At 40.1% G+C, this 243793-nt stretch overlaps 6 protein-coding genes across 13 annotated transcripts in view; 2 read left to right on the forward strand and 4 right to left on the reverse strand.

Moving 5' to 3' along the window:
- Positions 1 to 20763, forward strand: part of col4a5 (collagen, type IV, alpha 5 (Alport syndrome)) — a 60127-nt gene extending 39364 nt beyond the window's left edge. Inside the window, exons 28-52 of one of the 4 annotated variants that reach the window (XM_038730838.1) lie at positions 3068 to 3218; positions 3492 to 3605; positions 4591 to 4599; positions 4984 to 5151; positions 6030 to 6119; positions 6520 to 6657; positions 6861 to 6959; positions 7044 to 7133; positions 7241 to 7380; positions 7465 to 7591; positions 8024 to 8203; positions 8402 to 8452; positions 8552 to 8737; positions 11621 to 11629; positions 12992 to 13000; positions 14023 to 14156; positions 14288 to 14360; positions 14484 to 14555; positions 14844 to 14972; positions 16189 to 16287; positions 16600 to 16812; positions 16929 to 17106; positions 17211 to 17325; positions 17875 to 18047; positions 18892 to 20763. In XM_038730838.1, the coding sequence (XP_038586766.1) occupies positions 3068 to 3218; positions 3492 to 3605; positions 4591 to 4599; positions 4984 to 5151; positions 6030 to 6119; positions 6520 to 6657; positions 6861 to 6959; positions 7044 to 7133; positions 7241 to 7380; positions 7465 to 7591; positions 8024 to 8203; positions 8402 to 8452; positions 8552 to 8737; positions 11621 to 11629; positions 12992 to 13000; positions 14023 to 14156; positions 14288 to 14360; positions 14484 to 14555; positions 14844 to 14972; positions 16189 to 16287; positions 16600 to 16812; positions 16929 to 17106; positions 17211 to 17325; positions 17875 to 18047; positions 18892 to 18973 (2829 nt within the window). In that variant the 3' untranslated portion in view covers positions 18974 to 20763. The remainder of the gene's footprint in view (positions 1 to 3067; positions 3219 to 3491; positions 3606 to 4590; positions 4600 to 4983; positions 5152 to 6029; positions 6120 to 6519; positions 6658 to 6860; positions 6960 to 7043; positions 7134 to 7240; positions 7381 to 7464; positions 7592 to 8023; positions 8204 to 8401; positions 8453 to 8551; positions 8738 to 11620; positions 11630 to 12991; positions 13001 to 14022; positions 14157 to 14287; positions 14361 to 14483; positions 14556 to 14843; positions 14973 to 16188; positions 16288 to 16599; positions 16813 to 16928; positions 17107 to 17210; positions 17326 to 17874; positions 18048 to 18891) is intronic. The other 3 variants (XM_038730840.1, XM_038730841.1, XM_038730842.1) reach the window with 3 other exon arrangements.
- Positions 20764 to 49079: 28316 nt separating this feature from the next.
- Positions 49080 to 73938, reverse strand: LOC119911576 (insulin receptor substrate 2-B). Its single transcript, XM_038730479.1, has 2 exons — positions 69368 to 73938; positions 49080 to 54541 (listed from the first exon to the last, which is right to left on the reverse strand). The coding sequence occupies exons 1-2, from the start codon at positions 73569 to 73571 to the stop codon at positions 54537 to 54539; spliced, it is 4209 nt and encodes a 1402-aa protein (XP_038586407.1). The 5' UTR covers positions 73572 to 73938; the 3' UTR covers positions 49080 to 54536.
- A 10472-nt stretch (positions 73939 to 84410) lies between these two features.
- gc2 (guanylyl cyclase 2) lies at positions 84411 to 101624 on the reverse strand. The gene is made up of 24 exons (XM_038730101.1): positions 100123 to 101624; positions 98463 to 98938; positions 97230 to 97358; positions 96966 to 97145; positions 96597 to 96714; positions 96171 to 96472; positions 95947 to 96078; positions 95541 to 95644; positions 95168 to 95286; positions 93487 to 93571; positions 93234 to 93330; positions 92831 to 92953; positions 92379 to 92459; positions 92125 to 92301; positions 91894 to 92050; positions 91633 to 91785; positions 90734 to 90882; positions 89557 to 89720; positions 88971 to 89163; positions 88693 to 88867; positions 88300 to 88398; positions 87679 to 87773; positions 87497 to 87582; positions 84411 to 85140 (listed from the first exon to the last, which is right to left on the reverse strand). The coding sequence occupies exons 2-24, from the start codon at positions 98880 to 98882 to the stop codon at positions 84996 to 84998; spliced, it is 3483 nt and encodes a 1160-aa protein (XP_038586029.1). The 5' UTR covers positions 98883 to 98938; positions 100123 to 101624; the 3' UTR covers positions 84411 to 84995.
- Positions 101625 to 110137: 8513 nt separating this feature from the next.
- rasl11a (RAS-like, family 11, member A) lies at positions 110138 to 122391 on the reverse strand. 2 transcript variants are annotated; one of them, XM_038731312.1, is made up of 8 exons: positions 121765 to 122387; positions 119894 to 119950; positions 119634 to 119716; positions 117262 to 117302; positions 117047 to 117176; positions 116716 to 116791; positions 115519 to 115595; positions 110138 to 113012 (listed from the first exon to the last, which is right to left on the reverse strand). In XM_038731312.1, exons 1-8 carry the CDS (start codon positions 121922 to 121924, stop codon positions 112866 to 112868), a joined length of 771 nt encoding a protein of 256 aa, XP_038587240.1. In that variant the 5' UTR covers positions 121925 to 122387; the 3' UTR covers positions 110138 to 112865. The 2 variants fall into 2 exon arrangements, with proteins under 2 accessions (XP_038587240.1, XP_038587241.1); XM_038731313.1 differs by lacking the exon at positions 115519 to 115595 and having other exon boundaries at positions 121765 to 122391.
- A 2760-nt stretch (positions 122392 to 125151) lies between these two features.
- On the forward strand, positions 125152 to 153763 carry usp12b (ubiquitin specific peptidase 12b). Its single transcript, XM_038730147.1, has 10 exons — positions 125152 to 125308; positions 129565 to 129645; positions 129775 to 129858; positions 133991 to 134120; positions 134781 to 135049; positions 135733 to 135809; positions 136953 to 137036; positions 138147 to 138344; positions 139895 to 139973; positions 146228 to 153763. Exons 1-10 carry the CDS (start codon positions 125261 to 125263, stop codon positions 146327 to 146329), a joined length of 1152 nt encoding a protein of 383 aa, XP_038586075.1. The 5' UTR covers positions 125152 to 125260; the 3' UTR covers positions 146330 to 153763.
- A 1391-nt stretch (positions 153764 to 155154) lies between these two features.
- On the reverse strand, positions 155155 to 239770 carry arhgap36 (Rho GTPase activating protein 36). Of its 4 annotated transcripts, XM_038730144.1 has the most exons (13): positions 239524 to 239770; positions 215397 to 215463; positions 193898 to 194054; positions 184936 to 185004; positions 171821 to 172134; positions 166286 to 166502; positions 166066 to 166121; positions 163185 to 163335; positions 162941 to 163089; positions 162381 to 162554; positions 161464 to 161552; positions 160394 to 160620; positions 155155 to 159085 (listed from the first exon to the last, which is right to left on the reverse strand). In XM_038730144.1, exons 3-13 carry the CDS (start codon positions 194031 to 194033, stop codon positions 158760 to 158762), a joined length of 1908 nt encoding a protein of 635 aa, XP_038586072.1. In that variant the 5' UTR covers positions 194034 to 194054; positions 215397 to 215463; positions 239524 to 239770; the 3' UTR covers positions 155155 to 158759. The 4 variants fall into 4 exon arrangements, with proteins under 4 accessions (XP_038586072.1, XP_038586070.1, XP_038586071.1 ...); XM_038730142.1 differs by lacking the exon at positions 215397 to 215463; XM_038730143.1 differs by lacking the exons at positions 215397 to 215463; positions 239524 to 239770 and adding an exon at positions 208333 to 208589.
- Between the last annotated feature and the right edge of the window lie 4023 nt (positions 239771 to 243793).

The following is a 243793-nucleotide window of genomic DNA, read 5'->3' on the forward strand; positions in this document are numbered from 1 at the left end:
TCTGTATGCAAGCATTAGTGACTTGAATTTGATTCTGGAGGCCACGGAGAGCCAGTGGAGGTCACTGAGTAATGGAGTGACATGAGTCCTTTTGGGCTGATCAAAAACCAGACACGCTGCTGTGTTCTGAACCATTTGTAAGGGTTTCACAGCACAAGCTGGAAGACCTGCTAGGAGGGCATTGCAATAGTCGATGCGAGAGATAACCATGGCCTGTACCAGAAGCTGGGTGGCTTAATGAGTGAGGTAGGGCCTGATTTTCCTTATGTTGTATAGAGCAAAGTGGCATGACTGAGAGACAGCAGCAACATGGCCTGAAAAGGACAGCTGGTCATCAATCATGACACCCAAGTTTCTCACCACCTTGGTTGGAGTGATGGTTGAGGAGTCAATTTGTAGTTTGATGTTATGGTGGATAGATTGTTTGGCTGCAAGAGTTCAGTCTTAGAGAGGTTTAGTTGAAGGTGGAAAGCCTTCATCCATGCAGATATGTCCGAGAGACAGTCCATAATCCGCACCGAGGCGGTGGGATCGCCTGGCGGGAAGGATAGGTAGAGTTGTGTATCGTCTGCGTAGCAGTGGTAAGCGAAGCCGTGCGAGCGAATGATCGTCCCCAGTGAGGTGGTGTAAATTGAGAAGAGAAGGGGCCCTAGCACTGAGCCTTGGGGCACCCCTGTGGAGAGGCAGTGGGAGGAGGATAATTGTCCTTGCCATAAAACATTGTAGGAACGCCCAGAGAGGTAGGATTCGAACCACAGGAGTGCTTTACTCGAGATGCACATTGCTGAGAGAGCGGATAGCAGGATCCTGTGGTTGAGTGTGTCAAAGGCAGCTGATAGGTCAAGCAGGATAAGAATCGAGGATTGGGCTGCAGCTTTAGCTGACCTTAGGGCTTCTGTTACAGACAGAAGAGCAGTTTCAGTAGAGTGGGCACTCTTAAAACCAGACTGATATGGATCTAGGAGGTCATTCCCCTGAGAGGAATTCTGAGACCTGCTTGAATACTGCCCATTCAATAGTTTTGGATAAAAATGGTAGAAGAGACACTGGTCAATAGTTCTCAACTTGAGTTGGGTTGCTTTTTAAGCAAGGGTGTAACCCGAGCCCTTTTGAAAGTGGTCGGGAAGGTTCCTGAAGCCAGAGAAGTATTTATCACATGAGTGATTGTCGGGACCACGGTAGGAGATATGGCTTGGAAGAGATTCGTAGGGATCGGGTCCAGTGGGCATGTAGTTCGACGGCTACGGGTCAAGAGTTCTGATACTTCGCTCTCTGTGACAGGAGTAAATGAGGAGAGTGAAGAACCACTGACCTGGAAGGGCAGAGGAAAAGATGTAGTAGGACTGCTACAATGGTTGAGTTTGAGTGTTTCAGAGAATTGGCTTGTTATAGCCTCCACTTTGCGTGTGAAGAAGGCAGCAAAGGTATCAGCACACAAGTTTGTGGGTGGTAGAGGTGAAGGAGACAGGTTGCGGAGGTTGCGGCGGCGTGAGATCAATGGTGTTGGAACAATGGGCTTTTCCTGTAGGCATACCGTGAACTGAATGAAATAGTGGTCTGACACATGTAGAGGTGCGACTGTTAGGCACTCTGTGGCACAGTTTCGGACAAGAACGAGGTCAAGCACCTTGCCAGCTTTGTGGGTCGTGGGACTGAGAACCTGTGTTAGATCAAAGGACTCAATCAGAGACGGGAAGTCTGCTGAGTTCGAATTGTCTAAGTGAATGCTCATGTCACCGAGGACAAGTAGGGGACAGTCATGCTCTGGTATTAAAGACAGCAGTGTGTCTAGCTCCTCCACAAAGTTACCCATTTGTCCTGGTGGACGGTATATGACAATCACAGAGACCTTTACCGTAGCAGACACAAAGACAGCATGGTATTCGAAGGAGGCATATTGATTTGGGGATAGCAGCTGTGTGAATTTCCATTTGTTGGAAATTAGACGGCCGGGGGGTGTGGGTAATTGGTGGACAGCGCAGGTTTCTGGTTTGATCCAGGTCTCAGTGAGCGCCAGTAGCCAGAGAGATAATGTGTTAGCATAAGCAGTGATAAAGTCAGCTTTGTTGACTGCCGACTGGCAGTTCCATGACCCAACAGACAAGTAAACAGATGTGGGTGGTGCCTGTTTTAAAGGCTTGAGGAGTGCCTGATTTCTGTGCCTGATGGCATGATACCTCTTGCGTGGACCGGAGACAATAGGAATAGTACAGTAGCACATGGCCTGAGTGTAGTTGTAGCTGGCTGCTTTAGGTGAGTAGGTGTGCCTCGGGAAAGGAAAAAGCTACTCTTGTAGGCGGCCTTGCTCAGTGGACTCACACAGGTAGACTCACTGGTCTTTACCCAAGTAGGTCTTCACACAAGGAGCCGACGCTAACGCTGCCACTTCAGTGGTAGGTTTGAAGTACTACTGAAGTAGTGAGTCTAATTGCACACATGTGTTGGGCATTACAACTGATTGCACCCAGCTGAGATCGCCCTCCGGATTAACAAGACAAAAGCTTGGTTTCAGTGGGTGGGTCACACACCCAGTTTTTTTTATTGGACGAGACAGTGGGGCTAAAGGCCGTGTGTGGAGCTAGCTGGCTTGCTTAGCTAGATCATTTTAACAGGGGTGACAATTTTGCCTAGCAAACAACAGTCTTAAAACTAAATGTACTCTCCAGAGAAAGTGAACAGCCAACTCCTAATAAGCTTTTTAAACGGCTCTGGTTAAATTTACTCAGTGCCGTGGGTACGAGTCACTCTAGCCTGATTGACAGATAATCCCGCCCTGAAGCATACTCTGCTTTATCATCTATTTTCCTCTAAATGGGACCATAATTTATTAAAAATAACTCATCAGGAAAGTATTTACTGAGGTAATAAATCAGGTGAGAAGAAGGGTCATTTTAATGCAGGTTTAAGGGAATTCTGCATTGGATTCACATCTCAGACCGGAAGTTTCCCACTTGGTTAATATCTATCCCAAGGAATCTCATATACTGTACTGTACATTGAATGTCTTCCTGCCTCACTTCGTTTTTACCGCCCTCTGTCTGTGTGTGTGTGTGTGTGCGTGTGACAGGGCGAGCCTGGCTTTGGTCTTCCTGGCCCCCCCGGTTTACCAGGAGTACCTGGAGCTAAAGGTTTCCCCGGACCAAAGGGAGATTCTGGTTTCCCTGGCGGCTCCGGTTCACCTGGACGATCTGGATTTGATGGCGCTCCAGGAGCTAAAGGTATTCTGCAGTTCTGTCACTGATTTGATATTTTTTCAAGGGGGTTTGTGTGTGAATGTGATAGAGTGCAAAAGTGAGAGGTTATTTGACGTATGCAAGTGAAAACTACAGGTGAAATTCTGTCACATTCCCAATTAGTGTTTCTCATTTCCTTTGCTCACACACACACACACACACACACACACACACACACACACACACACACATCCACCTAGCCAACCTAGCTAACAGTAGACCAAGCTGAGAGTGAAGTTCTCGTCTGTCTCTGTCCAGGCGAGCCTGGTATACCTGGTAATCCCGGAGCTCGTGGCCCACCTGGACCCACCATCAACGGCCCACTGGGGCAACCCGGACCACCTGGACCGCCTGGACCAATGGGACCACCAGGTGAGATACATGAAGCGGTATTTTCCTATCTGTCCTTTAGTAGAAGCTTGTTTGTGACACTGTTTTTCATTTTGTCCTGTACTTGTGCATGTTTTTACATGTTAACGTGTTAATATTGAAATATTTGTTAGTTTGCTTGGCTTCTGAAAATCACCCAGGACTGTGCATGACCACCAACCTGCTTTTAAAGGTGCTTTTAAAGGTGTCTGGATGTCATTTTCATACAGGGGTTCAAACTATCAATGCACACTTTCCATATGAGCACCTGAGCACAAGACTGTGTTGAGCGTTTGTCGAATTGTTGTTGAACGAGTTTCAATATGTGTGTATCGTGGCCTTCCAATCGTACCTTGGTCTGGGGAAATTTTCCTCACATCTTTCTCTTGCATTCATTTGAATGCCACCTCCTGCCCGTTATTGTTTTTAAGATGCCGCCAAAAAATCCCACCGCTCTCAATTTCTCACAATTTTTTGGTTGCATCACCATCCTCCACGCTTTGATTGTACAGCTTCTATTTCACAGAGCAGCACACGTCGGGGCTCACCATTTTAACATCACTTAAGGCTCTTTCTTCGCAAACACATCAACAGTAAACTAACCTCGTTGAGTTTCACTTAACCAGTATTTGTGTCAATCTCTTCTCTCACCATGGCACCTCACCACTTAAACCTCACATTGCTCTTCCTCAGAATGTGCGCAAGAACCACACACTAACCCATATCCAAATAAATATTTGAATACTCTGAGTATGCATTGGTTGCTGCTAGACACATTCAGTGTTCCTGTGTCGCACAGATGACACAGTTTTTCTGTAAGAGCTTTGTGCATATTCAGAGTGTTCGAAAACCGGCTTCATGTAGACGTTTTAATGCATTTAATGCATTATACTTTGTTCTCCACATCTCATCTTTGGCTTAATCCAACGCTCCGCCCCCTGTGCTTTGAAACATGCCCCTCCCTTACCTGCGATGCTCTGATGCCAAGGCGAGAAAGGTATTGTAACCCAATACTGGTGCTGGTTGATGGCCATTTAACGGTGACACATATCACACATGACAATGTATGATTTTTAAAATACAACAGTAAAGGTGTAATTTGAGACATTAAGACTCCATTTGTTTTGTGTGGATAGATTTAGTATGGTGTTTAATTTGCTGCCTTGTCTAGTACATACACACTATTACCTGCATCTTGACTGTGTTGGGCATGTGTTTTAAGACCTTGTCAGATTTTCATGTAATTTTGTTGTGAACTCTTCATCTGGGGAATAAAGTCCACAGAATTCAGTTAAAAAAAAAATTTGTCTTCAAATAATTCACAAGTTGGATATCTTGAGTTCTATGTCCAGACGATGAAATCTTGATATCATCATTAAAGGATTCCCTGGATCAAACGGAGAGAAGGGAGACCCAGGCCCTCCAGGTCTAGATATCCCAGGTCTGCCGGGAGACAGAGGAAGTCCCGGTTTCCCAGGTTCCCCGGGACCAATCGGAACCCCAGGACCTCCTGGAGGACCTGGACGAGATGGCCTGCCTGGACTGCCAGGTAAAACATAACGCTAACATCATTAACCTATAGTCATGACTTAGTAGCTAACTGTAAATGCCATAGGATAGTTGGTTAGCCCACTAGCCTACTAATAATGTGACTCACTCACTTAGTGATTACTGCCTCCTCCTTTATGAGCCATTTGAAGGCGAAAAATCTCACAAGACATCACATGATCATGGAGAATGAGCCATTTTCATATCCAGGCATTCATACCATAATGTGAGCTGATGAGTTGGACATATTGGAAATGTCTCTGTCATGAAGTGTCAAAAAAATGGTGGCTTTTTTTTTGTTTTGTTTTTAGATATAACTTTTTTTTTTGTTAAATCCTAAATTAATAATATGGACTCATTAAATTCATTATTAGCTGTAAATCATTAGTTTAAATCTGTGGACCTTTGTTAACAAATAGCTTCATGCGTAACACAATAAACCAAAAATCATCAGGCTAGCAACGGGGCCAACTATCTTGGAATAATGCATGAACGCTGCCAAAATTCAAAATAATGCAAGGGGCCTCCCGTTCTGTCCACATTGCATGAATGCAGCATTAGCCACATGTGTGCTGTAAAGAATGAGAAAGTAGATCGACCAATGAAAGCTGCTACAACAGATGCTAGCCAGCCAGAAGTAGGAGTTCAGATCTCTTTTGTGAAGGTGATGATTTGTAAAGCGACTAACAGAGAGCTGTCCTGCGGGCTGGCGAGCTAGCTGGCTACCAAGGCTAGTTAGTCTGGTGGAGTGAAATTATGAAACAACAACTGAGCAAATGGCCGTCTCTAGCTGTGTGAATTATGCATTATGTGGTTGAATATTTAAAGTTAAATATTTTCTGCTCAAACCTCTCTCTGCTTCTCTCTAACTGGCTGCAGGTCAAAAAGGAGACATGGGTCCCATGGGCTCACCAGGACCTTCTGGAGGACCAGGAGCTCCAGGATTACCTGGCGCTGTTGGATTTAAAGGTTTTCACATAAACACGCATACTCTATATGTCACTTGTGTTACCCTAAAGTATATGTATCACACACAGTATGTCCCAAGCTATGTTTGTTAATCCAAGAAAGTTAAAGTTAACATGTGCTGCCACAGGTTTTACTGAATTATTAACACTTATAAACACAGCTATATAAAAACAAATCGTATCCTAAAGGAATATTTCATTTTTTTATGTAAGTAAATGTCTGTTTTGTTACTTGTGCTGTTGATATGACAAAATGGAAACTCAACAGCAGTTCATGAAAACTGACAAATCAAATATATCACAAAAATGAGAGAAGTCAAAATGATGATGGTAATAAAGAAGCTAATGACTTCACTGATGACCTCTCTAAACTTCTCTGATTTTCACATTCTCCTCTCCAGGTGAACCTGGATTCCCAGGCAGAGATGGTGGACCCGGTCGTCCCGGAGCTAAAGGAGACAAAGGCGAAGCCGGTCTCCAGGGACCACCTGGAGAGCAACGGATCGTGGAGGCAATCAAAGGAGATCCTGGACTACCAGGTACAACTGGAAACACTTTCACTGCCTCTCAGCAAGTGATTGTGTCTTTAGTCTTTAGATCTTTTTTTTTTTTCACCGAAAGTTTAAGAAAATATACCAGACAAAATAGAACACATTTGAAAAAAGCAGGTAAACATATTTAATTACTAATCACTGTATTATTAAATACAGATTATATATTTATTTGTGTGTGTGTTCTACAGGTTCACCAGGTCTTCCAGGTCAGAAAGGCATCGCTGGTCTCTCCGGAGACCCCGGGCTGCCAGGATCAGATGGACGCCCTGGACTCCCCGGACCACCAGGCATGGGTTTACCTCCTAACGTACATGCACACCAATATGTACAAAATGCACACTTTCTAACACACCGTTTCAATTGTGCTGCAGGTCCTAAAGGAGATCCTGGTATCCCAGGAAGCCCAGGTGCTCCTGGAAGTCCTGGCCTAAAAGGTTCCATGGGAGAAATGGGATTTCCAGGTGGGTCTGATAGCTCTCTATCAAGTCTTTGTTTTCCCGTTGGTGGCTTACTGAAAGCTTTTCCCAAATGTATTTGTCATAAATCCTGCTCTTTAATGATCTCACAGGACCGTCAGGGCAGAAGGGTCAAATAGGTCAACCAGGTAGGTCTGGAACCCCGGGACAGCCAGGAGGACCTGGTTTCCCTGGAGCCAAAGGCGAACCAGGCTCTGCTGGAGTTGGACCACCTGGACAAACTGGACCCAAGGTACGGTCCGGACGCAACTTCTCAAATGTCCTAGTTCAGAAAGTTCAGATTTAGGTTCACAAATTTACTTTATGTCTCTCACAGGGTGAACCAGGCCAGCCAGGGTTCCCAGGAAGTCCAGGACTGAAAGGAACTCCAGGATCACCAGGTCTCCCAGGTTTACCAGGAGGGCCAGGTACTAAAGGCGACCCCGGCCTCCCTGGATTCCAAGGTAAATCTGATGTTTGACTTCAGCAGGTTTAGGAAACCACCTCAGAAGCCATAAAAGCAATTGTGCAATTGATGTTGATGTTAAAACGTTTATACATATCTATAAAGAGGCTCCACACAACATCCACCGAAATGAAGTTGGTCTTTGTAGTCTTCTTAAAATAGAGTATATTATTGTTTTGTCTTTTGAATTAGCTCTGCTGAGATTGAATCTTTAAAGTGGAGAGTATTTTAGACGACACAAAATTCAAACATTTTGGTCTTTTGTTGGCTTTGTTGTGTTTTTATAGTTAGTTTTCTCAGGAAATGATGCCATGCTGCATTTTTCTGACAGTTCAAAGCTAAGCAGAACCTCAGGGCACCAAACATCAGACACTAGCATTTTTACAGATTATTATGTAGTGCTGAACTTCTCCGTCTGCTCTCCTGTCAGGTTCTCCCGGTATCCCTGGTCCCAAGGGTCTCGACGGTGGGCCCGGTGCCCCAGGTCTCACTGGAGCTCCCGGTAGACCAGGAGAGTCCGGCCGACCAGGAGGACCAGGGTTGCCAGGAGAGAAGGGTCAGGCAGGACGGGACGGGATTCCGGGACCGGCTGGAGTCAAAGGAGAGCCAGGTGAGTCACTGGTCAACATGCTGGGAAGTGTTTGGTTGTTTTGATTTGATTTTTTTGTATTATTCTTTACACTTGTTAAAGCACTTTGTAACTTGTTTTTGAAAAGTGTTTTACAAATAAGGATTATTATTATTATTATTATTATTATTATTATTATTATTATTATTATTATTATTCTAAACTGCATTTCTTATCCAGGGCCTCCTGGTTATGGTGGTCCCGGTCCCGCTGGGCTTCCAGGTTTGCCAGGTGAGTAACCACCCGCTATATGTAACAGTTTTTTTTGATGTAATGATTTTCTCTTCATGGATATAACAATATCTACTTTATCTATCACTATCTGTTAAGGTACAAAGGGAGACCCAGGTCTTCCTGGTCCACCTGGCAGTCCTGGTTTCTCAGGCATTAAAGGAGATGTTGGTTTCCCCGGCCCCCCTGGTCCTGCAGGCAACAGCGGTCCTCCTGGGCCCCCAGGACTGGCTCTGCAGGGCCCCAAAGGACTCCAAGGACCCCCTGGACCCCCTGGAAGAGCAGGTAAAGCACTTGGAGATAGTTTTTGTCAACACATGTACTGCCAAAAGAGTGCTGCTTGGTTTTCTGATAGACTCCATCTGACCTAGATTGACTGATGGTTTGATTTACTCACCTACAGTAACAGATAGGTGGGGTTTATTGTGTAGGAGATTCCTATTAATATTAGGAATCCTATGAATAACAGCAGTCACAGAAGTTTTTCAGTAATTTTAAGTTAACAACATTATCCAAATGGTCCTTCTGCAAAAAACTTGATTCATCTGGATCACCAATTAGGATAAAGAACCACTGGTACTGGTACTTTGTATGTTTTAACTCATTCACCACAAATCATGGATAGATTAGTACAGACAGGTAGTTAATGTACTGTGAAAGTGTGAAAGCCAGAAAGACATAAGACTTGCTTGTAATAAGTAAACATTACTTCATCGTCAGTCACTTTGTAATTACCTGCAGTTTGAAACCAGTAGTTGTTTTGAAGCTTCCTTGTTTGAATCCACCAATGACGTGCTGATTTTTGAGATTCAGCCACCAAATGGCACTAACAGAGGCCTCAGAAAGAGACCAAACACGGGCTAATATGACAGTTTAGCTTTTAGTTCTCGCTAATGTTTCAAAAATCTATGTGAAAAAAGTAGTGAAAATGTTTTAAAAAACTTACATTTGTAGACGATTTTGGCTGTTTGTCTGCCATCTTGTCAACTTCTTGTAAATTACCTCAGGCACACAGATTTATGGGCAGTTTAAAGACATCTTATGAGACAGGAAAAGATCGTTTGATCCGTTTCGAACAGCCCTTGATGCTTGATGATAAGATAAAACCATGGAAAGGATAATTTGGTCTTTTCCATGGATTCATGGAATTAACTTATAGTTGTTGAAGTTTAATACAAAATCATAGATATTTCAGAACAGTCCCTGCTACTAAGTCACGTAAAGGGGAAAAAAAAGTGTTCGCTATGATTGGTTATCTATTGCTGGAAAGTTTCAATTCCAGAACGTATTTTTCATTACGTGCTATGATGAACTAAAACTTGTGGCTGCCTGAAGGGTGGGAAATCAAAAAATGAAATACAATATGCTTTGGAAAGTGCAGCCTGTACTTGTACTGGTCTAAAACATACTAACTTTGGCACAATCCTGCGGGGTGAAGTGCTGAAATGACATTATACATTATAGATGCAAACTAAAGAAAGATAGTACTGGTGAACGATGCATATTTCACCTAATGGGCGAAAACCAGACAGCAAATGGCAGAAACTGCACTTTTAAATGTGAATGCTTTCATCTCCATTTCAATTGATTTGCATGGGATATTGTTTCACTAATCGCCACCACCGGCGTTAGGAGCCATGTCACTGTCAAGAACACTGATGATAAAAGTTTGTGATGCCGTGCACACTCCTCCACCCCCACCCCCTAGTCCCTTTTCAACAGGAAACATTGGGGTGCTCCTCACGTACCAATCAGTGTTTGTCACTGCGGTTTGACCACGCCTCCCAAAAAGAGCATGTGTTTATAGCACTTTCATCCACCAATCCGTTCATCCTCATGTCTCCTCACCCCCTTGCCCTCTTCTCCTGATCTTATAATGGGGGAAGCTGTAATCTATCCATCTCTCCACAGCCTCAAAATACTTTATATGTGTGTGTGTGTGTGCTCGTCTTCTCTTCTGGCCATTGTAACCGGTGTGTGTCAAGTGTTTGTTGTTGTGTTGGATCATTTTGAAGAAATGTTGGTGTATAAAAGCTGAGCCTGAGGCGAACTCATACAACTCTCTACTACATCTTAAAACTGTTTAAGATAGATTCAGTACCTAGTTACAAATTGGTGAGTTACAATTAAAACCTGGTATCAAAACAAAAATTACAGAAATCTCTGATGTGAAATGAGATTTTCGCCAACCCAATTAACATTACACCTAAGAGTCCAGAGAGTGTTGGGGTTTGCATCTGGGTCTGCTGTTCGGAGTGTGTTTTGTCCCACCAGTCAGTCATCTGCATGAACACTGTTTGTCCCAACACAAACACACGTAAATATACACATTGAGAACAAGCCTAACACAATGCTGGAAAGAGTGGACTACCCTGACACAAAGGCATGATATAAGCATCCAGTGCTACAGTTTTGAATGAAAAGAAAATATTTACTGTACATGTCGTTGCTGTCCTGTGAAAACTACCCAAATTTTAACTTATTCCAATTGTTTTTTAAATGTTTTATTAAGTTTAGGGGGTGGGGTCAACTTCTCAACCCCAAATATTAAGACTTTATCCTTCTGAATAATTCAAAATCGCCAAATTTTGTAATACATTCATTCGACAATTAACATACAGTAAATTAGGGTCATGTATCATGTCTAATGTGTCGGTGAATTTATACCACATTCACATCACAATAACTTTGACATGTTAAACTGTAAAAGTATGTTTGAAAATACATCAAAATAAAACAAAATTGTAGTATTTGCATAGCACATTGACATTATTTCCTCGTTATGTTAGAGTTTATTGTATTAGGATGGCTTGAACTATTTGAATTCTAAAATGAGTAGGTTTCTGGTAAAATGGTAAGAAAAAATATTTAGAAAGATTTGAATTCATATTTACAGTAAATCAGCCATTACTTGACCATACTATAAGCCTCACCAGTAAGTGTCCTATTCATGCATAATATTGTGTCCTTTTTAAAAAGTAAATGTCAGCACTGACCACACACCAGCACTGTGTTAGGCTAGTAAAAAATAAACCTCAAGTGTTTTTCTGGGTGTCAAGGTGACAAAATGCTATTACATTTTACCTCTTATTTCCTGTGGCTTGGCCCCACCCACTGTGGTGTGGCCCCGCCTCTTCATGTGATGACACGTGCATCCGGCTGCCACAGGTCCCCCAGGTCAGATCAACGGCGTCCAGACTTCTACTGCACGTTCCTTACAGTACCACTGACTGAGTTTAACCCCACTCTCTGATCTAGCGGGAACAAATTTCACCTGAAAACTGTCGGGAAATCACTGCCTTTTCTCATTTCTGACTCTTTATTTCTTCCTAATGCTGTCTTCTTTCACTTTCTATGCACACTGATGGTAGAACAATGCACTTTTTAACAAGTAAGCACCTTTAATAAAAACGTGTCATAATAAAATAGAATTACACACCTAAGATTTTAAAACTCAGTAGTTTTCTGGCACTATTAGCATGTTATCTCAATCACACGTAGGTACTGTCAAATACAAATCTAACATGCAGAATGTGTTATGCATATAGCATTGTAGTACACAAAAACACACCATAGAACTAACTCGCCTGAAACATTAGAGCATTGATTTTAGTTTGTGGTAAATACCGTTTGTTTGTATGTTAGGATAAAACATTTTGAAGACTTTAATAACTTAAACATAGCTTTATTTAACCTGTTTAAACATAGCTGTAGCTTTAATGTTTTGTTACAGCAACCAGCAGAGTTAATAGTTTCTCCTGAGCCCCCTAGTGGTCACATGGTAGAAAAGCAAGAGTCGACAGCAAAATTTGCTGTGCTTTGAACAAAATGCTGCCATGCTAAATGCTACATGCTAAAAATGACAACGTTAACATGCTGATGTTTGCCATGTTAGTATGCTAACATTTGCTTATGAAACATGGAGGTACAGCTGAGGCTGATGGGAATGTCATTAGTCTAGCAAGTATTTATTCATAAACCATCAAGGGGCTAGACTGGAAAAGTTAAGGGATCACCAAAGTCAGTAGGATGCTTCTTTTGGGAACCATGAATGTGAGTAAAAAATTACGATCACATGATAGACGTTACTACATGGTCAGCATCTTTAATCACTCGTCTACCAGCATGACCCAGTGTGCACAAATTATTCATTCGAGAACACAAATTAGTAATTTGTCAACAGTTTTTCTTCTACCATGTGACCTTAGGTAGTATCCATACAGAATAGCAACAGTGAGTTTGGAGCAAATGTTTGAATTTCAGTATTTATGCCAACATACCAGCTCCTCACCATATTAATCACTGATGAGGTTTGATAACTACAAACAAATGCAGTGTGCAGTGGAGCTTATGAAGTTAACTTATTTGTCCAGTAGCCTTTTTGGTATCTCCTGGCTACATAAAGACTAAACATCTCTGTCGTTGTTTAGTCTGACTGTGTTTCTGTACTGATGCTTGCTTCTGTCTAAACCTCCTCTTCTTTTTTGCCTTATGCCGTCAACCGGGCTCCGGTTTACCTGGGAATTCTGGGAACCCTAGGTCCTCCAGGTTAGACTCCAGTGGTTTGATGTTGTGGTACATGCTCTTAAATGGGATTTGTGGGGGAAATGAAGGGCGATGCTTAACGTGTCCCATGCAAGGTTCAAAGTTTGAATTTGTAAAATTTACATTTACAAAAACTCCTGAAACACTTTTTTTATGGTTAAATAATCTTGATTTAATGATGTAAAAAAAACATAAATTTACTGCTTTGAAGATGCATATATTCCAACCCTTACCTCCGTGCTTAAAATCTAATGTTGGCAGGTGTGTTTGACCCTTTCTTTACCCCACAGGACAGACTGGACAATCAGAACTGGTCATAACCAACCAACACATATATTTAAAAATTTATCTTAATATATACACATTTACTTCACTACTGTTGTACAAGATCATCATTAGATGAAGAGTTTCATTCTGATGTTATCTCACCATTTTGAGGGAACAAAATTGTGTTTTGGTTCTCCTTTTCTTGTTCACAAAGATATTCCTGTGTGTGTTCTGGGGTATAATTATATATAGTGCAGGTGATTTGTACAGGCTGGAGGAAATGTATAATACGCAGATGACCTGCTGCTGTATGTGTTCTCAGTGGCTGCATTGTGAATAAAAAACAAACAAACAAAAAAAAAAAGACAAGGGGTCAGAACAGTTTCCATTTATACAATTTAAAATATGAAGTGAGAATATGATTTACTACATCTTTTTCTTTTTAATTATTAAGATAAATTTGGACAAGCTGAGAATGACAACCACTACGTGGCACTAACATGTCTTAAGCTGATGATACACAGAGCAACTTTTGGAGCAATCGTGCAGTCGAACTTGCCCCTAGCAAGATTGCCCAGCAACATTGCTTAAAAAGTTGCCCCATGTATCATCAGCTTTAGTAGAGTTGATCTTTTTCTTAAAGAAGTAGTTGAATTCATAAATGGAAACCAAACTGATCCCGACTATGGTATAACTTAGTGTGGTATTTCTTTATTATTCTGTACTGGAAGTTTGACTTTTGACATCTGCATATGAAGGTGCACCTGGCCCAGAGGGTCCTCGTGGGCCCGCGGGAAGTGGAGGCGTGAAGGGAGAGAAGGGCATTCCCGGTTCTCCTGGTCAGCCAGGCTTCCCCGGACAGAAGGGAGATGTTGGTGTTCCCGGCTTCCCAGTAAGATAACTTAGTGACAGTTGCTGAATGTTATCTCTTGAACGTTAACTATCAACCTGTTTTGGGATGGTCGTAGAGATTAAATGTGATCGTCGGCTGAGATGTAACTCTCTGGACCTCTTTCTTACCAGGGTCCCTCTGGTCTTCCCGGTGGCACTGGTATGAAGGGAGATATCGGTCTGCCTGGCGTTCCCGGATTCCCTGGTTAGTCCACAGTACTGTAACAGCGTTTTCTGATTCTTCCTGCTATCCAAAAATGTATGTATGAAAAATAAATGTTATTCGCAAGCAAAGCCCAAATATGTTTTTGATTTTGATTTTTGTCAGGACCAAAGGGAGACCCAGGACTCCCCGGTGCCATTGGCCTTCCTGGAGATCCTGGAGATTTCGGAATCCCGGGTGGGTGCACACATTTACCTTTTCAGTTATATTTACCTTTTCAGTTACAGTGACTGAGCCACATAGGATCATGAGACGTAGAACCATGATGTGCTGCAGCATTGTTACTCATTAGTATTTGCTACACCTATCTTTTAAGAAGTGTATTAAAGTCTTAAAAGGTGGTGCTAAACTTCTATTTAATTCAACCCAAAACATTGAGATTTGCCTTTTAAAATCATTTAAATGTTTTGTGGAATGACATTATTTCAAATTGATAATTTTTGTTTTGGAACATTTGACATCTAGGCCCTCCTGGTGACCCTGGTATAGCTCCGCCTCCCCTCGTGGTGAAGGGAGAACGAGGACCCCCTGGTCCTCCGGGCCAGTCTGGTGGTCGTGGACCACCTGGCCTTCCTGGGCGTGAGGGACTTCCAGGTGGGTAAAAGTGCACTCTTTGATGGTGCCTGATGAAGGTCATGGGAAAGTTGAGTTTCAGTTAGGGATTAGAAATTTGAACTCTGTTGTTACTAATTATGTTAATAATAATAATTTTATTACTGTCATCATGCTATATCAGACAACTGACACAAGAGAGAGCCCTTCCTACGATAAGAATAGAAACGTAGAAATAGAAATGTAAAATGTTTTTCTGTCTTTAACGGTTCAGTAGGTAACTTTTATAAAAAGTACAATATAAAAAAACAAAACAAAATAATCAGGTTCCTCTGGCTCCTCCTACTGCTGCCAATGCCATTTACAAGAATCCTCTGCGCCTGAGTCAAAACAACCAGTCAGAGCCAAGAGAAGTCTCTAAAGCAGCGTCAATCACTGCTCGTGCACACGCTGCACAGCACACACTCAGTCAAGCTCAATATCTTCAGCGTGGCTTCAGACGTTTTGCAAGCACAATGTCTGAGAAACAACCCCAGAATGGCCCATCGCTCCTATGCCAACAACAGAGCATAGTATACACCATGGCGCTCGTATCGACGAGTGGCAGAGGCATGAGGACAAACAGCGGGCAAAGATTTTAGTTGGGGGACAGTGGTGTACTAGCCTCTCAACCTGCTGTTAGACGTCACAGCTCTCTCTGCAGCCTGAGGCCCTGAGCCGCAAAGCATAAGGAGGGCCGTCTTTGAGAAGACGAGTTGATGCGAAAGAGAACAGGCTTTTGGTGAGTCTTGTTACGTGGAGAGTGGGCTAAAGTTTCACAGTGCAGCCGACTCCTTCTTGTGAGTTTGGTGGGAGGGGCTTAGCGGAGTGAGTAGCAGAGAGAGATGCAGCAGGTTTTCCACTGTTGTTACTGACTGCAGCTTTAAAGTATGCTTAAATTTTGTTTCATTTTCTGCCTTATTGACATTACACAGTGCAGAATTTCACAATAAAATGCAGTTGTAGTTTATGCTACACACAGAAACTATGAAAATTGTTTTCACAGGTGTGAACCTTGCTGGCTCCTCACCTCTCTTTCTTGATGGATATATCTGTTTCAGATGTATTGTAGTAAATGGAGTTGCTCACGCTTAACTTTTAGTCATAACTTTTGTTCACCATTGATATCCATGTCTACCCTCTTTAAATGTGATGTAATTCTTGCCTCAGATGTGGTTTGCTCATCTAACAAAGAACTGTTCTCTCTCCGTGCTCTCAGGTCAACCTGGTGACCCTGGGGAACCTGGTGCGGAGGGTCCTCCTGGTTTCAGCGGCCCACCTGGCAGGAAGGGAGACAGCGGACCTGCCGGTCAGCCTGGTGAGTGAAACAGGAACCAAACATTCTCATCTGAATCAGCCCAGCATGCCTGGTGGTTTAAGCCAAAAAATAAACAGAAGAAATATTTTTTTGTGGTGAAGAGTGATGATGTAAGGCTGATGTTGCTGCCACCTAATTTTCTTCTTGTTTTATATTGGCCTACTAATTTGTAAAACTAGAAACATAATGTGACTTTGTGATTGAATCAGGTTGTTTTTTCAGCAGTATTGTGCAGATGCAGAACAATCTCTCTGATTCCTAATCGCCTACTGTAGTCCAGCAGCTTAAGATATGCCTTTCCCCTGATCTTAGGTCAACCAGGCTTCACCGGTCCCCCTGGTTCAGACGGTCCACAGGGGCCTCCTGGTCTTCCAGGATCAGTCTCTGCAGCCCATGGCTTCCTCATCACCAGACACAGCCAAGGACAGGATGTGCCTATTTGTCCCCCTGGAACTAACGTGATCTACGATGGCTACTCGTTGCTGTATGTGCAGGGCAACGAGAGGGCACACGGACAGGACCTTGGTATGAAGGACATTTGTTTTACTAAGCCTTTGTTTAACCAGGACGTTGACCTGAAAGGCTTTTGCTATAAGCCCTTAATATATTTGACCTTCTTCTCGCTCTGTTCTCTGTTGCAGGCTCGGCCGGCAGCTGTCTGCGCAGGTTCAGCACCATGCCCTTCATGTTCTGCAACATCAACAACGTCTGCAATTTTGCCTCCCGTAATGACTACTCCTACTGGCTGTCAACACCAGAACCCATGCCCATGTCCATGGCTCCCATCACTGGAGAGAGCATCAAGCCTTACATCAGCAGGTAGGGAAGAATAAGTAAAGAGGTTGGATGTGGGAAAATGCAAGGTGTTCAGTTTTATATATCTGTGTGTGTGTGTGTGTGTGTGTGTGTGTGTGTGTGTCTAGGTGTTCAGTATGTGAAGCGCCAGCCATGGTGATTGCAATCCACAGTCAAACCATCACGATTCCCTCTTGCCCTTCGAATTGGGAAACTCTGTGGATAGGATACTCCTTCATGATGGTAGGACATTACATATATACACACCCACACGTTTGTACTCAGCACCCTTGTTTACAAAATGTAGCGTCTAGCTTTTAAGCCCAACAGTAACCATCACAATTACATGCTTAACCCAGCCTTAACCTAAACCTAATGCTAGCTTAGCCACAACACCAACTCTAAACCCTCCAACAGCCCTTTGAGGAAGCGAAGAATAACCTTAAGGTCTAAAAATGGCACCAAGTTTCACACCAAAGATAATTGTGTTGATTCAAAGCGCATTTTGGGAACCATGAAACAAACTTTGAAGGCCATTTGAGCCCTAATGCTCCCCCTTCATAAAACAAAAAGTGCATTCAGACCCAAATTCACCACCCAACCGCTGACACTCTCCCCTCACACTGTCAGATCATTGCTCCAGCGTCCGTCTATATTTCCCCCTGACTTTCCACACTGATACATTTCAACCGTTTTAATGCCTAGATTTTGCATCACAGAACTGAAGTTACACATTAATGTTTTCTTATCTATGCAGTGCAATACATAACCAGTCTTTCCTCTCCTCCCCAGCACACTAGCGCGGGTGCGGAGGGCTCCGGTCAGGCCCTGGCCTCCCCCGGCTCCTGCCTGGAGGAGTTCCGCAGCGCTCCCTTCATAGAGTGCCACGGCAGAGGGACGTGCAACTACTACGGCAACTCTTACAGCTTCTGGCTGGCCACTGTTGAAAAGAATGAGATGTTCAGGTACGGATACATGTGCCAGCAGGGCGGTTTACCGATAAGAGAAGTTATTGTGCGAGTGACAGTTCAAAGGTCAGGTTCCAGCGTGTTGTTACTGTACTTATAGGCTGATATACATATGCAGTAAGCTAATATCAACCTGGTAAATACGTATTTAAAAGCCTCCTCAATTTAAAGATTCATAAATCAAACAGTGGGTCAATGGGCCTGATGCAAAAACTACTAGCATGAATATATTTGTTCTTACTGTACGTGCACTGCACTGTACACAGAGTTTTATCTTAGGTAGCCATTAAACACACACAAGAGCATCAATTATGCTAATGATCATATCTCACAAACTTAAACCTTCTCATGGGCAGGTGGAATTCATCAAGTTGAAATGACCAATTTACAACCCAGTGTTGAATCCGACTTGGATGATTTAGTGTGCAAATAAGAAAACTGTTGTAGCTTGAGGACCATTGTTTGTTTTATTAATGGTGGCAAGAAACGTTACTTGACCTACGTAAATTAAGTCACGAAAGTAGCCTTGTTATTTTTAGCCAAACTGTGACCGTGTCTAAACTTAACCAAGTAGTTTTGGTGTTGCATACTGTTTGTCGCTAACTTGACCTCTAAGCCCTACATGTCGAAAAACAACGCTAAAGAGGTACCCAGGGCGTTAAGAAGCGAAGCCAAAGGGTCTTGACCAGTAGTCGATAATATGACAAGTTGGAAGTGGTGATGTGTTGTTTTCATGTATTCATATTTTTTATGTATATTTATGCCTCTGTAAAGCACTCTGAATGCTTTGTGTCTGAACGTTGCTATATAAATATATTTCCTTTGCCTTTGGCCCTTTCAGGAAGCCCCAGTCGGAGACTCTGAAGGCGGGTAACCTACGGACACGCGTCAGCCGTTGCGTAGTCTGCATGAAGAGGACGTAACAGCACACGGCAACGAGCGAACCCACCGTTGCCTGGGACAACCGATTGATAAGAGATGATTGGATAACGGGGTCAAGTAGGGGGGTGGTGGCCACAGCGACGGATAGGCCGTCGGCCATGGTGACACGGTGGAATTCCAATGGTGCATTGTCTTCCGGGAAAAAAAAAAAAAACTACAACTAAAACAATGGTGCTACTGTGCAACACAGCTTATAAAGAAAAAAGAAAAAACGGACGTAAATAAATCTTACATTTAGTCTTTGTTTTTCTTAAGAAGTACCTCAAAATGAAAGCAGAAAAAAATCCATGATGGATGTGTGACAAACAAAAGTGCATTTTTCATTTCTTTTCCCTTCTTTCCCAAAAGGATCGTTGTTTCCTTTCTCTTAAAAAAAACAAAAATTCACTTTTGATCTGGGTGCAACAACAATGTGATACTGCGCATCCATTTCTAGACAGAAGTGCTCTTCTTTTTTGTTTTTTGTTTTGTTTTTGGCCTTATTGTTGAGGAGTGGATGGTCTTCACGGTTACCAAATCGGCACTTTGACTTCGGAACATCCAAGATGAGAGATGCACTGACGACGAGCTTTCCTTAGTGAGACTGACTGCCTTTTTGTATTACTAGCTCTTCATTCACACGCTGTGTCTCCCTGTCATTTTTCTGTTGTTTAACTAACCCTGCTGTAGCCCGCCTTCTAACCATCAGCCTACACCTTCTTTCACTTAACCTTTTTTTTGTAAGTAATAAAATGTGTATATTATGTAAAACACCTTTTGTTATAGTGTATTAGGTCCTGAATCTGTACCAGCTTTTTGTTATAAGACAATTTTCCAGGTTCTTAATAGCTCACACACACTCACACGTTCACACACAGACACACACACGCACTCATTCATTCACTTCGTTGCTCACTGACACACATCATTGTACAAAGTAAGGCTTTTATGAATGAAACAGTATTTTATATAATAAATATATATTTGAAAAAAGAGGATAAAAGGTATATAAACTTTATTCGGCTGTGGGGAGATTGTTCACTGTTTTCAAACACAAACGAAGGTCAGGCATTTCACCGAAAAGTAAAGCCAACTACTGAGCACAGACAGAGCCATTTTCCCTAAAACATAACAGACTTGTATGATATTAATGATGCCAATCGCTTAAAATCTTTTGTATTCAATTTGTAGAGTTAATAAATGTTGAACTGAAATAAAGGGGATTTGCTTTTAGGTAGTCTAATGATTGGGGAATGTTACAGATATTTGTGCAAAAAGGATTTGAATTAAATCTTGGCTCCTTGATTAGAAAAAACGTGATATTTGTTTTGTGTTTTTTAACATTTCCAGGTGCTGGGCTTTGCTGTAAAAAGAAGGCCTGAGGTTTTGGGGACCCCACATTTTGCACCCCAAAACCTTCAAATCCACTTTCGCTGGCTTGAATTTGTATCCAAAATTGGTTCAAGTGTTCACACTCGACCCTGTTGAAACACAGGTTGAAGTGTCTGTACATTTAAATCAGGTTTAACGTCCCCTGATGTGGCGCTTCTCTCACATCAGGTGTACAGACTCCTGATACTGTAAGTCTACAAGAGCTGTTTTAGGGGGAAAGAAATGTTTTCCTGTGATTTTATTGTTATTTTTATTTTCTCAAAACTTCTTTTATGAATTCTAATTCTGTCAACCTGGGTGCGATTTAAAAATGTGTTATTTTTTTTTGGTTTTTTTTTTTCATGTTGTTATCCAGAAGTTGTTATAAACTTTTATGACTGAAATAAATATTATGTCCGAAGTGCTGTTTTCTGAAAACTTATGATTGTATAATGGTAGAATCTCCCACTGTGGAAAAGCAGCATCATGAACATTTTTGTTGCAGCATCTGATTATGAAACTTACACTGACAGATTTTACTACAAATGCCAAAATCTCTTACAGCTGAACTTACTTCATTTACAATGTTAATTTGACTATTTTTATAGAATCTAACCATGCAGAAAACCAAACTTGTTTAATAGTATCAAAGGGTTGACACTTTTTGTCACTCTTTTTCTGTATACTGTAAAACTTTAATTAAAAGCCTTGTCTGACCCTGGTACTTGCCTGATGTGGCCACACGTTTTTACAACAAAACGCAGGTTTCAAGTAGATTCCTAGTCTGGTTTTTATAGAAGTTCTTTGGATGTATAAAACCTCTTGTAACCCACAGGGTCGCCTGCTTGAGATAGTTCAAAGCTGCTTAGATCGTGTGTACCAATAAAATATATTGAACTTTTCTCAAAATGGACATGATTAACATCATTATATCGGTTAGATTCACCACAATTCAATCGTTTAGTTTATCTTAAAAAGAAACAATGAGCACCAATGTATTATTCATTCAGATATACCAGCATGGCAAACTAATTAGAGGCCTGTGCCTCGACACCTGTCCCAGATATAGGGAGAGTGAGTTCACTGTTAAGCAAATAAAAGCCCAGGCTATTAATCAATGTTTTACAGTAATCAGATCAAATAAACAAGAGATTAGGGGTCTTAATCCCGATTAGATGTGAAATCAGTCTTTAAATAATCTAGTTAATTACTGGAACATTATTTCAGGAGGCAACTTATTCTGCCAAACTCAGAATTGTGACTGCTGCTGTCAGTTTGCACACATTAGGATTACTTTGCTGGATTTAAAATGGATTTTTTTAAACAAGAAATTTATAGAAAACTTTCTTCTGAGCTACAATTAATGATGATGCAAAACTGCCAGTCTAGGCTGGATGATGGCTGCGTCTACAACTGGATCCTGTAAAAAATATTCCTCTCACCACAGCCCTGTGAGTCCCTCCATCATCTGTTTGTGAGGGTGACCCACTCCTCCTCCTGGCTGGGGTTCTGGAGAGCGTGACACTTGGTCAACACGTGACTTTTACACCTGAATTTTCACAAGCTACTTGATCCAAATACTCAAGCTCAGCTCAAAGATTGCAGTGAGGAGGCGATTTGTGTCTGATGCAACATGGACTTGAAGCTGACCAGGAAAAACACAATGTGTTTCAATCTGTTAAAGAATCCAGTGCAATCTACTGCATGAGCTGTATTAAAAGCCACTGTGATGAAGAGAATCAGAAGGAAACCCACAGCTGTCCTCTGTGCAGACAGGCTGTCCCATGTCAAAAAGCACCATGTTAGCAGATTTTGTGGATAAGCCAAAGAAGACAGCACATCAAGCTGCTTTAGGACCTGCAGAAGAGGCCTGTGATGTGACAGTAACGCTGTCAGATAAGCCACATGAAAGTCTTAAGGATCAGACCAAGATGTTGTCAACAGAGACTGAAGTGGACCCTTTAAAGTCAGAAGACGAGGCCAAGGCCAGAGGTGAACTGAACAATGGATCCAAACATATGTCTGTTATTATCTGAGGGGAACCGAAAAGCAACAAAAATGGGAAAAGATCAGGTATATTCCTGTCACCCAAACAGATTCATGGACAGGCCTCTGCTCCTGACTAAAGAGAGTCTGATCGGACGTCATTACTGGGAGATGGTCTCTGTTGCCGTCATATAAGAAATCAGCAGAACGGGAACTGAAAGTATTTTTTGATTCATTTATGAGTCTTGGGCTTGAGATTGTTTCGACAATTACAGTAGTCAACACCCACCGTGTGAACCTCCAGAGTAGGAGTGTACCTGGATCACTGTCCTGTGCTGTGTTTCTGAAACCATGGCACTCCTCCAGACTCCAGACCACGTTCCCTCTGCCACTTTAGGCTGCACTGTGGTGTGCTATGGAGCCTCAAGTTGACTGTGTGAATTGAACACTACATGGATATAATATTTGCTTCAAGAACTTGAGCTCTTGCCAACTTTAGCATTGTAATAATTGTTTTTACCTATTATAATATTCAGGTCCCGTTAGAATCTTGTGCTGCCCAATTGATTGGATTTATAATTTGCTTTACATATTTGTTAATAGATGCAGATAAAATGCATGCACAGGTATTTTTATTTTGCAAGGTGAGTATGGCTATTTCTACTGGAAAGCCAGTTATGCTGCAGGATTTGTCTATAGATCTTCAAAGTGTTTTAAGTTAAATAAATCTGAATCAACTTGCTGAACGTGAAACAGTAAATAGACATGATCTAACATTTCATTTTAAGGTATGCTAATTTTCCTAACTGGCTTACAAGCTAGGCTGGTTTGAGCTTGCATTATTACTTGGAGCCACATTAGCAGTGTTAGCTAGTAGGGGAGAGCAGGGGCGAAAGTACCATTTTTCAGAAAAACCTGATTTTAAAAGATAATGTTTCAGACAGAGATATATTGTTGCTGTGGTCACTAACTCACAGGTGTGGTCTATCAATATCAGGTGGTATTTTGTACAAATGTAGAACAACTTCCATATAATTTCTCTTTAAACATAAGTGGCACATTGTTATTTTAACCCCTTCAGCTGGGACAAAAGTAACACAACAATACAAGCTAGATTTTTTGTGTTACCATCCTTATTATTAAATAAATAAACATGACTGTGACCTTGTTAATGTGTAACTGCAAACATCTTTTGTCTTTTATCTTTACATTTTTATTTTAAATATTCAGTTTCAAAAGTAACCTGACAGCCCAAACTTGAATTGTTTAGAATATTTCATATTATATTAAGGTTATATTATAAATATCTAATATAAATATGCAAATGTGTGCACCTAAAACAGGGGGGAAATGGTAAGGTGGACATTGTTTATAAATCTGACATGATTAAAATAAAATAAGACTTTACTGATCCTGCACTGGGAATATTTGCATGTTGCAGCAGTTTCAGAAACAGTGAAAAAATGAAACATAATTTAGAAATATAGGACAAAAATGAAAATAAACAATAAAATTAAGATACAAATAAAAAAGCTATTATCAGAATAGGCCTATACAAATTTCACATTTTGAAATGAATTTAAAATTGTTTTAGTAAGAACAGTATGAGTGATCTGCATTTTGAGTGCTTTTTACTGACACCTACTACACTGACCTCCTTAGGAGACAGGCCAAAATAAATATCAGCCGCTCTCTTAATATAAGCATGCAGCTTCCTCTCCTAGTCCAAGGAGAAGACTTAACAATGACAGAATGAATCTGTACCTATCTGCCCTCCTCCTACGTGTTTATCCCTACCTGTTGGCTAGGGTACCATAGCAAAGGTTTGAGTGTCTTCCGCTCCATCGGCACTAGTAACTTGTTTTTGTTTTGTTTGTCATGTTTGCTAACTTCCAAATTAGTTGGCAAAATGATTTCAATAGAGAAGCAACACATTTATTGTTGTAAGAAAGCTATTTTGTAAAACCCATCAGCTAATAAGGCATAATGGCTAATGTTAGCTATCATTAGCATCCTATTTTGTCAAACCTACACTTGTCTGGCTAGCATGGTGTTTACACAGGTTATATATTTGTAATATATTTTATAAGTGTAATGTTGGTTTGCTGTAAGGTTTAGGCAGATACTGTTACTCCTTATTTTTAACTGCAATTGAGTAAGAACACTGAGAGCTACTTTAAACTGAAGTATGTGTACACATACTTGGTAAATAAAGCTGAGTCTGGTTGTTCAGGTTTGATCTCAACTCCCAAATAATTTGAAAGGCCACCAGAGGGCTCCTGATACAGTCAGTAACCAGCAGGTGGCAGCATTACAGCACAGAGTCAGAGGACATAATCCACCAGAAAATATTTTGGAAATGTATGATGGGGAGTCGATGAAAAGATAGAATGTCTGTCACAATACTCTGAATACCCACACATCATGAAAAATTAATTTATAATTAATTCACAATATTCATAATATGATGTATTAAGCATGAGTAGAACATATTAAAAATGCATTAATAGAGATAGATAGATAGATAGATAGATAGATAGATAGATAGATAGATAGATAGATAGATAGATAGATAGATAGATAGATAGATAGATACAGTAATATTTACTGTATATTGGCAGGGCTATTAAATATATTATAATAAAATGGTTAATTGAAATTATTCTACATTAAAAAGCTGCTAGAAATCTTTTATAGTACTGTTTCATTTTTAGGTTGACCCCTGTGTTCACTAGAAAACCACATGGTTAACAGACAAACATGTTTAACTTCACAGTGGTTAATATATCCTTTAGATTGTTATGAATAATATTACAAAACCTATTTCTGATATTGCCAACCTTATCTAAAGGGGCACACACCGTATCCTATATAGGCATTCCTCTTGCATGTCTCAGTATATTGAAGCATGTTCACGTTGGATGACAATGGCTTATGAGTAGTTTTAATCATGACAAGGTGTGCATGAAGCCCTGCTATTGGCTGATTCAGAGCATGAAGAAGGGCATTGTGGGTACATAACATAATTAATACTGACATGAGTCAAAGTTTAGGACCATTCTTAAGATTACATACATGCAGGCCCTTATAAAGACTTGATGTTGAAATGTCGTAGCTATACTCAATACATATGGGAGGGGTATTCATTCAGTGTGTACCTTTTTCTTAATATTTATTTTGGCTTTTTGCATCTCAGGGAATAGTGGTTAATGTAAAAGTACACATCTTTAGTCTAAGGCGACAGATTACCAATTTTTTTAAAAAGGAAGCACAGCTCAGAACATCTGAGCCACCAAACTAGGGAGAAAAACAATGAATACATCTATTAATGAAACAGTTAAAGAACAATTAAGGTTAAGGAAAATTAAGTCAATTGTGTGACGCCCCTCCCACTGTTTGGAGGTTTTCCTACCAACCTCAGCAGGCAATTGCCTTAATTGAGACGGTCGTCAGCTGATTGCACTCACCTTGGCCCATGGGCTATAAAAGCTGGCCCATGATTTCAGTTCAGTCCCTCCTTTCTAGTTACAGCCATGCTGTGGCATCTTCTTTTGTGCTTGTGTTTATTTTAGTTTAATAAGTTATACCCTGTACGCAGGATAAGCAGTTGACGATGGATGGATGGAAGGAAATGATACTTGTTTTAACCAAGTACCTTGCGTGGACTCCCTCTTTGTCACATTCCCTGAGCCAGTTTGTCACAATTGTCTTGTATTACACAAAATATCAATATCAAATGTCAATATTTCAGCTAAATAGCATTATGAGGAACATGCTGTATATGGGCAATCTTTAAATGCAATAATAATAAACAGAAATGTCAAATTAATGAAAACAATTGCTGCAGGAAGTAAATAGCTTAACAAAATAACAAGAGGCTAAGAAATTCTCAAAATGCCAAACAAGATTTTGTTAATTAAAAGATCAAACAAGCAGAAATAGTAAACAAACAAACAAGAGTAGAAATTCAATTAAGAAAAAAAGAATATAGAACCTTGTTAAAAAAGGAGACAACACAACATGTAACAGTTTCTCATTCAGGCCTGACAAAGGTCCATAAGTACTTTAAGTCCATTTAGTACTTTGCGTTTGACATTTGTTTTTGCCATATTCCTTGTACACGTGTACACATGTGAATTTCATATAATCAAAATGTTGTGTCTCTAATAAATTCAGTGCTGATGATGTGCAGGAACCTTTTTCAACATTCTTACATAATTGCATTATCTGATCTTTTTTTCTTAAATGGTCAACAGTTCATATAAAATAATGCACAAACAAATATTATAGAAATTAAATCAAAGGAAATGAAATTCTTTTCTTTTAGCTGCAGCTGTTGTTCTGGTCCTAAGCCGTTTGAGGCTACCGGCTTTCTTCACTAATCTACTTCCTGATTTGTATTGGCTGAGCTGTAAAGACAAGAGATATTGGAGGTGAGGTGGTCTGTGTGTGTGTGTGTGTGTGTGTGTGTGTGTGTGTGTATCCAGGCCTGTTGTCTCAGCTCTCTAAGCTGTTTAGTGGTTCCTGGAAAGACATGCTGATCTTTTGTCTGAGCTTGAGTTTCCCCAGCGTCGGTTCCCTGCGCAAAGGTAAGTGGAGAGACGCACAACAAAACACACAGCACTACATCACACGGCCTTTGGCAGCTGGGAGGTTCCCTGGTGTTAAGAGAGCCCATCCCATTATCAAAAAACGGATTACATGTTCCCTGCGCTAAAAGGCCGAGGTGTCCTGCCAAAGTGTCCTTAAGCAAGATTCAGAATTCCTGCTCAGTCAGAGTAAGTCTCTCAGGATAAAACCATCAGCTAAATGTGTACAGAGTGTAAGATCAATATGCTTACATTTAACATGTTATCTGAATCCACAAATCGCTGTAAAAAGCCTAAAATTGGCCTTTTACCCTACACATACACACATACAAAAGCTACACACATACATGCTACGCCTACACATGTACACCTAGGGTTAGGGTTACAATTTTGGATTTATTTACGCACTTTAAAAACATTTATTGAAAGTTTTATTATTTTTACATGTTTTTTACAACGTTAAACGTTGAAATGTGTATTGTAATAGGCTGTATATTAACCTATTGGGAGAAATATGGTAGTTCTATGTAAAATCAGATGTTGAGCAACAGGGTTCGAGTTAACCGTCTTTTTTAACTTCTTAAAGCAGTGCGGAAAGTCCGTTTTTATCTCTGGTCCCATTCCCACAGTTGGTCGCGGTGCTGGCCGCTTCAGTAGACTCCTTGGCCTCCACGACTGGCTCCAGTCCGCCTGCAGGGCTCACCGTGTGTGTTATGTGGATAATTTTAATATTTTCTGGCAAAGAATGTCTCTTTTTAAGACAGACGGACTTCACCCAAACAAGCTGTTAGCTGCTCACATACAGCATGTGGTGCGGTCCACACATGACTTACGTGAATGACTAATCATTCATGCAGCACACCTGGACACACCACCGCTCACTGAACAGATCTCTGCCTCACTGCCACAAACAACTGTCTCCACCTGCTGGCATGTAAAGCCGTCTGCTCCCAGCGCTGTTCCACAGACTTCTATTCCTGTCATCATCACGCATAGACCAGTAAACCAAAATGTGCACATCCTACACAGAAATAATAGAAATCTCTTAAGGATTAGGACAACTGCACCAATTCCAGCACCCAGAACAAACTCATTTAAAACGGCTCTCTTCAATGTGAGATCACTTTCAAGTAAGACTTTTATCTTAAATGATTTTATCTTGTCTGCAAATCTAGATTTTATGTTTTTAACTGAATCATGGTTGCAAATCAATGACTACAGTCAGCTAGCTGAACTGTGTCCGCCTCAATATGAATGTTTTAGTCAACCGAGGGTCAGTGGTCGTGGTGGTGGGCGTGTATAGGAAAACTTTTAAATGTCATCAAGTACGCTGTGATGAATTTAACTCCTTTGAAGTTCTCACTCTTAAAGTTGGAGGGCTGCAACCTATCATATTTGTTATAATTTATCGCCCCCCAAAACCGCCTGGAGGATTTTTATCAGAACTTCCTGAATTTTTATCTACTCTGGTTTTAAATTATGACAGAATTGTTCTTTGTGGCGATTTTAATATTCATGTTAATGACCCCACCAATGTTAATGCAACTGACTTTTTAAATATGGCCACTTCTTTTAACTTCAAAGAACATGTCAAAGGTCGAACACATAACCGTGGTCATACACTGGACTGGTTTTTACCCTGGGTGTCAGCGTTTCCTCTGTGGAATTAGTGGACATGACCATATCTGACCACAGATGTATTGTTTTTAGCTGCGATTCGCCTGTTACTCACGCCGCCTCACCAAGCTCCGTGTGTTCTCGCTTCTTTAATGAACAAAGTGTTTCAAAGTTTTGCGCTTTCTTTCAGAGCCAAAGCCAACACCTGTCTGATTCCAACACCAACAATCTGGTCGATCACTTCAATCATATCTGCTTGTCGTCACTAAATATTACTGCTCCTCTAAAGGTTAGGCCTACGTCTAAAGCTAGTAAGCAACCCTGGATAAATGACAGCATTCGCAGCCTCAAAAGGGAATGCAGGAAAGAAGAGTGCAGATGGAAAAAATCCAGTCTCCAAGTCCATTACCTCAGTCTGAAGGATTTATTAATTAACTACAATAACATGGATAAGGATGCGAGAACACACTATTTTTCTGAACTACACATAAACACAATCCCAGGTGGATTGTGTTTATGTGTAGTAAGACTGTGGTTCAGCTGGTAAACCCAACCCCCACTTGTGTCTCAGCTGGAAGGAATGATGACTGTAAATAGTTTTTATCTTACTTTACCAATAAGTTGGAGCCTCTATTACTCCCACGGCCTCTTACTCAGAGGTCCCTCACTAGCAACAAGAGAGTTTTAACCAGTTTGATCCCATCGACAAATGAGAGTGTCCTCCAGCCCACTTGATGTAATACCTACAAAGTTTTTACTGAAAGTAATGGATTCTGTTGGGCCCCATTTGAGCTCTGTTTTTAACAGCTCCCTATCTAATGGTTTATTTAACGGCTTGCATGAACCCGCTTTTACAGAAACCTGGTTTAGATCCCTCCCTCCCACAAAATTTTAGACAAATTTCAAAACTGCCTTTTATTGCAAAGATTCTAGAAAGAATTGTGTCCAAACAGCTGCTCACTGTGCTGGAAAATAACAAAATATTTGAAAAGTTTCAATCTGGTTTCAGAAGTACCACAGCACTGAGACTGCCCTGCTTAAAGTCACCAATGACCTTTTAATGTCTGCTGATGAAGGCATGTGCTCTGTCCTAGTACTCCTGTACCTTAGTGCTGCTTTTGACACCATTGATCACAACATCATGTTAGACAGACTGAGGCACTGGGTGGGGATCTCTGGTACTGCCCTAGAATGGTTTTCATCCTACCTGTCAAATAGGAAGTTTTGCGTGTCTGTAAACAACTATGTCTCTTCATTCTGTCCAGTTAAATATGGTGTGCCTCAGGGGTCGGTCTTAGGACCCATTTTGTTTTCCTTGTATCTGCTTCCCCTTGGACATATCCATAAACATGGTATTTCTTTTCATATTTATGCTGATGACACACAAATGTACTTGCCCGTCAGATCCACAGACCCTGAAATGCTGAGTTCACTTAACAACTGCCTTTGTGAAGTAAAAAAATAGATGTCAAATAATTTCCTCCAGCTGAACTCAGACAAAACAGAAATCCTGGTCATCGGGTCCCAGCAGATGGCAAATCAAATACTGTCATCTGCTGGTTCCCTAGTAAATCACATTAAGCCTGTGGCAAAGAACCTTGGTGTCTGGTTTGATAGTAATTTAAATTTCGAGCAGCACACCACAAAGCTTGTTCAATCATGTTTTTATCAACTTAGAAATATAGCAAAAATTCAATCTATGTTAACTTTTAAGGACACCGAGTCCATTTTACACACCTTCATCTCATCATGCCTGGATTATTGCAACAGCCTTTTCACTTGTTTAACCCAAAAATCTACTGATCGACTCCAGACTGTCCAGAACTCAGCTGCCAGGCTTTTAACCAGAACAAAGAAATATGACCACATTACTCCTATTTTAGCTTCATTACACTGGCTCCCAGTATGTTTTAGAATTGACTTTAAAATTTATTGATCACTTTTAAAGCTCTTCATGGCCTCTCGCCTTGTTATATTTCTGACCTTTTAGTCCCATACACACCAGCACGTACCTTGAGGTCCTCGGGCAGAGGTCTGTTGTCTGTTCCAGAGTCTCGACTGAAAACTAAAGGGGACAGAGCGTTTGCTGTCAGGGCCCCGAGGCTCTGGAACAGCCTGCCCGAGTAAATCAGGTCAGCTAAGTCAGTGAACTCTTTTAAGTCCCTTCTTAAAACATACTTTTATAGGAGAGCCTTTCCCGATTTTATCTGACTTTATTGTATCCCTTTTATTTTATTCTATTTTACTTATTTTATATTTATCTTAAACGTGTATTTTGGTCTTTTCAATGTTTTCTTGCTTGTATTGTTGTCTTTGCATATGTTGAAGCACTTTGTAACTTGTTTTTGAAAAGTGCTCTACAAATAAAGATTATTATTATTATTATTATTACGTGGGAGCCAGTGGGAGCTCAGCTCCCATAAGAAGGGTCTGAGCTCCCATGGAAGCAGTAAAATCATGCATCTGTTGGGGTCTCATTTATTTAATTCATTTATTATTTTGAATCACAAATAATGTATTTTTAATTGTAATTAGTACCTACTATTTTTTACATTTACATAAACATGATCTTTTCCTAAACCTAAGCAAGTAATTGTGCGAAAATTGAGAAATTGCAACGTTTCACAATGTTAACCACCAGTTTTATTTTGAATATCTAACCGGATGTTGCATATTTATTGTTGCTAACTTAGCCACAGAGCTCTACACGTCCAAAAACAACGGTAATGGGGTACGCAGGGCGTTAAAAAGCAACGTCCATGACCAAGCATGCATATGTGATGAGTTGGGAGTGAGAATGTGTTAGCAGAAAATGATTTTGCACACAGCCTTTCTAAAATGCAGAAACATGATAGTTGGGTTTTCTGTTCATACTTTAAGTTAATTTGAATTAGCATAAAATTTCAACATGTCATTCTTTAAACATAAAACAATTAGCATTCAACAAAAAGAGCTCTGATGTGGTTTCGATAGCAAACCCTGTGGCTAATATTCGTGCTGAGCTGTTAAATAAGCAAAGTAGAGATGTTTTATTTGGGGGTAAAATGACAAGCTATTCTAATTTTACCAATACAGCAGTAGTAATCCGACAACCTGAAGGACAGGGCTTCACATCTCTACATGGCAAGTGTTAGTTTAATGTCAGCCATTATTTTGCAGGGCCAGGCTTCCAGTACATATCAGATTAAAAGACGTCAATAGCTATCTGCCCTGGAAAATACCTCGAAAGCCCTCTCACTTGATACCTAATTAGGGTACATCCCAAAATGTGAGCAGCAGGCATCACTCCTGACTTTCTAGAAGATGCTGTTGTTGAGCGTCAACGAGGTCAGGCCTCCCACTGGGTGACACGAAAAACGAGATGCGGTCAGGTGAAACTCTTACGCATCCTCTCTCATTAGGGAAACCATCTGAGAGTGTGTCTGTGTTTGTGACGAGGTTAGCGGGGGGATTCCAGGGAAGACTGACGAAGATGCTAATAGCTGCACTAATAGTTGAAAAGCCGTGTACATCAGATCCGCGCGGTGGACTCTGAGCCTTGGCCCACATAATGCACATAAACACACATGCACTTAAAACACACACAACAACACAAACTGGTTGTTGTTTTGAAACTCTAGCACCAGTCTACATCCCCAGTGGGCCCACTGGTTCATCCATCAGTAATGAAACTCTAGCGGGTCACATGCTGTGTGTTGAAATGCCCCCCGCTTGGTCCACTGGCCTGTGCCTCGTCCACACACACTCGCACAAGCACTTGTATACATCATCATATCTCTCCATACCTCCAGGGCCTGACTGTGGGGGTCTGTCAGTCAGCAGGCAAGCGGTAGCCAATCCCCCCCCCCTTCCCCCGGCTGCAGATGGGTTCACTGGGTAAAAACATCCAGGGCTTCATCTGCAGGATTAGAGGTGTCACAATTTCAGTCCGTGGAACAGCCGAATCTGCTCCATCAACTCCTGAACCTTTTCCTGCGCACTCACTGAATGTCATGAATGAGTATATGTCAGCATCATATAATTAGATGATGTAACTCACCCTCTGTTGGCCTTATTGGGGGACCAAAGCTGTGTGTGTAAGCATTGGTGTGGATTCAGTATGTTTTCTAGGAATTGTGGGGGTGGGTGGGGGGGTTGGCTACCTTGGATGCAGGTTACTGTCTGCAAATTAAAGGTTACACAACAGTGGATCTGTTAAGGCCATGTACACCTACACATGTGTTTTTAGTTAATAAGCTGATTAGATCTGTACTTGGGTAGAAGAAGAGCTGAGTTAAGCTGGGACTTATTGTACTCAATGTCTCCAATTAATATAAAAACACACACTGTCTCACTTGCTGCAGGTTTATTCTATACTCAAATGTTTTGGCCAAAAGGACCTTCATCATCAATATGTATCTGTCACAAACTACATATTGTTTTTTAGCATTTGGACAGCAAAGAATATTAGTAAGAATAATAAAGGTGTGAGTTGTATTTCCCTGAGAGGTACAACATGACAGTATTATGGCCCGGTCACAATAGAAAGTTAATGAAATATGTGGTTATAGATTGCAGGGTTAGTTGTTGAACTACTGCAGCTAACTGCTCTCACAACTTACTTTAAAAATGTAATACAATTACAAATTACTTGTTAAAATTTTTTTATCAGTAACGTAATCCAAGTACCATAAAATAAAAGAAATGTAACCTGATTCCTTATAGTTACTTTTGGATTACTTCAGTGACTGGCGACCTGTCCAGGGTGTACCCCGCCTTTCGCCCCATATGTCAGCTGGGATTGGCTCCAGCCCCCCGCGACCCTGTACGCAGGATAAGCGGTTGACGATGGACGGATGGATGGATGTACAAAATCTTCCATTCCCATGTTTAGGGGATAGCTTGGGGTAAGACTCCTCCCCCCCCACCCCCCATCCCCCCATCTAAGCTCAATGTTTATTTGCATTAAGTAATATTTTATAGGTTGTTTTGAATCTTGGAGATGGCCAAGCTTAGGGTGACATAATATAAAGTAAAATAAATACCTACACTTGACAAATTAATTTCAATTTAATGAAATGTAAGTTTTATGAGAAAGCCCCCCCCCCCCTTGGCACAGCGGTCAGTCAGTGCGTGAGTGTGTGTGGCCGAGAACAAGAAAAGGCAGGAGGAAAGTGCCCTTAAATGCTGGAAAAGTACAGAGATCTTCATGATTAAGGGACACGGTGTTACTACTAGCAGGGCTGCCCTTATGTCACATCATATCATTATCTCAATAGTACCTTTCCAGAGTTTCCAGAATTCTATTTTTTAATAAAACTACTCACGCCACGTTGGAAAGCAGGAGATGTGTTTGTATGGGAATAAGATGGAAAATAAAGACCTGCATACTCGTTTCAGGTGGACGTATCTCCAGTTACTCAGAGTTTCATGATGATAAACATAAATCCAGTCAGACCTCTGAGGAAATGTAGATACAAAACAAACAATCCAAAAGTGCACAAAACTGATATAGGCGTACATAAATGTTTAATCCTGTTGCCTTAATTCTGGATTTTTTCTTAGACAAAATAATTTATTCTTTGCTCTTTGTTTCTAATGCAGATATTTTTTCTATTCTGTATTACAGTATTTTAATGCTGTTTAAATAAACAGTGTTTCTGATCTTTTTCAGTTTAGTTTTTATCTTTTCAATTAATCTTTTACACCCATGCAGCATTTTCATTATATACAATAAGAAGCTACTCTTTTCATGTGTTTATCTTAATATGCCGTTTTTCCATTACCAGTACCAGCTCAACTCGCCTTGACTCTACTGGACTCGGTTTGGCCCTGCTCCATTTCCCACTGCAGACAGTACCCAGAGATAGCGCCCCTCAATGTAGCTGGTCGTCATAAAAACGCCACACACAACTGCCGCGACTGTAATGTTCAGTGCGACACACACACCAGCGGTCCACACAGCTGTCTCTTGATTTATGGTTAAAACGTTTCAACATTACTCAGAATGTAAAGACAGATAAGCGGTATGAAAACCTTCCAGCTGTGTTTTCTTCTGCCTTTGTTGCTGCAGCGGTCTGTGTGACGGCGGGAGCAGAGGGCTCTGTGAGCGGGCGGCGGGCCGGACTCACAGAGTTCCCCCGCAGCCACTTGCGGAGCTCCTCAACTCCGAAAATATTCAAGCACATTTTTCGTAAAACTGTCAATATTCGAAATCTACACAGCTGATTTCACCTCAAAAGTGAAAAGTGGATTTAGTGATGAAATAATGTATGAAAATAGTAAAATACAAAACTTTCTGCTGCTGGCCTCTGTCTGGCGCGCGCAATGATGGTGCAGTGAATAGTGACGATTCTCTCTGACCAATCAGTAGTCTGCTGTGTTTTTACGTCACCTTTTAGTATCGCCTCAGCTCGGTTGAAACCTCGACGGAGGTCCATCCATCGTCAGTCCCAGCTGACATCGATCGAAAGGCAGGGTACACACTGGACAGGTCACCAGTCCATTGCAGAAATTAATTTATATTTAATAAATAAATATATTTTAGGGAAAAGGCATTTTCCACTGGGGTAAGATTTCCCCTCTATGGTGTGAAATAACTTTAATAGGTGCAAATTACAGATAAAATAAAGTACAAGTAGCTGGTTAAAAGCAAGGAGAATATAGACATATGTTGTAGAAATAAACTTGTGTTGCTTTATGTTATTAGCTTTCCTATCATTTATTTCTCAGAATTTTAAATAGATATGTTACTAGGAACTTCCTTAACATAAAAACTTATCTTAAGGTTCCCCTTAATGTAAATATACATATAGGCCTACATAAAAATTCCATATTAGCCTAGAATATACAGACTATTGCACCAATGTCGTCTTAACCTAGAAGTGTATCTATAACCACTTTTCAGAGGACTGACTAAGGCTTCAATTATATGATTCTCTGACTTGTCCAGGCGACACATAAAACTAAACATCAGTTGTCTTAAGAGTGCCTCCAAAGTTGGCACTCTAGTAGACACAAACAAATGACTAGCACTATGCCACCTAGGGACACGAAGCAGCAGCCTCATTGCATCATTATATGCAACCTTAAGCCTCTGCATACTCTTTTTCTTATAGTTAGACCACAGCTGAGCAGTATATAGCGGTGTAATGTAGGTTCTAAACAGAGAGCACTTTACATGGTCAGAACACATGGAAAACCTCCTTATAAGCACATTAGCTTGAGAATAAATAAATGTATAATAATATAACTCCCTGAAAGGGACCACTGTGCCCATAAGTACCTTAATACTTTAACAACAATTTGCTGTTATAACTTTTGTACTTTTACTTAAGTGAAATCTTGAATGTAAGACTTTTATACATTATTTGTGTTGTGTGTAACAGAGTGGTATTTCTACTTTTACTTAAGTAAAAGATATAAAATAAAAAATATTTTACCCAGTCTTTTGCTGCTAAGTGCTCAAGCTCCAGCTAGTACCTGGTGTAGGAACCTTGTCTAGCATGCAGTGGGTTTAATATCCCAGACACATGACAAACAGCTACTTTGACATGTTATTTGTCATACGGCAAATATTTTTGGTTCACTGTAACATTTGTTGAATCTCTTCTCTTAGGGCTGTGACTTTGAGGTTTCTGCAGTTGAGTTGCTACAAGTTGTTCTGAAAAGGTGTGTCGCCTTAAATGAAAATGTACATATATGAGAAAGGCTTGATATCTTGAAAACACTCATGCTGACATATTTAGAAGCCCAGATGTCGTCAGTGAAACGTTTTTAAATGGCTATCTCAGTGCAGTCACGAGGGAAAGAGAGTAATCTATTAAGGTTTGGGTCATACTGGTTTTTAAAACAAAGAAATAAATGTTTTACTAAAATGACTGATAATTTGATAATGTCTGCAGAGATCAGATTTAGCAACAACTTTGATTAAGACCCATGAGTTTGACCACCGTTTGACCTTTCAGTCTGCTCAGAAATTTGGCCAAAAAAAAGTTATGTTAATCAGAGACCATTATATTAGATGATCTGATTGCTGATAACTTTTGTGGTCAGTCATGAACCCTGAAGCTGAACGCCGGCCCTTCATTTGTTCACAGAAAGCTAGTTGAAGGGGGAATTCCCCAGCATAATTTCACATTTTAGTTGGAATTTAGCCAAAGTGTAATGCACCCTGCTTTGGCACCATTCTCTTAAATTACAAAAACAGACTCAGGAGTCATCTGAAACTAGCTGAAACCTTTAAGAGGCAAGTGAGCGTGGTTAACAATCTTGAGGCATTGGTCATTCTAATTCGAACACGCTGCATTTCTGCCAATATGCTCTGGGCATGGCATCAATTTCCTAAAATGAAGAGCAACAAAAACATATGCTTATTTATAACCACTGAATATGACCTGCCTCAGGAACTAACACAGACATGACTTCTTATGGCAAAAGTATTGAACTATGGACTTCCTCTCTCTTGTCATCAGTTGATGATCAGTTTGTTGTTGTTCACTCCTAAACTGCTTTGCTGCTCTGGAAGTGTTTTTACCAGCCCATCCTCACCAGAAAAATGGCCATATAGGTTGATTATGCAGCAGCTTATTACAACCCATATTTCTGTTTTTTCTTAGGCCATGACCCCTAAGGGCAGAAGAAGTCATGTGATGTAGTATAAAGAGCAATAAAGTCTATATGAGGATTGTTGTGGGGTGGGTGGATGAGTGAAGTAAACCCCGCAATTGTGTGACTTTCGTCACTTCCGTAATGTACTTATTTTAACACAAACCACAACCTTTTCCTAAACCTAACCAAACCTACACACCTGTCACTGTACTGTGTTACCTGCCAAGATGTCATTTGGGGAACGGTCGTCTATGTTGTACTTTCCAACAGATATATGTCATGTTGGGACACTTGACAATCAACCTATTTTGTCATTTAGATATGAGAACATGTTGGTTTTTATGGTGTGATGTTAGCGTGAATCCTCACGGACCAAATTTCATTTTTGGAACAATGAGCTTCCGTTACTTTTCCTAAGATATTTCTCAGTTGCTGTCTGTCCCTGTCTCTTGACTTCCCAGACCGGCCTTTCCTCAAGCTGTCCACCGGATGCCCTTGGGCCTTCTGTTGTTTTCCTATCACCTGACTGCCACACCCAACTACACACCTGTTCTTACTTCCCTTATCTGCTCAGCAGTTAGCAGTTTACATTTACATTTACTCACTTGGCAGACGTTTTTATTCAACATTTGAGGAACGACATACAAGCATCAATAAAGCATCAATACAGCATGAGATCTACAACTGACAATACATACTATTAACAGCAGCAATAAATACTAGCAACTAATAGCACGTATGGCATCAATTGGGTAAATACCTAGGGAAAGAAGAAAGAGTTAACAAAAGAGTGCAATCAATACAAGATAATTGTAGGGGACAGAAGAAGAAGAGCACAGGAAGTGCTTGTTAGAGGTTAGGAGTTAGAGGTGTTATAAGAGAAAGTGTTCTTGGAGATGAGATGAGTTTTCAAGAGCTTTGCTCTTGGTGATGGCGCAGTAGATAAGACACATGCCTTTAGTGTGAGAGACCTGGGTTCGAATCCACTGTGAGACAAAATGGTGTCACTCTGATGCTCCAGAGGCTGAGTAAGGTAGGTTGTATAGAGCAAAGCAGCACAACCGAGAGACAGCAGCAACATGGTCTGAAAAGGACAGCTGGTCATCAATCATGGCACCCAAGTTTCTCACCACCTTGGTTGGAGTGATGGTTGAGGAGTCAATTTGTAGTTTGATGTTATGGTGGATAGATTACTTGGCTGGAATGACCAGTTCAGTCTTAGAGAGGTTTAGTTGAAGGTGGCAAGCCTTCACCCATGCAGATATGTCCGAGAGACAGTCCGTGATCCGCGCTGAGGCGCTGGGGTTGTTTGACGGATGGATAGGTAGAGTTGTGTATCGTCTGCGTAGCAGTGGTAAGAGAAGCAGTGAGAGCGAATGATCAGCACCAGGGAGGGAGTGTAAATTGAGAAGAGAAGGGGTCCTAGCACTGAGCACCCCTGTGGAGAGGCAGTGGGAGGAAGAAAATTACAATATAAGACTCAGACAGTGGATATTTCACAAACATGGACTAGGTAAAGCAACAGTGAACACTTTGGTGCAGGTGCAACTGGGTACAATGTTGGCTTCGGTTTCGTTTGGCTTCCTCATTAACAATTCTCCTCCTTTTTGAAAGCAAAATTGGTTAAATATGTGAAAATATGAAAAATAGCTTGGAACAAGAATATTATTTGCACAATAAGAAAACCATCCATCCATCCATTCATCGTCAACCGCTTATCCTGCGTACAGGGTCGCGGGGGGCTGGAGCCAATCCCAGCTGACATCGGGCGAAAGGCAGGGTACACCCTGGACAGGTCGCCAGTCACAATAAGAAAAGATGCAATACAATTTAAATATAGAAGAAACAAATGTGCATTGTCCAAGAAGTTACTTAAACTACAATAAAAAAGCTTAAAGTTACTTAAACCACTAAAAAAAGCTACTGATTACTGCATTATATTAAATTTTATTGTTATATTTTGAATTGTCACCTGCTACGTGGATTTTGTGCTGCCATTCACATAAATAATGGCAGGACCCCCAGACCCCCCACTCAGTTATTTAATAAAGGAATATTTATTCAAAATAGTGTTAAAATATCTTCTCGTCCTATTCTCATGACCAGAATCTTTAATCACACCCCTATTCTCAGACCTTATGTCACCATGTCTTTTCAACACAAAGTGACGCCCTTGCTTTTACATACCGTCGGCCTACTGCTTATATTGTTTCACCATCTGTACACAAATGTAGCCTAAGTAGTGAATGTGTGTTCGTGGGTATGTGTGGTAAGGTGGGCTGGCGTGGCTACTGTGCCAGGGCTGAATTTTTGTCCCAGTCCGCCCCTGCTGTTAACCACTCCCTTAAAAAATGTTTCAGGCCCAAACTGGCTCCTTGTCAGGTAAAGAAGAATCAAACATGTCTCCCTTTCCTTGACCTGAAGCCAATTTGGGCTTGAAATACTGTAGTTTTCCTTATGCAATAAAGTATACATGTGTGTGTGTGTGTGTGTGTGTGTGTGTGTACATATAGTTACACACAATCTTCTGGTCTTCAAGTAAACTGATCACTCAGCACTTGAGTGGGGCACTTTGTTGTGTGATCAGTTGGAGTCTCTACCTGTTGTGTGGTCCTACACTAGGTACAGCATATTACTAGCACTGACTAGAACTTTAATATATTGAATTGCACTTAATTGCACTTCACTGCATAAATAGCACTTTAAACTGCATAATTTAATAATTTGCACAATTTACACAGATTTACTTTAGCGACTACCTCATGATCTGTATATCGAAGTAAGATGACTGTCTTGTAAACTCAGTGTTATTGTGGTGTATTGTGTTTTTCTTTTTGTATTTTACCTCTGTAATGACCTGTCAGGGCGAAAATTTGCCTTTTGGCTAAATCTGGCATATCTACATGGATGCAAAAGCCTAAGAGTTCATTAATGTGCTCTGTCCCCTTGTAAATAAAAATAAAATAAAATGTCCTTCGGAGGCAGAAATCACAATCAGTTTTATTTTGCATGATCGCTTACATCTAATTCAGTCACATAAAAATGCAACAAATTCTAATTTCTTTTGTGATTTTGAAAAAAAAACTGTAGGTGTGACTGAGTTCTCATAAAAAAAATAAAAGCAATCCTACTTAGTCATTGTTCTCTTCTCATGCATTGTCGTTTTAAATAATTTGAAAGTTGTTTAAGATGGTAGAAAGCCAATATAACTTGAGAGGAATATGCATGTTCAAAAAACACAAGACAGAAAACCCAAGGGGTGAACTTAGGGAATAGTTGCACAACATACAATGCTTAAGTTTGAAAAATATTAACTATATTAAAATGATCAGGGATATAAAAAAGTTACCTATTTGTTTATTGACTTATACCTAGAAACCAGAAAAACAAAGCTGGACACCAGCCGGCTGCCTGTGGTGGATTGAGACTCTCCTCTCAGCTGACCGCCTCGCATGACCAAAGTGAACTTTGGAATGTTTTGACAGTTGGACTCTGAGATGCTGGGCAGGTCACCTGAGCTGGATAAACACTGTGTGTCACTGGCCGATAACCACTAATCTGCAAAAAGAGCTTCAGGAATGAGGAAATAAGTGCTTGTTTTCTTGTTGACATCCATCTATTTAACGGGTTTCAAAGGCCCAAAGGTCAATGAGACCCAGTAAAACACATAAATGATTATCAAGTCAATCGAGGAAAAACACACCTCTACAGTTAAGTGGTTCTATGACAACACAAGTGTGTGTGTGTGTATGTGTGTGGGTACACTCCATTCATAATGCTATCAGGACTTTATTTGAAGAGTCAATATGACTGGGTTTAATCTGTTATCATAAAAGTGAGAGATCAGAGTTTATAACAGGGCACTAAAACAATAAGTTTACAACAGAATCCTCTCTCATTTGTTTGAGGTACCATCGAGTCACTTCCTGAACATTGAATTAAACAAAGTGCAGGCTGCACACAATATACAGTAGATAATAACAATGATGTCATGCCGCCCCCACTGATAAATTGCTTATTATAACCTGAATATTGACTCTTGGACTCTTTACAACTGTAGCCCAAAATTAAAGTTGGTGAAATACACAGAATGCTAAGAAGGTGTATTTGCTATATCAACTATTAAGCACATGTAATGCAACCACAGAGCACACACAGCTTTTGTTTTTGTTACACAGAGTGAGAGAGGTTTAGTTTAGCTTTTTAAAGGAATAGTTGGGAAATACAGTAATTTGCTCCATCTGATTTTAAAGTTTGATACCTCTCATGGTAAATAAGTATGACGGCCAGGAGGCTATTGGCCTATAGCCTAGTCCTTATGGTAAGATAGGCAGTAACAAGCCTGGCATAGCAATTGGCTTATGCAACAACAAGCTATACAGTTAAACAGTTGTTGATCAAGAAACAGTCACAGCATGTAACTCAAATATGTGTTAATAAGTGAGCTTTAGAGGAGTTGGTAGGTGTATTTTTAACTTTGGAGACAGCTAGGCTAGCTGTTCCCCTGTTTCCACTCTTTGAGCAAAGCTAATCACCCTAGCTAACTTAACGTTACACAGACATAGGATGTTTATCAATCTTTTCATCAAACTCTCACAATGTAAAAGCAAATATGGTATTTCCCCAAACGTGTTACTTTAAAGGTACTAACTGTGAGCATAACATGCTAAATGTTAAATATTAGTTATATTCAGAGCCAGTGTTCTGTCGAATTATGCTACCTATCGAGATGTGCTACTTAGCGGTTCTGCGCATGTGCACGACCCACAAGTGTGGTCTGTTTCCACGCCCATAAATCTGTGCAAGCTTGCTGTGATATACTGGTGCGTGTACTCAAAAATCAGGCCGAGAGGGATGCGTTAACTCACGTTCTTTACTTAGCAACCACAGGAAGTACAACACTCACACAAGTTACAGCGCGGTCAGGAAATACAATCCCGTTATTTGTTGGCCAACGGTAACATCATTGGCATACTTTAACCACAAGGTGGCAAAAGAGACCGCTCTAGTACACTACTCCCCTCTTAGATTTGTAGTCAAAATTCTCAAATTTAAAAATAAATCTACTTCCCAGAGTGAAAATGTCTTTAACAAAATGAAACTTTAACTTCCTAATGAACCATAAATTCTCATAGCAGTCAATCTTCCCATTACATCAACAAAGAACTTATCATACTGCATTTTAGAGATTCAGTCTCTGTGGTGGTACCCAAAATCTTTTTGGGGTACCTGCGTTTCATAGGCGGGCTTTTGTTTGTTGGTGGTACTAGGGGCACCTCCACAAGAACAGTTTGTGGAGGTGCCCCTAGTAGGTTGGTTCAGTGACAGCAATGGGTGATGTTTGGCTCACTGGCATGCTGGGCTTAGCACTTGGAACCACACAATCCATGTTTACTGATGGAACATTTTCTGCCACTGGAGAGAACAACTTGTATTTCCCAACAGTTTCTCGCCATGGCAACATGTGATTGACATGAACTGTACGCTGTCTCTGGCCCTCCTGAATAAGGTAAGGTACATCTCCCAGTCTGAGAATTGTTGCCTGAATCCATTTTCCACTCCTTCCCGGAAATGTCGAATACAGACTCTCTCCTTCCACAAAACTGTGAAGAGGCAAAGCCACATCTTGGTGGCGTTTCTGTGCCGCTTGCTGGTCTTCAACACGTCTGGCAAGTACAGGTTTAAGCAAACTCAAATGAGTTCTGAGCTGGCGTTTCAGAAACAGCTCCGCTGGAGTCCGACCAGTGACAGTGTGGGGTGTACTGCGATACATGAGCAGGAAATTTCCCATTCGGTGACTGAGTGGCAAGGAAGCCCTACCATCCGCATCCAGCACCTCCTTCATCAAAGCTCATTTTAGGATTTGTACTGATCTCTCTGCTGCCCCATTTGATGGAGGGTGGTATCCTGGTACTGCAGTGTGCTTGATACCATTTCTCTCCAGGAACTGAGTAAACTCCTTAGACACCAGTTGCGGCCCATTATCTGATCCAGCTCCTCTGGCAGTCCATATGACGCAAACAGGTCTTGGAGGACTTCAATGGTGTTGTGAGAAGTAGTGGAGGAAAAACTTCTAACCACTTCAAGAGGCTATCTATGACCACTAAAAAGTACTGCTTGTCCTTTTCAGCAAAATCAATGTGAATCCTCTGCCACAGTCTTTCTGGCTATCTCCAAGTGTGTAGCGGTGCTACAGCTTGGCTGACAAAACAACTTTGCACAAGTTCTTGAATGTCTATATCACAGCCTGGCCACCAGAGGTAGCTGCAAGCGAGAGCCTTCATGTGGCAGATGGATGTTCATGATGAAGGTCGTCCAGCAATCTCTGTCGAAAAACTGTGGGTATAATGACTTGTTGGCCCCAAAGAATGCAGCATTGTTCTGCTGACAACTCCTGTCTGCGTATAAAGTAAGGCCTCAGTGCTTCGTCCTGCACAAAACTAGGCCATCCATTCATGGTGTAGTTCCACACCTTGCTGAGTAAAGGATGTTTTAAGGTAGCTCTCTCAATGTCTTTTGCAAACACTGGTAGCTCGTCGACATGTGAGAAGTAGAAAATACTTCCCTCTTCTGCTGTGTTGTCTTTCAAATCTTGTGGTAAACGTGACATCGGCGTTGGCATGATCAGCTGATTTCCTGTATTCATTGTCATAGTTGTATGCCATGAGAATGAGAGCCCAGCATTGCATCCGTAGAGCTGCCAGGGTTGGAACTGCTGATTTTGGCCCAAGAATGGCCAACAGTGACTTATTATCTGTGAGGAGTGTGAATTTCCTTCCGTATAGATATTTGTGGAATTCCTTAACTCCAAAGATGATGGCAAGTGCCTCTTTTTCAATTTGGGCATACTTCCTTTCAGCTTCAGTTAGTGTCCTCGATGCAAAAGCTACAGGCCGTTCCTCACTGTTTTCCATAACATGGGAGATCACAGAACCGACTCCATAAGGAGATGCATCATATGCAATCTTCAGTGGCAGGCGCGTGTTATAATGCACTAACACCTTATTCTGTTGCAGTAATTTCTTAGCATCTTCAAATGCTTTAGCACATTCAGTAATCCAAACCCACTTACAGTCTTTCTTCAGTTCAGCTGCCACTTCTTTAGCCAGTTTCGGCCCATCAGAGCAGGTCTGTTTCCCTTAAAGAGGTGGTATTATGCTCATTTTCAGGTTCAAAATCCTATTTAGGGTTGTACCAGAACAGGTTTACATGGTTTAATTTTCAAAAAACACCATATTTTTTGCCATACCGCACATTGCTGCAGCTCCTCTTTTCACCCTGTGTTAAAGGTTTCGTTTTAGCTATGGAGTGATACATCTTGTCTCTAAATGATCTTTGTTGGGAGTTGCACATGCGCAGTTCCTAGTTAAGGATTTACTAGCCAATCAGAAGCAGAGAAAGGCGGGTCAGCGAAAATACAGTAAACAGCTTCAATTTAGCTGTAGGCTACATGTTGCCGACCAGGTTGGCAACAGACTGGAGCAAGAGTTTCAGAGTGGTGAGTTATTAATCTGTAACAAAAGTATCTTTCATCCATAAAGTTTTAACTGAGCTCTGTCTCTACATCACAGTAACAACTTCATTGTCCATTGACTGCTTGGAGGGTAGCTAGTGTTTGGAAGGGAGAGGAGAGGTGTGCTGCAGCTCAGTGTTTTTCCACTGCTGTTTTTGAGGGAGTGTCTGACTACTCCCTCAGCGAGCATTATGACACGTTTTTTCATTGTGAGGTCACAAGAAAGGGAAGTAAAGGCAGGACTACAAACGAGCTGTTTTTCACTTTGCAAACCTAGTACATGAACAAAAAAGATATATAACTCAATAAATAAGAGGGAAAAAGCCAAAATCCATAATACCACCTCTTTAACAATGACCAGTAGTAGAGTGACTTGCTGTGTCTCATACTGTACTGGTATCATAATGTACCCTCGAATAGCAATTCTTTGACCCGAGTATGATTTCAACTTTAATTTGAAAGCTTGTTTTAAAGAGAAACAGGTGAGGTTTGCCTGGTAAAATGTGTCAGATACCACTGACACCGCTGACCCAGTATCCCGCAGCATAGTTGTGGGCTTTTCATCCAGTGCCAGACTCACTGTGTAACCTTTTTCACAGCCTAGGGTAGAGTATACAGCATACACTCCAAAAAGCTCTGTGAGATCATCTCTTCCACATGCATTCACTTCAGTGTCCACATACTGAGTTTGAGAAGTGAATTTTCCCTTTCTGCAAGCATGGGCGATGTGTCCAGTTTTGGAGCAGGCATGGCACTTTTCAGTTTTAAATCTGCAGTCATGTGCTGAGTGTTTTCCTCCACAACCATAACGTCTTTGCTGCATTCCAGTGTCTTGTTTTGTCCCTTTCTGGCCCTTTGGTCTGTTATTATTTTCTCGCCTGAACTGTCCTTTCTTTCCCTTTTTAGAAAAAGTATGAAAACTTGACAAGGCAATTACGTGACGAGGCTCATGGTGTCGTGAAAGCTCCATTGTATTTTTGGATGCAAGCTCCATGGAGACTGCAATGTCACAGGCCAGCGAAAAAGTCCGATCATTTTCCGCCAGCAACCTGCGCTGTGCAGCATCAGATCGCAGTCTACTGACAAATTGGTCTCTGAGGACGTCGTCCAAATATTGTCAAAAATCGCAGGTGGCTGATAACTGCCTCAAAACCACAACATAATCCTAAACAGTTTCCCCTTCTTTTTGGTTACGTTTCTGAAAACGTTCAGCAATCACCACGAGTGCTGGTTTATAATGCGTGGTCAGCGCTCTGGTAAGTACAGCATATTGCAATGTACTGTCGGGGACACAAGATTCTTCAGCAGCTTGTAAGTGTCCGCTCCAATCACGGAAAGAAACACGCATACCTCATCCTCGACATCATTTGCCAACATCCACTGCTCCAGATATGAATCAAAATCCTCCTTAGACTCGTATTCATCCATGCGACCCGCTTGCAAGGTCATGTTAGCTTGTTCGATGATAACTGGTAATGGCACGTGCCTGTGGTTTCCGTACGACCAGTGGACAGTCCCCGTTTCAATTCTTTAATATCCTTGTCGCCATTGTGATATACTGGTACGTGTACTCAAAAATCAGGCTGAGAGGGATGCGTTAACTCACGTTCTTTACATAGCAACCACAGGAAGTACAACAACACTCACACAGGTTACAGCGCGGTCAGTAAATACAATCCCGTTATTTGTTTGCCAGTCTAGTACACTTACTGTTGGGCATGCCGTCGAGTTCAGAATACGCTATCACTGATATCTTTAATAAATATGGCATAATATAGTATTTCAACACGCTCCTTATGTCCTTACAGCACAGATGGAGTGAGTAGTGGGGCAATATTGGAAAAGGGAACATTTTTTTCATCGTTTTGCGCTATGGTAGCATTTTTCGACAAGGCAGCATATATCGTCAGAACATATTCTGTTCTTTAGATTATATTATAACATAATTTCAGGGGTAGCGTAGTCTGAAAGACTAATACCCACTATCAAATAATGCCACTCCATATTGCACCACTGCTGACTCCATGTGTACTGTAAGGAGATGGTGAACATGTTGAAATACTATATTATACCATCTTTATTTAAGATATCAGGGGTAGGGTATTCTGATTGAATAATAATGATTTATTGTTTTAATATTGCTGATGATCAGCCACTGTCTCGAGGGCATGCCCAACAGCAAGGTTGCACAGATTTATGGGCGTGGAACCGATAAGTAGCACGTCTCGATAAGTAGCATAAATCGACAGAACACCGGCCCAGCCACTAAGCGGCCTTTGCGGTGGCATAGGGCCCCATGGCCAGCAGAGGACCCCTTACAGTCACTGCTTGGTAGTGGTGGGAAAAAATCACTGAAAAAAGAAACGTAAAAAATAATAACATACAATCATATACAGATTGCTTTATTACGCATCATAATACACAGTGGTTATTTAATATAGTTCTTTATTATAATCAGCTGTCCTGATGGGTCAGCTCACTCGGACCTCCCCGTGACTCCCATAGACTGTATATAAAAAGGTGACTCCTCACCCTGTCTGACCCTGTGACGTCACTCGTTAAGCTGGGTCAGTCCGAGGCTCTGATGATGTCTGACAACAGAAGATGACAAAGACAAAGTTATGTAACAAGTTAAGCCCACGGGCTCCATTTTCCAGTGTCTGACGTCTTTCGCATTAACAACTTCAGAATAACTTCACACGTGGTTAGATATTGTTATGAAATGATTTTTTCTAGGCAGACCTTGATGAACCCTGGGGTTATTTTGCAGAGTACATTGACCTGGACTTGAGTGATAAATTTCAAGTCAATCGGACTTATGGTGTAAGGGGCGTGGCCTTTCAAAGTTATCATTTTTAAGCCTTATTTACAGCGCCACCATGTGGCCAATTGGGTTCATATTTCTATGGAAGCACGTGCACACCATTTCCAGTTATTCCCCCAAGTTTCATATTTCTAGCTCATTCCAGCTCACGGGAATTTGAGCCAGCGCTGCAGACAACAAATAAGAATAATAATAACTAAAACAGACAAACATAGAAGGGTTCTACCGCTTTGCGGTTTGAACCCTAATTATTCACCTTTAGGAACATCCAAACTATGAACATGTCAACTGACTTAAATTACTTATTTTCTGATAATCTTCTTCATAGGTCTACGTGTGCCTACTTGGAGACCAGTACCATCGTGCTTACTACCACACCTGTCTCTCCAGTTTCTACTTCTCCTGTGAATCCAGCTAACTGGTCATCAGGCCTTAATGACATGCTGATGTGATGAGCAGGGAACCAACACAGGTTGACAGAGACATTTTGACTTTTCCAAAAAGACACTCAAACAGTAAAAGTCTTTTCTATCATTACATGTTTAGATCACTCATAAAGAAGCTGGTTGACATATTCAAAGACAAATTATGCTATTAACGATTCTGTAGTTTATTTATCTTAAACTCGTCTGTTATTAAAGATTTGAGCTTTGGTCAGTCATAATTACTTTATCAGTCTTTTTATTCAGAACTAAGTTCATCAACATGGCGCTTCATCTGGCACCAATAAGGCAAAACTTTACATTCCTAGACTAGGTGTAAAGATCAAAGAATAGCATCCATAAAACTTATCAGTTTTCGGTGTGTGATGATCCTCTTCCAACCTCATAGAACAATACTGGGTCAAAACATGTAGGCTAAACTTTGTTTTGACGGGTGGCAGTGTCATGAGGAAAGACATCAGGTTTATGTACACATTGCAATTTTCCAATTATATCTATTAACTGTATGTGCGAAATCAACATTTTTGCCTGAAACTGGCACGACAGGAACATGCTTTATCAAATATGTGGAGCCTGAAGTTTGGTGCCATTATGGTGCTGTTGAGGAGAGGTCAGGAGGTTATTAGAGACATTAGGAGTTATCTCTTTTTTTTTTACATAATCAGTGGGTTTTGAAAGGATTTTATGATTAATTTATCAGGGAAATGTTTCAAACTGTAGAAGAACCATGTGGTCCTTCAGTGTGAGTGAACACATTAAAAAACACACATTTTCCAGATGATAGAAGTTATGTTCTTGTTCTTAGCTCCTCCAGGTGCCGAGGTGAAACTGTTTTTGCTTCAATAAAAGCCAGACTTTGTGGAACATTTCAATCAGTCACTGTGTCAAAATATATTCGCCTGAGTGTCGGTCACAGGCAATAGTGTGTAAAGCAAACACCTGCTCACACTCACTCTCAAACACACAAACAAAGATTAACATTTCTGGTACATTCACATCAGATTTTTTTTCTTCAGTGACGTCAAAACTCTCTGGCTTAGTTGATTGGAAGTCTTGTTCATGTTAAAAAATAAATAAAACTAAACAGGTGTGTGTGTGTGTGTCTGTCTGTGTGTGTTCTCTCAGATGACACATCACACACACACACGCACACACAAAAAGACAGCTGAGACCACGGCGGTTACATGAACACATTTTTATTGCAATAGCTCTATCGAAAGCAAAAAAGTTTTGATAAATATAAACACTATGCCGATGCTCAAATCGCCTCTGAGTACCCCTCCTACCCCCCTTTCCCTCTATGAGGAAAAAAGAGAGCGAAAGAAAGAGAAGGAAATAAAACAAAAACAAAATAAGGAGGGGGCACCTGCTGAGGCACCGATCATAACATGAAAAAAGCGACAACTTGAGTTTTCCTTATTTACAGAAGGAGGATTTCCATTTCAACCAGTTTTCTCTTATTTTCTAAACTATTTTTTCTTCTTCTTTTGTATATAGGACGTACATTGCTGAAAAATAATGCACATACGAAGGATACACACCTCCACAGTATTTTTTTAAAACTCTCTTTCCTGTAAAGCTAATCAACAACAGCATTCAACTCGGAAACTAAGAACACAGGTAGCAGGGTAGAGTGGGATTTGCTCCCCCCCCTACCACCGAAATTCTCCGGAAGGTTTAGGGGGAGTAAACAGGCCTGATAGCAGGGCAATGAAAATCATCTTCATCATTATGGTTGCCATCGACAGCATTTCCAACTGTACTACACAGCAGCAAATAAACTGTAATATAGTTACAAAAAATAAACATTAGGCAGAGGTTGTAACCCATTTCTTTATACAAATAACTGCAAAATGCCTATGTACTCTTAAAAAAAATACTACCCTTGTATCACTTTGTCTTCAGAGAAACAAGGTTGCCCCAATGCAACAAAACAACCAAAAATAAGATGATTATTTTCCCTCTGTAAACTAGAATACAAAATAAACCAAAAGATTAGAGTAAAAAGGGAAATAAAAGTTTGCATAATGATGCAGTACCCTAACTCTTCTCTGCAAGGATTATATATTTTACGTAGGTCTCATTTCTTTCTCATTTCTCCCCCCCTAACAATAAAAATTCCTAAGAGCTGATTTTCAACTTCATTATCAGTAACATTGAGGACAGTTTTGAGGTTGAATTGTTGCCGTAATAAACACAGATTCTGTGTAAATGAATTCAGTCATGACAAAGAATTAAACGGGGTAAAATTCAACATGAAGGCAATCAGACATGAAGGACAAATATCCATTTTTGAATAATGCTTTAAATAAATTAAGGGAAATCCCCCCCCCCCCCCCCAAAAAAATATCCAGCTCAACCATTTTTGCCATAGCTTTGAAAACTCAAAAGCAACACGTCACTGTAGCACACAAAAAAACATTTTCCAAACATAACAAACAAAAGATGTTCTTGTTTGTCTCAGGTCACAGCAGCCTAAATATTCTTATATTCAATTCTTTGTTTGTTTAAAGGGCTCAAGGGGAAAAAGGAAAATAACTCAGATTGTTCTTATTGTACATTTAAGACACACAGGCTTAAAATCCTAACAGCATTTTATGGATTTTCACAGGGCCTGCTGCGGGGGAAGTTTAGCTTATTTATCCCAACCCTCCAGAGAGCATTTAGCGGGTAAAAAGGGGGTTTCTCCTGTTTCCTGTTACTGTACCAAACAAAAACTGTATATAAAGATGGACGACGTGTCTCCACTTCCTCCCACAGTACAAAAATGAAGCCATAATCCTGGCTGGTAATTTTTTTAACATACCATATTTATGACAACTCTCATTTGATGGACACGAGCTCTGTGTCGAGTCCTGCTCCATACTCTACTGCCGATTGGCTATCCCTGACTCCACCCTACCCCTAACCAACAGAGGCAACGAGTACGAACCAATCAGAGGCAAAGTTGTCGAAAATCTTTGCAGGGAAAGAAAATACAGCACCTGCGACATTGACTCCTTTTTATAGCATCTAATAACTAATTAAAACCAAACTCGTCAGAAAAATCAACACTCTTTAGGAAAAATTTTATTTGATGTGTACTATTACTTATTAATCTTTTTCGTCCACGCCAATTGAGATGTTTTGTCTACAATTTTGAGGAGCTGTCGAAGTCGTCCATCTTTATATACAGTCAACGGTACAGACAATGTTGGCATTAACCTCCACGCTTTGAGCCACACAGACAGCCTCATCGCTTAAAAGGGAGATGGGATGGAGGGAAGTGGTAACGATATTTGAAATATATTTTAAGTGGAGCGCCTAATGGGTGTGCTTGTGTCTTGGACTAGGATATGAAATGTTTTGGTGATTGCAAGAAAGTGTTATAATGTTGGTTAATGGCATAGTTCAGGATTTCTGAAATGAGCCTGTATGAGGTACGTATGTCAGTGGCGGTCAGCATGTCCCCAGTTTGGAGAAGCAGAGTTAAGAAGAAGCTAAGCAATGTACTGCTGTGGACAGGGTCTGTAGCAAAATGTATTTAACCACCTAAAAGAAGGCACTCCGGAGGGGAAAAAAAACTTATCAGTTCAATTGTACGGTATATTTAGAATATTTTCAGCGCTTACTTTGCCATCAGACAGCTATTTCCTTTGGAACTTCTGTATTCCTACGCATGAGTGCAACAGCAAGGAAACGCTGAAAATATTCTAAATACAGCGTACACTTGGATCCTGTCCACAGCAGTACATTGCTTAGCTTTTTCTCAACTCTGCTTCTGCAGACTGGGGACATGCTGACTGCCATCTACTATAGGTAGCCTACACATCATACAGATTAATTTCAAAAATCCCAAACTACCCCTTTAATGAGTCAGTCTTGACATTGACAAAATACCTGACACACTCTGTGATCAGATAGGTGCATCAACGCGATTCAAACAGTAGATGAAAATGTGTTTCACTGAACATGGAGTACCAGATGTGCAGAGTTCACCGCATCTGTGCAGTTCAGAGAGCATCACGTAAGCCGTCAGTCACCACGAACTGACCTTCACTTTGAGACCAGTCCCTGCAGTCACTGGAAAACACACTACTGCTGCTCTCTAAACCAAATAATTTAAATATACCTCAGCTCAGTCCCTCCCTCCCAGTTTAGCATCCCTGCTGTGCGGGGGCCCTAAATGGACAATAATGATGCGTCCCACACAAAAGCGCGGTGAGAGTGACAAGCCTTCATCCGTCCAAACAAATTAAAAAACAACAAAAAAGAATGGGCTGATAAAAAAAAAAAAGGGAAAAATCAGGAACGGGGCGAAGATAGCATCAGATGAGTGAATACTGAACAAAAAGAATGAAATTCTGTGGGCTGCGTTAGCTGTCCGTCTTTGTGTTTATGCACATTTCTCTATATGAAAACAGTCATGTGGGTAATAGTCATGGGAGACTAGCGCGGGTAGAAATGCTAAATATGGGCATATCAGTCCGTTAAAGTGTGAGAGAGAAGGGGCAGCAAGGCCCGGCTAAGACTGGGGTGGGTGTTCACGGCCTGCCCCAACTTGTGTGCGCATACATGTGGCTGTGTGTAACAGGGCAACTATGACCAGCGCGCTGCACCTGGAGCTGGAGCTCAGGTTACTGGAAACCTCTTTCTGTCACCCAGAGCCAATGAAGAACACCCCGGCATGCCTATGTGTGTGTAAGTGAAATGTCATGGACGTCATCAAGAGCCACTGACAAAGCGCAGAAACGGGGCACGCAGGAGTTAGAGTCGCCGAGGGCTGCATGATTACTCTGTGTGTCAGCATACATGCTACTGCCTACAAAGTACAGTATACGGTTCACTTGCAGAGATTTCATGAGTGTGCATTAGTCTTGTGTTTGCATCCCAGGGTCAACGTCTGTACTTTGTCCTTTTACCTTTCACAGCGTTGTGTGTCTCTATATGGCGTGCGTTTGTGTTGCTGCCACTCAACCTCGCTAACTTGAACTATGCTGCGGACCGTATGAGGTAAAACTGAAAATGTAAAAAATAAAAATGTCCTTCTTCCGTTTACCAAGTTCCTCAAGCTAACGTAACCGAGCAGCAGGGCGGTAAAACAACTTTTTCCATCCAACGGCCATAGCAGCTGAGTTTCCTCTACAAGCTCCTTCATTTATTACTAATGTCTTTTTTTAAAGGAATAGTTCGTTTTCTGTTTTATATGTAGTAGAGAAAGCCGCTGGGTTATCTTAGGTTAGCATAAAGACTTATGCTAAACAAACAGGGGAAACAGCTAGCCTAGCTCTGTCTGAAAGTGACTAAATCCACCTATCAGCAACTCTAAAGCTCACTAATTAAAATGTTATATCTCGTTTGTTTAACTTGTTGCAGAAGCCACATGTAAAAGCGACAATTCTCCATTTTACAGAGGGATGGGTGATGACAAGACTTCAGGAAATAGTCCCGCATATAACTCCTCATATATCACTTATTTCTATGGATTTAACAAACAAGACATGACATGTTAAACAGAGTTTTACAGGTGGGCTTTACAACTTTGGACAGAGCCAGGCTAGCCGTTCCCCCTGCTTCCATTCTTTATGCTAAGCTAAGCTAACCAGCTGCTGGCAGTAGCTTTGTATTTAACAGACTGACATGAGAGGGGTATCAATCTTCTCATGTAACACAAGGGAATAGAATACATTTTTCTTAAAATGTTGAACTATTCCTTTAAACACCTCAGTTTGATTCCCTTATCAGCAAAGAGGCTCTGAGAGGAGTAAGTTTTAAGACGAATAAAACTTTCCAGCATTCGATTGGTGGCCGGTGTTCCCCGCAATGCCGAGTACCGAGTGTCATGAAAGCAAACAAAGAAATGTACTGGAATATTTGTACCTATCGCAACAAATAAATAATATGTGCAACAGAATATGAGGAGAGTAATGCTGCACACTGTGACAAACTCATACTGGCACAGTACATCGTATTAGAAACTGGCCCGCAGACGCAATATTTTGTCTCTGAGATACAAACGCTACGCAAAAATGGTAATCCAAAGGGTGCTGGTACTGTGCCGTACCTCACTCAGAAAAGTATGGAAACAAGCACGGTACTTTCCATCCAGCCACCAGCTTGTACCATGTAATCCATAAAAAAAAAAAATAATACATTATACAATTTTGTCCACAATGTAATAACTGTACGGTACCGTATCCAGGATGGATTATGCATGGGGTAAAAAAGACTAATAAAAGATAAAAAATTAATATTTTAAATTCAATGTAACATATAAGTTTCTGTACCATAATGCCTTTGCTTAGTATTCTAGCCTCCCTTTATTAAAATCGTACGGAGAAGCAGAACCATCTGACAAGACTTTGATGGGGGGGGGGTTTGTGAGAGGGAAAAATCAACAGGACAAGATATGCATATAAAAACACAAAAAAATAAAAGATGACATACACATAAAAACTAAAAAACCGCAAGCGTTTTTGTCATCTGTTGTTATGTTGTTGGTGTTTTTCTGCACCCAGGATGGAGCGGCCTCTCAGGGTAGGTGAAGAGGTCAGAGGTCACCGGCAGGGTTGAGGCCATAGGTCACGAGCAGAGTCAAGTGCCCCGAGCAGATATGATGAGGAGGAAGGTATGGAACCTCTATCGACCCGTCACTCAGTCTGTGAGAAAATAAGAGAGAAAGAGATAATTAAAACAAACAAACAACAAAATACAATGACTGGTATTAAATGTTTTATACAAAATCCAGATCCACTCTCGAATACGGTCAACACTTTATTGCAAGGCTACATTTTATAATAGGGATACACCCAACGTTTGGCCACTGAAATTAATCAGATGAAAATAGCAACAAAAGCACTTTCGGTGTTCGGCCTAATACGTCAAAAGACGAAATAAATTTTAACGAACAATTACGTTGACATGTCGGCAGTGTGGAAGCATTTTAAAGTGTCAGAGAAAGACGCATGAATCACCGTTTGCAGACACTGTTCTGCTGAATTGTCTCCACACCATCTGAGGCTGACTTCTTAGCAAAGGCAACAAAAGGTCTGACCTGAGTGTTTCTGTCACTCGTTTCTGAGAAGGCAATTAAGCTAGCCGCACCTAAATTTGGAGTGCACACGTATGCAAGACTTTATGGTAAATCCACTGAAACGGACCAGTGCGAGCTGACAGGCAGGTGAGCGGCTTTATCCTGTTATTTTCTGTCTTTTCAAAGACAAGTGTTGCTGTATGAGTCTCCTACCTGAAGAGAGGCTATGAAGTCTTCATATTACATGATACGAGGACCACATACAACATTATTTATAGGGGTGGTGATGGCACGTAGATACGATGCTTGTCTATGATGTGGGAGACCAGGGTTCAATTCCCACTGTAAGCCATCCACCAATGTGTCCCTGAGCAAGACCCTTAACCCCTAGTTGCTCCAGAGGCGTGCAACCTCTGACATAAATAGCTTTGGATAAAAGTGTCAGCTAAATGAATAAATGTAATGTAAATGTATTTATCGAACACCTACCATAGTCTCTCCATAACCTGTGGGAAACACAGAGTAAGAAGCTCAATTTGACTATTAAATTTATGTCTCTGTAAAAAAAAACATTGGCAAAATAAATGGGAAAAACCTTGTTCAGTATTCAAGAAAGTTTTTCATTATATTCAGCTTCGGCAAAGAATTTGAATTTCGGTGCATCCCTATTTTATAAGGCACCTCGGTATCAGTAAGTTTTTTTTCCAATAATCTCTCAGATTTGGTTATAAACTTGTTGCGACAATAAAAAACAGCATACCTAACTACAACAACAACAAATAGGAACAATAAAGTTTCCCATCAAAGACCACAGAGATAGTTACAAGTACCAGTAACTATAAGATTACAGTATATGTTGAGTATATTGGCTTCAACAACAATAAAGGCCAAAATGGTAAAAATAAAAATACAAATGCAGAGAGGATCACTCTAGATGTGATCATCTAGTAAATAATGATATTTATCCAGAATATGGATAAGTCGAAGAAGTCAATTTTTCACTCTATGTAAGCTCTGCTCTTTTCTTAAAACAAAGTTCTCTGTATAAAGGCGAGCTCTGATGGAAAACTAATGCGCAAATATTTTGATGGCTGAATTCTTGTTGTAGTAATTTTTCAAGCAAATATGCTAAACATATGTTTAGTAACTGTGGTGATTTGTGGTTTTTCGTTACCTCATGTGATAGTAAAGTAATACATGATGATCTTTGGGTTTGGGACATTTGGGCAGACAAACAAAAGGATCTTAAGACGTCACCATTAGGCAAAAACAAACATTTTAACAGTTTCTGACTGTTTGTAGACAAAACAATTTGTTTAAGGGCAGATTAATCCATAATGAAAATAATCTCAAGTTGCAGCTGTAAAAATAAGAAGTATTCATAAAAGTGACAGCTACTGTGGCCAATGGAGAAAAAAAAAAATGTTGTTTTCTTTTTGCCTGATGTGACCCCCCTACCCCACAGGAATGTGGCTGGTTCACTGACAGTGGTTTTGGACTGGCAATATTAGTTGTTTTCAGACATTTTGAAGCCAAGTGCTGACTAATTTTGACTGGAATCTGTCTGACTTGGGACTCTTGGGTTACGTGGCCTTGCGTGGGCCGAGGGGTTTTATGAAACAAACAAAAAAAAGCTTTCAAAAATTTGTAAATGTTGACATTTTGCAGACCCCGACTCTCCGGGTCAGCTAAAGCCTGGAAATGACTAACAACCACGTTGCCTTTTAGTAGACTAATATACACACACACACACACACACACACTTCAGAGAGGTTATTTAACTGTAATATTGAAGATTATGGGAACAAGCCACAGATTCCTTTGCAGCTTAATCACAGCAAATGTATTTTGGCTTTTGTACAACAGTTACCGAGGTGTCAGAGAGAAGCCGTGCAGATGTGAGACTGAGAGAGCGGCTTGGTACAAACTACTCGCTGAATGAAAAAAAGAAAAACTGTTTGCCTGGTAAATAACTGAGCGTGGCCGGTGAACTTTGGATATAGCTTGCTGCCAAGCAGACGCATACACACACACACACACACACACACATAAAGTTTGTTTCCTGCCCTGCTATCGTGGCCGGGCCCAGGCACGTCAGGTCTGCTGTTTTGGTGCAGCCTAGCGGCCCCGAATGACCCTGTCAATGGCCGCCGTCCAGCTGGGTTATTCCACTGAGAGCGAGGCTTTGTCTGACACAACAATGTGAGCAGCACGCCTCAATACAGATGCTTTGACAGGGGGCACTGCTGGAATGTTGCTTCTCTGTTTATTAGCCAGGGGGATGGAGGAATGGATGAACAGACTGACTGACAGAAAGACAGGAGCATGCGGTTCGCAGAGAAGAGGAGTGACAGTACACAAAAAAAGAATATTTAACAGAAACTGAGAGACATTAACTAGATGGGGGTGGGGAATAATATGCCAAAAACAAGAGGGAGGGGAGGAGCAACACTTCCTGCTACACGGCAGCCTGTATAAAGAAGTTCTAAGCCAAAATAAAACTCAAACACCCTCTCAGACCTACACAATATTTACTTGGGCATGCTTTGCAATGTCCCCTGATTTTTAAATGATTTTGTAATCCCTTTCACAATAGTACATTATGTAGTACAGTCATTTAGTTGTACTTAATGTGTATACAGTTTTTAATAATGTACAGTACATAGAATAGACACAGAATCCTTTCACAAAATTAATCACTTGGAGCCTTTCAGAGCGAATCAACTACAGGAAACGGACTATAACTTCGCATGCTCACCAAAATATGTTGCTTTTCAGCAATTTCTTCAGCAGATCCGTTTTAAATATTGCTGGAAAGATACAAGGAGAGACGGACATGTGATTAAAGGTGCTCCGATTGATCGGCCGCTGATCATTCAATCTAAACAGTCGATCAGATGATGCAACGCCCCTTAGGCATATCAACGGCCGGCGACACACAGAGAGAGGTTTTGATCATTTCGATCGACGACACACCTCGTTCCACACGCAGCTCACCTGCCGCTGTGGAAACTGAATCCCGGGTGGAAAAATCCAAAACTGTTGGCCGACTTAAAACATACTGCTGACAAAGAAAGCAGAAACATATGGGGAGAGAGAAAAAGAAAGGCGGGGCGAGCAGGCCGGTGTGTTTACAATAAGAGACCAGAGGTGTAGGTGTGTGAGACCTGAAGGGAAAAGCAAGGCAGATTAAAGTCGCTTGTGAGTAAACACTAAAATAAGGTGGAAACTTAAATAGAACTAAGTGGTAAAATAAGAAATAACCTATTAGAAAAAGAAATCTGTCATTCTGTTATGCTCCCAATAACCAAGCATAGGCTGCTTTGATTAAGTTGTGTCTAAGAGAGAGAGTGGAACGTGTTGCACTTGTTGCCTGCTAATAAATGTCTTTTCTTCTCACTTAAAGTGAATGCACATTATACAGTGCTGGGCAAGAGCAAGAACAATTAGTAAATAAATAATGCCACACATAGAACAGAAGGCTTCAAATAGACCCCATGATTGGTGAGAGGTATCCGTCAATACTGCTTCCAGAAATCTGTCCCATAAAAACCCTGATCACTGATTAATCCATAAAATACACAGTAAGATGTAATTTTGCCTATATCTCATATGACAAAATCTTATTTCATGACTTCTCCAGGCCTGGAAAATAAAATTCCATGACCGTGGGTAGGGATGAAACGGTATGAAAATTTCATATCACGATTATAGTGACCAAAACTATCACGGTTATCAGTATTATTACGGTATTGATAAACACACTGAAACCATTTCAACAAGTTTTATATTAAAATCTACACATACAAATGCCATTTTGTTTGCATAAAAAATAAAATAACAGCAAATACCTTTTAGCATAAGCATATGAAAATCATTTAAGTGTGCATTATCAAGATTTTATATTTTATAGGTAATACAAACAAGTAAGTCTTTAGAAGACAGTGATAGTAACTGCAATGAGCCCAACAACTGACATAAATACAGAGGAGTCTGTAGCGTTTCTAGATATGCTGGTTGGTTGACTAAACTGCGTAACGTGTCACACGACGCTCACAGCAGCAGAACAACGTGTAGCGTTTTTACAAGAGCAGCAACACTGAGAGCTTCAGTTTACACGCTGTTAGCAAGTCAGAGAGACAAACCAAAGCTAAAAGTTAACTCACCCTGCGTTAACTATAAGGTTATTTACTTCAATCAAGTTTCCCTCAGCGCTCTCATAAAAACTAAAATACGACTGGACTTCAGAGTGACTGAAAAATCTCGGCAGCGTTGTCTTCCACTGTGTCCCAAACAAACCCACGTTGCATTCTGCGCATGCGCACCTGCTTCTGGGAGACGCTGGACAGTGTTTGCCGTGATATTATAACAGCGCGGTTAACCGTACCCGGTTATCATGGTAATTAAAATGTGTACGGTAATGATAACCTTCGGGAATTTTACCATGGTTTACCGTTAAACCGGTAATCGTTTCATCCCTAATGTGCAATAACAGAGTTATTGTACTCAAGATTGTAAACATCAAGCTTGGGCAGCACTGTTCTTAACTGTGGTCATGACAATAAAGAAAACTTGATTTTTAGTGTGTTTGTGTGTGAGATGGAGAGAGCGAGAGCCAGAGCCAGAGAGAGAGCAGTCTGAGGTCTTTGGGTTTCTCTGCAGTCCAGGGCTTTGATCAAAACAACGCTCTGAGGACAGGAGCCTGGCCGACCTGAGCTGACCTCAGTTAAACACACACACACACACACACACACACACACACACACACACACACACACAGACAGACTCGCCACAAAATCGGGTTATAAAAACACCGTTTGGCACAACACCTGCATTAGCTAACAGCTTGTTGCGTCGTTACAACACAGGCAGGTGTTCAGAGCCAGAACCGTCTCTCTCCCTCTCGTCCTCCCTGACCCGATTTGCCACCCATCTCTCTCTCTCATTTTTTTCCAATTCAATATAGCTTTATTGGAATGAACGTTACGACAACATTACTGCCACACACACACACACACACACCAAAGCAGAGTCATAAAGTTGAACAGAACTGAAACAGAATAACACACTAGATGTAATGATTCCGGTTTACGTCTTGTACTGTACTCAGGTAAACAGCTGTTGTATATTCGTGTTTTAGGGCCGAATAGCATTGTAGTTTGTGTTGTGTTTCAGTGGGTTATGTAATTTTCCTTTTCAGTCGCTGTGAATTTTGTTGGGTCTGACGGTTCTGGCTAGTGTGTTGTTGTCCTGAGCTTCTGTGATGTGAGCAGGTCTCTCTCTCTCTCTAAACCCCATTCACCCAGCTGGGACAACAGATGAAAGGCATTAAGGGAGTGAGCAGTGAGCATAACGTGTTGACCTGACACTGGCTGGTGTGACAGCAGATTAGGGGGGGGGGGGGGGGGGGGGCTTTTACGTGCAGATCGAGGAAGGAAAGCTGACGAGAATTTGATCGGGCACTGATTGTTTTTGGCTTTATAATTTCACAGATTCTGGGTTACAGCTGTAGGTGGGCGGTGGCCGTGTTTTGATATTTTTATTTCTCCGCCCTTTTTGAACCCAAGACGAAGAACACACTATTTGTGTGAAAAGCAGAGCCTCGACTATTCCTCCATAGGTTTGGAGATATATGACTCGGAAGCTATTCTGAGATAAATGATCATTTATTTATCATTTACCTCCAAATAATTCAGACCTCTGAATCGCTGAGCACATCTCTTTTGGTGGTGGGGTTAAGAGGGACAAGAAAGGAGTGGATGAGTTACATCAGTCACTCCTGGTTAAATAAAGCAGGCAAAACATGGCTGCAATGACAATTATCATCTTCAAGATGATTTAAAAAATATCTGTAAGAAACTGGTTTCTAATACAAGGTTCTCAGTAATGTCATTTGTGTTCAAATGTATTTCATTTGTTTATGAATAAGTTTTAAGTAACATATTCAACAAAAATCCAAAATGTACTTTTATTTAATGGGATAAAATGGTTAAGTACTGTAGTGAGTCTTCAAATAAAATATATTGTGCACTAAAACAAAAACCACTCGAAACATTTTCACATTTTTGGGCCATTTTATAAATATTATATCACTTTTCTGTTGAAGTCAGACATTTTTCTTGTTTAAGTAATAAGAAAACACATCCAATCTGTGAAATGTTCAACTAAAATGAAAACCACCTGCCAAAAATAATTTTTTTTTTGATGTTCCAACTCCAACCATGTAATGTCTGTGACTTTATCTGATGATCTTAAGCTTGTCAGTGGAGCAGGTGAAAAGGTAAACAAATCTGAGATTTCTGCTCAAACTTCTTGTTTCCTGTAGGGCTGCACGATATGGTAAAAAAAACATAACAGCGATTATGCAAATTTAACATTACCATTTAACTTAATTCATGATTGATAGTTGAGATGAAGGCTAGCAAAGGTAAGGCACAATTCTTAGCTGTAAATGTATAAACGTACGTTTGTTTGTTGTTATTGTTCTCTGACTGGTTATGCCTTGAGAGTTTGTGTGAAGGGACGGGGAGCAAAATCATTCTTATCCGATTACTCGATGAATCAATCTGTAGAATACTCGATTACTAAAATAATTGTTAGCTGCAGCCCTACAATTGTCATTTTCAAGGAAAACTATTAAATTATAATGACGTGACATTTGTTTAAACATGTTTACTTACATCCGGAGAATAAGATTTATAGGCCGGCATCTCCGCAGTCACACAGTTTACCTTCATCCAAAAATTGCAGTTTCTGTGATTTGGATAATGCTTTCAATATATTGCAGTTTTAATAATATTTCGATTAATTGTGCAGCCCTAGTTTTCTGTGCCATGCAAACATTTTAGAGTCATTCTAGTTTGTTCAAAGCGTGCATGTCAAAAGGTCACCAGAAACTGGAAAAGATGAACACAGGTGCGTGCGTTAAAAACACATCTGCACACACATTCAGACTTTATATCTAACATCACATTCCAGTCATTCAAGGGGTACTCTCCTGCTTTATTGTTACCACGTGTCTGAGAAAGGCAGAGACAAAACGCATAAAAAAAAAAGAAAGAAAAAAAAATGAGGTGGGGAAGAACATTTGAGGAGGGGGAGAATATGAAGGAAGTACAGAAGAAATAGGAGCATTCATGTTTGAGAGAAACAGGCACCTCAGTGACAGAATAATGCTCAAGACCACCTATGAGATCTACACTTAAGAGTAACTGAAAACCACAGAGCTGACGGTGTTTAGGTCCATTTGATGAGACACAACACTTCCTTTTGAGTAAGCACTGCTGGGTGTGAGGCACACACCTCAATTGTTGTATAGAGCTCAGTCATTGTTCGAGACTTTATTTAATTTGCATGACTTGGGGAAAAATGCATCACTTTTCTACTGGTCAGAAAAGCTCAATAAGATGAAGCAGGTCTCACACCGCTCTGATGACCTCTGAGTAGAGGAGATAACAGCTCATAACAACAACGGTCTAGATGCATGTGAAATACATCCTGCATGATCTTGATTGATTGTATGATCTAGAAAATACTTAGTGGACACCTTCAGCTTATTTTGTCCGATGTACAGTCTTTAAGCTGAAATTTAGGCCTCTGTGAAACACCTCCCTAAATTCAGTAATACTCCAGGAATTCATTGACTAATGGGAGCCCTGCTGGCGCCAACACGTCCAGGATTAGCGGATCAATTCCCTGTTTAGCTCACTAGACACCAACACTGCCAGCTTTATGGATTCCCATGCTTCCCGGCGCGGGCCACCCATGCTAAAAGCACATATAGCATGTCAGTGCTTTGAATTAAAGCGCTGATCAAACGGCGCACGTTATTTTAAGATTATGTATTTGCTAAACAGGACGCTAAAAAAGAGCGACGCAGGCAGAACTTCAACCTCACTGGGGGCTTTTAAAGAGCCATAAACAGTTTTTCCCTGTGACAGTCAGAATGGCTGCTTAAAATCAAAATTGCTTTGTGTGTACGCATGATGGTTAATAATTCTAGCATCTGTGGACATGTATATCTGGCTATTTAAAAGAGAGAGAGACCTCTGCATGCAACACAAACACACACACACACACACACACTGAGCAAAAAGGGGGGTCCTGTTACGAGCATGCCTCGGGCCGGCCCATAAATTCATGTCAGTCTGGAAATAGAGCTGTAAATATAGAAGCGCCTGGCCGTGGAGGCAGGAATGAGGTAGGAAAGGGCAGCCTCGTACCATCTTCTCTCACATCTTACTTCCTCCTCCCCTCACACTCTGCCTAACCCTTTACCAACTCATATCCACTTGGCTGGGACACGAAGGCGGTGGGGGGAGAAAAGGGCAGGTTCCCACCGCCGTCACTTCTATCAGGGGTAAAACTGATGGAAGACACATTCAGCTTGATATGGAGTTCGCTAAACTGTAAAACAATTATTTTCACTGACTAATCCATTAATCAGATTAATCAGTGATTAATCGTTTGGTCCATAAAATGTCAGAAGACAGTGAGCGCAAAGGGACGTCTTCAAGTTGGTTATTTTGTCAGCCACACTCTTCATTAAATCTATTAAAAAAAACATTTTGCGCTCCATAAATTTGCCTGGTCAAAGCAACAACCACCTTTAGATCGCATTAGGGCTGAAACTAATGATTATTTTCATTATCTCGATCAATCGATTAGTTGTTAGGTCCAGAAAATTGTGAAAGATGTTGATAAGTTTTTCCCAAAGCTGAATGCGTCGTCCTCAAATGTCTAGTTTTGTCTCCAACTAGAGCTGGACAATAAAACAATTATCGTAATATCATTTTCCCCCCCAATAACAATATAACAGATGTTCAATAAATATTCAATAAATGTTTGATTTTATTCACTTGAATCATAAATGAATTAGGACTTAATTTTTTCATTTTGTTGAGGAAAAAAGGACTGAAAAAAGCTTTTACTTAATTTTACTCATGTGTATTTGTTGCAAAAGATTTTATCATAATTGTTTTGAATGTTCTACCTCAGATTTGCAAAGTGATCCACTGTTTGGCCTCAAGTGTTGAGCATAGGGAGGGTTTAAACCTCAATTATCGTCACTTATCATGATAATTATAGATACTGAAAGATGACACTTTTTATCGTGATAACATTTTTGGCCATATCGTCCAGCCCTATCCCATACCCAAACATATTCAGTTTACTGTCATAGAGGAGTAAATGTAGGAAAAGATTAAGGAACAAAAATTATATTTGGGAAGCTATAATCAGCGAATTTGGACATGTGGACTCAAAGCGCTTATTTTTATTATTATTATTATTTTATTATTAATCCATTATCAAAATAGCTGGCAATTTAATAGTTGACAACTAATCGATTAATCAACTAATCGTTTAAGCTCTAGCTCACATAACAGCAACATGTCTTTACTGCAGCAAATCTCTGCTTTAAAAAGGTTTGATTGATTACAGCTGGGCTGCAGCAAATTATTATGTTCATTATTGATCTGTCAATTACTGTTACACATTTATCTGACCAACAGTCCAAAACACAAAGATGATATTGTGCGAGGAAAATCATCTAATCCTGACGCTTTGAGAAGCAGAAAAGGCAGAATTTTCCTTTGTATATACTTTAAATGATGAATTGATTCAGCAGTAAATAAGTTTTTTGGGGGGCGACTGAATGTTTATGTGCATGAAATATTATGACAACGTAGAGTAGACCAAACACAAACAAACTCCATCAGCAGAGGTCACAAGTTGAACCTAACCCAAAGAGAAATGCTGGAAATACACTGCAAACCTTCTAAGCTGAAACTTTAAGTTGATTACTCAGACAGAAAATGTATGTAAGTGATTAACTATTTCCGTTCTTTTTCGAACAAAAATGTAAAACATTCCCTTGTTTCAGCTTCTCAAACTTACAGATTTGCTGCTTTTCTTTCTCATTTATGTAAGTGAACTGAATATCCTTTGGTTTTTTGGACTGTTGAAAAAAATACTAAGAATTTGCAAGATTATAATGGGCATCTTTCTGTATTTTTTGACACTATATTGATAAAACAATTAGTGGATTAATCAAGAAACAATGAAAATAATCGGTATTTGCAGCCCTACACACCTTTATGACAATGTAAATATGGTTAACATAACAAAGAAGGGCAAAACTTAACGTCAGTCTCAATCTAAATGTGATTTTGTTTCTTCGTACATGAAGTTATTGATTAAGGGTTGCAGGTAGTGTTTATTCCTGTAAACACACCTAATTCACGTCTTGTTTAATATTTATGGGAACGTTTCACAGATTCACACAGATTTTCCCTGACAGCTGAACAGAAAGGCGGCCTCCCCCTCCCTCTCTCTCCTCTGGGTCAAGGATCCAGGTGTGCCTGTATCAGCTCAACACCGCAGTTGAGAGGAAGTGCATTCCTGGATGATGATGATGCGCTTCCTCCCGGCCCCGCTGTGTGCCTTGACACGCCGCCGCTGCAATTACAGCGCCACATCAAAGGCTGCCTGCCATGACTCAGCGCGTACAAAGACACACACACCTACCTACATGCAGAGCATAAATTGTAAGACAAACACACGCAGACTAAGACTCAGAGAGACTGTGTGTGTGTTGGCATGGATTAGTATTTCTGAACGCTACCGTGGACTGCATGAACCAAAACACACTTAATGAACCTGCTTGCAGCGGCTGAAAACAAAAGTACACACAGACAGACGGGCAAACACAAACACGCACAATGGGATGTGGCTTGAGCCCTTTGAGTGCCAGCTGATCTCCTGTGCTGGCGGGCACACATTCAGCACAGTAGATTTACCACACACACACACACACACACACACACAAGCTCTTTCATCTCCATTCAGCACCACGATAAACAAATGAGTCAGTCGGCGCTCGCAGAAAATCCTGACTCACGCTCATGCACGCACCCACACACACAAAGCGAGAGAGAAAAACGACTATTCAGGGAGGAAGCGAGGGGAGAACGCGGGGAGGAGAGAATATAGGAGAGGACGAGTGGGTGAAAGAGAAAAGGGGAAGATCAAAGAGGAAGTAAAAGACTGAAAATGGAGTCAAAACATCCTCTTTTGGTCAAACACGCCGTCTGCGACACCAACTGCAGACCTAACCTCAGCACTAACACACACACACACACACACACACCCATGTATGGACTCTACATGAAGTAACCGAGTGCTTTGCTGTGCACGAACATCTCCACGCAGGAACATCAGAACTGCCTTTAAAGCTGTAGCAAACTCACGTCTGCAAGGAAATTAGAGATGACTGTGAATCCAAAGAGCTACAGCCAAAATAGATTGATGCTTAAGTTGTGAATAAAAAGTAACCGAATTGTTAATGAGGTTGTGCACAAGCTTTTAGTCTGATTAACGCTGCACAGTGACACACAGTTATACAAACTGAATGTTATTTTGCTTATTTGATGAGATTTTGCATATTATCATGAATTTTGTGTCGGACAATTATACACTGCACAGATATAACATCCATCTAAAAGACTTATAAATATTCTCTTGAGCACACCAAACCCAGTCAATAATACTTTTAAAACTATAGCTGTTGTGATCTGTAAACTTGCTTTAATATGACAGTATTTGGACATGTATAGTGGTGAAACAATTGGCCAATTAATCAGTAAGACTACAGAAAAACAACTGATGACTAGTACTTTATAATTTAACAATTGTTTAACTCAAAAATGAACATAGCTTTCAATATTTAGATTTACTTGCATCTTTCAGAATCTTATTTCTTACTCTCATAGTTTAGGGTAGGGCTCCGACTAACAATTATTTGTTTTATTGTTGATTAATCTGTCCATTATTGTCTAGCTGTTTGCTCTATAAAATGTCAGGAAATGGTGAAAACTGTCGATCACAGTTTCCCCCAGCTCAAGATGACGACTTGAAATGTCTTGCTTTGTCCTCTGCCCAAATATATTCAGTTTACTGTAGTGGAAGAGTAAATAGAACAGATCATATTCACATTTAAGGAGCTGGTAACAAATAATTTCCTTCTTTTTTTCTTAAAAATGTTACCGATAAATCAATGATCAAAATAGTTGGCAATAAATATAATAGTTGACAACTAATAGATCAGCAGCTCTAGCTCTAGTGAGAAGAGTAGCATAAACACATGCAGCAGCTTTTTGTGAAGGAACAACAGTGTACAAGTACTGCAAACTAAGGCTTCAGGTACCTGCTGCACTGCTGGCTGATGTGGAGATCACACACACACACACACACACACACACACACACACACACACACACACACACACACACACACACACACACACCTCATAATGTTGTTGATTCAACTGCGTGTGAGTTCTTGAGTTCTTGTTTTGCAAAGCAAGTCAGATTTCTGAAACATTAAAATAACTTTGAAGCGCCACAAGTTCAGGCAGCGACTACTGAAAATCACAACTACAAAAGGCAGTTAGAAGAGCGAGTAATTATGTCTGAAGGAGGTCTGACTTAACGTTTTCAACAGTGACTATTCAAAGCAGTACAAGACAACTTGCAAAAGAAGTAATTTACTACATTTCCAGTACATCAGTCACAAAATGTTGTAACGTGACCAAGAAACAGACCAAACAGAGGAACACGACATTAGCACAGACTGACAGTGGCCACATTTAGACCCTAAACAACAATGATTGAAAGACGGTTAACAGGTTAAAAGCTTAACAAAACTACATACAACATATTAGAGCTAAAAGAATTTAGTCGACTCATTGATTAAAGCAACAATTTTGATTATAAATTAACAGTTTCAGTCAATTTTCAAACAAAAATGTCAAACAAGAGCTAGTTACAGCTTCACAAATGTGTAGACTTTGTTTTTCTTTGTTATGACAGTAAATTAAGGCTGCATCCTCACTACTACTACTAGTTTTAAAACTCTAGACTTTAACCGCAAATCTGGAGACGTAAAACGGAGAAGTTTGAAAACGCTGCTGACCCCATTTTGGTTTTAAAACTCCGGGGTAGGGTATAAGTGTTTTGTTATTTTTATCGATATATTTTTTACTGTGTAAATAACACTTGTATGCTGCATGTCGTCCCAGTCTGTTTTCCGGCGCCATAGTTGTTTTGTACAGTTCCTGTGTTACTTTCAGTAACAGTTTCACCTCATTGTCGGCTGTAGTAGTACTTTCTTCTTTAGCCAAATCTTCTGCAACTGAAGGCTAGACAATCAGTTTCCTCTCCACACCGGCATGCGCACGCCCAGCGTATGTGAATGGCGTTTTTAGTCGTTTTAATAAAGACGGATCAATTCTGATGATACGCAGCCAAAATGCTGGTGTGGACAGAGATTTCTTTTGTTTTCAAACAAAAAAGTAGTAGTGTGGATGCAGCCCAAGTCTTTGGGGGTTTTGGACTGTTTGAAAACGTCACCTAGGGTTCTAGGGAAACTATGACAGGCATCGTTTGTTTGCACTATTTGTTTGGTATGTTATAGACTTAAAAATGATTAACAAAATAATCTGCAGATTTGTCGAAAATAACAGTTAGTCGCAGCCCTCAAAATTGATTACTGACTTAAACTGAACATTAAATTACTGCCAGGTTATTGTGCTGTAGGATGCTTTTGCCATTAACTGCTGCTGCTGCTGCTGGCATGGCGCTCATCCATGTGTTGTGTAAATTAAATATATTTTTTCAAAGATGTAGAAAAGTGTCTCAAGTGATAGCCTTGCAGTAGACAAAAGGCTGCGAACATTAGTGCACTCTGCACACATGCTGACACAAAGAAAACAGCGGCACGTGCACAGACAGGCACAGAGAGACAACACCAGCTACAGAGACAGGAAGCCAGGGCCCTTTTTTTGGGTGACTCAGTCCACACTTCACCTCAGATAAACTTCAGTTCATTCAGAAAGCTAATTGTCTACCAGTCTGCTTGCACACAACACACGCAGACCTCAAGATGAACCGTGTGTCGGTGCCACTTCCTGCGCCAACACTGTTAAAGCCTAGACTTCAGTTCCCTGGACAGATGCCTTCAAAGACAAAACGTCTGGCTGCTCAAAGCGCCTGAACGCAGCCTTGTCAAGATCAGACTTAATCCAAAATAGATTCACTAGAGGCGCTGCAAATTGATATAATATGACTAATAATAGCATACAGCACTTAGGAGTTATTTTGGATTTCAGTGAGGGAAAAATATCCCTCTCTTCTCTTTTACTCACACATGAAAGATCATCCTTACACGCACACACAAAGCAAGATGCTATGTTTTTTTTTTCCCGAACCCTGGCTGGCTGCTGAGGCTGTGTAAACTCCAGACAAAGGTTTCCATCCCAAATATGATTATGAAAGTAGAACAGAGCCTTTAAAACAATGGCTGTCAGAGGAGACAAACACATCTGAGCATCGTTTGGCTGTGAGTGACAACTTGACACACACACACACACACACACAGACTTGTATTTACTCACCCTTGGTTGTTGTGGTGACTCCATCAGATTTGATGAAGTCTATACTGGCGTAGGCTCCGTTCTCCGGCAGAGGCACCGTCCCTGCCGCCGCCACCGCCGCCGTTGAGCTACCATTGCTGCTACCAGCTCCCGACGCCAAGGCTGCGGTATTACTCCCGTCATCCCTCAGCTCCAAGGCAATGTAGTTCAGGCCGTTCTGGTAGCCCACAGACATGTTCCTGCACATTCTGGCAGCTCCGGCCCCCGAGGGGGAGGGGGATGCAGAGATCCCGGAGGCCGTGCCCACTTCCACGGCTCTTGATGGAGTGTGGTGAGCCAGCGAGTCCCCTAGACAGTCCATGGACACCCACATACTGTCAAAAGATGCCGAGCTGGCCCATCTGGAAGCTTGACCCTCCAATAGGTAAGATCCATTAGGGGCCGTGGGGTTAACCTGTGCGGTGTGGGTGGCTGAGGATGAAGGCCCAAGTCCTCCTCCAGAGGGAGTTGAATTAGAGGAGGACGTAGAGGAGAATGTCTCAGAGCTGTGTCTCCTCCTGCCTTGGGGGTCGGGCCGAACCACCTTGGGTTCCAGCTGGTGTGTTGGTGCCCTGCTTGGGCTCGACGGAGGGAGAGGAGGAGACATGGATGAGGAGGAGGCGGCGGAGGGGGCGTGGCTGTAACGTCCCTCAATAACACAGAGATGCTGCAGCATGGCTGTGGGGCTTGTTTGCGTCCTCTCACCTCTGAGGTTAAAAGTCATGTCTGTGTAGTCGTCCCCCATCGACCTCCAGTGACCTCCGGCAGGGACTCCAGGGGAGGCCAGAACCCCAGGATTGCTAGCCAGGGGTCGGATATAGCTGGGTGGGTTCCAGGGGGCCACAAGGCTGGGTCTGGGAGACTGGGTTTTACCTACACATGCAGTGCTGTCCTGCTGGTCTACTCCCACCTCAACACTCATATAGTCCTGTTGAGTTTGGGGCTGGGGAGGGGAGCGACGGTGGTTACTGGATCCCAGAGAAGGTGCTTCGTCTTGGGCAGAGAGAGGATAAGCGGGGGGCTGTTGTTGGTGGGGGTAGTGATCCCCAAACTCAATGTTAATATACTCTCCGGGACTGGAGGGCACTTCAGATGAGCCGACAGTCGTGGGGACTGAGGTGGAGGTGCCCGCAGACACTGTGGAGGGCTCACTAACCCGCAGAGGACCATGGAAGCTTCTTCTGCCTAACGGGAGGCGGTTAGGCCTCACAACGCGACGGTCAGCCATCACTGTGGTCGTATGATGAGCTCCATAAGGTGGGGGTGGGTGAGATGGAGTGGAGGTGCTACTACCTCCCCCACCCCTCTTCTCTGGTGTTGACATGGAAGATGTGGCAACTGATGAATAGACTGGCTTGGCAGGAGAACTCATAGGAACATACTCCCCATATTCCTTCTCATCCCTCTCTCTAGTGGGGGCTTTGTAAGAGCGAGGGAGGGAAAAATACGGGCTGTAAGACTTTGGGGTGCCCTCAGGTGTGCCAGGTGTGTAATACCCACTGCTCCCTTCATTTGTGAGCTTGCGCCCCCCACTGCTGCTGTACGACATGTCCATATATTCTCCATTCTCAGGTCTTTCTGCTATGCTGTCACTCCCACTGGCACCTGCCATGCTGGAGCTACTGTGGGGGCTGGGGGAGGCATGTCCTGGAGAAGGGGAGCTGCCGCTGCCCCCTGGGAGCATCATCATGTAGCCTTGGGAGTCTGTGGAGGATTGAAGCTGAGGGTGGGGGTGATGGTGGGTTGAACGGGGACCTAAAGCTGGGCTGTGAAACTGAGGAGAATGGGAGACGGGATGGGAGTAAGAGCCGGGTTGCATAGGCATGTAGTCGGGAGGAGTGTCCCGCGGCGACGCAGCCACGCCACACATCATGGGCATGTAGCCGCTGTCTTCCTTGGCAGAGGAGGAGGAAAGGGGCGGGCGCTCGCCACCGGCCTCCATTTGGGAGAGGGTGGAGGGACGGCTCTGCTGGCTGTGCTCGGAGCAGGAGCTGTAGTCAGAGCGGAGCGAGGAAGAGGAGGAGGATGGCCCACCACGAAGCAGCCCACTGCCGAATGGCAGCACAACATCTGACCCCTCGTCCAATGATAAGTTGGTCTGGGTCATTTTCTGGTAAACTGCCACGCCAGAACCGCCAGCTGCACCACCAGCTTGTCTAGAGAAAGAGTGAGTCCTCCTCCTCAGCGATGATGATGTGGACAAGCGTTCATCCTCTGTTGTTGACGTGCTCTCATCCCGCGGCGTGTCAGCTCCACTGTTGTTTCCAGAGCCCCCGGTGGTGCCGAAGACCTCCCGGTTCCAGCCCATGGCCATGTAATCGTTTAGACAGTTCTCTTCTCTGATTGGTGGGGTGTTGCCCAGGGAGTCTGGTGTGTTACTCCGCACCCGGAAGTACCGGAAGTCACCAGGACTGGAGCCATACTCATCTGAGGAGTTGAAGCCGCCATCAGATGGGGAGCCGCATATCGAGGCACTTGACGGGCGGGTGAGCGTGTCAGAGACGGAGCCGTGGCCACTGCTGGAGGAGACGCTCACTGGACTGGTGGTGGAGGGGAAGTGGGAGACTGGCAGCGATGCGGAGCGGGCGTGGTAGATAGACGACGATGACCCTGGGATGGCTCTGACGTAGCGTGCGCTACCAGTGCTGGTGCCAGCGTTTCCTGTGGCGACACCACTTCCGCCGCTGCTACCCCCTTCCTGACGACCATGATGGGCACGCGCGGAGTTAAGGTGAACCAGGCTTCCTGTGGCGGAGCGGAACGGCCGGTTCATTGTCCCCTCACCCTCACTGGATGTTCGAAAGCGATAACCACTAGCCCCAGAGCTCTTACTTGATGGCGGCGTGCCGACGACGGACTCCGTCCTCGACCGCCGCTGCAGGCCCGTCTGGCTCGGTGGCAGGTTGCCCAGGTGGCGCCGTGTTGTGATAAACGGCATGGGGTTGGAGCCTGATGACTGGCTCTTACTCCTGGGCCGAAACTCTGCATACGCTTTCAGGGCTTTCATTGTCTCCAAGATGGTCTCATGCATGTTTTGGGCCACAACAGAATCATCCACCTGCATCCATATCTCCCCGGGCCCAATAGAGGAGGAGCGACCCACCTCAATGAAAAAGAAGCTTTCTGAATGTCCACAGCGTCTGATGTTCATCAGCTGAAGGTTAACACAGGGGGTTTCTGAGTTCAACTTTACGAGGTGAATGGTTTTAGTTGAGAGGCATAGCCGGTAAACACCTGTGAGGTTTTTAGTTTGACCCAGTCCTTTAGGTTTCACATTCACCTGCCACACCTCTTTAAACACAGTACCAGGCGTGACTGTACCGTATCCATCATCTAGATCGTCAGAATCCAAGTGCCCTTTTTTGCCCTCACTCATTAACTCACTGACAGCTACGTACCAGTCCTCTTGCTCCTGCTCGTTTTCAGCCACAATGGCAAAGTACTCGTCCTTAGTATAAAGGGCAATGAGGTGTTTGTTTTTAGAGTCCGCCCTTTTGTTTACCGTGAAGCACTGGTAGAGGTAAATAACCCTTTTCGGGGGAGACGGGGCGACCGCTCCGCCGCTGGCGGCGGCCGCGGCAGCGGAGCGCAGGCTGTTCCTGAATTTCTTTTCGCTGTCGTAGTACTCCAGGCGGCTCGGCCCGAGGTGGCTGGCAGCCCGGAGCACGAAAAACCTCTTGTGTCCGTGTTTTTGCTTTCTTAAATATCCACATTTTCGAATATCATCCACAACGTCTAAGCTGTTAGCGACGTTCACAGCCGCGTATACATGGCTGCCGCTGCTGCTGCTGCTTGCGGCAGAGGAAGCGGCGGGGTCCTCAGCGGCGTATACCTGGCTGAGAGACGAGGAGGAGGCTTTCCTTACCGGGGACTCCGCGATGTTTTCTCCGGAGAGATGCTGCTGCGGAGCGAGCTGGTAGTGGTGGTGCTGCTGCTGATCCTTTGGCGGCTGATGGTGGCCGAGGTGTTGGTGGTTGGAGGGCGGTAAATGTTGATGGAAACGAGAGCCGCCGCCGCCGCCGCCGCCTCCTCCTCCGCCGATATTAATTAACGGGGAAGGGGGTTCCCCGACCGAGCCGTCTCCGTTTGCGGTGGCGGCAGCAGATTTCGTCCCCGCGTCCCTCTGCTGCGTCTCCACCATCAACATCGCTGCCTTGCCTTCCTGGTAATTCGTGAAATTTGCCATCACAGAATACAATCAAAGGTCACTTTACTAGCAAGCTAATCCGAGTGGACCTAGACCCCATTCTTGTTTTGGGAGACGAGCTCCCGAGTCCGGCTAGGCCAGCTAACGCTGACTCGCAACGGCTCAGATTCGCAATCCTCACGGACCGGCTTTGTTATTCCGTCCAAAACACAAAACAAAACAACAAGTCCCTTTGCCCTTTTAGCAGCGCGGTAATCCAACGCGGGCGTTTTTCATGAGATGAAGCCTACCGTGTGCAACATGACCACGTTCAGCCGTGATCGGGAAGATCCAGCTAGCTCGGTTAGCTACCCGCTCCCTTCTCCTCCTGTACACATCTCTACGGGCCAGAGCACAAACAACACATGACCCTCTGCGTCACAGACCGAACGGGAGGAACAAAGACGCCGAGTGGGGCTCTGATTGGCCCATCACTCTGACTGACATTCTTGGACGGGCGTTCGGACCAATCGCTAAAGGATATTAGTGCGTTGCGTCAATAGCTCTGACCAATCGCGCACGTTTCAATCGAAGTGTAAAAATAGGCGGTGACTTTGTAGGGCTTATCTACAGTCAGTTGTTAGGTTTTCCAACAACTGTTTAGACGTAGTAAACTGATCCCAGACATGCAGACAAGCCGAAAGAGCCGCCCACAGTCTTCCCCCTGTCGCTGTGAGCAGACACTGTCTTGGGTCAAGTTTTACATTTTTATTTTAAACCTTATTCGAACCACCCAAAACAGTTTTATACGAGCCTTTACCCTAACATCAATTCTTATGTAATTTTTTACTCTCAAAATACATTTTTTATTCTAAAATATGTGACTTTTTTGTGTCTTTATCATGGATGGAAAGTAACTAAACATTTATGAAAGTAAGTTACTGTAAAACAATTTTAAAATACTCAAAACTCAAATTCATCTTCAGCAGTGCTCATTTGAACATACTTTATTTCTGCTTACCAATTTATAATTGCTTTTATATGAATATTTTCTGCTATGTTGCAGAAGGGAGTTATAAACTCAATTTCACTTTACAACCTGTTGTATTGTGACAAATAAATCAACCTTGTACTTGAAATTTGTATAAACTTGTCTTCAAAAGGCTACAATTCAGGGAGAAATGTTGTACTTTATATGCCACTGTATTTATTTGACAGCTGTAATTTCCAAGCTACTTGCCACCTGCAACATTTATATCCTGCTTACACATTAATGCAACTGTAATGTAATACTACTACAGTAATAATAGTACTTTTACCTTTTTACTTCATGTACATTTTTCTAATAATTATAGATTATTCCGTACAAATAGAAATACAAATTGTCCCTCACAAAATCCTAAAAATACATCCAAAAAGACAGTTGCCAAAAAACAAATGAAAGAAATATTTAGGAATATATAGGTTCAACAGTAAATAAATTACAAATTTATAGATGAGATAGTTCAAATATAGTAAAAGTTTTATTTTAAAACATATTTCTACAATGTTGTTATTTAGGTAAAAGTATCTAAAAAGTTCTTCCACCACTGCTAAAAGCGTAGAAGAATTAGTAGTAAAGTATGTTAACCTGCAGGAAGTATTTCATGGTAATGTACTCCACATAGGCCACAGTTCCACAGTGGCTTGATTTTTCTCTAACAATGCATCACTTTATTATCTTATCAATGTAGTTATTGTAAAACCATATTCTGCAAGGTATTAAGTAACCACACTTGCCAGATAAATGCAGTTTTCTCTTTGAAATGTAGAGTAGTTACAAAATTAAAATACAAAAAGTACCTCAAAATTGCAGGTCAATATGTTTGTGTTTACCGTGCCCTTTTTCTCTCTTTTTCACCTGTAGATAAAAGCTTACACATATATACTGCGGACACTAACAGCTCCCCAGACGTTGGAACTCCTACCTACAGAGGCTGAGGTTTACTAAAAGACATTGCTGCTCCAGTCATGTGAGAACCCACTGGTGAGTTTGGTCACTGGCCAACCACAGTGTCAGCAAGGTTCAAGCCAGCTGGGGTGACCTGACATGGCATCCTCTGTGCCTAAAGCTAAAAACCAAACACCGCTCTGGCACGGGTGATGAATTCAGATCAAATCCAGGTTTGTTTACAAAATGCCATCTACGGCATGGCAATAAATGGTTATTAAGAGCATGCATGTGCAACTCCAGAGATGCCCAGCTCTGTTTTCCATGGGAAGCTAGTTTAGCTTCAGCCTAATTACTTGTTAAGAGTAATCAAGGAGGACACCCCGCTCTGCCCAGGGGAGGGATCAGTGTTCTTCCATGCCTTGGAGAATGCCACGCTCGGCTTTCTGACCCTCTACTACACTTTGCATTCAACAATTTGCTGGACCCTTTCATCCCAAACACCTTTCAGTATCATGAGTGCGATCATGTGTAGTCCAGCAGGCCCCGGTGGGAGTCACACCCTTCAGCCTACCGTGTTTTCACCAATGGAGCTATGCAGGACCACCTGTCTTTGAATCTGTCACCGTGAAAGGTGAAAAAATTATCTCTGTCCTTCTGTTATACTCTATTTCTCTCCAATCAGTTTTGTAATTTTTGTTCAACATTTAAGGAATACTTAGTTGATCTACAATTAAATCACACAGTACATTTAGTAGCTGTTCTGGAGTTTTCAGTCGTATACAACCTTCTGCAACAGCTCCTCTGGACTTTGTGGTGTGAGTTTTTTGTCAGCTACTTGTTCCACAAAGATCAATGTCAACCTCAATATAAATTCAATCTTTGGCCACAGTCATGTCTTCCAACAACTCAAAAGCTGTCATATTTTGTTGTATCTTATAGGCTATATTTCACTCAGAAAGAAACATAAATCAAACACTGTGGTTTAACCAGCTAGTTTAGCTTTAGCCTAATTACAGACCTCTCTCCAAATCTTCACATCTTCAAATTGGTCGGCTATTCAAATAAGTCTGGTGTTGTGTTCATTGGTGCCTATTTTGCTGAATATACACCATAGACTGTATACGCCCATGAAAAGTAGTGACTAACAGATGGGCAGAAAAATGTCAACAAGTGTGGATGCACTGTAAGTGGACTTACAGATATAACATCTCTTGAATTGGTATTGAACAGAAATATTAAGATAAATGCAATCAACTCTTACTAGTTTGGATAAAACATATACCTCCCTGACCGAAGACTCTCCCAACAAGAATTGAGTAACACAAACACAGTGTCAGGTTGAGTAGATGAAATTAAGCGAAATGAAAATGAAGTCAGGTTATCGGGCCACGTTAGTTAACAAATTTAAGCCATTTACTAAGAAGCAACAGCTAACTGCATGCAGCACATCATATTTACTCATTTAGCTGACACTTTTATCCAAAGCGAATCACAATTGCTATATATTTCATAGGTTGCATGCTGTTGGGATTCATTGGTGGAAATGCAGAGTGGGATTCGAACCTGGGGCTCCAACACAAAAGCATTACAAAGTCCCACGAAGTCCCACCTGAGAAGTTCCATGAAGTTGCTGCATGTTGCTCACTTTAGTACTAAAGAAAAACCCTGGTGACTCTTACAGTTGACTATCTTTCTAGCTTACACTGCTTAGCTTAGCCACATGTAAATAAGACACATTTGGAAAGGTATATTTTCTCTTTTTTGACGGCGCTAGCTGGATTCTGTTGCTAACAAACTTTGTGCTAAGATGGGCTAGGCTATTTGTCTTGTGCAAACACAAAGAGATGAAACTGATACAGATTTTCTCATGTAATACAAAGTTTCCCAATAAGTTGGAGTATAAATCTGCCAAACTTAGCTTGAAAGAACGCTGGCAATTTGGAAGCAATTAATAAATAATGATCCCATAATTTTTCATTGAGAAAAAAAGGTGTTATTAAAGTATTGAAACACTCTTGCATAAGACTGTGTCTCTCTTGCACCTCTTAACCTCTTGTTACGGAAAAACTGGACAGAATTGTGACAGCCGGAATACCAGTCTCCAATCTCTCCCACAATGACGGCTAGCTACCAGTCGAGCCGACAGGCAACCCAACTCTTCCCGGGGGGAAAATATCAGCTGCTTTTCAAAGGAAGTCTGGTTCTGCTAACCGCCGTCTGGCGTGAGACCAGTCAAACCCACGAAAGCCCCTCAACCTTTCATCCTTTCATCTACTCTGCTGCTGTGTGAACAGCTGAACTTATGTAACCCTCAACCTTTTACCCTGTTTCTGTCAGTCACGTTTAATATTAATGGAGGAGCATTTCAAATTCTGCTTGTACCTCTGAAATTCTCCAGAATCCCAAATTCTGGAGAATTTCCACCACCCTCAGAGAAACATAACACTCCCTCGCTTAAGGGTTAAAATATGATTTTACAGTGACATCATCATACATTATTGCTGAGTAATTTTCAAAATAATAGGTGCGGTCAAGTCAAGCTTTAGACATTTGAGTAAAACAAGCTATTTTGTGTTGATTTCATGAGAATTAAGCAGCTATTAAGACACTGTTTGCAGCCATCAGAGAGGTGTTGTTTGAACGTGAGGGCTGGACAAGAGGCAACTAAAGAGACTGTGTGTGTATATATGTTTTCATGCGTTTAAATGTGTGTGTCAGTCAAACTAGTTGCCAGCTTGTAGGCATAATGATGCAAATTTCACTCGTCACATCGGGAATTTATTTGGTTTACGCACTTTGGACAATGATTGACGTAGGTTGTTTGGGCCTGTAGACACACAGCAGGGACTTTAAGCACTGCATTGTGGATTAATTCAACAGCATGTGTATGTAAACTTCAGCTGAATTGTAGTTTAGTAAGATGGGAGGAAAAATGTGTTTTTTATTTGCTAGAAAATTATTTATTTAATCCGAAAACTACTTCTTTTGTGTTGCTTGGTATTCCCAAAATTAAGACAAAGCAATCTTCTCTTTTCTCTAATTTGCAGTTGGTAATATAACTTCTTAGTGTTTAATGGTTTTAAAGCTGCCGCTGTCAACAGGTTTGTGCTAATCCAACTTTCAAGACCTGTTATTTAAGTTCAGTGCTGTAATGCTGAATCTTTGGAAATATATATATATATAACATATAAAACCCATACACATGCCCAGTGTATGGGCTGTTTATAGGGGCCCAGGAGCTATTTTTGTTCCCCAGGGACCCGATATGGCAATGGATCCTCCTCTGTAACATAGTTAACAGTAGTAAAGTTTTCAGAATAACAAATAAGCATTGAAATGTTCATCAATTTACACAAACCTATATTTGTTTAGCTTCTATTTTGCTGCCTATATTGACAGTAATCCTTTTTATTTACAGCCTATGCAGTAATCATGTCACAGCACCCTCTGCTGGCTAGGACTGTTCCCTGCAGTAAGTCCTCTGCTTTTGTACTTGCAACAAAGGAGCAGAGCCAACAAAGCTGAAACACACACACACAGAAAACACAAAGGAAAGCATGCTTCCCTTTGTTACAGACTCAGTCTGTTATTTCAGAACAAGCACGGTTGCGACACTGCTGCTGCTGTTGACAATGCAATTTAAACAGACGATTTATTCAATCAACTGAGAACAAAACTGTTAAAATCTGCACATGTTCAAAAACATTCAGCCCTGCAGTGTTTTTGTCATCAATAACATTCAAACAAGTATATATACCAATCTAACTTCATCCTATATGATGCAGTGAATGCTATATTTTCTTAAAGTATTACAAGTACTTACTAGTGTATATATTTTATGTATTCAGTTAGTACATTAAAATTGTGTATTGTGAAGAAAAATATATACAAACGCACACACACACACACACACACACACACACACACACACACACACACACACACACACACACACACACACACACACAAATATGCATTCAAATCTACATTTCTGTCCCCAGGAGCCTCTCAAGGGTCAAATGGTAGAAAAACAATTGTTGGCTAAAACAGCAGCGAATATTGAACCAAACCACAGCCAGACCATATACAGTCTAGTTTGTCATTTCTGAGACACATAAAATGTTTGCACACATTTGTTGGTGGATCTTCAATGTTGTATTGTTTATGGTTTCGGGAATCTTCTTTATTAGTCATGTTTTGGCTTTTATAGCTTCCTGTGCCAGGGTTTCTTTACAGTTATTTTGGGTTGATTTAGCTTGACACTTCTGAACCCATGTTGGTTTTTCTGACCAGTTGTTGTCTCCATGAAACCACATGTTTGTTCCCTACCAGTTCTTTAATGGGGTTTTTTTGTATTTCTGTTACATTCCCTTTGTCCCACATTACCATATTTTTGTCAGTGTTGTGCAGGATAACTGTTCAAAGCTTTCCAGGAAAACAAGAGCCAGGTTCTCTGTGACACTTTCCTGAATAAGTAAAAGATAAGCCAGATCTGCCTGAAAAATGAAATCTGCAGAACATACAGCCTAATGAATCTGTAGAGAGAAACACTTTACAAAAAGTTCCAGCTGTAAACTATTTTTACTCATGTTTTTAAGTCGCAAAAAAATGACAAAAGAAGCAAACGTAAAAACTGCAGCATGCAGACTTTAATAATGTGACAACGTAGATTACCAATTACAAGCAACAAGTTCCAGCATTTATAGCTCCCCCTAAATCACAATTAGTGTTTTGTCATTTCTGTTTGTGTCAGGTAGGTATTGGAAGGAGTATTTTTTACTTTGGACAGAGCCAGGCTAGTTTTGTTTTTTCCCCCTTGCTTCCAGTCTTTATGCTAAGCTAAGCTAACCACCTACTGGTTGTAGCTTTGTATTTAACAGACAGACATAACAGTGGTATCAATGTTCCCATCCAACTTTCTACAAGAAAGCAAAATTGCTTTCCCCCCCAAAATGTTAAACTATTAAAGTAAAAATTGTGAGAAGACAGACTTAATGCAAATAAAACATTCCAGCTTTCAATTGGTGGCTTCCCCACCCCCATCATCTAATGTCTAACTCTCAGAAAGAAAGCAATTGATTGCATTTCTAAGAATACTATTTCCCTCATATTTAGAGTTCATGCAGAGGAAAAACTACAACAGGTATTTAATTTGAATGTCACAGTATGTTTACATAAGTTTTGTTTATAGGGTTAAAATTTAAAAGGATCTGGCTTGTGGTGTAGTTACGATGATGACACGTTGCTGAGAGTCTGATGGGACGGCAGATTCGTCACATTTACAGGAATAATCCAGGTCTAATCTGACTATCTCCCATTCCTCAGGGTTCCCTAATCTTTCCAATCCATATTCCCCCTTATCCTATATCACTATATCATAATCTACACTGACCCCTTCCTGCCCCCAAACAAACTGCCATTACCGCCTAGGTAACAGTGTAATTCCACTGATAATCTTCAGCTATGTAGCTTTGACACACAACAGCTTGTTGCGTTCTCTTCACTGTCTGTTGGACGAAATATAAACCTCACATCTACAAGAACGACCTTTCTTATTGATTTCTGTGAGTGTCAGTAGACCAAATGTGTTTTTCGTCATATAACCAACCAGTACAACCAGCATTTATCTGGTTAATAAGTTGTTAAAGCTTGTTTCTGATATCACGCATTGATATTATACAGTGATTCAAGCAGGGCTGAAGGGCTCACATTGAGCACACTCACCTCATGTCCTCGGGAGTGTTACTGGAAATTTGGAGGTTAATGTCAGACAGAGGAATTTGCATTTTACAGTCACACACACACCACATCACAGATGTTAGTTTTTAGCTTTAGCTTTGCAGCACTTTGGTTGCACTTTGGTTGCACTGCTCACATCTTATAGACATTAAACCAAAGTCACACGTAGACATCCAGGCTTTTATTAACAAGACAGAAGCCAAAAAGGTTGAGAGCCCCTCCTACAATATACACAAAATGCAGATTTACGTATATTCAGTACAGAGAGCGTGCTACCTGCCACCACACACCCACACACCCCGCGAGGATCAGCAGGGATAATCCTCCAGAGCTTCCTGGATGCCAACTGTACTTTGAACAAACTTTAGTTTATTTTCTGTTGCACCACCGGGGGCGCTGCAGGCTTGTTTAAATAGCCTCTCAATCAAACTGAAAACCTGCAGGGTCAGTGATTAACAGGGCAACATTTTTTTCAGCACCAAAAAAGATTTATTGTAATGTTTGTCAGGCAGGATTGGTTACAAAAATAAAGTAGACTCAATACTGGTGTTGATTGGAAAATCTAAAATACAATTGGATCATTTCTTACCTACATACAACTATAAGCACAACAATAAAAAAATGCAAAGTCTGTGGAGTTGAAATAACCACCTGACTGAAGTGTAATAAACAGCTATAATATTTACATCAACATAGTGCTGGTAAATAAAATAAAACATAAAAACAGAGCTAAAAAATGGAAATTGCAGAAGAAAATTTACGTTGCACATTATGCAGCCTTGTGCTGTATAATGACTAATAAACAACCTTGTACCTTGAGATGATGAACCCTCCTGCAAATCATGCAATAACTAAAGATAATGTAGAAAACACAGAAACAAGGTTTGTGTTTTTTGTCTATATAAAATTATAATGTCAGGTTTGTTCAAATCTGCCCAAGTGACAAATTAAAAACTACAACTAAAGTACAAAAATCTGTCTCCTAAACAGCAGTGAGTCAGTGAGGAGAAAACTGGACTTAACGACATCAGATATCGGTATTCTCTCTCTCTAAACAGAAAGTTATTTGAGGAGTTATTGAAAGGGGCATGTACAAACACAAAAACCTAACATTTCAGACAATTAACCTTTCCCAGACTGACAAGTTATGAACCACAAAGATAATTAGATTTACCCAATAAAACATCAGTGTACATCAAGTGTTTGTAATACAATAAACAGCTGACGGAGGAAAAAGAAAATCCCCAAATCCAGATTTGGATGTAGCTAAGATCTGGTTGTGAGAAAGAAAAAAACAAAAACTCTCTCTCTCACGTGAGCAATGCTGTTCAAATTTCCCTCTATCTGCACTATTTTTAGTCTTTAATTATCCAGGGGAGGTTTGCTGTGGGATTCTTTTGTGTAGTAGCAGTTGCACATTTTCACATCTCAGAATTGTTAGTCTAAACTGTGGAGCTGTGCGTCAGCTGAGGAGAAACTGTGAAACCCTGAGAGCTGCCTTTGGCGAACTGAGATTTTAATTTTGGTGCAGGGAAGTCTTAAAGGTTTGCAAACCAGAGTCACTGAATGGATGCAACGTAGTGGCACCTTATACCTGCCTCCTGGTGCGAAGACACATCCACGTGAGGTCAAAATGTTTAAACCTGAGCTTTGTGCGCGGTCTGGAGCTTTATGAATCTGCCTTATAAAGAGACAAGAGGAAAAATAAGAAAACTGGAGTTTCTGGTGAGTTCAGCTTGAGGCTGGGCTGAACATAAACACACACTCAGTTGGTGCATCCGTGGCTAGCTAGCTTAGAGCTACAGCAAATAAACATAAAAAGTCCAGTGGTCAAATTCTCACAAATTTTGCTTTCTGATTGAACATACCTTTATCATCTCCTCTGTCATCTCTGGTACTGCCCTAGAATGGTTTTCATCCTACCTGTCAAATAGGAAGTTTTGCGTGTCTGTAAACAACTATGTCTCTTCGTTCTGTCCAGTTAAATATGGTGTGCCTCAGGGGTTGGTCTTAGGACCCATTTTGTTTTCCTTGTATCTGCTTCCCCTTGGACACATTATCCATAAACATGGTATTTCTTTTCATATTTATGCTGATGACACACAAATTTACTTGTCCATCAGATCCACAGACCCCAGAGTTCACTTACCAACTGCCTTTGTTAAGTTAAAAAATGGATAAAATAATTTCCTCCAGCTGAACTCAGACAAAACAGAAATCCTGGTCATCGGGTCCCAGCAGATGACAAAACAAATACTACCATCATCGAGCAGCACACCACAAAGCTTGTTCAATCATGTTTTTATCAACTTAGAAATATAGCAAAAAAAATATAGCAAATGTTAACTTTTAGAGACACGGAGACCATTTTACACGCCTTCATCTCATCACGCCTGGATTACTGCAACAGCCTTTTCACTTGTTTAACCCAAAAATCTACTGATCGACTCCAGACTGTCCAGAACTCAGCTGCCAGGCTTTTAACCAGAACTAAGAAATATGACCACATTACTCCTATTTTAGCTTCATTACACTGGCTCCCAGTGTGTTTTAGAATTGACTTTAAAATTTTATTGATCACTTTTAAAGCTCTTCATGGCCTCTCGCCTTGTTATATTTCTGACCTTTTAGTCCCATTCACACCAGCACGTACCTTGAGATCCTCGGGCCGAGGTCTGTTGTCTGTTCCAGAGTCTCGACTGAAAACTAAAGGGGACAGAGCGTTTGCTGTCAGGGCCCCAAGGCTCTGGAACAGCCTGCCGGAGGAAATCAGGTCGGCTGAGTCAGTGAACTCTTTTAAGTCCCTTCTTAAAACATACTTTTATAGGAGAGCCTTTCCCGATCTTATTTGACTTTATTGTATCCCTTTTATTTTATTCTATTTTACTTGTTTTATATTTATCTTAAATGTGTATTTTAGTCTTTTCAATGTTTTCTTGTTTTTATCTTGTATTGTTCTGTATTATTGTTTTTTGGGTATTATTGTCTTTACACTTGTTAAAGCACTTTGTAACTTGTTTTTGAAAAGTGCTCTACAAATAAAGATAATTATTATTATTATTATTATTATTGTTATTTAGTCTTGTAAATGATCATAAATTCAATATCTTTATGTTTTGGTCTCAAAACCAGCATTTGACAATGTCACCTTTGACTACTGAGGGACCTGTTTTGGGCCCTTTTCACTATTTCCTGATATTTTATAGACCAAATGATAAAGAAAACAATGGGCAGATAATTAAAATTATTATTTGCAGCACTAATGTAATCACAATGTCCAAGATCTGAGTCACCTGTCTACTGTTCACCATCCAAATAAAATGTCCAAAAATACTAAGTACCTAAACATTACTAAGTATTTCTGGAGGATATTTGTGTTTCTCTCTCTCTCTCTCTCTCTCTCTCTCTGTTTCCCCTCCTTCCCTTCTCTCCTTTCTTCTCCTCCCTTCAGACAGAGAAACAGGGAAGCAAAGGAGGAGGAAATGAACGAGAGATTAGCTGCATTCCTCTGCTGCTGACAGGCATTGTATGTAGATCCCCGCTTTGCTGAGTCACTACTTCTCTACCCTCTATACATAGTTCAACACAAGACTTCATCTCGTCAACTCAAGCTGTTAATACACACAGACACAGACAGTGATGATCCGATAACGCTGTCACTAGCCCCTTTCTCCTCCTGGAAACTTTTGTCAGTGGATTTTCACAAGAAACTATCAGGATGATGAGTTTAAAGCGCTGACAACCAGGCCTTGCAGTTAAAATCCACCCAGAAGTCTAGTCCTGGCAAAGTTGTACATTACTGTACAGGTCAGTCAGTGGTGCGACATCATGACGTTGTCATCTTCATCGGGCACGATGAGCTGAGTCATGACGCGGACGTGAGAGATCATCTTCACCGCCTTGTGAAACACCTGCTTTACGTCCTTTGATTCCTTCGTTGGGATGATGATCTGGGTGCTGCGAGGAGGAGAGGGGATGGAGGGAAAGAGAGAGTCAAGAGGAAGGAGGGTGGAAGGACAAAGGGAGGGAAATTATGCAAGATGAGAAAGCAAAATTATCACCCTATACATAAAAAGAAATGGATCATTAAAGGAGTAGTTCAACATTTTGGGGAAAAAGCTTAATTACTTTCTTGCCCAGAGTTAGTTGAGGAAATCGATACCACTCTTAGATCTGGGAGTTCAGTATAGAGGTAGAGCCAGGACATGGTTAGCACAGCTTAGCATTAAACCTGGTTGAAACAGCTAGCCTGGCCCTGTCTAAAGCCAGAAAATACGCTTACCAAAACTGACAGATACATTTACAGCAAGTAACTTTCCATAAAATCACAAATTAATTTTTACATTTTTTTTTGGCTAGAGATTAATAGTATGAGATATAACATACATTAATTAGTGAGTAAACTTTGGACAGAGCCAGGCTAGCTGTTTCAAACCTTTGTGCTAAGCAAAGCTAATCACCTATCTGGCTCTAGCTAAGCAACACAAGAAAGAAAGACAGCAAATGAGTGTGTTTCCCAAAATGTTAAACCCCAATTGTATTTTTTCAACTAGAATCAACATGATGTGGACATAAACAGGGGAATACAACATCCTCACTACTGGCTTCTACAGAGACAACATCTGAGACCTCAAAACCAGAAAGACAGCAGCTGTTTTTCTGTGTTGCAGCAGTATATCCACTCCAAATAAAATTATAGTACTATTAAAATCAAAGGGGAAACACTGGAAAAGCAAGTCTGGACACATACTAATAACGAAACATGGATAATAATTATAGCTAGTTACCTGACAGGAAAACAAGTCAGCGTGAAGTCTTGTTCACAACTAAAAGTACACCTGATGACAGATGATCTGTTGCTAACCATCCAAACAGATTTAAAGAAGCACTACGAGATTTAAGATTTCATTTCAGCCCAGGTCAATCAGTGTTGGCACATCGCTGCTCTCGAACAAAAAGTTCATTTTGAAGACGTGTCTGTAGTCAACCCTGACATTTGACTACAACAGAAAACTTTGGGGGTTAAATTAAGGGGTTTTCGTAAAAAAAAAGGAAGTAAAATAGATTTGAGTTTTTTTGTGACAGCAGCGACACAGAGAGGAGTCAACATGGGACTTTTTTTTTTCTTGTAAAGTAGAAGAACTGAGTTTTGTAAGTGACCAACTAATCAAAATTGTAATTCTGTAATTGCCTAAACTGCCTCTGGATGTTGCTGTTTTATTATTTCCATTCAATTGTATCTTTAACATGACCCAATCAAAATGTCATAAGACATCTTAAATTTATAACCTGCAGTAAGAAACTTCTGGTCAGAAACAAGTTCTGGTAAAATAGCAAAAAAATTTTAGATTTTGCTAAAATTCAGAAATTTTCTCAGAGAACTTCTGGGTGTCTATTTCATAATAATAATGCAGATAATGTAAAAAATAAGAACCCTACGTTTGACCAGCTGCTTCTTACTGTGGCCATGATCTTTTCCTAAACTTTTCGCGGGTCATGATCAAGATGCAACTAAATGTAAACAAACTGCAGCAGCACCTCGAGACAGTTCATGCTAGCAAGTCCCCGAACTATGTTTGCCAAAGGACGAGTCACGTCGCCAACTAAGCCAGTAATGTTATACATTTTTTTTTACAATGCATAACATTACCTCAGTTTTTCTTCTTTGCAAGTTGTTCCTGTTGTTGTTTCTCGGCTTTCCGTTTCTTGTACTGGGCTATCTCGGCGATCTGCAGCCCGTGGGCCATTTGCCTGTTGGGACGAAGTGAACAGGGTGAACACAACACACACACACACACACTGGAGTCCTACTTGTTCACTATTTGGGCGGACTTATTGTTGTAACCACTGTAGAGGTCCACAGTTACGCATTAATCCTGAAGGTGACCTTAAGGTTACGCTTCAGCATGTGATCATTGGCCAGATGAAGGACAAGATCAATACCAATCTCATGACTGTGTGTTTAATTCGGAGCTAGAGTCTGGAGGTGATTAGCCTAGCAGAGCAATAAGACTAGAACCAGGTGGAATAAACTTGAATAATACCCCATACAGTTTACTTATCCACTTCTTTTGCTCTAGAAAGGACTTTGGAGTAATGCAGTAAACACTGGGACGTCTACAATGGCTCATGTGAGGACCTGTGGGTGAGTGGCTTAGCTTGTTATCAAAACAAGTCAGGGAATTATTTTTTAGGGGGGGTTGATGGGCAGACATGGGTAGGCAGAATTGGCTGAAAAAAGTTGAGGTATAAAGGGAGCATAGAATTAAAAATGAAAGAAAAACAAAAGAGGAGAAAGGACAGTTAATCCTACCCAGACTTGACTTCTGGAGGAACAGGTAGAGGTTTGGTAAATCCATCCCTCCCTACAAGCCAGAAGGTCTCCTCTACTCCTTTCCCCTGAGAAAGGGACAGAAAGAATGGCAGGAGCACATAGACAGAGGCAGTACTTCATGCACACACAGGAATCTGAATTTGTCTGATAAAGCGTCGCACCTTGATTTCTGTCTTGCCTCTCAACTCGAGCTTGTAGCCGAGATTTAGGTCCCGCAAGATCTTCACTGTACTCTGGTGGACATGGATCCTGTAGGCTGCAACAACCCCCCCCCCCCCCAAAAAAAGACGTCATAGTGCCCCCACATGACATAATTTTAGTAACATTTAAAAGAACATGGCTTTTCTTTGGTTTCAGAGTAGGGTTGTGTGATATGATGGCATAATGTTAATAAATATTAACAATAGGACTTCTGCAAACAATCATTTTCATTGTCGATCAATCTACTGATTTGTTTCTTTATCGTTTTGGCTAAAAAATGTTGGAAGAGAGAAAAATGCAAAGGTGACATTATCAAATGTATTTATTTATCGTAACAGAGAAAAACAAGCTGAATATTCAGTATATTGTCATATATGACAAAGAAATGATCAAAGGTTTGGTATTTTGACTTGAAAATTTACAATTTATCGATCTGTTGAGCTAATAATTTCAGCTGTAGAATTTTTTTATGATTTTTGATTAAATTCTTTGTCATGTATTTAATTCACTGGATCAGCCAAAAACAAACACGGCTGTCTGCTTATTTTTATCTATAAAGAGTTTTTAGGTGTGTAACTTACGCAGCCCACTGGACTCCATACGAGAAGCCGTGTTCACTGTGTCTCCAAACAGACAGTAGCGAGGCATGGTGAGGCCTACCACGCCTGCTACACATGGACCTACAACAGTCACACACATATAGTTTTATTACTTCTTCCGGTGCTGGCACACGGGTTTTATGTTAGTTTTAACACTAAAAGTTAAATTAAAGTGGTTTCATATAGGTTTATTATTTTGTCATGTTGGCTTGGGCATCTTTGCATTTGTATCACTACCAGAGTGCCAGAAACTGGACATTCAAACCACTTTCTATTTGTACGGCAACTCGTTTTCATGCAGTACGCTTCAGGTGTAACATCTGAACAATCTGTAATTCTATTAATGTCTTCTTTTTGCATCCCTTCCTCCCTCACCTGTGTGCAGTCCTATACGTATCCTGACAGGAACATCAGGCATGTGTCTCATTTTGAAGGTTCCCACAGCGCTCAGGATGTCGAGCGCCATGTTAGCTATCTCTGCAGCGTGTCGGTCCTCATTTGGGACAGGAACACCTGACGCCACCATGTAAGCATCACCGATAGTCTCCACCTGGAGTAGATCATAACAGAAGGAGCAACAATGTGATCTAATGAGATTTAACAGCTGATGCCCCAATATTTGTATCAGCGGGAGTGAATAAAAGACACAGCACCTTGTAGACATCGTGGTTTCCTATGATGGCGTCAAAGACTGTGTAGAGGTCGTTCAGCAGGTCGACCACCTCGATGGGTTCACTATGGGCTGAGATGGTGGTGAAGCCGACGATGTCGCTGAAATAAAGCGACACATTGGCAAAATGCTCTGGTTCCACCGTCCCGCCCACCTTCAAAGCCTCGGCCACGGACCTGAGGAAAGAAGAAAACACAAGTTCAATATACGTGAAGTCTGCAGGTGATCGTAGGGACAGATGGAAATTACTCTCAATGTTTCTTTGGTCGAAACAGGTGAAGAAACGTTAGTGTCTATCTCCCATAAAACCTGAGGCGTGCTTCATCTCTCACTTCTTCTAAATCTAGCTTTTTTTAGTTAAAAGTAGACTTTTCTTCTTTGGCACAGATGCATTAACATGCACATTTCCTACAATGTATAAGTGTGTTTACGGTTGAACCTGCAATTCACAGTCAACCAATATCATAATTTGGCACCCATATGTGTCTATATCTGCATGGAGTTAATCTTTGTGCATGTATAACCGTCTCAGCATGTTTTAATCTGCGTGTAGGTGTGCATTAACTAACGGAGGCAGCATCTGTGTGAGCAGTTTTTCCGTCTTCTGTTTCTCAATTTCCAGCTCCTCCGTTCGCTCTCTGATCAGCTCCTCTAGGTTAGACGAGTACTGCTCCAGCATCCTCAGCATGGAGTCTATGATGTTGGTCTTCTTCCCCTTGTTGATGTTCTTAAACTGAGAGGAGAGGAAGGAATAAAGGACAGGACGTACATGAATAAAACACAAGGCAATACTATAAGTTTAAGTGATTAAGAACAGTATAAGCAACAGAACAGTCTTTCATCACCCTAAAACATCAAAATGAATGAATTCCTAAACAATAATAGGTTATATAATGAAAATGAGCTTTGTAACTCCCTTCTGCTACATAGCAGACAATATACATTAATACATAAGCAATTATAAAAATGGTAAACAGAAATAAACAATATTCAATGAAGCAGCGCTGAGGATGAATTAGAGTTTAAGAGTCTGATAGCTTGGGGGAAAAAGTTGCTCTGCAGTCTGGTGAAACTTAAAATAGGCCATTCTCCTTTCTCAGTTTGTACCTCTTCTACTTATCGCGTCTTGAATAACTAATACAACAGGAACAGTCCTGCTTCCGCCATGGGTTGTATAGTCCAGCTGCCTGTCACGCCTCTTTTAAACCTCATGGCTGCTGAAAAGATTTTCGCAAAGAATACACTGGTGTATCCTCGCTAACAGCTCCTCCAGCAAGTCTCCTGGATCCTTGGATCATTTTAGGAATTTAGATGTCCTTCAAGGCGGCGCGCTGAGATTCACAGGCTCATAGGCTCGATGATTGAGGAGGCACAAATTAGGGAAATGAGCCCCTAGTGGACAGATGATGCAGCTGTGCATCTTGTCACAGGTAATTGACATTGCTTTAAAATGACGGCTCTGAGGCAAGTTGAATGTCTGTTTCCTCAACTCCTCTCTCATCACATCTCCTCTTTGACTCCACCGCTCGCATCTCGGTTTGGAAAAACTTAAGACGCGATGCGAGGATTCGAGGAGGTACAAGCTGAGAAATTAGAAAGGCCATTTTATTCCCAAATTGATTTTACCAAAGCAAAATTAACCATTTTCAATTAAATATGCTACAACCATTCAACAAGCATTCAAAGGTAGACATTTTGTTCAAATGATAACAAAATGCAGTTATGACCTAAAACCTTTATAACTACCTGGTCGAAGATCTCCTCAAAGTCAGGCCTCTTGTCTGGCTGTTCATTCCAGCACTGTTTCATCAACTGGATGCACTCTAACGGAGCATAGTCTGCACTGACCACCGGACGACACAGAGGCGGAGGCTTACGGAGCTTCTCTATTATCTCTAAAACACAGACACAACATCGGTGGTTATATGTTTGTGCCCATTGTTTTTTTTTAGCCATGCAAGCAGTTTGGCAAAGGGTTGGCAATGTTGTTCAGTCAGTGAAGCACTATCCAGATCAAAATATCTTGACAGCTGTTAGATACAATGATAGGCCTATTTGATGCAGACATGCACGGTGCCCAGAGGATGAGTCTTAATGACTTTGGCAACCCCCCAAACTTTGATCCACCAACATTTTAGTCCCAGAAGACTCAAGACTCTACTGCCATGCTAGCAGCTCTGTGAGACTTTGAGCCAAAAGCCAACACCAATCATGGTACATCCTGCCTCCCAATGATCCCAATGATACCTAACGTGCTGTATAGCTGCTAATTGTCACCATTTTCAATGTGTGATCATGCTAGCCTTTTCTGAATAGCATTAACACAAATTACACATGAGGCTGATGGGAATGCCATTCATTCTGCAGGTATTTGGTCATAAACCAAAGTTAAAATGTTGACCTCATGGTGGCGGTCAATGTGAAGTCAGGGTGAGCACCAAAGTCATTAGTCATTAATCATCCTGACTCCCTCAGGATGATTGACATGAATGTCTGTACTGAATTTCATGGCAATCCATCCAAGATATTTCACTTTGAGCTATAAATGTGAACTTCATGGTAGACTCCAGCAGCACTAGAGGAAACATCCTATGTTTTCAGGTTTCTGGGAGTTTGATTGTGTGTTTGTGAAGTTGCTGTCTTGCCTGCCGCGGACAGGTCCAGCATGCAGAATGGAGGCCCTCTGATCACCACCTCCTGCATGACGATGGCAAAGCTGTACACGTCACCAGATAGAGTCCCGTGAACCCCCGGCTGCCCAGAGATCCTCAGGATCTCCGGAGCAGTCCACAACAACTCTAGAAACACACAAGATCCACAGTTTGCTACTGTAGCAGCAACTTCTACAAATGGTCTGCACAAGGACAGGCAGAACATGATCTTCGTTATCTGATCATTTCTCTCACCCTCTGCAGGTGGCTCAATATAGGGGAACCTCTGGGCCTCCAGAACCTCGTTGTAGCCGTAGTCTGTGACCTTGAGGACAAAACGCCCATCCACCACACAGTTACGGGACTTCAGACGACTGTGGCACACTTTGCGGTGATGGAGGTACTTCATACCCTGAGAGAGAAAACAAACAAGTTACAGTTTTCACTCTCTTGTCTGTGTCTGTCCTGCCTTCCCTCCATATTGACCTTAATTAAATCCAGTAGCAGAGAAGACTTGAACATCCAGTCCAGTTTGACGTCGTCGTTCAGCACCAGGTCCTCCAAACTTCCTCTGGAGCAGAACTCGGTCACGATAGCGAACACGCCACAGTCATGGAAGAAGCCCAGGAAAGGGTTTATATTCTCATGACGCATGTCCTTCATCTGTAGCCCAAAAATCAACAGCCCCTTTTATAACAGAACTTTATGATGCTTGTTTGTCTCACAACAATGTCACGTACCAGTTCAAACACTTGGCTGGTTTTGGGGTTGATGCTGCTAAACATCCCATCAGGAAGTCTCTTTAGCCACGCCCAGTCACCCTGGAGCAGAGAAACACCAAACAGCCGGCTGTTGAAGTGAGGCTTATAAATGAACCAATTGGTAATTCTCATAGTCAGTCAACATATCAGGTCGTTATAGTCCTTACAGAATCATGCTTCCTATTAAGTTATTACGTGTCCCATTCTAGTTAATGGTGTTAGAGGCTGTAAGGAGTTCACTGAATAGCTGCCTTTATGTTTTATTAGTTACAATGCTTTTGCTAGTAATTCACTTTTAGAGGCTGATCCATGGAAGTAGCAGAACTGAAAGGTTTAAGGGAGCCAGAATGGGAAAAAGACATTTCATTTTGGCTACTGGGACTTTTTTCCAAATTCTTTTCATCATGTACATATTAAACTCACTGTCTCACCTCGTAAATGACAACGTTGGAGTTCTCGTAGGTGGCCGGGGATTGGGATGAGACGGGCGACATGAGGCTGCGGTCTGACACGCTCCTCATGCCGCTGTTCCTGCTGTCACTGTGACTCAGCTTCTACAGGGAGGCAAGATCAGAATATGAGACAAAGGTTTGGTTTGAATTTGTTTTACGGGCGACCTTACTGACAGAAAAACTGGCATTTTGATGTTTATTTTCTGATCCTGGCAGTTGAAGAAATGTTTTAACTCACAAAGAAATTTGGATTTATTAAATTGAAATCAATACATCAACATTTACGACAACTTCGTCTTGCTTGGTTTTACTTCTATACACAATGCAAGTAAAAGTATGACTCTAGCAAAAGATGTCAGAGTCAATTGGGATGGGGGCTGACCTTGTTGCTAAGAGACGGGTTAATGAATGTGACGTCTGCCAGTGTCAGCAAGATCTTGTTTGGACCCCTAATCAGTCGAATCTGAATGATACGTCCCCTATATAGACGGCAGGAGAGAGTGACAGAATACACCAGTCACAAACTGTAGCCTATATCAAGAACGGCTTTATTAGTGACAGTGATTGTACAAAAAACTAAACTACAAACAAATGTTCTGTAAAACCTTTAGAACCAGACCAACAAGACTTTGTACCTGATGCAGTAAATCAGTGCGACTGCAAAAACAGAGGTGGCCATCGCTCCAAGGAACACGCTGATGGTCGAGTATAGATCCACCCCTGCAACAATAAAATAAGAGTTTTAAAAAGAAAAATGATTAAAAGATCATTTTAATGAAAGAAAAAGGATTTAAGGGGTATTATGGAGTTTTCAGCGTCCACTAGCGGTGCGGTTTTAAGATTGCAACCAGGTGTGTGCTCGTACACCTGCTGGCTTGAAGTCATGAGCAAAAATAATCTGAAACACAACCACCCGACTATGGCTTTTCTCCAGACACGTTCAAGCTCTGTTACTTCAACGTTGCCGGCTCTGAGGCAGATCAACACCAGCTTTGTACCTTTCACACAGCGCAGCGAGTCGCACGTTGGCATAATCATCCCGGGAATAAAGGCAGAGTGACAGCGGCTATAGACAGACAGGGAGACAGCTTCACACAACATGCTGGAAGCTCAGGTAAACTCCCACTGCAACGTTACAGTAATATGTTTATCAACTTGAGTTTGAACTAATCCATGCTGGTTACATGATGACGATACATTTACTGCATTTAGCTGACGTGGTACATCGGCGTTAGCTCGTCTGCTGCTTTTCAGGGACCTTGCTATCTGTGTATCTTTCACCGGAGGCTCAGCAATGTGAGCACAGCTAAATGTATTGGATGATAATGAAACGGTTAGTGAGCTGCACTGAATCTTATTGTTAATGAGATTGTTGCTACACTTTATAAAAGTTAGACAATAAGTAAGTAACATTACTGTAACATTAGTGAATGGGTCTTCTTCTGTGTTGTTGTCACCGTTATGTTGCAGTATTGTAAATTATATGGGTCACGTCAGTTACAGCAACTGAGAGGTGGAGAAGCTGTGTACCTGAGTATCAGTAATTCACATTATTTTCTAAATTGAACACTACGAAGTGTTGGATCTGTGCTAACGTTTACTGGCTGTCCTGCCTTGTATCACTATAGGCTAGTAAACAAAAAGCAAACTAGCTAGTAAAGTCTACATTTGCTTTCTTGTGGGCTAAATCACCTATTTGACAAGTCGTGTGAATCGCGTTAGCTGGTGAAGTAATGTGGAAAGACTAATTTACAACTATAGTATATTGCACTGGATAATAGTAGCAACTGCTCGGCATTAGCCGACGAGCTAACGTGACTCTCTCGTGACTCCAGCATTTCCGATGTTCACTGTTTTTACCACCATCATCTAAATCTAATTTGGTCTGATGGGTTTCAGCATATAAAACTTTATTTTTGTTTTTAGCCGTACGTGGAGTTTATGTTGAAGTCTGTTTATGGTGTTAGTGGACTGCATTTCGTTAGCTGTAGTCAGGGAGAGGCTCGGGAGCGTGCACAGGGCTACATCCCGACTCTAACCCTATTTTAGAGTAAAGAATTGCATTCAGTTTGTGGAAGCATTTTGGTATGGAAAGTCTTTTGGACTGCTGTGCACATGCAGTTAGATAACATACTTGGACATAATGCATTAGTTTATAAGCACTGACATAAACAACCCCAGTTAAACTGTTTTTTGGGAGAGCACTTGAGGGAATATGTTTCTTTGAGGTGTCCTTGGTCGCTGTTAAAAGTCTGAACAGTAATCCAAAACAAGCAGCACGCATTGAGGTACAGTATATATATTTGTGTTCCTAACCTCCTGAGCAGAGGACTCCAGGAGTAAACCAGCAGGAGGCATCCTTCCTGGGTCCGTAGCCGCGAGGGAAGTGGATGTCTCGACCCAGGAAACTCACCATACGGGCCTCCATATCGATCCTGTCATTAATCAATTCAGTCGAGTTAATAATGTAACAATAACTCCTGAGATGGTATTCCAGTCTTTGAGTATGGGTTTAGTTGCACTTTAGAATATAACGCAACTCAAACTACAACCCATCAAATGTTGGTATGGTCCTTTAACTCATCAGCTTCGATTGCTAATAGAACTCTTTACATGCTTTTAGAACTCTCTAATTGTTCTAGATGTGTTAAAAGGGATCACTAAACACTTGATCTCAGTCCCCATATACCTGTATGTTGGCTTCAGCTCCCAGGAGAGTCCGTCTGTGTCCAGTATGAGGTAGTCCAGCAGAGCTGCTCCAGAGTCGTTGGTTTTGATGGGATGGCTGAAGCCCTGCAACGTGAATAAGGAATGTAGTTGGAACTGCCTTTTTTAGGGCTTTTGTTATTTTATCATGCCGGGGAGTTTGAAATGTTCGGTATGGATGATACAAATGTGAGTACAGGTACAATATGGTAATGGGTCATTCTTCAACTATATAGTCTATTTTGGTCTAGAAAGTTTTAGGAAATCAAACAAACAATTAAAACAAATATAATGAGTCTACTGTTCCTTATTTACACTTCCCGAAAATGCTTCAGACTCTCCCTGACTGTTTTAAATACTGTGCGCCTCATTCATGATTTTCTTTTTACCTGGAAGGCCAAGTTGCGGGTGTGTCTTGCCAAGTTTCCCCCAGACATCCACTCCCCAGACTCCCGAACGCGATGCACCGCATGAGCCATGAAGAGGACAGAGCTGTAGATGGTGCCAAAGAGAGGAGACACCTGCAGGCCAGACATACAGATTTTGAAACTGCCTTGCTCAAGGGCATCTCAATATTGCCCTCCTCTGCAAACTCTACATGTAAGTGCATCACCTGCTGTGGATTCAGCGTCCTCGCCACCTCTCCCCTCTCCATGGCCTCTCTGTAGGCCTCGTAGAACGACACCTGTGGTGAGTCGATTGTGACTGTCAGCACGGCGTCGTAAGCCCGCAGTAGTTTGCGGTTGCTCTTCAGAGCTGGGTAGGTCACGTTGCGGTAGGGCAGGCTGTAGAGCAGGGTGTCGTAGGGCACAAAGACCAGAGAGCCATCGATCATCTGCATGTCGTAGGCTGTCTCCAAGAGCAGCTTCTGGGCTGCGCCACCAATCAGCGCCGAGTGCATGCAGAGAATAACAACTAGCACGAGACAAGAGTTCATAACATTGAAGAACTGACTTTTTTTTTAAAAAATCATTAAGTCTGCGGTCTGCAGCAATGTCCTGTTTTAGGTTCTGAACACCAAGAATAAATTGGAAGTTACCTCGTAATTCTCCCATCTTGCGGACCTTGGACAGAGTTCGTCTGATGCCGTGAGGTGTGTTCTCCATAAAACTGACCAGTCTGACCGGCAGACCATGGCTCCTCAAGGAATCAGCGACCTGGACGGGACAGTTGCAACACATACACACTGAGCAGATGAAAACCATGAACTCAAACAAGGAAATCAGAGAAATGAGAGCAAATATCAAAAATAGTCACATTTCTTCATAATTAGGTGTTTCAATGTCCCAGCAAAGTGTGGGTTCCTCTGTCATCAAACTGTTTTATTTAATTTATCAGCATCTCGGCAGCAAGTAGAATCCAATTGCTGTTCTTTTGCAGAGAAGTTAGAAATAAAAAATAATCAAACCTTGGTGGCCGTCTCCACCCAGATGTCCTCTGAGGAAGAGATGATGCCAATGTGGGCCCACCTGAAGTAGTTTATGACACTGAGGAGCACCCAGGTGGGCCTTGGCATTGAACGGGCAACGGTTGGGTGGCTCCGAACATTGTCTAGCTCATAGCCAACACAACCCCAAGGAAACAGTGCCTGTGGGAGCAGAGTAGAGGAGAAAATGGACATGTCACAACCCTAAAACCCCTAAAATACAATTGCCTCAGAAACACCACCTACTTTGTTCCAGCCTTTGCTCAGCATTGAAGCAGCATCACAGTAGCCGGGGTTGGCAGGTCCAATGTACCCTGAGGCCCTGGTGTGGAACCCCATGAATGCCTCCAGTGCCCTGGATGTCTCACATGGTTCCTGAAAAGTGACAAATTAATCAATGTACCAACCAGCCAGCCTGTAGCTTTTTGTAGACAAGCTGGTTCATATAATCATCTTGCAGCATTATTATGTTAAGCAATATGACAAGTGTCGAAATTGATTCCCATGCAGGTCTGTAAATATATATGTTACTAAATTTTAAATAAAAACTGCACCCTCCTGAGTAGTTTTGTGCATGTATAGTTTTTTGTGTCTAATAATTTCTGCTTGTTAGCGTCTTGAAAGAACCACCCTAGACTACTGCGGACTAAATGCTCGACAAAAGAGAAGAGTCCGTGAGAAAGTCGAGGTGCCACAGCTAGACCTGTCTGTAACAGCATCAGGGCAGAGAGGACAGCAAAGATTACAGCTAAAAAGTTGGGAAAACAACATTTCAAGAGAGTATTTTGTGAATATTATGGTTGTGGACAAAATCAAGTTGTTATGACGTAAGTACCACCAATGCTATGTCTTTTTCTGTGCCCACAAAGTAAATTTAAATTTTAAAAATGTTTTTCAAATCACAAAGGTTTTAGTTTTTAATAGCAACTTTCTGTATGCCAATTTGTCCCAGGAACACGCTTCAGCATTTTAGCAAGGCAAAATGACAGATTGCACTGAATTACAGAAGGTAGCCCGGACACGACATTGTGACTTTCGGCTCTGTACAGGTGTTGTTGGTTTTCTTTTCACTTTGGAAAGAGCCAGGATAGCTGTTTCCCTGTTACCAGTCTTTACTCCAAGCTAAGATAACCACATTCTGGATTAGACTGAGATTAAACGTACTAAAGCGTACTTCCCAAATGTTGAGCTTATTTTTTAATGTTATGAGCTTTTCATTGCCTATATATATCTTTTATGCACTTGTTCCCGCCCCTCTTACCTGTTTTTCTACAAAGTGGTGCTACCATAGCTAACTCAGCTAACTTCTTGACTAATGTAGCTTACTTAGCTAACTCAGAAAAGGTTTGGTTTTCTGCATACAGATGTTAAACTGTGACAATGAAATAATTTATGTATCTCAGAACAGGTAAGGCTGATACAATTAGTGGTTCAGTTCACATTATTTTCAGGCCGATGAAGCTGAAGTCAGCATTGCACCTGCAGCACAGCATAGTCGAATGTTACAGCGTAGGACAGCGAGGGGTCCTTGTTGATGCGGTTGACGGCGAGCTGTGCCGCCACACTGGGAAGGGCCTTAGCAAAGAGAGGGTCACACCCCCATGGTCCGACCACCCCAACCCGAAACCAGGCTGCCTGTGTGGGGCAGGGCAGTAAACACAGGGAGGACAGGAGAACCAGAAGGAACCTCAGGAGATAATGGGGGGACAGAGGGAACAGAGGAGAGAGAGATATGGGTGAAAGAGAGGGAGGAAGAGAGAGGTGGGATATAGCTGGGGAAGAAGAAGAAGAAGGAAGACAAGAAGGAGGAAGCGATGATGGGTCGATATCAGGAGCTTTGCCTGGTGTCTGCTTCCATGTTTGAGGTAAGGCGATGAAGGCACAGCGCTGTGATTGCATCTCAAGGCTCACCACCTCGAGAGCTCACAGGAAGATGGTCTGAAGGTGCTGCTGCCCTGGAACAACGAAGGATTTGGAGAAAAGTAAAAGTGAATAGATTTTGTAGAGTAACTCTACCACTGTGATAGATAATAATGAAAGAACCCCATAGACACTAAAGAAGACTACATTTTTTGGGGGCATCCCTAGAAGTCAGATTTCTCTCCTTCATGAAACCTTTTCTGCACAAATTCAGGCAATGTGTCTGTCATTCACTCAGGTGAGGTAGAAAAAAAAGAAAAACTGGGAATTAATTGTGGAAAATCTTGAAGAGGAACAGAGACAAAGACAAACAAGTCTTCAAACAAAAACTGGAAAAAATTTGACAGATTTATAATGTTTTGAATTTTAATGGAAACCACAGTCATCCAAGAGCAGTTTTAGTGACTTTGAACTCGGAGATTGCGCCTGGCTCAGGCAGCTACAGCAGGATCAACTGATGTGAACGTCTCAAACCTTTACTGTATCACAATCCTCATGTCAGTGAGAATAGATAAATTCAAGTCAATTTTATATATAAAGCCCAATATCACAAATCACAATTAGCCTCAAGGGGTTTTACAGTGTGTACAGCATGCAACATATTCTGCCCTTATACCCTCGATTGGAATGAGGAAGACCTCCCCCCTAAAAAACCTTTTAACGAGGAAAAAAATGAAAGAAACCTCAGAGGAGCAATCCCCTCTAAAAGGATGGACATACATGCAATATATGTCATGTGTCCGGAATAGATTCACAACAGAAAATCATAGTACATACAATTATGATGACAAAAACATAGATTGTAAAACAAAAGTGAAGAGGATGCATACAGGAGGACAAGTGAGCAGCTTCAGGTGTTGCCCACTAAATATGATCTGAGCAAATCAAAGGGACCAAAAATGTCTGCTTGGTGTTTGGTCATTCTGCCTGTCAAGTATGTGGAAAGCCTTTGATCTGCTTGTGGGGTGATCACATTTTTATGGCCTGAAGGGCCTTGAATGAGGGTGATTTTCTTAGATGTTAAAGTCAGTATCATCTTTTAAATTACTTCTTAAAACCCACTTAAGGAGACCTGCACGCACATATGCCCACTGTGCCTATTCTTAATTTCCGATTTGGTCATATTTAGATTTTCTATTTTCTCTTGCTTATACATGTAAGTTTTATACACATCATGCATCTTGCTATTCTTCTATTCTATTCTAAAAAGGACTCCTACCATGCATTGATGAGATGGACAGGTCTTGCTTTTCTCCCGGGCAGATCTTCTGCACCCAAGCGCCACAGCAATGGATACTCATCAGTTCCTGGCTTTTTTACATCCCCAAAGTTTTCAAAAGAATCCTGTAATTACCTCTCCACCATCAGGAACCAAGGGAGTGTCACTGCATTATGAGGATAGATAATACAAAGAAGGTTTACAGCTTGTACGCGTGTGTGTGTGTGTGTGTGAGAGAGAGACGACCTAGTGTGTGACCTGTCCTGTCAGATTAAATCAAATCCAAATTAGGTCCGATGTAGCTGTAAGCCGTGCTGACTGAGGTGAAGTGAAAATGATGATGATTATTATTATTATTAGGTTGGTGCAACACAACTTTATGAAGTCATTAACAAAGGTTTTACCTTCCAGTTTTGTCCAGTCAGACATGGAAATGTTTGATTTACTTAATGTTTTTACAACTTCATGTGCAGACCAGACGACTGAGAGGAATGCAGCAGCAGCAGTGGTGCATGTGGTCCAAACACAATGGTCTGAATCCACTGTGTTTTATATGCACACATGGTTTTTAATAGCAGTATTACCAGCCCTGGTTTATACTACAGACAACTGATATACAGAATCTCTTTTTCATTAAAAAAAAATATTTTACTATAGCTTCACTTATGATTCAGGATGCTGCAGAGGAATTATCTCATCAGGCTCTTTATATTATTTTCTTATTTTTTAAGTGCTTTCATTAATCTGTAAATAACAAAATGATGGTAATTACTTATTTGCAAGAAGTTTATCGCTAAGTGATGATAAGTTTGCCAGTCCTACAGCAGGGACTGGGTTCTTGTACATTGTATGAAAGTATGGTATTTGTGAATGGCAACGTGTGTTTTTTCGCCCTACGTGGTTCATTAACTAGCTGACCTATTTTTTGTTTGTTTTAGCCAGCATCTGTGTAAAAATATAAGGGACAGCTGAGATGCTTGCTCATGTATCTGAAGTAGGTCATGTAAACTGAAACGTTGTATATAAATATACCAGTTGAAGGTGGGACAGTGAGTGGCACTTTTAGATTTAAATTAACACACAATTTAATTAAATTTAGTATTTAAAGATAGAAAATGCCATTTGGCTAGCTGGCACACTGACATGAATGTTTAATAATTTACCCTGTTCCTGTTACGTAAACCAGTTTGATACATTTATTTATCGTTCTCCTTATTCTTCTTATTTGGACTTTTTAATCTTTATATTAATCCTTTCTGAAAAAGTCGACCTGCATCCTGTGAAAATTAATTAAAAAACACATTTTTTAGCTAATGAAAGTGAAGGTTGACCCCTCTCTGGCCCTCATTACCTTTTCCTCCATGCTCTACATATTTCCTTATAAAACACACAGTACAGTGCTTCTTTGAAAGCTAGAGGGCAGCGCGATACAGAAACACCAACTAGCCTCCAGTCATCCTCCTGTACAGACAACTGTTATGTGTGTGTGTGTGTGTGTGTGTGTGTGTGTGTGTGTGTGTGTGTGACCAGAAGTTTACTTTGCTCCAAAAGGAGTCCCACTCCTTCAGTGTAAGGGTGATAAAAACTTACAAGGCGTTGCACAATGTGGCAGAACAAACTGTTCATGTCTAGAGGGTAAATGTCACCTTTTCATGGGGCTGATTGGTTTAAGTTGATTATCTGATGCAGCATAATTTTGCTCTCTTTTTTTATATCAGGCTCGCCTGCTTCTTTCAAAAGTGAGATAAGTACAACATCAGGAAAAGTAAAGGCACCAAAATATGTATTTTCTCTATGCATCTTCTTGACGATAAACTGCTGCTGTGTGTTGGATGTTACTAGAGGTGAGGTTTGGTTAATAAAGTTGTTACTTGTATCCCATTTTATAGCACTCTTTCATAGTGTCTCTCTCTCTTTCTCTCTCTGAACCTAACTCTACCAACATTATGTCAAAGCCAAGAAAAATCAGTCCAGATGTGGAGTCCTGACCTGCCAGATGAACCCTCTGACTCCATTAATGCTGCAGTACACATGTAGTAAGTGACTGTAATACAATACACTTTTTGTTAAATTCAGTGAATATTTGCTCATGGTTCGCTAGCTCTCCGTTTTGTGTGTGCTCTGAAAAGCAAACACAAAACAAAGACTCAGCACTGGCTCTGTAAATGGAAAACACAGAAAGTGGTAATGGGAATGGGTTAGTTGTCATTATGTGACTTAAGTATGGAATCAATTCATCAAAGGCCACAAGATGTGGCTAAAAGCTCCACAGGAAGTTAGTGAACAAAACTCAACTGTCAATTTTTCCCATCAAAGTCAGTGTAAAAAAAAAAAGACGCCCATTCTCACTGCCAGGGTGTCACATACCTTTGCTTTGTCATGTCCCTTGGCGTCTGGTACCAACTTAGCCTTTATAATAACAGAATAAATAACAGAAAAGTCAGAGTATGGCAACGTGATAATATGGGATGCCATATAAATAAGTTTTCTGTTAAGTCACATAAGTAATGATGTTATTTTAACCCAAACCACGACCTTTGCCTAAACCTAACCAAATAGTTTGTTGCCTAAACTTAACCAAATTGCAACATTTTACAACATAACCAATAGTTTTATTTTGAAAGTCTAACCGGACGTTGCATATTTATTCTTGCTAACTTGACCGCTGAGTCCTACACATGCAAAAACAACACTAAAAGGTCACCCAGAGTGTTAAAAAGCGTCCATATGTGACGCCATGAGATGAGAATGAGTTGCATAAAGTCTTTCGTGACTCCAGAGGGAGCTGTGTAAAGTCTGATAAATTGCCTCAAGTGATGTCACTTAAGGCAAACAGGCTTATCTTTGTTGGTGAATTTGACATCAACGTTGTAGAAGCCAAAATATTTCCACACACAGCTTCTCAGATGCTTTGGTGTCGTGAACAGGTCAAGCTGTAGACCAATAGACTGTATATAAGAAGTGGTCGTAGTCATCGTGACGTCCCCGGCTGGTTTGTGGACTGCCGTTTTGAAGCCTCAAGTTTGGCTGATATGCCGCAGCCATTTTGATTTTTTGCAACCAGCGGCACCAGACATGACCATATTTGGGCAAGACGGTGGAGCTAACGGCCTTGTGTGGAGCTAGCTAGCTTGCTTAGCTAGGTGCATCTGTCATTCATGTTAACTGTCATTTTAGCAGGGCTGATAATTTTGTCTAGTGAACAACAGTCTTAAAACTTAATGTACTCACCAGAGAAAGTGAACAGCCAACTCCTAATAAGCTGAGAAGTTGGGTCATTTTACCATTATTTTGAGTAGTATGTAGCTGCAGTACCGGAGGCTGCAGTTTCAGAACCGCAGTCCTAGGAGCGGAACTGCAGTTCTAGGACCCTTGTTTACTTTGATACTGCCAGCTACCTGGCTGGCTAGCTATGTTACTCTTAACAGCCCGCCGAATCCAATTACCGTACACAACGGAGGTGAACAGTATCTGCTAACACATTGGCCAGTAAGTAACCAAAGTCAGTGCCTTTGTACTCTGGCTCAGTCGGGACCCCTCACGGAGTCACAAGATAAATTCAATTTTATCTATTTATTTCACAAAATCTTATCCAAAATTTTAACCAGTTAAGCCTCACTGAGCTTTAACATATCTTTTTTTATTAGATTGGTATAGAGACAATACTGCGTTACTGACAAACAAGACAAGACAGGGAAGCCATAATAAGCATTAAACTTATAAAATTATGAATGACATTACTAACACAATCATGTAAAATATATTTTCCTAATAATAACAAATATAGGGGCCACCAGACAATTAAGACAATGGGAAGCCATAAAAGGTCTTTATTGCCCTGGACCATCAACATTATTGGGGCATTAAATGACTATTACATGAACACCTATAAAATCTTTGCATCACCTAACTAGGAGCAACATTAACATTAAAATATGTAGAATAAAATTGCCATCTCAAAGTACATACAAGGTTTTCCAACTATTTCATGTTGACTTTGCAACATCAAGGAGGTTTTTCTGTCTATCACCGAGTTCATTTTGACTCTACAGCAGAGTTCAACCACAGGTTACTGTACACATTCAAACAGTCTCCTTATAGCCAGGCGTTGACAGTCTCTGCCATAAGGAACGCTTTGAATCGATCACGAGCTCTTTCTTTTCTGAATGGCACTTACCTTTATGAAACGGCCACTTAGCGGTCACTGACCAAGGGTCCCTCATTCTCAAGACTCACTGGCACCGCTGTGAGCAGAGGTGGTGGGGCCAGAGCGGGGCACGAAGAGGCCTCAAACAGGACAATACAGGGTTTTCACATACCATCAGTGGCGAGCCCAGGTGAATACAAGGCTCTGAGGTGACGTAACGCTCCCTCTGGCGCCCTTATTTGAAATCCACAGCTCTAAGGGGAATAATGACTGTGAATTATGTAGTTTCTTACCCATAATAGTGTTTTCTCATCTAACACCTTTATTGTTAGGAACATTGGCTTTCAAAATCATTACAAACCCATCTATCGGTGTTCTTCTGCTTCTCTGTGAAGGCAGAAATGCTTTCCAGCTCCTCCTGGGTGGATCCTGAAACCAGATGAGAGAAAAAGTAAATATCAACTTTGTATGTTGATAATATGTCAATGTTGCGCTTCTCCCGAGTGACCAAAAATCAGCTAATGCAGGTTCAAACAACATGTCGGTACATGATTGGTCAAATGTCATTCATATCCCACTCTTGTTCTTTTCACTCTAAACAGTTCATAGGCCTATATTAGCAAGCTATTTTTGCAAGTTGGTTCAGTCATAACCTGGCAGTTAGGTATAAATATTTACTAACAGGTCATCTACGCAATAAGTAGTTTGTGTGAGGCAATACATTTTAATTTTGTGAATAAACTTGTAGTCATACAAACATCTGGTACAACAATTCACAATTCATTACTTTGTTTCGTTACTTCTTTTACAGTACATGCTGTGTAGTTAACAGCAGTCAATTCCACATTGACTTGTGTTGAAATATTCATTCGCTGCCTTTCTTCCCTTTTGCTGGCCCCACCTCAGTCAGTCTACAAATGTTCCTTATCTGATGTAGTCTGTAATTTGACCACACATCAAAAGAGGAACGATGAAAAGTCAGAAATGCAGAAAAGCAGAGTGACATGAATGAAAACAAGATTTAAAAAGGAAAGGATAATGAATGACCCTGCCACCCAGAAACAGCCACACACACACATTTCTATGCAGGTTTAATAAGAACACCTCAAATTGTCAGAAGTCACAACATGAGGACACAATCAAATGTTTTGTGTCAGTTTTGTGAACTTTAGATTCAACCTCTGTCAAAGAATTTCCTCTTTCTCGCAGGATGTGTTTGTAAGGAGCATGACTCATCTCTGCCCACACAGAAAGAAAATAGGTGTGTTGATGTTGTTTCTAATTAATGATCTCTCTGGAAAAGGCAAGTTTGTTAGCGGTAAACTCCCATACTCGCCGAAAAACTCTTTCTCCAACACACAGACACATGGTTTGAGTTTATTATTTTTGTATTTACAATTTCGTGATGGTTGCCTTTCTTTGGCTTACGAAGCTGTACCACACCATCTGATAGTGTCCAGGAGGCAGCGGAGCAGTTGGTGAGAACACACACAGTAACGTGCACACAGAGTTGCTGTGGTTGCTGTTTATTTGTTATGGCAACTAGAGGATCTCTATAACTTTTCTCTAATCTCACATCCTCGCTTTGAGCTCTGTTTAAACATATTCTGCATTTTCGCTTATGGAGAACACAGAGGCAAAGTACTGACACATAACATAGACTAAACTGTTGTTAGAAAGATCTTTTTGATCTGACTGTGTTGAAGAGAAACAACACCTCCTGCTTTGGGAATCATATTATCTGTAGGTGTTTTTTTAACCCAAGAATTTTAAGCATTGCTTTCAGTGTTTTAAAAAAAAAAAAAGAAATCCATTGAGAAAAAAGTTTGCAAGAAGAGTGAAACTCAAGGATACAGATATTTTTGTGATCTAAACATGAAACAGGCATGTTAATTCAGAAGGCACCACTGAACAACAGAGTAATCTTTATACAGGGTTTGTGCTAAGCTAGCTAACGTTTACTGGCTCTAGCATATTTAATGTACAGATATGAGAGTGGTGTCAGTTTTCTCATCTAAAATACCCTTACTCGCTTAGATGACAGCTAAGCAGGTAAGGGTATTTCAGAAAATGTCCGACCACTATACTGTATATACTACTGAATATTTTATGCAGAATGGTAATTTAGTTTGAAACCTTGCATTCAAGAAAGAAAATCTGAGTTCCTTATCTTGAAAGCATTCCAGTAGTAGCAGAAGTTGTGGTGATAAATAATTTTCTTAAAAATCATTAGCTTATCTCAAAAACATGATGCAAGCCAAGATGAAGGAGGAGGAGGAAGCGGAGGGGGAGTGGAGCGAGCGAAGGCAGAGACATGGTTGAAAAGAAACTGTTGTTAAAGTTATGAAGACAGATAGAAAAGGGCTGGGTTGTGAGAATTGTCACGTCAAAACCTGTTTGAAAATCTGTGTGGAGAAGTCGAGCAAGCAATGCTATCCCCCAAACTATTGTAGGAAGTGTCCATGGGCAAGGCACTGCTGGTCTGGTAAATCTTTGGTTTGAATGTCCAGATTAGTCTCAAGAAACGTTACATGAAGAGTGAGAAACGGGGGAGACAGGGAGAGAGGGGAAATGGGAGGCTAAATGGGTTGCCCACTGGGAGCTTTGGAGCCAAAAACAGAGACAGTAGACCTTAGATATTGTTTTTGCATTAACTCTATACTTACAGCCATTTAGCCAGAAAGTAAAGTAAACACAAGTACAAGACAGGAAGCGGCTAAAAGATATCATAGAATAGATCAGTTTCACCTAATTGCTTCAATTAATATTGAAACTAAGTGGAAACAAGTTTCCCTGCTGCCCAAGGGGATGTTTTTCAAGTATACAGTCCAATAATATCAGTCATTTTTTTTAAATGTCATAAAAGTGACTAGAAAGAACCTTTTGTGGTAAAGTAGCATGATGTTATTATAGCTCAAACCCTAAATGGAGAAGGTGACAGCACTTGGTTGTGGTCGCACAAAGACGCAAACTGATCTTTTTCTAATCTTAACCAAGTAAACTCCATCTGCTGATAAGGATTACATGACTGATGACTAAACTGACCTTAAAGGGGGATTGTTTTGAAGGTCAAGAAAGAACTTCAGTTTTTACTTCTACATGGATGAAAAGTAACTCATAGTGCCTTAAACCCGTTTTAAACTCTAAAGCAAATCTGCTGTTATAGAACATGTGATATAATCAAAACACTTTCAGGTGAGATTGTTTTGACAACAGTTAGTTACTGTGCCTAAAACTAACCAAACCTTAACCGTAGAGACAGCCCATCAGAAAGCAGTCACATTCATTATTTTTGTGTAGTTTTGGAAGTTATGGACAACAACACACTATCCAAAGAAGGAATAGCTCCTCCCAGAAAGTGTTAGATTGAAGTCTGACTTGACTTCAGCTACCAGGTCTCAGGTCTTTAGCTCTGAGGCTAATTTGTAATTTGTTCAATCCACTTCCTATAAAATAATGTTATTATAAAAAAATGCGTTTCTTTGCAGATTAGCATCATCAAGTATTAATGTTCCTGATTTTTATCATCAAAAAGCGGCGTTGGCCTTTCACAGCGACATTTCGCTGTCACTCATAACTAATAAGTATTATTGCGTCGGGGAGACAAATATTTAGTATCTTGTCATGCTGAAGCTGACATGTTCATTTATTTCATGTCTGGACAAACAGAGCTGATAATCTTCCTGTTTCATGGTTTTTCAGTCTCATTTTTCTGTCTGGCTTTGTCTGCCTTGAACGCCCTCTGTCTTCTCTCTTTCCTCTCCCTTTCCTCCCTCAACTGTCTGCCTCCCTTTTAATATGGAGACAGATGACATTATGATTCATTCTCTCTTCTTCTTTGTCCTAATTTCTGTTTATTTCATATTTAGTTTTACTTCCTAAAGTCTCAGATCCTCTTACAGCCTTTCTTGTCTCTCTTCCTCTTTCTGGGTTTGGTGTCTTGACTTCATCCCAAACGGGACTTTAACTTCCTGTTGCCTCCTACAGATAACAGAACGAGCCATTAACACACACACACACACACACACACACACACACACACACACACAGCTGGTTTATGTCCCCCACACTGCTGTTGTTCATCAAGTGCCTTCCCATACTGGTCACCAGAACATGAACCCACGTTTGTGTTGTGCTGCTGATAAGCTGACCGTGTGATTTCATCCGTCCTAGTCTGCAACATATTTAGCAGTGTTAGTGACATGTTTTTAATTGTCTACTTGTACACATGCCGGTCCCTCTGGGATTTTGCAGGTCTTTTTTCAATTGTTGCAGCCTAAAATGCCTGGTTTTGCAGCAGCTTTTCTAAAACAATTGCGATTAAAGTTGTGGGATTAAGTAAAAACTGCAAAGGTAGATGTGAGTTTTTAGAATTATAGTAGAATTATAGTATACAGTCCTTCCAGGATTTCGCGGGCCTAAAACTAACTCTACCCCTGCACGGCTTAATTGTTTCTGCGCTTGCAACTGACCGGGATGCAACAGCCTGTGTCACAGTGATTTGTCTTGTCTGACGTCCATTCCCTGTGTTTTGCGGTGGCGTTTGTCAATAGTCAGTTTTCTTTTATGCTCGACCACAATACTGCAAGTTTTGCAAAACAGTTTACCCCCACTTTGAAAAAAGATCTGGATCCTGTTTTTTACCGTACTTTTCTTTTTTTATCGACAAATGTGAGACGTTGGAATCGCGTCTGCTGCGTCTTGTAAACAAGGAAGTGAGTTTGCAGGTCTTGTGGGAAACGGCGATGATAGGTCAATTTTTCCGGAAAAGCTGCAGTGATTGGCAAGTTGTACTGCATTCACTGGGATTTCTTGAATTTGTGTTAATAGTTGCAATCGTGATATCATGAAATCCTGGAGTCTGACTAAGCACACGGTTTAGATCACCATTAGGCCTATTGACAGGGCCCATCAAACTGCAAGTATGGCCAATTATTAGGCTACTCTTTGCATTATTTTTTTATTATTATTTTAGTTTTTAAACTGGTTTTAAAAAGGTTTGATATCTCTACGAAAGCCTAAAAAGCTACTTTTATGCATGTGACCATCCCAAGCATTTAGAAAAAATGCTGCAAAGTGAGAAAACACAACCAAATAGGCTACAGGAACAATGCAAGTAGCACAGAAGACAACAGAAACAGTTTCCAGGGACATTAAAAAGAGATGAACACAACTGGGACATGCTTGTTGTTCCACCAAAGAAACTTAGAAACTTCCAGCAGTTTGGCCGACTTCACTGACTTCATGAGTCACGAACAACAAGTGTGTTATGTAATGGTGTTCGAATTACAGCCATGATGCCAGTTCATCCAGAGTTCTGATGTGACATTTGTCTTTGTTGTTGTATATGTACACAGCAATCTAGCTGAAAATATCATGAAAACTAATGTCTTTGTTATTTTGATATTTGCTAAAGTGATTATTTGGGATGACAGAATTTAAACTAAGTAAGTTTATAGTACTTTAACTTCACATGCAAATGTGATCAGATTGACAGTTTTGCACTGGGATCAGAAATTATCACACTAGCTTGATTTGGTGATTTTTTAAACTTCCTTAAAAAAGGAAATGTAGTACAGTTGAATAGTTGTAAAGAGAGCAGCAGTGCTGACACCACTTCAGGTTTGTTTGTTTTTTTACTGCCTTCAGTAACTCTGATACAAGACAAGAGTCTGATCCTTCACACCTTTTAAGATTATTTTCTGGTGTGCATGAACAGAACCCAGGAGTTCACTTTGACTCTCTTTCTGCTTGCCGAAAAAGGGAACACTTAGTGGATTATCCATTTTCTAAATCTGGCCCAATAAATGTCACATTAACTCTTCATCTATCAAATAAACTCACATTTAAGAGCCATGTTAGAACAGATTGCTGGTTTCAAGGGATTTATTCACTGGAGAATGCAGGAACACTCGTTCCAGTGGTGCACAGGAAGTCTTTAAGAGCGACATGGTGTGTGTCTGTATGTGTGGGAAATGAAGTTGGGTCTCACAAGAAAACACAAGAGGAAATTGGACTTAAAATAGCTGGAAATTATGGGGAAAATCTCTCTCTTTCTCTCGCTTGCTCTCTCTCTGACACACACACATTTATTTTTGTCTTTTGGCATTTATCAAATGGCATCTCAGGATTTTTGTCAAGATACACAGCGAGCGAGATGACTGGCTTCATCTCAGTCTTTTCCAGACTCTGATGGAGCCATGCTGCTTTAAAAGGTCAAAGGGCAAAAGGTCATGATTTGGGTTCATCAGACAATTTTTTAAGGATGTGTGTGTGTGTGTGTGTGTGTGTGTGTGTGTGTGTGTGTGTGTGTGTGTGTGTGTGTGTGTGTGTATGTAAAAGGGTTAGTGTGGCAGTTCACTGACCAAGAAATTCCAGATGCTGAGGAATTTGTCTTTACTGGGAATTTTGTGTGTGTGTCAGTGAGAGGAGAGGTCATGAGAACAGCAAAGGACACATGCACCAAAAACTTCCCAACTTCCATTTGGACATTTAAACAAATTCCCATTGTTTTACAGATAGTTTCATCAACAGTTTTGGATTTTGACTCATGAACACAATCAGTGGCATTGGTGCAACATTAAGTACACAGAGCACTAAACCTTCCTTAAAAAACAATAGAAATGAAATATTCTTCAGACTGAGAGTCATTTACACCTAGAGTTTGGATTCTTTGAGCTATAGTGGAAAAGTTTATACAGGCAATCACTGGTTTGTAAATGAGAGTCACATGGATTCAAAAGTATGTCGTGTAACTCTCGTGCAACTTAAGCAAAGCCCTAATGGACTCAGATGTTCGTACCAGTTAAAACATGTGAATAAACAACGTTTATTTTTTGTGTGCGCATGTTGTGTGACAAAATTTAAACAAAAACATTTTCTGTTTCATGTTTGAAAATTAATTTCAGGTCAAAATAAAAATGTCTTGATTTATGCAATTGTTGATTATAAATTAAATGTAAACGGTTAGTCCCCAGACAAAATTTGACAACTGGATTTTTTTTGCCTATATTTGTTCAGATTTTGTAAACATTAAAATTTTGCCGAATTAGCTGTTAGAAGCTTCTGTTTACAGTGTGCCCATGGATGTACAAACAACGATGACTGGATAATTTTGATACTGAAGAAAACGTTAAAATGCTTGATTCTCAGGCAAGTTCGGGAGGTAAATGGAAGATCTTTCTTGGGACATTTATTCGTAGTGTTAATCCACTAAATGTGGATCTGTCAGACATTATGCCAGACTTGACTGGAGAAGGAGTATGAATTTTGATGCACCTGTCCATTTCACCTCACCCTGTATATTTGCCTCTCCTCTCGCCCTCTGTGCCTCCCTTCAGTCCTCCCTGGGAAGGCGCATTAGAGTTTGAAAACGACTGGTTTACCTTAACAGATAACAGATCACAAAAAATAGGCCTGGGTGAATTCTGATATTACAACAACTTTGACTTTCATTAGAAATAACGAATATCTTCAAGTTTAGGCTGCATATTATCTGCCAGTTTGAAAGTAAAAGTAAATTTTACGTTCAATTTTATAATCATTATGGCAAGGTTTTGCTCTGGACTACACTGAAAATTACTTCTTTTGTCAGTAATTATGGATTTTAAATTCTAAACTTTAATTTTGTCATCCATTCTGCACAAATAGAAAATTAAATTTAAATTTGATTGCATTTTATTATTGGCAGTCATTGTCTTCCTTAAATAACAGGAGGTTGTCCTTGCTTTGTTTTGCTATGTGGGGCTTCCCTTACGGCTGTCAAATGTCAGCATTTGTCTCGGTCTAAAGCCTTGAACCCTTGCGTTTTGGGGTCATTTCCTGTTTTGGTTCAGACCACTTTCTTAAGAGACTCTGCAACAGAGAGGATGGAGACTCGCATTTCATTTATTTGGTAAAGGCAAAGTTGAAATCTGCCAATGTTCTCACATAGATTAACACTAAATGAAAATAAATTGGCTTCTGAGCTTCATTTAGTGGCAAAGACGACAAAAACCCTCTATTAAAACCATAAAACAGGAAACTGTAACAAGTAGGGGGTAAAATGAGACTCTGTATTATATGAAAGGACATTAGAAACAACTTTCCATTAAATTGTCTTGTCAGTGATTCCTTAATGATGTATTAAATTCGCTTTTGTCGAGATGTATTGAGACTATAAATTTTTCAGCCTCAAGAAAACTGAGACATTAACTGTGGAAAGGTTTACTGTGACCTTGTCACTCTCACTGTCCTTCCCAGTAAACATGCCAAGCTTCTGACACAATACAAGCTGTTTGTTTAGCAGTCTTTGACATGTCCACTTTGAGCAGCAGCCTTGTTGTACTTGAACCTCGGGAAGAGGTCATGTACACTGTGAGCTCAGTCGAAAACACAGAGAAGAGCTTAGCTGTCAGTCAGTTTTTGTCTGTATTCTTCTGTCTGATGACGATCACTACAGAAAGTGTCAGCCGTTCCTTCACACCTATAATGGCTTGAATTCCCAAACTTAAACGTCAGAAGTATTTGATGTGGAGGCCTCTTGCCATTTGTCAAAGGACTAGAACCTTTTAATTTCCATGGAAGCTCTTTTCTTTGCCACACGTTCATCCTGCAATCAGAGAGTCGTGGCCGACTTGACTTTGGAGGAGAGGACCTGCCTGAACCTCCTCTTCAGCTCCTGCATGTTGGGAGATTTGGGCCTGGCCAGGTGGAGGCCTCCTCTTCTTTTCTCTCCATTCCCTCCTCCCAACGCCCGGATCACCTGGAACACAGAGAACACAGTGAGTCATGGAAATAAAACCAGACCTTTTACGTCTTGGGGGGACAAGCTTTAAGTCCAAGTCATGTCTAATAGCATCAGTAAAAGTCAAATTTTAAACCAAATCCTGTCAAAACATTTTAGATTATAGAAGATTCGATGCTTCGATGGGCGGAGCCTGATTCGACTGTCAATCTCGCAGTCGAAGCTTTGCAGTGAAACAAGGATCATGGCATTTTGGCGATATGGGGGTGCTCAACTGATTTTACATAGAACTACCAGTTTTCTCCCAGTAAGTTAATATACAGCCTATTACAATATACAGCATTTAATGCTGTAAATAAACATGTCCATCCATCCATACATCTCGCGGGACTTTTGGATTATTTATCACCATTGATTGTTGTCGGCATGCACGCAAAACTCACATAAGACCGGTGAATGACAGGCGAGAGAGAGAAAAGGGTCTTCAGAAAGCCTCAGTTTAGCTGGAAAATTAAAGCGTAAATTGAATGAATAGAGACTGCAGCTTTGCAGTTTCTCAAGATTAAAGCGGAGCTACCATGTGTAACCCCCACTCAGAGTCGCCATGCACAAAAACACATGATTCGACTCAGTCGACTATAGGTAGGACTTAACAATTCTGATTCCACTATGTAAATCCTTAGTTGGGGACAGCCCTACATTTTAGTAAGAATAATAACAGGATTAAGCTTCTATTTTACTATAATATTCTACACCATGCTACTATAACACTTTATATTTTTGTGGATTTGATATCGTTGCTTCTTGATTTACTACCACAGATATAACTATGTATGCTGCATCGTAAACATTTATTTTTTGTTTAACTAATCCAAGGTACTTGAGGAACAAAAGCAAAGTAAATTTTAAAGCTGCATTCTTTTGGTTACTGGGGAGCGGCCGAACATGCTGTTAAAGTGGTGGTATGAAGCTCATTTTCAGGTTCAAAATCCTATTTAGGGGTTGTACCAGAACAGGTTTACATGGTTTAATTTTAAACATACTGCACATTGCTGCAGCTCCTCTTTTCACCCTGTGTTGAAGGCTTCGTTTTAGCCATGGAGTGATACATCTTGTCTCTAAATGATCTTTGTTGGGAGTTCCACAAGCGCAGTTCCTTGTTAAGGACTACTAGCCAATCAGAAGCAGAGAAGGGCGGGTCAGTGAGAAGCCCGTAAACAGCTTCCTTTCAGCTGTAGGCTACATGTTGCCGACCAGCTTGGCAACAGACTGGAGCAAGAGTTTCAGAGTTGTGAGTTATTAGTCTGTAACAAAAGTATCATTCATCCATAAAGTTTTAACTGAGCTCTGTCTCTACATCACAGTAACAACTTTATGTCCATTGACTGGTGTTTTTGAGGGCGTGTCGGACTAGCTGCTTGGCGAGCGTTACATGAGGCGCATTAAGCGCTGGACTACAAACGAGCTGTTTTCAGGCAGTTCAGAGCAGATTTTTCTGTAGGAGATGGGAAGTCCCTTTGGATTGGACTTTGGGCTTTTTCACTTTGCATACCTATTACATGCACACACAAAAAAAACAATAAAGGAGAGGGAAAAAGCTGAAAAGCATAATATCACCTCTTTAACACAACATTGATTGATATTATCCCCTTATAAAGTCATTATGGAAAGGGTGTTAGCAAACAGATTTCACACCCAGCAACATTTTCATCAATTTAGAGTCATGTTTCTGGCCACCAGATGAATATAAATCAAATTTTATTCTCTCTTTTAAAGCTATGCTTTGGTCTCCACCACTTGCTATAAGGGAAATATCTGGCCCTTTGGCTGGGCCACTATGTTCACCAGTTGGTCTCTAACTTTTTGTGTCTGCTGTTTGATTCTGGGCAGTAAGTGTACAGTGTGTTTATCAGATCTTCTGTGCTGGAAACAGCTGCCTGCAGCGGTTTACAACATGGTTAATGAGAGATGAGGGCCAGAAAACCCAAACAATGAGCTGAAAGATGCTAAAACGCTCAGCAGAGCTGAGGGGAACTGCACAGCAATACCATTTGCATTACACTGTAGTCACCTGATCTATTTTTATTTTAAAAACGTATTAGTGCAGCTTTCAAGCACCTCATCAGTTAAAACATACTTGGATGAAAGTATATCGCTGACATTAAACAGAACTAAGGTGTGTTTGGAATCTGCTCTCCAGAAAAGGAAACTCTCAACAAACCCAAATGTAATGAGCCTCTGGGCAAAAACTCCTATTACGCCACCAGAAAAACAAATATACATTCTAAAAAGACAAACATGTGGTATCAATGGGAAATAGCCTGTTATCAGAGTTCCCATAGGAAGAGGAAATCCCTTCAAGTCTGGTGGAATCAAAGTAACTAATGTCCAGATATCTTTCTATAAAATGCCTTCATGATGAAAAAACAAATCCTGTTTGCATATAGACAAAAACAGAAAACTGTCCCCATCCTTAACTGTCAGATTAGCAAACCAATAAATTAACAACAACAAAAAGTCCCACCTCCTGACAGAGATGTAGGAAGGCGGAGTGGACTCCCTCGTGGTTCTCTCTGGCTGAGGCCTCAAAGTAAACCCCTCCTGTGAGCAGAGGCAGTTTTTAGATCAGGGCTGCTCTTATCTTTTAGATAACACTCACTCAGCATTCCTCATTCATCAGGCAGCATGCAGGATACTGTTTAAGAAGGAGCCAGAGATGTGTATGTGTATGTGTGTGTGTGTGTGTTTAAGGATCTTTTTATTTTCTCCAGTAATCATTTACAAATTGCCTACTGTGGGATATTCTGTCTGCTGTAGCTGCATTTGCAGGTCTCTGATCAAGTTTCTGCACGAAAACAAAATATCATCAAGCTTTTGAATGTCATGGAGTTGAACGAAGGGAAGGTGAGGATAAATAACGGATGTTTGAAAAATAAAATAAGCTATGACGTGATGTAAAAACAGTGGAAACATAAAAGGAGGAGAAAGTATCAGGGATCCTGAGGTCAAAAAGAGAAAGAGGCAATGAAGAAAGTATGTAGTGAGAAACAGCAGGTCACAGCAGGCTCCATAAAGAAAACACCAAATTTAAGGGCACTGAAAACATATTTGCTCAATCGGCTTTGTACTGTGAGAAATGGGATCTTGACATAGAACACAACCGTCTGCACAATTTCACATGAGAGATTTCAGTATTTGTGTTTCTGTCAGTGGTTTGCAGTGAGTGGTGCTCAGCCGGAAAAGGGCAATGTCGCATCAGAATATAGTCAAAGTAGGATGATCACTGTCAATCACACCACACCCACACAGTCCTGTGGAAGCAGATTACCTGTGCTTTTATAAGTGTTAAACTCAATAATAAATAACAACTGCAATCAGCTTACATCATGAAAATGCAATGTAGTGTAATTATGGAGAAATAAACATTTAAGTTTTATACAAAATTATCTCACGTAACTCTGTACTGAACAACACTTTAACCATGCGGGGCAAGTCCTGTGTGTATGTGTGATACTGCATTTTAAATATGTTTTAAAAGGGGTTGTGGCCTTGGAGAAATCAACCAGAGGCATGGCAAAAAGATGGAGAAAGGAGAGAACCAAAATTATGAAAATAATGTGTGGGAAGAAAGAAGAGGAAGAAAAACAAAAGGACAAAAATGACATGGTGAAAGAACAAGAGAAGAAGAAAAAGAAAGAGGAGAAGGATGGTAATGCCCCACCTAGTGAAGCTGCTAACGTCTCGCCTTCGTCTGCCGGCACTTGTCGCGCTCTGAGCAGGTCGCTCTTGTTGCCTACCTGCAGCAGATTACAGATTACAGGACAGATTAGATTATGGGGATTAGGGTTAGGGGGTAATTGTAATTGTCTGTACTTGACTAGCCAGACTTTGGGACTAAATAACCCGTGGTATGCCAGCATTTAATCAGAACAAACTGAACAGTGAAATGAATCCACCTCTCCTCCATAAAACATTTTCACATTTTGTGTAAATTGGATTATTTGCAGGCAGGAAATCTTGAACTCTGCACACATGATGAGACACACACTGACCAGTATAACGGGTATATTTCCAGAGGGGTGTATGCGTCTGACGTGTTGGTACAGCGGCTGGATGGTGCGGTAGCTGTTGAGGTCTGTGATGGAGAAAACCAGCACGTAACCGTCTGCCCAGTAGATTGACCTGGAAGTGACATCAATACACAGTTATTACAGGATATAACCTTAGTATAGTCAGTTTAATTCATCTTTAAGTAGATAAATCTGACCTGTTGATCTGCTCTTGGCAGTACAACCCCTCAGCATCATCCTGAAAAAGACGGACGGACAGACAGAATTTAAGTTTATGGCTGCTACTAACAGTTATTTTGATCATCAAATAATCTGTTGATAATTCTTTTGAATAATCAATATATAATTTAGCTGTGAGCTTGGTGTGAGTGTTGTGGATGTTTGTCAGGAGTGCGTGTTGTGAGCTTGTTGTGTTTTTGTTTGTCTGTCTCTGCTTGGCTCTCTCTCTCCAGTCTGGGAGCTGGGGGCGTGTCTGCTGCGGGCCCTGCTCACACCTGAGTCTCGTCCTCATCAGCGCACCTGACCTGTGTCCCGTATTCAGCCACAGCTTAAGAAAGAGACTCAAACATCCAGTCCCCGCAGGATCCTTGAGTATTCACACGCGTGTCGTGTCAGCCTCAGCCAACCTTGAAAACTGTTTTTTCCTTTCAAAGAATTGTTTTCGCATCGGTCTAACCTGTTTTCTCTCTCTGCCTCAGAAAACCTCCGTCGAGCCTCAGCAAGCCGCAAGCCAGAAAACTCTCTGTCTGGTCATTCCCCTGCTCCCAGTCCACCAGCAACCACCTCGTGTTTCCCTCAGCCCAGGATCAGGAAGGGAGCCTCTTCCTTAATCTTTTCCTAACTTAACCCAGTGCCTAAACTGCTAAAAAGGCTGCTGATGTGTTTTACACTTTTGGGTTCACCCAAAATGTCCACAACTATCCACAGACATGTCAGTGCATCATCCTGTGCAGCTTAAATCGAGCGAGCAGGTGGTGATTATACGGAAAAGGCACATCGCCAAGACTAATGGCTGTTTATGGACACACATCTGCTGCATCAGAGTTTGAACCTATGACTCTCGACCCACCAGACCACCCAGTTGTGGGTTCGGGGGGAATCAGTCTTCAGGTTGGGCAACTCCTTATGCCCATTTTATCCACATAATCACCAGGCAAAACTTGTTCTCTGGACCAAGTGCTCACTTACTGCTCTTTAGGATTTTACCGTTATCATCTACAACTCTATTATAATGGACACTCCCGGCGCAGCTTTTGAAAACCTTCCAGAAGCTCAGACACTTCTCGACCTTCTCTGCTCTGCACACCACGACTCCTCCATAACACACTAATTATTTCTCTCTAATCCCTGGGAGCTGGTCGCCGTCAATCCACCGTCCTGCAGGAGGAACTTCCACTTCCTCCGTTATCTTCCCTAGTGTACTGTAGCAAATGAGCAACTCTGAGGCCTGGCTTTGTAAACAGAATGCCAGTGTCGAGCAGGGTGAGCCGTGTGGCACGTTGCACTCATTATATTAATCATGAGCGATGAGATAGTCCTAAGGGCACTTCCTCTCACTTCAAATACATTCCTGAAATTGCTTTGAGATAAAAATGGCAGTTTTTTTCCCTTTAATGTCATAATTTCGATGGTTTTGATGAGTTCAGCTTTTAGATAGGCTAGATCATCACGCAATGAGAAGAAAGACCCCGACTTTTTCTGGAGCAAATCCCAGCTGCCATCGGGCAAAAGGCGGGGAACACCCTGGACAGGCCGCCAATCTATCGCAGGGCCATATAAAAACAAACAACCACTGTTTTCTAAGGACAATTTAGGGTCACCAAACAACCTAGTATGCATGTCTTTGGACAGTTGGAGGAAGCTGGAGCACCCGGAGAGAACCCACACAGATGCAGAGCGAACATGCAAACTGCACACAGAAACGCCGGGGCAACCGGGTTTGTGGGTTTAGAACCCACAACCTTCTTGCAGTGAGGCAACAGTGCTAACCACTGCACCACTCTATAAAAATAAGTTAACACAGTTAATTCAAGAAACATATTTGTACCATCAACTCATAACTGTATCCAAAACATGACTATTTTCAGTGCGCACAAGCAATGCAGTAGTGAGCGCTCAAGCACCAAACATGTTGCCAAAATCTGGTGAGAATTTAAATACTGCCAGAAAAGCTTGTCACCTTGGTGCATCCTACATTTTCTGCTTTGAGTTGGACGCTGACTGTCTTAAGAGGGAAAGGCCAGAAAATAAGTAGTTGTTTTACATCTTTTATGAAACATATACAGGTCTTCAGGAATGGTTTTTAAAAGTAGGCTTTCATGTCAGCTGTCTGAATGCTGTGTTATGAGAATATGACTGACAACCATGGAAACAGCTGATGAGTAAAGTGATGACAAATGTGTTCCTATCACCATTTAAGCACATAACATCTTTATAAAGTGGATCTGAAAACTCCTCAAGCAAGAGGGTGTTTACATTTTGCTGTTTCCATCCAGATGTTCTATTCATAATGCACATGGAATCTCTGGGATGGAAACATGGCTGCTGTCTCTCTGCCTCCATAAGTTACCTGGAGAGCGACACAGGGAGTATCCTGGATCTGAAGTGACACTTCCTCCCCATCCAGTGTGACCTTTCTGGAGTAGAGTGCTCCTGTGGAGAACGAAAGAGACAGGTGGATGGATGAATGAATGGATCAATAGTCGTGGGGTGGGGTGGGGGTGGGGGGGTGTTAGAGCAGAGGACTTTTGCAGAGGGAAATCAGTCAGTATGTGCGTTTATTTGATAAATGTTGCCTCTCTTATTACAAACAGATGGCTGGAAACTCACCAGTGTTTGCTTCATAGTCCCCAATGAACCTCTTGGTCAGAAACCTGACAATCAAGGCTGAAAAGAAACAAGAAAACTCTTAATCAGGGATGCAGAAAAAAAAACTCTATAGTGTGCATTATGTATATTATCTGTGTCCAAATCTACTGTTTGTTGTTTCTTCTTAATCTTACTGAACTTGAAATAAAAAAGGTGTATCAGAAAACCCCACTAGCCTGCTGCAACCTACTGACCTATATAACACCTAAATGTTTGCTTTCAATGAGTGCGGCAGGAATTTCCCTTTTCTGTGACAAGTTTTGATTTTGAACACTTATAGCAGCAGGGATGAGCTAAACAAGCAGGCCCAAAGTTTGACCTAAGAGAATGATTCACCAATACGCAGAATCTGATGTTGCAATCATGCGTCATCTTATACTGGTTAATGATTGTCTCATCCATCCCTTGTTTTTTGGGGATTCTGGGCAAGATTTTCCAAACTCTTTTGTGAGGTCAGCTTCATTTAATTTACCATTTAGGATCCCCTTTAGCTTCATCAAAGTAGAAGCCCCCCCCCCCCAATTATGTATTAAAGGATAACTCACAGATTTCACTCATTAAAGGGTCACTCCAGTGTTTCATAAAGTTATGTGACTCAGTTTAAACAAATAATGGTCTAAGTCAGAGCAGCAAAGGCCGAGATATCCTGACTTTTACAGACTAGCATGGGTCAAGCTCCAAAAACCCTGGATTCTTAATTTACCATAATGTAACTTGATTACATCACTGTGTTATCGTCAGGGTTGTTTTCTCAGACTCTAAAAAGCTCCCTCCAGAGACACAGAAGATATTTTTACAGGCTGAGTAGCTCAATTACTTCCAACTACTTCTATTTTTACTTTGTGGACAAAAGATTTATTTCTAGTTGGACTATGGTGATGTTGTATACATGACAATGTGCCCTCATTTGCTAGAAACAAATAGGGCAAATAAATCCCTGGGGCTTTACAAAATGTTTTACCAATCAGACAAATTAGCCACTTCTAAAAGATGTATTCTCTGTTGCTCTACTCGTTCAGTAATTAATATATTGTAAAAATAAAAACAAACCTTTCTGTTGCTTATATTTAGTAAAAAAAATAGTAACAAAGTGTAACTTAGTATTTTACTGAATTATGACTATTATATACTTTTACTGCATTACATTTCAGGGGAAAATATACTTTTTACGCAACTACATCTCCACTACATCATTATCTAACAGTTACAGTACACATCAGTGCATCAATTATAATAATCCAAAGTATAAAACATATTATTGTAACACTCTGAAAGGGGTCATTCTGCATAAAAGTACATTTGATATTTTACATTTTTATATTTTGCTGATTGCATTTTTTTACTTTCATTCAAAAAAATTATGACTCCAGGACTTTTAGTGGTAATGGAGAACTTTTACAGTATGGCATTGCAATCTTTACTTAAGTAAAAGATCTGAATACTTCTTCCACCACTAGATATAATAATTAGCCTACAAGCTTAATATAAACAAGGAAATAATTAAAAAATGAAAAGGTACAATTTTTGAAAATGCAAAATGTCGCCCCCTGTCTTTCAGGATTGTTTAGTCATTTCAAACATCACAACTTTCCTTCAGATACACGACGATAATCCTACCTTTGTTAATTAGACAAATATATCACAAAGAAATTCCTGGCATTAACAAGTTACACGTTGAGTTATTGAATCAGCTGTTATTCTCACAGTTGAAATGCATAAACTCCCAGCCACCCTACAAGGCAACTGCTGAATTTCAGTTTCAGTTTGTGTTTAAAAAGTTTTCCTTATCCAGTTGAATTTTGCATTTCCTAAAATACTACATCCATCCATACCGGTTTTCCCGACGTTGCTCGCCCCCAGCACCACAATCTTCACCGTCTTGTTGGGCACACAGTCCAGCAGGGGATACTCCGGTATAGGGACCAGCAGAAAGTTGCCAGACCCGCTGCTACTGTTCATGGTTCCCGGTGCAGGGAAGCCAGTCAGCCGCATTTAGATCCCCTCTGCCCTCAGATCAGCTCTGCTCTGAAATACAACTGTCCAGCAAACCCCTCCGCCCCGAGGAAAATCACTCCAGCATTCCCATAATGTTCCTGCAGCGACGGCAAGGAGAGCCTGAGGTATCCTGGATTTTAATCTTATAGCCTAGTTTATAATTTCTGTAGAAAAAAAGCAGGTAGTCCTTTGTGTTAAATGGTCCAAAATTCCCAAATATTTTCCAAGTATCCCAGCTCTAGTTCAAAAATTTCCTCCACTGTCTGCTTAGAGAAAGTTTTAACCCCTTCGTGGAGCTTTCATCAGTGAGACGTCATTATTTCACACACTAAAACATTATTATCACCAAACAGTTTTAAATATAAGATGCATAAATAAATAGGCCTACAAAAGAAGTTTTCCCGTTCGCACCGAGTTCAAATGCGTCCGACTGCAGACAGAGAGCAGAGAGAGAGAGGGGAGAGGGAGGAAGGGAAGGAGGGAGACTTTGAACCATCCCCTCTTTATTCCCATGAGACCAGTCTAAATTGGTCTCCTCTTTCCAGCCTGGACCCAGATATCATTAAGTTTCCCGGGGCCAATAAACAAGGAAATGAAGGTTTGTATTAATAGATCTGCTGTAGACTGTAGTGCACAAAATATCGATTGTTCATTAAGCTCAGAGCACAATCATAAGTTTTGCTGGAAATTTTGTATCTTTTGTTATAATTCAGTTTAATTTATAGTTTGACACAGTAGAGAGAAAAGAAATAAGATTGTGGGAATAATTGTCTGTGATAATGTCCACTGTCATAAAAGACAGTGGTAGACAGTGAAGTATACTTTTACTTCAGTAAATAAAGCAATGCCACAGTGTAAAATACTCTACAAGCAGAAGTACTCTATTACATTTTTTACTAAAATACAAAAGTATTAGCATCCAAATCTAAGTTCTAAAAGTAAAAGTATGCATTGTGCAGAATATCTCATTTAAGATTAATATTCTATGAATGGATTATAGTTACTAATGCATTAATGTGTAAACATAATGTTTGCTGCAGCTAGTATAGGTAGGGCAAATTTTATATACCACCAGGTAGCTTAATCTATTAAAATACATAATCATTTATTTGTTGATTAGATTTTGTATTCATTATCTGAATCTGCAAAGTAACTAAGTAGAGTAAGCCTACAAGTAGGCTACCTCAAAAATGTATTTAAGTACAGCAGGGCCTAAAAAAGGCTACCTTCCACAAGTGGTTAAATATGAGAGATTATCTCACATCCCCAAGTAGACAAAGTTTGGGTAATAATGGAATAGTGAGACCTAAATGTACAAACATTTGGATTATTTTCTCAAAACGTTGCCATGATATTTAATTTTTTTTTTAAAGAAGAAAACCCCACATATAGGCCTAATGCAGATAAAAAAACATCAACTATGGCTAATTGGCTAATTATGTGAAAACTCTACTCTTGTAGCTCATTGAAACTCATCTAGTCATGCTTGTTTCTATTCTCTGAGCTTTTTTCCTCTCAAAGAACAGGAAAAGCGCTATTTATCGAAACCAGCACACACAGACTCACCCCATTTTATGGATCACTCGTTGTGTTATTGTATGAGAGTGGAAATGACACGCAGAGGAGGTCCCATACCAACAGCTGCTCCGCCCGTTATTCTAACCCCGTATCACGAATCGAACGAACCTTCGGCGACACTCGCTCACTGCTGGACGGGAGGAAGCTGGTTACATATGTTAAAGTCTGACAGCTGGCAGAAAACAGCGAGTCACACTGGAAGCTGCGTGTTTTATCTTCAAAATAAGATACAACAAACACATTTTTCATGAATGAATTAATAAATAAAAAAGTATGCGATCAACTCACTAGCTTTTTTCTTGAGCTTCACAATAAATAATAGCCTGTAATAATGTAGGCTAGAATCATAAAATAATATAAGAAATATTTTACAGTGTAATTAAATTCACAAGTTGATACATTAGTTGAGAAAGGTTATGCACAACATTCAAATTTAAGTTAAATTAATAATGAATACAGTTGTTTTTTAGTTAAAAAAAATTGCTTATCAGATATAAGATTGCTTATATGTATATGTTAATACAAATCATCTCCCCCTGTAATATATTTGCGCAACACAAATCCGGAGTAATGCACATAAATAAGTGCCACTTTTTTTTCCTTTACAAATAATTATATTCTTTTATAACTTGCATCTGATTGTTTCACATTTATTTTTATATTTATTTGTGTCAGCTGTATGTTTGTCTATGTCTAGCACCTAATCATCACAGCAAATTCCTTGTAGGCTATATGTAAAATTCTACTTAGCAATAAAGCTCTTTCTGATTGTAATAAAGTAAAGAAGGAGAAAAGAGACATTGAGAGGACTGAATGTGTTGGCTCACCAAAGTTTGGCCCTTTAAACTAATTAGCATTGGAAAAAATATTCAATCTTTAGTGTGTCAAATGCAAAATAATGTACAATACTATTAATTTATAAGATATAACACAACGTGTTAGGCTATTCAAGTCCCCAAGTCCCAAAATTCTCACACAGGAGGCTTGAACTATAGGGCTAGCTAGCAGCAAATATTAAATGTATTAGCTCTGCTACTATTAGCTTGCAAATTTGTTGCACAATTTAGTTTGTGTGAAATTTCATTTTGGGGTTGGAGTCAAGCAGAAACCTCACGCTCTGAAAAGTGAAGTGCCTTCAACCTGCATTCTCTCTGACGGCCAGCAGGGGCGACTCCACTGGTTGCAAGAAGAGTCAGAATCACTTTGACAAGTGTGATTTTATAGAAGTCAATGATAAAATGAGGCTACTTCTCAGCTTATTAATTCCCCCAGTAAACACTTTCCTAATGATTTCATGGTCTCAGTCGATAGTTTCAAGTCTTCTTCCATACAACATGTTCATTTAGTAAATTGTGGTCCCATTTAGAGGGAAAAGGGCGGGACTACCTTGTGATTGACAAGTCGCTACCATGACAACATGCCAATCTGGCAAGAGTGCCTGGTATCCACTGCTGTGAGTACATTTAACCAGGGACGTTTAAAAAGCTTATTAGTAGTCGGCGGTACATTTTTCTGGTAAGTTCATTTAGTTTTAAAGCATGTTTTTCGATAATGTAAACATATATTAGTTGTGTATTTCCGTTTGAGTATTATTTTGAAATACACGAGCGGAAGCCGTGCTTGCTATAATGATGCTAGCCCGTGTAGCTTAACGTTTGTGCCAGACTAGGGGCAGGAGGCTCTCCCGGAACTCTGCAGCCGCATCGGCTCTGATCATTTCAACATCGGGGTTCGGTCCAACATGGCGGCTTACGGATGGAAATACTGATGACAGTCCGAAAGATCGCCTCGATTTGTACGATGGTAAGATTGAGCTGAGATTCCGCTTTGTCGCTGGGATTTATTTGTGTGCCGCGCCTCTGTCCGGTGTCTGGGCTAGTGTAGCCAGGACGCTGAGGCTAACTGCTCTGCTAGCCTGTTTGCTAACCTCACAGGGCAACATGATAAAAACACACACAGGCTTTCCAGAAAGTTATACAGCTTAGCCTGTTCATAGTAGCGCCCTCCAGCTACAAACATGGTGATACTCTGCACAAATCAAGCTTGTCTGGCAGTTTATTGTTAGCCAGCTTTGGTTTGATTGTAGTTTGTTTACGCGAGAAGGGCAGTGTTGTCCAACGGAAAACCAGCTAGCTTAGCCTGCTAGCTCTCTGTGGCTGATTGATGGGACAAAGTTGTTGTTTGCTCACTGGTCCTCTAAATCACAAATAATAATATTTCACCTAATTTTAATAGCTGTTGCACATAAAATACGAGTGAATAGCTGTACATATGTACGGTCAGCGAATGAAAACTCCCCACCCGGCTGATATTGCTCTCTCAATATCTGTAACTGATGGACAATTTCAGCATTTCCTGTCATGGGATACACCCCAAATGTTTCCTCTATGTGCGAAGACTTCGATCATGTTCACCTTTTGTTTGTCAAAGTTAGCAACACACTTTTTATTTTGTTTTTACCTCGGAGAAGCCATATGAAGGGTGAGTGTTTGTAAGGGGTAAAAAAAAAAAAGACCGTCCATTCAAAGCTAAGAGTGTGGTGCTTGTGTTTTGTTTTTTTCCTCTTAGCAATTTACAAGATTATCTCCTCATAGTGTATCACCTTTGGTTCCCAGTTAACCGTGGAAGCCCCTTGCCGGGTACTCAGCTCCACACATTTCATAGTTTTAAGGAATTAAGTCTTCTGCTTCTAAATGTCTGTTTAGGAGGCTTTGTTAATATGATACTTTATTGATCCCTGTACAGAAATCCAGGGAGCTCAGGGTCTGCTATGAATGCCTTGCTCAAAGACACATCAGCTGGTACATGCATCCAGTTGGAAGTACAGCAATCTGTTAGTTTATACAGAGAGGTCAAGGTTAAAAAAGGTCAGACAGTGATTCAGCTTCGTTTGCTGTTGTGGCATTTAATGTGACAGCCCTGTCTTTGATTATTTTGCAGTGTAGCTAAGTCACAGAGGCAAGCAGGGGAGCTTAAAGCCAGAAGATTATCTTCCGACTGTAACCTATCCCGTTTCTACCCGCTGCACCTTTCACAGCTGACAGACGGTTAGGCAGATGCCACGGAGAAGTGTGCTACAGTCATTTTAATTTGTTGGCTGGTGCTTTTACAGTATGTGATTCTGTGTGTGTGCGCGTGCTGAAAGAAGTATAAGCTCTTACTGAGCCTTTGTGGCGTGTAAATGAGGGTTTTACAGAACACACACCAGGTCATGGAACCCATTGAACCATTGTGGAAAATCTACCAGCACTTACTAGACAAAATACTAACAAGGCTAAATAGTGGCTGTGTCTGGCAGGTTTGTGTAGTCTGTTTGTACTTTGGCAGCTGACCAGTTGCTGCCCGGAAGGTATTTGTTTTTTCAGAAAATCAATTTGGCTGGTGAAACCGTGAAAGTCACTAGCAGGGCTGCATTACACAGAGCTGGGCAGTTGCACCTCAGTGTCGATAATGTAGCATCATTTTGGGGATGTCTGTTTATGTTTTCAGAGAATAAAAATGTAGTAAAGAGTCAGTAGAGATGTGAACATGATGACCAGACTGGTTTGATTAATTTATTGCATCGTCATATCACTTAACTGTAACTCTGCATTAAAGACAAATGGAAGACATCATCAGCTCTACTAGCATCTCACAATATTACAGAAGCCAGAATACCAGGAGATATCTAGTCTCACCGGCCTGCATTTTCCAACTCTATGACCTCTTTTATGTCACACTTTAGCTTCCAAATTCGGGGATGTTGGAAATAACACATTATTTAATACTTTGATTAGGGCCGGGTATTGAACTTCAATACTTTTTTTTGGTACCACCTGAAATGCGTCTGTATCAGATTATCAAAAGTGGTTGAGTACTGAAAGCTGACTGTGAATGACTGGTCAGAATCATAGTCTGTAACTCTGATAACGCGGACTCGTAAAGCAAATCAACTCCCCCAGCTGATGCAACCGGCGTGCACTGTGATAGTCTGCTATTCTCTGATAAGCAAGAAAGATTTTCCACTTCTTCTTTTTCTGCTATATTCACGTGTATTACCATCATTTAAACCTTGAGAACTTTGGTTTCTTTTAATGATAATAAAGTCCTCTTCTTCCTATAAACCAGTCATTGTTAACCAGGGAAACAAACAAACTTACCTGTTGCAATTATGTAAGAGTGAGTGAAAACTAGAAGTAATGACTGAATAATTAAAATTATTAGCTAGAAGTAACGACCAAACGGCTCAAGTAGACGAAGTAAGTAAGGACGAAACGGTTCAAATAATTAGCTAAAATTAAGTGCTAAAATGTCAAGTTATTAACTATTGGAGACAGTTGAAATAGTTAACCTAATATGATGACTAAACAGATCAAATTATTAGCCAAGTGGCTGCAATAATGAGCTAAACGTAAGGGCTAAATAATTAAAAGAATTAGCTAAAAGTAATGACTAAACAGATCAAATAATTTGCTAAATGGCTGTAATAATCAGCTAAACATAAGGTCTAAATGGTTAAATTTTTTAGTGAGAAGTAAGGACTAAACAGCTCAAATAATTAGCTAAATGGTTGAAATAATAAGCTAATAATTCAGCATTGAGCTTCACTCAAAGTGGTAGTAGTATAATTGCTGACCAAACCAACCTTAACAATGACTTCTAAATTTAAAGTAAAAAGTATTGTAACAATACCCACTTTTATATGATCACGAGTGTTAATCATTTGGTATATGATAGGTGGGAATCGAGGTATATTTTAGGTCAGTTGACAGGGCCGGGGTTAGCTTTGACAAAAAGGTTGAGAACAGCTGCTCTAGTCTGATAATGAAGATTAATAAAGAAGATCACCTGTCCTTTGACCCTGCTGTCTGTCTGGAATCTACTTTTCACTGAAGCCGGTGTCTAAAGTTTTTCAATTTGCCCTGCGTAGCCATCAGAGTTGAGTTCACTTTAATCAAACCATTGTTGAAAAGCACACACTGAACAAAACCTTCTCCCCTTTTCCAGACAGATATTTGTCTCCCTCTCTGTTTGCCTCTACAACATCAGAAAGCTTGTTTTCATGTGCGCTGGTTTTATTTACAAGCCTGCGCTGTTTGGATGTTGTGTTGTTTGATAAATAACCTCAGCCAGGCCTTCATTTGCTCGCCTTTTGTTGACTTTATGCACTTGCAGTGTGATGATGAGTAACAACGGTGTGGCTCCACTTGTGTAGTTATTCAGCCCTGAAGGAAAAAGCTGCATAATTATCATCATCATCATCTTCCCCCTCCTCTCTTTGTTTCTCTCTCTCTCTCCTGCCTTAAAATAAGATTTGATTTCTAGAAGCTCAGACCTGATGATACTTAGAAGTAAAATACTTAGAAGTAAAAACATTTTTACTGACAGACTTGTTTCACCTGTGTTAAATTTCTCAGCTTTCTCAGTCTGGTTACAATTAGATATATTGTTGTTATTTGAACCACATTTAGCACAAACACCATGCATGATATATCTGGCATAATTGAAGTCCTTAACATAACACCTAACACAATCATGGCCTGATCTCAGTAAACTGATGGATATAGTTTTTGCCTTTTAACATAACATTACGCAATTACACTCTAAAATAATCATGTCAAGCGATAAACCTTGAAGTATAAGGAGAAGGAAGTTTAAAGCACAGATAATGTGGTGAGACAGTCCAGTTCTTGTAATATTTCTGCAGTTGCACGCATGGAATTAATGTTGCAAGTGTTGTCTTATGACTGAACTAATGCAGAGTAAATCATAATGTAGGAATAGAGTAACTGAAGCAGGAAGCAGAGCTGCAACAAACAGATGGTTGACACTCCAGCAGAGGAGAGAAAAACTAGAGCAGGAAAACAGAAAACAATGAGGAGGTAACAAAAGGACAAAGGAGGGTTTCTGATGTATCACTTTACCGGTGTTTGGAAAGTTATGATAATGAACATCTTTTATTATAAAGGAAATATTTATTTTATTTTTCTGTTTTCTTTTTGTTTTAAACCCCAGAGGATAAGTTGACTGACTAGAGAAATTCTTCTCTTTTTCTCCTCCTTCTTCTCCTCCTGCTGCAGGGCGCCAATGCCTCTGCCTTGGAAAAGGAGATTGGACCGGAACAGTTTCCCGTTAATGAACACTACTTTGGGTTGGTCAACGTAAGTGTCAAGTCAAGAACACACAAAATGTCTAACAGTGTGGCTAAAACATATCTCAGGAGCTCCCCTCAGTCCTGTATCTTTCTCTCTCTTCAGGTCTCTCATTATGCCTCTGTTTGTTTTTTCTAGTTTGGCAACACCTGCTACTGTAACTCGGTGCTGCAGGCTCTGTATTTCTGTCGACCGTTCAGGGAGAAGGTGTTGGCATACAAGGTAAGTGATGAGAGAAACACCGTATCTGTGTCAACCCGCGGTGTTCTTGGCCTCAGGTTTGCACAGTGGACTGGGTTCACATACTGAAAGAATGCACTTAAAGACCCTGAAAAAATAATGTGTTGGGCCAAATATATTTGTGTTTGAAAAATATTTGAGGACTAAACATTGAGGTATAGAGAGCCTACGTCCATCCCCTCCACGTCCTCCCTATGGGATCTTATTTCACATATGCTGTTTTTGTCAATTTGAAAGATAAGTTTGTAAGTCAAGAAAGTCGCAATTTGTTGGAAGACAGTAAAGTCACATTTAGTTTTGTTGACACTGTAAGTCTAGCTAATAGGGGTGTGACGAGACACTGAGCTCACGAGACGAGACACGATATTGGGTTCATGAGATTGAGACAAGACTAGATTTCATCAGTATTTTGAAATCTTCAGTGCTGAATTACATGAACATTGTGAGCGTTAAACGGTCAATTGATTTCGTCTTCCCTGCGATATAAAACTTGAATAGCTCCTGTGTCTCGGCAGGTTTTCTGCTCATGTTCAAAACTTTCTGCACATTCAGAATCTCTCCTACATATCTGTGTCCTCTGAACCAAAGTTGTAATATTACGAGACTAACGTCATTATTAAATAAGAATTCACAATTATTTTAAAGTCTACCTGCCCTATACTCTGATGTGCATTACATTATTGCCCCGCTGGTAGGATCCCCTTCAGGCCAGTTGAGTGAATCTTGCAAGACTGCTCTTATAACCTGATGGGAAATCTCGTCGGGATTAATCTCGTGGCACGAAATCTCGTCACACCCCTACTAGCTAACGGTCATAGCTAGGTAACTTAGGTATGTTCCACGCACAAATGTTTCTCAGCTGATGTGTTTAATCCAACGACTTTTGGTCCATTCATCACATCATCTACACATGGTAGCTATACTTCAGCATCGTTAGCTTCAGTCATTGAGAGAACCGGTTCACTTCACATACACCACTTTTGGTTTTGTGGTCCTTCTAATTACGTATTTTCAGTCTTAAACTTCAACAGTTTCACGCAAACTCTGAGAGTCTTGACTTGCAAAATTAGTTGTCTCTCACCGTTGACTATCGTACATAAAAACTATGATTTAATATAATTTGGGTTTCATTTTCGCAGCTCACTAAAAATTTAGTTCAGACAATCGATGGTCGAGTTTAGCCAGTACATCGCTTTAAATGGAGGTAAATCTGAAAGTAAGTGAACCTTTTAAATGTTGCTAATAATCTGTAATTAAAAATGTGTGCGCGCAGCTACAGTTAAGTATAATAGATTGAACCAGAAAGCCATTCTGATGGATGTTTACAGTGTTCAGTTTAGTTCAGCTTTGGCCGGTAAAATCTTCTTGTGATAGATAGAATCGATGGCCGGAGCAACAAAAATAACACCACGGTTGTAATTAGGGCTGGGCAATAAAACAATAATGATGATAATGATAATCATCGCAATATAATTTTCTTCAACAACAATATAATAAATGTTCAATGTATCCTCAATAAATATTTCCTTGGATTCATGTGAATCACAAAGAATTTTTTCTATTAAAATATTTATTTTTTTGAAAAAAAGAGGCCTGAAAAAAGATCATCTCATCTAATCATTTGTTGAAAAAGATAATCATTTTCAATGTTCTACCTCAGATAAGATTAACCACATAATTAACCATCTGGGCCCGTATTTATTTAACTGACTTAAGAGTAACATAATTCTTGGCTCAAAGCTGAGCTTAAAAGTTAGTTATCAAGCATCATAGTCCTAATTTGAGTGAAGTGTAGGACTAAATCTTAAGTGTCAGTCTGAGAGCTGATTTACGAAACTTTGCTGTGCCGCAAACAGGATTTTGGATGACGATGTAGCCAAGGACCAATCACTAAATAGATTTCCTTATTTAAGAATATTCTCAGATAAATTCACATTGAATGGTGAAATTCCTAAGAGGAGTTTATATTCAACACACATTCAACAATACAGAAGTTTCAAGATAATACATTATGATATAGGCCTACACATTAATAAATGAAAGATAAAAAAGTTTAGCTTTATATGAGCGCCATCAAATATGCCTACTACTCCTGTATTGCCGGCTTTTTGCATGAACTGTTTTCTTCTGTCGGATTAGGGGGGGGGTTGTTGGGAAGTTGATGAAACGCGTGACAGCTGTAAGTACTAAAATTGTTTCCATGGCTATTCGGCCTATTGATGGTTGTGACGGGCCAAAATCATCAGCATTGCTGCGTTCGTCCTCTGGCAAATAAACGAAGCGTCATCTCCACCTTCAATTTAACTGAAAACGCATTACTGTGTAAAGTCAGTGGTGAGATGACGTCCCTCACCAACTCGCTGATAAAGATTATGCCAGCGCTGTCCGACCCCGTGTTGTTAACTGCACGTCGTCAGAATTCTTCCTCTCCTTTCCGCATGTCTCCACAGTGCCATCACAAGCCCTGCTGGCAGCTCCTAACCACTTAGCCGTCTTAAATAACTGGGAGAGTAAGAGTGACTCTTAGCTTTGAGAAATTTGATAACTTGCTTTTATTCTTAAATTTAAACGTAGGAGTAAATTTCATGAATTCTCAGCACTTAAGACTAAAATGGCACTTTGAGAAGCTTGATAAATACCGGCCCTGGTTTCTTCAATTTTCACCCATAATGATTTAACATATATCGTGATAACTATCGCTATCGAATGATATGAAATGTTTTTATTGTGATAACATTTTTGGTCATATCGCCAGCCCAAGTTGTAATAAACTGCAGTTTAACTGGTTTCACCTGGTCTGTGGGTTATTTAACAGACAAATAGGTGCGTTTGTAGTGGACTGACTATTTATTAAAGAGAAAAATGTAGGATGTAAATGTGTGAGTGCTTGTCCTTTATGCGCGGTGTTTCCCACTGAATGAGAGAAAGATAGACTTTCTCTACTAACTTTCTTTACTGCAGAAGATGACGTGTCAAGAGTTACTTGTGTCACGATTAGGAGCTCAAAAAGACAGTTTAAAAACTATTCAGACTGCAATGTTGGTTAATATGTGACCGATAAGACAGAATGAAGATTTAGCTGCACTATACACTTGGACAAGCTACACAGATGTGGAGTTTACGGCATGCTATGCTTTGAAGGAACTGCTTCATGTTTCACTTTTAGATGAGGGATTTAGGAGTGAGGGCTACCTAATCCTGGGCAAACCTTCGCAGCCCGACAAGTCTGATGTGAAGTGTTCACACTTAAGTAGAAATAATTTATTTATCTGTGTCTTCAGTCACCTTAAGGGAGAGACTTCAAATGTCCTTTTCTTCCTCACTTACCTCTCACCTGATTCTTGAGTTAAATAGGTCATTAATGTAACATTGAGGGCGTGTTTATGGTTTTGTCAGATCGCTGCCATAGATAAGATAAAATGTCATGGTTCAGGCTGGATAAAGCCTCACCTGCACTTAATAGTAGCGATCGACTGATGCGGGGGTTTTTTCAGTGGCCGATATTTAGAGAGCAGGGCGACTGATGGCTGTCTGATTTACTGTCATGACTGTTGTTTGATGCTCTTTTCATTTTAACTGTGTATCATTTAAATAGCTTGATTTTATGACTTGGTTGTGTGGCCTCTGTCCTGTAATTTTTTAAATCCATAGGGGTCTTGTAAAGCACTTTGTAACTTTGTTTTGATAAGTGCTCTATGATTATTATTATTATCATTAATAGACATGGTTATTTTAGCCAGTAACGTGTTGTTTTAGATTGAAGTTTTATTAATGAATGAAGGAGAAAAAAATCATTGGGTTCTGCTTTAGATTTCAGAGCTTGACTGGTGTTTAAGTGAGGTGAGTGTGGTACAGTTTGTCTGACGTGACGCCATTCAGCTGCATTATTCTCTACAGTACAACAATATATTTAACGCTAACCAGTAATGGTTTTTTATATTAGATCAGCTGTCTTTTAGATGAAACTGTTTAACGCGGATATCGATTAATCGGGCCAATATCTGGCATTTAATGGACTATCACTACTTTATAGTTGTGTACATCAGAGAAAGTTAACAGTCTGTGGGTTGTTGAAGTCTCTGTGCAGTGACACTAAGTGTGTCCTCCTTTTTAGGTGCAGCCACGTCGTAAGGAGTCTCTCCTCACCTGTCTAGCTGACCTGTTCAACAGCATCGCCACGCAGAAGAAGAAGGTCGGAGTCATCCCTCCAAAGAAATTCATCTCGCGGCTGAGAAAAGAAAATGGTAGGTATTGTTACAGTGTGAAACTGTATTGTCAGGGAGTAACGTTAGAGCGTGATCTTCCCCTCTGGTTTAAAAAATGTTCAGTGTGTTGATTTTCGTAGAAGTTTGGTCTGCCAGAATGTGCTGCTGAAACTTAAACATATGACTTCCTGTGTTTTTCTCAGGAAAACATCTATCCAGCGCCAGGCGTTTAGAAATGTTAAATCTGAAAGGTTATTTCATCAGAGATTTGTTAGACTGACTTCCTTTCACCGTAGAGAGACGCAGGCGAGTTAGACGTTTGGTGAGGGAGAAAGGGATGAGGCGGAGAGCGGAGAAAAGAAGAAGAGAAAAGAAGTAGCTGAGGGTTATCGCAGCTGAGAAGTTAATCTCACAGCTGAGGAAATCAAATTGTCAGCCAAATTTTGCAGCGGAAAGCACATGAAAAAGAAGCAACGATCTTAATTAGCTCTATTTGTCCTCGCTGGCACATGCTGATGTTGTTTATTTTCTGTTCTGTCTTTCTTCCCCATCTGTTTCCCTCTGGCTTTTTTTAAACCCTTCTCTCTATTCCTCTTTCTGCTTCTCTATGTTGTTATACCTCCTTTATATATCTGTTTTTTCATTAATGTATTTTTGTCACTCTACATATTTCTGTCTTTTCACATCTGTCCTTCTCAGAGCTGTTTGACAACTACATGCAGCAGGACGCCCATGAATTCCTCAACTACCTCCTCAACACCATCGCAGACCTGCTGCAGGAGGAGAAGAGCCAGGAGCGACAGCAGAATGGAAAACTGGTGCAGAATGGCGGAGGAGGTGGAAGTGACGGGGGAGGGGGAGGAGGAGGAGGAGACGGGGAAGGAGGGAAGGAGACACAACAGACTTGGGTCCACGAGATCTTCCAGGGAACGCTGACCAACGAGACGCGCTGCCTCAACTGTGAAGCTGTAAGTGTCACAGTGACACCAGCTAATTGCACTGACACGCCTGATAAAATAAGTCATTTTCCTGCAGTTTGTAAGAATTTAAGTAAAGATTTATTTGCCACATTGAGCATGCAATGAGATAATATGAGATTATAACTGTACTTATCCAGAGGGAAATTGTTGCAGCAGTACAGTAGGAAGGAGTGCAAATCCAAAATCCAAAATATACATAATGCCAAAAATATAAACAACTTACTTGTGAGCTACTGCCGCCACACGGGTGAAGTGATACACAGCCCTACCAGTGGTTTTACACGAATCCACTGATGAACCAGTGGCGGTAACACGCCGAGATAAGTCAGGGAAGAAGAACAAGACTGCAAGCTAGCAAACATGGATGTAAACAATGCTGGATTTATAATACATAAAAAGTTGGCTTCGCTAATGCTTTATGAGGAAGGAACTCTATCAACGTGTTAGATCTCAAGCATACACACATAGTGTTTGGTGAGTATCACTGAACATAAAGATAACTTTAGTTTACATTATTAGTGTTTACATTAAAAACTCCACAGGGATGTTTACAGTACCTGTTTACCTCGTTGGGCCTTTATCTGTTCTTACTGCTGCATTACAAAACATGTTTTTGTCCTTTTGATTAAGAGAATCTGTGTGACCTTGAGTGTTTTAACTTTACATTGCAGGTGAGCAGTAAAGACGAGGACTTCCTGGATCTGTCGGTGGATGTGGAGCAGAACACCTCCATCACGCACTGTCTCAGGTAACAAAGACAGTCAGTCAGTCATTCATGAAAAGTTATCTGGGGCCGTATTACAGAAACTTCCTAATCGGCCGATCCTATCCTAACTCCTTGGTAACCATGGTAATAAGGGTTAGGAACTGATTTAGGAAAAAGGCCATTACAAATTAACAGTTCCTAAGTTAATATTCCTTTCCCAACTAAAGATAGAAAAACTGTATTACAGAAGCATCCTAACTTTGTAAAATCTTAATATAAACTCTCCTAACTTTAGGAGAACTGTCGAGCTGTCTTAACTTTACTTTTCCACCAGGTAGTTTTTGCTAACTCATTTAATCCACATTGTTGCTCTTTAATTGCTTTTACTAAATAATCAAAATGTCAACAGTCGGAACTTATTAATTGATTCCACCAATGCGTTTGATGACAAAGCACTCGTTAGTAGAAAGGCTGTAATCGATGTAACGCTAGATAATGTCTCATTATATAACATAATGTAAAGGCTTGATGTAACAAAAGGATCCTAATGCAAGTTTTTGATAGAAGGATCATTCAAGAAATAGGCCTACATGAAAAGCATGATGACGTTAGCCCGCAGCCATTATTAATATTATTTTTTTTAACCTTCATTATTAACTTTCCCGAGCAGAGTTTGGGTTTCTGCCAGGGTCAGTGAGTGAGCACAGGAGGAGCCACTTGTCAATAGACTTATTTTCTTTTTGACAGCATCAGCGTTATGTGAATTTGGATTTCCCGACGGAGGTTACCAACACCTCTAAGTCATCTGAAGTTCTGTGATAGTTGTTGTTTCTGCTCCATTTTCAGTTTGTTTCATAAAAAAAAAAAAACAGCGATTAAAAGCCGTTTCACTCTGCAAAATGAGACAAGTGGCATCGGTTGCTAGGTAACAGACATAAAAATTGATAACCGATGTTGGATTGAGTATTTAGGATTTCCTAACCTGAGATAAGATAGGATGAAGTAAGATAAGATAGGATTCCTAAAGTTAGTTAGGATTTGCTTCTGTAATACCAAATTAAGGTCTTTTATGCTATCTGACGTGGAGAACCATGGAAAAGGCTTGACTTGGACATTAGGACTCTGTTTTTTTTAAAATAAATGTTGTTGATTTGTGTTGATAAATGCGTGTGTTTCTCTTAACAGGGGCTTCAGCAACACAGAGACGTTATGTAGTGAATACAAATACTACTGTGAGCAGTGTCGCAGCAAACAGGAAGCCCAGAAAAGGTGTGTGACTCCACCAGCTAGTTGCCTCTTTCTGTCTTTCTTGAAAGTTTAATTGGTAACAAGGAGGGCAGGTCAATAACTAAAATATATTTTTAAAGCAACTTTCTTTGCTTTAACCACATGCAATCGTGAAAATAATTTTTTGTTAATAGATGCTGTGAAAAGCTTTCATCTAAACGACCACTGTGTCTCTGCCTAGCTGTGTGCGCGAGTGCTCATAACCGCAGTATCACACCACTATCTGTATCTATGCCTAGCACGGCTGCTCTTAAGTTTTTCTGAGCAAACAGATACGGTAACAGTTTGTTCCATTAGAACGAACCCCGAAACCACATCTGACATTACTGCTGCAACTATTCAGGGCCTTCCTGTTACATTCTGACAAGTTCATCAGCGAAGGTCTATTATTAACCACTGCACAGCAGCCTAACAGCTGCTGGACGTTGCTCTTTCAGAGTTGCTCTTTGTCTTCAGTTTTACAAGAGTGACTCTGTGGAGAAAAAAAACAAAACAAAAAAAAACTAAACCAACTGGTAGAAAGTGTCAGTCCAGTGCGTCTACATGGATTTTTATACATACCATCCACTGTTTTTGAGAGCCTGCTAAGTGCACCAAGTAACATCCATTAGTTTGAAAGGCCCATGCTGTCACCAGCAAATGCACCTCGCATTAACACTGAGCAGAATGCTGCGAGAACGCGAGCCAAAGGTTCGGCCAAATTAGGAAATACACAAAGCGTCTAAAATCACACTTCCTGTTCGTGGTAGGTGGTCTGGACCAGTAATGGCGTCAACGTGCAGAGCTTTTAGCTGCCTGGGGACAAATCGCCCTTGCTGCCTGTCTTTGTGTGATTACTGTTATGAGAATTTCTCCTTTATTCTGTCTGTCTGATTTTGAATGTAAAACGCCCTGTTCTTGAGAGTACTGAGTGTGTAGTATAGCTCACAGATGATTTGAGTTCGTTTAGATTCTGACATTCATCATATCACTCAGTGCTTTTTCTGCTGTGAAAGGGGAAAAAAAAATCAATTCCACCAAAGCCTCAGGAACCCCATTAAAACCACTTCAGACCATTAAAAACCTCTTCTCTCTCTGTGTATCTCCCATCAGGATGAGAGTAAAGAAGCTGCCGATGATCCTCGCCCTCCACCTGAAGCGCTTTAAATACATGGACCAGCTGCACCGCTACACCAAACTGTCCTATCGCGTCGTCTTCCCCCTGGAGCTCCGCCTCTTCAACACGTCAGGGGACGCCACCAACCCCGACCGCATGTACGACCTGGTGGCTGTCGTCGTACACTGTGGCAGGTAGGTTCTTATTTTAACTACTTTTTTTATGTTATGGACTTTAGTGCTCTCAGAAATAGCAGTCGTGTACCATGCGCATGTAAAAAAAGCATAAAGCCAGTCTCTGCTGTCAAACCTGCAGCATCATTCGGTTTGAGTTTTGAAACTTATGTAGTCTGAATAACAAAATATCAATAGACAACTGTCCGGGGGTCCAGTGTTTTAGGTTCAGAGTGAGCACCCGCAAATTATTGATCCGTTCAGTGCAAGCATAAAAGTGGCAGATTCTGTCCCTGTAGAAAGGCCTGTTAAACCCAGTTAACTTAGCAACACAGACTACAAAATTAATAAAAATGCAGTGTCTGCCCAGTTTAACATACAAGATATAAGATTCAGGATTAACTTTATTGTCCCACAAAGTAGAAAATTTGTCAAAGCTTGGGCTTTGACCCATGCAGAGCCATAAAAAAGAAACAAACATTTTGCATATAAACATATAAAGATTTTTAAGAACACAGAGGCTCCTAAAAGCGCTAAACAGAGACACCTCAATAAAAGCAAAGCTCTGCTGAAATCCTTTCAGTAAAAGCTTTCCTTATCTGCTGCTCTGTATAAGTTTTATTGACATTGGGCTAAATTATTTTTTAAATCTATTTAACCTGCAACGGTGGACTCTGACCCTCCTCAGCGTGTAGGATATGGGTTCGCTCAGTAACTATCCTACTGGCTTGCCTTAGGGTTGCGTAGGTTACTGCAAGGATGGATGCTGTCCTACCCCTATAATTTCCCATGCAGACCAGTTTGGACTTTAGTTGCAGGGAGAGGTTGCCAAACCAAGCTGTGATGCCATATATGATAAGGCTGATAAGACTGCCTAACTTACAAGCGAACTTATCTAGTTTTGTAGATTCAACACTTGGACCAAGAATGATCTGTCTGCCACATTTAAACCAAGAGTTTGATCATCTTATTGAATTTACTAATAAATTAACAAAGAATAATAAATGGCTTTATTTGCAAAGAACTTAAAAAGTTAGTAAAGATAATACATAATTACACAAGATAAATATTTTTATGAAATTGCAGACGATTAACAGGTGTCATGCAAATGTGGCTTGCTGCTGCTCAGTTGAGGTGATTCAGGGATCTGGAGCGTCCCCTGAGGCTGACTAGCTGATGTCAGCTGATGAACAAGCGAGCGTAATTAGTCACTGCATTGTCTTCAACCAGCAGTTGAGTGGGATTTTTATCTTCCAGTGGTGCCTTTCTCGGGTGGAAAAGCATTATATGTAAACACAAAGGTAAATTTAAAATGGTGCTGAACTGTTTTAATTACAAGTTTGTGCCTTTGAACGTCTCGGCACTCCTGACCACAGATTTGAAGATTTTCATAATTCCTCTTTGGAGATTACCCAAACATCTCTGAATCCAAGGTTTAGCATTAAATAATGGTGTTTTTATAGCCAATATCTCATGTTTTCTCACTGGCATTGCCTCAACTGTAATGCCTTTGACTAACTACTGTCATAATGTCTCATTTGTTTGTCCTCCTCTCTGTCTCCGCACTGCAGTGGTCCCAACCGGGGACACTACATCACCATCGTCAAGAGCCACGGCTTCTGGCTGCTGTTTGATGACGACATCGTAGAGGTGAGAGATATTTTTACATTCTCGGTTTCCTCTTTCTTTTTGACAACCACATCCAATATAAGTTTATAAAAAAAAAAAGCATCTGTTTAATTTTTCAGTGAGTTGGATGTGTTTACATTACAAACTACAAGTACACACATTAAATGCGGGATAGTATTAAAAGATTCAGTATCCTGTTCTGTACAAACACTTCTGAGATACTGCACGCTTTATTTTTCTCCGTTCCACTTATTATATATACACTTACTTCACTGCACATCACGTCATGTCCAGGTCTAAACTTCCTCATTAAATACTGTACATGTGGAGATTCTAATATTTAAGCTTTACCCTTCTCTATGGCAACTCATCCTCACTAAATGAGCCAGCGCTGCTTCAAATTCAAGATAAAAAAAATTTCTTTTAAAAAGTACCGCAGATTAGTTTGATAATGAACTTGAAACAGTTGTAAAGCAAATAGAAAATACTGAAATCTTGTGTTATTTATGCCGTTTTTTAAATTTTTAGACATTATCATCTGCTAATAAATCTTAAAATCTATTTTACTAAACACAAGTTTCAACAGAATTAAAAGACAACTTTGTTCATAAAAATACAGAATAAATAAAAAATTAAACAGGCTTTACATGTTCAGTGTTTAAGTTTTAGTGGCATCTAGTGGGTCTAGTTGAGTCAACATGAACGCTACTACAAAGATGTTGGATTAGCATTATCAGAGCAAACAACAGGCAGCAGACTAACCGTTATAACCATATTACAAATTACATGTTTGCACAATGTCTATGCAATACGTGATTTTGCACGAATCAGAGTTCTGTATACTTCTGTGTCCCATGCACACTTTATCTTTTTGCAATAAAGATTTAAAGCCCCCCTCCAGTGTATTTTGACATTTCTATGATATTTCATATTTTTCTGAGTCAATTCCTTACAATGTTGATTACCCACATAGTTTTGTCAAATATTTTTTGACAAATAGCTTAATTTTGTGCTCAAAGTTGCAAAAATTGCTTGGTTGCTAAAACGGGGTTGTGACGTATGACTATAGTTCCATGGGTCATACGTCATTCTCCAAGCTTGCGCAGGCGCACCGTCATGCCTCGTTAAAAAACTGTCACGCTGTCACGCCTCGTTAAGTCAGAGCATGAAACTGATAAACATGGTTGTGAGCTAGCTAACCAATTTATCATGTCATTTACTTAGAACTTACAGTAGGTATGTCTCTCTGTGTCTGATTGGCGGAGGCAATTGTATCAAAAGTCTTTACATACAGTTCAACAGAGTAATAGAACCAAAAACGGCAGTTAAAACTGGCTGGAGGGGGGCTTTAAGGAGGAACAAAAGATTCAGATTATTCCGACATAACATGAATGCACCATCAGTCACCGCTCACCCCTCCCTTTCAAAGCGTGCAGGAAAAGCAACGGTGGCCGACACGCTCGATACATGTGGGCCTCCATTTGTCCAAATTTCACTTCTTACTTCTAATAAACCAGACGACTGCTACTATTACCACTACTTCTGCTACTTTTTCTTCATCATACATATTCAACATAGTGACGAAACACGCTCTGTAGAGCAGTTTGTCCATTTGGGCTACTGTAGAAACATGGCGGCTCAACATAGCGACTTCAATGTAAGAGGACCCACGGTGTATGTAGATAGAAATGGCTCATTGTAAGGTAATAAAAACATAACTGTTTGTTATGTAAGGTCTTTATACACCACTGAAAAACATATTTATGGATATTATACTGCATTTCTGTCAAATAAGATGTCAAAAGATCCTCCTTAATATTACACACAGGACATATAAAACAAAGCAGGTAAAAACAACACTGGATAAGAATGAACCGAATAAGGGAGCAGAATTAAATAAATTAAGGTGTAAACTATGTGATTAAAGTGTTATCTAAGATTTGAAAGTTATTTTAAAGAACAGGCACAACAATCCTTCCTGGTGTTTAACCTCAACAATGAAAGTAAAAATGTTCAAACAGGTGTCCGGTGTAAAGAGGCTGTGACCGGTTAAAGTGAAAAATCTCAATGTAAAAACTCAGTAGAAACCCAGCTGACTGTCATATTGCTGTCAGACCAAACACAGATCAAAGATTCAAAACCCCATCAGCCGTCCAAAGTTTCCCACCGCGTCCAAACCAGACTGGAATTTCAAATCGCCCTCCTTCCTGACTCACAGTAGATCCCGGCTCCCTGAATGTTGTGTCTGGATGTCCTATGGCAGGCCGGTCTAACCTTTACTAAAGAATGAGGAGTTAAAGAGGCTTTAGCGATCAGGATACGATTAGAGAAAAAGAAGGGATGGATGAAAGTATTCATAAAGGAGAAATGCAAGAATGCAAAAGGGGAAAGAAAACAGAAGAAAATGTGGATACCTGCTTCTGATTAGTGTGCAGGATCTTGTGGACAAGATCTGGAATGAGAATAATGTTTAGCTTCTCGTTTGTCTTCTTTCTCCTCATCCCTCTTTCCCCCTAAATGTCACTCCTAACGCTTAACTTGGTATTGAAACTTAAACCAAATGTCAGTTTGATCCGTAAGACCTGGACAGCACGCGTTAAAAATATGACAGACTGCTGCTCCGTCTGCTCCCATCACTCATCCTCTTACTTTTTAATTTTCTGCAATCTGCAAGTAGGTGAAGCTGATTAGGAACTTGAACGATTATTTTTAACTTCTCATAAAAGGCAACTAACAATCTTTCACTCAAATAAGAGATAAAACGTTGGTTGTCATGAAATTGCTGCTCCGCTGATCCCCCTGCAGCTTCTGCTGTAAAAACATCTGCTGTCCTCGCTGACGTGGTGACAGGAGAAAACATGGCAGACCGCACAGAAACAACACATCTGACATACTTCTAGCATGTGAGAAAGCGCTCAAGCTCCCCACTCTCAGCACGCTGCCGTCCACACTGCAGCTGACATGACAGCAGTCAGGGATGCATGATGCACAGTGATGTGATGATTTCTCACTCCAAGTAGGAAAATTTACCAGCAGCTCCAACACTGCAGCATATTAAAAGTATATGAAATCAGAAGTATAGCTTTACTAGGATGTGGTGAGAAATGTAGCCCTCTCTAGTCATTGGCAGTCAACCGCACGAGTACGCGGCCAAAACCTCGGCATGCTGCTGTGTTTCAGCTGGAGCCAAGTAACCTTTTGAGTTTTGTTATTTTACTTTCGTCAAGCCAAAAAGAACGGTATGCCACAGCAATCAAGCAATCAGCGGTTAACTGGCCGTGCAGTCATGATGGTTTAAACGTTCCAGGGTTTGTCAAGTATAAAGTTAGGTAATAGTTGTTTCACTCACTTTCTGAGACTCTCGTCAGGAGACTTGCAGTGCTGTGTGAAATCAGGCATTGCATGATGGGAAACACAAGTCAGATGCTGTAGATTTGTCACACAGCAAGTGATGACAAGTGTAATTTAGTTACTAATTACAGGGCAATTAGGAATTTCTTTTTTTATTGTTCATTACTGGAAGCGCTGTTGTGTTCGTGCCTATAGACTAGTTTTACATATTTGCATGTTCATCTGACTTAAAGGCTCTCTATGCTAACAATACATTGGAATTAATTATTTTATTAATTAGAAGTATACCAACTGAACATTATCTCTGTTTTATTATACCAAATTACATACAAGGAATAGTGTTATGAAATTATTCTGTAAAATAAAGCACAACAATCTTTTAGTAGATCACTACAGCACTGGCCAAAAACTTTTAACAGTCTACCAAAGAAATGCTTCATTTACAGAAGGGGGTGGGAGGGAGAAGGAGAGGTAGAAGGGGGAAGAGACAGGGGCAGAAGGGGAAGAGACAGGGGGCAGAAGGGGAAGAGACAGGGGGTAGAAGGGGGAAGAGACAGGGGCAGAAGGGGGAAGAGACAGGGGCAGAAGGGGGAAGAGACAGGGGGCAGAAGGGGGAAGAGAGGGGCAGAGGGAGAAAGAGTTGGGGAGAGAGAGGGGGAGGCAGACGAGGGAGGGAGAGGTAGAAGAGGGTAGCGGGGGAGAAAGATTGAAGGAGAAAGGGGGAGAGAGAGGAGTAGAGAGAGAAGGAGAGTGGAGGTAGAGTGGGGAGAGTTTTGCATAGTAATGCACATGATCAGTTTCTGTTAAAACAGCTTCAATCTTCAGTCACTGATTTTTATTCACATTTCAGGAGATTTTACCAGACCTCTGTTCCTGTTGCCTTTTAAAGGACGACTGTACTGTTGTAGTTATTCTTCCAGGCAGCTGTCGCTTTCCATTCATTTCCATATGGGACAAAAATCAATTAGCAGACTCTTCAAACTTGATTGATCCTTTACAGGGAAGACGGCATACATTTGTCAGTGTTACAATGTTTAAGTGCTTATTGATTTGAAAATGACGCACTGCATTACATCACAATGATATTGTAACTTTGACAGAAATCAATTAGCAGACTTGTTTTTCACTCAAGCCAAGCTAATTCAATCTGTCTGCTAATAGTAATTAATGTGAAGCCAATCGCTGTCTGAAGGAAAAATATATTTAAATGTCTAAAACACTTGTTCACAAAATGGCTAGTTGTGTTAAATGAGTTAAAACATGCAAAGCTACACGGGCAGAGCTTTACATTTGTCATATTAAACTACCTCCTCCTTTCTGATCCCAGTATGGCTCCAGGTCAGTCAAGATTCTGCTTTGGCCCAATTAAACATCAAATCATTGGAGGGGCGTCTTGTTTTGGGAACTTTGGCCCAATTAAAATGTTTTGTTTTACTTGAAATCTCCCCGGCAGTGGGAGAAGCCTCCCTGCTGTTTGAATACAGAGTAAACCGCCCAGTCACTGTCATCAGGGACCGATTGCATCACTAGTGTAACTTTCCACTATGATGGGAAGGAGGCCCACTCCAACATCTGGTCCACTGGAGAGAAATTGGCCTAGTCTGTTTGATTCTGCTGAGCTTGCAGAGCAGAAACACTAACTTATAATTTTTTTTAGGGTTTGTGGAAATGTACTCTCCCGGTCTGTCTGGCTGCTTTGTTTTCTAGCTTTTGTTCTGTTTCTTAAATCTGCCTTTTTACTTCTTATAAGTTAGCTTTTCTTTTTCGGTCTGTCCACCTGAAACTGAAGCTGTCTGGGTGTTTTTTTTTTCTAAAGCTTTGTAGCCAGTTCTCTTTCACCACCAATCCAAAACATGCAGTTTGTTTTCAGCCCCATTTTCTCCCTCTTTGAACAAAGCTGCAAATGCCAAATAAGAAACCGTCGCCGGGGCCGAGTCTCAAGATATTCACCACATTGATTTTAAATGGAGACTCGGTAGCAAATGATATCAAAACCCCTCATAAAACAGTTACACAACAAAGTTCAACAGCATAGCAGTGAACTGAAGGGAAGGATTTTATGTTGCGCTAACACAGACCTCCTCAAAGACCTGTCATGTCTTCAGGCATCTTTATATAACAGTTTACCCAGGTAGAGGGAAGAAAACTTGTGGTCTTGTCTCTCAGTCTACTCAACTTGACAAAATATGAAAAGGATGTTGCCTTGTGGTACCACTTTGACTGCCTGAGGTATGATAAATGTCTAAATGTTGTGCTTTTCCTGCTCACTTTCATGGTGAGGCAGGTCACAAATGTACACATTTTGCACAAAGAAAACAACTGAATGCTACTGTACACTGATACACACAAACTTAGTCATGTTAGTGTTTGCAATAAATATATTTTTCATATGTAGTTCAGAGTAATTCAGAATATCCTTTGCTTTCGTTGGTTTACAGGATGTACCAGTTGTGTGGTTTTAAGGCCTGTGTAAGCATAAGGCGTAGAGAAAGAAATTATTTCAGGTTCCTGGGAAGAAAGCAACGTTTGAAATAGTTCAGTATTTTGGGAAATACATTTATGTTCATTCTTTCAAAGAGTTGGATGAAAATATTGATACCACTCTCATGAGGTCTAGAGCTGGTGCCAGGATGTGGTTAGCATAGAGTACACCTACAATCAGCTTTAAAGCTCATATATGGCACACCGTAACGGAAAACAAACAGAAATGAAACTTTTTTTTTTTTTTTTTTTTGGCAGACAACAGCTGAGGGCTGCGATTTACTGACATCTTGTCATGACGGTGAAGTTTTGAAAGAGCAAGGGCCAGCCATTTCCCCTGCTTCCAGTCTTTATGCTATGCTAAGCTAACCGGCACCCAGTTTCTGCTTTGTAGGTGGTCATTTTATGTCTAACGTCCTGCCATTTATCTTCTTCTCTTGTAGAAAATTGACGCGCAGGCGATCGAGGAGTTCTACGGTCTGACGTCAGACATTTCCAAGAACTCTGAGTCAGGATACATCCTGTTCTACCAGTCCAGAGACTGACCCAGCCAGCGGGAAATCCCCAGCAGACTGTCACTCAGCAGAGGGGGAGGCGCTTATGGCCGCCACCGGCTCCGCCCGGTACGCTCACACAAGTATCCAGGCTTTATTCCCTGTAGGCGGAGCTTTGCACTGGAGCACCACTCGGATCGGTTGGGACTGGTTCAGGGTCGCAGCCTCCTGGATTACGACCATTCAAACCCTCTGAGCCCACACTGCGAAAAGCACCTTAACAAAACAAGATGGCCGAGTCTGTAACACTCGCTTTGCACTGGGGCATCAGCTGGGAGTTACGCCGATCCAAGAGGCTGACATCACCATGTGCACAGCGGCTCTTTTCGGAGGGTATGGCAGTTTGGGAATGTTGAGACGATGCAGAGTAACTAATCAACTGTTTTGGATGAGACAACTTCTGATTGTAATCCACCTCATCACGGTAACCATTAAGTGTCATCACAGTTTTCTTTAGAGTTTTTTTGTGTGTGTGTGTGCGCATATTATAACGTGCTAAATTAGCGTAACGCTAACACACAGGTACCATGCGTTCACCCCAAACAAACCCCCCACCAACACCACCAAAACATGTCAGAGAAACTAACATCTGGCTGTTAGAAGTCTCACTTGTCACAACAAAACCACTGACGCAGGCTTTAGCGATTGAATAGCTTGGACGTGGAGCGCGGTGCGTGATGCAGTTACTAGTTTGCAGTGTTTGTATCATGTATCTATGCTAATGACATAGTGTTAAAGGTATAGCATGAAAACCAGCTATCAGAGAGATGCTGGTGAATCTGTTGGACGGGCTCATTGTTGGGAAAACCATTTAAAGAGGGTTTTTTGCTGTAAATATCAGCAATCTGTGTCTTAAAGCAGAAACATGAAGTCTGGGTGAACATCAGTTTGCCCTGTTGATGTGTTTTTTTCAGCAGAAACTGGTAAACCCCAAAAAGGACGAGCCTTACAGATCACCAACAACCCTCTCCCACTTTCAAAAAGGCCAGCTGGCTGAGTGAAAGTGGCTGGTAAGAGTTTTAGTTTTAAAGTTACTGGCGTGTGTCGTGCCATTACGGGTCATGTTTGCTGCCACAGCTGAAAAAGTCAACTGAAGGAAGGACACCGAACGAAAAGCGGTGAGGTGTTCAAAGTTAAACAGCATAAGCTAACAAGTCAACCTAAATCACACAGTTTCTTTTGTGGTTTGCCTTCAAAGATTGGTGTCGTTTTAACCTTTTTTGACTTGTTTTAAGATGCCAGAATTTGCACATTTGTGCCATTTTAAAAAGGGACAGATGTGTTTTTCTTTTAAGTCAGTTCTGACATCCAAACTGCCACACTACGTACAGGTTGAATGTTTGTGTTTAGTGTGTCTTATCCTTTTGTTCCTCGTTTATTAAAGCTTTATTTCTGGACAGCAAACTAACACAGACCTCGCTGCAGCTGGTTCAGCACTCATAATATCAGCCACCAGTCCCACGCTGGCAAATTTTGACTCTGGCTTAAGTGTTTCTCCTGCAGCTGCAGCTCTGGCAGGCTGTCAGACATTTTACATAACATGTTTTTCACTCCAGAATCTTAAATTGGAGCCCTCACTAATGCTGAGTGATGCTAACGGGCTGCTGATGTGGAGCGCGCCCACTGTCAGTCAGCGACATGGCGTATTAAATGCAGTCAGACTGTTGTGTTTGTCTCAGCCGTTTAAAATGGATTCCTCTCCTCCGTATCCCTCAAAAGCTCATTTAGAACAACGGAAAAAAGTTCAGGATGGAAACAACTTATGATTTAATGTTGACTCATACAGTTTTAAGAAGCGTTTTATTTTAATAAAAGGAATTTAATGCAGCTGCTTCTCCAATTTGAACCTGCCTTTCTCCATTTTTTATTATTGTAAATTCAAACCTTCAGTCATTGATTTTTCAATTGTTGTCTTCCTCGGCTCTAGACATGCTGAAGATAAACAAAAAATATATGAAATTAAAGAATCAGTAATGTCCCCAATAGGGCTGGAACTAAAATTTTATTTTTTTTATAATCGTTGTTCTTTCGACATAAGATTTAGTCTATAAAATGTCAGAAAACAAAACATCTTGACTTCTCAGAGCCAAAGTAATGTTTTCAAATAGCTCGTTCTGTCCTACAAAACGGTGCATAACTTAAAAAAATATAAATTTTACAGTGATAGACAACAGACAAAACATCCTCACATTTGAGAAGCTGCAGTCAGTAAATGTTTGGCATTTTTGCAAGTAGTTTTCTGACGATCATGTCAGCTCTGATCTCTGTGTTTGCGAGGAAGAGTCATGTTTCTCCATTTTGATCATCAGAATCACCTCAAAAGATCAAACATTAACATCTGTGGTATTATCCTCACACTCTGGAGGTAAAAGAGTGGAGTTAATGCTTTTTAACTGGACAAACAGGAGCAATTTTAAAGCCTGGTCATGGGCAACAACCTTCCTTTTCTCCTTTTGTTGTTTTTCTTTAACGCACAAACAAACCAAATGTAGGTTGTTGGTTTTTTTCAGTTTAATCTTGTTTTTTCTGAAGTATGTTTTACACTGCCGAGCTCGTGAGGCTCCACCTGACTGGGCTGTCCCAGATTAACAAGCAATCCCGCACGTGAGTCTTTGTAACAGAGCTGCAGCAGATGGAAAATGAATGGAAACATGTTCTCTGTAGCCTTTAAAGGTGTTTATATTCTGCAGTAGTTGAGTGGCCTGGGCAGTGGGTCAAATATTATCTGAATGTTAAAATGTACAGTAAAATAAAAACAGGGCTGCTGCTTGACCTATAAACACCAGCTTGAGTTGGTCACGTCTCAATAATCTGAAGTTGCTCTCTCTCTCTCGCTAAAACCAGAAAAGCACTTTTAACGACTTTACTATATTCTGAATTTCTTTATCTCCTTTTTAAGCCCTTCTATTTGATTCAGCTCTGATTCAGGTTGGACATTCCAGGGTTTGCTGACACTGTTGAACTGTTACAAAATAATCTACAAAGAATATGAGCTAGCATGTATTTGAATGGCCACCACAGCACTTTGCCAGTTCAACAGACGCCTCTTTGTTAGCATACATGGCTAAAGTTGCCCTTAAAACAGCCTTAGCCCTGATCCTGATCCAGGACCAGGTCTTACGATGCATCGTGGCACTGCGTTGCTCTCTCCTGAAACTCCTGAGACATTTCAGTCTCTGAGCAGTTCATATAAATTTGTCATGTTAAGAATGTAAAGTACATACATGGTGAATGAAAGGCTTCTCAGCAACTGGGGCTGAACGATTTAAAAAAAACAAAAAAAACATTGCAAATGCGATGTGATTTGTGATATTGGAGGGAATGACAGTTTTTACATAATTAGTCTTATTTTAAGTGAAAAACATATTGAAATGTTTATGGTGTGATTTTTACAGAGCGCTGTACCGAACAAAGATCTTTCCTCAAGTATGTAGAGGATGAATATGTAGGCCAGGACCTCTCTCTGCCACTATACAATATTTAAGTTTTTTATTTTTGCCTTTAACAAATATTGCACCTGTATTGTAGTCCATATTGCATATTTCAATTAATTGTTCAGCCCTATTAGCAATTGCAAAAGACATTTACATTAAGCGGGAGCATAGGCACAAAAATGATGATTTGCTCTGACCTAAGAAGTTCTCTGGAAGCACTGAGCTGCTGTGCCCCATTCTAGTCACTGAGCAGGGAAGACATCCTGCGCCACCTTTGGTTAACATGGTTTGAAATGACTAATGGATACAGCCTTTCTTGTTCAGGACAATGACGCACAATAAGGTATTTATAAAACACTGCCAGCAAACCCAGACATATCCAAACTCATAATATGTCAAATTTTAAAGTAGAAGTTAAAATCTGTTTATTAAAGCCACAGAAGTGTTTATACAAGTTCTTGAACGTCTAACTTGGCTTAAAAGTTTTCAAAATAAAGGAAAGGGAGCGACTTCAGATGACGTGACATGACACTTCCCTTCACGCACTGGGTTGAGGCTTCAAAGTCAGAACACTATTTCCTTTTTTCTTCTCCTGTATGGGCTGCTCTTAAACTCAACTCATCTAGATGAAAGGAAGTTCTTTATGCGCCTTGGCTAATCTGTTTTCGGGGGCGATCCACTTTGTATTTGTTTTTGTTCTACAATATTTGTCAGAAAAAGTAGTATGTTGTTTCGCATAACTTGAAACGCAGGTTATATCCAGATGCCAAATAGAAACTGTGGACTCCTGTACGAGTTGCTTTCATTTGTACAAAATTAGTGTTCACAGCTTTTTAAAGAAGAATTTCCATTTACTCATTGTATAAATGAACAAAAACAAGCACATAACGCATTATTTTGGGGATAAAAGTCCACAGATTCAGTTTGGAACTGTTTATGATTCTGTCTTTTAATTAAATGCAGTTTAATGGAAATAACTGGTCCTCAAAACTGTAAATGTGTCTGTCATCAACAAGGCTCTTTTTTAATTTAAATACTATTAATATTATTGTTATGAATGTTTAACTTCTTTTTGTTAGATGTTTCACTTGTTTTTGATATATTTCACTAATTTTACTAGTCTACCATTCTTGTGTAGGCAGCTTCGGATATTTGAAGATATTTTTGTTTTGATTTGGGAGGATGTGACGAGAGATGTTGACGTGTACATAAATACAGATGTTATTATTGGAATATAAATATTTGCTTGCTTGAAATAATCAGCGGACCTACAGTAGGTTTGAAAATCTCAAAACACTTCTGGTAATGAATCAGTAAACCTGGTGCTTAAAACGAAGCCCCACCCATCTGGCGTCCCAGGCAGCCTAAAACAAACAACCCCAATGTAAATGAGCTCATCTGAAAGGTCACAATATAAAACACAGAAAACTGTCTGATTTCATGAATCTGTTGTAGAAGCTCTCTGTACATTAAACTGCTGCGCAGAAAGGAACTGACCAAAAACTGTGGATCACTGTGTTAAAAGGAAAAATCCACTTTAAAGTACATTAACACAAAAAATAAGCCATTGGTGAGTTGTTCCTATGTCTCTCAACCTCAGTTTTATAATTAATTTTTTTTCTGTGAATAACCAGTCAAAGGTAAACGATATGGTCAACACCTTAAGACGTTTTGTTGATTATCACAATGTTGAGGAGCGCTAGAAGACTTTGCTTCCCCCCCAAAATTATTTCAGGTTAAAGTATTTCACTATCAACCTTCAGGTGTTTTTTATAAAGTTTAAACAACTTGGAAACTTTCCTTTTAAATATCAGAGTTTTGTACTGATTTTTTTAAATAACACCAACAAACTGCCCAGATAAATGCCGATAATAGCTTACTGCAGATGTATTGGTATTGTGTATATTGTATGTCCAAGTAATACAAAACTGCAGTACAGAATAGATAAGTCCCTCCCCTTCCGGTGGACCACCAAGTGACTTTATGTCGTAATAATTAAGGACAGTAGTCAACGGAGAGAGACAACACATTTTTTTTTTTTATACTGTTTGATTGTGTCCCGAATCACATATATGATGTTTGTCCATTTAAAATATTTCGTATGTCAGGAAAGTCACAGTTTTTTGAAAAACTGTTCAAGTAAAAGACTGTGAGAATATATAATTATAAATAACACAAACATAGAAGTCGCATGTGACGTCATAACTTTTTCTCTCAATGAGTGAAGCTAATGATGCTAAAATTGAAGAAATTACATGTGTAGATGATGTGATGAAAGGGCCGGGAGTCGTTGGATTAAGCACATCAGCTGGGATACATTTCTGTGTGGAACATAGCTAAGTTACCTAGCAATGAAGATTAGCGTAGCATAATAGCGCTAACATGTTTGTGACATATCGTGCGAGACAAGAGATGAAGTTGTTCATTGAGCGGTTTCACACAAAACTAAATATTGCTTTACTACAAAATGCGACTTTCTTGACTTCCCAAATTTAGATTGACACTCATCATGTGTGTTCAATTCAGGGCACAATTCATATGGGACAAAATAAAATTGTTGTCCACGGAGTGGAAGCGAGGGATTGCTCTCTATATAGCAATTTAGTGTGTCCACCAGAGAGCACTGAGGAGCTTATTTTTGAATTGTAAAATGTTCCAGTCAACACATACGTTGGTCAGAGAATAACTGCAAATATATATTGTTAGTGGATATTTTTTTAAACTCTAATATTGACTTGGTATCATCCATTCAACATCAGGTGTTGGTCAGGCTAAATAACTTTTTCTTGTATTTAACAGGGAAGACATTGTATTTAACAAATAAGCTGAACATTCTCAAATGTCACAGTATTTATGTACATTAACTGAAATAAACCCCAAATTAATCACAGTAAAAGTAAAATTATGATGCGGATCAGACAAGATCTGGTTAAAAATAAGAAAACGACTTATTAATCGGACCATTCATTTTAAGTTTTAGTAGCACTTTACCTGTGCTAAATTAAACTGGCCATTCGATATTGTGATGTGATTGCTTACCCAATCAGAGTCTTGTGGGCATTGTTTCCCAAACTACAGTGTCATCTGCAAAGAGTGAGACCTTTTTCTAGAGCTCAAAAGTTATTCCAACATTAACCAATCAAATAACACAGGAACAAATCCATAATATTTGACTGATTCATATTAAGCTCCATCATTAATGAAAAGCAGCACATTTTTGTGACTGTTTTAAGACGGTATTATAGGAAGGTAGAAGTGTTCGGTTGGGGGAAATGGAAGCACCAACATGTTGCCACTAAATAACTCATTAAATAACAATAACTGACACCTGCAGGTGGATTTTCCCTTTAAAATTAACAATTTTAATCGTTTTGTCCTCTGAAATGTTCTTTTCAGGGTTTCTGTCGTCCACATCACTCCCTTCTTTTCAAACTCACCAAGAATGTAAATGTTTTGAATTCAGTGTGTGACCAGCAAAAAGTGACTGATGACAGCAGCCTCACAGAATGGATTGTTTTAAGGATTTAAGAAAATATCCAAACTTACATCAAACCTTGATATTGGATTTGTAACAATTTAAACATTAAAAAAGTAAATTATGTTTCTGCATCAATTTACGTAAAATACTCAAATATAGAACATTGAAAACAGAAAGCTTGCTGTAGCCTACAACAGAGAGTAATGTGCGTAGAATAATAAAGTCTTTGCTCTTATTTTGAAGACAGCCTCAGACACACAGAGGTGTTTTATACTTGTTTTTTGTTACAGCCATTTAATTTGCCATGAAACTGCACGGTGTCGTCTCAGTTCAAGCTTCGACACGGATCTGAAGGAACTGTTTTGTGGGTCTATTGCCGCCGCACATACTGCTGTCTGAAGTTCATTCTGAATACATGTAGATTCAGTGAAGTTTGGGAATGACAGCTGGTTCTGGTGGTGTCCAAACTGTTTGAAATAAAACAAACTGGTTTTGAAGATGGAATAATCCAAACTGTGTCCTTTGTCATCGTTTGTCCTGTAATGCCCCCCCAGACAGCAGGTTTACGTCATCTGAAGCAGAAGAGCTGCAGCAATTTTATCAGCCAATCCAGTATTTTGACTGTCCTTCCTGTGAAGACTTAGCCAATGTTCCTGTTGCATGCCACATTGTTTTATACCTATATTAAAAAAAAAAAAGAAAAGAAAAAAAGCCTCCATGCAGATTAAAACAGTTTGTGTGGTGATTAGGGCCACAAAATATGAGATTTAGAGAATAGGAAGATGATAAAATAAATCAGATTTGGGGGAACTAAAAACATAATATTATGAGAACAAACCTATGATTGGATTAGGTAGGATTACAGGTCCAAATGTAGCTTGTTGGGACCAAATACACACATCTGCTACTCAAGACTGAAAAAAAACAGCTGTGACTTCCCCTTCATGTTTTTTGGGGGGGAAAAAAAATAATGTTGTCCATGTTTCGATTTACAGACGACAACGTGTTATAATCTGCTAGAAGGATCCTAGAATTAAACATCGACCAGAGATGAAGCACCAGGACTGGGCTCTTTTTTAATAAAATGTGGTCAATTAAACCAAATGTTATTTTCAGTTAAAGTTAATGAGCTGTTGGCCTATAGCATTTCTTATTGTTTTACCATTATTATTTTGGTGACAAGAAATCTACAAAGGAGGCAATGCTATAACAAAAATATATGAAGTAAAAAAAATACTTTACTCAAAACTATTTTTTTCCTTTTCAAATTGTCTGTGTAAAAACCATTCCCGGTCTCCCCTACCTGTGATAAGGGCTTTTTTATAAAGCCGCAATTTTGCTGAAACTATTAACTTACCCATGAAGAAGTCTGGACTCATACCAATGCAGTTTCTAGTCCTGAAACACTCACCGTTTCCTGCTGAAAGGTAAAGTGATGTAAAATATATTCAAAGAATTACACAGACTATGGAGAGGATCCAGCTACAAGATTGATTATGCATTTTTTACTTTGTCAAACAAAGAAATGCTGCAGTTGATTTTTATTGTCTGGTCTTTTGCAGGTCTGTCCTAATCAAACAGGACGGCAAGAATTAATGAATGAAACCTGTATTGCCTCTAAGGGAACAAACAAACAATTAAAACAATGTTATTAAAGATGACAAATGGCTGTAATACTTTATTAATAAACTACAACATGTAGATGGAAGCAATTGAAGTTGAAAACAGAATGAGAAAGCTTTCTGCCTGCGTATTCGGTGTGACAACCCCCCCCCCTTCTTGTCTTCTGACTCATCTTATTGCTTTTCAGATGCTTGTTGCGCAGCTAAAAGTGTGCCCAAAACTCTTTGCACAGTAACAGTGCATTTCCTGGCAGCAGGTTCAACAATAAACAATGACACAGAGGCAGTTTGATATTTAATTCTCTGCAGGTATGGTACATTCTGTGGTTAAGGTCTTAACACACCTCAGTGGATTTTACAATATAGAAAAAAAACATGTCACTGACAAAAGGACGGAATATATCTGGTTTTCTCTACAAGGAATCCAAAAGAGAAGACGTTACATGCACCTGCTAAGGACAGACTGTGTTTGTGGTGAAGAAATACATCGTTGTGATGTAGGAAAATCTCTGTACAACAATGGAAACATGGTTTTCTACTACAAAGAGGCCAGAAACAAACATCTGTACACTTTCTAGTCACCTAATACATTTATCAATATCATTATATGATGCTATAGATGGTGGGGGAAACAGTTTGAAGGTTAAAGGTTGAGCTGATATGGTGAATGTCGCCCTCCTGTGGTGAAAGAAACGTAACTTTCCTACATGACAATCCTGGAATATTATTTTTCATACTTATGGGCCCTGAAGTTGGCCTCGTGCAATTTGACAAGAAACACCTGCTGTAACACCTTTTAAAAACAGACATTAATGCCACCACATTTCTTCTTCAGGTCAAAAGACACTGAGACGTCCGAAGGAGAAATTTGGTTGAGAAGTAGAAGAAATGCAGCCATTGATTCAACAGCACTTCAGCAGCAAGTCCTGCTTCACATAAAAATAGACATTTAATGCTTTTGAAACAACAGTTATATGTAACCTCGGCCAGTGGCTGCAAGATGATTTACTTGATAGGAAATACACAGATTGATAGTTGATACTTGACCTACAGTAGCCAAAAGGTCCAATTTAGTAGCCATTGTGGAGCTTTCCATTCATCACATCACACATGAAGATGGAATTTAAAGGTTTTTAGTAATTGTAGGAGTTTAAATGTCCTCCCTTCTCTTCTTTAAAGAATAAACAAATTCTGCTGCAGAAAAATACCAGTAAATTTTTCCCTTCCTTTTTCTTCTTATAATACTTTTTTAAAAACTGGGTTAAGAAGGAAAAAAAATATTCCTTTTTGGTGAAACTGCTCATTTGGCTTCATTTTAAGGAAACCTCTGGCCTTTGACAAACAAACTTGTCAACCAACTTTGGCCCAGTTTTAATCTTTTGATATGAAAATCACATCCAGAGGAACTCCTATGTGATAGAGCAGGGGTTATCAAAGTGTGAGACTGTGGGCCTCCCCTCGGACCAAGATTAGAAAACCGTGCCCGCCTTTTAGATTAATTCAATTGCTGCATGTATATGCAATCATGTAGCAGCTACTGTAGTTAAAATAGCCTAAAATTGACATAATTTTTATATACAAAATAATTTGTATATACAAAACTGGGCTGATTCCAGCAGCTGGCAAACATCTGTGTGTTTATGTGATTGATTACATATTCCAGGCGTATCGAAGTGATACAGTCATAACTGCCATGGCGTGGCGTTCAATGAGTAAAGTTTGGGTATATCACATGACCACTTCAGAAGGTAAAACAGATACGAATATATTACTACATTAACCTGGTGCTTTGTCCATCATGAAAAATAAACTGTGCATCTTGCACTGTGAGCTCAGGCATCGTGGAGTGTTGTGAACACACTCTTACTTGTGGTCTCATCTAATGCTGGGGAGGAGAAGCAGGTCCAGCCTGATCCTCCGATAGTCTACAGAAAACCTTCATGGGCCACCTCCTTCAGAGGATCCAGCATCTCAACTCGAACACAGCTAACTAAAGTGCCATAAATGCAAATGAGTTAATACTAAAATCACACCACATGTACTTCACAGTGAGCATTCATTTGGTGATTTGCAGGTCAAAAGACGTCTAGGTTAAAACAAGGCTAACTTCGCTTTTTAAATATTTTTAGACGTTATGTCAAACCATATTTTTTATTTTTAGACATCCAAGTTGTATATAACTATAAAACTAGTTTCCGACAAGGCTCTGTTTGCGATCTCTTAAGTCATAGTGAGAGTCAACTTTAATATATCCTAAGTCACTCAAAGATTGAAATGTGATCAGAGCGTAAGTTTAAGTTTTGCCTCGTCTACAATCCTTTTAACAATGTTACAGTACTGTAAAATATTTTTCCATCCACTGGTGATTAAAACTACACGTTGAAAATGAGGATGTTCTTGTTGTTATACGGCAAAGACACACTATGAAAACTAAGCATTATCTGCATAAAGAACTGACTTGAGGACCATAGTTAAATTAAATCTACATGGAGAAAGAAAAACTAAAAGATGAAAAAACCACATTTAGCTCAGATTTAAAGTAGATTTCTAGACATCATTTGAACTGCAAATCACCAAATCAGCACTTACTGAGTTTAATTTCTGGCTCTGATCTTTGCATTGCTAAGATGTCTTCAGGTGTCAATCCTTCTAGCTGAACATTGGATAGTTGATCGTTGAATTGTAGATTACAGTTACAGGTGAATGCTGGTTACAGAAAACAACAAAAACCAAAAGGATTCTGGTGTGGTATCAGTATAGATTAAAAAAAAGTGTTAGTCCATGCAGCTATAGTTACATAGTTATGCAGTTCTAGGTAGTAAAGACGGAGGTTGTGTGTGTAAAATCATGAATACATTATGTACATTGTAAATATTACTGCATCCACTTCCACATAATCTCAGACACATTCATTTAGTCTCTTCCTTCATTTACTGATGTCGAGTTTTTGTGTATTTCTGACATTTCCTTCTCCATTCGCTGGTTTGTTTTCCTCATGCTTTCTGTTTCCCAATGACACATTAATTCATTCACATGCTGCTGTTACAGGGGTGCCAGAAAAGTGGGAACTTCCAAGTGAGAAAATCTGCAACAGTCGGAAATTTAGGATTCCATGTTTATAATCCTAGAAATTGGATCTTAACATCCCTTTTAAAACAGCTTCAAAATAATTTTGATGGTACACCGACTTGTAATAGGGAAAATGGCGTCTTTGTCCCCTAACCCGGAGCACCTGGTATTGCACTATGTAGCGGGAAACCTTTTGCGACAATGGCATAATGGTTTATTGCATCAACATGACTCTTCGGCAAGCAAACTATAAGAAGCAGCAAAGAGTATATATAGGCTATATAATACAATGTGAGCTCTGTAGAAGAAGCTAACTCGGTATTCTCAGGATGGATATTATGGCAGAGGCTGCAAAGAGACCGAAGAAGATGTTGTCAGAGGAAGAGGAAGTGAGAGCGTCAACGAGCAAAAGCGTAGACAAGAGTAAACATCAGACTGGTTTATACTTGTTGGCCGGAGATAACAGAGCTGAAAGGAGGAAACTCCGAGCTGGCCTTCTTTCTGTTGGAGTAGCAAGTCTGTCTTGTGTTGTCAAACTCGCTTGATGCTTGGCTGTGTTGGCAAAGTTGTAAGTGATGTAATCATAACATATGCACATGTACAGCTGTCCTCATTTACCACAGCGTGGAACTTTGAAATGTTGGGGGCGTCAAATCCCAATTCACGCCAAATCTTCCACAATGCTGGTTTAAATCAACAGTTGTCTTTTAAATGTAACATGTTCTTTACCAGTTTTCTGGGGATTTCTGACCTCTGACAGCAAACACACACAAAACCACACTCTTTTCCCTCCATGTTCCTCTTCTTCTCGCCCTTCATCATACCATCGTCTCCGAGCTCGACGCTTTCCCAGTGAAGAAGTCCCAGAAATTAGCAACTGGTGATGGTTTGCTCTCCTCCTGCGGAGTCTGTCTCACCCAGATGCTGCTCTCTGTCGACCCGCTCAGAGTGGAGCAGCTGCCGCTGCCGCCGCTCAGGTTGAAGCTCAGCGCAGAGCCCAGCGGGCCCCTGCGGTCCTGTGTGTCGGGGTCCTGACCGTGGAGTCTGGATGTGGAAGACGAAGAGGGCTGGGCCAGGCTGAGCAGGTTGTGATGGGAGTGGAACTGTCGCATGTAGCGGATGGATTTACCTGAGGGCGCCTCACCTGTAGGATTGAAAAGAGGAAAATGTTCAAACCTGTACTTTTCATGCTCAAGTGCCTTTGAGCAAACCTCTTAATCCCCTTCTAATCTTCTAAAAATCTATTTTAAAGATTAAATGTTTCACAAATTCTCACACTTTTCTAAAAACCCTTTCTAAAAATAGATTTTTATATAAAAAAGGACTGTGGTTAGTTAAATGAAGATCAACATTTAACAAAATGTATTATGGAGAAACATAAACTGCTTAATGTTAAATGTGATTTTTGTGCCAAATCAGCCTCTCCAGCTTCTGTCGCAGCTAGGTGGTGCTGTGGCCACATTTATAATCCCAGCAGCACTCTCACGTTTTCAAACATCAGTTTGAATTGTTATATTGTTGTTTTTATTCACACAAACATGTACATTTTCTGTTAAATTTGCGTAAGTGTACTGTAGTTAGTCGTTAACAGTGAACAAAGAAAGAGTCTTAAATGTTTTCATTCGTTGGATAGTTGATAATTAGTTTTCTTAAATGTTATTTAACTGGAACATGTGTTTCAAAATCTCCATTTTCCTTATAATTGGTACCGAATTACATCATGCTTTACTGAAAACCTCAGAGGAAATATTAAGAAAGAGGAGCATTACCTCATACATACACAATCCTGGTGGGAAAAGAGAGCGATTACGTCAGGAGTTAGCTACAACCCTGTTTGCAATCACTGTGTTTTCACATAAAGGATGTTGCTCCTCATTTGCCATAACTTTTATGATAAAGGATAATAAATTTTTTCCACTTCTCCCACCATGTGACTGAACCACAAAACTCTAAAACTCTTCCTGCTGCAGTGCAGTCCAACTGGTTCCCTTCGCATCTCACGCTCACTATCTCCAAATTAAAGTGGGAAACTGTTGTTACGATCAGGGTTTTAGAAATGCTAAGGTCATATGTCCAAACATGCATACAGTTCTCTGTTCCTTTGGATATTTTTTTTCTATATATTTTTTTTCAACGGCGTTATTTATTGTTGGATCTCAGAGTTTCCACATGGTCTAACATCTGTTTTTTAACAGCTTGTCTAAGTTGTTTAATTGTATTTACATTAATAATATATATTATTTATATTTATGAACTTTTTTCTTCTTAATATTGTTTTCATGGCCTGAAAACAAATGCTTTTAAAAAGGAACAAAGTCAATAACAAATATTTATATCAGCCTTTAAAAAAAAAAAAAAAAATTAAATCATAAAATGCCAGTTACACTTCAGGTCCCCAAATTCAGAGAGAGAGCAGCCTTGAACAGATGACACAACACCACCAGACGAGTACCGTATCTCGTTTCCTGTCGCTTCCTGTTCTGGTTCAGCTTAAGCACGTTGAGGAAGATCTCGCTGGTCAGGCTTCCCTCTCCACCACTACCGTCGGGTGGGAAAAGCGGCGAGGGGGGCTCAAGTGGGGACAAACTCCCGCTGGAGGCTCCCACAGAGTCCAGAGACACCCCTGTATCCCGACGACCCCCTGACTCACTGCTGCTCTCCACCGTCAGATGGCTGCCGCTATGAAGGGATAAAAGAAATAAACACGGATGATCACTCCCAAAAGAGTAGTGTTGAGTTTTAAAAAGTTAAAACAAACTTAATGTACTCCAGTGTTTCAGTGTTTTCCTTCAAATGTAAACCTGCAGGATTTTAGGCCAAATGATTGCATTAGAATGTTGATTAAACCATTGTTTGTATCCTCTTTGTAATATAAGAAGACGGACACCTCTTTGTTTAGTGCCAGAAGGACAGTTTTTTGACTGTTTCATTGACACTTAAGATAGGGTGTCAACCATTTTGTAGACAAGCCCTGTTGTTCTCCATGATTAGTTTAGAGCAAAAGACTGTTTATTCCTGTAGATTGAAGGGGTTTCACGTCTGGGAATTGGCGCTCTTTTGTTCGACCAAAAGTAACATAGAGCAGTAAGGTACACCCTTCCTAATTGAAGAAGTGACCAAACGACCAATGGCTATGGTCCTGGGCCATTTGGAGGAAAAGACCCGCCTACATACCTGGAGGATATTAACAATTCATTTTGCGAGAATCAGGACTGTAAGCTGTGGATCTGGGAGGAGAAGCAGCTTTTCAGTCCACTGCTGGAGGCGGCTTTAGCTCAGTCTGTTTGGACTTGACTGAAAGCTGTAAATCTGAACGGAGGACCAACTTTTCAGTCCACTGCAGTGTTATTTGTTTGTTCTGTAATGCCATCTCTTTATTCACTAATTTTTGTAATTAAATCTTTTTGTTAATTTTCATTGGACTGAGCCTCTCCTTTCTCAAAATCTGAAAAAACGCAACAGTAGCCACAGATAAACAAGGCAGTCAAGCCACTTGGGGACTTAATTGGTTATCGTGGTTACCTGAGTTTCCTACGCAGCAGATAGTCGATGATGTCTGGGTCTGTCTGGATCAGACTCATCAGGACCTCCTGCTGCAGCTCTGCAGAAACCTGGAGAGAACGCAGAGGAGCATTAGAGGACAGTAAAAAAATTTACTTTTTTACTTTACTTTTCACACTTTTGTTTATGTTGTTATGCATTTCATCATTTTTTCCTCTTTGACTGATTAACTGTTAATACAGATGCATCTCTCTGGTGGAAAAGTTCGTTGTGAGCACCTGAACCAGATTGAGAGATTAAAGGCTCAGGAAACCTGTGCAGGTGTTTTAAGTTAACTAGCCGATTAGAGCTCTTCTCAGGTCGACATTTCTGTATTATAAATTATTTTATTCTAAAATTCAAATGGAGAAACTGGAGTTCTGATGTCCATAATCATCAAGATTAAAACAAGGCTTGAACTATTTCACTTTGTTTAATCTTTTTGAGTTAAATTACAGAAAATAATAGCTGACATATATATATATATATATATATATATATATATATATATATATATAATATAATATAAATAAAATTATTATATATATATATATATATATATATACACAATAATTTTTTGAGATGCACCTGTATTTTAATAAATGTACACTTACTTTAAACTAAACTTACTCTAAACTTCAATGTTTTAAATGAAAATACAACATGCAAAAAGACAGTATTGCTGTCGAGTGTTTCAGTGCTTTGAGCACCAGCAATAACATTTAATTCATCTATTTGCATGGCTAGATACCAATTGGGTGAACTGGCCCTTTAATACTAGTAACACCTTTGAGAATAATTAGTTGTTTATAGGTAAAGTAGGCAGCGTGTTTTTGAAAGATTCCAGAAAAAAAGTGCAATGACAAGATTTGAAGGCTGAATATGCCTATCTGCCGTACCGTGAAGAGCCTCCTGTAGTTCTGTATGAGCACCAGGGTCACGCTGATGATCGCCGTGCTGTCCTCGATCCCCATAGCGTAGATTTGAGGACTCGCATCTCCTCCTTCCCTCTGCAGCAGGTTTGGCCCAAAGATCACCGCCAGGTTCGCAGCTGTCATCTTGTTACCGGGGATCTGAACGGAGAGGAGAAATAGAAAGACAATGTGTGATAATCGACCTTTTCGAGGTGAAGGGCAGAGGTAGATAATGTGAAATAGTTAATTGCTCAGGCTATTTAAAATATGTTGAGTTCAATTAGCTGTTCAAATCATACACCATTTTTTTGTCATTGGCTCTCAACCAGTGGTCACAACTTAACTCTCAGGGCCACTATATATTCGCACTATAAAACTAGGGGGCTTACAAGAGGCAGATAAATAAAGATCAAAACTGGGGCAGAATAGTTCCTGGTAAAGCTCTTAAAGATGCTGCATCCTAAACTTCCCATAATGCAACTCACTAGCATCTTTTTAGTTTGTTAAACAGGCCTTTTTCTCGTTGTGAGCAGTCACCGACCTACCTCCTCGTCATTTGTTCCAATGCTGTCCTGGGCGAAGCTCTGCACAGTGTGTAGCAGGCTGAGGAGTCGCAGCAGGGTGTCACAGTTACAGGGAGGGAGCAGGTAGAGGAGGTGCTGCAAGTACTGAATCTGGTCTGCTCCCCTCAGCACTACATAAGGCACAGAGAGGCCGGTTAGTACAGGTGTTACAGCTGCTTAGTCACTGTCTGTGTGTGTGTGTGTGTGTGTGTGTGTGTTTGCGTACGGTTGGCGTGCAGGAAGGCAGGGTAGAGCTCTCTGGGCAGCAGAGGATCAGGCATGTCTCTGAGAAACTCTTTGAGCAGCGCCGCCACGTCATGGACGCTCTGCTCCTCATCCAGCTGGACGTCCACCCCTACATCGAAGTCCTCCCTCAGCTGAGTAGCACACAAACACACAGAGAGGACAAACAGGGGTCACTCTCTCCCGATGGACACGATTTCTCAAAAACAGGATGTCACACATCATCAGCTTTTCACTTGAAGATTATTTTTATAATTCAGTGTACAGTACAGACTGACAGGAAACACCAGGCAGTGGGAAAATTCACACTGAGCTCCCCCAATCGTATTATTGATCTGTGCTACTCAGACATCAGTGGATTATGATATAAGTATTTTGTTGGTTTTCTACTCTGGTCCTGAGCAGTGTTGGAATGTAATTAAGTCTACTAGTCTAATCTACTTCAAGTCCTGTACTTAGGTACAAATTTGTACGTGTACTTTACTTGAGTATTTCCACTTTATGCAACTTTATACTTCTACTCCACTATCTTTTATATTGTAATTTTTATTCTACATTTGTCTGACAGTTTTAGTTACTAGTTACTTTTCAGATTTCATACCCTTCCTGTTCAGTGAAAACCATGCACCTTATTCATCATATAAATACTCACCCTTTTTAAGTTAAATAAACTATTTAAAGCCCCCTTTGGTTCAGCTGGAAAATTCATCATCACAAAGCTGAAAACAGGGCTGTTTCTCACATATGATGTTACTGTAACTACTCAACTGGATATAAAGAAGTTAAATGCAACATACACATTAATGCAGCAGTAATATTAATCCAGAAACATCAGATATAATAGAAAAACTCTGACAGGGAACATTTTAACGTACAATGAGTACTTTTTTTTATTTTTAAATGTTTTAAATGTTTCTGATAATATACATATTTTAACTTAAATAAGGTTTTGAATGCTGTCTTTTATTGTCACAGTGTGGTATTAGTACTTTTACTTGGCTAAGTAAAGGATCTGGATACTTCTTTCACTACTGAGCTTTTAAAAACAGTATCACAAATGAGAGTGTCCTCCAGCCCACTTGATGTAATACCTACAAAGTTTTTACTGAAAGTAATAGATGATGTTGGGCCCCATCTCTGCTCCCTATCTACTGGTTGTGTCCCTGATTATTTTAAAACGGCTTGCGTGAACCCACTTTTAAAGAAACCTGGTTTAGATCCCTCCCTCCCACAAAACTTTAGACCAATTTCAAAACTGCCTTTTATTGCGAACGATTCTAGAAAGAATTGTGTCCAAACAGCTGCTCACTGTACTGGAAAATAACAAATTATTTGAAAGGTTTCAATCTGGTTTCAGGAAGTACCACAGTGCTGAGACTGCCCTGCTTAAAGTCACCAATGACCTTTTAATGTCTGCTGATGAAGGCATGTGCTCAGTCCTGGTACTCCTGGACCTTAGCGCTGTTTTTGACACCATTGATCACAACATCATGTTAGACAGACTGAGGCACTGGGTGGGGATCTCTGGTACTGCCCTAGAATGGTTTTCATCCTACCTGTCAAATAGGAAGTTTTGCGTGTCTGTAAACAACTATGTCTCTTCGTTCTGTCCAGTTAAATATGGTGTGCCTCAGGGGTCGGTCTTAGGACCCATTTTGTTTTCCTTGTGTCTGCTTCCCCTTGGACATATTATCCATAAACATGGCATTTCTTTTCATATTTATGCTGATGACACACAAATATACTTGCCCGTCAGATCCACAGACCCTGGAATGCTGAGTTCACTTAACAACTGCCTTTGTGAAGTAAAAAATGGATGTCAAATAATTTCCTCCAACTGAACTCAGACAAAACAGAAATCCTGGTCATCGGGTCTCAGCAGATGGCAAAACAAATACTGCCATCCACTGGTTCCCTAGTAAATCACATTAAGCCTGTTGCAAAGAACCTTGGTCTCTGGTTTGATAGTAATTTAAATTTCGAGCAGCACTCCACAAAGCTTGTTCAATCATGTTTTTATCAACTTAGAAATATTTCAAAAATTCGATCTGTTAACTTTTAAGGACACCGAGACCATTTTACACGCCTTCATCTCATCACGCCTGGATTATTGCAACAGCCTTTTCACCTGTTTAACCCAAAAATCTTTTGATCGACTCCAGACTGTCCAGAACTCAGCTGCCAGGCTTTTAACCAGAACAAAGAAAACGTTACTCCTATTTTAGCTTCACTACACTGGCTCCCAGTATGTTTTAGAATTGAGTTCAAAATTCTATTGATCACTTTTAAAGCTCTTCATGGCCTCTCGCCTTGTTATATTTCTGAACTTTTAGTCCCATACGCACCAACACGTACCTCGAGATCCTCGGGCAGAGGTCTGTTGTCTGTTCCAGAGTCTCGACTGAAAACTAAAGGGGACAGAGTGTTTGCTGTCAGGACCCCGAGGCTCTGGAACAGCCTGCCTGAGGAAATCAGGTCGGCTGAGTCAGTGAACTCTAAGTCCTCCTTAAAACATACTTTTATAGGAGAGCCTTTCCCGATCTTATTTGACTTTATTTTATCCCTTTTATTTTATTCTATTTTACTAATTTTATATTTATCTTAAATGTGTATTTTAGTCTTTTCAATGTTTTCATGCTTTTATCTTGTATTGTTTTTGTATTATTGTCTCTTGGGTATTATTGTCTTTACACTTGTTAAAGCACTTTGTCACTTGTTTTTGAAAAGTGCTCTATAAATAAAGATTATTATTATTATTATTATTATTACTGACCACAAACAACATTTTATTCAGGGGTGTTTTTATGGTTAAAATAGCAACAACAACAACAAAATGAATGTGGGTGAAAACAAAATGTCCTCACCTGTCTCACTCTCTTCTTAGAGCTACCAACTCTGAATATTCCCACAGTCTGAAGACCTGGGGACACATAATGGAGCACCAACTTATCTTACAGTTTAATTTTATCTACATTTACATGGACACAATTTAAACTGATAAAACCAAGACTTTTAAATTTGTAAAAAAGAGTTTATTTAATTTGGGGACTCCAAATGGCACAGGTGAGATAGCCTGTGTCTCACCATGGGTCTCGATGTGGCTGCAGCACCTCTCCAGCACCCGGGGCACCTGCCTGTAGATGGGGTTGAGGCTGAGCTTGGTCTGGGTCCTCCCCTCTGATGAGCCGCTACATGGAGACTTCTTCAGGTCCAGCTCGGCCGGGTGAGAGAGCTGTAGCGCCTCCAGCAGGCGAGACTGACTCTCTACAAGGTCAGAGATGGAGTCCACTGACAGACCACCCTGAAGGACAGAGAGAAAGAACACACAGCAGCTTCTCAGCTTTTATGACTTAACACCATGCAATACTCTTTTGTAATCTCATGGTGATTAATAATAACTCCAACTGAAAGGAAGGAACCAAAATAAGTAATTTCAGTCAGGACAACTTTCATCAAAGAAACTGATATTTGCTCAGCAGTAAGTTGTTTGGCGGTATGGCTCTCTTCCCCATGCCTATGTAGAAATCCATGATGGGGAAGAGCACACCTCCCTTCCCTTCCATGTCCATACATGGAAAGCCCAAGGCAGAGAGAGCAGCAGCAGAGATCCCCCCTCCAGGATACAGAATAGAGCATCAATGACAACAGAAATGACATTTATTAGTCAGACACAGCCTGAAAGGAAGAGCTGGAGTGGCAGTGGGTTGCAAAGCAGCTTGCACAGAAAGCAGCAAAGGTATTCAGCGTAAAGCAACTTAAAAAAGCGCCTTGTAATTTGCCAATGAATGCTAATAGGGGAATCAGCTGAGCTGTCAGCTGATGTTGCCTACCTGAAGTAAAACTACGCTTGATTTTTTGTGATTGCAACTCTTACAAAAAATGACTTGTTTGATTGGTACGTGTGTGTAGACTGCATGTGTGTCATTGCAGTGCCTTTTCTCCCACAAAACCTGAGGTACGGAGACAGGAGAAAATGTAAAGAACACTTTAAGATAGCAGGAGAAGAGGCCAACAGAGAAGTCAGTCAGAATCACTCATCCTGACATTGCAATCCAAGAAATATCTGAGAGGCGGGAAACAAATACCACAGAAATATAAATCACTTGTCTATGAGCTGCAAATAGTTTCTGGAGAACGTCAAGTGTCAGAGGGATTTCCAAGAGCACTTCAGTCCAGCAACAAAATGGCACAAAAGTTCAGAAATTAGAGTTTTTATTTATTTAATCTGAAATGTGTCCAGAGAGGTGTAATAAAACCGCAGAGTTAAATTAACTTTTGTAATCTTCGTGTCACTGCCACCTGCTCTTAGATGAACGATATATGATTACAAATACTTTTTCTCACTCATAATTCCCAAAAACCACCAACATAGCCGCCGTTTCCCAATTCCATACATAACAATAGCGCACAGTATGTACTGTTGATACTCCACAGGGTACCTATAAAGTTTTTAAGCAAAAATACCCAACATTCCCTATTTACAGCTTTTAAACTGGAAGATATTCTGTTTTTCTTTATCTGTGTCTTTGTTTATCTTTCTTTTTATTTGTTTATCTTTTTGGGACTGTTGGTCAGAGAAAACAAGAAATCATTTATACTATAATTAACTATTAACTTAATATAACTGTTAATTATTTATAATCATTTTAAACGTATGTGTTTGTAGCTCTTTCATTGTCTTTACTGGTTGTATTCAGGGGAAATATGATATCTGCTAACATCACATTTAAAAATTTAAAATTTAAAAATATTTCCAGTGTGAATGCACAACAAACATAAAACCTCCTTAGAAAAAGCATATAGTATGAACACAGCAGTAACCTTGAAGCCCTCTATGAATCTCCTTCTCCAGAGCAAATAGTGGAGGTCTGGCCTCTAAGGTGAGTGCACAGAGAAAAAAACAACTATAATAATTTAAAAACGTCCTCACAGCAGATTCTCCCTCTCAACTACTCATCTTATTCCAGCCATTAATTTCAACCTTTACTCCTACTGTGTACACTATCTGTCAGTGCACAGGACAGGCCGCAGTGACAACGCCACCCCACTTACTGCGGCCTCATCCGTCAGGCTGAAGATCTCCAGCCGAGTGCCGTCAGATATGTAAACAGTGAGCTGCTACAGTCCAGGCAGCTGTAAGAGGGTGAGTCAGAGTCACATTTAGGCCGAGACGGATGGGAAAACTGTGTCTTTCACTCTACTCTCTCAGGATATTATCTTTTTACCAACAAACCTCTTCTGTTCTACCTCTGCAGTACATTTCCCAGCAGTGATTGCTATCAATATAAAGCTTTGCTTAATGTGACACAGTCTCAACCGTTTCATACAGCCGGCTTCTTACGTAAGAGCGTATTGTTAGTCATCCTAGTGGCTCTGTGAGGCTTAACTTAACCACAGCAGTGCTTTGAGCTAAATGCTAACATCAGCATGCTAACATGCACAAAGTACAGCTGAGGCTGATGGGAATGTTAAATTAATTTGCAAGTATTTAGTAACACAAACATAGGTGTCATTTACACTGGGGAAGCTGGTGGACATGTCCCCACCACTTTTTGAAAGCATTTGCTAAAAGTTTTCTGAAAATTAGCTTGCAACAAGAAATGTTAAATAACAAATGAAAATTCTATGAGAAAGGTTTACTTGTACAACATGAATGAATGAATAAAAAGCCATGTAAATATAGAAGAAACAGATCTGCCTTGTCCAAAAAAAGTAACTTAGGCTTAAAAACAAGCTGCTGCTGATGACTGCATTATATTCAATAATATTTTTATATTCTGAATTTTGTTTCCCTTCATATAAATAAAGAGATTTCCACCATAAATTGGTGCAGATGTCTCTAGAATGCAGGAAATTAAGAGTTTAATGCTAAGTGTTTTGTCACACGCCAAATATGAATCCTTAAATGTTCCCACCACTTTTCAACACAAAGTGACGTCCTTGAACACAAAGAATTGGACAAATTGAAATTGTGACCTGATGATGGCGCTAAAGGAAAAGTTAAGGCATCGCCTAAGTTATTACAGTTAAACCTGAGGGGGACATGAATGTCTGTTCTAAATGTCATGACATATTCAATAGTTGTTAAGACATTTCAGTCTGGCTGAACTGACAGACCGGCATTGCCATCCCTTGCACCAGGCTGCTAGTGTGGCTAACAATGTACAAAAATAGTATATAGCTTTTGGAATAATTTCTCAGATGCATTTCATCAAGCTAGGTAAAAATAAAAATGTAGACATATAAGACTAAATTAAACTAAGTTTTATTTGATATTTTCAACTGATTGGAAGTAAAGAAAAAACATTATTAAAGCTTTCCCAACTTTAATTTTTAAACTAATTGATAATGGTTCAAGAAGAAGTAAGAGTATTTCTTTCTTCACTCAATTATCTACACTGGTTTACAATGGGCTTTAACTCAAGTGGTAGAGTGGGTGTGTAGGGTTGGTGAAGTGTCCTCGAGCAAACACTCTGATGTTGATTTAAGCTGATGTTGACAAAATTGTCTGCCGCATTAATGTAATGTAATATTTAACTAAACTATGTTATCTTTGGTATATTCATGGACACATTTGACCAGTCAAGTGTCCAAATACTGCTTTTTGTAGTGTTGGCCACAATTCCTATAAATCACCCAGAGTAAAACTCTATTTCTAACAAAACTTTGTTTAGTGACACAAATTCTCAGATTGTCACTCACTGATATTGCATTTTTTTTGGTTTTCCGTCTTAAAAACAGCCGTATTTTAAACAAAAATAAACCAAGTTAATGGCCCTGTTGAATACTTTGAACTACACTGTGCTGTTACTGTAAACAGACCATTTCTTATGTTGCTGAAACAGAGCTGATTACAGTCATCCATGAGATTACATCATGTCCATTAGCCTATCTGTAATCAGTTATTACACACTTCTGGCTGTCAGAAGAATATGAGAGCAACTAGGTAAGTTAGCTGAAACAGTTAAGTTAAGTTACCTGCAGTGATTGAAAATGCATTAGTGATATAATTAATGGATTACTCGATTGAAAGAAAATTAAATCTGCAATAAATTCTGATCAACAGTAATTTTTAGTCAGATATTCATCAAGCAAGACTGCTGCAAATCAGTGACAGAGAGTAACTAAGGACATTTACAAGTATTGTACTTAAGTACAATTTTGTGGTACTTGTACTTTACTTACTAATATTTTATATAACTTTATACTTCTGATCAACTACATTTCAGAGGGAAATATTGGACTTTTTACTACATTTATTTTAAAGATTTTGATTACTAGTTACTATTCAGATTCTGATTATTAATATGCAATTTAATAAATTAATAAATTATAATGTATTATTAAAAAAGTAATTAAAAGTGCCCCCACCTTTATCAGCTGCAACATTAAAGTGATAAATATATGCATCAATAATTGTAATGGCATTTTGCACTTATAATACTTATAACTTTGGACTAAACGATCAATAATAAATAGAATATGATAATTATTGCTTACAGGCCTTCAATACAATATCAGATCATTATTTCTGTCTCTCTTTTACCAAATATTCAGGTATCCATCCAGGACAGTGTGTGCAGTGTTTACCGCAGTGACTGATTCTTATGTGCAGCACTTGATAGCTGGTTCAGGTTTTATTACTGTCCTCTGTGGCTGTGATGATAATCATTACAGGCTTAACATAACAACTGTTTCCAGATCAGTGCGGAGAAAATTACAGGGTGAGAGAGAGGGTTCACACACACGAAAACACACACAGACATACACAAATACACAGAAAACCAAACATACACAGCAATTTTTTGTACAAACAACTGTTGAAACAAAACTATTCGTTGTGAAAATGTTTACAGCTGGAGATGCAGTCAGAGATTAGCAAGCTGCACTGTGGACACACACACACACACACATCCCCAGATGACACTAAATGCCAGTTTTCATCAGAATTGTGTTCTCTCAAATCACTGATTCAAATCTCGCTTAAAAACACACACACATGGAAGCACACGAAGACAAATAACCACTGCATGATTAAATGTGGACTGCAATGTAGCAGTTTGGGCAAGAAGTGAAGTCAAACTTAATGTCAAAGGTCAAATTTGTCACTGCGTCAAAATTTACCATTTAAAGGCAGTGAAGACATCAATTCTGCATGAATATCTGTTGATACCTGAGATTTCTGTCTTAAAAAGCGTGTATCTGCATGTCGCCATCTATACCTTGAAAGCTACCTGATACTTTCAAAGTTTTCCTTAGACTCCTTTTTCAACCACTAAATTTTCCTTAATTTGAAGTTCAATCATTTTGTTTATGGAGGGATTATTAGGACACAATTTTGAGAAAATAATTGTATGTTGTTTTTTTTTTCACATGTGAAATAATAAAAAAACTGCACAAAGGCAGCATATGTAGAGAAAATAATTGATTATTTATACCTTGTTTGACTAACTGACTCCCCAGATTTAGTCATGTCCTAATCTTCACATTATATTTGCACATATGTCTTTATAGCTTCAGAAAGTTAAATGACCTCTGGATTTTATAAAACTCTTGTTAAAATGTGTATAAATAATAAAAGTTGTTGTATAGTTCAGTCCAGTTAGACGACTGTCTCACCCTCCTCTGTCCTCTGCCGGTGTTGTCCAGAAACGTAGGCGACAGTGGTTTGTTCTGGGTCTCAAAAATCGGTGCTGGTGCCACTGAGTTTGCAGACGGCGAACAGGGACCTCCTCCTGTGATCGATGAGGAGCAGACCAGCTGCTTGTTCCCATTGAAGAACTGCCGCTTCTCGGCCCGGAAGCGCAGGATGCTGGCCTCCAGGTCCAGACAGTCTCGCCGGCTCTCCTTCAGGGCATCCTGCCGCCGCTTGTAGGCCCGGTCATTGGCGATGACCTGGGAGAGGGGGATGCCGAACGCCATGGGGACAGATTCTGACAGAGTAAAGGATTAGGAAGGAAGTAACAGGAGAAAAGAAGAGACAAGTTATTGTTGTTAGCGATGACATTAACTGGAGAACAATGACGAAGTGAAATAAGATCTTTGATTTTATATTAAGGTTTCTCAAAGGGATTTTGAGACAAACAAAGAAACACTAAAAAAAATATGAACTGAATCGCCCAATTAACAATCTCTCTTTAACATTCTTGTCATTTCTGCACACATTGTTTACAGATGACGTCTGTGCCGAGTTGCCAGGATTGTGTTTTCTGCAAGGAGTGGGTTATTTTGATGGAGAACATGGGGATATTTGATCAATCCAGATCTTCACATTATATATTTAAAGTTGCACTCATCAAGATTTTCATATAAACAATGAATTAAATGATAATGTTAAAGTAGTCACCCTGAAGTGACAAACGCATAGTGACTTATCATCTAACTCTGTGTTTTGCAATATTTTTGCATTTTTTAGATTGTTGTTTTGTTTTTTTACAGACCCAACTTTAAGGTTTTGGTTCACTCTCCCTGATCTCATCAGCCTCGTAGTAGCAGGCAGTGTTTTTTTAGCTAAAAAGCTCTGATAAACCAAACAGCTGAAAGACCAATGTCGCAGCTAGCTGGTCAACATAGCAGAGCATTTAGCAGGAGTGGAGCTAAATGGAGAGTGAATGGACTTTATCAGAAGGAAAGAAACATGACTCCAAAGTAAATTATAAAGACGTGTTTTTCTCATAACAGTGTTTAACGTTAGATGTGATAAGTGTGATAAGTTTAGAAACAGTGTTACAGCGGGGTGTCCTTCACAACAGTTACCAGTACAAGGATTTAGCAGGACTTTGTGTTAGTAAATGTGTACTGTATCAGTCTGGCTTAATTTGACGGGTGCAAAGAGCCTGATATGGTAAAGAGACTCTAAATCCCTCAAAGAATGACTCATACTGGGGGGAAAGTAATCCACTTATTTGGTGCTACAAAACCTCAGTGCATGTTGCTTTTTTTCAGACCCACATTGCATTCACATCCAGCAAATTCTGTATTTTTGTTTTGCAGAAATATTTGAAGAACGATAATGGAAGAAACAGATGGGAAAGATGTCATAATTAGCGTTTTTTACTGTGGCTTAAATGTCTTTGGTGTCAGCTCTGTGGGAGAAAAATATCACATGGCAGGCTGTTCCTCCTCTTTCCTCACTTGAACTAAATCTTACATTGACATTTAAGAGCTAAGCAAAGCTTTCATACTTCTTGAGCTGTAAAAATGTTTATAGCACTTATCACAACGAGCACTTCTTTCCTATTAAAAACGTCCGGCAGGTAAATTCATTTAGTCTGAACAAAATGTTGATGTTATAAATCCACACAGTCCTCTCTGTTCATCACATCTTAACGCCAAACAGGAGGATAAATTCACTTTCATCTTCATGGCGAGACTCTTTGTTCACAAAGCAAAAAACTACAAAGAGAAAAATTTATAACAGAAGACTGTTTTTAGCTTAATTTGACATCATTTACCTATGATGTTGGTCAGCTAAATAATCTTTTTATTCCCCTTTCCTTTAGAGGATATACTAATATATTTTGTATTTTAGATGTTTTTTTGTGTGTTAATTAATTGTTTGTGTGTTTGGAAAACAGCTTGAGGGACAAATTCTTTTGTCTTGCTTACAGCTGGTCTACTTCATATTTCTTTCATGCAATGTTTAGTATCTGATGAAGGTAATTCAGACATTTAAACTTAGTCTGGGCTTTAAAGAGGTGGTATTATGCTCATTTTCAGGTTCAAAATCTTAATTAGGGGTTGTACCAGAACAGGTTTACATGGTTTAATATTCCACAAACACCATATTTTTCTCATACTGCACATTGCTGCAGCTCCTCTTTTCACCCTGTGTGTTGTACGCTCTGCTCGTGAGCTACAGTGATGCATCTTACTTGTACAATATCTTTGTTGGGAGTTGCACATGCGCAGTTCCCAGGTAAGGACTACTAGCCAATCACAAGCAGAGAAGGGCAGGTCGTAAGAAACAAGGTAGTGTGATCCAAATCCGCTTCAGACTGAGACCGTAACCTAGCAGATGGTATAAGTTACTGACCACAACCACACAACATCATTGTTCCACATCTTACCATCAGGACTAAACGTTGAACTGTTGACGGTGTTCTGACGATCTATGCTGCCTTGCTGAAAAATGCTACCATATCGCAAATCGATAGACTCGACTCTCGACTCTTTTCCGTTGCAGATAGTACCCAGAGATAATACGTAGCTTGTCGTCATAGCGACGCCACACACAACAGCCGCGACGTAATTTTCAGTGCGACACACACACCAGCGGTCCACACAGCTTTCTCTTTTTGAAGTTAAAACGTTTCAACATTACTGAGAATGTAAAGACAGATAAGCGGTGTGAAAACCTTCCAGCTGTGTTTTCCTCTGCTGTTGTTGCTGCAGCGGTCTGTGTGACGGCGGGAGCAGAGGGCTCTGTGAGCGGGCGGCTGGCCGGACTCACACGCTCCTCCCGCGGGTTGGCACAGGCTTCCCCTGCAGCCACTTGCGGAGCTCCTCAACTCCGAAAATATTCAAGCACATTTTTGTTCTGCCATCACTTCTCGTAAAACTGTCAATATTTGAAATCTACACAGCTGATTTCTCACCTCAAAACTTCTCAGAAGTGGATTTAGTGATGAAATTCCATATAAAAACTGTAAAACTTTCTGTTTCAGGCCTCTGTCTGGTGCAAGCAATGATGATGCAGTGAATAGTGAATATTCTCTCTGACCAATCAGCAGTCTGTCGTGTTTTCACGTTACATTTTAGTATCCCTCAGCTCGCTTGGAACCTCGATGGAGGTGATATGAAATAAAGTACCTGGAAGCAGGTACAGGTACAACATTTCTACAATGGAAAACCAAACAAAGGCGAATCGAGCCAAAGGGCCTCTGCTCTACTGATATCTTAAAAATCAAAACAAAAAACCCATTACAGAGGCCTCTTGTCATGTTTCATATGTATATTTGTTGTTAGCAGCTCCACCAGAGAGACATTTCTTTAAATTTAAACAAATGGTTTAATAAAAAAAAACTGTTCGAGGTTTAAAGTGATAACAAACAAACAATTAATACAACTCCCACTTTCCTTCTTTCCTCTGACCCTTTGGAGGGGCCTGACCCCTAGGGTGGGAACCACTGGACTAAACTACAGAACTATATATAAAGCAGTTAAAACTAGCTCCACCTCGAGCAGCTACAACAGCAAAATGCTGCTTAGACATTCATGTATCAGCATTAACAATATAATAATAAAATAATATATTAGGATACATTTTACTGCTGAATGAGTATTTTTACTTAGATAGTAGATTTTGGTGATAACACTTTTGCTTAAGTAGGATCACTCACAGCCTTTCTGCTACCAAATACGCTTGAGCTACAACTGCTCATAGACATACTGTGGACGCTTAGAGACCACAACAGTGACTAAAACAGTGCCTTGATATGCAATGGGCTAAAGTTTGGGTATTTCTGCTGCATTTTCAAAACATGAGAGCAGAGCAGATGGGTGATGGTACATGCAAGCAGAAATCTACTTGGATATACTATATATTTCTTTAATTCTACATTGCAGCACTAACATTCACCAGGCTATCACAGCACTATCTTACATGCCTTAAATATGTATATCGTGCAGTCTGGCACAGATTGCGATTTTATTCACTATCACAGTGTGCAACCCTGTCTCCTGGAAAGTGCCTTGTGAGTGTTTAGCTAGCATAGAGACAAATTTGAGATATAGACTGAGGATAAAAGGATAGATGGATATATTGTAATGATGGACACAAGGCTGGGAGAATGAGTTGAGCTGAGTTTAAAGTCGTGAGCAGATACTGACCTCGAAAGCGGATAAGAGAGCTAAGGATAATGTCTGTTTATATGTGATGCTGAAATGAATGTGCCACCTTGTTAACTTGTGAACGCACAGCCCCTCACAGGAGAGATTAGAGGTTCAAGTAGACGAGCGGTATAAGAATAGACAGGGTGGATGTAGACAGCAGGTAAGAGAGGGGATAAACAGGTAATCCTATTCGAGCAGCCACAGTCACAAACCAGACATCACACTCAGACTGATACAGGCTTACTGCAAACCCCAGCGATACAGGCTGCAGGTAAACGCAACATGAGTGAGGTCGCAATGCAATGAAATCACTGCTACATTACATGACCACAAACTGATTTAGCGTTTGGAACAACTTTCCGATTAAAGAGTGACAAAGCAACAATTCTTCAAGAATTCTTCTCTCTCTTCAATTCAGTCCCAGATATTGAGATCAGGGCTCTGTGGGGGACATACCATGACTTCCAGGACTCCTTGTTTTTCTTTATGCTGAAGATATTTCTTTACGACTTTCGCTGTATGTTTGGGAGCCATTTTCTCTACCCCGGTTTCGTGTTTCTATGCATAGTTGAGTCAAGTGTTTCCATGTCGGAGGTATTGCTTTTTGGTCCTCCATGAAGGACACTTCTGACCAGACTTCTCCGGACTGGAGATGGGTGTACCAGGGTCCCAGTGTTTCCTGCAGCTCTGAGCTGATGGCACGGCTGGACATGTTCAAATTGGAAAGGGAAGTTAGCATGATGTGTCTTTCATCAAGTTTCTTTGGTCAACCACTACGTCTACAGTCCTCAACGTTGCCCGTTTCCATCTTTGTGCTTCTTCAAAAGAGTTTGGACCTAGAAACCCATGTCTGCCTTGAAATGTCTGCCTGCTGATGCAGTATAACTACCTTGGATCTTGTTGCTGTGCTCAGTCTTGCCATGGTGTACAACTTTTCACAGTAAACTGTCTTCAGCGGCCTCACCTTGTCAGCTGAGTTTGGCTGTTACTCACCCAGTTGTATTCCTCCTACACAGCTGTTTCTGTTTCAGTTAATGATTGTGTTTCAATTTTGAATTTATGATCATAATTGTTAAATCATACATCTGACAACATGCCTACAAAATCCCTGACTCTGTGCAAGTGTACCTTGAAAAATTGATGCGGTTTTGAAGGCAAAGCTTTGGACTGTGTGAGCGTAACTCCTCGGGATTCTGGGCCAAAGAACATTTGATTTATTTCTGGTTTTATTCTGACTTTCTCTTTATATCAAAGCAAACAAATATACACCTGTTGTGCAGCTCTTTGTTGACGAACACAAAAGTAAACCCTTTATCATCCAGCGACTTTCACCCATAAGCATCTTAACACTGTGCAGGTTGACGTTTAAAAGGCGTGAACTGAACTCGGCCCCAATAAGAAAATTATCTTTAACTGTCTTTTTAAACGTGGGTGAATGTGGCCTGGATGTCAACACTGTACACAGCATTGGAAACTATGAACTGTACATTTTATTAAACACAATAAGTCTTTTATTGACTGCAGTGTCAGCAGCTCTCTGACCAGCTGTAAAGGACTCACTTTACTCAATAGAATCAAGAAAATAATTAAAGTAAATATATCACGCTCCCAAATGCAGCAATAAAAGCGCTGATTTGTCATTTGTGTTTTGGGAAGGATAATGACGCCTTCCAAAACATCTTTTGACTTTTAATGTAAGGTTATTCTATAATGTATAATTGTATGAGTAATTAACCATTCCCTGAACTCAAACACCGCCTATAATTCCACATAAGTACTTGCAAATTCACGAAAAGTAAGAAAAATCTGATTCTTTTTGTGACACTTTGTCCCTGGTTTCCCTGGTTGCAATGTGAATGAGTAACCTGTCAATTTAGAAATTTAAAGAAAACTCTCTGCACAAACCATATCAATATACCATATCTTTGGTAGGGAACACAAAAGGTCCAAGGCACTCTTCTGACAATCCAGATGAAGGTTTGTTTGTCTGTGGAATGTGGCTGTAATTATCACTCAGCGCTGGTATGTTTTTGTACTTTATACAACTATGTAGGGAAATTATTTTTGCCTGTTGCCTTGGGGAGGTCAGCTACAGAAAGCCTCTGAAGGATCTTGCTAAATGACATTTCATCAGAGGTGATGTTTGGCAGTTTGTAATCTCAACCCTGATCATCCAGTAGAAGGACCTGCTGTCCGACCTCCTTCCAACCCCGAGTGTAAAGTGACTGTTCCACTTTACAGCACCTAAAATACACGGGAATAAACTGATGTCAGGCTAGAGAGGCGACACTCTGACTCTGCACGTATCACTCATATGCATGACACAGGAAACACAGAGCAACTTAATCGGGCTGCATCTTTACTTACATGCTCACATTCACAGAATCATGAATGCACACATGATTGTTTGAATGAAGACACATGGACAAACAACATGCGCACACACGTGCACAGTCACACCTGGTAAGAAATGTCCCAAGCAGGTCAGACAGCCGTGGCAGACTGACAGGATGCCACATAAATCACTTAAAGACATGGGATTGACTCAGCTTGAAAAAACTCTCAGGTGGCACGAGGAGTTTATACTTACTAACACAGCAACATGAACGCATCATTCACAGAATGTATGAAATATTATAAACAGTACGGTGTAGATCTTCTCTATATGAGAAGTGCCCTCAGATATGATTTGGCGCTATGTTTTGTGTGGTGTGTTACAACTAAATGTTCTAAATAATAATGTTTAAATTCAGAAGTTTGGACTTTTTGTCCCATTTGTTGTTCCTTTATTGAGTTTATACAGTTAGGCGAACCCAGGAAGCTTGGTTACAATACCATTACACTATGCATCTTAAAAAACTGAAACTATACTATACAAAAAGCACAAAATGTTGCATACATCTAAATAAGACAAATAAAACAATCTCCCTTTCATTTCACTACTCTCATGCATACATGCTGGACACACAGCCTGCCCTGACTCCCTGTTCCCCTCCCACTGTGGACAGTAATTGGATAACTTGACTTAAAATCTACCTGTTTTGTGATACCCTGTCAAAGCAGTTATAACACTGTGTCACTGTATCCCCACTTTCTCTAAAAAGCTCTCTAATTAATGTTATAATTATTGTAATCCAGAGGGATCATGTAGTGTTTTCCCCCCTCTTAAATAATAATGCAGAATTTAGCAATTTCAGCACCAAATCTCTGATATTTATATTCACTTGTATGAAACCCTGTTACAGACAAAATTTCTGGCTTTCCAGAAGGCAAAAGGTGAATTTGGGAGTGACCAAAAAATTAATCTGATATCTCCTAATATCTTTACTTTTTAAAAATTTCTGCTGCTTGGTTTGAGGCTGATCTGACCAGCCCTCCTCCACGTGATGTCCTCCTCCGTCAGGCGCCAGGCTCACAGATAAGCTCCTCGCCAGGTGCCTTGTTGGCCTACTGCCAGTTAGTATTAGCTTATAGCCACAGGTGCGCACACACAATCTCTGGCTTGCTGAAAGGCTACAAGCAGAGTTTTGACTAGCTAATGGCTAATGTGCACAACAGATTATGAAGCTACACGCAGTTGTTTAAACAACAGCTCACAATTCACTTTAACTTGGCTGTTGGCTGCTAAGTAGATTTAATAAAACATAATTGTATATAAACAAGCTAAAAGTCTGGAAGAGAAAGACATTAAAAGCTAATTAATTAAAAGCAATTTTTATGAACTTTCCACTGCTAGCAGTTTGCTAGCTAACACAATAGGGATTTGCTCTGTTAATCCAGTTTATGAAAGCTGTTAATAGTAATATAAATAGTAGTATAATAACAGGTAATAAGCAGCAGCACGAACTGAACTCTAAATTAAGTCCCTGAACATTGTTGTTTCTGTTTTCACTGTGTCAGAGGAACTATAACATTAGGTGAATTAGTCAGATAATGGATTAAAGAATACCAACATTATTTGATCACACATTGTTTCTTACTAAAAAATAATAACCAGCAAATAACCAATGCTGACCATTCTCTCTACTTTTGTTTCTAAAAAAGTAAAAATGTTCGTGCACATTTGGTTTCTTTATCTGGTGCTTTTTGGGCTGTAATAAATATTACAAAAAATGTTTGTGTTTGACCAGTGAGCTACGTTTAGCACTGTTAAAGTGCATGATCGTTCACTGCATATTGTAAAATACTACCCACAGAGCAGGTACTTGGCACCATGATCCATGACCGAGGAACCTAAATTTAGTGCCTAATGAACACATTTGGCTTTTCTACATATGTGGTACATGCCAATCTAGATTATATTTGTTGTCAACCATTAGGACAAGAATTAGTTTTGTGTTGTAATTGTTTCAGTATGTGGTAAAACGTGCACAAATGTTTGCTTTCGGGGCTGCAGTAATAACCACATTTAACTCTTATCATCAGTTACTGTTTGAGTGCATATATTTAATAACAGTAATCCTCCTGCTTGCAACTTATTAAGAAAGAATTGTTGCTTAAGGACACTTCAGCAGGATGGACATTTAGTCTTGGAACTGGTTGAAAGATTTATTTCCTTGCCCGGTACATTTCAAACAAACACAATGGCCACTGCCAACAAGAACGGGCTTCATCCATCTGCTAATGTGTCTTACGCACGGCACTTAATGGCCCTGTTTGATCAGTAAGCCCGTGCTTATTCCTCAGTCCTGACGTCTGTTGGCAGGAATGGACAAACTGACCACTCCATGCCGCTGCCTCCTGACAGATGCCATGTTTTCTGGCATCGAATGCCAACTATGTCAGTGCTTGTACTGGAGGTGTTCGCTTGTTTAAAGTAAATAGTTGAAGATTTATTCGTTGGCTGTGGGAGCTTGATAGTCTTAGGCAAAACTTCTTAAGAGTCAGGCAGCCAAGCTAGTGGGACATTTAGACAACTGAGAGACTTCACTGCTACAGGTTTCTGGGATGTTATTTTTTAAATGAACTTGAGACGGAGTTTACATTCTACAATCACACGTACATTTTTTTGACTGAACAGTTTGGTGGTGTTAGATTGTGCTTTATTGTAATATAATTTTTTATGTTTGTTGTGTGTAAAAACTTAAATTATGAACAATGCACTTTAAATTTAAATAAAGGGATTAAGTTTTAGTCTGCCAGAACTATATTTCTGGCAATAAGAACAAATCTTTGAACTGCATTAATGTAAGGAGATAACACTTCTTGAAATATATTTTTACAGTTAAATGAGTATATAACATTTAGAAATGTTTCGGTTATAAGTCCAACATTTGCTAGAGCTGTGTTTTTGGAACCTTGCATAAACAAAATGCAGTCCTACTCTGCGTTATTAGCATAATACTACAGTTAACATTTCTCTGACGCGACCCCTCTTGACATGTCCTGAGTAAAACTAAACCGCAGACAGGAAGACAGCTGTATTGTTCTGGATTTTCATTGTTTTCCTAAGACTGAAGTGGATTTAGTTAGATGCTGTTCAGTACTCACTGATGTTTCTCCTTCTCCAGCAGCTGGATGATAATATTGGTCTTCCAGGGAACTGAGCTTTGTGAATTTAAAACCCCCTGTATATTTAACACTTGATGTCCTCTGTGTAAACCCTAGTGAAACAAAACACAAACGAACAAGTGTCTTAAACCCCTTTGCCAACATCACAAATTACCCATTGGCCAGGTGTGTGGAGGTGAGAAAGTGAGCAGGATTTGAAATCTTATCACTTCTATTCATGTATTTTGTATTAATTTGTTTTGCAAAACTGCTTCTGTCACTGTGTGTGTACAACCGAGTGCATCACCATCAATGCCTCTGAGGAGAGACTGTTCGAAAGTCTTTTCCCTCCTCCATTTGCAGGATTCATCACAAAGATACACTCAAAAAAAGCAGGGAGAAACCCTTTTTCTTGTAGACATGGTTGGACGACACCCAGTGTGACCAAGTTGGTTTCAAGCGTGCCCTTAACTTTTAACACTAGGTAGTCCACAAATATTTTGCACTCATATCTGCATTAACTAGTGCTGAATCCTGCGTCCAAGCTGCTGCAACGCTGCCAGCTTTCAGATAATTAACTCCCTCCACAGCACCTCAGACGCCCGCCGTTAGTAGCATGTAGAAGCAAATGTGTAAGCAAACTGTCGGATTTGTTCTGTTAAATCGACCAAATTAAAGAAGGTCCAACTGGTGTCGGTATTCTCTAACCCAACATCGCCTGAAACCCCTGTTCTGACATTTAGGGGGGCTGGGTCCAATTTTTTTAACTTTCTGTTCCGACATTATGCTTTTTGTGGGCGTTCACGTGTTCCTTTATCATAAATACCCAGTTTCTTACATGTCTTGAAGGCAGCGGTCCAAATAAAGCTCACAAGGCACACTTGAGTAGAAAAACTCGGATCAGAAAATAAATAAAATACAGAAATGCCTTCATAAGCCTGGTATATTTGATCAGAGATCTCAGCTTTCATATTTGCTTTCTTCTCTACTATCCACTAGGATTTGCTGCACCACAGACATGCATGCATGACTAAACCTGCAATCTGCATCAAATCATGAAAAAACTTAATTCCTAACAGCTTTTGAGAAAACGCTAGCAAATTTCATTAAAACTGTCTCATTACCGTTTCCATACAGATTGTGTATTATTCCCATTTTGCAGCCCTCAGGGGTCTGCTACCTGCCGACCCCTGAGGGCCACACAGTTATGCCTCCAGTGGTGGGGGAGCAGAGCCAGCAGGGCCACTGCCAGGTCCCAATGTTCTGTGTTTTGATTAGCAGGGTGAGCTTCAGCTAAGTCCCTGTGTGTAAGAGGCTGGAGGGAGGATTTGAAGCCCTGCGCAGACAGCCTGGGAATGTGTTTGTGTGTGTTGTGTGTTTTGGCTCTCGTCTCGCACTGCTGTGATAATCACCTGAGAATAGAGAACATCTCTTTATGAGAGGTTGGGGTCACACCGGCAGATGATCAGTTAAATGGCATGGTTTGTTGATATGTTGTTTGTTACTTATTGTTGTGTGTTGTACCTGTCTTACTACTATTCTGTATATATTGTTATTACTTGTGGACTGTAATAAGTCATTTTATGTCATTTTAAATCTTTATTTTAGGTTGCCCTCATAATAACTGGCCAGGGACAATGGAAAATTAGCACGTTGAGCTAACTCTGGCTCATTTACAGTTATTTTACTGTTAATTAATGAGCACTGTCCCTGTCAAATAAACAAATAAATGAAATGAAATGAAATGAAATGAAATGGCTTACAGCGAGACAAAGAGAAGGATGAAGGAGAGGAGCGATTTAAAGAAAGCAGAGGAGAGAGATGAAATGTAAAGAGAGGGCAAAAAGGCAGAGACAAACTAAAGAATGGAAATGAAAACAGTTTAAAGGGCTGGATGCCTGTGTTTACATGTTCACAATAATACTATCACCAATACTCCATTTACTGGAGACCTAAATGGAGTAACCACACCTTTTGGCGCCTTAACATGGATAGCTGTACAAACAGCACTCCTGTTTTAAACAAGCAGTGTAAACCTGAAGCTGACACTAGTTTCTGTGTAATTTAGCTTGTCTGTTCATGTGTTTCTGCAAACAGGAAATTAAATCCAGTATTCGATACACAGTGATCAAAGTGGGACACATTTTGTTCCCCTTCAGAAGAACGAAGGGGTTGGCACATAGTGGTTCAGCTTGTTCAGAGGCTGAGACTGAATGCATTAGGTTGCCTCTTTTTTATTTTGGACCTCCACTTTGTCCAAGATGTACGTACAGTAGCAATTTCTGTGCTCTGTATATAAACACACAACATCCCAATCATCCCACTTATTATTAACAACACAGGCGATTGAAATAAACAAGATTCAGGTTAGCAAAGAAGCCTTGCTAGGATCACAGCACTTTTGTTTGTTTATATCACCACATGAATCATAATGATGCAACTTTAGGTTCCCTTAAACATCTACAACCCCCCTTGAAGTGGCTCTAGGCCCCCCAGTTTGAGAACCACTGACCTAAGGACAGCTGTTTTTTCTTCATATACACATAAACAAGGCCTGATGAAACAGCTATGGGGCCTCTGGGGAAAACTGAGCTGCCTGGCCCTTTTTCACCACCCCCAGTCTGTGTTAACTTGAGTAAAAAGTACCATATCTGCAAGAAAGGACCTCAATATTAATAGAGTAAAACTCCTTAAAGCCTTTATAATTTCAGTTGAGCTTTTGATTTCCTTCTAATACCAAATCAGATTACAACAAAAACATAGTGATATACAGTGACCCCGAGGCCTTCAGGGTCACGGTCAGGGCAAATAAAGAGATAATCAAACTGTAGCTATGAGTTTGTTATTTCAGGATAGTTAAAATCTGAGATAATGGGATTTTAAAAACACTGAGCAACTGAAGAAATGACATCACTTTGAACGGTGTAAATGTTAAGAATATGTGTTGGTGTGCCCATAAACACACTCCTACTGACGGAGCTGTTTTTGCATTTGCAGGGTGACATGGCATGACGGTCGACAAGTACGTCGAGGGCGTTTGTGGTCATTCATTATTCAGTTTATGTTACGATGACGCGGGAAAGAAGCAGAGACAATGAAACACAGGCTTGAGTCAGTGAACGCTTCATGACTCCTCTGCAGCCCTGAGCCACTCATGCTTTATAAACACAGTATGTCAAGTATGTAAGACCATTAGTGGTAAAAGCCACTGGATGTCAGTGGTGGTGATGCTGTTTTAATGTAGAGAAGGGACATTGTGTTCGACAATAACACTTACTGTAAGAAACACAATGGAGCCTGTGAGCGTCGGGTCGTACAGGGACTTCATAAAAACACAGATCATAAAGGAGACAAGCTGTAGATGGTTTCATGCTTAACCACACATGACTGTGTTGGTGTGATGAACTTACCTCGCTCTTTCTTTTCCTTTGAAAAGGAGTCAAACTTCCTGCGTAGAGATTTCCTCCGTTTGCGTGTTTCTGTGAGAGAAAAGACAAAGTCACCATGAATAAAACTGTTAGTGGTGCTCAAGTATGTGTGCGCTTTAGTGTGAATAATGAATACGGTGTACTGTTTGATCAGGGATGTCTGTCTTTCATTTATTCAGTTATGCAAGTGTGTGTTTGCAATTTCCACGTGTATTGCTTGTTAAGATGTTCCAGTTAACACTAATGAAGGACCACTACTCACATTCATCTCACGTGTTCTTTTATCAACCCTAAATAAAAATAATTAACACAATCATCACTTTTTTCTCTCTCTCTCTCTCTCTCTCTCTCTCTCACACACACACACACACCCAACCACCCACTTCAAACTGCCCTCATTACGACCCTTTTCCTGTTCCTGTCTTTTTCTCTTATTATCTTTTTCTCCTGAGTGCTTGTGCCTCTTCCTCAGCTCTAAGAATAGAGCGGATCATTTCAATAGAGGAGACCTTGTTGTTTGTTTGAATAGCCCTTCGCGCTGCACTGCCCCAGACATGAAAGACAAAAGGGGTATAGAGCATGTGTGTGTGTTTTATATCTGCATGTGAAATATCGAGAGAGAGTGGTTAATGAATTGCATAAAACTATATTTAAAGGGAATGATACTAAAAGGAAAAATGCACCTTTTAAAAACTTATTACAATCACAGGTTATCCCTTTTTGCAGTCATATATAATGCAAAATAATTTTCAAATTTATTGTTAATATTTTAGTTAATGAACAAAAGAAAAAAATCTCAATGGCCACTCACTAGCTTTTCTGGAGCTTTAAACTGAAAATCACAGGTTTCTTCAGAAAATGGAGTTTGCTCAGTTGCCTGGAAGATTCACCTGACCCAAGTACTGACAACAGAGTTATCTACATGACAACAGAGCAAACTCAATCTGTGTGACAAGAAGAATTCTCCAATGTCGTTTTGGATTTTGTTTTCACAGGATAAATGCAGCATTAGTTCTACTTTTTTTGACCCTGATTTCCAAAAGAAGGTGACAGTCCCAGTGTCCATGCTTGCAGGAGGAGAAAGAGACGGTAGTTAGAAAGCTAATGTTGGTTGCAGATCAAAGTCCGTGGAGTTCTTTTTTTTTGTTGTGTGTTGCTGTCTGGCTGTTAGTCAGAGTCACTGTCAGTCAATGATAAACTGGTTTAGAGTTTGAAATTGAGTGATTTTATTGGTTACATGTAAAGAATTTACATACTTTCTCTGTCAACCTCAAAACAACAGCCTTCACAATGGAATAGTGTTTGCACATACATATACGTAAATAAAATATAAACTTTAATCTTTTGGGACATCTGTATGCTATGCTTCAAAAATGCATTTTAAATCATCTCGGCTGTTAGAAAACCACCACTTTTTTTAGCACAGCAACAGTGGAGTTTGATAGCAGAAAATACTCCATGTAAATCCATGTGTGTGTTAGTGGCTAATGTGCATATGAGAGGGCACTGTGTCTGTTTTTATAGTGTGTTTTGTGCTCTGTTTTACGAGCTCTACATCCTCCCCCTCTGACCGGGTTTACATGGAAGAAGCCATTGTTTGGGTTACTAAAGCTGGTGTTTAGAAATCACTAATTCAAGTTTGGGTCTTTTCCCTATTAAGGAACTATCGAGGTTCCCTGCATCGCAAATAGTGGTGTCCAGAATATTTGGGACTCTAAAATTCTTCTCTTTTCACCCTTTAAACACAAATTTAAACTGCAAACATAGAAAGAAAGGAAGAGAGAATATTTGTGTCCATGTGAATGTGTGTGCATGTGGGGATAAAAGGGTCAAATTCCCATGACTGCAGGAAATTAAAGTTTATTTCCAAAGCGCACAGCCACCTCCCACTACTCACACGCCACCTCCAGCTAAGGCAAATCTCTTAGGAAGTCTGCGCGAGTTTGTGTGCGCACATGTGTATGATTACATAATGCACATTCACAGAGAGCTAAGATAACAAAGCAAGACAAATACAGAGAGGGAAAACAGCCCGAGCTTCCAAGTACAATAGACTTGGAGATGTGCATGCATCATTATTTGTTGTTAGCTGAATATTTTGCTAAAATGCATCATTTTGAACAATTACTGGATGCAGTAATGTAATGGTGGATTGCAGATCAGTCACCTGAAACACTTTAAGATGTTTCACAATTAGATTTTACTCTATTTAAACAGATGCATCACTGAATCCCTTAAGCAGTTGCAGTAAATGTAGCTGCTCAGTGAAACCTTTGGGGGATCAGAAGACGGATAAACTGAGATAGAACATATTGATGGTGAAGCACTGTTCAGAGTAGGAGTGAGCAAGGTAAAAAGACATGGGACTCGGATACGAAAGAAAGTTACCAGGTTGTTGCAGGTTTTTGCAAATATTTAAATAAAGTAAATGATAGAGACGTCTTCAAATTGGTTGCTTTATCCAATGTACAGTCCAAAAACCAATATTCAGCTTACAGCGATTGATCAAATTCTCATACTTGAGGAGCTAGAAAGAGATAAATATCGCCATTTCATTTGCTTAAAAATGAACTAGAACATTTGCTGGATTATCAAAAAGCATTCTCTGTCAATCAATCTGTTTCAGCTTTTGCCAGGACACTCGTGAAAAAGAGGTAAGAAATAATGAGATAATGAGAAGATAATGAGAATAAGATTTTTTTTGAAAGTGGAAACCAGGCACAATTAGAGCAGGAAAGGAAAGGAACAAGTGGAAAGAGATCAGAGGAAGGAGAGAGCAAATTAGTTTGGAGTCTCCGTAGAGCAGCTGATTCTGAGAACGGGGCATGAGAATGAACTCCAGACTGCACCAAATAAGAGCAAATATGTCTCACAACTTCTGACTGAAGAATTCACTGGATGTTGCCATTGAAACTAACACTCATGCACATTGAGCCATACAGGAAAAAGTAGAAACCTATAGTGCTTGTACAGGAGAACTGGAGATGTTTTATTGCACATGGATTCCTCCTTGAGCTGGTGCAGAAAGAGTCAAAAAGACAATAAGAGGAGGAAGTAAGAGATAGAAAGGAGGAAAGACTGGTGAAGAAAGATAGATTAATGTGCAATGAAATATGATGAGCAAAGAGCCGTGTTGAAAATAAGAGAGAAATGGAAAAAAATCAAAGAAAGAGAAGTGCAGAAGAAGAAACTCAGTGGAGCAAAAGCAGAAACAGAACAGTACCCAAAAGACAAACAGGGAGGGAGCGCGGCAGGAGATGATGCTGAGACCGTAACGGACTGGAGAGATTCCAGCCCAGGGGAGAAACCGAGGACAAATATTCCCACGCTTAATCACTGAGAGCTTTGTTTGTCAGTCGGACAGTGGATTCACACTGTTCATGCATTCATGTCTAACAATTTAACTGCACACAAGACAAATAAACATCTGCAGGCTGCCATAACAGCCACCTTTACTTCCCAACTTGGAGCAGCACCAGACAGTCTGAGACCTGCTGTAAAAAAGTTAAAGGGAATACTGTTTTGGGGATGTTAGGATGTTTGTTTATTGGCAGATGTATCCATCAAATGACATATCAACAATGACAAGGACAATGACGACAATCAATATCGTCTGTTAGTCTCTGCTAGATATGTCACTTCAGCGATCATGCTAACACTTTTGCATATCCCTAGTGGAACATTGTGAAGATAAACATTTATTGAGCCCCTGAGTGGAAATCCAGGTGTTGCATCAGAAAAAGAAGTACAGATAAATAGAAAAAATTAAAAAAAACACATTAGTGTATAAAATAAAAATAGAGATAAAAATAGAATTGCAATCACAATCAAAATTACAAGGCAGGCATATTACCCTCCCCCCAGTGTTGTACTTAAACTAATCTGTTTAAGTTTTAACTGTCTCAAGTGAAGTGACATAGTAGTGTGATTAGTAGATGCAAAGTATAGTACATGCAAGAGTAATATGATACCAGTATGTGCAGTGTACAGAGTATAGAGTATAGTATAGTAGTATAGTAGTAGTATAGTATATTATATTATAGTGTAACAATAATAAAGCATGTTGTGTACAGTAGCTGATGTAGCCAGCTTTGGATACCTTTGAAAAGTTCTAGGCTTAAAGATGACAACTTTTGAATGTATACATCTTGAATGAAAATATGAATGCATATAAAATATAAATACTGCAGTGGAGAGAGTTGGAGATAGAGTTTAGCTTATCTTAGCTAGGGACTTACTCGCTCCACTGGACTTTGTTTTGAAGCACGAAAAAAAGGTAAATTGTTCTGCTTTTTGTATTCACTGGTAGCATTGCCGGGAATCACACTTGGTTTCTGGCGGTGGGCCGGTATTTTTTAACCTCTAAGCTACTCGTGTGTACCTACAGCAGGACAAATTTATCTGCAGTATCTGTTGCCACTGCTACTTATCACTCAACAACTTCACTTCAATGGAAACAGGTAATGTATGAGTGTTTTGTTGTGTTTTACAAGCTCCACATCCTCCCTCTTTGAACGAGTTAACGTGGGTTGAAGGAGTGTTTTGGTAAGTAAAGCAGAATTTTATTTTTATTTTTTTTAATTAATTCAAGGCTGGGTCTTTTTCCTATTTTGGAACACATCGCACATACCAGATTGTTGCCTCTTGGAAAAAAAAAAAAGAAAAAAAATATAGAAAGCTCCTGAAAACATTGCAGTGCCAAAGCAGGGAATTGTAAGTGATTAACTTTTTCCCCCATTAATCTCGTGGTGTAACTGAATCCTGACCTGGTGGAAAAGAGAATACATTACTGATCCCTAAAAATAAAAAATTAAGAACAAGATAACAAGAGAGGAAAATTCCACAAAGACTTTCCAAATGTGAGGAGGGCAGGGACAAGTGAAGTCTCACAGGATGCATGTTGAGTCATATGTGAGAAACACACAAACTTGTTTCCATCACTAAAGGGGAGATTGATTAACTTACATTCATTCCCTTGAGATCTTAATCTTAAACCAAATTTTAACTCTATAATGTATCGCGAAGATCTGTGTTTTTTTGTGGTGAAAAATACACATCAGCTTTGCAAATGTTTTGTGGAGGATTGGCTCAGTGCATCATGGTGAGAAACACTGAATGTGAACAAGAAAAGCCCACAGGGCACATTTGAAATGCCCTTTGTCTGTGTTTGATAAAAGTTACAAAAAGTAATTTATCCCACTGGGAATCAATATCCAGGCCGCAGATGAGCTGCAGTATTATTGAGCTTCACTGTTTATTGGAGAACATATCTAAACTGGCCCTGAATCAGCAGCGTGGTCAAAGTTGAGCAGGTCGGGGGGTTAATAACGCAGAGTGAACAACAGTATGAGAAAACCAGCTTACATACCGCCTGGTCTCACAGGAGAAAGGCTACAAACAGATCTGACACACACACAACTTCTACAATCAGCTGTGTTTAGCATCAGCCTACTCTCCTCTCTGATCCTCCTGACCTCAAGGATCTCTCCAGCCCCTATAAACATGAGAGAAAAACCTCCCATTGTGCAGTCTGTGAGGTGTTTGAAAGATTTACGGTTTGTTGGTGAAACTATCCCACTGGATTTAGTACTTTAGAGTTCACATGGATAACACAATTGTACATAAATAGCATATTTCAAAGCAGGAAGTAGTCCAGTAGCAAGAAGAAGAATGGTTGTGCAAGTAAACATCAGTAAAAAAGGAAAAAGTGTTGGAGGTATTTTCTACTGTTATAAATTATTATCAAAACATACAGTACTGGGTCTGATGATGCTGTCACAGTACGACAACAGCCCATAGAGGCTTGACTTATACTTGAGGTGAGAAAGATGATTTTCTGTCTGTGTGGAAGCCTGTAGGTCCTGTAGCTAATAAATATCACCAATAAAAATTACTTTGGAATGAAAATATTTAACAATAAATTTTCTCCTGGCAGACTTTGTAGAGCAAGAAGAGCACTGTGGTTTTTACTGTCTCATCTTTCACTGACGTTTAATTAGTGTCTTTTTAGGAGAATAATAACTGTAAACAGACATTTAAATTTATTTTTATCCAAAACAATTAGTTGGTAGCACCTTTTTTAGCCCTGAGTACTGTCTGCAGGTATTCCTTTTAGTCTTCACACAGCCCAAACAACCTTCACCAATAACTTAGGGCGGCCTGTAAAGTAGCCTTATCAGGGCAAAAAATGCAGAAAAGCACACCACTAGCTTCTGCTCGTTGACCTTATTGGTTTGAGCTCAAGATAACAACATAAGGGGACTAAGACAAACATATCAACATGTTTTATAAACTTTTCTCTTACATGGACGACAGTGGCGGGGCAGTAAGAGCACACTGTCTCAAGAGACTTACGGGACACAATGTGATGCCAGGTGCTGCCATGATTATATCCAACTGATGACAAAATTTTGGACAAAATGCAAGTGATCTTGAAGTTTTGAGCTCATTGTAAAGGAAATCCCACAGTAGTGTGCTTATTTGGGTATAGCTGCCTTAAAAATGTGTTGCCTTTTTCACTGCCTTCTAGGACGCTAAATGCTTTTTGTGTGGTCCCGACTTCAGCTTGATTAGCATGGAAAGCAATGCTTGAAACATACGGACCGAAACACAAGTTTTTCAGCAATACAAATAGGTCTGTTGGGAAAATAACTGATCAATCAGGACTTGAGGAGGATTAGAAATGGGGATATCATCTTTCAGCGCAAGAGCAAGAAATTAAACAACTTAAAAATAGTGTGGATGAGATTGACACAGCTGGTACTGGCTGTAGACTGGAGAGAAGTAGCAATGCTTAAATTGGCATAATTGTTAGATAGATATAAAAAAAATTTTTAAGTTAGACATCCACTAATATAAATATGATGTCAGACGGACTAATGTGATACATATTATCAAGCAAAGCCACAGTGCTCGTCATTGTGTCCAGAGCTGGAAAGTACCTAACCTCTGTCATATTCAGGCAGAAGAAAATAATTCCAGCTCCAGTTCCCTGAGAGATTATTTTTGTGTCCATAGCAGGCAGAGATGGCCAAGATCCTACTGCTGTAAGAGGAGCCTGTTTAAAACTCTCATCAGGTAAAGTAAAACTGGATTCTTATACTGCCCTTTTCTGATATTTTACTATACTTTTTAAGCAGTTAGGCAACATATAGTAGATATGTTGATTTTTATCCACTAAGCTTGCCTCACTTTAAAGCACCCCAAATACCTCTAGATAAAAACACGTTGAAAGACTCAAACTCCTGTCAGCGGTATTTGAGATATCAAGCGAGACACATGAATACATAAACACGGTGCATCCTTTGCCCTTTCTTAACGGACAGCTTGGATTACTTCCACATGTGTACAGAATGTTTTCTTTAACCTAAGAGAGTTGAATGAGCACACAGACGTATCCTCCATGTCTTCCTGCTTCACACTCATTCCTCAGATTATCTAACAGACTGTTGTGGCTCCCTCAACAGTTCCTCGCTCGAGCTCAGTTCAACCTTAGCTCTATATGGAAGGCGCTGATTCACTCTTACCATTCGTCATTTCGTCTGAACTGGTGCCAGGTTTCACCATGTCATCATGTGCTTGCTTCTCTAACCTCTAAGCTGCCACTCCTCTCCACAACCAAGACAAAACATTGAAAGTGGCTACATCCATCAGACATGGTGCTTCCAAAGCCTCAGTCCTAATCCATCAATCCTGGAGTGACCAGAAATGCTAGTAGCACTTCCTGTCACTAAGTAGCTAGCTATCTAGCGATTTTTGTGTTTAAGGAGTTGACAGCCCCCTGAGGCATCTTACCCTAACCTTAACCATTACAGAAGTTAGTGCCTAAACCTAAGTCAGTAAATATATGTCAGCTAACCCAGCTGCACACATGGGCCGTGAGGCCAATGTGACAGCAGATAGGATTAACCTCCTTTGTGTTGCAACGCTGTTGCAAACTGCAGTGTTACATACATGTGCAAAATCGCCGTACCTAAATAACACATTACTCATTTGTTTAATCCTCAACAAAAACAGAAATGGAAAAACAACAATGTGTGGTTTTAAGGGGGATTTAAAAAAACTTTTTCCTGGGCACAGTGAAATACATCCAGCAAATGAACCCTGAAAAACTACAAATTGTTGTTTTTATATTTCAGTTTTGGTACGGATCAAACAAGATACAACATGTTAAAGGGATGGTCAGTGGATCTGCAGAAGGATTGTTGATATTTGAAATCAACTGACAAACAAATACCTCCAGAGTCGAAACGCCTTTGTCCTTGCCTGGTCATACAACGTTCTTCTCTGTTTATACTCTTCAGACCTTTTCCTCTTTGGCTGTTTCTCGGCCATCTCACAGTGTTCACAGTGCCTGGAGTCGAGCACTTTCAAATGTGCCGATGTATTGAACTCTCTCTTCCACTACCTCCCTCCCCCCATCACTTCAAGTACAAGCACTAACGCCACCTGTTGCTGATTGGCTGAAACAAGGTTGTGGGAAAGGTCCCCACCTTTGTTTTCCATTTACAGAGCCAGGACTGTGTACAAAAAACTGATTTTTTTTTAGAGCACACACAAAACAGAGAGCTAGCAAAACGTTAGGAAATATTTGCTGAATTTAACAAAAAGTGTAATGGATTACATTACTAACTATCCCTTTAAATAGTGAGCTTTAGAGGTGCTGGTTGGTGGGGCCAAGCTAGCTGTTTCCCTCTGCTTCCACTCTGTATGCTACACTAATCGAGTCCCAGCTCTAATTTAACATACTAACATAGGAGTGGTATGAATCTTCTCATTTAACTCTTGGCAAGACAGCTAAAAAGTCCCTAAATGTCAAACAGCTCCTTTAAACGTGAATTTGGGTCCATCCAAATCAACAAACAGAATGATAAACCTTGATATGCTTCAACTATACACTTTGTATTTATTTGAATAAAACATGCTGTAATAGCAATCTCCGTACCTTTTGGGATGCTGATCTTGAATTCCAGGTCCCTCTCTTCCAGGTGGTACAAGGCGACTTCCTGTAACCTGGCTCGCTCCAGCTCTGACAGACTTTGGATGGGCACCGGCTGTAACCGCACACTCTGACCCAACATGGTTGCCCACGTGTGGTCCCCCTGTCGAGAGAGAGAGAGGGGGGGGGGGGTTAGTGGGGAAAGAATGTAATGATCAAAAAGGTAGATTTAGGATCAAGTAGGACCTATGGCAGCACAGACCATTAATCACAATCACCACATACTTTTATCTCTTTACAACAAATTTTCTGCTCCTGAAGACTAAATGGAAACCTCTTCTGGCTGTAATCAGTGAACATTATCAACCAACCATCAAGTTTTTAAAAGGCAAAAGCCTAGAAGATTCAGTGACTCACAGGTTAGATAACCCTGTCCCTACTTTTATCTTTACTGTCATTCTTTACCAAGACGATCATTTTACTTGGTAGATTGTTGCAAGAAACGACTGCCTGCCAAATTCCCACAGCACTCGATCTCAGATAGTCAGCTGCAGCAGAAGTTCGCCAACAGTAACTAAACAGATTTGGAAAGGCAGCGGGGTTCCCTCCAGCACAGCTCTGCGCTGGGCTCAAACACATTTATAAGGAATTTTATAAGAAAAGAGTTGGTTATGTTGAACTAACACTGCTGCTGTCACCTCTTGAAGTCGGTTCCCCTGTCAGATAGGGTTTCCTGCAGTATATTATCATCTTATAAAACGACAACAATGGATCATGTTTTATAAGATGATTATTATTTTAAAATATATTAAACAGTACATAAAAAAGTTTAAATCACCTAGAGCAAATTATTAATTAGACATGAATGCGTCAGTAATAATAATAATGATGATACAATAAAACACTCAGAGGGCACATTTTTCAGCATTATGAGAACTTTTACTTTCTGATACTTTTTACAGTACATTTTGCTGATAATGCTTATGTACTTTACATTATCTTTACATTACATTTCAATGCAGGACTTTTACTGGAGTATTTTCACAGTGTGGTATTACTACTTCCAACAAAGTAAAGGATCTGAATACTTTTTCCACCACACATATACATATATACACACACTCCCATGCTCCGTTGTTTACTGCATGTCTCTGGGGTCTTGAGTTATCACTCACTAAAAAGCTGTCACTGACAGATAAATAGAAAAGGACTATTGTTAGTCCCAAAGAACATTTTCAAATATTCCCCAGTGGACACGTGGGAGGTTTTTTTCTTTCAGCGGTTTTCATCAGCAACTTCCATTAAAAGAATTCTTTATTCTTGCAACTTGGGTGGATAAATTTATTTGCACAGTAGAGATGCTTAAATAGTCTGAGCTCCATGCTAATAATGTTTGAGAGACTATATGTGGCATCTCCTTTTCTTTCTGCTGTGATCTGGCTTCCCACAAGGAGAGCCTTCTGTTTTTAATCTCTAAACGATCATAAGTTTATTTTAGGTGCAGCCACACACACACTTTATATCTGAGGTTACAAATGGACCAGTAATGTCTGAAGGCATTACGTCATACCAGCTCCTGGCTGAACTTCAGCTATTGAGACCACTGGGGGATGTAACTAAGCACTTTACTATTTACTCAAGGATTGTACGTACAAGTAAGTACATATTTGACGTCCTTCATTCCTACTGTACTTTTTACTTCCATATATTTATCTAACAGCTTTAGTTACTTTACACATTTGTGCATCTGAAAAGCTTGTAAAATATTATGTTTTGTGATAAATGAAACTACCAAACAGTTTATACAAAGCTGGAATGATTAGTTGATTAATCCATTAGTCATTTGATGACTATTTTGATAACCTTCTTCCTCTTTCAATCTCATTTTTCATGCAAAAACATTTCATGGTTCCAGCTTCACTCATATGCTGATTTGCTAATTTACCTCTGAATTGTTTCAATAATTTAGATTTATTTTTAATAATGTTTGTTGGACAAAGCAAATATTGTGCAGGTGTCACTTTGGGCTTTAGATTGTGACAAACCAAACAATCAATTCAGGGAGAAAATAATCAGCAGATTCATCCATAGTTATTATAGTTACAAATAATACGATACAAAACAGTTCTAAATGAGCTTCACCTCAACAACAACAGCAGTAAAATCATGATTTACATGAATGCATGAGTAATAATAATCTAATTATATAATATATAACTGGATAGTACTTTTATTTTCAATGCTTCAAGTAACATTTTTCATTCAAGATTTTACTTGAAGCACATTACTTTTACAGTGTGGTACCTTTGCTTAATTAAAAGGATCCAAATTCTTCCTCCACCAGTGATTGAGTAAACACAATGGTAACAGGGAGAATGACAGACTGAGTGAATGATGAATAACAGGATGGAGAAACTGAGGAAAGAAAGTGAAATGAATTTGCTGAAGTGAAAGAGTGAGAGAGCAGAGGCAGCGTGTTTGATGGAGGGATGCAGCGTGTTAACAAGAACCAGATAAACACACTCCAGATCTGAGGCCCTTGTTTCACAACCGGTTCACCCAATCAGACAACATGTTTTTAACACTTGTGTGGTTTGTTTGTATACCTCACTGAGGAAACATGAGCATTAAGTCTGAGGAATTTTGCATAAAAGTTTGTAATGGAGATCGGGGTGAGACAGTTTTTACTTGGTGTCTTTAAAGCGATGTCTCCAACTAAAATATGTACACATATTTAAGGGTGTGATGCATTCCTGGGAAAAAACACTTTGGATCTAAAAATCTAAAACCACTTTTAAAAATATGACTTTCCAAAAAAAGTGTTTTGTTGGTTCAACTTGCCTGAGATGATCCTAGGGAGAGAATAAGTGGAGCCACAAGGGGGTCAGGGACATCATTACCTAACCAGTGCCATTTTAACATCCAGCAGTTTAGAGCGAACGTCACACCAACAGCTTAGCCTCATATTGTAACTTCCTTAAGCACTAACACGTGTGTGAGATGTTTTCAAACTTGTCTATAACTGTTCAGACACGAGAATTATGACTCCATGAAAATAAATAAATCACATTGAACAACAAAACATGTGCTTACCACTTATTCCATGGGCCTCGCTCAATCACAGGGTGAATAAAATAGATGACTCTTCAGAAATGTGTGGTCACATGACCAGTTTTGTCGTTGTCAACTTCCCCGCAGACTCAAATCAACCCGTCCTTCCCTAAATCAATCTAAATCTTCACAACACAGAGCTTGTGCCTGATACACAGAGGGACTGCACTCATTGTGAAAGTTAGATATTTACTTCCACATTCTTAGACAAGCTGTTCAGTGTTTTAGACTTTCAAACCTGTAATGCTTTAGTGGGCCAGTGGGATATTTATTCTGGTTTATTAAGTGAATTACCATTGTTTACTAGCATTCATCTCAACAACAACAATTATTTAAATAAAAACCATGTGGGAAGTTTAGAAAGGAAATGTCTCCTTGGCGAAACAACTTGCAGACATCTGAAACATGAGCCCCATATAGACACTTCTTTTTTGTCAGAGGTCATAAGCCAAGATGGATGGAAACCACTGGTTTAATATTTAGTAATTAATTGTATTTTATATGGTTATCCTCTTAACCTTATATTAAAAGTTACAATCCATATGTTTGTAAAGAAACCAAATATGTCAAACATTTTTATTTGTTGGAATTGTGCAGCCATCAAAAAAACAAAACATGGGAGACTGGGTTTTGAATGCTGAGAAATACTGCCAGATAGTTGAATAAGATGGATATCTCCAACCTAAAACCATAGACAGTGTATTAAGATCGACCACATGACAAACACGTCCTCATACCTAAATGACAAATTGTCAAGTGTCCCAAAACCATTACCAGTCCAGCAACAAGTGTATCGGACTTTCAGTACGTAACGTAGGTCAAGCGGCCTAACAAAGAACATAAATATGGGTTTTCATGAGCTGCAGCATAATCAGCATATAGCCTACGGCTGTTTTTCTGGTGAGGACAGGCTGGACATGACAGCGCCTTTAAAGTGAAACCAAGTAATCTCTATCGCCCCATGACGGCTGGCTGCAGTATAGGTCATAATCCCCTTCCCCTTCATGTTAGCGGATTGGTCATGGGCCAAACTAAAAGATCCATGTACACGGCAAATACATTTTTCCCAAAGATGGTTTCTGTCATTTTAGGTAGTAAGCGTTCAAGTTTGGTTTTAATTAGTTATTTGATGCTATAAAAACGGGGGGTTTGCATCATGACTTACAGCTGTGATTGACAGCTGCCCCGAGAAAGGTAGTTATACAATAGTACAGCCAGTAGCTCAGTGACTGTAACGTTACTGGCCAGAAGGATTGTAATATGTGCAGCAATTAAGATGGGAGGTGAGGTATTGAAATTGTTTTGATGAGAAACAGTCTGGCCTATCTAATCAGTAACATCAACACTACTGTAGTCTGATTACTGGGCTCCAACCCTGAGATGGCAGTGCCCACATCATGTGGTAACAAAAAGAAACAAGTGTGGCTGTATTGTTAATGATTGATAAAAAGTAATCTCAGCCACTTTCTTCTTCGGTTGGGGGGCATGAACGTTTTTTTGGGAGTGTGTGACATACATAAGTTAACAACATAAGTTGAAGTTCAGTCACCAAACTCTGAAAACAATTGTTTTTAAATGATGAATTTCGGTAATTGTCTTTAAATATATCTAATTGTGAAATAAGGGTAGTAAGTGAAAACTTTAGAAAATGCCTGACATTTCCGAAGAATCCTGCCATTTTAACTATTATACACCATGTTTCCTAATAACCTGCCTACAAGATCTCTCAACCCTTCATACAGTACCTGGAGTCAGAAATTGTACTCTTTCTGTAGCTCTCTGCTTCCTGCCTTTGGCACCGAGCCCTGACTGAACCTTTACAGAAAATGAGAATCACATGTAAAAATCTGTTCAGCCGCTTGTGTTGTGAAACAGCCAGCAAACTGAATATAAATAACACAGCAATATCCATATAAGGCTATAAGCTATTGCTCTAGACCAGACCAAGTAAGCCCATAGCTGCAAAAAAATGTTATGCTCACATAATCAGCTTTTCATTTGTAAGACAACCATTGTGTTATTTCTTCTTTTAAAATTGACATGCTCTCCCTTCAAAGGAACGACTGAAAGAACCTGATGACTGACCACACATGCCTTTATATAATCAGTCTTTTGTAAGCAATCAGCCTCAAGCGTGCTCTCATCCTGCTGTGCATGTTGTCTCCTCTGTATACGTACACTTCCACATATTGTGACTGTCTCATGTCTATAATTGAGGTGGCCTCAGCCCACACAGCGCACAGCGTGATTTGAGAAAATTGCTTTGGCCTTAATGCTAAACGTAACCAGACAATCACACTGTGGTGAAAGTGGGTGAAAGTTTCCCACATGTTGGTGAGGCCGTGTCTATTTTTTTCTAAAACGGGTGACATACTATGTCTTAAAGTAAAGATGGTTGAATGAAAAACAATACTATGGGAAAGGGTAAAGGCCAAAATTAAGACTGACATTTAGGATCTGTTTAGAGAAAGTAAACCTATACATTATCTCGTGCGTTTTTCTTTCTCTCTTTACAACAGATGTGCATATTTATGTCTCAAAATAAAACATTCCTCACAGTTCACATACAGTATGTGTTATTGCACAGCAACTTAAAGTCTACCTTCAGTTTCTATCTCTTCAAGTGCATTTTTTCTAAAATATCAGTCCCTCCAGGATTTCGCGATTTTGTAATCAACTATTAATAACAGAAATTCAACAAATCCTTGTGAATCCAGGGCGACTTGCAATTTTGACCAATCACTGCAACTTTTCCACAAATTTGACCTATTATCGCCATATCCCACAAAACATGTCATGTCAAACAAGTAATAGCAGACATGTGAGATAGCAATGGCTCACATTTGCCGACAAATAAAAAAGGACCGTGAATAACAGTACCCATCTTTTTTACCAAAGCGGGGGTAAACTGTTTTGCAAAATGAGCAGCATAGTGGTCGAACATAAAGGAAATAGTGATTGACACACAGAGCGGCAGAAATTCATGGAGGAAGTCAGATGAGACAAATCACAGAGACACAGGCTGTTGCTTCCTGCTCAATTGCAAGAAAGAATCAAGGTAAGTTGGTTTAAATATGCAGGGTTAGGGTTAGGCCCATAAAATCCTGGAGGGACGGTATAATAACTGAACTATAACAAATACCTTTACAGTTTTCACTTAATCCCACAATTCCTTTGCAGAAAATGCCCAAAATTACTGCAGCTTTCATCGCAATTCTTCAGGAAAGAATCAGCCATTTTAGACCGCAACAATCACAAAAAAGGCCTGTGAAATCCTGGAGGGACTGAAATATACTATCTGCAGGGTCAACTCCAGGACAGGCGTGATGACAATACAAACAAAACCTGCAGTATTTTCAGCAGATTTCAACAGCAGATTCATATAACAGTGCTTAGCACACTGCAGCTGTACGCCAAAGACAAGAGCAAACAGGATGTTGAACAACACAATGTAAAAAACGTATATCTAGTGACACCCGAGTGTGTCGTCATGTCAAAATCCCTCCTCTACAGCCGTCCACCGTGACCGACTCTTCATCAGAAGGCTGGAAACCGGGAGACATAAACTTAAAAAATGCATCATTTACACTAAGGCATGTGATGCCTGTGTATACATTCCCTGTGCCCACAGCTGATGTGATGTTGTTCCAAGGATCAGTAAATGCTGAGTCACTTTGTTGCTGATACACTGGATTTGTTTGGCTCCTGTTTTTTGTTCTTTATAGCAGCGAAAATATTTCAGAAATGTAAAATCTAATCAGAGAAACGCTGTGATTTAATACAATGATATACCAAGACTATAAAACACATTTAATCTGATTGTTCTCAGCATGTTTGCCCAATGCAGACCAAGTTTTTTTCATGTGGTTTGCGGCAGCATAAACACAAGGTGTTTATTAACATTGAGGAAAACCAAACATAACTCGTGGTGAAGAATTTTATTCCAAATGTTGAAACTCAAAGAAAAATGACAAACCAGTGATGTCTTTGATATGTGGTAAATGTTTGACCACACTGAAGTGGTTCTCCAAAGTTGGAAATCATTTTGCCACTACTGTCAGCAATCTAATAGGAGTAGATTCAATAGTTGGAGTAAAGATCCATCTCCCTGTTTTAGATTTTCTGTCCAATTGTGGCTGTGGTCAATACCAGGAACCAGAAAGCGAAAGTATTCAAACCACATGACAGACAAACCACACAGTACACTGAACCACAGTACCGAGGGTTACTCCCAAGACCAAAAATAAGCATCTTGTAAGTTAACTCGAGTTACAGGTGACAAATCTCTTTTGATTTGGGGAGGGTGACCTGAGATATGTTTGCCAAAGATATACGTTGTTCTCATCCTCAAATAGTGTTGTAGTCAAGACTGCCCAAACCCAGAATTTTAGGTGCTGAGACCAAGTCAAGACCATGACCGGTTCCCCACATTACATGACACACAATAAAATGTGGAACGAGATCATAGGTACTTCTCAAATTGATCTGAAAGATCCACATTCCCATATTCAACACTCCTTTTCCATGCTGACCATCACAGGTAGGGGTGACAGTTGTTAAACAACATATTTTTAATTAGGGTTATTGGTTGCATTTGAAGAAATACGTTTTACATCCAATCAAAATTAGGATATTAACAAATAAATCAGACAATGCAAAAGCAATTTATTGATGAAGTTGTGGTCTTGACTGGTCTTGAAATTAAATCCCGAGACCGAGACAAGACCGAGTACAAACTCAGTTGAGTACAAGACGAGACCAAGAATCAAAAAGTGGTCTTAAGACGGGTCTTGAGTACTACAACACTATCCTCAAAGACCTTTCTCCTTTATTTGCAAACCTTCAACTAAATTTAATCTTTGTGTTGCTGAAACTTTTACTTATATATTGTTAAATCAACTGGCCCACTGAATAGAAACCCCACTCTCATGGGTCACCACTTTCTTTTTAGCAGGGGTCGCCTTTTCTTCCTAAGAGGTATCATAGAGGAGTCATAATGCGCTAGAGGCATCCAGGAAAGTGGTGACCCGTGAGAGCGGGCTTTCCTTGCAGTGGGCCAGTTGATTGATCATGGCACCCAATGTGGGGCTTCCTAGTCAAATTCCTAGTCAGTACTGAACATAATCTGGAATGAGTTTCTTTACCAAAAATGCTGCCAGTTTACTGTTTATCTGTAATGGAGTGTGTTAATGTAGGCAGCGTGGATGTAAACATAAAAGAATACTAACTTACCAGTCTACAAGGGGGAAGAAAAACAAAGACAAGAAGGAAAAAAAGCCTTTCAGTTTCTCTCTGATGTCCACCAAAAGAGAAATGTAATTATTTTTTTGTAAAAATGCAACAAAAAGAAGCCCCCAAAAGTTCCCCCCTTTTTCTCCTCTTCTGAGCTCTAGGGTCAGCAACTTAAATAATTGATCCGCAGGAAGGACCTCACCCGTTTTCCAAACGTTCATTGGCTGCCAGAACTTAGCCATCAGATTGATTGGTTCTTACATTCTCACCTCACATCCTTCCTTTCTTTTTATAGGTAGCGTACACTTCCTGCCAGTAGTTGCAACAGCCCTTTGCTCTAGTCACAAGTTAATAATTAAAAAAATATCAAGTCAGATAATAAAACATATAATATAGATTCAACAAACTATGATTGGGTAATCTTTTCTAATGTCCAATGAATCTAATCCAAATATAGTAGGTCTCAAAAAAACAAGACAAAATGAGCATTTCTTCTCTCTCTCTTCTCTTAAATGCATCACACAAATGAAAATCACAAACAAGATGCCAAAAAAGACATCAATCGTGGGTTGTCACCATCTTTTACAAAGAAATTATTCCTTCTGTTCTTTTAATTTTAAAATGAGATTACTTTCATTTTCACAATGGCTGGTGATGTATAGGCGAATAGTGCCTTCTTTCCTGATTAAAATGATTATCTTGATGTCATCAGGGAATGCATACATGAGACGTCCTTACAGAAGACAAGTCTTAAATTACTAAAAATTTATATTTACTTAAAAAATTATATAAACTAAAAAAGTAAAACTCTTGACCTTCCCCTCTTTATCACACCTTTTTTTCACACCTCCCCTCATGTGCGCTAGATACACAGATGTGTCGTCAGGGACGCGTTACGTTTTAGTTTAATTTACAGCACAAGAGTGGACCTTAGCTTCCTCTTTCCTGGAAACTAGCGTTATTTTGAGACTTCAGCATACACTGACGCTGAGCATCTCTAACCATACACAAAGGTCTCTAGAGGCAAAGGTCTCTAGAGGCAAAGGTCTCTAGAGGCAAAGGTCTCTTGAGGCAAAGAAAAGTTCAGGCACAAGAGATGCAGAGATAGACTTATTATTAAAGAAATAAACAATAATTAAAATATTTGTACTTTTGTAACATGAGCTAAGCAGTTAACGATTATCACTCTTAAAGCAAAGGCAAATCATTTTACTATATGGCTTGTATATGTGTGACCCTACACGCAGGATAAGCGGTTGACGATGGATGGGTGGATGGCTTGTATATATGTCAGGCAGTCAAATGGTTTCTAAAAAGGCCCCTGGTGAGGATGGTGTCTTTGCTTTAGTCTCAGTATTACACAGCACTGATCATGATCATGTCAATCAAAAGCATATTTAAGACCCTTTTGCAGAGTTCTCATTTTTAAACGTCGTTACACATTAAAAACTCAGCGTAAATTGTCAAACCAAGTGAATAAGCTAGCTATAGCTGATAAAATTAGCAGCAGACTTCACAAAAAGGTAGATTTTTACGATGGCTTGGATCAAACTAATAGTCAGGCTTTGTTCAGATAGACGATTAATTTCATCTGTTGCATGAAGCTGGCTATCCTAAGTAGGACTAATGTGCAATGAATTCGGGGTAAATTAAGACTTTTTTCAAACTTAAAAACAAGGGCTAATAGAGCAACTGCGTCAAACAGCTCTGGTGTTCACTTCTGCCTTTTGGAAAAATGTAATAGTTACAAGGGCATTTAACTAGTTATATTTAGCTCAGAGTGTAATAATCCAAAAAACTTCTGGTAAAATCAGCTCAGTGCAGACCTATATCAACAGCAGTGCTGGCATAAAGCTTCAGACCAGTCAAAATATCCAACGCTTTCTCTTGTGCGTGAAACCTAACTTCTTCCCTTTCCTGTAGTCTTGTGCTTCCTCGTCCCTCTCCTTTCTCCTCCTGTCACTTTCTGCAGGTGTTTCTGGCTCTGGAGTCTGTGGTTGCGAGTCACCTTCTGCTACAATTATCTGCCAACGTAAACTACGTAAGTGCTGGAGTAGAGACCTTGACAGGCATAGCAAGAGAAACTATGACTGTTTTTAGTACATGGTTACACCTTTTTGATCTGAAACTAAATTAAAGTAACTTTATTTATGTACTGTAGCACCTTTCAAGAGCAGAACGTCACAGAAGGAAATCCGGCAACCAACATAAAAACAAGAGGACTTAGGAAGAATAAACACCATCAAATAGAAATAATTATAAATTAAACAAAGGTAAGTCTGTACAGGACGGTTGTGAGCTGCTTTTAAAAAGGTGTCCACAGATCTTATTACAATGAGACCTGTTGGGAGTACCTGGTTAGCTCAGCAGCAGCATTTTGGACCACATTTCAGTAAGACCATGTCAATGTTTTGCAAAGAAGCAGTTCAACTGTGAAGATCAAGCAGGACAAAGACATTGCCAGGAGAAGTTAGGGACATACTACACAAAGCAGAACCTGCTAAAACGTCCATATTCCTGCACTGTTGTTAGACCTTTGTGTTTGAGCTACAGGCGCAGCAGACAGAAGTGTGATCACATAAGGTTTGCCTGTTTTTGTACCCCTTGCCTGAAGTAAAAGAAATGCTCTAATAACAGATGCTTCTCTGCCTTTCACTCTTCTCTCCCCCTACACCAGATGTCACTCACTCTTTGGTTATTTTAAATCTCTCGCCCCTTTTCCTCTACTTCTTCTTTCCCGGCCTTCCTCTCTCCCTCACCTCTCCGTCAGGCTGCTGTTAATGTGATTGTGTATATTCGTCTCTCCGTGGGTGCGCTCCTGTTCGTGTGCTTTCCCTAATTAACCTCAGCCTTTCATCCTGCCCCCCTCTTCTTGGCAAAACGCTGCAAATGAGACAGAGATTAATACGACTGCTCGTTCTCATTTATTAGCAGGAGGTGATGAGGTAGTTCATTTTCCTCTGAGTTACTGGGCATTTATAATTGTTGCCACTGATGTTAACATAACAACTGCGCTTTTTCATTACTCTGTGGAAATGTTATTTTTGCTTTTTCCTGATGCAGCAGTGTTTACGGTCAACATGACACTGATGCATTAACACTCCTACAGTCAGTGATATTTGGCAACATTAGAGCAGCTGGTGAGGACAACTGTAATAAGGGTAACATCATGTGATCATTAGTCACAATGCTGACAACCAAACCGTTATGTATTTCCTCAAAATACTTACGTTAGTTGGATATTTGTATTTCATGAATCTAATGCCATTACTCTGACTTGAAAAATAATTAAATTTAAAAAAAAAAGGTTGTCATGAGGCCTCCCAGATCCTGCGTGGGCTGACTTCCACAATGACACTCTACATAAAATAAACTGTTCTGTTGGGCCACAACACCCAGGTTCACATTGGGAGTGTTGTTAATGTTTAGGCAACAAAAGCACTTTGGTTAAGGTTGGAGACAGATCATGGTTTCAGTTAAATGGCAGGAAAGTTAACACATCCTGTCTCGTGCTTCTTGTCACTTTTGACTATGTAAATAAAGATAAGCATAAAAAGGTAATCCCGCTTTAGTTGCTATGAGTGGATATTGTCGGTAAAACAAAGGATAGACCTTATCAGTGAACATTTTACCGATACTTTCAGGTTGCAACACATTCTCACTCCCGACTCATCACATATTGACGCTTGGTCAAGGCCCTTTGGCATCGCTTTTTAATGCCCTGGGTACCCCTTTAGCGTAATTTTTAGACATTTAACGCTTAGCAACAACAAATATCCAACGTCCTGTTAGATTTTCAAAATAAAACGCTAGCATTTCTAAACATCGGCATTTTGAAACGGCACGTTATTAAAGATGTCAGACGTTGCAATTTGGTTAGGTTTAGGCACAAAAAGTACTTGTACTCATGGTTTGGGTTAAAATAACTACATAGGTCAGTTAACATGTAAGTTAACTTGCGTAACTTACGCAATTTACGTAACTCGCAGAACTTCAATAAAAATATTTCATGTTGACTTTTGCACAGGACCCCCTGTCTCCTGGTTCAAAGTCGGGGTTCAGGCCCTCCTTCCACCCCAACCACCTCCTTAATCAGTCTTTTGTGTTAAATATTATATAACTACCTTTACCGTCAAAAACTGACGCTACAGGGTTTCCCCCAATGCGTTGAACTATGATGCTATAAGGATCCCAAGTGCGTTACAAACTGACGCCGATGGGTCTTGACCATGCGTCCGTGAGTATCAAGATTCTTTGACTTTCCGGTTAATTCATTCATTAATGTGCTCTTTATGTTAAAAAACATGTTAAAAAGTTTAATAAATCTAATTGGCATGGATTTGTTTCAAAATATACTTGCTGTTGAATTTTATTTTCAAGGAGACAGTGATATCTACCAAACCTAATCTAAATATCCTGGTAGGAAGTCAAACTGAGTGTAATGTTCCCTGTTTGAATGGGTTTTTCAGTACAATAATCCATACAGCATGTTTTCCCACTTCCCTACATCTCCTCACGCTGCACTGCGTCGCTGGTGAGTTACAATAAATTTACTGTTGGCTCTTTCTAGCAACACTGTATTAGAGAAAAAATAAATCACTAGTGCATAAACTATGACCTCCTTCTCCCTTATGCTTCATTTGTCCTATCAAGGTACTCAGGAGCTTTCTGGTCTTGTGTAAATTTGTGAAATAAGTATAAATGAATAAGGCGTGTACAAACACATTATAAATATTGTATTTACAGAGAGGCTAGAAAAAGGAAAGATCTAATTCAATTTTGAACTTGTCAGAAAATGTTTTCCTGTTTAAGAAGTATTAATTTGAAAAGTTCTCTCATCTCTGCAAAAACAACAAGGTTAATTACTCACCCCCTCACACATCCAAAAACACATTTCAGTATTTCACATAAATAATGTGCTCACTTTCTGCTGTGGTGCCATGATTCTTTCTACTGAAGGAACATTATCTTCACATTATTCAGCTCCACATCGTGTTCTCATCAAATTAATCAGGAACGGAGGCCGGTCTCATTAGGATGCTCTCAGAAACACATCACAACTGAGCCTGGCAGGCATTAGTATGCAAAGGTACTCACCCATTCACACCAGCACTGACTAGAAAGCACACACACACACACAAACACACACACGTACATAAACAGACAGGCAGCACTAAGAGGCCCCTTGGCAGCGCTAAAGACAGGTTTTGCATCGACACAGCAGCCCTATTGTGTCAGTCCTGACTAAACTGGCATGTTACCCCCCCCCCACACACACACACACACATACACACACAAGTTTTCAGAGATCCCACAGACTCTTTACTGTCGAACTACTGGAATTCAAAGTTAGGTCAGTAAAGGAATACTAATAGAAGTGGATTAGCAAGATGATGCCAAAACCTTGTTTATGTTTGTGCAGGGTGCTTTTGTTGCTTGTGCGTGCATTTTAATGTACACTTATACATTATAAGAGGTGACTAAATTTAAATCCCTTTTTTTTTTACTTAAATAAACTAAATTTTGACTTGTCACAAATGTTCATAGGTATTCTAGTCTACTTTCAGTTAGTGTAAACGCTCTTCAATCTGTAAACAATTCTTTTAAACAACTCTTTAAGAGACATACGTGCCATTTCAGGAGTGTAAGAGTCAAGATCTTTCTACAATCTTAATTTTTTTTTTAATCCAGCTTGACTTAATTTAAGCAACCGTGTTTACTATCTTTTAAAAGACTGAATTAATAGTGTCTACAAAGTTGTTGACCTGCCTAACTTTAGCTAACAGACCTCCCCGGGTTTTTTGAGTTTTATAAATAGCATCTGTTGTTTTCCAAAAGACAAACAAAAGTTGTGCAACTTTAAAAGTAAAAATCAAAATCGTTGATGCATTAAATTCATTGGGATTTAGTGTCATCAATCTCTTCTATACAGTCTAAAACACACACAAAACCTGAGTTGAATCCTTTATACATTAACATTTTTCATTGATTAAAAATAATTAAAGGTTGTTAGTATGAAAATCACAACAGACAGATCTGAGATGTCAAAGTGCACTTGCTTTCTTTCTCTCTCTCTCTCACACACACACACACACTACCTGTATTGGGGTGTCACTTTCTCTTAATTAAAATCCCCTCCAATGGGTCCTCGCAGATTTCTCAGCCCTGGTTATCCAGACTTTGGTCAGACACACACACATGCATCTCAGCACTGAGCTGAATGAAAGCACCGGCAGCTCTGAGTTAAAGCAAGTAAGCGAGCGAGTGAGAAAGAGAGAGAGAGACGGGGGGGTTGGAGAGGGCTGAGAATTGAGTTAGATTAAGAGAAGAGGAGGAGGTGCGCCGCATACTGACAGCTTCCAGGCTGAGAACATAAACACAAGACAGAGGGGAGGAGAGAAAGGAGGGGAAGTTGTAAAGAAGGAGGAAACAGGGATGAGGAAAGAGGTTGAGGAAGAGTAAAGTAAGAAGGAACTGGAGAAGGACAGAGGTAGGAGGACAAGGAAGCAGGGAGCAAGAGGAGGTAAAAAAAAATGGGAGAAGAAATGAAGGAGGGAGAGAATGAGGGAAAGTAAGGATGGCAAGAAATGAGAGAAAAAATAAATACAATGTGGAAGAGAGTAAAAAGAGGAAGTATGGAGGAAGTAAAAAGGTTAGGAAAGAGACATCAGGCACATCAGGTAGCTGGGAAGAGGTAGGTATAAGAGGAAAAGTAGGATGTAGGGAGGCAAGAGGGGAAGGGAGCAAGACAAAGAGCTAATACAGGATATAAAGGGTGTAGGATGGGAAGGTAGGAGGGTACAGAAGTAAATAAGTAGGTAGGGAGCATAGTAATGAACTAATACAGGATAAGTAGAAAGTGAAAAATGTGGAGCAGAAAGAAAGAGGTATAAAAGAAAGAGGGAGCAAGGTATTGAAAGGATGAAGAGGTAGGGAGCAAGGAGGGGGAATAAAGAGTTCAGAAAGGAAGGGACAAAGAGGATATTGTAAGCAGGAAGTGAGAATAAGGGTAGTACGGGTAGGTAGGTGAAAATGATAAAAGAAGGGACAGGAGAAGGTATAAGGGAAAACAAAAAGGAAGATGGGACCACTAAAACAAAGTAGGGAAGCAGAGAAAGCAAAAAGAAGGAAGAATAAGAGGAAAAGTCTGAAGTAAGGAAGAAAATTAGTAAATGGAGAAGGGAATATAGCAGTTAGGAAGTGAGAAAATAAGAAAGAAGGGGCATAAAGAGATGTAAGGTGAGATAAGACAGGGAGTTAATACATGATGGAGGTGGAGGGAGAAAGTGAGCGAGAGAAAAAGGTAAGAAAGGAAGGGAAGAAGTTAATTCAGAGACAAAGGCAGTTAAAGAGTAGAAAAAGAGAGAGGAAAGGAGAAAAGGAGGCAGAAAAAAAGATGAAGTGGGGAAAAGGAGGCAACGGAGGGAAGTTACAGAAGGAGGTATAAAAAGAGAAGATAGAAGAGAAAGGGGTAGAAGCAGAAAGGGAGGTTGACAAGGAAGTAAAGAAGGAAGGGAGGAAGGTTTAGAGAGAGTGGAATCGGGAATAGAGGAAGAGAATGAAGGAAAGGAGGGAAGAAGCAAAAGAGATTGAGAGGCAGGGAGGGAGGGAGAGAATGAGTGGGAGGAGGATTAAAACAGCTAAAAGCTCTATAAAAAGGACACCAAGCAGAGCACGGGCAGAGAAAAACAACACCGTGAGGGGGAAAATAGTTAAATGGGAAGAGAAGAACTGATGAGCAAGAAGAGCAGGAAGAAGAGCAGGAGGTGTCCTCAAACTAAACATTTCTCTTTTTTTTTTCTCTTCTTTAAAAACACAATAAAAAAGTAATGCTGCTTTGAGTGGTGTGATCTTTTCTAGAGCTACTATCAGGATGTTCTACTTTTAAAGCTGCTTGAGCCCAGATCTGACCCAGTCCTCCAGCCTGATTTTAATGTTAATAACAACTGGATTCCTCGGTTCAGAGCCTCAATCTCTCGGACATCTGTTAAGGTGAAGTTAAGTCCAAGGGATAACAATTTTACCCCCACCATGGTCCAAAGGTGTTAAAAAACTAAAACAGACTAAATGCATAACCCATAAGAGTATAGAAATATTTCAACCTCGAATTACACCAGCGCAAACTAACACAAAATCCAAATTCTAAAATACAACTTTAAAGCAGCATTGACTGATATTTTGTGCCGACCTTGGGGCAGTTGAATAAGCTGTAAATAAAATATCTGACTCATCACAAGACTGTATAAAAGAAGTGGACATAGCCACCATGATGTCATTCATTGGTTTATAGACTACCGTTTTGAAGCCTCGAGTTTGGCATATTGGCCGTCGCCATCTTGGAACCAGAAGTGACCATATTTGGACAAGGGGGGAGCAGGGGAGGGATTCGCATTGACAGGTTGACCCGACTTGTCAGTAGGTAGCCATGCCTTAAAGCATACACTGCTTTATGATCCATTTTCCTCTAAATGGGACCATAATTTACTAAATAAACATCATGCTGTATTGAAGGAGACTTGAAACTAGCAACTTAGACCATAAACTCATTAGGAAAGCGTTTACTGAGGAAATAAATCAGAGGAGAAGTAAGCTTACATACAGTCGGACTTCTTTTTGCAACCAGAGGAGTTGCCCCCTGGCTGGCCATTAAAAAGTATGCAGGTGTAAGGTTTCCCCTTTCAGACCCAGACGGTTTCACGCTTGATTATCAATTTATAAAAAAGGGCTATGAAAAAGGTAAACTTGTTAGCAAGCAGTTGTTCTTATGAAAGTAATTCTAATATTTGCTCTCCTTTTAGTTCTGTTTTTGGTTTCCCCCACCAACTCCAGACTCCTTTTCACATGACCCGACTGCCCCACCCATTTACCCACCTATTTCCACTCTCCCTCATTAACCGTGCAGTTCTTAACCAGCCCATTTCCACTTACTTCTTTGACCGTTGCCTTCTTCACCATCCCTTAAGCCTGTGTTCCTCATAGTGTTTAAATGAATCACTGAACTGCATCAGCTCTGCTTCAGGGTGTCTACATTTGGGTTACCTTGGTTGCACCAGCTGTGACATTTTCGCTCAGAACTGAAAACGACGCTGATGAGAGCTGACAGTGTAATAAACAGTAAAGTTGTGCGCTGTATAGCCAAAACAATGAGCAGAAAAATGGAAAACAGCTCCCTAGAGCTCCAGCTGTCATCTATGGAGAAACCCTGACGTGACTTTACAAGCCCGTCTTGTTTTAGACACCGTGATATTTTATATAAGGCTGTTCCATATCATTATTCCACAAACATTATTTACTTGAAGCACTTGTGTGAGATTAATAATTAATAGTTAGGACATACTCAGGTTATCAGCACCAAGATGTGACTGAGTTTGTGTTTCCATGTAAATCAACAATTCAACAGGAAAATTGCAGCTTGTAATTTGTGTTTGTGTGGAAGTGAGCCTGGAAAATGTCTGTCAGCACTCCAGCTGTGGGGCCCAAAACAGCAGCAGTTAAAAAGGATGACTCCGCGACCTTTGACCTTTTGTGTCAACCCCGGGAGAGTTCATATTTCATGACCTGATTACCTAATAAGGGTAGGCAGCAATAAAGAGAGATAAAAAGATCATAGTTGCCTCACAGGGGAAGTATTACAAATAAACATGGGCTGAAGACAGCGCAGTGACACTGAGCATGAAGACTAAACAAAAACAAACGGAGGGGCAGAGCAACACAGAAATTGTAAAACTGTAAAAGAAAGGAAGATATATTCGTAACATTTAACATGACAGGTTAAGCAAACTTGCATCCCCTTTTAGCCTTCATTAATTTAGTGTAGTTGTGAAGGTCAGACTGCGACACACAGACCGATACTTCTATCTAAACGCTTATGGATATTTGATGTCAAAATGTTTTCTGGTTAAAGCTGTGCTCTCCATGAAACACACAGAGAAGTGAATCCTGATAGAAACTTGTTGAAATCCATTTCCAGGACTAACTTGTTTACACTGGTTGATTTTAGCTGATTAATTTCCAGTGCAGAACTAGAATAATGTCTCAATCATAATCCAGTAATAATAGAGATTATAAATAATATATCTTAAATCTGAAATGGGCTATTCTGCAAAACGAAAACTTTTACTTTTAATACTTTAATAATACGAATGCATTTTGTTATATTTTTTCTTCTTATACACATGCATGACAGTATTTTTACACTGTTACACTTTTACTAAAGTAATAATAATCTTAATTTATAGGAGAACTTTTCAAAACCAACTTACAAAGTGCTTTCACAAGTGCAAAGACTATAAAACACATATAAAGCAAGATACACGATAAAAGCAAAAAAAAGTAAAACTTAAATAAAATCAACTACAATCAGGAAAGGCTCTCCTATAAAGCAACATAAGATCTGAGTGCTTCTTTCACCACAGAAGGCTCCAGTCAATGAATAATCATCTTTCTATTGCATAATGCACAAATGTGCTTATTACAGTAGAAATAATCTTGACCTTTGACCCCTGGCCTGTCTTTTTTCCATTGATCTCATGCATATCTTTCTCCGGTGGGTGAGTGCGTGTTGTGTGTGTCAGCTTATTCTCCTCTCATCTCTTCCGGCTTCTCGCCATCATCTTTGATCCTTCACGCTTCCTGTAACGCCGCTATACATTTCCAGGTCTAAAAAGGTCACGAGTGACACTATATGGCTGTACATGTCTCATGTCCTCAAACTTGTGTGTGCTGACTGTCTGCATGAAAAACAGGATGGATGATTAACAGGCAACGCATACCCCACAGTAACACACACTGTTGAACCAGGATGTCCATGTCAGGGGGGCAAGTTGAACATCATTGACTACACCGCCACCTACAGTCTGAACTATGTACAACAAGATTCATTCATCAAAACGTGAGCCATAACAGAGAATAGATGCACAGAACTTTCCTGCTCAGACATGTTGTGAAATAAATGATTAATAGATAAGAAACATGAAGGTAAGAGTAAGTGTTCACTTCTGGTTTGATTACAGCAGGATAACTGGCTAAACAGGTCACTCAGTTAAGTTACTAACAATAGAAACATTTGATTTCATCATTTATTTGGCCAATCAAAAGTTGGGACATCATTTTATGGTCACATAGCTCAAAGTGCATAATTAATATATAATATGCTGTTAATATATAATAAGATGTTACTAATTCACCTTCATGTGTTTTTCCGCAGGTCACAAAGTCCTTGTCTATCAGTAGACAGTCGGGTGCATAAAGAGGTTAGGAGATAAGGTGTTATTGGCTTCTAAATTACAGTCCAATAGGATAAGTTAATATCAGAGGTGAAGGAGATATAATGTATTTTGGCCAATCAGACATATGATTTGGCTGTTTCTTTTAAAGGGCTGAGGACTTTATGGTCACACCAGCACTTTTGAGTTTAGTTCATATGAAAGAAATTGATGCAATAATTTAATTCACTCAACAGCAAATTTAATCCACATGGAACTTGTGCATTAAATTCAACTTTAGTGAAGGCTGACCAACAGCAACGACATTGTCATTCCAGGGGAAAGACATACAAAGCCTATTACAGACATAGCCAAACTGTACAGCTCTATTCCTTTAGGCAAGGTGCAAACTACAGGGGAGCTTAGCTCCCCTTAATAAGACATCAGCTCCCCTAAGCATGATTTGTAACATTTCTAAAATATTGACAGCATGCTTTATTGACATTAATCTCTTTATTTCTCTATCATCATGGATCAAGGCGGAGCGTCAGATTTCATCCAGCCAGAGGGAACTACCACCTTGACAGTCCGCAGTGGGAAACCTCAAATTTAATAGAAATAGTGAAATATTTTTACTGCACAGTATTTTGAACCCTCACCATTGCAATCAACTACTGGCCTGAGTTGTCGAAAGACATCTCTACTATCCATGATGTGATGTGAACCTGGATACGGGATGGCGGCATTCGCAGTTTTGTTTTTGTCACCTTGTTAATAATGAGGAATTGACGGATGTCTTTCATTGATAGACTTACGCAATTCACCTCTCTTTCTTCACTGATCCCCCTTATTATGGCTCTTATTTCTCTCTTCCTCTACCACCCCATCCCTCTTGCTAAAATGTCACCACGTTACTGTATGCCTATTCCATCATCACTTGGTGTATTTTTCTCTCTCCGTTTCCCAGAGGATTGGGGAAAAGGAGAAGAGGAAATGCCAACGCCGACAGAGGAAACAAGATTCCAGCCAGCATATCAATAACGAGTCACTTTCTTGGTCTCTCTCTCTCTTCTCTAAACAGGACATTCATGTCCACCCCCATCATCATGATCATCACCACCCTTACTTCCACCCTCCTCAAAACATCCTCTTCTCTTATTTTCTACTCTGTAGTTTGCTGCTGTGACAGCGAGTACACAGGTCATGTATTGACTGTAACCCTGAATGTTACTCAACAACAGTAACAAAAATATTTTCCATTTTAATATGCAATAATCCCCAGCCTGTCTTGCAGGTCTTCAAAGAGCGTAGGCTACTCGCAAAATTATTGTTACATTTTGTTTGAAGTTCACGTCACGTGACCAGCTGTTTAGCGAAGTTTGCGGTGTTGCCACACATCACACACAGCTATTACCTTCACAGCTAAAATACAGCCAGACGTGACTGCTTTTACAGTCAGCCAGAGTCAGTATTCAATTGCGGGAAATGTAAAAGGCTGCAGCTGCTCACTTCAAAGAAGCTCCGTCACAGAGCCTTATCGCAAGCATGACTTGCGATCATTGCGAGGCGGATTAGTTATCAGTATAATTAGGCCATCCTGTTGACAGTAAGATACTTATGATAAAACGCCCACTCACTCCAAATGACTGAGTTTAGATATCGATCCTTTTATATGAGTATCGATCCTAGAGCAGGAAACGTTGGTATCAGAAATATGGATACTTTAGGATCGATCCGCACATCACTAACACAGACACCTGTCGCTCTCTTTGCTGTCTCCGTCCCCCTCGCTCAGAAACATTTTTGCTCTGTTTGACTGTCTCTCTGCTCCAGGATGCTTAATTCCCTCTGAAGCGGCTGTGATCTGCACTTTATCAGAGGAGCTGAAGTTGACATTTGTGTGGATTTGTGGTGATATTTCTGTCTGATCAAAAGTGTTTTCAGTTTCGGTTTTCTACCTTTGATGAAGAGCAGTGAACTCCTTACATCGTGTACAGTCCTAGACTGGCGCGTCTGTCAGGCGGTCTAAAGGGGAAATAGGAGCAATAAGGCAGTGTAATGCACAGCAGAGGGGCAGGTAGATTGTTAAAATATTATGACTTCAATCTCATCAGATAACATTTTATTTCTCATAATATTGATTTTTGTCTCAAAATATTATTCTGGACATGTCAGAGAACACAGGTATGTGGGAGAGTCTGTTAATGTGCAGAAAGTTTTGAGCATGAGCAGAAAACCTGCTGAAACCCAGGAGCTATAAAAATCCAGGAGTTTCTAACTGAATTCAAATTAATTAAGTTGATTTTTCATTAAGGTGAAAAGGTGCCCCATGCACATTTAAAAAGTCTTTAGGCTATTTCAGGCATGACTGCATATATGTAGAGTCAGCAGGGGTTAAATTAAATGAGAAAAATTCATATACATGAGAAACATCTGACAGCAATACAGAATGCCTGAGAGCTTTACTGCATTACACTATATTTATGTAATTTTGAATTGTCACCTGAATGTTGTGTTGCCTTATATAAATAAAGACATTTCCTCAATAAATTGGTGCAAAAAAAATCACCAGAATGCAGGGGAGGACCCACAGACCCCCCTAATTAATATAGCCAGACTGACAGCTGATCACAGCTGGATCAGCTGTCAGTCTGCTCTAACAGCTGTATAGGCCACACTTTTGATGAAGTTTGTGTCTGCACACATGCACTTTTCTGATTCTAATAAAGTCTCCGTTATCAGTGCAGAGCAGCATGATTCTCTCTGTAGCTGTTACCAAACACTTGCAAATCAATAATTATAGGTTAGGTCAACTATAGGCCCTGTGTCCTGCTCAGATGCACAGGATAATTTCTACAGGCATAATGGGCTATATTATCTGCATTTATATTTATTGATTCTGAATGTGAATTCGTTATTGGATAACCCAGAATATGTTCATGCTGTCTTGGGATTTATTAGGCTAAATGTTTCAGGGAAATTTAAATGATGTAGCCTAACTCATATCAAAGTCGACACTCAGTTTTAGGCTTTCCGTTTATTTATTTACTTCAGATATCCTTTAACACTACTGATACAGTTTATTTACAAGTCACTCCTCGTCGATCGATCACTGCGCGCCGTCATGTAAAACTGACGGGTTATTTTGTTTTTTTTTAGTGCAGCGGCTTTCATACTTTCATCAGCTGTTTTTACTTGCGGTGTGGCCGCCTGCTTCCATCAGATGCAGTAGGTGAGATCAGCTGGATGAGTGGCTTTATTTTCCTTTGCTTGCTTCATTAAAGACTTCAGTGCAGTTTAGTTACAAGTCCGAGTGTTTATTATTTAGGCTGTTGTTGTTTATTTGACTCAACACAGGAATGAGCAGCCTCACATGTGACTGAATAGAAATGACGATAAATGATGTAAAACATGTTTCTTGCTGACAGACTCTCCGACTGACTTTAACTGTCTTCCATAATTAAAGTTGATGGGAGAAATAAGAGAAAAAGAAAATCTTAAAACAAGCCTAAATGAAGAAAGTTGTGTGTGGGGCTATTGTTATTCAGACCTACTATGAAGATTTTAACTCTACAGTGAATCATAAAACACAGCAGGTAAGGGGGCGTGTTGGTCAGTAAAAGACTTCCAGGAAGGATGAACTGATGTATCCTCGCCCACTCATAGCTCGTCAGAGATGCTACTCCTTCCACGCTCCTCCAGCGCATATGAGAACTTTGGGACGGCCTGCAAGATGTCGGAGCTGAACAACTTCCGGTTCAAGCGAGGAGCAAGGAAACGACAAATAAGAGACCAAGGAAATGAGATCAAGGATGATGAATGTGAACACTGTCTTAAAAACAGTAGCACAAGTAGAGAAGAGTCAACACAACTACAGTAAGAGTCTTCACCAAGCAACAACCACCAGGGCTGAAAAATTAAGCCAATGTGGAAGTGCCAAAAACTGCAGTTGTTCGAATGGTCACTTTGCTTGCTCCAAAAGCAAGTCAATACCCATAGATTTTAAATAGATATTAAAATGCCCAACTTTACAGCAGAAATAAACATGTTTACAGCCTGTTACAAAAAATGGTTTTGGTCTCTACAGTGAATTTGTATATAACTTATGCTGGTTAACTGGTGCCACACTCTAATCAGCTAATTAACTCAAAACACCTGCAAAGGTCTTTAAATGGTCTCTCAGTCTAGTTCTGTAAGCTACACAATCATGGGGAAGACTGCTGACTTGACAGCTGTCCAAAAGACGACCATTGACACCTTGCACAAGGAGAGCAAGACACAAAAGGTCATTGCTAAAGAGGCTGGCTGTTCACAGAGCTCTGTGTCCAAGCACATTAATAGAAAGGTGAAGGGAAGGAAAGGATGTGGTAGAACAAAAGTGAACAAGCAATAGGCATAACCGCACCCTGGAGAGGATTGTGAAACAAAACCCATTCAAAAATGTGGGGGAGATTCACAAAGAGTGGACTGCAGCTGGAGTCAGTGCTTCAAGAACCACCACACACAGACGTATGCAACACATGGGTTTCAGCTGTCGCATTCCTTGTGTCAAGCCACTCTTGAACAAGACACAGCGTCAGAAGCGTCTCGCCTGGGCTAAAGACAAAAAGGACTGGACTGCTGCTGAGTGGTCCAAAGTTATGTTGAAAGTAAATTTTGCATTTCCTTTGGAAATCAAGGTCCCAGATTCTGGAGGAAGAGAGGAGAGGCACAGAATCCACGTTGGTTTGGCTGCCATGTCATCTGCTGGTGTCCAAGGTCAGCGCAGCCGTCTACCAGGAAGTTTTAGAGCACTTCATGCTTCCTGCTGCTGACCAACTTTATGGAGATGCGGATTTCATTTTCCAACAGGACTTGGCACCTGCACACAGTGCCAAAGCTACCAGTACCTGGTTTAAGGACCATGGTATCCCTGTTCTTAATTGGCCAGCAAACTCGCCTGACCTTAACCCTATAGAAAATCTACGGGGTATTGTGAGGGAGGAAGATGCAATACGCCAGACCCAACAATGCGGAAGAGCTGAAGGCCACTATCAGAGCAACCTGGGCTCTCATAACACCTGAGCAGTGCCACAGACTGATCGACTCCATGCCATGCCGCATTGCTGCAGTAATTGAGTGCTGTACATGCTCAAACTTTTCATGTTCATAATTTTCAGTTGGCCAACATTTACTAGATACTGAATTTGGGATTTTCATTAGTTGTTAGTAGTTTTAATCATCACAATTAAATGAAATAAACATTTGAAATGTATCAGTCTGTGTGTAATGAATGAATATAATATCTAGGTTTCACTTTTTGAATGGAATTACTGAAATAAATAAACTTTTTGATGATATTCTAATTATATGACCAGCACCTGTATCGTCAACACCCATAGCAGCACTGAAAGGTTGTGCTTTGACCTCTAACGTTTGCTAATTAATAACAAACAAAGTATAGCTGAGGCTGATGGGAATATCATTCGTTTTCCAGGTATTTTGTCATAAATGAAAGTTTTAACTAATTAAAATTTTGACCTGATTATGTTGGATGAAGGTTAAGTCACCACTAGAGTTATCAATATTCATAATGTGGGAAACCTTAATGTTTGTTCCAAAGTTCATGGCAAAGCATCCAGTTGTTGTTGTCACATTCCACTCAAAAACCAAAAAGTCAGCTAGATAGTGACATTTACTTTCATGTAGTTGACACATTTATCCAAAGCTACTTACAATTGCTAAACATGTCAGAGTTCACACACCTCTGGAGCAATGATGGGTTAAGTGTCTTGCTCAGGGACATAATGGTCACAGTGGGATTCAAACCCAGGTCTCTCACACCAAAGGTATGTGTTTCATCAACTGCTCCATCACCACCCGTCAACAAGTTGTATGGGGAAACTAAATTAGTTAATTTTGTTCCCCCATATTCTGGGGACCTTCATTTCAATTTCCTGACCATTCATTCAACAGTCAAAACCCAAACTAGTGGTGCTAGAAGAAAAGTCAGGTGATCACTGAAGCCTTATGGGGACCATGAATGTCTTTACAACATCTGTAAACCAAATTTGTGACCCAGCAGACATCAGCATTCCTAAAAAGGGCCAACCACTCTTTTCAAAAGAACAACAGGGTTTTGTCCATTTCACCGGCAGCTCCCTGCCAAAACGTACTTGCTACTACTACTACTTGCTCTTATCTCCCTGTTTCAAACCCCAGTACATATGTTCAGATATAACACTACATGATCACTCAACAAGGCATAGAGAGGAGTGACAGAGACAAAGTGAAAGAGAACTGAAGGGAACATGTTTAAAAGCATGTAGACAAAATTTACTAACGATAAAAAGGCGATTCATGTTTTCTGCCGCCTGCATTTTAAAAGACAGGCTGTTATCTTGTCTCCCAAAAGGTCCTTACTCCTAAAATCAACAGATTTTCAACAGAACAAAGAGATGATCTTATTTTGAAGAACACTTTGGGAAATCTTGCTCTGGGAAAAATACATCAAAGCACTTTTTCAGTGATCATATGCTCGTACTGCTGTCCCAGAAAAAAGTAAGACTATAACAAGAGTGCTACTGTTTTCTTTTTGTATTTTAATTTGATGTAATAATACATGCCGTGAGTGCGCCGCAATCTTGTTCAAAGAGCCTTTGTATGATTTTAAAAAATATGCATGTCAAAATGTTCTCTGATGCACTACTCTTCATGAAAGACAGCAGAATAGTAATTTTTATATAATTTGTAATGTGTGTAAAAAAAATTTAAGGGAGTAAAAAATCTGTGTATTTTGATTGAGAAGTCATAATGGGATGGCTGTGTCTGAAGAGTTAAAGCAGGTCATCTACTAATCAGAAGGTCGATGCTTCAATCCCTGACTCCATGTCGAAGTGTTCATCTTGCATGGTAGCCTCTGCCATCAGTGGTTATCAGGGTTACGAAAGGTAGCTCCTCTTTAATCTTGAGAAGCTGCAGAGCTGCAGTCTCTATTCATTCAACTTACACTGTAAATTTCCAGCTAAACTGAGTCTTTTTGAATACCCTTTTCTCTCTCTCGCTTGTCATTCACCGGTCTTGTGTGAGTTTTGCGTGCATGCCGTGCTGCCGACAACTACATGCGATGCGGTTCCTCGCGGGTCTATTTGAAGTAGCTGGCTATTTAAAAACGATAAAATATTCTTTGTGTGGGTCATCAACAGTGATAAATTATCCGAAAGTCCTGCGGGGTGCGGACAACTCTGCAACTCTGTCTCTTCAGCAAACGTTCCTCTTCCGCCACCACATACACACACATACACACGCACTGACGACCCAGGGTTAGGGTTACAATTTTGGATTTATTCACGCACTTTAAAAACATTTATTGGAAGTTTTATTCTTTTTATATGTTTATTTACAGCATTATATGTTGAAATATATATTGTAATAGGCTGTATATTAACTTATTGGGAGAAAACTGGTAGTTCGATGTAAAATCAGACCTTCAGCACTCCCATATCGCCAAAATGGCCTGATCCTTGTTTCACTGCGAAGCTTCAACTGTGAGTTTGACAGTCGAATCAGCATCGGATCTTCAACTATTGGGCCCTTGTATGAACAGTGTGTGAACAGGGCGAATGTGACATGTAGTGTAAAGCACTTTGAAAGGTCAGAAGACTAGATAATTCCAGCATCAGTTTATGTAAGTTTACATAAGTACAGTCAGAGACATTTTAGAGGAGACATGCCACTCAATCGCATCCTCAATACAACTCTTTGGGGAAAGCCCGTAATAGCAATGATGGCGGTTATTCCGTCCCTCCTGCTAGAAAGCCAATCAAAGTCATCACTGAAACGTCAAACGATTTTACTGCTGATTCTATTCATGTAGGCTAGTTTTTATGTCCTGGTGACCAGTAAAAGTGCAGATCTGGCTCTCTCCCCATTCATTCAGATAGGAACCTAGTTTTGTTAGTCCAAAATAGCTGCCCGGAGGCGTTACCAAGATGGTGGCCAAGTGGCATGACTTGCTTAGAAGGTCTTTGGTACAGTCCAGCCAGCTAGAATTACCAGATCCCAGCTGGGTCCCTGGCTGTAACTAACCCTTAAATGACATAGTGACCTTAGCTACCACTCGAACCCCCGTTTGTGTATGTAAGTGTAGGTCTATGTTGTAATTGAAGTCGCAGATTATCTGTTGATAGTGCCATAAATAACCTGCCACAGGTCCAGTTCTTCAAAGTTTAGATAATGCTACGTTCCAGGCAACTCGGAACTGGGAAATTTCCGACCTCCAACAAGAAAAATATCCTGGAATGCCACCTGAAGTCGGACGGCCTACTTGTGAACTCTTGTGAAAATATCTACCCTGACTTCAGGAGTAGCAGCTGAATAAGCAACTTAAGATCTCCGTATAAGCTCAACAAAAAGTATATTTACATGTATTTAAATTAAAATAATACACAAGATCATATAGTAAAACCTGTTCTGCATACATTGATGTAGATATATGTTAGGCATATTAGGTAGCTGGCTACAGTAAAGAATCTCATAAAGTCATCTCTGCATAAAGTTATTGTTAAAAACATTAGGAAGTATAGCCTACAACATTGACTGACTTGATGGTTACCAACTGATGTAGCCAGAGGGGTAAACAGTCAGCCATGGTTTTCGTTCACTTTTGGCGTCATGCACCACCATGTACCTGGAACGCTTTGATGTCGGAAGTTTCAACCGGGAAATATCCCAGTTCTGACCGGTCTCGAACGTGGCATTAGATCCCTAGTCAAATACCAGAGTACGTGATGTTCAGTAGCCTTCTCGTTTAAACATGCAGAGAGTAAGACGGGTTTTCTGATGTACATTTACAAATTTACAACTTCTTGCAGATGATGGATGATTAAACTGAGCGTACTGTATTGCTTTTAAGTAGAATATGTAGCAATGCACTTTTCAACCCAATGTCACATCGTTGCCTCTGACCAGCCTGCTGAACCTGCTAAACCTTGATTTCTGCTGTAGCATTTTGGCCAAAAATTCTTCAACTCAAGGACACAAGGCAACTGGTTCACCACCAGAGGGTCACAAATATACTATTTTATCATTATTAGATAAGGATCAAAATTCCATGCTAACCTTATTTTCAGCAGCAACACAAACATTGCAATATGTCTTTTTAAATCTGATTACAAGAACAATGTCTATCTCACTTCAAGGTGATTATTAAATGCAGAGTACAAACACCTACTGCTGTGCATTTTAGATATATAAGGTATATTAGACATACTGGATTTATGTAATGTGAAATAACAACAACAAAAAAAGAAGCTTAAAATTAACCGGTATAGCTTGTTGCCATGAAACTGAGGTATTAGTCAGCCACAGGTTCATTTGTTCTCGTCTCATTTTCCCTCCCCAAGAGGATGGCGGTGGGATGGGGTGTGGGCGAGATCTGCTTTTTCAGGAGATGTGATGTCATCTCCATTTGCTTTTATGGCTGTATCACATACGTTAGTTGCTGTAGAGATGTAGTGTAGCATGACAGCATATAGCGATATGTTTTACTTCTGTCAGACAGCATTTACTCTCAGAAGGTTCACACGAGGCATTCATTTTTCACCTCCTTTGATCCAAGATGCTTTTGCTAGATTGTTTTATTTATAGTGACAGTGATTTAAACCAGACGAGAAGTGGAGAAAAGGAGGGGAAATGCAGAGAAAAAAGAACAAATAGGCAGCCTGTTCTTGTGTTTTTAGGAAACAGATTTTGCATGTAAAAAGGCCTCTAGACATTGCTAAAACCAAGCGGCAACCTCCAGGTCTGAAACGTGAATCCAATACGGAAGAGCTTTAAACCTTCTGCCAAAAAGATGTCTGATTGAATTGAACTCAATGACAAAATGACTCTACTTCTCACCTGATTTACTACCTCAGTAAACACTTTCCTAATAAAGTTTATGGTCTCAATTGCAAATTTTAAGTTCTCTTAAATACAACATGTAGTTCATGTTGTAAATTATGGTCCCATTTTTGTCAACACTTGACTCAACTACCACCTGGATGGACGATCCCTTTTCCATCACAAAATCACAAGACCCCATTTATACCTGGTAATAACATCATATGTGTAATTCGGGGCACAAGTCAAACGGGATTAAAAAAATGTTGACTACTATACATATTTTTTCCGAAATAAGATCCCATGGGGCAGAAGAGAGAGTTAGGCTTTCTGGTTTTAACTGCAGACTGTATATATCCTTACCCAAGTTATTTATAAAAAAAAAATAACATCTATTATATTTTTTAGCAAATGTAATTCTTTAAATAAATATGTGCCTGTATAAATGTGTATGCAACTTTTTTTTTTTTACACTTATGCTTACAGATCCCAGTACAGACCATTCTGAAAATGTTTGCCCATTTCTAACTTTCCCTTTTCCCCTAAACCATTTTCAGTAAAAACGCACAAATACACAAACTGTCATGATCCTGTCTTGTCTTGTTTGGGAGTCTGAGTTTAGTTCCATGTCCTTAGTTCATGTTTTGGTAATCATTCCTGGTCCTTGTTTGTATTATTGTGATTTGGTCTCCTGTGTACTCTGTGTTCTAGTTCTGTGTTCTCGTTTAGGTTCTGGTTCTTTGTAACTTGTGTGTGTTTCTGTCTTCTTGGTTATTCACTCTGCCCCGTGTCTGCTTGTCTAGTGTTCTCTCTGTTTCCCCCTGCTGTCTCTCTGCCTGCCTGCTTGTCTCTCTCTGTCTGTTGCTGCCGCCCCGCTCGTTAGTCCCTGTGTATATGTATGCCTGCTTGTCTCTCCAGTCTTTGTCACGTCCTTGCGTCTAAAGTTGAGTGTTCCTGCCTGTTCCTTTGTCTTCCTTGTTCTGGATTATTCCCTGTGTTTTGGATCGCCTTGTGTTCTGGACTACCTTTGTTGGACTTTGCCTCGAGCTCCTTGTAAGCCTGTTTAAGTTATTTATTTGAATTAATAAACATTTTTGAACTGCAACCTCCTCGCCTTGCCATTGTCTGCAATTTGTCTGCATTTGGGTCCTCGCCGCGGTCTGCACTCAGCGCCTTAATCCATGACACAAACAGCTGCACATGTACATACACACACACCACCACACACACACACACCGCAAATAAAAAACAATTGAAATCATATTTAGGATGGACAACAATCATCCTACACCTCAATTTTCTGTATCTGATGGGCAGTTTAGTCTCTCTCCCACACACACTCACAGCTATTACTCTACTACTGGTGACATGGTTCTAAGCTTTATTTGTAAACTCATTACTTGATATTTAAAACTGTTTCTTTCAACTCAGGAAAATCTCCAAAATCAGCTTATTTGCGTAAAAGGTCAAACATGCATTTATTTTGTCTTGCTCCAAATTATGTCAAGGATTTATGGATGCTTTATCTGCCTGAGCGTTTCCTTAGATGGGTGGATGTGGCTCAGGTGGTTGTGACTAAAGACAACCGGGCCTTTGCCGTTAGAGCCCCAGACTGTGATGATCAGACAGGCAACATTATTAGCATATACAAAAAAAAAAGAATAAAAAATACTACCGCTATCACTAGCTAGCTATAGCGCCATCAAACGCTACCGAAAATGCTAAAAAATAAAAACACTACAAAATGGAATAAAACACAAATTGCAAATTGCAAAAAACACATATTGCTAACTCTAGCTAGCAAACGCTAATAATAAAAAAACATCTCTGTTTCACACAGGAACCAAACTCTGGACTCCTAAGTGAAGGTCGCCTAAATATCAAACCTCCAAAACAATATTTGTGGTTATTTATATTCTACACTTTGTGTATTTTCGCATAACGTAATAATCTGGTTGTTTAAAGCTCTTCAGCTATCTACCTATGTTGTTGTTTTTTGGGTGAGGACGGCCTGGTATATGGCAAGTTCCCTGAGATAACTTGGCGCTAGATAAATAAAATGTAATTCTTTTTATCTGCTATTTTGTTTCTGTAAAGTAAGCTACTTTGTGACCTTGTTAATGAAAGTTCTATATAAATAAAGTTTACAGTTTATTATTATATTCAACAACCATACATGTGAGCTACAGTCAAGTAAACTCAAATAACTACATTTCTTAATGTATTGATGACATTTAATTTACTGGTTTTTGTAACAGTGTACGTCAACATTTTTCATCCACAGTCAAATTCATTCGGTTAGGCACAAAAACTATTAGGTTATATGTTTTAGGGGAAGACTATAAAAACAACTTTGGACACGAACAGCGATCTTCAGTGTTAAAGCGGGATGCTTTGTGGCACTTCCAAAACAAACAATCAAGGACAGTTTCTATATAGTCACTCTAAATGGTACATTAAAAATAATAAAGCAAAAACTGAAATATAATACAAGCATACTGAGTCATTATAAAAGTTGTTACCATGGATAGCAACAGTCAAAAGATTAAAGGAAGCCTCGCAGTGGTGACAGCTCTGACCCTGCCAATCCCGGACACGATCATCCATCTTAGGATGAAAGCCGTGTTAGGATGTGGGCACCATTTTGGGGCGGGCGGGATTCCTCTATAGGGAAAAGACAGGAAATGTGGAAAATGCCAACAGGGGCTTTGAAAATGCAGTCCTGCTGTCCTGACATGGAGAATGATATATCCTGCATCCTCCAAACTGACACTGGCCTGTAATATCTGTCATGTGATCTCTTAAATTTATGGAATTTATTATTGAGTTTTTTTCCCCTTAAAGTGATTTCTGACATTTCACAAAATGCATTTAGACCACCTTTAAAGACAACCACACACTGACTTATTCATTGACTTGATCTGAATATAACTCTTTATCCCGTCTCTTATTCCTGAAGAGTGCCACACTCATTCCCTCCTCGTCTTTGACAGGTTGCCTCGTAACACCACTAAGTTTCATTAAGAACTGGATTTTTGGACACATACCATTAACTTGAAATGACTGAGGCCACTGCAAAGCTTCTTAAAACCAAGATAACTGCTCACAGCAGAGTTTAGTAAACACAGCATAAAGACAGATTTAAAAACATGACGTCGTACAGTGGTTCCCAGTAATGTCTTGGCAGGGCAAATCAATTCTATAGGGTGTGCATAGTGTCAAATACTTATTGTGCACTGAAACTTCAGATTTTAGCTTTTAAACATAGAACATACATTTAAAAAGCAGAATACCCGTGCTTTTAAATGTTGATCGTAACAGGAGAATGTGTCAGCCAATGCAACAATATATTCGTTTTATTTGTACAGGGACAATGATTGAGTTTTTTGGCACCAGCTGTATTAGTCGTCGTCGTCGTTACACAAAGCCAAAATAATGCCCTTATCTGCTTTCTATCTGAGAGATACATAGGATCGATACCACTCTCGTGTGATTAGCCTAGCTTAGCATAAATACTGGAAGCAGGGGTAAACAGCTAGCCTGGCTCTGTCAAAGAGAAAACAAACAAATGATATAACATGCTAGTTTGTAAACTGTGGAGAGAATCAAGGCAGCCGTTTTCCCCTCCTTTCAGCTTTATGCTAAGCTAAGCTAAATGCCTCTTGGCTCTATACTTAACTCAGACTTGAGAGTGATATCAACCTTCTTATCTCCAGCATATTTCCCAAAATTTTAAACTATGTTTTTACAAAACATTAAGGAACATTTTGAGCGTCATCTTCCCTTTAGGCTTGAAAGGTGGCCTTGAAAGTTTGCAGTTTGCTACTTTGCTGTAACTGTGCTTTCAGACCAAAAGCGAAGCGAGTGTCCGGGGAGTTTACATACAAAGTCAATGCAAAGACGCATAGAGCTGCGATTTTCTGTCAGGCTGCGCAAAGCGACACAAGGAGGGGTGGTGCCGGCGACGCAAAGGTGTTCTAATCGCCTTCTCGCATTGTCTGTGAACACTTGCAGCGAGGATTAAATTCGCCTTTGGTCTGAAAGCACCATAACAACAGTGACAATGGATTCAATTCACAGCCCAGAGTCACTGTGAACATCCACAGCTGCCACCGTTCCTGAAGGAAGGAGAAAGTCAAACTATTTAGAGCCATCTTTCAAATGTACAAGCAGTAAGTATTTATAATTAGATTTTTATTTTTTTATTTCTTTAGTATTTACTTTTCCAGCATTAGGTCTTTTTCAGCACTGTCCTGCTTTATGTTCCTACAGAAGCACAACAACAACAAATCCTAAAATGATGACAATCTCTTACTGATTCCCACTCGGGAGCTCTTTGGAATGAACTGCAGGTCAGGGGCACCTCAGCATTACTGCTTCCCTCCCTGGCGACTGAGGCTTGTGACTGAACCGCCGAAGCGGCATGGCTAAACTGCTGTCAGGATCTCTGGGAGTGTCAGAGACAGCCTGCCGTGTGAGAACGATCTTCCAGCCTCAATTGTCAGTAAATCATGTTTGTGGCCAACCAGCAGAAGATCCATCACTTAGTCTGAACGCTGACATGCACGCAGAGCTGCCAAGGCGCAGATGTACACGGGCGTATAAAGGGCGATGGATACATGTGGAGAGACAGATTGGCAATGCCTCTTTTTGCTTTGCGCTGTTTTTCCGTGTGTGTGTTAAGAAGATTCAGGGGCAACGCAGAGATGCCAAGACTTACAATTTGAAGGTAAATAGGTTGGCTGTCTAATGACTGCATCCATATTTCCACTGTTTTCTTTCCCGATCCTCGCCTCAGATTTACATGGAGACTAAACACTCTGAGGGTTGAGAAGTGAAAATCCTGTGGTTTTCCTGTCATAACTCAATAAAAGGTCTTCCCAGGACAGTGGTAAACTATTCTCTCTCACACACACACGAATGCATGCAGATATCCCACATACACCTCTACAAACCAGCATATGTGGTTTTATTGCGACTGGGTCATGCATCCACAAATGCATGCGTGTACACGTTATAAAAACACACAACACAGATGTTATCTATCCTTTCCGGAGTAGAGAATGATTAGTGTCTCTTCAGCTTCTGATTAACAGGCTTCTCGACCACATCCCCAACTCTGCACGCGTGTAGCACTGCTTTTTTACTTTTCATTTTTTACAAGAGCAACAACTAAGAGTTTTACTGACACAGAGCACTAAATGATCAAGAGAGTTTGTGAGCAACTGGAATAACTTGATGATCACTGACTAACAATGCTGGGCTTTTTTCTCTGCCTCTTTTTGAACAAAAGCTCTCGGCCAGTAGCAGATAATACATTCATATACTCGGAGTTAAAGCTATAACATCACAGTGTAAAAATACTCAATTAAAAGTAATTGTTAGTTGTTAATATAAGTAAATCAGTATTAGCAGTAAAATTTGTAGTATTCAAAAGGACTGATCATGAAGGACAACAGAGTTTAGAGTCGTTTTCAGGTGAAAAAAATAAATAAATAAATCAGATTAAGGAAAGGAAATCAAGAAAGAATGGAGACTAAAAGGACAAATGAATAAAGATATTTATATTTTATAAGGTTAAAGGACGAGGCTGCCATATTCTATATTTCTCTTAATATCAACAAATCAAATGACAAGACCAAAGCCAACAAAGTGTTAGTCCATCCCTCAATAATTTATTTGTGGTAGTAAGCCATAAGCCCATTGTTTCTTAAATAAGACATTGTTATAGTTGCCCATAGTAAATATGTAGAGTATTTTTAACACTCAACAGGCTGTTGGAATTATGCACCTTTCTGCCTCCCAGAGCGCAGATTTTTCCATGCCACCGTGTTTGAGGACACAGGCTGGCTTGCAAATCTATCTAATTAGAATATCATCAAAAAGTTGATTTGTTTCAGTAATTCCATTCAAAAAGTGAAACTTGTATAATGTATACATTCATTCCACACAGACTGATATATTTCAAGTGTTCATTCCTTTTAATTTTGATGATTATAACTGACAACTAATGAAAACCCCAAATTCAGGATCTCAGAAAATTTGAATATTGTGAAAAGGTTCAATATTGAAGACACCTGGTGCCACACTCTAATCAGCTAATTAACTCAAAACAACTGTAAAGGTCTTTAAATGGTCTCTCAGTCTAGTTCTGCAGGCTACACAATCATGGGGAAGACTGCTGACTTGACAGCTGTCCAAAAGACGACCATTGACACCTTGCACAAGGAGGCAAGACACAAAAGGTCATTGCTAAAGAGGCTGGCTGTTCACAGAGCTCTGTGTCCAAGCACATTAATAGAGAGGCGACGGGAAGGAAAACGTGGTAGAAAAAAGTGAACAAGCAATAGGGATAACCGCACCCTGGAGAGGATTGTGAAACAAAACCCATTCAAAAATGTGGGGGAGATTCACAAAGAGTGGACTGCAGCTGGAGTCAGTGCTTCAAGAACCACCACGCACAGACGTTTGCAAGACATGGGTTTCAGCTGTCGCATTCCTTGTGTCAAGCCACTCTTGAACAAGACACAGCGTCAGAAGCGTCTCGCCTGGGCTAAAGACAAAAAGGACTGGACTGCTGCTGAGTGGTCTAAAGTTATGTTCTCTGATGAAAGTAAATTTTGCATTTCCTTTGGAAATCAAGGTCCAAGAGTCTGGAGGAAGAGGCACAGAATCCACATTGCTTGAAGTCCAGTGTAAAGTTTCCACAGTCAGTGATGGTTTGGGGTGCCATGTCATCTGCTGGTGTTGGTCCACTGTGTTTTCTGAGGTCCAAGGTCAACACAGCCATCTACCAGGAAGTTTTAGAGCACTTCATGCTTCCTGCTGCTGACCAACTTTATGGAGATGCAGATTTCATTTTCCAACAGGACTTGGCACCAGCACACAGTGCCAAAGCTACCAGTACCTGGTTTAAGGACCATGGTATCCCTGTTCTAATTGGCCAGCAAACTCGCCTGACCTTAACCCTATAGAAAATCTATGGGGTATTGTGAAGAGGAAGATGCAATACGCCAGACCCAACAATGCAGAAGAGCTGCAGGCCACTATCAGAGCAACCTGGGCTCTCATAACACCTGAGCAGTGCCACAGACTGATGGACTCCATGCGACGCCGCATTACTGCAGTAATTCAGGCAAAAGGAGCCCCAACTAAGTATTGAGTGCTGTACATGCTCATACTTTTCATGTTCATACTTTTCAGTTGGCCAACATTTCTAAAAATCCTTTTTTTCTATTGTTCTTAAGTAATATTCTAATTTTCAGAGATACGGAATTTGGGATTTTCATTAGTTGTCAGTTTTAATCATCACTATTAAATGAAATAAACATTTGAAATATACCAGTCTGTGTAGAATGAATGTATACATTATACATGTTTCACTTTTTGAATGGAATTACTGGAATAAATCAACTTTTTGATGATATTATAATTATATGACCAGCACCTGTACACACACACACACACACACACACACACACACACACACCAAACTGAATGAACCAGCATTCTGAATCTTGTCTGTGTGACAAGGTGGGTGAAGAAAGCAGAGCTGTGGAAGAGGACATGTGCAGAGGGGGATTTCACCTGCTTTCCTCAGGTGGATGTTTTCCTCCCCAAAGAGGATGTAAAGAAAACTCCAGTGAAGTCAGTCCTGGATGGACATTTAGCCAACTTGATTTGTGGTTTTAATTCTTACTTCCCTGACGTGGAGGAAAAATCTGCACAACTGGATTGGGTGAGAAATCAATTTCTCTTGTCTGAAGCAAACAGAATAAAGTTTCCTGTCAGTCATCAGGCAAAACTCTTCAACTCTTTAACACAGTGTTGGCTGTGTGTGAAGGAGGAGCACCCTGAGCTGGGAGAAAAAAAGCTTTGGAGCAGCTATTCCCCTTTGGATCCACATATTTGTGTGAGGCCTCATTTTCTGCAATGATTCCGATCAAAGCAAAGCAAAGAAACAGACTGTGCCTGGAGAAAGATTTTGATCACTGCAGTTGCCTCACTGATGCAGAGAATGACAAAGATCCTCAGTAAAGCACATGCTCATGTTTCTCACAAAATAGTAAGTTAGACACAAGTAAAACACAGTTCAATGCAACTACAATGCATCATTGCTGCTATTGCATGATGACAAAAAAATGGGTTTGTCTCAGATTTAGTGAAGATAGAAATGTAGCATTTATATATTTTTTTAAATTACAAGGTTGTTGAATAAATCAGACACTGGAGGCACTGTGTTGTATTGTACCTCTTTATATGGGCCTTTTGTTATGTTACCTACCAAAAAGTGTTTTCCTCTGGTCAGGAGGTACATGGCTGACAATATATTTCAAAGATGGTACATTATTGAAAAACATTTGACAATCACTGGTCTGTGGTGATGACCCATACGGCAATAAGCACCTGTCCAGCAAGTGACAGCAATGCAACTGACAAAACCGCATCAATATTTGTTGCAGAAAACCAAATCTAATTTATAAACCAGGAATTTGGAAACAACAAGCTGCTTTTCTTTCAGCCAAAACATGCCACAGCCTTTGCACTGTCAGGCTGCCACATGGCATGGAGCATCACTGCTGTGAATCCCAAAACTCTCCCTCCATGTGGTGAAAAATCCTCTCTGAGTAAATGGGTTGGAATAACTACAGTAATAAAAAAACTTTAAGCCCTAAACTCAAGAGGTTTAACAATCCATGCAAAATACAGAATATCCTTCACATGTTAGGGGCAGTGACACACATTTAAAATACTAAAATTTACAAAAATACCGGTAAAAGTTTAGGTTTAGATCGCACAAACATTTCGAACTTGACATAACTGCTGACACAACTCAATTGGAGCCCAGGTGATGCATCAGCATGGCAAATAAATTGGCTGATTCTAACTCATAGCAGATGACTATATGTTGACCAGGGGTCGAAGATGTTTTACTTACGTTAAAGCAGCAATACTATAGTGTAGAAATACTGCAGGTAAAAGTCCTGCATACAAACTCTTAAAGTAGTTTAGTAAAAATATGAGCAAGTATCAAGTTGATCACTTTAATGTTGCAGCTGGTACAGATGGGGCTCATTTTAATTACTTTATATACTGGGCAGCTTAATCTATTATAACATATAATAATTTATTAGTGGTTATATTAGTTTATTAGTTATATTTTGGATGAATAATCTGAATCTGCAAAGTAACTTAAGGAAAGCTGTCAAATGAGTTGTGGAGTATAAAGTACAATAATTTCCTCTGAATTGTTGTGGAGTAAAAGTATAAAGTAGCAGAAAATTTAAATAAAGTACAAGTACTTTAAAATTGTTGTCAAATAAATGTACTGTTTGTTGGCTAAGAAAGATATTACTGCACAGAAATGTCTTACCGTCACATAGTTTGTCAATCTGAGCACTGACCCATTTAGCTAATGTCTATCACAATAACAATAGTATAACCAAGTATAACCAAATGTTGCTATGGTTAAAATATTGCCCACTATATCAATATCTGGCTTATTTTGAACTCTCGAATACTGACATTAGTCTTGAAACATCGACACAAGACAAGTCCATCTGAGGAGATCACTTTCCTCTGTCCCTAAACCAGCTGATCATGCATGTTGCACTGTGTAAGAAGAAATTTGATTAACACCAAAATTATTATCAAAGTCATTTATTAGACGTTTATGTTCAAATTCAAGTACATTAACTCACTGGCACTTCAGTACTCCATACCCACTTTATGCTGGTTATATAACTCTTGAGCACGACTGATGGGAGATTACACACTGTTTGAGGACACTCTGAAGGCATTGGCACTCACTCCCAAATGAGAGACAGATATACACACACACAGCCGACCGCATGCACAGAAATCTTGAGGGCATCATCACAAAGAGGAAGAGGAGTGCAGAGTGGAGAGAATTGATTAACGTAAAGGTTAAGTACAAGCACAAATTTTTGTGTCTGTCAGCAGTGTGAAACTGTGGAAAACTGGGTGGAGAGTTATTAAGACGGAGCTGGAAATCAAACCCACACATTTCAAAGTGCACCAAAAATGGAGCATGAAACATGAGACCCCTAGAGTGACTAACAGCCAGAAAAATCTTCCTTCATCCCAAATGCCTCTTCTTACTGTAAAACTAAAAGAAAAAGCTATACAGCGCTCGTGTTTCAAACTCTGAATTATTGACAGACTTCTCAACAAGCCCAAGTAGAATGAACCATCATCAGGTTCATTAAGCATAAAATGAAAAATCACAATCTCACATGCTGTGGTCATTATTAATTTATGGCCGTCTTATGAGAATCCATGAAGTACCTTTGGTAATATCAATAATTAATAGAAATTCATTCCATGTTTTTTTCTGTGTATGTTGTAATTGAATCTGCTACTGTACTGGATGTAAGATTTGATCACTGTTGTTGTTCAATGCTAACAAAATACTCTGAAGCCATATAAAAGCATTTTTTTATTTAATCTTTATTTATAATGCTCGAAAAAAAAACAGTCCTTCGACAGTCTGCTGAAAGTAATTAATCTTTTTTGTTGCTGTTTACCTTCCTCTTGCCCAAAACCAGCATGGCATCTTAGTATCATTGATTTGGAATAGCAACAATACTAAGTACCTGCTTTGGCATTTTAATATTTCTATTTTATAACAATAAACTGATAATCTAGTTGAATTGCAGCATGTTTACCCTTTTAAATAAATGTTCGAACAATTGCACTCGAAGTCAGTCAATTTTCATATTTGTCCGTTTCATAGAAGCTAGTCTTGGCTGGACCTAGTTCCCATCCAGGTGGGCAGTTAACACCATGAACACACACACACTGTAGTTTATTGTGTTTGCTAAAAACTACAGTGACCAACTGTTTTAGAAAATTACTGAGCCTCTCTAAAATATTATTACTATTATTTATTTTAGACCTGTTTTTAAAGTGTTCAGAAAGTATTAAGAGATGCACTAACACATTGTCGGGTTTGTTTTTTTCATGGGATTAGTTGACAGAAGAATATAGAACCAGCCTTATCCTTTAACCTGCAAGTCCCACTGATATTAAGAATTTAGCAAAGAATGATATAAAATCAGCCCAACAGACAAAATATTATTAACAACACTAAAAAAGTCAGAAGGAGCAAAACTGCCAATGGAGCATTTCTACCACAGAAGTACAAACAACAGTCAGGCACTCGGGACAGACAGCAAGTATTTGTGATTATTTCAGAATGATTTCTGTAAATTTGCAAAAATGGTTCTTAGTTCTTAGTTTACCCAGAAAACCAATGCATACACAGAAATGGCCAGCTAACTCTGACTCTGCCTTGTAAATTAACAACCTTCCCACGTTTTAGGAGAAAAGCAAATGTTTTCCTTTCTGTAAAAAAAAATCATAAGAATGAGACCATAAACTGGAGTTCAATTTACTAGCAGAGCTGCTATGAATGCGTTTTTCTCACTTAAACCTCAGCAAGCAGAGCCAGAAAACAATAAACACATTAGCTAACTGGCAAACTTGAATATCAACATTAAAGTCGGATTAAAACATGTAGAATCTTCTTTCCAAGGGTAACTTCTGTTCTCTAGCCAAACTGAGATGTCTAGCTGCGTGGGGAGTTATGATCACCATCTATTGCATTTATAGGTTTTCACAGAAGTACATGGTGAGATAGTTATTATATCAGCTTCCTCTTCTATTATCTCTTCTGAAAATTAATCTCATTCAGTCAGGAGAGACATGTTAAGTGATGTAACAGCTTGCTGTTCACATGAAGGTTAGATTTTTTGGCATAAGCAGCACCTTAACTCTTTCTAGAGAATATCTTGATGGTGGTGGTGGCGGTAGGGATGAAAAGTGGCTAAAAGCACCTGTCCACAGGTGCAGCTTATTGGGCTGATAACAGGGATCTGGATTAGTGATTGGCTCCTGGGTGGCATGGTAGCAATAGGTTGTACTTGATTGTCTGAAATGAACAAGCAGGGCGTTACCATGTGGATTTTAAACTGATAGGACAATCAATGGAAGCAGGGGAATGGAAATGGACAGTGGCCAAGATTGGTTTTCTAGCGCTCTCAGTCATATCACATATTCTTCCTCCGCAGATGGAGTCTACTCAGTTTAAAAATGTAAACTTTAAGGTCTTCTTGTCCATGTTGACATAAAGATGAGGTTCAAAGTTCATTCTGCACTGTACAACAGGCGGAACTGGCTTTTAACTTCAACCCAAGATTCAAACTTCAGTCTGCACAGAAAGACAGATATAATATATATATATATATATATATATATATATATATAATATCAAAAACTTTTTACCTTTAAAGCATTTACTCGACATCTGATCACCTCACAAACACAACAACAGCATGAAAACCTACACCAATAATTTCACAAGCTACTACATCAGGTGCAGAGGTAAAAGGCACAGCTGCCACTGCAAAAATACAACCAAGTCTTTAACTTTAATGGGATTTGGCCACTTAATGGAGCAAAATAAAGTCCCAGACTCAGTACCACAAATCAAAAAGCAAGCAAGAAATATGACTGAGCCACAGAAGCTGCACGTAACCATGGCAGAGCGAGGGAAAGGCAGATGGGCTAAGAGTAGAGAGAGGCAGAGAGGTTCTGCTGTGAGTGAAACAAGGGATGACAGATGCAGAAATAATAGTTTGAGAGAAAAGTGATGCAGCTGTCTGGTAATGTCTGACAGGAAGGAAAAAGAGAGAGTGAGAAAGAAATTCCTGCTATGAACTGTAAGATTTAGATTTAGTCAAGGCCAAGTGGTGCTCCAGATCCCTTACGCCATGGAATTGTGATGGTGATGGATGGTATTTTCAGTTTTACTTCCCGTGGTACAAGCAATTTATCACAGCACTGGCCATGGTAATATTTGCACATCATGGTTCTAGCAATGGTACTGACCATGCTACAAAACTGTACCATGGTACAGTAAAGCAACAGATGCCATGGTACATTTCTACACGGCGCAGAGGTACATGACACACACAAGAAGGGTATTGCATAAATAGAAAGATGGCATGGATTTGTGATACCACATACAACAACAAACTATGTACAAGTACTGATATAGGAGACTACAATAGGCTCTAAAATGAAAATTGAGGGATGGTGGTATCAATAAAGTTAAGTAAGTCAGTTAATTTACAGAAGTGATTTTTACAAAAATGTATTAGTTCCAGCTTCAGACGTTGCTGCTTGTCTTTGCCTTTTGCAATATAACTGCATGTCTTTAGATTTGGTCTGTTGCTCTGATAAAACAAGACGTCACCTTAAACTCTGGGAAATTGTGATGGGAATTATATAATTAAATATTCAAGGCGTGATTTGCACTGTGGCCTTTATGTTTGTTATTTATTTATATTTGTTATCAGAAGACTTGAACATACTTTTGGTTACAGCAAGCCAATTCTCCAGGGGATTTCAAGTTTCAACAACAGCAAGTCCTCATTTCTGTGACACAAGTGCAAGTTTGAAGCTCTTTCAGTTCCTTTAAAACCAAGGACTTCTCTTTAGGGCCATTTTGCGCTGATATTTAACATACAGATTCACTATAAAAGAGGGAGAGACACAAAGTCTGTAGCAGGAAACAGGCTGCATCTACAAGCAGAAGACATATTTCATTTTGAGTGTCCTCGTTTATTAAGAAATCAAGAACTGAATCAGTAGCAGATATAAAGAGGTTGTGAATGCAGCTTAATAACAAAATTCAGCAAATCAGCACATTTTAGATGTGTCGAAAGTCATAGTTGGATAATCTTGAGAATAGTCTGTGCAGGAAATTCACAACCATTTCAGGAATCATCTCTTCTGTGGGAAAACGGCAGTTGTGCAAGCCTTCGTTAAAAAGTGGATATTCTAGATCTGCACGCTGGCTCACATGAGTGCAAACGTTTTGGTAACCTGCTCTTGTCCACACAGAAAACACATCTAAATGTACCATGACACGATACAGCTCATGTCTCAGCCTGCTGAACCAACTGAGAGTAGACAGTAAACGCTTCTTATGTCTGACTTTCATTCAGTATGATGCATTTGTTAGAAGTAAAAAGATCTCACATAGAATGAAACATTTCAATAAGATGTGAACCCTACCCGACTCTTTAAACACAGAGGCACAAACACATCACAACAGTTGCAACGCAGAGTAACTGCTCAGTCCTGAACTTGATTTTCTTTGTTGTCCTACATAAAAAACACTTAATGTACACACACACACACACACACACACACACACACACACACACACACACACGCACACACACATACACACACACTATAAAGTTTAAAAGGCAGCAACCATACTTTGCAAACTACAATCAGCTCATAAAAGGTGTTGTGTCTCTCCGTAAGGTTGTAGGTTGTTCTCTTGCAGAGCTCAGATGCTTCACACATTTCTGTGAGCTTTCACCGCTCGTGCATGAGGTGAGCACAACAATGATTGTTTTAAATTTCACTTAACTCTTCTCACTGCTGAATGTTTAGACATGAACACAATGTGCAGTGTCTTCTCTACACCGAGAGAATTAGACCGTTCTTGTTTATTCTCAGACTTTTTGGCCACTTTGAAGGCACTGGAAACAAGTTGTGAACATATTGGCTGTGGCTCAGGAGGTAGAGCGGGTTGCTTGTTAAGCAGAAGGTTGACAGTTCAATCCCCGGCAAAAAATCAAGTTCATGTGTGAGTGAATGTTAGCGCTTAGGCTCAGTGAATGAATGGTGAATGTAGTGTAAAAGTGCTTTGAGTGGTCGAAAATACTAGAAAGGTGCTATACAAATATGGAGCGTTTACAAAATTACAACGCAAACACAGCCGCTTTTCACCTTGTGACATAGTCACAGGGGTGCAATGCAGTCATTGTATGCATTTCGACAGGTGAACAGCTACACACATCGGCCGTTAGCGCATAAGGTTCACCTCCTTTGTGTCACTCTGTACATGATTTACGCAACGTAGGTCCGGTCGGGAAACAGAGTTCAAAAGGCACGGACAAATGCCACCGGTAGGGGCACTATTGTAGCATACGCTCATACAAGTCGTATTTAGAGGTTGGTTAAAACGACCAATGTTGTTTAAGTTGGATGACTTATTGCCTTTTCATTTACATTTACAAGTGATCTGAAATGTGATTCTGCATTGCTGCTATTGAGTTTCCTTTAAATAAAAAACATGCGGCTGAGCCATTAATAATGTTAATCTGCACTAAGTCAATGCACATTGTGGTGAGGTTTAACAGGCTACAGGGTGAATGCAATGTTAAATATCAGTAATCATTTATCTTGCTAACAATGATTTGTACTGTATTGTTACTGCAAGGAACTAATACAAAATTAGCTAAAAATAATGAAGAAATACAGAGAGGGAAAGTTTATAGGATGCTGTATTACCAGGCAGTACTACAGTTATGATTAGTATAAATTTAGAACATTAGTTTGGAGGACCTGGAAATAAATAATCAAGATAAATTGTCTGCACAAGAGAGATCTTCCATCATACATCAAAGTAAATTTTCTTTCCAACAGTGAGCTTAAAATAAAGATGTTTCCCATAAGAAGAACCTCATCAAATTAACTCAAGCCAGAAGCAATTACACATTCAGATTATGCTCCTTTACTTAACTGCTTTAAGATGCAAAAAGGGGAAGAATTACAAGCTTCAGAAAGTCCAAATTTTCCTCTTTTCTGCAATCAGAATCTGTTACTGTTTCAAGGAACCAAAGGGAACACAGCAACATTCTTCCAAAACGTATTTCCAAGTTTGGTGGACAGATATTCACTGAGCCAAGGAACAACTGATTGGATTTTTTGGTTTTCTGTCGTGGTATGTTTATTGTTCAACCTGTCAAACAAAATGATTCCAGATCCAAAGTGGGACATACACAGTATTCGCAGGCCAAGAAAAAGGTGATTTATGTCTTTGGGTGTAACAGCAAAGTTGAAGAATTATTCATATGAGTAAATATTCACTCAGCTGGACTGAGTTAATGACACTGCAATAAAAACATGGATAATAAAATAACTACATGTAACGGAGACCTTTAAATTACCACAAGCATGCTGCTCTTTTTAATTTTATGTCTTGTCCCTCATCATTCATTTCATGGCTGAATTGGATTTAGAAAATGTGAAATCGACAAAATCAGCCAGAGTTACAGAGATGGATACACATGCAAAGACATGAACACACAAACACATGCAGGCCCATGTGATACCCACCACATAGTAGAAATGCATGTCTGGTCGCACAGGTCAATCTTCTATGTGCACAGCTGGAGGTGGATGAGACAATGTGGAGGTGAACGCCGTCGGTCCATCCAGCACGAGCATCAGTCAGGAGTGTGTATGTGTGTGTGGCCCTTCCTCGTCCTCGCAGGTACTCCAAATAATCAGGATGTTTATAAAAGCCTCAATGAAGTCATAGGTTGTCTACGACTATAACTGGTTCTCCTCCCTCTGCTGCTCTCTCTCTCTTCTCTGCTCTTTCTTCTCTCTTGCACTTGACGTTACTCCTCCCCCCTCCCCTCTTCCTCCTCCCAGCATGACTTCAGTCCCTCATCCCTCCCTTTTTCTGTTTTGGTTCCACTTCCTCTCTTTTTTCCCTTCCAGTGCAATTTAATCTCCTGTTTCTGTGCGGGGGTTTTCTTTACCCCTCCCTGGCTTTACTTCTGCTCTCTTCTTCATTTGTATTTCTTTTTTTTTCCTCTTACTAGAAAAGCGGCAGGACAAGTTACTCACTTGTTCTTTCTGTCTCTCTGTGTTGATTGCAGATTGCTGTCAGTACTTCCTGTGCTAGCCCCGGCCACCACTCTGTGTGTGTGTGTGTGTGTGTTGTAGATAACATGGCGTGCTCTCTGCTGTCAGAAACAGGAAGAGTGGAGTTTAGTAGTTTGGCCCTGATGAGAGAACCTTCCCCTTCACTTTATTATGAAGTTGTAATCACCTAATATCTATATATAAGTAGATTTAAATACTTAGGCATTAAAGTACAATATCATGGTCAGTGGGATAGAGTTAATATTCTACATATTGTTGAGTGTTTTTATTGCAGCAAGTCCCATTTGTCAGAGTCAGAGAAGGAAAAGATTAGTCACCTCAACTAAATGGCTCACAATGACTAACATTACGACCAGCAAAGCTCTCGTCAGACCTCTGTCATTCAAGTCTGGTGAATAATAACATGCTAAAACCTCAACAGCTGTGTCACAGGCCCTGGAAGTCCTGTTTGGTCCTCAGGTCTGAATTTTTATTTGGGATTGTTACACCATGTGTAAATATTTTGTTTGAAATGATGCTGCACATTCATGCAGGTCTGTAGCTACTGGGGGGGGCCTTGTTAGTCCACAGGCTTCTGGTGTTGCTGTACTTTTTTGTTTATTACAGCATTATGGAAAGGATCCATACCGAGATAGATCTTTTTCAACAGTAAGATCCTTTTTGTTTAACCAGAAACAGCCGTTGTAGTTCTCTTGCTTGCCACCAGGTTCCATTGAAAATAACAATAATTTTCCTCGCAGGTCATCATAAAACTCACTTCATTCAAACTTGACAGGAGCAAAATAAAACTCACCACAAACTGTGGTTTGGTCAAAATAAATCCTTAATTCACTGCGTTAGATTATAAAAGAAACATCTGTTGTATCGGAGTTTCACACGGAGGGACCCACACAGGGTGTGATATCATTCTCTGCTCAGGACGCCATTACCACACTATATCTGTAAATAATAGTTGTTTGCTGTCAATGTTTCAAATCTCATACACAAAACCTTTAAGCAGTAGCCCATAAAGCAACACTTCAGTGTATTAGACAAATTCAAATTTGACACATGGTTTTCACTGGACAGGAAGGGTAGCTAGAAACTAGTAACTAATACTGTCAGACAAATGTAGTGGAGTAAAAAGTACATTACATGCCTCTCAGATGTAGTGCAGTAGAAGTATAAAGTACAGTTTAGTACATTACTTGAGTCAGTTCAGCCACTATTGATACATAAGTGGATTAGCTTCAAATTCTGCTTTAAATTCATAGCATGCGTGTTTAGCTTTGTAACTTTGTATGGTAAATATTTATTAATACTTTTGTTTTACATCGTGTACCTGCAAACTGTTAGGTCACTTATTCACGATGACGACGTCTGCTGCGTCTTCTGTGGTTTGGATTATATCTTGTTGCTTCGAATGAAATTATCTGACAAATAAATGAGTAAGTGAATGTAATATGGATTCACTTTGTCAGTGGAGAAATGAAACAGGAATTGTCAAAAATAATTTTGTTTTACAATATTGTTTTTTGCAGGTCGAGTATACTGTCACATATGAGCTTGTTTAAAGATCAAAAACCTTTGTAATTTAATCAGAGACAAAGTTATTCAGCCCCATGTCTCACGCTGTTTCAGGCTAGAACATCCTTTTTATGAGCGATCTCCTCTCTTTCTTCTGCACCAGTATTTCACAACTGCAAGGGTTTTAATATGTGAAATCAACCAGATCAGAGCTGGTATCACCTCATCAGTTTGTTATATTTATGATTTTGAAGATTTTATGTGTAGTTTGTTTAATTTTCACATTTGCCACAAAAGGTCGCACTAACAATAAACACACACTAGATGGCTCCAGAGCCCAAGAAGAATATAGTGATACAACAGAGTGTGTGCGTGTGTGTCTAGATGGGAAGGATGTAATTAACTGAGAGGATGTCATTACAAAGATGGAACATGAAACACTTTGTGGAAGACTTGATAGCCCACCTGAATGCACACAAGCACACACACACACACACACACACACATTTGGACTTGTAGACACACTGCTACACTCATGAAGACCCTGGTGGGCCATAATGCCTACCCCGCCCCTAACCTAAATATAGTTCTTACCTTAACCCTAAAACTGCCAGTTGAAGAAGATGCAAAAAATGTCCTCAGAAAGCAAAATACTCTAATTGGTCCTTACAATGATAGCAAATCAAGAACACACACACACATAAAGTGAAGACCGGTAATTACAGTTAGTTTTGCAGTGAACAGCGACTCGCTGTCTTGGATGTGAGCGCAGCTGATTATTGTGATATCAACCATCTTCCCCGGGGCTACAACAGCATTCCTAATGTAAAGAGATGCAACGTGAGGCTCTCGTCAGGATGCTGTTAGGAATGTGGGTTTTTGTGTTCATGTCATTCCTGTTTAAATCTGTTTTTGGTTCTGTGTTTCTCTGTGTAGTCTTGTTCAGTTAGTTCCTAGTCCTGTAGGTTAGTTAATATCTTTTGTGTTTACTTCTGGTCTTGTGTTCCCTGTTTAGTCTTGTGTATTCCCTTGTTCATTTACTGGTTCTATTTAGCTCTGTCGCATTCTTGGTTATTCACTGTGCCACATGTCTGCTTGTCTAAGTGTTCTCTCTGTTACCCCCTGTTGTCTCTGCCTGCCTGCCTCTCTGTTTTCCTGCTGTCTCTCTGCCTCCCTCGTTAGCCTAATGTCTATCACCTGTGTTGCTCCCGCCCTGCTCGTTATCCCTGGTATATATATGTGTGGTCTTTCTGTTCAGCCCTTGTTCGGTCATTGTCCATGTTACCCCTCAGTCTGTCGTGCGTGTACTCTCTGCCTTCCTGTAACCAGCCTTGCTTGTCTTGTCACCCTGTACCTTTGGATTTCTGTTAGAATCACCTTGTTTTTGGACTCTGTTAACCAGCCACTCTGTCAGTAAGTGTGCTCGCCTTTTGTTTGTTTTCCCTCTTAAACCCCCTTTTTAACCGCACCTCCTCTGCCTTGCGTCCTGCGTTTGGGTCCTCCAACCTGCTCAACCCACACCCACCGTAACAGATGCATGCAAACTGAGGTGTAATCTAAACCATGTGCAACGATAATCTGGTTACATACTATCAATCTTTGAATCAAGGAGTTATTTTGGGATGATTGCATTACAATTTACCTTTCTGATGCATCACTTTATGATTTTCATTAAAATAAGTTACAATGAATGCAGTCTGTATGTGGAAGTAAATGTGTAATATATATGTATCTTCTTCTAAAGTCCCATGTTGTACTAACCAAAAATGTCTCGCTCAAACATTCCTACACACCTCATATTAAGTCATATATCAAATTGCTTGTAAACAGTTTGGAACATGGTATTAACAATAAACACAAAATATAAATTATTTTTAAATTCATTAATATATTTCAGTCTGTGTTTATTGGATATATATCTAATTTGTATTGTAGCCTCTTCTTCACCACTAAGGCACAATATAAACATTAACGATAAGGGCCGCCTGCCCTTTTACCTAATCTTGAAACCCCATCTTGTAGAGGTGGCATTTGGTCCTGGAGCACAATAGCAGATTAATCTGGCCCTGACTAGGAGAAAACAGGAGAAGCTTTTTTTTCTATTTCAGCCCCATTTTGACACTGAAACTGATAACCTGGATGTATTTCTATATAAAAATCTGCTTAGAATAAACCAGCATGAAATATCCAAATGTGTCCAGTAGGA

The sequence above is a fragment of the Micropterus salmoides genome, unplaced genomic scaffold, assembly GCF_014851395.1.
Source record: "Micropterus salmoides isolate LMB-PRFRI ecotype aquatic unplaced genomic scaffold, ASM1485139v1 Ms_hic_scaffold_2, whole genome shotgun sequence".
In the NCBI taxonomy this organism is placed as follows: domain Eukaryota; kingdom Metazoa; phylum Chordata; class Actinopteri; order Centrarchiformes; family Centrarchidae; genus Micropterus; species Micropterus salmoides.

Bases quoted from the DNA above. Each gene is read 5' to 3' on its own strand.
- LOC119911576 (XM_038730479.1), bottom strand. From the start codon at position 73,571: ATGGCAAATTTCACGAATTACCAGGAAGGCAAGGCAGCGATGTTGATG.
- gc2 (XM_038730101.1), bottom strand. From the start codon at position 98,882: ATGCAATCACAGCGCTGTGCCTTCATCGCCTTACCTCAAACATGGAAG. The intron at 93,331-93,486 runs GTACAAAGTCTT...CCGTCTATATAG, and splicing joins GCACTGATTTACTGCATCAG to GGGACGTATCATTCAGATTC. The intron at 85,141-87,496 runs GTAGGATTAACT...TCCTCCTCGCAG, and splicing joins CCTCCAGAAGTCAAGTCTGG to CACCCAGATCATCATCCCAA.
- rasl11a (XM_038731312.1), bottom strand. From the start codon at position 121,924: ATGCGGCTGACTGGCTTCCCTGCACCGGGAACCATGAACAGTAGCAGC. The intron at 119,951-121,764 runs GTATGGATGGAT...GTTTCTTTTCAG, and splicing joins GAGCAACGTCGGGAAAACCG to CCTTGATTGTCAGGTTTCTG. The intron at 119,717-119,893 runs GTGAGTTTCCAG...CGTTCTCCACAG, and splicing joins GGACTATGAAGCAAACACTG to GAGCACTCTACTCCAGAAAG.
- usp12b (XM_038730147.1), top strand. From the start codon at position 125,261: ATGGAAATACTGATGACAGTCCGAAAGATCGCCTCGATTTGTACGATG. The intron at 129,646-129,774 runs GTAAGTGTCAAG...TGTTTTTTCTAG, and splicing joins ACTACTTTGGGTTGGTCAAC to TTTGGCAACACCTGCTACTG. The intron at 134,121-134,780 runs GTAGGTATTGTT...TGTCCTTCTCAG, and splicing joins GCGGCTGAGAAAAGAAAATG to AGCTGTTTGACAACTACATG.
- arhgap36 (XM_038730142.1), bottom strand. The intron at 166,122-166,285 runs GTGAGACACAGG...ATGTGTCCCCAG, and splicing joins CAGCCACATCGAGACCCATG to GTCTTCAGACTGTGGGAATA. The intron at 161,553-162,380 runs GTACGGCAGATA...CGTTCTCTCCAG, and splicing joins ACTACAGGAGGCTCTTCACG to GTTTCTGCAGAGCTGCAGCA.